Source organism: Oreochromis niloticus, linkage group LG16, assembly GCF_001858045.2.
Source record: "Oreochromis niloticus isolate F11D_XX linkage group LG16, O_niloticus_UMD_NMBU, whole genome shotgun sequence".
NCBI classification, from domain to species: Eukaryota; Metazoa; Chordata; class Actinopteri; order Cichliformes; family Cichlidae; genus Oreochromis; species Oreochromis niloticus.
In genome coordinates, this window is record NC_031987.2 from 12,198,821 (window position 1) to 12,458,009 (window position 259,189).

Consider the following 259,189-nt stretch of genomic DNA (forward strand, 5'->3'; position numbering starts at 1 on the left):
GTGCTACGGTCTATTCCATTTGTCATGAAGCAAAGGGTGGTGCACATCCTGGACAGTTTGCAAGTCTATGGCAGGGCTACCATATACAAGCATACAGCAACTGGTATTCACATTCACATTTACAGCCAATTTAGAATAACCACTTATCCTAACAAGCATGTCTTTGGACTGTGGGAATAAGTAAAGGTTTCAGAGACAACATGACAATTCCACATGGAGGGACCCACTTCTCTCTTGGACAACTTCTTTGTTAGCTGCTGAGTGAGAAAACACAAAAAACGTGACATGATGCAATGACACCAAGGCATTTTCCTATTCTCATTAATCTGTTTGGTTAAATCTGGAAGAATTGATCGCTAGGCATGGATTCTCTTAAAGAATAATTTCATTGCCTGGTAAACAATACTTTGTCAGAATTACAATAAGACTGAATAATTCTGCGAAACCCAAGTATCCCAAATTGAGCAGACTTCCCTGATTGAAAAATGATTTGGTGGGCTTAAGCTTGAAAGGTCATCTCTTTATTCATAAAGCCATGGTTACACAGGTAATCCTTGGTTCTGCATGCTTTCCATTAGCAGACTTGCTTAACTTCAAGGACAGACTGACCTCTTGGGTTGGTGGGCAGCTGTGCCTTCTGCTCTTTTTGCCAAACCAATAATCTAGTAAAATACATGAAAGCAAGTCAATAAAACTTCATTTTTGAGCAGTGATTGGAGAAACGGTACTGATTGTGCAAGCCTCAACTATTCAGGCAGGTTGTTCCAAATTTCAGACTTTCTTCCCTTATTTTCCATCTAATGCTTCTCTCTCATCACTCTGTTTATCTCATGGCCAGGCTGTGAAATAGTATGTTGCTGAGAACCTCATTCTTCTTTCTGGTCTCAGTAATCATGCAGTTCCTTCCAGCTCTCACACAAACATAGCAGTTTCTGCCAAGATGCCTGATCCTCATCTTAACACTGGTATGGTGCCCACATGTGTAGAAGTTGGCCAGTTTATGCACATAAACTCACACACGCACACAGCTGTATATCTGCATTTCCATGCCAGGGGTTGTGTTTTATGTGTTTACATGAGGTTTCATGGACCTAGCAGAGGCTTGGCAGCAGCAATGCATCAGCAGTTTTGAGTAGGATTAAACCAGTTTGCGCAATATTGTCCTTTAGAGTTATCATCCCTATTCATTTCGGGAAGTTTGAACTTCCAAATGGAAAATGCACATTTTTTTTGTTTACTTCAAGTATTTTTTTAATAAATTATATAAATACTGCTCCTTGCTAAACTGCTACATTAGGCTAAGAACTGCATCTTAAATGTCTGTTTCTAGTACTTGCCCAGATCTTGAGCGATCACCTGGAAGGGTAGGAAATGCCCTCTATAATCTGTTCCATTGAAGTTGAGCTTTACTTAATATGTAAAATAAGGTTGGCATAAAAGAGGACCTCACGTTTGTAGCTTTAGGCCAACTCTGTTGAGCATTTCTCCTGAAATAAAGCCGAAGAGTGACTTCAACCTGATGTGGTAATTAGAAGTAAAAAGGAGGCTGTCAGGAAAGCCCAGCGGACCTAAATGTGTGTTGAGATTTTGCTTGAAATATTTATAAGAGCCTGGAAGGCTTTACCCCTTCACTAATCTGGGGACATGAAGTTGGAAGGTGTTGAGAAGAAGAAATGCTGAATGGTGGCAAATCAGGGTCCAATTTTCTCTGTAAAGGTGCTGACAGGTCTGAAAGGTTACAGTACATGAAAGTCACAGATGACCAGAAATGAAATTTGGGTTGTACATAGTCACGTGATTTGCCAAAGCTTAGGGAGATGTGTCAGTCAAGCTGTTTTTAAACAAGACACTGATTTTTGATGGGATGCTAGCAGGAGCACTTATTAACTCAAATTGTGTGCTTCTAGATTAGAGGTGGATGATACATTTCTCATTGTTAGAGTGTCTCCATATTCAGCTCTCTACACATATGAAATTATTTAAAAAATTTTAAGTGTAAAACAATGTGAAAGCACAATCCCCATAGGAAGACTGAAGTTGTAAAAACCTGTAATGTATGTATAATGAGAACATAATCACATATATCTACTCCATAAATGAACTTTTCCACTTCTTGCCTCATACTGAGGTCAGTAAGAGCAGGGTAAAACAATTGTTTTAAAGAATAAAAGTAAAAATAGAAAACTTCAGTCTTATTGGATGCCAGTGTTTTTTCTCAGATGTGGGAGGTTGAGTTATTCTTGTCACTTTCCTAACACTGTGCCTTCAGGGAACAATTACGTTCCTTTTATGTTGTTGTAGCTTATTTCATCACACTCCTCCACTGCTCCTCCCTTTTAGACCAGAAACACGCACACACACACACGCGCACGCACACACACACGCACGCGATAATATGAACACATATGGTCCATTAACTCTACCAGTCTCCCAGGAGCTTCTCTCAGTTCAATTGCAGCCATTCCATCAGGCTCATCAGGCAGTGCTGTGGGAATAATATTAACAAAAAAGAATTAGCCGTTCTGTCGGCCTCTTTCCCTTTCTTTCAACATAGACACACACACACACACACTCGATCTCAGATCAAAGTATTTCCTTGCTTCTGCACTGTCCATGTTCTGTGTGTCTGTCTGTTTTTGTGCACTGTTTATTGTTGTCAATATTATCCCAAAGGTTTCATCTTTGTGTGTCCAACAAGGCTGCATGTGCATGTTTTAGGGCGCGCGAGCAAATGGGAATGCAAAATAAAGGCGTCGCTGTAAGGTGTGTTTGGAAGTGTGTTCGTCCTTGTTTTTGTATGCGTGCGTGAGTGCACTGCGTATTGGCAGACTTGCTGCTCCCACGTCCCTGAGAACGAGGCCAATCAGACTGGATAGACAGTTTATTTCCAAACACTAGCGTCTGGCCTGCTGCCTCACACACATTCCAATACATCCAGACAGACTTTCAGAAGCAGGAATTAAAAGGCATTGGAGTTGTTAAAACATGACATTCCCAAAAAAGGGCTGCTGGGCCCTGAGACTACCCAGAAACATCCCACATGACTTAACCCTGCAGGAATTACAGCATCGCCAGGGTCGCTGATGAAGGTTCTCTCATAGATACACTCCCTCTGCAATCCTTTCCTCTCGCTATTTTTGTCCTTCAGCCTCTGTTTAATAATACTATCTCACATATTAAATAATCCTCACTTGTAATATCTGCCTGTTCTTTTGTTTGGTGTAGTCACGTTTTAAGGGTCTTCCTCAAGAGTACCTCAGCAATCGAATGAGGATTTCTGCTCTGAAGTCTGGAGAGTGCATCCGATTTTCTTTTTTAAGTGTCAGATTTGAGATTAGATTCTTAATCCAGTAAGTGATGTGGATGTAACAGCCTCCTTTCATCTCAGAAGTATCAGGCAGTGTGCCAATAGTACAGTAAAAGCAATAATCCCCTAACCCTTTAATTGTGTTCCTTCTGGAACATTTCCAAAAAAGGACATAAGATGGTTTGGTTTGATTTTGACAGAGGGAAGTTTTAAAGATATCTGCAGGACTTGTTTCCTAAATTAATATATGGGCCAGTGATAATTCTATACATCTGTCACAAACGTGGTCAGCCTGCAGTTAAATCTGATGAGGGGAGAAGGATGTACTTTACAGCTTTAAATTGAATGAGTGAATATTGAGCCCACATGGGAAAGGAGTGGAGTCCCCCCCATCCTAACTCTCCTTATCAAATGTCAAATAGGCCTCCTGTACCCATGAAAATTTAATATCAATCCGAGAGCAGCTATTTAATTTTGTGATTAGATTGGATGCATTAAGATTGCTCCCCTATCAGTTGATTTAGAAAATATGATGGCTTAATCTGCTCAACTTATTTGGTTGCTTGTGGGCAGTTGCAGAACTATGTCTAATATAGATAAAATTCTCCAGGCTTCTTGAAGGACACCCAAAGCTCTTTTTTGGATGTTGGAGTTCTTTTGTTCTGTTCTTTCTCAAGAACACATTGCTTCAACAATAGTGAGGACTCTGGGGAGGCCAATTCATGATTGATAGTGTTCCATTGTGTGTTTTTCTATCCAGGTATGCTTTTACTGCATTAACAGTATGTTTGAGCTCATTGTCATACTGAAAAATGAAGCTGTTGCCGATCACATCTCACTAAATCTTTCTGCAATCATAATTCCATCAGTTTCGACAAGAAGTCCAACACTACTGACTGAAATGCATGCCCAAATCATGACAGAACCTCCACCACGTTTTACAGATGACAGCAGAGACTCACTGTTGTATTTCTCTTCTGACCTACGCTGTATATACTGGCAATTATTTTAACCAAAAACTTCAAGTTTGGATTCATCACTCTGTAACACCTGTTGCCAATGATTACAGTCCAGTCTTGTGTCAGTTGCCATATGTCTGTCTTTTCTGCCTTCCTTAAGGAAAATCTTGTTTGTTTCCTTCCTTAAGGAAAACAGGAGATCCACTAAAACCATTTCTGATGAGTCCTTGCTAAACAGTAAAAATTGATAAAACTGAGGGGTCATCTCTGAGGTCACGTGTCAGGTCATTGCTCAGTTTTTTTCCCCTGTTTCTTGCAGTCAAGACTTTTAGATCCTGTTCATCTGTTGTTGTTAGATTTTTAAAGCCTACCACTTCTTTTGTTTTCTAATCATCCCGTCTTCTCAAATCTTTGCAGGACACACTTGTGCTTGAATGATTCCTAGGTCACCGTTGAGTGGCTTAATAATGAAAACAAACAAAATCTTCTGAAACTAGTCAGGTTGAAGAAGCCAGTGTCCAAGGAAAAACTCTGACAGCCCTTCAGAAAGTCTGGGGAACTGTTGCTCAAGTCCACAAGAAAGTCAGGCTCCTTGGAAGCAAAACATAAAGAAATGTAGACTGGCTCATGACTTTTGCACAGTGCTGTAAACTTATCAGATATTAATGTCTGCATCAGGCCTTCAAAAACACTGGTGCACACCCACACTCACACACACTTAGAGGAATGTTTGTGAGTGGGAGTTGAGGTCAAACTTCACTATCACGGACTGTGTTGATGTATTCGGTTTCTATACAGGCTGACTAAGGCGGGCTAGCTGTTTAACAGTGGTTCAATTCATTCTGCTGGAAAATAGGGCCACTGACACTTAAGGGGCTTTGACGCAACTTAAATGATCATTAAAGCATTTTAAAGGGGCCAATCACCTTCCACTCATCTCCTGCGTATGCTTGTGACGTTGCACATACCCAATTTGGGGTGAGGATCATTCAGTATTGTGATTTGTTTTTGTTTTTGTTTTATTAAGAATGATAGGACATTAATATTATTGTTTGTGCATGTGGTCTCTGATGGTAAATGAATATAAGAAAGTGATCTGCAAACATTATATGCAGATATATGCTAAATGTGCCCGCATGCTATTCAAAAAAATGATTCTTACTCCTATACAGCACTGACTTTTCCAAAGTATCAGTGGAAGTGCATTACAGCGAGAACAATGAAAGGCAGTTTCTCTGAAATACTGTAACAATCTGCCAGACTTTATCCAGATTTATCGTCACCTACTTTACTATAATCACCAATTCCCATTTCAGTTTCAGCACCATAATGATTAGACAAATGTAAAAGTCCGAATAAACTATGAATCCTTTGAATAATTGAAACATTTTCATGCATTTCCATTACAAAAAAGTGGCTATCGAGGGGCTTCCCCAGAAGTGGATTTACTTTACTTTTCCTACTGGTTTCCTGAGAAACCAAGGGCCTTTTAGACTAAGTAAGGGGTAAACATTAAAATATTCATGTATCAATTAAATCTGTAGAAATTAATCTAATAAATATAACCTGACAAAGCTATTACAGGCTCTTAAATAGCAGAAGTTATTATGAGGATAAATCCTGCAGGGCATTTTATGGCTGCTGATTGCAGTAGTTCTGACAAATGCAAATGTATAGGGCTGGACAAGGAAGTAGTATCACTGACCCTTCTCAGCTATGAATAAATTATTTACTTTAATTTCAGTGTCATACTTTAGCAATTTAATAAATCTTTAAGTATTGAACTCTTTTTGTCTTCGATAGCTCGCTGCAGTTTTAAGTGATCTTTTGATTCCTTTTTTATGCAGATTAACATTTTCAAATTTGGGGACTGATCTCCAGTCTGCGAGGGTGGGAAGTTTCAGATAACAATATTTCAAACTGAGTCACAAAAAAAACAACATTGGTAAGATAAGATAGCCTCTTTTGGTGCTCTGTCTCTATGACCAATTTAGAAAGACAGCGGCCCCAACTTGTAGTGAGAGAGAAAGAGACACTTACTGTCAATTTTCCGGTGGCTGGGCCTTTACCTGTGGGGCACAGTGGGAACGCTGTGAGGCCGGAAACTGCAAAGATAGCCATAAAGTTCAAGTGGAGTGTAAGCTTGGACGCTGGGGTGAAAAAGAAAAGCCCAGTTGCCAACTGGTCACCACCGAGGGGTGGGTTTGACTGCTCTGTGGAAATGGAGAATTCTTACAACCACATTCCTTAGGGAGTTTTGTGTTTAGTACTTTGGGTTTATGATACATGCCGACCATTCCTGCCTGACAAGTCTCCAGTTTGAGAACATTAGAGTTTCCTCTCTGCTTTTTGGGTTTCTTCCACTGGCTTTATTTGACATGTGACCTTCAGGGTGCATTGGAGTTGAACATGTTCTTATAGAGAACAATGGATCGCTCTTTCCAAGTTAAGAATGAGCTGCTGCTCAAAGTTTAAGAGCTGTATCTTTCAGTCATGTGCATGTTAAATGATTACTTCAAGTCCAATTGATGTGAGAACTGGGAGCTGACTGAAAACATGCTGAACAGAGCATATGTATATGTTATTGCTCCTTACTGGCCCCTAACTTAGGCTTGGATAATTATCTAAGAGACTGAAGAAGTCACATGGATGAGTGACGAAGCACTTCTCCCACTGAAAATGAAATGTCCAGATAAACAGACACAAGTTTTGTGGTATTTCTTTACCTGGATGATTGAGCATGCATCACAGTATCTAGAAGAATAAACAAATGTCGTATTCCTAATTCATAACATTTTTTCATAAATGCCTATTGTTACTTTTATGCATCAGTCTGCTGCTACGGTATCTACTGGCCTTCACATTTTTACAGGCTTGTCCCTATAAATGTTTCAAAAAATCTATTTTTTAATATAGAAGAGCTCGTAAAATTGCTTTGCTTGCCCTGGGTAGCAGTGTCTTGTCTGGGGCTCTCTAATTGCTCTGGGTCCACCCCCTGAACTGCAAATCCGTTTTTACAGCTTGCATTAGCATACATAATGCTGCTCTGTGGACTCAACGAGTCATGCCAATTGAAAAGCAATCATTTTCACAGCAGAGCACTGCCATCGCCACTTTAATTGAGTGTGAGAGTACTTGGGTGTCTATGTGCGTTGCCTTGTATCATGAGACGGGAGATAATTGGTTGTGCAATACAACACAGCAATATGTTGGTAATTCAATGATTAGAGCTGATTGCTTTTGTCTAGTTGTGTCCCATGGGGTGACACATGTTTATGTTGGCCACATCTTTTCTTACTGTCTGCGCTATATCTGTTACTGCCTCACACACACACACTCATTACATTCACCCACTAAAGAGAGAAATATCCCCCCCCCCAATAATAAATAGAGCCGCATGCTAAAACATGGGCTTGGAGAGTTCATACACTCTGCTATAATAAAGAGCAGAATTGTTCTTTATATGAGTGCCCCACTGTTTAGTGAAAATGAAACCCAATTATCGTATCTTGAGTGGGTCCCCAGAATTTCATGACTGCTCTTCGTGAAATTTGTGTACAAACTGCTTGTTTCTATGAGAGCTGTTCATGTTAGAATATCCATAAATAGTAGTGGTGGTGGTGGGGGGGGGACTGTTTAGTGAATGTAAATGAATCAAAAGTGGACATTACTATAGTACTGAGTACTTTTCTCCTAACTATGCAGTCTTTAACTTTCACAAACAAAAACTACTCACAAATTTACACGCACCACTGACTGCCTTATACAGTCTCTTTTTGGCCGAAATGGATAGAATACCGCTGAATGAAGAACGTCTATGATCAATTAATATAACGGGAAGAGTCATTTCCATACAAAGTGGACAAAGGAAAAAGCTCTAATGAAGATCTGTGTTATTATGCGTGCTGGCTAATTTCTCACAGCATCAAGCAAAAGCCTGCAGGGACAAAGTGACTGAATCAAGAGAATGTGTATTAATGGCGAAGTCTGCTAATTAGCCAAACAGAGAGAGGGGACATTAATCTTAAAGGCTATTTTAGACTATTCAAGTCTAGAGCAAACTTGGCACTGCCTAATGGCTAAAATCTAAACTGCGAGTCACAGGGGTACTTAAAGGGCTGCAGCAAGGTTAATCTGTGGAAATACACAATAAAGATTCTTCTTTTTTCTTTATTTTTTAACCTCTGCACTTTCATTGGCTTATACATAGTGACGCGCATAGTGACATAGTGATGCATTGTGCATTTTTTTTTAAATTCTCATACTTTTATTACAAAATTGCAATTAAAAACTTAGAGAATTCAACTGATATTTGTTATTCAGTCATTATATTTGCTGATGATGGATTTTTTTTATTTCTTAAAGCTCATACAGTCAGATAGAAAAGAAAAGAAAACATTATGCAATTTTTTTTTAGAAATGTAAAGTTTTGTATTGCACAGTGTCTGCTTTCAGGGTTTTAGGGAATGCATGCAACAAAGCTATCACTGATAGTAAGAATATAAAAGACAGATAGTTATGTTGTGATAGCCGGTGAAAAACTGTAAGTGAACTGTAAGTGAAAGTGGGATGTTTGAGTTGCGCAGTCTGACGTTGTACACTGATTTGACAAGCTTAAAGACTGATGGTGTCTATTGTCTTTGATGTAGCACTGACACTTAGTGGCTGATTGGTGTAACTACACTGTAACTGAGCCGGTAAGATTTCATCCATCAGTCGCAGAGATATCACCTCAGGCAATCCAAATCTGAAATTAGATGAAACGTACACTGTATAAAATTTAGCTTTTTAAACCAAATATAGCGATTTAAAGGCAAGTAATAAGAGAGGAGTTATGTCGAATGTACTTCATTCAAAGGGCTTTAGAGGATTGACTTATACACGATTATACTATATTCATAAAATTGCTGAATAAAATCAACTTTTTTGATAAGCTTTGTTGATTTCTTTTTTTAAAGCTGCTGAAAAAATGGTGCTTTACTGTTTGCATTAACCTAACACTAGTGAACACAGAAAGGGTGGATCAAATGACTACACACTGCTGGAGAAATTAGAGAATATCACTGATGACTATGCTGATCAAACATTCATCCTCCGCACCTGCTGTCACTTATCGTCCTGTACTTCTCTCTTTTTATTTGGAGCAATAACTCTTTTCTTTGAGCAATATTCTTCTTCTTTTTCTTTCGACTGGTCCCTTTAGAGATCACCACAGAGGATTATTTGCCTCCATTTTACCCTATTCCTAGCATGCCCCTCTGTTACACCAACCCTCTGCATGTCCTCAGCACTACATCCATGCAACTCCTCTCAGGTCTTCCTTTTGTCCTCTCCACTCCTCCCTGCCTGCACTCTCTCCTTCACCTGGTTGGATGACCCCAGGTATTTAAACTCATCCACCTTCACTGCCTCTGCTCCTTGCAGCTTCACTGTTATACCTGTCTGCCTCTCGTTCACACATATGGATTACATTTAAAAGCCACTAGCTGGCGCCATTGTCCCCCACTAAACAGCGCTGGTGGCGTGGAAGAAAATGCGTCACGTGATTAATCATCCGCCAAATTTTGGATGGTGCTTTAAAGTTAGCGAACACAGTTGGTTAAGGACGTTTTCAAACATGTCACCAGTAACTTTACAGAATACGAGCTCAGAAAAAGTACCTTTGTCCACGATATGAAGAGGTTTTAATTGGAAAGTTTTAACCGGAAGTTGGTTTTATTTTTTATTTTACGTGAACTCGTGGGATAAAAGTGAAGAGGAGGAAGATTCAGTGGATTCTAACCACAGGAACAGTAGCTATGAACCAACATTTCAAGGATGCCGACTTGAATAACACCGTGGAAAAGCCTGAGCAGCAATATTTGGAGAGGAGGAAGCAGGTTTGACAATGTGAAGTACACAGTTAAGTTTTGTGGTGCAGTATCTTGGAAACGCTAACCGGTGCAAAAGTTGCCTGTCCATTCTTCTGTTTGTTCTCCGACCGACGTTTACCAAGCTTGTTTACATAGTTACTACTGGTTAAATGAACGTTAACCTACGCGTTTAAATCATTAATATCTGGTCTCCCATCCCTGTATCTAACTTCATAAGAAACAGACTAGGTTAACGTGTAGCTAGTTGAACACCGAGCCTCTGTATTTGTGGGTTACCAGCTGTGTATGTAGGCTTCATGTAAGAGTAGTCACCACGTTATTTGACAAATAGTTATATGACATTTTGTCTTTTTGCACCTATTTTCTAAAACATGTTGCACTGTCTTTTAGGTTCTACCTCCAAAGGGAACTACCACAGGAACCAGTGATGGTAAGTGTAGTCTGGGTGTCACATGCCCTTTTTGGGTTCCAACAGATCTTTAAGCATTATATATTTATTAAATATTGCACGTCACACCACATTTGTCTTCACTGGTTAACAGGATATTATTGAATATATAGCTTTTTTTCTATTTTAAAAATGGTGAAAAGCTTAAAAGCAAGTCCCAAATGCTGCTGTCAACACAGTGGGTTGCAATGTTCTGTACTGACAAAATGCAAAAGTTCAGAGAGTCTTGGGGAAATTACATTGTTGTTTTTGTTTTCTTGTTTGTTTGTTTTTAAGTGAAACAAAGTATATAGAGCTACTGCAGCTGGTAGCCCAGCTTTCTTTAAAAGAAATTTCAAGTGCAATTGTCCCATTGCTAAAAATTTGGTGTTTTGAAAAACATTCAACTGGTCTAAGCAAATTACTGAAGCTCTAAAACAGGGGTGGGCGGTTAATTTTCCCAAGGGTCACATGGGAAACTGGCACTGCTGTGGAGGCACACATGGGAAAGCTTATAAAGAGCTAAAATTCATATTTAGCGGAGTTGAGTTCAGCTTGTTAGTGCAGCCTCCTACAACAATCCCGGTTTCTCATGTGGGCCCTTGAGAAAACAAATTGCTGATATAAAATCTCACTGAGAGCTAGTTTTTCCATTTTGGACACATTTCTAAAGTTACACCACATATTGCACTTGCCACATCACATGTACGGACAGTGCTACACAAATTAAATAAATTACTGAATGACTATAATTATTATTTTTAATTATTTTATTTTTTTTAGACTTTGCACAAAGACTTGTTTTGACTGGTGGGTCCAAAGAGCTAAGCAAAGAGTTGAAATGCTACAACAGAGCTTTGCATGAACTGTTCAAAGCAGTCGCCAATCATCCTGAGCAGTAAGTGATCAGTAACACCATGGAAGTGTTTGCATGTCTATGATGACTTCTTTGAGCAAAACCTGTATGTGGTTGTGTTTGGTTTGATTTGGCACAGTTGTAGTCTGCATGGCAGTAATGAGGACCTGAGTGCAGACTCCACAGTAGTCCCACTTCAGGAGTCTCAGGTGCTGTTTACAGAAACAGGTATGTGTGTTTCACAGCCAGTAGTCCACTTTGTTGCCAAGGCAAATGTTTTCTGCTTCAATCAGAAGCTGAAATTATATCCTAAGTTCATTTAAAGTTTTCTTTTGATAACTTGATACTCTTGTCCAGATGTGACCTTGCCTTCCTATCTGGATGGTAGCTCTGGGTCCCAGGAGACTGAGAGTGACAGAGAGCTGCAGTGGGATTTCCAGTTTCCCAACTCATGTGACTCATCTTCCTTTGCACTAGTCAAGATTTACCGTGAAATGATGACCATACACAAACAGCTAAAGGTTTGCACATTAGTATTTCTTCCTCTCATAATACAGGGAGTGCAGAATTATTAGGCAAATGAGTATTTTGTCCACATCATCCTCTTCATGCATGTTGTCTTACTCCAAGCTGTATAGGCTCGAAAGCCTACTACCAATTAAGCATATTAGGTGATGTGCATCTCTGTAATGAGAAGGGGTGTGGTCTAATGACATCAACACCCTATATCAGGTCTGCATAATTATTAGGCAACTTCCTTTCCTTTGGCAAAATGGGTCAAAAGAAGAACTTGACAGGCTCAGAAAAGTCAAAAATAGTGAGATATCTTGCAGAGGGATGCAGCAGTCTTAAAATTGCAAAGTTTCTGAAGCGTGATCATCGAACAATCAAGCGTTTCATTCAAAATAGTCAACAGGGTCGCAAGAAGCGTGTGGAAAAACCAAGGCGCAAAATAACTGCCCATGAACTGAGAAAAGTCAACCGTGCAGCTGCCAAGATGCCACTTGCCACCAGTTTGGCCATATTTCAGAGCTGCAACATCACTGGTGTGCCCAAAACCACAAGGTGTGCAATACTCAGAGACATGGCCAAGGTAAGAAAGGCTGAAAGACGACCACCACTGAACAAGACACACAAGCTGAAACGTCAAGACTGGGCCAAGAAATATCTCAAGACTGATTTTTCTAAGGTTTTATGGACTGATGAAATGAGAGTGAGTCTTGATGGGCCAGATGGATGGGCCCGTGGCTGGATTGGTAAAGGGCAGAGAGCTCCAGTCCGACTCAGACGCCAGCAAGGTGGAGGTGGAGTACTGGTTTGGGCTGGTATCATCAAAGATGAGCTTGTGGGGCCTTTTCGGGTTGAGGATGGAGTCAAGCTCAACTCCCAGTCCTACTGCCAGTTTCTGGAAGACACCTTCTTCAAGCAGTGGTACAGGAAGAAGTCTGCATCCTTCAAGAAAAACATGATTTTCATGCAGGACAATGCTCCATCACACGCGTCCAAGTACTCCACAGCGTGGCTGGCAAGAAAGGGTATAAAAGAAGAAAAACTAATGACATGGCCTCCTTGTTCACCTGATCTGAACCCCATTGAGAACCTGTGGTCCATCATCAAATGTGAGATTTGCAAGGAGGGAAAACTACACCTCTCTGAACAGTGTCTGGGAGGCTGTGGTTGCTGCTGCACGCAATGTTGATGGTGAACAGATCAAAACACTGACAGAATCCATGGATGGCAGGCTTTTGAGTGTCCTTGCAAAGAAAGGTGGCTATATTGGTCGCTGATTTGTTTTTGTTTTGTTTTTGAATGTCAGAAATGTATATTTGTGAATGTGGAGATGTTATATTGGTTTCACTGGTAAAAATAAATAATTGAAATGGGTATATATCTGTTTTTTGTTAAGTTGCCTAATAATTATGCACAGTAATAGTCACCTGCACACACAGATATGCCCCTAAAATAGCTAAAACTAAAAACTACTTCCAAAAACATTCAGCTTTGATATTAATGAGTTTTTTGGGTTCATTGAGAACATGGTTGTTGTTCAATAATTAAATTATTCCTCAAAAATACAACTTGCCTAATAATTCTGCACTCCCTGTAGAATAAATAAAGCTCTATGTCCAGAATTGCTCAATCAATTAAAATGAAGAAACCTTACAAACATGGCATGTTAGGTATTTCGTTTTTTATTGTGCTGAAGCTGTAGACTCAGCATGCATTTGTGTGTTCACAGGCAGAGCGACAAAATCAGCAGCAGCGGGAGAGAGAACTGCATGAGAGAGAAAGGAGGCTAAAACGGCAAGAAGAGGCTTTTCTGAAGCTGGCTGGGATGAAAGAGATGGTCCACAGCCGCATTGTGACAATAGAGGAGGTTTGACACGAATAAAACATCATATTACATTAAAAAGAAGGGACGTGTTCTTCACCACACATAGTTCCCTTTCCTTCCACCTTCTATATAACCATCCATGCACTTACAGGCCTTACAGGCCATGGATTATTCCCTAAGGTGTGACTGGTATCTTCATTTTGTGTGAATGTTCAGTTATGTGTGCATCTCACCAGAAACACCAGCATGAACTGAGCCGGCTGCAGGACCTTCTTCGAGAGAAAAACAAAGAAAACAAGAGGCTTAAAAGCAACTTTGAGACAATCAAGGATCTCAATGATAACATGAAGAAGCAGGTTGGAATTGGTTGCATTCGTAAAATTTCTAATCTAGGTCTGAACATTTCATAAACATAATTATTTTCAACTTTTGAATGTCATATTCAAAATGAAGATGATGGCATCTTCAAAGTTACCATTCAAATCTTCCCAAAAATGAAGTAAAAGTTTTCTTACCAAGCCAGTAGCTTGTTGATCCAGAGGAGGGCGCTACAACATAACATATCTGGAAGTTCACTAATATGACAGTGGATTAGGATTGCTTTGTCTACACTTGTTTTGTTGATCTAAGTGCTTTTGGGGAATTTATATTGCAACAGCACACTGATAGTCATTGTCTTTTTTTTTTTTTTTTCTCAAATCAACAGTTGAATGAGATCAGTGAACGAAATAAGAGGCTGGAGAGCCAATCCAAGAGGGTGCAGGCTCGGCTTGAAAATCTTCAGGTAACAACAAATATATCAGTGCAGAAAAGGCCGTTCCTTCATGTTTTATATGAAAAGCCTTCAAGTTGTGACGTTTAGTCTCACAATCAGTTTTCAGCATCTAATAATGAGAGTTGAATAATGGAGGCCATTCTGATATCTGTTATCTTTAGTAAATAGACAAAACAGATATTGACATTTACTTTTTTGGCTTTTTTTTATTATTTTAAGAGGAAATATGAGCACAATTTAGCAACAAGAAGCTGCAACAAAGGGATTATTAAGAGTACCGAGTGTTTTAAACCTTGCAACAAGGAGAAAGCAACAGCTTCTGGAAAACCCAACAACAAGGTACTTCATCTACTCTGAGTGCGTCTCTGTGTGTGGGAGTAGGACCGGGGGGGTTGTTTGTTTAACAGTTAAATGTACTACCAATCAGCAGGATTTACAGATTTCCTCTAATTACAGCCATGTTACTTAATTTATCGTTAATGTGTTTAGTGAAAAACGCTGCACATGGTTTAGTGTGGTTAGACAAACACTAACACAGCTCTTTACACATACCCGGAAAGGAAATGGTACAACAGCCCTTCTCCACAAACCACACGCATACTTCCAACTGACATGATAAATCATAGTTTGTGATTATGTTAAGTTATCATGACTGCTGTTGATGAAGATAGATATACAGAGTTGGATACAGTTATATCCCTGCTGAGAAAGCTGGCTTTGTCAAACTTTTATTGCTTTATTTTCTTTTTTAACACTTTTTCTTTGCATTATATTTGAGCTGGGAGAGGCCTAATAAACACAGCAACTGCAACTTATTTTTCACCCTTGTTCCTTCAGGGCAGCGCAACTCCCTCTCCACTGAAGCTCATGGCCTTTCTGCTGGAGTGGGTGCTTGATGTAACAGAAAACAAAGTGGAAGGTGTAGGCCGGTGTCTGCCTTCAGAGGTTCTGCTCAGCGAAAGATGCCTCAAGGTGGTGTGCTCAATGCAGCTTTGCTCTGATCTTTGCATTTCATCCCAGCTGTATTCCAACACACAGTTGGTGTCACAATAACAAAAAAGCAGGAGATGATGAGACGTGGACAGAGTTTGATTAGACATAACATATCTTGGGTTTCTTAGGTGCTGCCGTTATTAGCAGACCAGCTTCATCACACGCCTTTGTCAGAACCTAAGCTCCTCCTCAACCTGCTTCGCCTCATTTACTCTGCTTTGAGACACTTGGACAACAGCAGGCAGGTAAAGATAATATTTTTTCTGTGAGCAAGCTGTGTTGTTAGAGCAGGTAATTTTTAGATCCACCAAGGAACTTACTGTATTATATTATGGACAGTAGGACATGTGGAGCATGACATTTTTACCGGAATTCAGCTAAAAAAAATAATAATTAAACCTTTGGCCATGCACGATATTTATTAGGAAATGTTCTTGGTGGGTTGTTGAAAGAAATGTTACGCTATGACTATTTAAGCTCTGGCTGAGATCATTATAAACAAAGTCTAACACAGTCACTATTCTTTTTCATGAAACTTTTAAGCGTGTGTTCACTGTGAGCGAACAAGCCAGTGCTGAAAAAACGTTGCCAAGACAGTGACCTTCAGGGGGGATGGTTTGTTTTTCTGCAAGAAAGACAAAATGGGCTGCATCTTGTTTATATGATCTGCCACTGTTTAAAAACTAAATCTCCCGCATAGCTGCCTGAAAGGACATTAATCTAAGTAACAGCCGCTTTATTCCTAAAACATTGCTTCTGGACACTTTTCAGCTGCAGTGTTATTCCTGTTAATAGATAAGCTTTGCTTTTAGAAAGTAAGAACACAGCAGGGTGAGATTACAATCTATAACAAGATGCAGGTAATTCTGTGGCCTGGCTCATTCATTTTTCATTGGCCTTTATAAAGGTGAGTATTATTCTGCTAGCAGAAAGCTGCTGGACCCCATTTCAAAATATGAGGCTGGCTCTAAAGTTGACGCAGTTTTTCCCTCCCCACACATCAGAGGTACACATTGACTTCAAGCGGGGGATATCCACTTTATCGCTACATCTCCCTTCACACTAAGGAAGGCTTTCTTGTTTGGTAGTCCTGTCGAGTTTCATCTTGTGTTTACATGAGATGCTTGGTTTTCTGAAGTCCTCTGCCTGTATGTGTGTCAGAGTCTAGACTCTAGACATTTGAGCAGGCTGTCGCCGTTTTTGTGGCTCTGATAAGGGTGTGTGTCCTTCTCCTTATCCGGCCACAAGCCCCTCAAGAGTCCTAGATAACAAACACTGTACATCAGCATTTTCTATCTGAATGTGAGACATTATTAAACCGTGGCCCAATCCCATTTGCAGACTTGGACTGCAATTTTCATGCTCGTATGAAGTCCTTACCAGCTGCCAGTCATCTGGTCTCAGTCCCAGCTATGAGCTTGGGTTCAGCCTATACCAACTGTCCTTATCCACTTACTTTCTACCGTTTCCAATCTTCCAGCCTTAAGTCCTTGTCACTAGTCCTGCTACAGGGAGCTTGGGCCCGTTAAACCACTTGATTCCTTATTGCTGAATAATGTGTTCCCTTTATATGATGAATACCAACTGGCTTTGAGCCAAAACACATAGATGGAGAAACAGATGACCTTAAGATGAGGGTTCTTGGTGAACCAGTGGAGACCTTGGGGAAAGGGAATAGAAGACCACCAGCTCTTCAGCTTTCAAAATACATAAATCTTGGATAGTAGCTGTAGTTTACTGTGCTGATTTATTAGATCCATCAGTTATGGAAAAGTTGCAGAAGAAGCCTGCTGGCTCCCTGTCAGGCTGACCTTGTATTTTATACACTAGCATTTGATGAAGATCATTGTAGGCATGTAATTTCTGTTTTGACAGTTATATAACAAAAGTAAATGATTGCAGGCACAGTTGCTGATATTGTGCAATGGCCAGAGCATCTAAGTGTGTGTTTCTGTGTATTTTACCCAGCATGTAGCACCATCTGCTACTCTGCAATGGATAGGAGAGGAAGTGTCAAAGCCTGCAGAAGATTCAGATCACCCTATGAAAGCAGCTGGAAGTTGGCCTCTTTACCGAAGCCCTTGTCCTCATACACGGATCCTTTCTGTCCTCATTATCTTCAGCACCATCACACAAGGTATTAATGAAAACACGTGTATATATACATATACTCCTCAAAAATTAAAAGAACATTTTGAAAGCACATCAGATCTCAATGTGCAGTGAGCACAGGACCCAATACAGAAAGTCTGGCTCTCAGGCTACTCTCATGAAGTCTGTTTCTGATTGTTTGGTCAAAAATATTCACACCAGTGGCCTGCTGGAGGTAATTTTGTAGGGCTCTGGCAGTGCTCATCATGTCCCTCCTTCCTCAGAGGAGCAGATACCATTCTTGCTAATGGGTTAAGTATCTTTTACAGCCCTGTGTAGCTCTCCTAGAGTAACTGCCTTTCTCCTGGAGTCTCCTCCATGCTCTTGAGACTGTGCTGGAAGACACAGTGAATCTTCTGGCAATAGCACATATTGATGTGCCATCCCAGGAGTTGTACTATCTGTGCAACCTCATCATGCTACAAATAGTGAAACTAACCCTAGCCAAATGCAAAACTAATGAGAAAATAAATTAAAAAGATGGTTGGGGGGGAAAAAAGGCAGAGGCCTCCACCTGTAAAACCATTACTGTTTTGCGGGTTGCCCAATTATTGTCTCTAGTGCATCTGCTGTTAATGTCATTAACACCGAAGCAGATGAGACTGATTAACAACCCTGCTCTGTTACTTAAATGACCAGATCAATATTCTAGAAGTATAACTGACTTGATGCTATGCTCTGATTTAAAGTGTCCCAGCGTATGTATGCATAGGACCATACTTTTAAAAAAAAAAATATAAGTCACTACTGTCTTTTCTGAGAAGATTAGAAGATATGCCTTGCTCTATATAGTTGAACCTGGGTCAAGGTTTGTTGTCTGAGTGCAGACCTAAATATTAAGTTGCTGGATGGATTTACATGATTTGTTTGTTCCTAAACAAAGCTTAACTAAGACAGTAGAATGGTAAACATTTCCTGCTAAATGTTAGGATATTGGCATCGTAATGATTGGCATCATGTTACACTAACATGTTATTCTTCCATCCACAGTTTATATATTGACAGTGAGTGATGGGGATTGTTTTGGATCTAAACTCACGGCTGGGTTTGATAAGGAAAATCCTCAGATCACGGAGCTGCTAGCATTGCTTCAGGTTCTTGGCCCTCTTCCGTTACGTGCAAATATTCTAAAAGGGCAAGGAGCTCTTTGCCCTTCCACTCTATAAATCTTGGTTGGCTCTCTGGGTTCAGCCCACAAACCTGACAAATCCTGACAGATTTTATGAAACTCTTTTCTAAAATGACCTTCCGTCTGCTCGAGGGCTCCCTCAGCACATCAATGCAGACTGTTTTCTGTCAATCTGCCTACCAGGTTTCTCTTTTTTTTTCTCCTTGTGGATTGTTGAGGAGCCAAATTAACTGTAATAAAGAGATATTTCTTCTCCTTTGCTAATTGCTCATTTTTATATATAACAAACTCAGGCACTTAAACTAACAAAGCTTGGCTTTTATCATATGTCAGGTAAAATGTGAAGCTTTTGGAAATTTGAAAATAACTTTGTCAGAGGACTGTAGCCATTACATCCAAAGTACAGTGGAGAGTTGTGAGTTAAGTGGGAGAAGATAGGAAACAGCTGGTGAATGAGTACTTCCCATGTGTAATGCATCTAATGCAAAGGGATACACTAAGAAACGTCTCTGCCTCAGTGAGTAATCTAACCTCAAATAAGTAATCATACAGTTAGAACCATAAGTATTTGGACAATTACAGATTTTTTTATGTTTTTGCATCTGTACAACAATGGATTTTATAACAGCAAAGATGTGATTGAAGTGCAGATTTTCAGCTTTAATTCAAGGGATTCAGTAAGTTTTGCATTAACGGTTTGGGAAATACAGCCATTCTTACACAGTCTTTCATTTTTAGATGTTCAAAAGAAATTGAACAAGTGACTGACAAGAAATGAACTTGCATTTCGTAGCTGTTCACTGGACCTCCCAATATGAGGCTCAATACAGTCAATAGCCAAAGACTTAAACATTTGCATGTTGTTTTGTTTTCTTTAAATTAACTATACAGTTTGTACAAGCTGTTTTTATGTATGTAAAATTCTCTGCAAGAACAGAAAACGATGAAAATGGTGGGGGTGAGGCTACCGAGGCGGTCAACACGCTTGAAATGAACAGGTGGAAACCTTCAAACAAAATTTGATGAAATCTTCCACTGAGCTGTTACCCTTGATAAACATGTGTTTAAAAAAACATGTATGTATGTAAATATATTAAAAATGATTAGTAATACTATAAATTATAATTGTCATTATTATTTTTAAAATTATTGGAAAAAAATCATTAAAACAACAAAAACAGCGACTTTAAATGTAAAAAACAAACAAACAAACTTATTATTTTTACATATTTTAAGACCATAATTTCAACTGAAAGACCAAACTGCCAATGGGAGGTTGAAATGTGTCATTTTCAACTAAACACCTGGAGTGTTTTTGACTGTTTCTACTTTACTCTTTTCATGTGCAGCTGATGTGCTGTCCCAGGCACTTGAAAGTCTCTATAGAGAACTGATGAATGAGGAGAGTCGAGGGCTGTTCATCCACTATGGAGGAGTGCAGAGGCTGCTTTCAGTGCTTCGGGGGAGTCGCACAGGGCTCAACATGCCTATAGACATTCTGATGAAACTCAGTGAAGAGTCCTGTAAGTAGGCTTGTTTTGTGGTAAACACTTTTAGATGAATGGTTATGGTGTGTTTTTTCCAATGCAGCTCAGAGCAAAGAAAGGTTTACAGTAAGAGGCTTTGGCTTCCATTGTAAAACTCATTTAATGAATACTGGTTGTTGAGACCTATTTTTAGTGTATATAATGATGTGACTCACATTTTCTGTAGCTTAACAATTAAAGCGTTCTTCTGGTACATTTAACCTAGAAGGGTCAATGCAGATCAGTTCATGAATGTTGATACATGTGCCTGCTGAGTGGCAGTAGTAGTAGTTTTGCATTTGCATTGAGTAGCAAGACATTTTGCATGCCAAATGTTTTTGGGCATGGTAGTAACCCCAAGTTGCTCTCTGATGCATCCATCAGAGTATGAATATGTGTGAATGTTAGCTAGAAAGCACTTAGGTAGAAAAAGCACAGAAATAAAGTGCTTGTATGAATGGATGAATGAGGCAAGTTTGTATAAAGCACTTTGAGTACTCTGAGTTAAAAAGTGCTGTATAACAACCAGTCCATTTACCATTCAGTCATTGGTATCCCTCACCCTAGGAAATAATTAAAAAGTGGAAATGTGATACATGAATACTATCTGTCAATGTGAATAACTGTAGTCTGTTTATTTAAATGATATCTGTCAATGTGAAACTGTAGTCTGTTTATTTAAATGATTATACCTTATACTACAGTCATTACAAAAACAGTTTCACAACTGAAAACCTTTTTAAATCTAAGATACTTGGTCTTTGCACAGTGTTAGAAGATATTAAAATCTACTGATGTTCTGTTATCTGACAGTTTAATGCTGTTTGAGTTGGTCTGTGATTTGTTTTGTGTTTGTTTTTTTTAATCCAGAATTGCTTCTTTAAAGCTATCAGCAATTATATTTTAAAAGAACATTCACAAAGGAAGCAAGGGTCAGCAACATGAAACCATAGACCCTCACTGGCATTAACCAACTCCAAGCAATGACAAGCAAAATAACCACAGACAACACAAAGTGAGCATGTTCTGAGTTAAACTTTTCTGAACTTCAAGGTGAAACTTTAAAGTAACTACTAATGACAGTGAGGGCTACTGCTGATTGAAATGTTACAGGGTGGTAAAGACATTAGAGAGTTACCTAGGCAACTGGACCTTGGAATGTCCAGGACCAATAATTAGCTACAAACCAATGCACAATGAAAGAATGACTTCCTGTAAGGACATCCCATAATAATGGTAAACGGGTAATTATTTAACAAAAATTCAGTGTTTAAAAAGCAACAATACAAGTCTGATTTTTTTTCTTTTCTTTAATCCACACAAAATCAAAAGTATATATACTGGCTCAATCTTTTGAGGCCTTTTAACATCTCACTAGTGATCATGATGGACTATAACCGGTAGTTTCTCTTTACCAGCTTTACCAACTGATTGACCAATAGATTTACACAAGTTGGGAAGGGCACTTGAAGCCATTTCTAAACAATTGCAGATTCCATCATTTCAACAAATTGAACATGCATATGAGTTGTTTAGATGTGTCACCAGCTTGCCAAGGTCTTGGGGAGAACAACCACATTTTTACCCTTAGATGAGGCTCAGGAACAACCAAGGCTCAAGCTTGGAAGGAATTGGAAACTGTTGGAACACCAGTGCCCCTGTCCACAGTAAAGCTGGTTTTACATTGGACTTGAGAGGGTGTCGCCCAACAAAGGAGGCGCTAAAGACCTCAGTAAATGTCAGGCTTTCAAAGAGCACTGTACCAGCTGTCAAGCATGGTGGTGGTAGTATCATGCTCTATGGCTGTTGTGTGGCCAGTGGTACTGGTACATTTTTCGAAGTGGATGAAATCGTGAAAAGTAAGGGCTACATCCAAATTCTTTAACTTCTTCTTAACTCAACAGCTACACATTTAAAACTTGGACATGTCTGGGTATTCCAACATGACAATGATCACAAACGCATATCAAAATTGGTTTCGGAATGGATAAAGCATGCACATTTTCAGCTGCTGGAAAGCTCCAATGTCAACCCTGTTGAAAATTTATGGATTACGCTTTAAGGCAGAGTCTGTGCCAGGAAACCGACCCATTTAAATGTCCAAAAAGAGTGGTCAGATAACCAGAATTATGCCAGAAACTTGGTTGGGTGCTGAGGACAACTAACCAAATGATAGTAGGGGTTAAAAGACCCAAATTACCATGACATTCATGTCCAAGATGGGTGTATGTAAACCTCTGACCACAACTAAGTTCTTTTTCCTATTCCTATTATAGGATGAGTTTTCTAAAAGTGTACAGTTTGTTCATTACAGTTGGAGGAAACAACACTGTTCCCAAAGACTTTACAAAAAAAAAAGAAGTGATGCAACACAGTGGTAAACAAGTCCCTCTCCCGACTTTTCTCAATTTAAAATAAGCACATTGATATTTTTCACTATTTTCAATAAAATGTAGAGTTAATTTTTTAAATATATTGCATTCTACTTTTATTTAGATTCTGCCGACTTCTTTGGAAACAACTTTTGAAATGCATGGTTCAAGTTTTATCTAGCTTATGAGACAATTTTAAAACTGTATAATTCATATTGCTTAAAAACTGGTTTTGATTGACAAAGCTGCTGTGATTACTTTGCTAACCCAGATTTATAGACTGCTGTGAATATCACAATTTTCTTTGAGTTAAAACAGGCCCTCCTGGTGTATCACTCCATATATTCCCCACATAAAAACCACATGTGAAAAAGTACGTTTTTGGGTTTTTCTTTTTTTTTCTTTTTTTTCTTTTTTTTTCTGAACTCACATCAATCATAAGTAGTGGTCAGGCAATAGATTTGGAAATCGTGGTCATAAAACCTTGGGCCCCTACCACTTTCTGTCTTACTTATTGGAAGACAAAAGAGTAGATGGAGGTGGACAAGGTTAAGATACCAGCTGCAGTGTGTTTTCATGGAAGGGTGAGTTCAGCAGGGTTATGAGCCGTATCATTTAAACTGCTGCATGCTAATAAACAGCAGGACCATATGCCAGAGGCGACTGGGGACTGAGGTCTGTGTGTTTGTATGTGTGTGCAGATATTTGTGTGTTTCAAGGGGATTGTAAGCCTTGCGAGACTTGCTAATTATTCTGTTTTACAAGCAGTAATGAGGGGAGATGGAAAAGGGCTGAGGAAGAGGGGGAAAGGTTTACACCTTAAGATTAGCAATAAAAAAAAAAATGTAAAAAGGTCCATTTATACACAAATGTACCAAACATCTGTGGTCAAACTGCCTCTTCTTGTACAGAGGTAGTCACATTCCCTACCGGTAACTCAGTCTTTTCAACTATTAACCCAGCATAGTTTTAAATAACAGGACCTTGGGGAGTTTTGGTGATAACACTGTTTATTCTACATTTGATTTGACTATATTAAAAATAAGTGTCTAATTGAAACATATAATTAGTTGGAGCCTTTACCTTCTGCTGCACTGGTGGATTATGTTTGTCTGTGTGGGCCATGTTTAAGCTTACATTAAAAGTCTGGAGTTAAAGGCAGTTTAAAAATGCTTAAATTTGAAATACGTCAAATGTACCTATAAGCTGTAAAATGAATACCAGTAGTATTCATTTTACCATAGTTATCCATAGTAATTTTGAGGGCAAGATATTGTTGGAAAAAGACTGACCAATCCATGTTTTCCTGCTTATCTTTGTCTTATTATCTTTCTATCTGTCTGATCCTTTCTTATCTAAGCCTGGTGCTATTCTTCCCCATCCAATCTTCCGCTGTGATTTGATGCCAGTAGCGCTGCTTCACCAGCCAAAAAAGTCCCTCTGTTGCTCAGATTGTATTCCCTCACTGCATGTGTGTTTTAACACACAGCTACTTTTTCAAGGAGCAGGAATGTGACTTTTAGCAGAAACAAATGTTTGTTTACTCGAAATCGTCTTCATGTTAAGGTCAACGTTTGCTGTTATTAATTTAAGAGATCTACAGCTCCCATCTGTGTGCGCTGGTGTTGTTGTCCTTTGTTTCATCTCCCTGTGTGAGTTTGTGTATGTTTGAGGTTTGAGGTCAAAGTTAAGTGACAATATGGAAATACAATGTTCTAAGAGACACTCTGACCAGCATATGTGTTCCTGTTTTGCTGTGTTATTCGTGGTTTGTTGGTGTGTTCGTGTAGTTTTCTTGCTGGCAAAATTAAGCTGATAATTCCCATCTCTTTAGAAGTTTTGACATTGAATAAAATGTGTTGCAGATCATCAGAATTGCCTTGATAATATCCTGCTCTCTTTGCTTTTGTTTTTGTGCTCATAGGCTACTTAAATTCCTTTCTGGATGCATGTAGCTGTGAAGAGTTTTTCCAAACAGCTTCCTTGCTCCTTAAAAACTCTCATCTGGACCTCCCATCTTTGGAGAAGTTCTCCATCCTTCTGCAGAAGCTCTCCAACATCAGGTAGACAAAGTGATGTCCATATTAAACATTAAACATGGAAGCATTTCTCTGGGCATTGCTAAAAACTACCTGCCTGCTTGGATTCATGTGTTTACGTTTGACTTCATGGATAGAAATATTTAACAGCCAATCAGCATTTGAATAGAAGATTTAGTGGAAGTGAACATGTCTTGCAACATTTATTTTGTGTATTGTCACGACTTACTCCAGGAATACACGAGATTTGTCTTTGCATCTTCAACATGGTTTTGTTCATCCTTTGCACAGCTTCAGATCACAGCTTTTTGCTTTTACCCTGGATATAGGATGCTCTTTCACTCATTTTCAGTCCAGTCCTAGTACTGCACCATTTTTAAAGGAATGTTTTCTTTTATTTATTGGGTTGGAGATCAGTAGCAAAAGTTTTATGGAGTGTTTCATAAAATTTCTAATTTCCAAATTCAAAATGTTTGGTTCAAATCATCATGAATCTGTATGAAGGAGGTTGGGAGGAAGGTATAACGGCTTTGTCATGGTTTGGGGCTGCATTTTAGCTTGTGATCCCAATTACACTGCCAGTGCACTAAAAGTGCACCTCAATAGAAAGTGACCTAATCAAACACTCTCAGAGCCCAGACCGCAACATTATTGAAGCGGTGTGGGATCATTTTGACAGAGAATGGAACAAAATGCAGCCAAGATCCAAAGAAGAGCTTTGATTGTGCTTCAAGAAGCGCATTCAAGGTTGGAGATCTATTACCGAAGACTACTGAAAGAAATTACAAGAAAGCTTGACTATAAAAGCTCAGGCTGTGTCGAATAATACATTTGGTCATAACAAATATTGACTTTTAAGCTTATTAGAAAGTTGTAAACACTAAATTTGCTTCATAGATCCTGTTTTCATGTATATTTACAGGTTTTATTAAACCTGTTTTCCTTAAAAGATATAAAGAAATGAGGGGTGGGCGCAAGACCTTTGCACATTACTATATTTTAAGGGGTAGCTTGCTAGCATTTAGCATATTAGCAGTCTAATAAAACAACCTAAACAATGTCCCAAAACGTCTTATGTTGTGCCATGGAGCACTTATTTGTATTTTTGATATGCAACATTGGAGGCTAGAGACATAATGTGAAATTTGAAACGGCACAATAATGGACTTTGTTCACAGCAGGTAGAGACAAACCCTTTGTTTTTCATTTTCTTTTTTAACTTTTTCCAGGAAGAACCATCATCTGTTTGAACTTTCCTCCCTGCATCTCCAAATAGAAGAGCTGCATCACAAAACCAAAAACACACACGCTTTCCTCTGCCTGAACCTTAGATCGATCCTCCACAACATTAAATAACACATTTCTCATCATGTTGGTCTGCAGAAACTTATTCAAGATGACATCCCTTCTCCTTCACTATTTCAACACTTTCCCTGGATTCTGTTTGCTTTTTTCTTCTTTTTGAAAGATTTGCTTAAACTTCAAAAGTACATGAAAACAGCAGCTCCACCCTGGTTTACCTCAGATTAAAACTGGAGACATGCTTCCTTTATTAGTAATACAATGAAGTGTTTGTATTGTATTTGTCATAAGCACTTTGATTTAAAGCTGTGTATGTTTTAAGTCTTTCACCCATATTTTTTGTTTTCCAAAATGCAAATTGTTCTTTTTTTGGAGATCATAAACCCATTTTTCCATATAAAAGTGAGTGTCACTCTTGCCAAGAGAGGTTGTGACTGTAAAATGTTTTAATGGCAATAAACAAAAAGAACTGAAGCATATTAAGTTTGGATGGCACATGAAGTACTGAACCCCCCAACCCCCCTCTGTTTTGTATAAACTTGTCTCATTTCTTTTTTCCAGAGCAAGTCTGAGTTGACAGAGAGTAATAGTCTCAATATGAGATGCGCTAGTGGTGGTTGATGGAACGCACTGGAGCAATTACAGCTGATATTTCAAATATAATTGGGTCATGCTTTGGTGAATTTAAAGGTTATGCATTCAGGTTTTTTAATATCCGCAAAGCAAATCCTCAATTAATTACATTTGTTAAAGTGCAGACTTGCTCAGGTTAGGTTTTTTGAATGAAAGATTTCATCACGATGAAAGATTTGTGTTTTTAAATCATGTGTTTATGATTTAAACTGATTTAAATTTGCACATATTTGATTCACTGGTAAACATGACTCACTTCCTGGGAGGCAACATGTCATTTTCAGATAAGACTGACAGGTGATTTATATTTACATTTTCCTCTTGTTTCTCCCTGTGAAAATCTGAGCATCTTCTGCTCCTTCTATGTTTTTGTAGGTGCCATCATCTCCAAACCATTCATCACCACAGATCTCACTGGCATCTTGTAAATCTGTCTTTTCACTATTTCTGCAATCCTGTCACAAATTACCCCTGGCACTCATCTCCACCCACTCTAGCCTGCTGCACTCTTCTTCACCTCGTTTGTGCACTATACATTGCTTTAGTTTGATTGTTGAAACTCATCTACCTTCACTATCTCTACTCCTTGCATGTTCACCTACCTCTACAAATGTATTCTGTCCTGCTTCTGCTGACTTTCATACCTCTTCTCTTCAGTGCAGACCTCCACCTCTTCAGACTGTCTTCCAGGAGAGACTTCCCAGAGCCTCCTACCTGACCTCATCTATCAGCCTGTTCCTCGAATTTAAAAAAAAAAAAAAAAAAAAAAAAAAAAAAAAAAAAAAAGGTGCTCGGAGCCAATCCCTTATGAAATCCCACCCCCACCTTGAACCCCCCTGTCCAACCACACACTTCATCACTTTCTTACGTCCTGCACCAGCCTCACATACTTTGCTGCCACTGCTGACTTTCTCATAGTTACCACAGTCCCTCTCTTGGCACCCTATCATGCTTTCTTTAGATCCATAAAGACACTGTATAACACCCTCTGACCTGTGTAGTTCTCCATCAGCACTCTCAAAGCAAACATCACATCTGTAGAGCTCTTTCTCAGCATTGATCATCACCTCACCCCAACTCTTTGCCATGGCGTCTTAGCATGGCTCATCAACTTTGTGCATTTTATGTTTAATATATGTATTTTGTTGTGCCTGAAATGAACAAAAAAAAAAAAAAACTTATTCCATCTGTAGTGCATTTCTCTTCTCTTACTGTCCAGTTTCACATACAATTCACTATAAGCCTTTTCCTTTGCCATCTCTCTATGCTGTATATCCAGCCTCCCTGTACTACGGTCTTCTTCCTTCATCTCCCACTTTTTCTTTCCCAACCCCTTCCTTTGAATACTTTACTGTACTTCCTCATTACACCACCAAGTCTCCTTGTCCTCTTTCATTTGTCCAGAGGATACACCAAACCGATTCTTGGCAGTTTCTCTCAGCACTATGCCTGTACCTTCCCAGTCATTTTGTAACTCTTCATTACTACCCAGAACCTTTCTCAATTCCTTCCTGAATTTGGTGCAACATTCTTCCATTTTCAGCTTCCACCCTTTAATCCTTTCCTCTGCCTTCACTCACTTCCTGTTCTTGAAGTCTTACAGACTACCATCCAATTCTGCCTAATTGCAGAAAGCACCTCGCAGTGTATATGCACCACTTTAATCTGTGTATAAAGTCATTTGTATTTTTCTTTGTTACAAGGAATACCTGTGTTGTATCCGTCTTTGATGTTTTTCATGTCATGGGATGATAATGGATAACAATGTAGCTTTTGGCCAGTAGCTCTGTTATAAATAACCTACCTTCAAATCTGCTCTCATTCTCCTGATTCCTGCACGCTACAGAAGGACAAACCAATAAATCCACTTACATCTACTTATTTAAAGTAACAGACCCTAAAATTCAAAGCTTCAGGATTTTGCTTAAGAATTATAAAGAAACTTTTATTACTGTGTTTGATGTTGCACCAACAATTTTATTAATCAATTGTGTGAGTGATGTGTTTATAGTTAGAACTATAGAACAGGTCATTCTCACTCTTACACGTAGGGGCTTTAAATCATATGATATATCTTTATATCTCTATCTGTAGATCTATGGATGGATAGCTAGATTTCTCTCTCTCGCTCTCTCTCTCTGAGAGAGAGAGATTATTCGATTATTCCTGTATTCCTTTGTTGAAAGTAAATATTATATGTTTGTCCCTAGATATGAAAATAGGACTAGGAGTATCAGAAGACCAAATGTGGATGAAAATTATTTGCTTGACTTTTGCTTCACACTTTTGTAAGGTCAGCACACAAAAGAGTAAACTTAAAGTGTTTGTGGTAGCACATCAATATGTTCTGAATTTATCTTAGAGAAGTCTGAATAATTTAATCTTTCGGTTCAGGGCATGTGCTGTGTGGTTAATGAAATCTCTGTCAACATCAGCATGTTAAATCAGCTGTTTCATCCTCATCTGTCTCTCTTTGGACGTAGTACAGATTGAGCTGGAGCTCAACATCCATTCACTCATCACTTTCAGACTTCGTCAACTCATCTGTTGCTTTGGCAAAGCTGCAATCTGGCGATCTTGTGCAGAATGGTAACACGTACAGTCTGTGCCATTTAAACAGTGTTGTCAGATTAAAACAATGTTTCTCGATGAGCAGTCAAGTTATCCTGTAGGTACCACTGTTGTGGATATACATAGACCAACATTTTCCTGTTGGAAGCAGCCGTCAGAAGATGGGTAAACTGGTCATAAAGAGATAGACATGATCACTAACAATACTCGGGTATGTGTTTAAATGATGCTTACTTGGTACTAAGGGACCCCATGCATGGCAAGAAAATATACCCCACAGACTGAACAACTGATACAGGCAGAATGGATCCTTGCTTTCATGTTGTTTACACCAAATTGTGACATCTGAATGTCAAAACAGAAATAAAGACAGAACAAGCAATGTTTTTCCAATCTTGCCCAGTTTTGGTGAGCCTGTATGAAATTTTGGTCTTCTGCATACCTTAGTTGTAAAAAGTGGTTGTTTGAGTTACTGTTGCCTGAAGCAGTCTGGCTATTGTCCTCTCACCTCTGGCACTAACAACCATGTCACATGGAAAGTCACTTTCCTTCCCCCTTCTGTTGCTCAGTTTGAACTTGAGCAGGTCCTCTTCACCGCCTCTACACGCCTAAATGTGTGAGTTGCTGCAATGTAATTGGCTGATGAGAAAGAGCAGTTAAACAGGTTACCTTTTAATTACACCCCACAAAGATGTTTCTCTAGAACTAACCAAATATATCTTAAGTGTAGTTTATTAGCCTTAATGTGATCTTGTTCCCTTTGTTCTACTTTGACTGTACTGTAGTCAGCATGCAGTACTAATGAATGTTAAAAAACACTGTAATTGAAAAGAATGCAGAATCATAAAATATGCTATCGCTATCTTGTGGCTTCTCTCATTATAGGCTTTACAGTTCTAAGTGTTGCATTTGATTGTCTAAATCAAATGCAGTCAGATGCCAACACATTTAGACATTTCCAACATATTTATTTAAAAACACAATTTTGAATTATCTCAAGCATCTTTTTGTGCATTATATTCTGTGATTAAAAAGTGTTCTCATAGGTGCATGTTACACAACATAGTGTGATATGTAAGTGGCCAACAACTGTGTTATATACAGCTAACACAGATCTTTTCTCTAAGAGACTTCTGCAGCAACGTGACTGAAACGCTCCAACAAAGGATAGACAGAACTGATGGAACTCACTGTTGCTATTTATTTCAGCTAACTTTTCATCAGTGGAATTTATTGTAGCTGACATGAATTCAAGGTGCAGGACTCTTCAAACATTTTACAGCTGTCTTTCTACACTAAACGCGATGGGCGTTTGGCAGTAAAATGGATTTTGGACAGAGTATCACTCTAACGAGCCCTTGACTGCCTATGTGTCTATTCCAGGAACTGTCAACAGATGAATTATTTACGCTATGAGCCTGGTTCACACTGCAGTGTCTGGCCTGTGTTTCCTAACAGGCTCACGTCTTCGAGTCTACCCTGAACAATATCATCCGCACGACTTTATCCTCTGAACTTGATTTATGTTTGGGGGTTTTTTAGTGGTCCAAAAATTAAGAAAATTACCCCAAAAGTCGCCCTGCTCTGGTTTGGCTGGTAAACCTTATTAAAATGTTTTCTGGTAAGGGAGAAGCATCAGCACTTCCAGTCCAGCAAAACCTTAGAGCTGAGACAATCAGCAATTTAATGTGGCAGCCCACCAAATGTTTATTATTTCCACCAGCCACAATATGTGTAAATATACTCTTTAAGTAATGCAAAAAAAAAAAGTCCATGGAGGTTCTGGTAATATACCTGTAAATGAGCAATTGTGTGATGAGGCAAAGTGGAACCAGCTGTCAGGGTTTCATATATGGTGGAAAGGCTGGGGTTACACCAGTTTCCAACTTTGAGTTTGTTTTCGCTTCTGTCAAATGTCAAGCCTGATTTAAACCAGGGGATTTTCGTACATATTGCTTTGCCTGGTGTGTGTCCCCGTGCCTCTAAATTCTGTTTGTTTTTCTGCTTTTCACGATGTGCTGAAGGTCTGCATGTGATGGCTCTAACTCGTAAACTTTTCCTGTTGCTCAACATAACTGCGGAGTTGGTCAAAGGGAAAGAACAATATGAACGCTATTATTTTCGAATTTAACAGGAGTCCCAGATTTATATATTTTATGTAACTGTTTTGCTTCATCCTTCTGCTTGTGAGATGGAAATAGTTACAGCAACTAGCAGGATTTTATAAAAAGAGTCAAAGTTGGTTATGTGGTAGTGAGCTTTAGGGCTGTCATGAAGACTTTGGGCTCTGCGCATACAGGCCATCGGTGTCCCTCTGCTTTTAGTCTTAGTGCTGAGACGATCCCCTCCATATTCCAGGCATGTGAGTGCACCAGTCTTCAGTTGAAGAACTTTTAATTGCATGTGAACACATTTATCTGGAACTCCAGACAGACATTAGTTTAGATCCATAAAAGTTATAGAAAATACACCTGGCTGGGGTCTGGACACTACATGCTCTTTGATGTGTCTGCAGGTGAGTGACAGGGCTTGGTGTGTGCATGTTGGTGTTGCTGTCTGGCAAAGGCTTAATTACCCTCATGGTTGGCACTCCTTGCCCTGAAGAAGCTTTTTATGGCTTCATCCCTTGTCATATGAAAGGAAGCCATGCCAAGTGCTTTAGATGCAGTAACAGCCCCTGAAGACAAACACACCCCTCCTCACTACTACCCATGTGTACCTACTCTGTGTATGTGTGAGGACTGGAAGGCATATTTAGTGGGAAGGACTATTTGTGGTCAATTTTGAGTATTTGAGACAAGATGAGAGAGAGATCTCAATGCATCCCCGATGCCCCAAAGCAGCATCGGCATGTTTCCACTGCCAGCCAGAGTTTTGTTTTTTTGTTTTTCACCCAGCCTTAAGATCCCATTCCAGCACTCACACACACATACACACTTTATTGTTTGACTGAGGTCTATTCAATTTCTGGCACACACCCACACTAAGCAAAAGCCTGATAACAGAGATGTGTGCAGAGGTGATGACTGCCACTGCAGAGGAGAATGCCACGTGGATAGAGAAAAGTTCTTGTAGGTATCATCTATACTTAGATCTGCGTTTTTGCAGGTCAGGTTACATTATCTAAATGTTCTCAAACTGGAAGGATGACGCAAAAGCAAAGATCACAAGAGTTTGTATTCTTCATACTTTGGCAAGAACTAGTGATTAAAAGAAATACCTTGTACTGAGGCATGATAATAAGAAGTAATTATCCCGATAAAGAAAACAGTACTTTGGTTAGCAGTAGAAAGCAAGTAGGAAAGATCAAACATTTGAGGGAGAGATATAATGAGTCGATGAACTCATTGTGTTGTCTTGTCCTAAGGTCTTTTCCCAATAAAATCATCTTTCATTTGTCTAACCGTCTAGTTAATATGTCACATTTAATGACCTTTAATTTAATGTTGAATGAAGTGGAAAATGCTGCGATTAGTGATTTTCCATTTGGTGTTTTCAAGCCATTAACCAACCCTGTCAGTGTCAGCAGTAACGGCTGACTAACAGCCATCTGTGGTGAAGAACTTCATGGATTATTTACCACCCTGTATGTTTTCATTTCTGACATGATTCATGGCACATATGGTACTCTTTTTATGTATACTCAGTCTGTGTATTGACTGTTGTAGATTATAAAGTAATAATGATAAGTTATAATCCAAACTGAGTACTTTTTGTGTTCTCTTACTCCTGTCCCATATCTACATAGGTGATATATTAAAAGAAATATCAACGTAAAGTCCCTTAGTAAAGTGTTCTCTCACCCAGCAGATCATCTTCAATGCACCTTTGTATAGATTTTAGAAGTTCATTGGAACTTCATGCTCACAAAAGCCATTCCCCTCAAATATATTCTCTCAGTTGGTGTTTTGAAGATGGTTCTAGAGAGAGCTCCCTGACAGGCTGGTCAAAAAAGTGTTCATGTGAGCTAAGCTCTGGTGACTAAAATTAATACATGGGATATGTGTATCATATAATTTAGGGATAAGCGAAGGAGAATGGATGGATGGATAATTTCCAGCTCCCATCCAGCTGTTCAGTGCCACCTTGTGCTCTGCAGATTGGGGTAATGTCATCCTAAGGGGAAAAAATGGGTAAAGATGATCTCTGTGATGATTTGTTTTCTCTCCTTTTATACTGAAGAGAGTCTCCGAGCTGTTACAGGCCAAGATGTGGTTTTACACCCCTGGACAGGCTGCTAGTCTATGAAGGGTCCAACATACCAGGCAAAAGCACAAAATATACATTCATCCAACATATACTGTAATCACAAGTATACTGCGCCCTATAGCTCTGTTATAAAAACCGTCTACCTTCAAGTCTGGTTTCATTCTCCTTGTTCCTGAACGCTGCAGAAGGACAAACCAATGACTACACAAACAGATTAAAATACAATGCCATTTCAGCCATACATCTTTATTAAGATATAGTTTATGTACAATAATAAGTTATATATACAGCGACACTTTGGTTCTGTAGAAGAGTTTGTGTGTTTTTACATGCTCTACTATACTGCATGTGCTACTGAGGTAAGTAATTCATGTTTGGCTTCTGCTTGTTATTATGTCAGCATATTACATGTCACACAAAATTTGTCTTAAAACAGGCTGCACTTCAGTCCACTGATTCACATATTTTTTTTCTTTTTAAAAATTTATCAACAGCATATTACAATTTAAAAAGAAGATTTGTGAAATGAAGTGGATTTGATGATGACAGTCAAGCTCTAGTAAAGCAGTACATTTAATTGTAAGCTTTAAATCAAGAACAAACAGATTCTGGAGTCATACTTGATAAGCATAAATGTAAATAAATTTAAAATATTGGAGTCCAGCTCCAGGTTGGCATGTAAAATGGGAACAACGAGCTTTAGGAAAGAAAAAAGTCTGCGCTTATCAGTCATGGCAGATTACGCAGACAACATCAGGTATCAGATAAAGATCAGCTCCGTTCCCGAGAAATGAGATCAAAGCCAGTTTCGGCATTGCTTGGACTTTTGGTTAAGTTTTGAAGCTTAAATTCTGCAGGAAGCAGCAGAGTCAACCTACAGCATGTTAACATCACTTATAATGGACTTCAGAGGATCATTAAAATGCAGGTCTTTAAAAAGGTTCAATCAGATGCTTAACAGACCCACAGTTTATTTACTGTACGTACAGCACCTAAGTGGCTTCAGCTGCTTTCCAGAACTCACACAACTGCATGCTGATCTTGTTTGCTATATTGGTCCCATCGGGGAGAGGCGAGCTATAATCCTGTGTGTGAGCATGACTGAGCTAACCACAAGAGCTGAATAAGACCAGACGTTATAGGACACAACTGCAGTGCTACCTCCACCGCAACCGACTGCACCGTCTCACCGTTGACAGCGCAGCAACCCCGGAGGCATTTAGTCATTCCTCTGGCCTGGCACTGCTCTTTTTAATGCAGTGATTTTATAGCTTTTCCACTGGGCTTTCAGTGGTTAAGTGGCCCTAAATGCTTAATTAGGTGCTGGAAATCACAGGCACTTTACACCCGCTCTGTAAACCACAACACTTCAGCCTATTAGGGGCATGGGGAGCCACACGCCAAATAATTAGGGCTGGCGGCAGCACTAGACCACAGTATTGGGGTATAAGATGGAAGAGGGCGAATTATTGGGGTGGAGGGGGGTCAGAGAATGGGTCATTGCTAAGGAAGTACGTGAAGTAAGAGAGTATGTGAGAGTTGTGTGTTAAACTTGTAGGCGGTGGACTGCAGACGCGCGTGCTTAGATGGAGTACAGGCAGCGGAGTAATGTTCATTCAGTGTATGGGATTAAAGCTGAAACACTGAACACACCACCTAAAACGAGTCCATGTGTTTTCGGGTTTTCTTTTTTTTTTTTTGTGAGGTGCTTGGTTGAACTTTTCCATACACAACATCTGCTTGTGATCAGTGTTTCCACATTTACCACACATATGTTAATCAATGAATAAATCCGGTCGGTGTTTTAAAGTAAACAAGAGTGCAGAGTCAACCCAAAACTGATCCTCGAGAATAAAAATATCACAATCCACTCTAGCACACTGTTGTGTGTTTGCTGGTGACTTCACGGTTTATGGAGAGACACCGGGGCGTCCTCAAATGGCGAAAGTTCACAAGCAGGTTTACCAAATGTAAGCCGAGCTGAGCTGAAGGATGTTTTCCACTCAGACACAATGACTGCTCTAATCAGCCGTTTTTCCTGTTTTAAGACATGACTGAGTTATGAATGTTCGCTCATGCTGCGGTCACACCAGATCACTTTCTTTATATGGACACAAACGTCTGGTTATGTCACTGCGGCAAGGCTTTGGTGAGAAACTTAAGTGAGTAAGCCAGTAGGAAGGCATCCTCAGTCTGCCACTTTCCAGTGACTTTCCATTAGCATGCCATTTCATCTTTTCCTGGTGATTTCTTAAAAAAATGTTTAGGAAAAAAAAGATGGAACAAAAAAAGAACTGTGCATCCAGCGCACAGGCTTTCCACATGATTTTTTACTAAAGTGTTGCATTTGTGAAAGTCCCGAATCTATCAAAATGGGAACTAATTCTGATTCTTATATTCTTGCAAAAGAGAAATTATTTGAAATGGCAAACTTGAGGTTAATGTGAATCTGAGGCCTTTGATTTTGCTCTCTCTTTCAAACACTTTGAAAGACAGAAAGTGTATTTCAAACTCTTAGCTTTTATACATAAAAGAAAAAAAAGGATTGTGGACAGTAAAGTCCATCGACATTCTTCATCTAATGGGGTAACGTGTGTATTTAAATGTGCTTTCCTCCTTGTCAGAGCAGTAAATGTCCGTACATACATGTGTACTGTAAGGCAATCAAGTCTCTAAGTCTCTTATGTTTTTGCTTCACTTCTTATTTAAACACTGGCGCAGCGATGGGATGGAGATGGGCAGGGGGAAGGACACACTAACTGGCTGTGAAAACTGCCAATTCCCTGCCGTCCAGCCACTGCTGCCCCCTCGCTACTGCCCAGCACATCTGCACAGAGCGACTCCACGGCGTCCAGCCTTTCGATCTGCACCAGGCGAGTCAGGAGGTCGGGGATGCTGTAGCCCGCCGTGCTAACCCTCTCGAAGAGCTGCAGGCCGTCGCTCATGCCTCCGATCTCGTCGCGTTTCAGTCCAAAACTCTCAGCCAGGTGCCTCCACGTCTTCACCACGGCGGCGTCGCTGCTGTAGGAGGAGCTCAGCATGCGGCTGGCCTTCTCCAGGCAGTCGAAGGGAAGCTCTGTGGGGCTGAGGCCTGGGTAGAGACAAATAAGCTTGTTTCAGAACTTTCATTCAAAGGTTCAGTGGAGCTGTAGATGGCATTAACCCCTTAAAACCTATTTTATCATATCGGTTTTTATGAGTTTTTAAAACTTTTACATGATAAGTGTGATATTTATTTCCTCTCAAATACCTTATAAATTGCACAATTCATTTTTAAGCAATAAATTGCAAAAAATACAGAAAGTATGACACAAAAAACTCATATATATAAAATAATATTGAGTTATCTTTTGTTATTTAGCTTTATTTTATGGAGTAGAGTTTGAGGGTCAAAGGTTGCCACCAGAAAACTGTGAAACCATGCTACATGTTGTTAATGATAAAACTTGTTAAAGAGGATATTTTCCTCTAAGTGACAGATTTACCCTCAGTCGCGTTGCAGGCTCTGGCATACAGATCTAGAATCTTTCTCCTTCGATTCTGTAGCATCTGTGAATTAAAAAAAAACCCAAAAAACGTTATCCCCAGATGATACTTAACTGAGAATCTGTTCATAATCAGATTTTTTTACTCCACTATAACCAATAAAGGCCTCGTCTTCCTACCCCTGGGGTTTTATTGTTGTTGTTGATCCCATTCACACTGCTGATGTGGTTGCTGCTGGCGATGCGGTTGACATTGTTCATGTGGTTGGGACTCGGGATGTTAGTCTGACTGGCTGCAATGCCTGGGGTGCCATTGCATACGCGGCCACGGTCCAAGAGACCCAGGGAGAGCAGGCAGAGGTCGGGTTTGTTGCCTAAGTTGACCAGGCACAGGTTAGGGTCGAGGTTAGTGGTCTCTGCCGATCCCTGCTTTTCTGTTCCTGCCTCTTCGTCGCTGTCGATGCTGCGGCTCAACAGCTGCTCATTTTCCGAAGATGCATCGTTTTCACTGCAAATATAAACACATAGGTAAGTATGCATACAGAGGTCGATGATACTCGTATTTGCAGGTATATGCTATGCAGTCACAAGACCAAAGTCAGCAGTCCTCAGTGGATTAGAAGCAGGCAACTCTGAGCTACAGAGGTGTCCACCAACATCTCAGTACCTTAATAATAAACACAAATGCAGTTTGCTTAAGGTGTACAAAGTTTAAAGGGTTAATCCACCTCACTAGTTCCTGGTGAGGATTAGTTATTTCTGTGAACTTCAGAGACAGTGATTGGTGGATTTATTTACCTGTGGGCAGTTCTATTTCTCAATATCTAGTCTCTATGACTTTTCTGGCATGCCTTACTTCAGAGGTGAAGGAAAGTTCACTGCCTCACCACCATGCAGCGTTTTTAGCAATCAGTAATCATAAAACATTTTTATTTAATAAATGAAAAATCAGCTATTTGTTTTTAATTTTCCCTAAAAAGAAATCACATTTATTCAACTTAATTTCACCTACTCTGCCTCATCCCACCGAATTGCTCTATAGCAAGCTGCTGCTCTTTTTATTTAAAGACATAATAAATAAGATAAGGTAAATGTACTGAACTGCCCTAGCTGTAGCTAGGTATGCCAAATAAACTGGCAACTGCACGTTTACACTTGAACGCTGCTTTTCACGCATAAAAAGCCACTCTTTTGTTGCAGTCAGAGCAATTCTGCCCTGCCTGCTGTAACACTATTACATTAACATGCAAATGGTGACAGCTAACACCCAAAGAATGACTTTTGTCTTTGCAAACGTAGCAGGAATCAGAGAAGAATGCTGTTTTGTTGCTGATGTTTCTAAGCAGTTCCTGTGATTGACTGAAATAAGCAGGGCATTTTAAAATATGATACTATGTAATATCATTTTAATACCGCTCCTCTCCCTCTTTCTCTCTCTGCTCTGGATTTTCTCGCAAAAGCACTTTCTTGACAGAGATGCTTACAGAATGCCATTGTTTCGATGTCCTGGGCTCATCTTCTAAACACACACACACACACACAACATGGCATTGTTTCCCAGACATCTTACACCCACTCTGGCAGCTAATGCAGTGAGTTAGCACATCCTCTGGCATGCTGCTGTACCACACTATTTATGCTGCGGAGTGTGTGTGTGCATATGTGTGGCTCCTTTATTCTCTAATTTACACCCATCTCAGTATTATCAATCTAAGCGTGCTGACTACAAGCACTGTAACATCTGAGCACAGTGCTTCATTGTAATTTTGTGTGCAGTACTGTATGCTTTATGCACATTAGCCACCAGCAGCACTGTCCTCACATGCGGAACAAGATGTAGGTGAAAGAGGAAGGTAAGAAAACTGTCGTTCTTTTGTTGTCTGCCAGGACATGCTTTTACCTGGTGGTGGTTTACGATGAAGCCTGGAATAAATACCCCTATCCCGCTTGACAACTACCCTCTCTGTTTGTCTCTCAGTATTTGCCAGACTTCAGGGCTCATCTGTAGCCCTCACATCCCCCTCCAAACCCACCTCTTTTGCCTTCTCCAAAGCCACATAATGGCTTTTTACTAAATTGAAAAAAAAAAAAAGACAAAGAAAAACCCCAAATGAATGTGTTTTGAACACTACACATATGTGTATGTATATACAGGACAAAACTGCAGTGACTTGTATTGTGGTCGCTTAATTATGGGCACATTCTGGAATACTGATTAAAGATTCTCTTTGTTGAGTCTACGGCACCAAATACAAATGCAAACACACACATTAGTATACACAAACATATAATGCACATTCAGAGAGTGTCGCCTCTTCATTGGGTACACATGTGAAATCTAATGAATCTGCATTTACCCTATGGTAAAATTTATGAAAGTAAAAAGAAAGTAGTTCTACTTCATGTGGTTAATAAAGTCACAGTGGGTGTGCCTAACAGTGAGTGGACATATAGATTATCACCGATACATTTAGCACAGTTATCCTGAAGTCTCTAACATTCGCAAATTTCATCTTTGTATAGTGTTACGCTTGGAAGATAAAAGTATTTTAGTTTGAAGACCACACACAAGTTTGTTCGTTTACAATTTAGTAAGTAAATGGGTTGGCAGTTATTCTTTCGTATCTTATTATTCTTTTTTAACTTTAATTAAATGTGATAATTTTTCTGCTTATGTCCACTGGATATGTTTGGCTTCTACAACCACAGTATAATAAAATTACAAGACCCTTTTTGCTGTTTACAGAAATTTCACCCAGTGAACAAAATCAATAAACAATCAGCAGATACATTTAAACTAATTTGTCTAATGATTAATGTTATTAAAAATGTATTTAAAATACTTTAGTTTCATGTTGCTAGTACCGGATTGGACCCTCTTCTGCCTTCAGAACCACCTTAATAATTTGTGGCATAGATTCAACAAGCTGTTTGAAACATTCAGAGACTTCGGCCCATCTTGACAGGCCAGCATGCAGTTGCTGCAAATTTTCAGCTTTTTTCAGTCCGTGATATGAATCTCGTGTTCGACCACATCCCAAGGATGCTCTATTGGATTGAGATCTGGTGACTTTGGAGGAGATCCGAGTACAGTGAACTCATTGTCGTGTTCAAAACATAAGTTTGAGACTATTTGTGATATGTTACCGCGCTTCTAGCAGCCATCAGGATATAGGTACACCATGGTACTCCTGCTGCTGTAATTCCTCTGCTTCAAGACTTGACATGTGGATTCACAGATGCTCTTCTGCATACTTTGGTTTTAACAAGTGGTTATTTGAGTTACCGTTGCCTTCCTGTCAGATCGAAGCAGTCAGGCGATTTTCCTCTCTGGCATCAAAAACTCATTTTCAGCCAGAGAGATGCCACTCATTGCATATTTTTCTTTTTCAGACCATTTTCTGCAAAAATCTAGAGACGCTTGTGTAGGAAAATCCAAGTAGATCAGCAATTTCTGAACGACTCACACTAGTCCATCTAGCATCAACAGCCACGACACCTTCAAAGTCACTTAAATTACCATTCTTCCTCATTCTGATGCTCAGTTTGAACATCAACAGGTTGTCTTGACCATGTCTAAATCCCTAAATCCATTTAGTTGCTGCCATGTGATTGATTGATTGTACTGTAGCAGACTTTCTATTATAGCCTTGGTTATAAAGATCTCACTGGATAAAATAAAGTCTTTTGTTTATCGCCTTGATCTAAATCCCTAAAATCATGCACGTGTGTGTGGAACCCTTCATCTTCTGCAGAGCCGGTGTAGCTGAGCTCATAACAAGCTGCATGTCAGCTCTTATCGGATCACGCTTTCAGTTTTTTGCTGCCTAAAACTTTAAGCTGCCTGGATTTTTTACCAGCAATCACAGAGAAGCTTTTCATTTTGTCTGAACCTATTTGTGCACTCAGGTTGAAGTAGGCCAGTGAGTCAGACTCTTCTCTCACCTTTTCACCGTCTTCTGAGGAGGAGCTTTCAGTTTGTCGAACTCGTCTTTCTCCGAGTATATCACCACATTGTCTGCGACGCCAAAAGAGAGAGCACACAGGATTACTGGCGTTTTCAGACTAATTTAAAATACAAGAGACACACAGAAAACTTCAGAAACCATAAGACATCAAGTGTGCTACAGTACATGGTGTGGAGACACATTATTCACCAAAACAAACCCAAAAATATCATCGAAAAAAATTCGTTACGAACACACAAGCGATCCACAAGCCCCAAACTAAAAAGAAAAGCGCTCAAATCCAGTTTTGTCAGCTCCGCCGTTTTTTGACTGCATCAAACGAGCCATTTTTAATCCACGTTGGCATCAATTAGAATATAAATATGAACATGGGTTCCTGAGGCTAAAAGCTTTTTTTTTCCTAAAACGGAACTGCACTTGGAGTAATACATAAAAATGATTACAGTGGATATTATATTAAATTACACTTACATCATGGACACTGATAGGGATAGACAGCATAATGAGTGAATACCAAAGTGGAACAAGCCCTGTGTGTGTGTGTGTGTGTGTGTGTAAGGGTGTGTGTGAAATAAAGCGCCTGTGTCTTTCATCTTGGAGCCTTATTAAGTCAGTGTCTACATGAGTGGCAGATAGCACCGGTAGAGCTCCAAGCAATGGGCTTGTCTCCCAAATACACACACCAGTCATCCAGAGTGCATTCACAGACTCGCACTGACCCAGCCAATTACGATAACCCAAAATTAACTAACAATGCAGACTTTTAGCTTTAATGACACTCTAACCACTTTTTTTTTTTCTTTTTTAAGCTATCACGTCTTAAGTTTTAATGTGTCTGTGGCCAGTGATACAGTAACTGTGTGTGTGTGTTCTCATTCACACCACATGTAAGTGGTTAGTCAGCCAGTCTGGGATTGAAATCGAACAGAGCATCATTGTCATGAAAAATGGCGCCTAAAGCAACGTATGGCTTCGGCTCTAGAAGCTTTTGCATTCCACCATGATGTATTCATCACGCTGCACGTCTATCAGCCTACACACACACACATAAAGTGTAAAAGCACACAGCTGCATTTGAATACACAACGCTCCAAATCGCATGTGTGCACATAAATACAACACTGACACGCGGAGCCAGCACAGTATTAACATTTATACGGGATTCTATTAGATCTGATGAGATGATACAGTTTGTTTGATGACACATGGTCAGCACTGCACTGGTTGCAGGACTGATTTGAACATGTGTCCTATAATTCACATGTGGAAGCTGCTCCAAACACTCTTCAAATACAAGGAAACACTTTTTTTCTTCTTCAGTATGTAATGGTTGCAGAACAGACTGCAATGTCTAACTTCAATCAAAAAAGAAAAATCATTATCAGCTGAGCCCAGAGCGCTTCAATAAAGCTTTGGATAATACATGTGTGGACACCTTGTCCAAAGATAACACTCGGTGTTTGGTTTGACAAAGCCAGTCACTCATTTACCTGAATTAAGGTTTGTAAGGGGGGTTTTTTCTGCAGGATTTAGTGCTACCGCGTGGTTTCTATTCATACTTCCGCTGACTGCTGAGCGCATTCGTGTCATCGCAACTATTTTTTGAGTCATCTTACAGTCTTTAAAGCTAAGAGTGGAAAAAATGCTAATTAGAGCTGCGCTTGTTTCTCTAATCATGTACATTTGTGTGTCTTTGTGCTATTTGAAGTGCGCTTTTTAAGTTTGATTTAACTTTATCGAGTATATATTTTGTGGGCTAAGCTTTTGAAAATGTGCAACATGTGAGGGGAGTTTATGGAAACATGGTAATGATCAGTTAGTGACTGTCGGCCTGTTTACTTTTACAGATATGAAAACAATGAGAAAGTTGGAGAAGAAAAACAGATGGTCGGCACATAAACAACCCCTAATGTCCCAAAGTAAATGTATGCTCGTAGTTATTTTGTTTCTACCCTTTGTTTGCTATTTCAGGACAGGGAACTATCCTCTTGTAATAGATTGTGGAAGAAATATCTTGTGGTATATTAGCTTATAATTGCGTCTATATTAACTAAGTAGTCTGAACGATGCCGGTAACTGCAGCTACTTTTCTTCTTAAGCACCGCTGACCTTGGTTTTAAGAACAAAAAGAAAAGGGGGGAAAAAGCACCAACTTTATGTGGCCTTAGAGTTGAAAGCCAAATTTGTGGCACATATGCTTGAAGTGGAGAGTTCCTCACTGGCTTCCTAGCATCCCAGTTATTAAAAACATGTATTGAACACATGTATTGTATTTGTGTTTTTCTGCCTTAAAATGTCAACTTGTTTGACTTGTTTTCAATCCAAGCCATTATCCAATTAAAAGAAAGAAAGAAAGAGAGAGAGCGAGAGAGAATACGCAAGATGGGGTCAAAAGTGTGTCTGCATCTATGCACATGGCCAAAAATGTGGAAAATGTTACTATTGTTTATGCAAGTATATTACTCATATTTCCCATAAACATCACAATGTATAATCAAAACCATTATAAGGGTCATAAGTGGGATACTAGCACACATGTAAACAAATTAATTGTTTTTTACTACCAATTATGAGAGTGGAAAAAAACATCTCAAACAATAATAACAGTGTTCGTGTGATTAATTGTAGAGTGTGCGCAGCCTGTCTCACCAGGGACGTCTTTCTTGTCTTCCTGTTTGTTGGTCTGAGCCTCCACTGCTTTCACAACCTGTCCGGAGCAGCATGCTGCCAAAAAACACACGTGCTCATTATAAATATCACAAAACACAAACATCTACTTTTCAGATGAGATTTTGCGCGCGTGTTTGTTTATTCGTCTCACCCTGGCCATTCGGTTTGGCCTTCAGGATGTAAAACATGATGATGAGAACAATGGCGATGGCCATGATGAAAATGGTCGACATGGCGATAATGAGAGCTGTTGCCAGGTGACCCTGTCCGGGGGAATCTGAAAGATGGAGGCAATGATGTAAAGTTATGTGTTGTGAGAAACGAGAGAGAGAAAGAGAAAGAAGGGATGACTGATGGAGACAGAAGATGATATTTCCGTTTGTGTGTTTTTGTGTATACCTTTAATTACAGAAGGGAACACAGTTGTGCTACCACTGTAAACTATTGTTTTTTCTTTCGGTTTGTTGGTTTGCATGCCTGGAAAACAAACACAAACACACACACAGAGACAGGCTGAGTGTCGTAATTCAGTCTACTTCGTTAACTGCAGCTGTAACGCACACATTCTCGTTTATGGATAATTTCTAGTTCACGTCCATCGCCACACATTTCAACACACGTGACCCGGAAATCACATTACTATAAAAACAACAAATCACATTAGTCGCCTAAAGGCACTTTAGACTTTAGGTATATTAGAGTCCTTTCACCATTTGTGGGTGGCTTTTGTTACCTAGTGTCTGTCTTCAGGCTTTATGCTAAGTTTAAATAACTTAATTAATAATTTAATATTTAAACTTCCTATTTAAATATTGAGGATCAAGCAAAGAAATGGTGACTGGTGAAGAATGGATCACCATATTCCTCTATAAATGAGTAAATGTTTCAGATTGCTCCAAAAAGGGAGGTACCCCAGATGCTTCATGGTATGGACATTTGTTATTGGCAAAGTTTGCATCCCATCATTCACTACTGGCAGCATGTTAGCTTTGGCCTTGCATTTTATTGACCCCAAAAGCAATCCACTGGATCATTCTGCAAACGCTAACATTTCACAAAAGAAAATCATCTGTGCTAGCAGCAGTAAAACTTTATTTCTTTCAGACCTTCTCCTGCTGCAGTAAACAAACTGTTACATTGGACAGGGTGGACACAAAGCAGTAACTCTCTGTCCAGATTTCCCTCTGTTTCCTATCTGTCCTGCTCTTTTCGCCTCCTCTCAGTGTGACTCTTTCTGGATTATTCATCAACTGTTTTTCCTCTTTCCTAACGGAGCTGTAAACTCCTGGCAGCTCATAAATCAACTCTTTTAATCAGTCTTTCCTTTCACCGAGCTGATATGCTATAGACCTTGTTGGCATTTGGCTTGCCACTTCCCATGGTCTCAGAGCCTCATATCACCACACACACATACAGAGACAAGCGCAGATCGCAGTGCCCTGTGGCTGAAGTTATTAACGTGAGGTATCTGTTTAGACTCTCTGGATAAGGACATGAGCCTGATCTGGAATTCTCTTTAGCGTCTTGTGGTTTAATCTCTTAATCATGTCTCGGAGTCTGAACCCAGGCTGAAAAAATGATAATTTCCCTGAGCGATCTGACTGCTTAGGTCCCAACAAACTGAGAAGAGCAAAATTACCCAGCAGTGTCTGAGGTGACGCCTCTTACAGCAGGGTTGGCAAAAAAGATTAACATTATGATCTCTGTTGATACTGGAAATGCCATCTTTTTATTTTTAGTGCATTTATGCTCACTTGAGAAACGGCGCACAGAAATCAAAAGGTGACCGAAGAAATTGAGCAACGTCTACAGACTCATCAGCAGCCTGTCAAAGGGTAGCATCAGCGCAAGCACAAACATGCTAATCATCTTTTTTTTTCCTTTTTTTTTTCTCATACCCGCCAAAGTTTTAATTATCGCACACACAGAGCGAGGCAGGAGCCAGGGTAATTTACAGATTACATGGCAAGTGTCAGCCTGCCTTCACCTTAAGCAAAGAGAACTCCCAGCTTTCGTATTTACTGTTGGGGGCACATTATTTTTGAAGACCTCATTCAAAGGGATGTAATTAAATTGTGCATGATTTAAAAGATAGGGAAAAATTCATCCAGTCTAACGAACCTAACTCCAGGAAGCCACACTGCATGATTTACATCCATGTCAGGTTTGTTAAAGACTTTGATTTATTTGCTTTTTAAATTGATTTGGTATCCCAAACATATCTTAGAGTTATGGTTAAAATCTTTAAAGTAGAAGGGCACTTGGAATATAAAAGAATGATCTGGATCGGCACCAACATTTAATGGGTTCTTCCTTTGGCCATGCTTCAGCTTCTCTGAGCTTAATAAAACCGAGCCGGTATTTTTTTTTGCATTATATTGCTGAAAGAGAAGCCACAACATCAAAACTTAGATCCACCTTGGCTGAAGCACAACAAGTAGGACGGTTTAGGAAAAACGCAGTTGATAACCCTTTTACAGTCATCCATACAATAAAAAGCTGAGCTGCAGGAGTTTATCAATTCCCCTATCTAAAGACAGGTATTTCCCAGTTTTCAAAATGAGGAGAAATGCAAAATGTTTAAATGAAAAGGGTTTTAAATGAGATAAAATACTTGCTACATTAGCTATTTCCTTGTAGTATTCACATCACTTTATCTTATCTTATTTGCATTTCTTTACAGCATCACTCAATCACTCATTTCCATGCCTGGGAGAGACAATTAGGTTGCTGTTGAAAATCAAGTGCTTATCCTTACACACAGAAACAAGCACAACATACACACACACACTTCACACCCTCTTCTCTGCAGGCCCAGGCTGCTTTTTGGGGTTTCAATCTTTCAAAACACGCTCATTAAATATGACACAATAAAAATAGTTTCCGACTCAAAGGGGATTTTGAGCAATTAAGGGACAATGAATATCGTTTGCTTAGCAGGATGTACCATCCAGGGTCACAAACGCAGTTCAGATCCTGCTGATGTTCTGATCTGTCACATCTGGATGAACCCACGGGGGGCAAAGCAGAACAGTAAATGTCTTCAGCACTGCTCATCATTAGAAACACACTAGCACTGTTGAAAGTTTGCAAAAAGGAAAACAACCCGCAAGAGACTCTGTGACATTGTACAGTGAAAAAGCAATTAATCTGCTTGCATATCACAACACATCACACATCCACTACACAGCAACCATGCCTCCAATTCAGGAAGGTCAAACAAACAAGAAGATATAACTGCTCAAGATTTATGCGGCGTGTTGCAAGTCTCAAGAAATGTCTGTGATTGCAGCAACAGTTTGCACACACTCACACACACACACATGTATATATAGCCTATAGTGTCAGGTAAGCAGAATAACCAGTGAGGCAACGATGTTATTGATAAGCAGCCAAACAGCCCTGTGGAGCCAGAGAAGCACTGATCCAAGGAGGGGGGGGAGAGTGGGCGTACAACTTCCTTGTATCCATCAGAGAGTCTGGCAGAACTCAACACAACCTCTGACCTTTAATTGTTTCCTTAAATGGAGCACAGGCTTACAGCAGACATCTGCTTTTCCACTGTCATATTGTGCTTCCTTTCATTTAGGAAAAAAACTCTAATGTTTGGTAGCTTTTGTAGTTGTTGTATGCATGGATAGAAAGCTGTAATGTAAAAGTCTAAAATTCCAAATTTAGAGTTGGGAGATAACATAAAAAAAAATTGCGAGAAAACAAATGGAGCAAAAATTGAGGAAAAAATAGCTGAACTTACATTCTTTGGTGTTGCGTGGTGCGTTTTGGCAGGAATGGCAAACCATCCAATAGGGTTTTTCTGATCTGTTCCCCAACCTGTAATACCTGGAAAACACAAATTGTCTTTAATAAAAGCAAGAAGGGAAAAACTGAAGAGAGGAATCACATATTGATGAAAACTTTCAGACACAACCGGGTTTGAAGACATAAGTTCAACACGATTCAAAAGTATGTGGAAACAGCAAAGGTTAAAAGTTTGAATCTGTGAGGATATGTACATAATTGATGCCTTGAGGGTACGAAGCATGGCTTGGTACAGATATCGCTCTGAGTTATGAAGCGTCTGTGAGAGGAAAGGAGAGAGGAAGGTAGTGTATCATTTGTGCTTGAGGGCACAAGTGAAATATCTGAATAAATGCACATGATTGCAGATAATTAAGTAACGATTTCATATGGAACACTCTTGTTTGTGCAGACATATAAGGAGACATCTGATTCGATGTTTGTAATGGACTTTAAATATAACCGTAACAGCAAACTCAGTCTAACAGTTCGTGAAAATAAAGAAACGGCATCTTATTCACTTATGATGAGCAGTTTTTTTTTTTTCAATACTTGTCAGTCAATAAAGAATTTATCAAAACTTGATTCACAATTTTGTATATTAAAATCTTGTCGCTCTAACAAAGCCGTTATTGAAGTGTTACTTTAATTAGAAAAGAATATTTAGAAAAATATGCACAAATTAGGTTACTACTCTGACTTATTAACAGAATAATAATTATTATACTGGAAAAACACCAGAAATTATTAATTTTTTAGCAGGTCTTGTTGGGATTTGGTGCTTTTCAAATGAAATTTAACTGAATTGAAAAAGTCTTTTGTTATTTTCAGTTACAGGCTTAGACTGTGATTTATAGAGAGGTTTACTGATGTATAGCCACATATAAAGTGAAGCATCTACAGTACAGACATGAGTGAATGCAATGCACACTCAGTCCTGTAAAAATCACACAAATCAAAAGCAAAAACATCCTGTGACATAAGACTCAGAGCCAAACAAAATTAGAAGACAGCAGATCATCATCCAGGCTGATGACAGGATGAGATGATTTCAACATTAGACTCCCTGTGATAGAGTGGGAGGTTTCTTAAAAATCCCCCAATCATGAATTTCCTACCTACTATATTATGTATTGCTATATTGCCCACATGTAACCAAAAAAATGTTTCCAATGAAATATGATTGAATAGAAAAAAAAATAAATAAAAGCAAGCAATTTATTGGCGGCGACACAGCATGATTGATGATGCAAAGGGCAAATAAGGAAGAGGGAGGAGAGGAAGGTCTGGCAACATTTAAAAGTCCCTTATTGACTTAATATTTATGTGGCATGGGGTTGCAAAGACAACTGCCATGTGCAAATTGAAAAGTGCAAGATTTAGTGTGTATGCATACAAAGCGAGAGGACGTATGAAACCGAATGGAGCACGGCAGCCTATTCACATGCTAAATAATGCATCCGCGTGCGAATCATATTAAAAATGCATGCTGTACAGTAAATCGACGCTTGAGTCGAACATCCATTCAGGACGTAATCAGCCGTGTCTGTTTGCCCAAAGATGAGTTGTCATAAATATCCTTCTTTGGCAGAATTAACTGGCATCCATAGCAAAGTTATCCATCTCTGTAAATTTATCGGGAGACAGCAGTATACGGCTGCGATGTGTACAATTAGACGGAATGAGTCATCTGGGAAATGTTGATCTTGCCAACTAAAATAACCACGTCTGTTGTATCTGCCTTGATCAGATTAAGTACCTTGTTAAGAAAAAAAACTACACTAAACAAAAAAATGTCTCTTTAAAAATGTCATATGCTTATTTTATTTTCATAAGATCTGTACTTTTCTTTTTCAGACTCCATGTGATTATTCTTTTATGTCTCTTGTATGTCAGGCTGCTTTTAAATGTACTTTATGGAGTTCTGATCACAATTAGTGCTACAAAGCACCTGGATCTATTCTTTCTTCTTCTTGTGTCTGCATGCAAAGGGCGATTTGTTCGAGTGATGTCATTGGTTTTACACCAGTCAGTGTTCTATAGGTGGCAGTAGTGTGCCAAGAAATGCAGTAATGCATCAGGAAAAGGTAAAAAGAACTTAGCAACTAAGCAGCTAAAACTGGAGGCAAACAAGTGCTCAAGTCATTTTTAAATATAACATTGAGCCAGATGTTTTAAGGCTTAAGCACCTGTTATTCTTATGGGACACATATTTACAAGGACATGTAAGAAGACGCACCAGGAAAAAAGTGACAGTTCACCTGTCATTTGCATATTTAAAAGGCTACAGAGGCTATTTTTTATTGACATGCTATCTCATTATTGTAATGCAAAGTGAATAACAGATGGGTGAAGCTGACCATAAGTGACATGGAAATTCATCGCATGCATTTGTCTTATTTACCAATTAACATTGCTTAAGTAACTGAAGCCAATGAAAAACACTGAGTATATTTTAATAGTTCAATGATTCTTTGTGTGATCATTTAAAAGGTGTCCTGCATGTGTTAAATGGCTGTTGCCTCTGCTTGTTAGTGTGCTTTACCCGGGTAAACAGGGTCCACACTCTGCGTCGCGTTCGGGAGTTCCTGGTATGTGAACAGTGGCACTGTAAAGGGCATGACAGTCTGTGTGACGTTTGCAGATCTCATATTTCCCTCCGGAGTATTTTCCCTTTGGGCACAGCACGCAGGTAAAGCCTTCATCCTTCACACCATGACCGCAGGTCTGCAAAGCACACACAAACACGTTTTTTATAAAGAGACGTTTTCAGTTTTATGATCAATTATTAAATCAAAAAACAAATAAATACAATTTACAGATCGCTGATCATTGACATTCCAACTGTGACGTGGACACACGCATTATAAAACAGTGATGTGTTTCTATCTCTGTTCTGAGACAATCTAACATTACTTTTTCAAAAGACAAGAGGAATATCTGATTTTTTCGCATATCAGATTTGTGTGTGGCTGGAGAAGCAGGGGCTAGCTGCGCATGCTTTTCAATGACTGGTGTTGTTTAAGACGACTGGTATGTTTTCGAGCATCCATCTCCTCCCATCTCCACATGGTAATTCCTCTCAGTTGGGAGGCCAAACAGGCCACACGCAAACACACACATGTAAAAACACATCAACCTCTTTCTCTTTTTCGCTCCTTTCATCTTTCGTTTCCCTCCCACTTTCATCTGTCTATTAAAAAAAGCCTATGCCTCTTAGCTTTAGGCTACAGCAGGCTGACTCTTACAGAAATCTAATATTCTCTCCCTTCTTTTTTTGACGTCCGTGAGTCTTGGTGTGATTGTTTGATATAAAACCGTGCTGGGTTATCGGCAGGATCTTGTCGCTTTGAGTTAAAGCTCTTGTTGGATCATTTATACTCAGGATTACAGTGACTCAAAGCTTCTCCAGAATGATTAAGAACTCGTTCCTTTGAAAAGCAAATTGATGCCTTTTTGAATCTTGCTTATTAGAGGAGTTATGGAGGTGAGTGAAACTCAGATAGCTATGCTTGTATTATAATACTTGACCGTGAAGAAAAATAAAGGCGATTACCTCAGACTTACAGTGCATATTATTCATCAAACATCGAGGTTACAAGGGACCATAATCACAATACACAATACAAGATGCAATCTGATGTAAAACTTCTGTACTTCTTCACTTCTTCAATGTTTCCTCCCCCACCAACCCTTCCACCAAAATCAGAAACGTAAGGGTGGGCTGTTAACTAGCCTGGAAATCTGCATACAAGATGTGCACTGAAATAGGTCTTGAATATCTCTCTGCACTGTGTGGAGTCTTGCATAGTGTCTGTGCGAGTGTGTGCGGGCATGTACTTTTTGGAGTCTCTGTTTTGAGCAAGAACTTTCTGGTTATACTGTGATTAAGACACATATGTACAAGAAACGTGTCAGGGAAACAGAAGAACAAGTGACAGACTGTTCCAGACTGTGGCACCTAAAGGATCAGAGTGCAAACAGGGCTTTCATGTCACTGATGAAACTACTCGAGGTTTACATTCAAATGGCTGCATTACTCTTTGATTATCAGACTGAGCTTCTCATCAGGTGGAGAAAGAGGAGAAAGATCATTTGATTTCACCAGCTGCTTTATAGAAGTATCTGTTAACATGCGGAAACACAAAGCAGGAATGAGGAAAGCACCAGAGGAGAGAACTAAGATAGAAACAAAGGGTTTAGTGCACTGTGATCACTTTCATGCAAATGTGTAATTGTGGGGTTTTTTGTCTGCCTTTGGGGATCATTAAAATATTTGTCGTATTTGATCGTTTCTTGGTTCATGCTTTTTCTGTGATCTTGTTTTTTAAGCTCTTTAAATACAGAATGCACTACAACATCCATCCAGCTGCTGCTAATTTTGCCCGTCCAGCCCTGAGTCTAGAGTGCAGAGTTTTTTTGTCTATTTAAATAAGCTGCTGTGGTTAAAAACTGCCACTGAGCAGTCAGAGTGCCGAGGGAACCTGCAGTATTGGGTGGTTTGTCCGTTCATAACATCATGCCTGATTTGAGGTGACTCGCATTCAGCTGGAAAAACAGTGATGCCACATACTTCAGTGCGCCAGTACAAATCAGATCCTGAGGACATTGTCAGTCACATTAACCGCTGCATCCACGCAACCCTTATAAAGCAAGACAGTTTGAACTGTTAGTCTTAATTAACAATACCTAGAGGGTGTTTCAACATTTTATATTCATATTTTTTAGTCGGGTTTATTTCATTTATTTTATTTTCAGCAGGATAAAATGTGAGACAAAACAGTGTGCCATGTTTTCAGTTTTTGATAAAAAGGTTCTGTTTTGTAAAATCCGTATCTATATCAATATAATTTATAACTCTTTCTAATATGCAAATTTAGATTTAAATTGCACTTATACAGCACTTTTCTCCTTTATTTGAGCACTCAAAAGGCCACATTCTCACACACACACACACACACACACCTACACAAGTGTTTTTTTCTATGTCTAAGAGCTTTTAACTTAACATTTATACATTCAAACACCGGGGGCAACTCAGGGCTCAGTGTCTTGCCCAGGGATACTTCCGCTCGCAGACTAGAGGAGCCATGGATCGAATGACCGACATTCCAATCAGTAGATGACCCACAGCTGCTTTAAAGGACATCGACTTTAGATAAGTAGTTGGAGAAGTTGGATTTTTCTTTCTGTTATGTTTTGATCAAATGGTTTAAGCATTATTCATGCAGGTGAATGAGCCCAGAGAATCCAGCTTCTACTGAACAGACACATGTATTCGCACAAATATATATATAAAAGTAAATTCTAATAAAGGGTCTGCTCAAAATATTAAATAAATGCAGCATATAGATTTCCTGTTTATGCACAAGAATTCTACAAATGTTGAAAAAATATCATTGCTTTTTTTTTTTTATATGTACCACACAATAATGTAGTTGGTCTCACTACTGCTTGAAATCACGGGTGCTACCTCAGCAAAGCATGCAAGAGGCCAAACTTATGACTTATTGGGAATTCTGGGTATTTTCCAGCTCTGTTTGTACTATCTACCTGTCCAGGTAAAGACCATACACTGTTCTGCTTTGACTAAGTAGGACACTTACGTTCTCATAAGCAGCTCCACCAGTAATACCGAGAAAAGTTCAGAGATGTAGAGCATGTGTGAAAACAGCTTGTAATTCATTCTGTTCACCCTTGAGTGCAGCTGTCTCTCTCAAGCGGGTGTGGCACCCCCAGGTGTCCACTGAAGCATTTACCTGCGCTTTGTTTGCTTTGGCTGTTGGCAGACTGACTGACGAGGGCTAAATCACTATGTGACTACTGCAAGCCATTCACTGTAATGCATGCCTTCACGTTGAAGTCAATGGTAGCAATAAACCATAAAGAAATTGTTCATTTAAATTAAGGCACCCTTCACCATGCAGCTATGTGTGCGTGCTGTGTATTTGTATATATGCGTATGTGTTGGAATGCATGGATTGTGGGTGGTCTAAGCAAAACTGACACCTACATTCAAAAAGTCAGTTTTTTTCTTCAGTTTTTGACGGTCTTAGTTTGATGCTGATTCGCTACTGCATTTCCTTCACTCGCGTTGTCAGTTCATTCCAAAGGTTGATTTCAAAATGTACTCAGATAGTGTAACAAAACAAAAAAACGTTTACTAAGTAAAATTTTTTATGTATGAGTGCATGCATGCATTCTCACCATATATGGCTCATGTCCTGGCTGGCACTGAGGGCAGGCCTGACAGCTGTTACTGGTCTGGTTGAAGAACTCATTCTGTCCACAGATGTTATATTCTGCACTAGCAAACACACAACACACCTGGAGGAAGAGAAAGAGAGTCAGAAAAGGGGAGTCGAGATCAGACAAAATAAGGACAAAACAACATATAATAACTTGTGAAAACAGAAATCACAGATACATACTACTGCTGACAGACTCCCTGTGCAAGACATGTTTGCAACTGGCAAAAAAATTAAAGGCACTGCTGCTTAATAGATCCAGATCAACACCTAATCTAACAGATTTAGGGCCAATATTACTTATTTGCTGATCTATCAGTAGTGGAATTTGTAATTTCCAATAAATCATAATCAGGAGAAACACTCTTCAACTATGTTACAAGTGTTGACATTACATAGTTTGTCCACCAGAGGGCACTCTGCAAGTTTCCCAATACTAACAGTTGTGTTTGGAAATACAACAACCAGCTTATTCAAGCAAAAACAGATCAGTAAATAAACAACTACACTGTTGTAGTTGTTTATTTACTTAATCATCCAATATATTGGACTTTCAGATATTTAAATCACCTAATATTGGTATTGGTATTTGCCTTAAATATCATTTTTTAATTCTTATTATCATAGTTTAAGTTCTGGAAAAGCAGATACTCCAGTTTCTCCAAAGGGCCACTAAGAAATGGCTGATGATATATATAGGGGCTACATCCATCTTTCATTTTATTTATAGAGTCTATAAATAAAATTAAGCGTCCATGAATAAGCATCTTCACTTTAACTGGAAATAAACAAGCAGCAAATAAAACAAACATGCTGACTTCTTTGTCTGCAATAACTCAGATGGAGACCATCGTTAGCTGTCCTCATGTTAAACAAGAGTTTGCATGATCCCATCGATTGCATGTGTGTGTATTTGTTTGTGGTTGTATTACTCATGTTGTTTAGACATAAATATATCTGCACAGTAACTCATTAACCTCAATCGCTGAAGTGTGAGGTGAAGACCTGGTTTAGACCTTTCAGGTGTAGGTTAGGGTTGCATGAAGGAAAGTTGTGGTATTGGTTAAGATTTGGAAATGAACGCAAGTCAGTATAACGTCCTCTAAAATGTGAAAATGTGACGGTGTAGCCTATGTGTCTCTGTGCCGTGTCACTGTGGCTCACTGTAATAAGTAGCAGCTGGTATTTATAGCTTCACCAGCACACTTTGTCCTTTTCCAAACAAACGAACTGACTTTTAAAAATCATTTGCAGTCCAGAAAATGATGGAGTGAAATTAAATGAGTGCATGACTGTGCATGACTAAGTTTCTCCATCTTCTCTCTATTGTTTAATAACATCTCCCACTCACTGTATTCTCCCTAATAACCATCTCATGTCAGCAGACATAAGGCACCATTTAAATAAATATACATCTACACCACGAGTGTGTTTATGTGTCTAGATATTCAGTATTTGACTGCATATATTATCTCATACCAGATATTTGGTGATTCAAACCAGATTAATCTATTCCTTAGCTTCGCCTATATATCCTAAGCACCATTGTACAATTTAAATATAGTTTAACACATATTTAATGCAGTCTCTACAGTAAATACTTAAATTACTTCAAGTTTTTGGTTCACAGAGACAGATTTAACTATTATTTTTTAATTATAAGTGTGAATTTTGGCCCCTGTGGTATGGGCTTTCTTATACCAGTCCTTCTCAGATGCCAGTATCTGCATTATTTAACACAAACATCCTGCTAGAAAGCAATAGTCTGTATCCTTATCAGAGTTTGGAAAGTTCCTCCAGAATAGCTTGCAAGAGTTCACAGGTTAACTAGTGCTTCTGTTGATGAGTAAACTAAAACTGGTGGATTTAAAATGCTTAGTTTGAAACTGAAATCCTTAGTTTTAGAGATAGTGTGGAGTCACTGAGAGCAATCACTTTCTGCAAGTGACATTTAGATATTGTCTTTCTTTGTGTCTTTATTCATTTAACAGTTACAACACGTGCTAATCGACATCAAGATGCCAAAAATATTTAAAGATTTAAAGACGCCAGATTTGATCAAAACTGCTATTATACATCTGGTTTCCCAGGACAAGTCGCATAAAAAAGACATGCAGCAAAAACAGATATAAATACCTCATCAGAGAGAAATTCGTTTCAAATGGGCACAGACCTGTTTTCCCATCAGCTTCTTTAAGATGAGCTTTAAATGTGGCATAAGTAGAGCGCTCGTTTATTGTCATTAGTAAGCTGTTCCGATATTTACTTCCCTAACAGCACAGATTGTCCAACTGCAGTGCGCCTATGAGGTACCAATCTTTTGATTAGTAAAGTGGAACAACTTTGAACTCAATCTCAAGCTAGTCTGTTGCCACAGACTATATATTGGTAGCTATCATAGTTTGTGGTTTCCCATTTATGTCTGATTGGCTGTCTTGGTAATTTGAAGCTAGCCATAAGAACGATCTGACTAAGAAACCGAACAGATGAGTCGCCCCCTGCTGGCCTTGAAAAAGCATGCACGTTTAAAGCACATCAGCTTTAAATAGCGTTTGTCAATTTTTTTTGTATGTAGTTGATGTATTTAAAAAGCATTTAAAGCAAGATGACACATTCTTTAATGTGTCATAATTATCTCAGCCTATAGAATTATAATTTAGCAGAAACTAATACAGTGCTATTGCCCATCGCTTCTATAATACTACCATCAAAAGGGTGCTATGTTGCATGACAGTAGCCGAGAAGTATACTGTCTGTCATTCTGGGAAAGAGGTTAAGATGGGGGGGGGTGTCAGAAGACTGCCAGTAGGTTTCAACATCAAAACAAGCTGAGAATCTCCAGATTCTAAGCCAGATTATAAAGATATCTGTTCTATAAAAACTCCAAGGTTCACTAATTGGTACAAGTGCTGAGGAGTTATGCAAGCTGCTGGCACATAATACCACAAAATCTGTTTTTTTCCTGTGCCAAATGTGGAGTTTATTATGGCTGCGAGCCATACTGCTGGACCAATATGGGCTTCTGAGGGGTCAGCATCAAAAACAAGATGACGAATTTAAATGGAAGCTACTGCTTTATGATTTTAGAGAGGGCGTGAAAAGAAGAAAAAAGTAAAGAGAAGAGAAAAGGAACGCAAACAGACAAAGAGAAGGGGTGGAGAGGGGGAGAAAGTGATGTATGAAGATATACAAGGGAGAAGATTTTATCAAATATAAGGCAAAATGAGTGGATATGAGGCAGGAGAGGAAAACTTACTAATAACGAGGACAGAAAGATCGACTTCTTCTCCCTCCTTTCTGACATTTTTGTGTGTTCTTCCTGGGAGAGCTGAGAGAAAGACAGGTTGTTAATTCGAATTATATTCATGCAAACATTCCAGCATTCAGACCCCTGCACAAAACTTCAATCATAAAACAGCATTGTTATGAATCTCAGCATCCTGCCGACAGCAGTGCTGTCAGTGGGGATATTGTGTGTCTGTGTGTGTGTGTGTGTGTGTGTACATGTCGGTGTGGCCCAAATGACTTCACTCTCATGCTGATAGCACGTCACACCAAGAGCAAGTAAAAGCAACAGAACAGCCCATGGCATTCTTCTGACTCATAACTACAAGCACACATCACCGTTGGCTAACCTCTGCTTCAATAAAGGTTGGTGATATCACTTAACAACATTTAATTATACGCCTATTTCTTTGTTATGTCTCTGTCACGTTGGGTTAGAAATTTTCTCCAAACCTCAACCTCAGTTGAAACGTGAGTAAAAACATCTTTCAAGCCTAGTTTCACACTGATGGCTGCCACTTAATAGTGCAACTAATATTTAATGCTAACCTGCTATTGCATCAGGGTGGAAAAAGTTGGCTTGCAGTAGGGTGTAAATCCCCAGAGTAATATAGTCGATCAGCAGGTAATAAATCATATTAATGTTTCTAATTCAGTTTATAGTTCTGCTAAGCACAGGTTAAAGGAGAAGGAAAACACTTAAAATAAAATGCCTAGGATCCATTTTCAAATCATACTTCCACAGCTACTGTGATAATTAAGTTGACATTAGGTAAACAGCAATTTTACATTTTGTGTTTGTTTCTGCAAACACGCTAAAATATTCTTTACCTCGCTGCTAAACGGCTTAATGACAAGCTGACGAGAAAACGAAGAGGTTGCAAAGGTCGGGAAAGCTATAAAATCCCGGAGGAAGAGAAAGCTTGTTTAGTTTGGTTTTTGTGAAATGACAGCCGTGTTTGGATATAAGGTTGTTGATAGCAGCACTTCATAAAACATGTGTGTATTCCCCTTAATGTGCCAGAAATTAATCTGCTGTGTGGTATTGTTTGATTGCTTGTTTATTTCTTGGAAATGCAAGCGTTTCCAAGAAAGTGTCTCTGATTTTAGTCACTGTATGTTTGTCCTGCACTGAGTATATAGCATTTCTGTGTGTGTGGGTGGGTGTCTGTGTCTATGTTTAAATACCATTCACTGATATATTTTGCTTGGAACATTAAATTACTAAATTATTATTAAGTCATTAGTATATCACGGTCAACAGGGAAATAAATACATATGTCTCCGAGTAATTCAGCTGGTTGGGATCCATTCTAATTATTCTAATTATTAGAGCAGGGCGATATGACCAAAAATATTTAACACGATATACATTTGAAAATTTGCGATAATTTTATAACTGATGATATAATTGACACGAGACAAAATACTTTACAACTCCACAACTTTATTAGTGCAAAAAAAAAAAACCCATCAATGTATTTTCACTTAAATAAGCTGCTGTTTTTTATATGCATTAAAGCTATATAAAAATTTAACAGTGCAAATGCAAATTCCTTGCTGACAGTTTAACCAAAAGGCATTTCCAGTGGAAATTGGCCGACATATCCTTAGCAAAACCATGTATAATATCCACAAAACTTAAAAAGAGGTTATACACACACAATACGGTAATATTATGTTGAAGCACAGTACGTATCACTCCGCGAGGCTCCTGACTACGGTAGCCATAATGCTCCGGCAATCCATCAAGCGGTGCGGGTTCGTAGCTTAGCAAGTCGTACTAAAATATTTGACAGATTTTCGAGCGCCGTGTACCACATAAGGTCGTTTCGATGTCAGTAAACACAACCAGAATTCATACATAAGGCACACGGGATTATAAGGGGCACTGTCGATTTTCAGAAAAATCAAAGGATTGATTTTAAGTGTGCCATATTTTCCAAAAAACACGATAATAACGACGCCCGCTAGCATGCTCTACCAAAAATAGTGCTTTGTTGTGTATCTGACGGACGAAAGTTAAACCAGTTCCACACCACTGAAGTTGCAGCATTTTTACAAACCAATTCTGGTTCATCCGTTTCATTCAGCGAGCCGCTTTCGCCCTTCTCGTTCTCCGTCGCCGCCATGCTTTTTCCGCCATGTGCGTGAAAACAAAGGCACTGCGCATGCGTGTTTTACCCATATTCTATCGCGATATTTCATTTTCTTATCATTGCCCAACATTATACCGGTATTACCGTGAACGGTATGATATGGCCCAGCCCTAATTATTATTATTTCTACCTTGCTAGTCCTTCATGGCATAGATTCAACTTGGTGCTGAAAACATTCCTCAGAGATTTTGGTCCATATTGACCTGATAGCATCACATAGCTTCTGACGTTTTGTCACAAATTTGAGTACAGTGAACTCATTGTCAGACTGAGATGATTTCAGCTTTGTAACATGGCGTGTTATCCTGCTGGATAACAGGCATCAGATAATAGATGCAGTCATTTTTCCGCCTGTTTATAACGGGCCATGACACATACTAAATACTGGATGACACATCATTATGCAAACTAACAGATTTTTTTGTACTTTCAAGTCACAATGTTCAGTGTATCTGTGACTCAGTACAGTTAACATTTTTTTCTTCCTGCAATATAAAATTAAATAACATTTTTGTTTGAAGAATCCACAAAAATCCCAGCATGTTTGAATCCTGATTATATGGTCATGAGCTATCAAAAGAACATTATACCGAAAAGTACGTGACCTCGTTAAAATCGCTCATTAAAATCAATTTCATATTGTTCTATGATATCTTTTTAAGTATGGATCGGTTTAACAGTCATCAAGATGCATTCATGGAAATTAACAACAGTGCTGTCTTGTAGCAGGACTGGCTTTCATCATCCATCAAGGCAATGACTCCCTGCCATGTACCAGTAGTTTTAGCTGCCTAAATCAGAAAACCAGCAAACACATGCACTGACACTTTGATAAAAACATGTTTTACCGTTTTAACCGGTGTGGCCCGAGGTCAGATCAGTTCAGTTTCACACACTGACGGCTGAACTTTAAATCCATCTGAACTTGTCGAGAGTATCAAAGTATTTTTGTGTATGTGTCAGTGTGTCTGAGAGACAAAAAAAGGAAGAGACCACAATTATCTGAGGTCACAATCTGTCTGCTGCCTGGCTCCAAACCTCTAAATTCACTCTTCCCTGTCTCACACTTGACTAAAAACCTTCTGATCTTTAACGATGGCTAATTCTACAAACCCAGAGGTTTGATCTTGCTTAATTACAGCATCCACATACACGCACATGCACACACGCACATGAACACACATATACGCGGGCTATAAATGCACACAATTCGCTTTTAAGGGCAAAACAGGCTTAATTGCGCAAGTACTTGTGGTAAGACCACAACCGGTGTGTGTGTGTGTGTGTGTGTGTGTGTGTGTGTGTGTGTGTGTGTGTGTCACTGCTGAAAAGGAGATAAAAGGGGAGACAGTTTTTTTTTTTTTTAAATCAGGAAATTAAGATCTGCCAAATGGCTATGGACCCCCTCAAGGCTTCTCATTATGGGGTTAAAGTGATACACACATAAACCCATGCACAACACACACACATAACTTCAACACGGCAGCGTTTGAAGACTCTTGGTGTCTTCTGACAGTCTGCTTTACCTCTTTCAACCCGCACGCTGTCTCTCTAACCTCAGCTTTCTCTGTTGGGGCAGGTCTAAGATGAAAGTAAGCCCAAGCCTTTAACCCCCCAAGGGTATTAATCTTCTAACGATCCTAAAATCGCCGATAAATAACCTTTCTGTCTTTAGCTGTGTCATTACTAAGTAAGAGTGTAAGCTGCTCTTAGTAACGCAGCAAATGCACTGTGTATGAATCACAGTCCAGCATTGTTCATCTGTAGTACATTTTTACAGTAGTAAACATTTTCTAGAAGCCTTTCGGTGCCTCCCTGGCTTCATTAGCTCTGTCTGCTTTTCATTTGGTTGCATCTGATTGCTGTTTTTGTTAGCGGAAGAAATTAAATGTGCAATACCACAAAGCGAGGGGGCGGCAATTTATCTCGCTTCATTTCAAAAATGCACAATTTCAAACGCATTAACCTTAAACGCATGTAACACTAATCAGCAAGACCTAAAGAAGGCATCTTTTGCCAAAGCTATTTGGCCTACAGTGACAAGTATAATGCTGTAATGTTGCTAAGGATCCAGAGCAGAACTTCAAAGCGGGTTAAAGTCTGTATTGATATGGACTGCAACAAAATGTGTCAGCTAAATGTGATAGACTTACTTAAAGTCATTACGGTGATGTTTACATCCTGCAGGTGAAAGGAGATGTTGGTCTTTGGAAATTCCCATAGATTACATCATACAAGGACTAAGTAGACAGGCTCTACGTCTTTCTTGCTAATTCCACTTGTCCTCTTTTTTGTGCAAGTGAAGCAATGTACCACTCATACATGTGGCTTAATGTGCTCAATGTGCTTGAATATTTGCAGTAATGCTTTAGATTTTAATGCATAAGTAAATTATATATCTACAAAGAAAACACTAAAGGCTGTCAAGTGTGTAAGTGTGTGTAAGTCCAATGATTAGTTTATAGGATCTACCTTTTTATGGGAAATGGACTAATTCTATCCATCATGTCAACAATAACTATTTGGACTGAACAGACAGTCGCAGCCTGTTTAATCTGAGGACTGAAATTCATACAAATAAGAACTGATCTTTAATAAGACACTTTATTGTATGAGTTGTATAGTGGACTAATTACAAGTCGTGGTACCAAAGCCGTTGGAAGCTATGCAAGTGATTCTGTGTGTTTTTGTGTGAGGTCATGCTACACTTACTGGAGCAGAAATGACCACGAATGTGGTTCAGAGTACTTTGTCTGGTGTTTACGTGAGGATGTCCACCCTCAGAATGTGCGCGTGCAAGCTGTTAATTTATTAACTTACGTTAGTCAGAAAATCAAATCGAGTCCTGTAGCATGTGTGTGAGATTGTAAAAAGGCGTATTTTAACTTGAACCCAGACAATTTTCTAATAAGTTGTTTTTGTGATCAAGTTTTTGTCAAAATAAACTAAACGGAATGAAGAGAAAACTTGAAAATGATGCCAGGTGTATTTGTGCTCTTCAACCCATCTTGTTTGCTTATACAGACGCTCCTAAAAGTGTAAATTCTCACATATGTAATTTCAATCCAACTTTACCTATCAAGTTACATTGATAGGGGGCGATCGTGGGCGATCGTGGCTCAAGAGTTGGGAGTTCGCCTTGTAATCAGAAGGTTGCCGGTTTGATCCCCGGCTTGGACAGTCTTGGTCGTTGTGTCCTTGGGCAAGACACTTCACCCGTTGCATACTGGTGGTGGTCAGAGGGCCTGGTGGCGCCAGTGTCCGGCAGCCTCACCTCTGTCAGTGCGCCCCAGGGTGGCTGTGGCTACAACGTAGCTTGCCATCACCAGTGTGTGAATGGGTGGATGACTGGATATGTAAAGCGCTTTGAGGTCCTTATGGACTAGTAAAGCGCTATATAAATACAGACCATTTAGTTCTTTAGATGTTAATTCCAATGAGATCATTTAGTCGGGGGATTATTATATTAGTATATAAAAATGCTACATTTGAACCATAGCGCTAAGGTTTTTCATTATGTAGTACTATGAGAGGATTGTCTGACTAGTCCCAAATTCACTCTTCAGCATCTACAAAAATGCATCCACAGAAAAACTAGAAGAGCAACGAGTCCTACAGCAAAGCCCCAAAGAGAGTCAATGTTAGCATTATGGAGTAAGCCTGAGATTAAGTAAGGAGAAAGCAGGAACAAAGATGAAAGACTGTGGCTGCATTTACGAGGTTCCTTGGAAAACTGACCTTTCAAGCATCTGGATTCCAAACCACCCAGGCCAAGAGACCTGCTGGTGACCACCCGGCAACCACTGGTTGTGAGTAAAAAATGAGCATTTCCCAAGTGGTAGCTGGAAGTTGCTTGGTGAAACCGGTCACCAAGAGGTATTTGGTGTTGTACTGAAGACCTCATTGTAATTGCTTTATTTGTTCGCAGTCTGCCAGAGTCCCCTGTGTTTTGCTTGGAAGATGCCAACTTGTCTGCAAACACAGCTCACTAAGCGGTTTAACTTTCAAGATTGCAACCCAGACTCGAAACAGACCACTGAGTTTCAAAGTAAAAGACGCTGGTGGTTAGTTAGCACATAGGGAGTCCACCGTTTGTACACCTGTCTCTAGATCTGTTATAGGCCATAAATATTGTCTGATTGTCACACTATATGTAATTTGTTCTCACCAGTGGTCAACCAGTGTTTTACTATGATCTTTAGTGAACCCAGTGATGATGGTAATCATCTTAAACATTGCTCTTTCCTGATGCTGGCCTCTTTCTCCTCTGTGTCACTGATTTAATTCCTTTCATTAAGCTTTTTCTGGGAAATATGCCACGTCTATTTCACTCCTTCCTTCTGTGCTCTCCTACGTCTGTATCATTAAGTAATGTTACAGATGGATTGTGTGGAAAATGGCTTTTCAGCAACAGTGTTTGACCCTGTAAAGGATATTTATTACCCTGACTTCCTGCCCCATGAAGTATTAGGCCAATCAGTGGCCAGGGAACAAAGCCAACAAGCTAACCAATGTAGAAAATGAAGAATTTGGTAAGAGGATGGTTTGTGGTCTCTTGAAAAGCACTTAATTTCTGATGACAATCAAATCAGCAGCAGGGTCCAGCCTTTTTTCATCTTGGGATTTCTTGGTTTTTCTAAAAGAAAAAATCTGTTTCCCATTTAGATCGTTCTTTCACTCTTCCTCCCACTTTTTCATTTAACCAGCCCCTTTTCCTGTCTTAATGACATTTTTAATGATCCTTAAACACGATGTAACTTCTTGTTATACAGATGAAAGTACATGTTAAAACTAAATACCTAATAGTCACATACTTTATATAATGTTTAAGTGATGCCAAAATTAATTCTTAGTTTCATAAAAATGCACATTTATAAACAATTAAAGTTTTGCAAGAAAACCACAATTAGTACTAATGCATTCCTCATATTAAAAAAGAAATCAAACTATCTAATATAGCATATCCAGTATACCTGAGGAGAATTATACTTCAATTTGAACATCTATAAAAAAAGCAATGTTGGTCTTTTTAACCAATAAACCTGCCAAACGCTGCCATAAACACATTCCTACACAATCCAACCAGGTCATAAACAAAGTTGCAAAGTTAATCAGCGTTCTCTGGAGGAGCTCTATCCCTAAACAGGCAAATGATTTGATCCCTTAACAGACTAGGGCTTAACCTGCCAAATCCAGGTACAATTTCAAACACATGTAACACAGTCTGACTGCCTTAAACTGCCTTGGTTGTCTGCGTGTGCATCTAAGAAGCACAACACCTCAAACCTATCTGTTTTCTTGCAAACCTAACGGCAGCCGAATTTCAGCATCACCGTCTTTAAGCCTCTGTCAGAACACAAGATGTCTTCACTTGATGTCTTTCTATAGATTCCAGCTATCACAACATTTCATTTCTAGTGCATTTTCTAACATGTTAAGGAAGTGTACAGTTTTAATGCATTTGTACTACATTAGCCCTGAATCACAACAGACTATATACAACTTTATACCAATTACCAAATGACAATTAGTTGTGATCAGTTAAAATGTAAACTATAGTGTTGGGATATTATGGAAGTCAATTATCGGTTTCTTATGGGTAGTAAAACTTCAGTGGCGTGGGTTTCTAGATAAAACAGAAAGCAGAAAACCACACATTTTGTGGATTTCCCCTCTATCAAGTTTCTGTAGTCTGTCATTTAAACCTCCACCATCTAGGATAAACAACCTACTTTAACAAGACTTACATAGCACAGATTTTTTTTCCACCGAAACTGGACGATTGTACGTCTTTTTATACATGCGTTGTTATGTTTTGTGACAGGTTTTATACTCAAGAGGATAAATCACTGAAACGCAGTAGAATAAAGTAAAATTTCACATTGCAACCTCAAATTATAAAGAGATTAAAACGAGATTATAAGCATAAAACCCATACTGCACGAGCCTATAATTATCAGGGGAAAAAAAGAAATAAACTATTCTATTCAGTGTAACACCATGTCATTAACTGAACAGTGGCCATAATCAGCTACCTGCACTTAACAACCTGCTCGAAAAGCATAAAATCACACTTTACTCCTAAACAATGTGCAGCTTTCAAAATTAATCCAAGTGTGTGTTTAAAAATGAGGCCATTTTGCTGTCGTTCCATATTTAAGTATCCTTGGTAATCATAAATGCACCAACTGTCTTTCTTTTCTCAAGTGAATTATGAAGAAGGAATGTGCTGCTGGCATTTTGTCTCCTTTGAATGATTTGCAGGCAGCTGGAAAGTAAATAAAGGGGTGGTGGCGGCAGCAGGCCTGTCAGTCAAATTAGACCAACCGCTTTCACCTTCAGCTGAGTCAGGCTATCAAAAACTCAATCAAAACTTCTATTAATGGCTCTCGCTGACTTCTTGTACTAGTCTTTTAAAAAAAGTTAAAGTTTAAAAGTCTTGACGAGTCCTTGAGAAAGTCAAACTCACTGAGTGAAGTAGCCATCAAGCCTCACTATTGGGGAACTAAATGAGCCGGAAATAAATACATCTGATTTGCAACATGATTACTGTCTTAAGTTTGATGTGAAAATAAACGCTGATTAAAGGGATTTCCAACTCTGGAGACATACCCAAACCTCAGACAACAGCTGGCTCTTGCCTCCTCACTAAATATCCATTTACTCCAATCCCACCCAACAGCATCATCCGTGCTTTTATCAATTCGAGCTGCGTTTTCACAGGAGCGTCAAAACATGCTTTGCTGCAACTTGAATTTCCACCAACAAATCAGAGTGCAATTCTACTGTAACATGGACACGCAGCAAGTGCAGTGACTCAGATATCATCTAGAGAACCGTGATTCATGTAAACATGTGCCACTAAGAGATGGGATGAGGAGAGCCAGCTCGAAGACTTCATGGTGAATGATGTCCATATTTTTTAAGGAGAACAGAAACACACTTTCAATAATTTGAGCGCGCAAAGTGAAATGTATGTTTATGTGCATGTGTGTGTGTGTGTGTGTATACATGTGTGATGTTTCTTCATGTCTCTTCATCTTTTGATTGGTTTAATTACAGACTTACTGTCAGATTCCCACTCAGTGCGCAGGAAAAACAAACTCTTAGGGCACATGAAAAGAAGTCACAAATGCCTACACACACACACACACATGCAGCACACACCTATCGCAGTTCAAGTCAGTCACCGTGCTCTTTGATTCTCTGCCTGCCGGTGATCTGTCTTTCATCGTCTCCACTCCTTGATCCCTTGTTCTCTCTTTAGCTCTGCCGGTGCATAACATCTCTCTCCCTGTCTCCACGTCTGTCTCTGTTTATTTTGCATTGACTGTAGGTGGGAAGCTTAATCTTCTACCTGAAATTCCTCTGTATGTCTTATTCCTTCTCTCAATACACCTACAGTAAAGAAAAAAACAACTTTCAAAAATTAGCATAAATATGTTTTTGGGGTGTGCCCCTTGAAAAGGTTTCACTGGCCTTTTTGCTTCTAGAAGACACTGTGCTGTAACAAAGAGTGTTAAAGAGTGTTTAATGATCAAATCAAGCTCAAATCAACAGCGGACAAGCTTTTCAGTAACAGCAATGACTCATTTGATGTGATGAGCAAGAATTTAGCCACACTCATAATCAACAGAGCGAGTGCATTTTAAAACTCTGGCTCGAAGTGGAATCAGTCTGCACTGTTCACTGCTACTTCTACAATTTTAAAAAAAGGAACCATATAGGTGTGCCTTCTAAAAGCTTTCAATACAAATCAGATTTTTCAAGCGGTTGAAATTGAGGGATAATTTAAGTCTTTTGAGCAGCAGCTTGTCATGATGGATGGATGTGGTTGTGAGGGAAGGGAAATCTTCAAAGCTAAACTCCTGGTCAATCAACCCAAAACTCAAAATATGGGAATTTAAAGATTTACATAGAGGTATTTGCAAACCATCAAAAGCACACTTTATGCCTTCATCTGCCATCACTAACAGCCCAAGGAGGACTCATGCTATCATAGATCTTACAGCTCATATGTTCAGCTGCACAGGTGCCCAACTTAGTGCACTGATCACACGGTCCCACAGAGACTCTCCACCTGCAAAATGTCTCAACAACCAAATGAGAAACACTAGAATCGGAGATGAAAGCATCCTCGATGCCCATGAATTCCTCTAATTGCCAACCAGCAAAGGACAACCTATTTTAACTTCATCTTAAGGCACAAACGTTCTTGCATGTGTTTATCCAAACTTTGATTTCTAAAACCACTCTCAACATTTTTCCTTTTGTAAGACACAAAGTGCCAGATCGCTCTCTCCACAGACTCTACATGAAGGACATTGATGCAGTAGGTTACCCATACACAGGAGGAACCATAAGTAGACACAAATTAGACCACAAACCCCAATTTGATTAAAACGTCCCTCTCTGGGGTCTACACGGAGAGGATTTAGTATTGGTTTGTTGAACTGTCTGCACAGTGCATGGGGAAATAATAGCGGTGAGAATGAAACCTATGATTAGAAAAGCCTTCTTGCTTTTATGTTCCTTTGCTGGGATTATTGCAAATTATTATTGCAAAGATAAAATACTCTTTTTGTTTGGGACCTCCTGGAAGCCCATGACGGAGCGCAGAAAAGAAGAATTACTGCCCTGTTTTAAGCTGTTGACCCATAATGAGTAATTAATGGCCCACCCAAGAGTTTGGGTGGGTCAGTTTTTCACTTCACTCTTTATCACAAAAGTATCATAAAGGCCATTGCATTTATTTTGTAATTTTGTCTGTAAAATTACAAAATAATTCTAATATTTTAGGATCATAGGATTTAATTTAGGTGGAATTTAATATCTGATGTATCTCTTTACAGACTACACAATCATTTATTTGTGTATGTGCTTTTAAGAATCTCTGCAGACTTGAATGTACTTTTAAAAATAAAAATATTACTTGGAATTTTATTGTTTGTACTTTAAATTTACTTTGATGCTATAACGTTTTTGTGTGTGCACATTCACAGAGCTAACCTTTTTATTTGACAAGGGTAAAACTAAGCTAAAGGCTTAAAAGCAAATCATTTATCTACTAATGGAATATGTTTTAAAAGGTTTACAAAGCTGATGAACTGACACGTTTATTTTACAACTAATGCAAAACTAATGCAGAAAAAATTTTATCTAGCCTACTTTTTCAGCTCTAAAAGCAATAAATGCCTCCTAAATAAATGGAAGTATTAATTTGTGGATAAATTGGACCTAGATTTTTATGTTCTTCATATAAAGCTATAAACAATATATTGCATATTATGCAAAATGCACAGGGTCACTGTAACTCTTACACATGTTCCCGGTGCTGTAAGTTTGGCTGCAAGACTCCACCAAACAGCTGTATCATAAATTGTCCCGCTAACTAAAATAATGAGCTGAAATAACTTCACTACCATAAGTAAACTCCGAATGACGTGTTTTAGTTGAGTTTCCTCTTAGATGTGTGAAGCATTTACGAAACATTCAACCCCAGAAGGCCTCCTGAGCTCTATAAATTTCTCCATGGGGGGAAATGGTTATGCTTCCTCTATTGGAATCAGCTGTGACATCTAGCATAAATTTTAACATTAAACTTTCACAAGAAAAACACTTGCAATGATATCACGCCAAAAAAGCGAGTAAGTAAACAAATTTTCCATTCACTTCAGCCCAGTATAGGATGATCATGACTACAGGCGCTGGCTTTGTTAGTTTTTCTACCTTCATCCCTTTAATCCTCAGAAACCATATTAACTTCTTTTGAAGATGAGTTACAATCCCTCCTGTTTCTTCTCTGTGTATCCTTTGCCTTTCTACCTGTGAACATGAAAGATTCAGTGGCAGAAGAGATGTCTGCACCGGGGGCTGCAGGGGAAAGAGAGAGAGAGAGTGAGAGTGAGGGGAAGAGAGAGTCAGGGCAAGAGACACAGAGACAGAGAGAGAGGGGGGATCGAGACGGATTGATTTCCACCTCCAGCAGCTTCAGTTCAAAGCCAGCCAGCAGACTTCAGAGGCTCGGCAGGACCCGGCATGTCCCCAGCCGGGCCGAGCTGCCTGTCTGCGGGCAGGACTTCCCCTGGGGGCCCCGGGGCCCGGGACAGTCAGGCGGCACCAGAAAAACAATTACGCAGACAGAGGAGAAAGGTGTGCTAGGTCACAAACGCGCACTACCTCAAGTGTCACAGGAAAAATAACACCGTGCACTGTAAGTATGACGTGGCTTGTTATTCATAGAAGCTCTAAAATGATTCACTGAGACGAAATTAATAATAGAAATCGCTATCCGCTTTTCTAATCAAAGTAATCAGCACAGTACTTAATCCAATCCATAATCAACCATTCATCACGAACCAACTGAGGCCGGAAATGTGAAAAATGTGAGAAATGGAAAAACAACCTAATTTTTCTACCACCTTAGGCTAAAACCTTTGCATCAACACGCACAGTGAGCTACCTTTAACATGCTCCACAATCATTTAGCTATATGCTTGTCACACACTCACTGTTAAAAAATGTATTTCTTGAAGCTGTCATTCCTGCAAATCATAACACTGAAAATGTTTTCATCCAGCCGTGTTCACTTTAAACACAACCATATATTACTAGATAATTATGCTTTGCACCAAAATCATCCTGTCAAGTGTTTAAATGAAAGCAGAAAGATTGTTTTGTGCGTTGTTGTTTTAAGTCACTTCTGAAAAGGAATTGCCGGTGTGATAATATGCCATGGTCCACTGATTCTTTATCATTTCCCATAAAATAAAATAAAAACAACAATTCGTGCATTTCCCCTTTGAGTGAAAATTACAGTGAAGCACATGTCTGCTTGGCATAAAAAAGTGCTGCTCAGGAATTTCCCCGAGTGTTGCAGCAATCCGTCCTTGCATTCCTGAGAGCGGAGCTGATCACACTTCTTACCTGGAGCTCAGGAGCGGGGCGCACTGGTTTGGTTTCTCCTCTGCGCTACCGGCTAAGCTGCCCGATGATCAGTCCCGGTAATTGGTGATCAATCTCGAGCGTGGAGCCGGGTGAGCATCGCCGAGGGACTGACTCGCTGTCTAAGAGTTTTTACTCCGCAAAGTCAAATTGTGCCCCAGCCTCTGCGCCGCTGCTTGTCGGTGCGTCTCCAGGCTCCTCCTTGATAAGAAAAAAGTGAGAAGTTTTCTCCCCGCCCTGGATAAGAAACGGATTAACGTGGCCCAGGTAGACTATGTTTTTCAGTCGGGGCAATTAATGTGCTACAGGCTACAACTCGACTCTGCCATCTAGCGTGCATAAGGCCACAGTGGCATGAATGTGGTCGTCATGAGGGAAACAAGAAGCTCAGTTATAGTTTGCACTTACATGGAAAGTACTGAAAGTCTAATTAGTAACAGAATAAGGTCACTAAAGGTCACTTTGTGTACATTTAATAATTCATAAAAATTTCACCACAACTACCACATCCAACTCTGTGACCTCAGCTACTTCATTTCGCTTCACTTGGCATGGTGTGAGATGATGCAAGTTGTTTATTTATGTTTTTATTTTGAAGTGGCAAAGTTGAACATGCTAATATTTTCATTCAAAGTCACCAAGATGGACACGATTAGAAATGAGTACATCTGAGCGAGAGATCAGGTTTGGAGACAAAGTTAGAGAGGGAAGGCTGAGATGGTTTGAAGATGTGCTGAGGAAGGATCGTGGATAGACTGGACAGTGAAGGACCTTGAAGATGGAGCTGCTAAGGCAGAAGAAAAAGAGGAAGACCTCAGAGAAGGTTCATGGGTGTAGTAATGGAGGACATGCAGGGGATTGGTGTGACAGAAGAGGATTAGGATAGAGTGAGATGGAGGTAGATGATCCGCTGTGGTGAACCCTAAAAGGAGCAGCTGAAACAAGAAGGCTACACAGTGAAGGAATAACAACAGAACATCAAACGACACATTAAACAATAAATGATAACCACAATATTGCTACTGTAGATGGATAAACAGAAGTTGCACATTAAGACTGACAATATACCATTAAACTTCTTAATATAAACACCCTGCAAATACCCCACCGCCACACACACACACACACACACACACACACACACACAAACACACGCACACACAAGACATAGGTTGAGTGTGTCTGTGATGTAGCTAACTGGTGCCTGATGTCTGAGTTGGAATAAAGCTTCGACTTTAGTCTTCTTCTCCTCCTCCTCCTCTTCCTTTCCGCTCCTTCTCCTTTTCTCAGCCACAGGAAGAATGAGATAAAAGAGGGGCTTTGAAAACACTGGGAGGCCTGTAATTACTTACTCTTCATCTCGGTGTCCGTCTATCTGTCTCTGCCTTCGTCTTTCATGTCTTTTTTGTTTTTCTTTTACTTGGTCACTTTCTGTTTTTTCCCCACTTTCTTTGCCCTCTTTTCATCGTCTTCTTCCTTCTCCATCCTCTTCTCTCTTTCTCTCTCTTTTTCTGTCATCCTCGCTCCTCTTTTGGAGCCTCATTGATGTCTGTCCAGGGCTTCCTGACTGAAACGGAGGATGAGAGGAGAAGAGATTAGATGAGAGGAGGGGATAAAGAGAGGATGAGGAGGGGATAACAAGAAAAGTGATGAGTTCTGCTGAGAGAACGATGGCTGCTCTGTCACACACCGGACAAAAACACATATTAAGCAAAACCTGTATTTATGGTGGAGCACACTTTAGTTTAGATAATATGACATAGATGATGAAAGAGATGCTTTAATGAGACAAGCTGGGACAGATGAACCATAATGCAACGAAAAGAAACAGAAGCAGATGTCATGAGATAAAGGATTTTTTTGCTATGTAATATTCCAAATACGGCATGCAATTATGTAATACGTCTTATATGTGCAAAATGTAGTGCATCTTATAATGAAAAGCAAGGTTTCAAATGAATGAATCCTCAGTTATCATGCTCTAATGGCCCCTCTGGTCTGCATTCAAATCAAGAAAATATCCTTATTTCCGCCTGCTAAATCCGCCTGTAGTTCAACAGGATGTATTTGGTACAAGATTATTAATTCCAAGATCATAAAGTCACTGAACATTTAACTGTCCTAAAACTGTGAAGTGATTCCTCTCTCAAAAGAGAGTCAAAGAGCAAATGAAGTGATGTTTACAGTTTCTTGGTGATTACAGTCAACTATTCCCAGATGTTACAAATGTAACACACAGTATATGCATTACAAATTATTAACACCTACGAATAAAGAGACAAATGTGTCATACCTGACACTGGACTAGAGGCAGGCAACACTTTCACGCAATTACAAGTATTTTTTAAATATGTCTTTGATGATGATTGCATTTATTGAGGGGGGAAAAAACTCAAATCTTCCTGACCTTGTGTGAAAAAGTAATCAAAAAAAGATCTCAGAAAGCAACACATCATGACACGATCTAATAAAGCTCAAGAACAGATGAAGAAGAAAGTCATTTACATCTTTCAATCCAGGGTTACAAAGCCATTTCTAAGGCTTCGGTTCTCTAGTAAACAACTCTAACATCCATTTCCAGGAGTGGCCAGTCTGCCCATATTACTCCAAGAGTGCACTGACGAATCATCCAGATCACAATAAACTCAACAACAAGATATAAACAACTGCAGGCCTCACTTGTCTCAGTTAAGGTCAGTGTTAATGATTCACCAATAGCAAAGAGACTGGGTCATTCATTGGAGAGTCCCGAAGTGAAAACTAGTGCTGACTGAAAAGAACACAAGGGCTTATCTCACATTTGCTAAAAAATTTGCAAGAGTTTGTGGACTGATGAGACAAAAATTAAGCTTTTTGTAAGGTTTGAGACCTGCCACATGTAACATAAAACTGACAGAGCATTTCGTAAAAGGAACATCATACCAAGGGTCAAACATGGTGGTAGTTTGATGGTCTGGAGCTGCTTTGCTACTTCAGGACCTGGATGACTTGGTGTAATTGATGGAACCACGAATGCTGCTCTCTACCAAATCAGTTAATGCTCTGAAGCTCAAGTTATTAACCAGGACAATGGTACGAAACACACCAACAAGTCCACTCATAAACCAAATCTTTTGAATGAGTTTTGGATCAGCCTAGTCAAAGTCCAGACTAAGATCCAATTGTGTTGCTTTGACATGTCCTTATACAGGCCATTCATGCTTGAAAACACTCCAATGTGACTGAATTAAAACAATTCTGAAAAGAAGAGTGAGCCAAAATTCCTCCACAGCGATGTGAAAGACTCATTGTCAGTTTTCGCAAATGCTTGAGTGCACTTCTTGCTGGTACAACCGGGTATGTTTTAGCAAGCAAATACATTTTCACACAGGGCCAGGTAGGTTTGGATAACCTTTTCCCCTCAATAAATGAAATCATCATTGAAAAACTGCATTTTGTATTTAATCCGTTTATCTTTGTCTAATATTAAAATGTGTTTAATCGTTTGAAGCATGTAACAAAGATGCAAAAAAAATTTGACAGCTCTGATCATCTTTTCTCCTTTTAATAATACATGGTATGAATGATATGTGATTGTTATGTATTCACTTCATGGTTTTTTCTCATTTTTTGGGGGGGGGATGTCTGTCTTTATTAAATATGCTAAACTTAGGTAAAATTAGGTTTACAGCTACCACTACTATCACAAGAGCACAGCATCTGTCACAGAATGCCTACCCTGTTTATAACCCAGCTAAGCTCCAATAAAAGCACTGTAGCTCTGAGAAGACAGAAGTCAGCAGAGGCCTAATTTGTTTGGTATATTGAATTAGGATGACTTCAGTTTGCCACAAAAACACACTTCTCATGCCTTTTATAAGGCTTAAATCTACAAAAGGTGAAACACTATTTTAAAAAAATCCGTAGATGAGCGCAATATTTAAAAGACAGAATAAAAATGCAATCACTGACCTCTTCTGATTCATATTACTAACCACAACCACAAATTATACAGGCTTTCCACTTGATCTCAGGGTTACTGTGTAAATGTGATCATGTTTCAATATTATTATGAGCAGTCAGAGTCCACAGAAAATAAAAAATAACTTTGTATGTGTCACATCGCAGGTAGACAACACCTCTTGAACACTGTACTTTTTGTTACATATTAAAAAAGGTGTTTTGCCATGAAGAATGCACACACTGTACTACTGAAACTGCCTACAACAGACTCTATGACCTTGCCATTACCCCTGGAAGTCTTTCAGTGAGAACACACACATGCACCACTCTTCAGTGAGGAAGCAAGAGCCGGTTGCCATGGTAACTGTCGTGTCAGCTAACCTACTTTTGCATGAAGGAAAGTCATTGGCGGCTGAGAGAGAGGTGTATGGTATAGGTACACGGTAAAGATCCGCCCATTCACACATATACACTCACACAGGCACAGTAAATGTTTATTATATTTTATTACCTAAAGAAAACAAGATTTCATCTTCCTTCTGTTTAGTCCGATGAAATTATAACTGATAAAGATGAAGATAATATAGGAGTCTGTGAAACTTCGGTGAACTAGATTTGAGCTGAAGTAAACAGCTGTAAGAAAACCAGCACGAGGAATGTGAATATAAATGCAGCTGAAGTGAGGTCAGCACAAATCAGGTTTATTTTCATGGCTCATCACGGCAAGAATTTCCCAGAGGACAATATCCAATTGCAAAATAACTACACTGCAGTAATAAAAACAATAAGTTATTTATTTATTTTAAGAATAAAACGAAACATTGCAGCGCACTATGCAGTAAAATTGAATACAGAGCACAAAATACACGAAGCTCACAGAAATCACTCACAAAGCTGACTGTAACTTATTTTGCAAAGCACTGAGCAATCTGCCATTTTCAGACGCTCGTTCCTTGGGAAATGTAAAAAATAATTCGAGTAAACCCAACACAAATGTACATATAATTTACCTTACTTGCAATGCACTATTGTACTAACTGATTACATGAAAAATAACACTTTTTTTGTATAATCTTTTAGTGCATCATTACAGTATCTAATAGAGAGAGCATTAACATGCAAAACAACAGCATGCGCACTGCAGCAGCGAAGTATGTGGAGTGCATGGGCGTTCATGATTTGCAACATTGTTAGACTCTGTAATTTCTCTGAGAGTTGACTAACCCCTTATATTAGCAGAAAGCCAGTTATCATTCCTAATTGACACATGTGCTGGTTAAACAGCATCCAGCTTTTGTCTGTTATTGACAGCAGTGCATCCTACAGGGAGCCCTGACGATCCTGCTTAAATGGATTGAGGGGATTTTCATCCAATAATCATTTATGTTCACTTCTCTCTGTAGTTCCCCTCTAATTCTGAATCACTGGCTGTGAAGAATTGTATTAAGCAGATGAAAGACACTGGGCATAAGACAGGAGTGAGTATGATAACAAAAGGGGAGGGAGAGGGAGAGAGACAGGATGAATTTTGGTTCACTGCCAGCACTCGTGGGCTGCTGCACTAGTGAGGTATTGAGAATCAGGGATTGATAACAACAACATACATGTGTTTTAGCAGCTGAGTTGCACTGGATTGCTCCGTGGCTATAGAGATACAAATACACCTTTAGGAAATGGGAGGCCTCTGTAGATAAATGGCAAGTGGAGCTCTGTGTCACAGAGACATTTTTAAAATTACCTCATTACTAGCATAAAAAACAAGCCCTTGATTTCAGTCTTTTTCTAGTTAGCAGTAGAAGCTTCTTTTCCAGCTCCTTTATTATCGCCTTTATTGTGCTATGTAGTTTTCTGCAGTTTTGATCCGTTTAGCTCTACACCATTCATTACCAAACACGTGGACTCCAGTAAGAGTGCTTTTTTAAATCATTATGCCTCATTACACTATTTTAACTGTGCTTCTCTGCTCTGAAATCTTCTTCAGTGTTTAAAACTTTGTACAGAATGCTTAAGTGTATTTTAACAGCCCAATACTGTCATAAAAACGAAGAAAAACCTGCAATACTGTGACACAAACAGACACACTCACATACTCACGCATACACTAATTCTTTCTTATTGTATCCCTAAGCTGTACACCCTCTTCTTTTCATCGTGGGTGGTAAAGAGTGGGTTCACCCTGCAACCAGGAAGGCGTCACTTTAGTCACTCAGACATAGACACTCACAAACACACAAATGTGCACAGACACACACAGTGGTCTTAATCACTCCCTGCCTCTCCTGAATGTGAGAGCAGAGCAAGTCTGAACAGGTGGATGAGCTGAGAAAGACTACAGTCATGGCTGAGAAACAGAGCACACGGTCATGTTATCGTCACTTCACAGAGAATTTAATTGACTTGCCTTAAATTTGCTGTGGATTTGTCTTAGCAATACCCCGTGGTAACATTAACAATACTAGCCAAACTTAACTTAAACATAACTTTAAACTAAAGCCAGTGTATTGATTTAGCTTACATGATGTAGATTTGTAATGCGATTTGGCTAATGAGTAATACATGGGCCCCCCAACACACACATACATACACACATTTCCTTGTCCTTTGTCTATTTTGTGCTCATTATATAGCACATGCCAGGAATAGGTCAGTGGAAATGTTACAGATTTCTTTCCCTGTATCTTTAAATAAAGGTCATGTAATTTGATAGGAAATGGCACTGTAATCATCTTACCATGTTTCTAATGTAGCGCTGTCAAAAATGTTATCTGTAAATAGAATCCTGTAATTATTCAGTGACATTCCTCTTACAATTTGTAATGAAACTAATGATAATGAGGTTTTGCATGATAACCATCTATTGATACCATTCATTTTTCACTTGCTTATCCAGTTGGTTGCAGCCTATCCCAGCTATCATAGGGCGAAAGGCAGGGTATACCCTGGACAGGTCGCCAGTATTGCAAGGCTAACACGGAGAGTCAGAAAACAAGCATAAGAAGAACATGCAAAGTCCACAAAGAAAGGCTCTGGATGGCTGGTGGATTTGAACCCAGGGCCTTCTCGCTGCGCTAACCAACTAGTTTATAATGAGGCAATTAGCTGCCCATTGTCAGATGAGGTAGGCTCTGAATGAGCTTGAATTTGATAAGCTGTTAAAAGGATGGATGGATCGTAACCAGAGTTCCTAAAGTGTTGTCCGTAGAATAATTGCCACTTTTGATCAAATGTGCAAGCATGGCAAGGAAAGAAGGCACTACTATGTAGTTCATCCAAAGTTCGTGTCATACTATAACTACTGAGCGACCATCACTCCTGTTTTAATAATCTATTCTACCTATGATAGCAGACCACACTTTCCTTATATTCAAAATTATTAATAATGCGTGATGTATACATTATTCCCCTGCGTCGCCCCAGTTGTACATTGCCTCCGTAAATTGACACTGAGTCACCAAAACTTTGAGAATCTCTGACTAATTGATTTAAATTCTAAGAGTCACGGGAAACGACCGCCAGGCGTCGCCACAAACCACCCTTTCTCCTTCCCTCAACCATCAGCTGGATGTTGTTACTGAGGTAATCAAAAGGATGTCTGCTCCTGTCAGGTAGGCATCACACAAAAAGACAGCATATAGACTGATACCAAGCCCGCGCCCTGTTGGTCACATTTTAACAGAAGGGGGAACAAAATCGAGAAAAGGCGTCCAGGAATCAACTTTTGTATCTCTGGACGCTGCGAGCTATGAGGATTTAGAGAATCTAAAACTAGGGATGAATTGTTTATGACAGGTATAAGAAGGTGAGATGACAAAGAACCTTCCGGCCTTTCAAGGAGCGATACCAGCTTCCTTCTTAACCAGTCGGTGTGAAGGTGTGAGGAGTGAGAGAGTGGGCTGCTGGTAATTACCGAGGGGGGCTGTGGAGCCGCCTGCATGCCTGTGGTGGTTCTGAGGTGTAAGGTCTCTCTCTCCCTCTCTCCCTCACGCGCTCTCTCAGTCTTTATCAATCTGTCTTTGGTGCGTGAGCGCGCGCCGCAATTCTGATCGGCGCGCGGATGATGATGATGAGAGCGTGACCTCACCGCTTTCTGCACAGCTGCTGGAGAGCGGGGGAGACACACGGAGAGCGGAGCGAACAACACAAACACGCCGAGGGAGACAGCGAGAGAGAGAGGCGCGGAACAGCGGAGAACATTCACAACTCAGCGGGGAACCGCTCGGCACGAGGGAACACCGTCGTCGTAGGGCGTCCGTGGACTGCTTCCCAGCCGGTCCGCCTCCCAGAATGTTCTGTGCCCCCGGTTCTTTTCTACGGTACACGAAACAGTCGCCGCGGCGTCCCCACGGACACTGAAGCCCAGATGCTCACCCTCTCCGCCGACATGGACGACTCCTCGTCACTGCTGGATCTGTTGGAGTGTTCGGTGTGCCTGGAGCGCCTGGACACCACGGCTAAGGTGCTGCCGTGCCAGCACACCTTCTGCCGCCGCTGCCTGGAGAACATTGTCAGCTCCCGGAACGAGCTCCGCTGCCCGGAGTGCCGCATCCTGGTGGACTGCGGGGTGGACGACCTGCCCGCTAACATCCTCCTGGTTCGCCTCCTGGATGGTATCAAGCAGCGGCCCCAGCGAGGAAGCGGAGGAGGAGGGGGAGTAGGAGCGGGAGGCAGGCAGTCCCTAGCCGGGGGCTCGCTGCAGGGGTACGCAGCCGGGATATCCGCCTCTCCTCCGGGCACAGCGATCAGGGAGCTTCCCGTGGCCACCAGGAGCTCTCCTGTTAAGGTTAGTCACTTTTCCCCCCACTGTGCACGATGTGGATGACGACACCTAACATCCAACACTTTCGAAAATACGCAATTTTGTAAAAAGTTAGTTGGTTTTCATTTTGCAATACGTAACGCACAACTTTAAGGTTGTTTGCACTGCACTCTGTACCGTACTGAGAAAAGTACGGGCGTTCTTTCTCACGGTTTTAATTACTGGAACTGTAGATCAGCGTGCTCATCATCCGCCTGCTCAGATATTCAGGTGCTGTGTGGTTAGATGCAAACATCCCAATTATATCCTGATTATGTAAACTGATTTAATGCATGGGCTCTTTCATGAGTTGAATGAAGGAAGGAAAAAAAGACTCCAAGTCATGGAATACATTGATCGAGAGAATGAGAACATTCCTTTCCGATGTTCATAATATGTAACTGAATGGAAAAGGAGAAATGCATTGCTGTGGTTTTCTCATACTGTTACAAAGACAGAGATGTGTAGTGACTCATTTATAATCTCTCTTGTGTTACCTAATTAAACTGAACTGAGTTTGCAAAGCAAGAAGGGAGGCAAACGTGAAGACAGATGGAAGAGGATGGGGTCACTGGTCAGTGTTACAGTTGCCATACTTCTGATAATGTCCAGCCGCCCACAGGCTGCAGCATTCTGAGGTTTTATTACTCACACTCAATGGGAGTAGATCTGAGAGCTTTGTTTACTTCAGTGCAGCCAGCGCATTGTCTTATGGCTGTAACTTGTTAAAGAATATGGCAGTGAGGCAGTAAAATGTGAGACAATCTACACTGAGCTGCAAAAATATTGACATTTTGCTGGAATTTTCACCTGGGGTCTAAAATCTGGAAAAGCTTATGGTTTGTGGTTTGATAGAAATGCTCAGGGTTTCTTTTTTGTTTGTTTTTGTTGTTTTTGCTTTACTGAATTCAGATGTTTCTCAGAAGTACCAGAATTGTGTGGTTAAACATCCTGCAATTAAACAATTTTAATTTTTGTACAAATAGCTAAAGTGCTTTAAGATGTTTTTCAAGGCTCGAATTTCAGTTGTAAACGCATACTAACAGTGAAATCAGAAAATTCAACAGCTAATGGAAAAGATTGGCTAAAAACCATAAATGTGGTAAGGTGTCAGAAGGATCTTTGAAAAATAATTTGTGGCATGCTACAAAATTTATTGTGGACATATTGTGTGTGTATTGTTTGTGTGTGTGTGTGTTTTCTGATAAGAACAATGAGATTTCTTAGAGCTGGAGTACACAAGAGTTTCCGTCATGAATTTAGTGAGGACCTGAGTAAGAAAGATGCAAAGAATGTTCAAGCAACTTAAAAACATTCCTGTCAGGTCTCACACCATATTCAGTGCTTGAGTTTTCTCAAGTTAGCAAGGCATTGTTTGAAGAGGTGGAGAGCTTGAGGTGGTGAACAGAAATCCAGACCCTCAGTGACATTTCTGCCAGCACTTAAGCTTTTATTTCACTTTGCTTGTTAAACTTTAAGGGGCCTACAGGCAATTGGAACAGCAAAAGAGACATGTGGTGATATAAGCTCACATAATATTAATATTTTTATACAGAAAGTGTAGAAAGGATATTGAACTGTTAGTGTTAAAAAAGTTTTTGGACAATTGCTCTGGAGCACAAAGTGACATCTTGATTTACAGTTTGCACTGGAAAAAATGGTGTCCAGAAAATGTTTTATATTTGCTGTATTTGTAATATTTCGGGTTGCTGTAGCTCAGGGGGTGACTTTACCTCCTGAGCTATGCTGGTTCAATCCACTGCCAATCCACCACCTGCTTCACCCCCAACCGGTTGCGGCAGTTGGCTGCCCCTCCCTGAGCCTGGTTCTGCCTGAGGTTTCTTCCTATTTAAAGGGATTTTTTCCTTCCCACTGTCACCAAGTGCTTGCTCAAAGAGGGTAGTTTGACTGTGGGGGTTTTCTCTCTATTATTGTAGGGTCTTTACCTTACAACCCCTTGAGGCTATTATTGTTGTTGTGATTATGCTCTATATGAATAAAACAGAATTGGAATTTAATTGAATTCGATCCCTGGCTTCTCCCACCTGCATGCCAAAGTATCCTGGGTCTAGATGCTGAACTCCAAGTTGTTCTCTGATGTGTTCATTGGAGCATGAATGTGTGTGAATGCAAGATAGAAAGCACTAGAAAAAGTGCTTATATGAATGGGTGTGAATGGGTGAATGAGGGATGTTGTATAAAGCGCTGTGAGTGCTCAAGTAGAGTAGAAATAAGAACCATATAAGAACCAGTCCATTTACCATTTACTTGTAAATGTACATGATTTATTGTTTAATCAAGTAATCAGCAGATCACTTCAGCTGTACTAACATGGATTTCAGAAGCTGTCGTCTGAAGCAGCCACATGCATGCACAGTGCATGCTTGTTTTAGGGCCCCATGGGAGAGGACTCCACTGTGAACCAAGCTTTTATTGGCCAGTGAACACACAAACAGTCACCCACTAGTACACGTGCACACACCTATAACCCATTAACGCCCCCCCGCAATCCCCCTGCAGTCACTTTGCCCAAGTCTCATCCAGGCTCTCTTGGGACCAAGGCTTGGTGATGAAAGTGTGAATTAATCTCCTCCAACAGTGGTGTGTGTGTGTGTGTGCGCGCGCACGCATTTGGATGCACACACCTCAACACATAAAGTGCAGGGGTCTCGCAAAAAGATTTAATTCTCTCTTTGAGTGACACACTTGTGCAGCACTACCTCACAAACACACATGGTCACAGAGGGAGTCAAACAGGTGAAACAGAGCACTCTACATCATGTATTTGGGGTTGTAGATTAGAATGAATGTGTTGCTATGGAAAAGGAAGAAGAGGCAGGCATGCTGAGTCAGCAGTGAGATCTGCAATTCCCCCGCTCTTTGTGCTCCTTGAGCCTCTGTTGCCGACTTCGTGCTTTGACCAGTTAAAGTCTATCAAATCCGATAAAGTCTATTTTGCCAATCAATATTTAAAACTGAGGTTTCAGAAAAATGTAACTTGTCCAGAAAGAGAGAAATTACAATCCCCATCTATAACCGTGTCAAAAAATAGCTACTTTACATTGTTTTTACAGGGATATTCAAACCTTTACTGCGTTATTTCCTCTGCTAAATCAGTTTTTTGGGGGTCAAACATTCAAGTGCTGTGTTGCTTGAATTGGCCTTGGTTTTTGCTCTTAACTTGAAAGGAGAAATTTGGAGCCTATTTGCATTTGAAGACTTTTTCAACATCTCAAGTAGTCCCTCAGTCGTTGTGATGAACATCAGCTGTTGCATTTGTTCGCTGATTGTTTTTCTTTTTTTGTTTTGCTTTGAATAGCACGAGATTTTTATAGTAAATCAATTTTAGTATATTTAGTCTCTTTCAATCTTGGCAGCATGGTGTTGTTGTTCCCTCACAACAAAATCCACCTTTCTGTGTGTGTATGTTTCTCCTTGTGTCTGCGTGGGTTCCCTCCAGGTGCTCTGGCTTTGTCCCACAGTTCAAAGACATGTGGTTAGTGGGGTTAGATTAACTGGTGATTCTAAATTGCCCGTATGTGTGAATGGTTGTTGGTCTCTCTGTGCTGTGCGACAGACTGATGACCTATTCAGGGTGTGCTCCGCCTTTTGCCCTATGGCAGCCAAGATCGGTTCCAGCCCCTCCCCTCCGACTTTGAATTGGATAAGCGGAAGAGAATTGATCTCTGTCAATCAACTAAATTATGTTAAGTCTTATTAAAACACAATAATACCCAGACTCAGTTATGGCACCTGTCTTTTGTTATCAGTTCTGATACTGACTACAGCGTTGTTCTCAATTTTCAATTCTCTTGTTTTAGTCCTGTTTAGCATGTGTTTTAGCTAGATTTCCAGAAAATGTGTCACTCGATTTACGTTAAATTTAGTTGGAATTTCAGTCCAGTTATAGATAGCCCAAGGGAAGCATGGTTGTACACTGATTAGCCCTGCCATATCATAGCAAGAGTGTTCCTGGTTTGAACCCACTGGGCCATTCTGTGTTAAGTTTGCATATTGTACATTTGTATATAGAAAAAAAAATCAGTCTTTATCAAGTTTTAGCTGTAGGTATAGTCCTTATGGAAAAAAAATTGCCGGCATATTTATGGTCACGTTTTTCTCATGGCACAGAGTGAATCAGATCTTATTTCTGAATCTGGTCAATATCATTGCAGAAACCTATTTGATACAGAGGCTTTTGCATCGGTTTGATCAGAAATGTCTTCACTTGCTAAGTCTGAAGAGAGGCAAATAAGACGTCTGCATTCTGAAGCATTAGAATGCTATCATCGGGACCTGATGATGACACTGAAGGATGACTCTCACAGATTCATGAATTTTTAGTGGCTTTCTTCTGGCAGGTTGGCCTTGGCAGGAATATGTCCTTTTAGAGTGGATTGTTTTTTGAGAGTTAGGGGCTTATGGATTATTTGGGCTCTCTTTTATACTTCAGTGACTTACCCAGGCTCCTGTTTGGTATTCAGTTCGTCTGCTCATCCATCTGTCAGTGATAGATTTTGTCTTAGAAGGGATTAATTTGGGACCGCTCTGCACAGTATAAAACATTTGAAGTTCTCAATCATTTTGATGTGATCACGAATCAAGAATATTCTTCAGAATTATATTCTGGTCATTTACAGATAATCATGATGTACCTGAGCATCAATAGTCAAAATTCAGAGCTAAACTGATCTATCGAATATCTATTCAAGCAAACTGCAGCATATCGTCACACTGAAAGTAATTTGTTGGGCTTCCGCATGCTTCCAGAATAGTTTCACTGTGATTTGCCATGGACTGTCAGAGTCTCTAAGAGTATAAAGGAGGGTTCCTTCATTAGGTGATAGCACTGTTTAACCTATCAGTCCAAAATTACTTGTAGCTGTTTAATTAGTTTAAGATCTGATAGCTGTGAAGACAATGCATTAATACTTTTTTAAAGCGTTCAGTTACTTCTTGTACCCAATGGATGGAGGTATTGCCTTCTTGGAAGAGACCACAGCTGCAGGATAGAAAAGTTTCATGTAAAGGATCACTCACAGCAACTTTTTAATTGCTTGCAGTAACCATTCCCTTTGAGGGGACGAGTGGATCCGAACCATGCTAGCAAAATGCCCTCAGAGGCACAACAGAGCCACGAGATCTCCTCCCTCTAGGGGTCAAAAGGTTCACGTCTTTCCTTTAATTTGTCACCCATCTGTAGCTGTCCAATTTTCATCAAAGCAGTGTGTCACGAAGATCCCAGCCCTTGATCTTCTTCCTTACCTGTATTTACCTGGGGTTGCTATGGTGACACCTGGGGTTACCATGACAGTGCACTGCAGTAATGACGCCGCCTCCTTTCATCTCCAGAGTCAGATATTGCTTTGCCCTGTCATTCCCAGGGATTAGGTGGGGTTCCAAAGGAAATAGTGTTTTACCAGTCCCTGTAATGATCCTTTGAACCTGTGTTCTTTGTATGATAGCACAGTAGAGACACAAGAGAAACACAATGCGTGCACACACAGGCACTCACACACACAAAGGTGTTTTCTTAATGTAAACGTTTTTTCTAACTTTAACTCTGGAACGCAGTTTTGTTAAACTAGAAAAACAATTTCCAAACAAGTCTTAAAACTCACCTAAAACTTACAAACTTAGAATTTGCTCACTCATTTGCACAATCACCACATTTCCTTCTCCCCAGCTGCATATACAAACGCACACGTTCTCATGCACACATGTGCATGCACATTTATTCGCTCATTAGTGTTGCAAACTGCCGATCTCTGCAGCAAACAACGAGCTCCTCGTCATTACCTCCACATTATCCCCCCAACTTCATGAATACTGAACGAAGGCCTGGCACACACGCTACACAGCGATGTACACGCACACAGCCAAACAGATGCACACAAATCATCTTCGTGAGTATTATAGTATCGCTTTAGACGCTCTCTTTTTCTGTGCTCGTATATGTTTATGTCTGTGAGCGCGCGCGACCTTTTCAGCTCAGATTGTTAGCACATACTCGCACAAACACATCTTTTCCCTCTGTGACTCTCTGCTCATTGCTTTTCATCTTCTGCTCACTTTTTCTGAAGTAAGAAGAATCAAATTAATTCAAATAAAGTCGCAAAATAAGGTCCCCATCCCCCACACACATGCAAGAAGTGCATTTAGTACTCTGGTTCTCCTCTGGCATCTATGGAATTATGCTGTTTTGTGGTGTGCTTGCACAAATGTGTGGTAGCTGCAGTATGCATATGGTCCCATGCTTATTTTTGTGTTTATCAGTTGAGCACAATGGGATTTTGAATGGTTTGCAATTAAGCAGCCCACAGAGTGTGTCCAGAATCTTGTAGTTTAAACCGTTTCCTTGCCAGAATGTGCTGTGGTATTGTTTCCTCCACAATTTTATTCTTGTCCGCCTAAAGTGGACCAGTGTTTATTTTTTGCTCTCCTTTAAAATATGGGGCAGAACCAAAACTACTCATTCACATTTTCAGTAGATTCATGGGAAATGTATTTATTTCTGCACTAGACAAAGAACAGAAACCTAACTTTAAATATACGCATTCTCCAAAAAAGTCATTTTTATTTCTTCTGGTGATTTAAAAAAAATGTTGATCCTTGTATGGCTAGATATGTTTGGTGTCATGTTTCTTTGGAAATATAAAACACCCAGAGTTTTAGAATCAACTGCCACGTTTTGCGTGGGCCTTCCTTACACTGACAAACAGTTCTGACCACTCAAAGAACGGACACAGTGGGGTGGCATCTTTAGATTCCCATTCATATCTCATTTTGGCACGTTACTGAATCTTATGGTCCCGTGGTTTGCAGGGTGAGAACCCCTGTGGTCGAAATCCCGTGGATGTTCAATCAGATTGGGACCTGGGGAGACTGTGGGCCAGATCAACACCTTGGATTCATGCTGTGTTCGCTGAGCTGGTTATGACCTTAATCCAAGTGAGGGTGTTCTTTGTCTGCAAAAATGTTTAGGTGGGTGGTATGTGTCAAAGAAACATCCTCATGAATGCCAGAAGCCAAGGTTTCCCTGCAGGATATGGTATTGTAACAAGGTGATCAATGTTACCCTTTTCCCCCTGTCAGTGGTTTTATTGTTCTTGCTTACTGGTGGGAGACAGCTTTGCCTATAATAATATATTTTGCAGTACCAATTCCTGTTTTGTAAAACCTTATTATATAGTGTCTATATTGTCCTAAATATGTGAAATTCTATATCATATTGCACCCTACCATCATCTGACTAGCATAGATATGGAGAAAGGTGGATCAAATAATGTTCCAGTGGATAGAAGCAGTGTGACAAAGAGGGCAGCTTCCAGCCGGGGAGATGTGTTTAGTTTTGGGGGTTGATGTATAACGAGTGTTAAGGCCTAAACAAGCTTTGGAGCTTGACTGCTATTCCCACGAGTGTAGCCAGTTAGACACACACACACACACACACACACACACACACACACACTGGGTTAAGGGTTAACCCCCTCACTGCTCCTTTTGTTACTATGGAGATAAGGGTGAGAAGTCACTGGCCACTAGTCAAGCCATTATATTTTAGATGGACGATTGGCACCTTATTATCTAGATCCAATTAACATTTAAATCTATTCTAGGGCATTACATTTAAGACAGATTTTTTTTAAAACTGTAATTATTAAAAAGAAATCAAATTAAAGTTTCCCTGTGAACATTTTTTAAGGAAAGTGAAAACAATGTTGCGTAACTCTGGATCTTTCTAATTTGTCATTACAGAATGCCTCGCAGAAATATCTCAATCAGTTTTTCTCCTACGGTTCAACCACAATCAATTTTCTTGGAGTTTTTTCTTTCATTAAATCATTGCATATCTGTCAAAGTCTGTTCCCAGTGAAAGGAATTGTGTAAGCTACTGTCTTCATCTGTGAGGTTTTACATATTACAACAGCTAATGGTTGCATTAAAACACAGGAATAATGAATAGAAAATGTGCTTTAGAGAACCTAAATTATTAACCTTAATTTAATTTTAGTTTAATAATTGTAAAAATTATGCATGCATGCTGTTTTTTTTAAATAACATAAAAAAAACCTTATATAGCCCCTGCATTTTTGATGAATTACACATGCTCTTTTTTCATTTAAAACTATTAGACACGGTTGAAGCCCCCACTCTGTCACTCTCTTGATTATACACACACATCTTAAGTAAATTTTAAAAAAAAGGAAAAATAGGGAACATACAAATTGTGCCCCTTCAGCAGAATGTGAACAGCAGGTAAGGTAGCGATTAGCAAAACATGACAAAGTTAAGGAAGTTTTATATACTTTTTTTTTTGGCTGAAAGTGTCATTGTGCCCCAAAATTCCCTATACTGTTGTAATGACTAGTACAGTGAGGTACTGCAAACCATCCTGGTATCTAATCCCCAAATAGGTGCTGTCCATATGCTGCAAGACTTTGGAGTTGATGATCTTAAAGAAAAAAAAAAGTTGAGTGTGATGTGTTAAAAGTTTTGCAGTTCGTTGGGCAACTGCAGCTTCATGAAGAGCAATTTTGCGTGCTTTGTTTATTGTGACGGTTTCCTAATTAGCTCACTATTTAGAATCTTGTGTTTCCTCCTGGTGGGAAAGGCACAGATTCTGTACTGGCGTCTCATAACATGACTTCTGACTTGTGAAACTGGCACTATTCAAACCCAGCCCTGCTGCTCTACTGGACTGAAACTCTGTTTAATTTGTACTCTTTTGCAATGTTGGAAAAGTGCTCCAAGTAACAGTTTGTGACTTGTAGCACATTTTCCTTTGGTGCTGACTCCTTTAACAGCCTGCTATGTACTGTGTTGTTGAAATATCAGATAAGGTTCCACTACTGATGTGCTTGAAGAAGTAGAACGGTTCTCTTGGGGGAAGAGAATCGTGGAAACACGCAGTGGTTTCTTCAGGTGTCAGACGCTGCATGGGTGCGTGTGTGCGTGAGCGCTTGCGCTTGTATGCCTAAGTGTAAATATGTTTCAGTTCCTTCCCGTCTTATTGCAAAAATGCCTCCTCCATCCTCCTCTGCCACCCCTCCTCCTTCTCCTCATCTTTCTCTGTAATGGAGAGATGTTGAAATGCACCCACCACCCACTTTAGATTTGGCAGGAAACAGAGTCTTGGCTGGAGTAGAGAAGACACATCAGAGCGCACACACATACACACATACATGCAGACACATTTGAACAGAATTTGGAAACATGGCAGTGAATACAGGTCTTCCTTTTTATCGACCTGCTGTTCATTTTCACAGCTCTTGACTTCAGTTCATCACCAGTTGTATGGAAATAATTCTTTCCTTTCTTCAAAAATATTCTCAGGAGCTGTTGACGTTCCTAGTTTAATGTGTAATCAGTTTCCAGATTTTAACTATAAACTTTACTTTTTCTGTTTGTGAAATTAGGCAGAAAAAAACAGCTTTAAATATATTTCTTTTAAATTTTAAAATCCATGAATCAGTGTTGCTGATGTCAACCTTAGTTTTGGTTTTTCCTGACATCAGTATAATTTCTGGTTGACCAGACAGACCTAGCTGAATAAAAAGATCATTTTTGGGCAATATTAATGAATGGACTACATTTATAAATAGACTTAGCCAGTGTCGCTCACTGTTGGTACTGCAGGGGAGTGAAAGAAAGACACTGGGGCAAAGTGCTCACTGTGCATAAACACATTCTTTTGATTGAATTAAAGTGTTAAATGGGGAACAGGTGCAGGAATTTATTTTAACAACTTCAAATATACATGGAAATACAGTATGTACGTCAAAAACAGAGTTTGTACAATTTTAATGAGCTTGAAAGTCAATATTTGGTATGATCACCTTTGCTCTGCAACACTTGTCATTTCTTTAAGTAGTCTTCAGGAATAGTTCTCCAGATTTGTTGAAGGGCATTTAAAGCTCTTCTTTGGATGATGGCTACATTTTGTTCTCTTCCCACACTGCTTCAGTAATGTTGATGTCCAGGCCATAGGGAGACCGATCCATGACTGATTGTGTTCCACTGTGTGTTTTATTTTTTCCAGGTATGCTTTTAGTGCACTGCCAGCATCAATGTCATGCTGGAAATCGAAGCTGCTGTTAATCAGATGCTTTCCAGATGGTATTGTATGGTGGGTCAAACTGCCATGGTGCATTTCTCCGTTCATAATTCCATCAATTTTGACAAGATCCCAAACACCACTGACTGAAACACAGCCCTATAGTGTGGCAGAGGGTTTGCAGTGTTTCACAGATGGCTGTAGACACTCACTGTTGTACCTCTGTCCTCACTTCCTCCATACATATTGACAGTGATTTGAACCAAAAATTTCATCTATTCATGTGTATTTTGGAACACTTTTCTCCCTGTTGAATATGACTGTCAAGAAGCCAGTCTCGACAATCACCATTCCACTGAGACCATTTGTGATGAGTCTTTGGCAAACAGCAGATTGATCAACTGAAGGACCAGATGCATCTCTCAGGGCCAGTGTCAGGATTTTGTTGGATTTTTCCCCCCCTATTTTTAAGGTCAGGACTTTCAAGTACTGTTGAGATATTTTTATTGGCTTCCCACTGCTTTGTCCTCTACTTGTCTAGTTTACACCACACACCATGATGAGAAACGACTCGTTTTCTTCTAATAGCTCTTTGGGAATCACCTTGTTGGTGGAAAAATACAATTTTATGCCTGTCAAACTGTTTTATATTTGGCATTTTTCATAGATTAACTTAAAGAAGTCAGTGTAAATGATGTGTTTTTACAACAGGCTGCTAGTAACAAAGTGCCTAAATTAACAGTTAATTGATTCTTTAATAAATTGTCTGTTAGGTGCAGACAACTTTGGTTCATCCTTTGAGCTAGGTGCATTTTCTATGCTTGAATGATTCATAGGTTAGTGTTAAGTGGTGTAGTAGAAAAAGAATGAATTCTATGAAAATGGTCAGGTATAAAGATTAGAGTGAAAACCACTGAAAAAGCCACTGTGAGTAGGTGGTAACTAAGTAAGGAAAGTAAGGAAATTATTGTCACACTTTGGTAATACAATACATAGAAACTTATAAACAGTGCCCTTTTTTACTCAGTGTACTTTCTGAAATATTTCAGGTAGACTTTTCCACAGTTTGAATGTTGTGAACTATATCAAGTCTTTAAAAAGTTAAGGTACGGAGACAAAAACACCAGTGAAAAATATAGTGAACTCTGTTTCGTTTACACATGAAGTATTAAAGTGTGAATATTTTATGTTAAAATCAGCGTTGAATCCTTAATAAATCACAAAGTGTAATAGCACAGCTGTTAAAATATTCTGACTATGGTGTCAGACTCAGAAAACCATGAATATATAAGATCTATAATAGAATTAGTGTAGGGGCTACAGGAATATTGAGTTCTAATTTATTTTTTTCCTGAGTGTGAATGAATGTGATATTCTTCTGCATGCATATAAAATTTTGGGGTCATATAAAAGCATTGCCGGTTATTTCAGGACACTGATCCTCAGTGTTCATGGCTACAGTACAGCTGTGATCAGCTTTCCACTCTGACGTCTGTGTCCAAACATCTACTCCTGGCTCTGTCTTTGAGTCTATGTGTGTGTGTGCATAAATACTATGTGTGCGTATTTGAATTGGCATATGCATACGTGTGTGGTGTTTGGTGTTGGTTTGTGTGTGTACTTACAGTAAAGAAATTGCTATGTGTATGTATGTGTGTTTCTTGGCTGCTTTATGTTTTTAAGTAGGATTGCTCAAACTTTTGTTGGTGCCTGTGCGCTTAGAAGTTTAGAAACTCGTCATGGTAGTGTGTTAGAGGGAAAGGGTGTGTATCTGGGGGTGGGGGGTTAAAGCTGGGAGAAAAGCATGAAAGCCTAGTGGCAGTTATGTTGTGAATTTTTGGCTTTGGGTCTGGTGTGTTGTGTGTGTGTGTGTGTGTGTATGTGTAAGAAGGATCTGGCAGTTTTCTCCCTTTGGGACAGGGATTATGTAAGCACAGAGAAGTAAGGTCAAATACCATCGTTTTTTTCCAGCTGTGTAGACTGGGAACAATGGAAACACTGGTAGACACAATAAACATAAAACCCTGCAGACTCTACAGTGACATTAAACTCACTGCCACTTTCCTCTTTATCAGATATTTTATGGCTTTACATAGGGCTTATTTTAAGAAACAGAAATTGAAGTAAAGAGAGTGAGGGAGAAGATGAGAAGTATCAACAGGGACATTACTCTTGCAACATGCACAGACCAGTCTTACAAATTTTATCTCTTCACAAAAAAGGAGGGAAAGTTTGTTATAGCAAAATCTCTGGGTCTGTGCTTATAATAGTGAACGTTTCTTTGACATTTAGTCCTCCAGATACAGACATTTCACTATATTGTGTGAAATCACAAATTTCAAGGTATCACCAGTGTAAAATTTTCTGATAGGGCTAGTCTAAAGAAACTTGTCCTGAGTCATAGCCATTATTGCATACTGAAATATAATCATGATATTAAGGATGAAAATAGTTTTAGAAACATGTAGAATCAGTGTTCGTTGAAGGTCATTGAAATTATTATAGTGGTGAGTATTACACAGGCCTAGAGACCGGTTAGAGAACATCTGGAAACCACTGGTCACTGGGGGAAAATGTGTATTCCTCACTCAGTTACTAGAGGGTTCTGACTGATACTTGGTGAAATCATTCAGAAAAACTGATGCTGGACCAAAAACCTCCTTGTGATTGCTTTTGTTGCAAGGAGATTGCCGTTGTAGCCCATGATTTGCATGAAAGGTGCAGACTTGTCTCATCATTGTACTCTCTGAGGTTTAGTGAAACTTGAAGAAGTGCAACCTAAACCAGAAACAAAGACCATTTGAGGTAGAAGTTGTGCCTTACTGCTGCAACCAACACATTTTGAAAGGTGGTCACCGTTCCTGTTCTTTTTTTTTCTCCAGAGTTTGATTGCACTTAGCAAGTAGTCCACTAGCATTTGCTGTCAGATCAACATCTGCAATGTAAACTATGGGTGACTATACAGCACTGTGTACCTATTTCGGTACACTAGTTCAGACTAGTGACTCTCATCAACCTCCAAAAAACACTTACTAAACAGTTGTGGAGTACACACATTTCCTGAAGTGACCAAGGGATCACCAGGGGGTGTTATGATCACTGACTGACCTGTAGGCCTGTGCAAATGGGTTTTAGCAACTGATTTCACATCGACTTCCAGCAACTGCCAGTTTCACTTGCAAACCATCGTCTCCTAGCAGCCACTACTTACCAGTTAGTTGCAGACCACTCTTTAGCCCTGTGTAACTGCGCATTACTAAGACACATTGGCACAAATGATCGACACACAAACACCTGCTAGATTGCACTAAAATATGATTAGTAGGGCTTGAACAGCCTGCCATTATTTTGGGGATTTGGAGCTTTGAAAGCAATAAGCACTACATATTGAAAGGGGAATATCTCCTGCAGTGGTTTTGCTATGATTTTTCGCTACATTAACATGTATAATAATCAAGAAGAGAGATTGTAAGAAACAAAAAAAGACATTGTTGTTCACTGTCTTCGCTTATCTCTCACTCTACTGTTGAACAGAGCAGACACAGAATGAAAGCTGTGCCTCTCCCATAGAGAATAAGAACTTATTGTGAAGCAGTCCTGTCCTCACATTTTTCATTAGACCATATTGAAAATAAAAAGAGGTACACAGGTTTGCGAAATCTAGTGACAATCATTAAGCTTCCAACAATGAACTGTGGCGTGGAGACAGATACGTCAGATCGCCAATCCAAGTTTATATTTTCAAATGAAAAAAGAATCAGCTAAACTAACATCAAAATCCCTAAACTGAAAACTGAATACCTAACAGGTGAACAAATATACAGAGAGATTCATTTTCAGTGCTCAGTGTTGGTCTCCCGCCTGCTGAAACTTCAACGTAATTAGTGAAACACATCATAATGGAAGTAACCCCCCTGGCGACCTGTCCAGAGTGTCCCCAGCCTTTTGCCCAATAGAAACTGGGAAAGGTTCCAGCGTCCTCATGACCCTGAACTCAATAAGCAGTTAAGAAGATAGATGGATGGAAATAACCACCACAGATCTTCTAAATTTATGATCTTAACCTTAATATCAATCCCATGAGCCTTGGCACTTACCTGTGTAGAACAGCCCATGCAAATCAAGTATATCTGATTTAATGAAACGAGTATGCAGGTAAATAGTTGAGAAAACATACTGTAAGCAAGCTAAAATAAAATGACTCCTAAATGAAGTTTAAACCAATATTTAATTTCACTAAGGCAGCCAACCGCATTTACAGTGTCCATATTTTGTCAAGATGAGACACACAGAGACTCACTAGGAAAACAATACTAGCCTCGCTGTCACGGCTGCTAACAGGAGAAGGTGCTGGATCTATTCTGCCATCTGCTATCTCTTCAAGTAACTGGGACAAATGTTGACACTCTTTAAACTCAAAGTTTAAAGAGTGTTCTGTCTGAATGCTAAAGCCCTCTGTGTCTCACTCTGCCACTGTGCATCACTGTCATCTTACATGGTTTCATTTTCCCCTCTTTCTGCATTCTCTCCTTCATTACTCTAATCTCTGCCTTTGACTGATGTTTGTCCACTCGTAGAGGGACTTTCACAGAATGATTGCAGCCACTTCTCCACTTAGCTCTTCATTCATTCTCTTCATCCCTCCTCAGACAGTTGGCCGAGATCCAAGTTCATCTTACGCTTCCTTTGCCCAGTCCTGCCAGCTCTATTAAAACACCACAGGTCATCGTGCTGTTCTCTGGCACCAACTGTACATCGCTGCCATCAGGAAATCGCATAAAATGTACAGTAACAGACTTTTGTATTAACTGAGTAAAGCAGCCTTGTAGCTTGTCCATTTTGTGTTGAAAGTTTTAAGAATGTGTGGTGTAATATGATTAAGATTAGGCCCTTTTTACACACATGTAATATCATCGCTTGTGGGAAAGCTAACAGTGTATCTGTGGTACTTGCTTTTAAAGTAAACGTGTGACAGTTTGTTAAAATTGGCTTTAGATACATTTGTTTCTTCTTTTTTACTGTTGTGATGACTGTGATTAGAAGCTATGACACATACTTTTCTAATTTCCTGTTTAACACAGCATTGAAATTTGATAGGACAGCAGCCTGAGAAGTTAGGAGTTCTTTGTTGGACTCAAAAAATCTCAGAGTTTAGGAAGACAAAAACTTCTTAGTCACATGATAGTACAGAACATTATAGTAAGTGTATAGTAAGTGAAAGTTTAAAGAATCAAATAGCTGCTTGGCCAGAGTAATTAATAAAGAACCTATGCTCTGCTACTTAAACATGTAAGGATTGCTTTAAATACTCGTGTGGCAGGGCTGTGCCAGAAAGGTTGCTGGACTGGGTGGGTTATATGTGTCTATGCTGAGGTGCTGGTTATTATTTCATCTTAATGTTGCACTTGATATCGACTTACTATAAAGCTAATTGCTAATTGTGTGGCAGTTCAGACAGAACAGCGGCGATGCGTTAGTCCAGCTCTGCACATGGCGAGACACAGAGAGAAAAAGAGTTTCTTACTCGCTTCCAGCATGAACAGATATATGAAATCGATATTTATTAAGCAGTGGGAGGGCACAACACCCTGTTTAAACCTTACAGCGATTAATAATTAATGCACCTTCATTAGTCAACATCAGTGGATGGTTATCTTTTTTAAGCTCTCTTTTTTTAACTTTTCATAGGTTTATTTGAGCTGTTTATATGTAAATGTGATTAAAGGAGGAGCAGTAGGGTAACAAGTATGTGTACAAGGAATTGGGCTCCGGTGCAGTACAGACAATACAGAAAATAACAAACGTAAATATTCCAGCAACTATTTTTGTGTGTAATGGTGCAAAGATGCAGGAATTATGGAATAAATAATGGATGAATAACTGGTTATTACATACACATGAGGACTTACCAGTGTCTATGCACAGTTCTTAACAAATGTATTAGACCACCTGTCATGAAAACAAGGGAAAAACAATTATTTTAGAAATCTGTCAACGAGCCAACACACACTCTGGACTTCTGTAAGACTTCAGAAATGTATCAAGCGTAATATTCCACCACAATGAAACCTATTTTTTTCTGTTCACAAGTAAATAGCTATAATTTGGCATGTTAATCAAAAAATAATAACAGGCTTCGCTATTTGCTTTGCTTTTTGGGAAAACAGTAAATTTGACAATTTATCAGTGAGAAAAATTATATTATTTCTTTGAAACAGCTTGCACATAATACTAGATTAACCATTACAGAAGCATAAAAAAATGTTTTTGGTACTCAGTGCTACAGAAAAATGAGGGCAGCCGTGGCACAAACTTTACATTTGCACGTTGGTCTTGCTTTTAATTCAGTAGCAGATATGGTAGATAAGTACAGACACTATGTGAGTGATTTAAGTGTTCATCAAAGTGATGGCTTGTGGAAACTGTACAGAAGAAATTAGCAAACTTAATGGTTGTAACTTTTGCCTCAAAATTAGAAACAAACAAACAAATAAAATACTTGGTGCACTGACCTGACAGGGGGTCAGTTTAGGCTCAGATTTGATGCCTTTACCTCAAAGAATAGAAGATTCCCCCCTTAGGCTTTGATTAAGTGGTTGCCATAAGAATTAAGTTGAGGCAATATTGTGTTCTATCAAAGCTGCTAAACATTTACATATAATCATGCAAAGCCAAATCAGTCAGACACACTGAGAGCCTTTGGAATGAAATCTTTTTCTCACAGGAAGTGACAAATTAAACGTCTTTCACACTAGAGAACTTCCAATTTGAAATCACTTAATGCACAGAATCCAGGGCAATAAATTTTCTGACAACCATTTTAACCAAGCTATAAAAATACGTTAGTCACACACCATCCTGAAGCAGCCTAGTGTACCTTCATGCCCTAATTCCACCAGGATGCCAGCATGTCCCAGAACTTTTTTTCTCAGGCAATCAACACTAAAACTAGGCTGAAACGGAGAGCTGTGATGAGCAGATATTTTATGTGGATCATCATAGTTTCTTTTTTTCAGTCTTCAAAGAGACTGGCGATGGTTGTGATGGCAGCATTAATCAACTGGGTAGAAATGTGTTGGAGAGCCACAGGAGATTCTGGCTCTGTAGCAAAACTGGGGCAGTGTCAGACCCTGCAGCCATGGCTTTCCCTTTTCCTCTCTGAAAGCGCATTCTTTCATACATTAACCCCATTTCTGCCTTTATCAACACATACCACATTTCCGTCTCACACTCATTTATGCCTCTTGTTCTTTTTCCCCCAGTCTTCCCAGTACCCAGCTCAGGTTCATTGTGCTGCTTGGTAACAGCACTGTTGTTAAAGTGATATATAATTGTGGGTAAGGTTGGCAGGTCCTTTGGAATGGATTAAAAATCAATGGATGTCAGTGCCATGCTTTATGAAGATGGAAACCTACAACCGCAAAAGCTGCTTTGAGACCAGTTTTACAAGCTTTTAGTTGGATCATTGCACAGTTGGAGACACTTGAAATACAATAAAGAGTTATAACAGCGCCATACAAAATATGATGAAGTAATACTTATAGTTTGCTTATACAGTGATTACACAATAAAACATTTATTAACATTATTGCGGGACATTTATACACATAGCCAAATGTTTCTTCAACCTAAATCACATTGTGGTCAGTGACTCAGCCAAAAGTCAAAACTGCCAGCCCTCATCTGTAACTTTATGAGTATGTTGTGTTATTTTGGTGAGTGAATTAAGCTTTAGAAAGTATAGAGTTGACACATGTAATTGCACAAGAATGTGTTGATATCGAAGTGTGGTTGTAGCAGTATTCCAGGGGGCGCATACTTGAGATATTTTTTTTCATTCCTGCAGTTTGCATACCACGTGGAGGCTTTACCTTTTAGCTGAAGGGAGCAGTGTTCTTCAAAATCAGTTAGGCAGTCCTGAGCCACATATAATACCTGACTGTGCACACACAAACATCTGTTTCAGTGCACCAATTAAACTGTCTGGTTAGATTTCACTTTTCAGCAAAGTAAAGCGGTTTATGCATCAAATATCATCAAGCCGCCGAAAAATACTTCAATTACTTTCATTCAGTGCCACCAGGGTATTCGGTGCCTGAAGCAGTGTTTGGATGATTGCCAGAGATATTAAACTATAAGTTTCATAATACAACGTTGAAAACAACGTTGTGTGTGTTAATAAAAATGTATCATAAATAATGTTTTAATTATGTAACAGATGTGCAAAATTACTCATCGTTATCTTGTTTCTGTTTTTATGCAGATAACATAATAATGCATTCAGAAATATTCAACCTTGGTAACCATATAAGGTAAAAATTAAGATAATAGGAAAGATAATAGCCTTCTATTTAATTTATATTTGTATTTTTCTGTATTGTTGATTTGTTTTGTTGCTGTTGTTGTTAGTTTTATGTTGATGTAAAGCACCACATAAATAAATGTACTTTATGTTTGCAGTATTGTGCAACGGCCTTGAAACGCCCCTCTTTTTGTTAGATTTTGCTTGGAAAATGGGAAATAAATGCAGTGATTTACTGAAACCTTCAAACGTACAAGGAGATAAAGAAATTACAAAAAGCTTGCCTCAGACAGTTTTTTTGTTTTTGCTTTATATATACTTTAAGTATTTTTTAGGAATAATTATCCAGGCTTCTTAGAGGACATTCCAAAGCTCTTCTCTGGCTGTGTTTTCTTATGTTCTCTCTCAAGATGATCCCAAACTGCTTCAATAATGCTGAGGTCCGGGCTCTGGGTTGGCCAATCCATCACTATGTGTTTTTCAATCCAAGTATACTTCTACTGCATAAGCTGTTGCCAATCAGGTGCTTCTATTAAGCTTGCCACATCTTCGTTTGTCCTCTACGTGTCCAATTTTTGAATATTTTTAGAGAATGTGCTAAATTCCAGTTCTTTGGGAATCACCTTGCTGGGTCAAACATACTGTTTTGTGCCTGTCAAAATATCTTTTGTGGATTCAGCTAATGAGCTAATTACTAATGGGAACATTTTGTTATGTGTAGACACAACACTGGTTAGATGCCTTTTTTATGCTTGAATGATTAATAGACCAGTGTTATGTGGCTTAACAAAAAACTAAAAAAAAATGATGAAAATGATCAGATACTAAAAAGACTGGGAAAAAAAATTAAAGGAAAAAATACAAGTCCAGCTTCTTGGAAGGAATATATAAAGAAATGAGGGGACTTTTGCACAGTGCTATATATTTATTTATTCATTTATTTTTGTTACACCACAGTTTTACTAGGAACTGCAGATCTGGTTATTGTATGGATTGCTGTAAATCGTTGTAAATCATGATGACCTCTGGATAGTGGAGACGCAATTTGTCCCCGCCAGCATATTTGCACTGTTCTGTATTTCATCTTGCAACACTGCACTTCCTGGCCAAGTTTCCTTTCAGGAGAAACTCTCCTGCACTTTCCATCAGCAGATTCTCAGTACATCTTGATGGGAGAGTACTGCTTTTACAGGGGGAGAGAAGAGCTGATGTAACTGGTATAATGACTCACGCTGGTAATATGTGATAATGCCAGCTTGTTTTCTCACCCTTCACACCTGCACGGTGACAAACTTCAAGAAGTTCTGAGTTTCAACTGCACTTAATAACAGTCCCTTACATAATGTTTGTGTAATTAGCAGTAATGCACTGTTTTTGTTTGAAACTCTAACCAAAGTAATGCTGACAGCTCCTGTAAAAACACGTTTGTATTATGAGAACTGTTATGCCTGTTATGCCTCCTATGAGAACATTTTTCTGCCTTTTCCACACACCCCTATAAGATATCTAGTTAGTATTTGAAGAAAATCTACTGACACTGGAAGGTGTCACATTCTAGGGGATGTAACTATAGCATCATTCTTGCTGTGAGTTCTATATCTTTGCAAAACTGCCAAGTTTTAGTGTCTCACACTCACAAGAAGACACACTGTCTCACTGAGGTATCTATATATATTTTACTTTGAGTACAGAAGGTTTTGTTGTGGTGCTCCAAATTTAAACTGTGATGCAACACTGCAGCAAAGTTTAAAGTACATTTATGGAAACGTATTCTTGCCACCTACAGTGACCAACAGTTTTCACTGACTTAGAGCGACTGTGACTTAGTCCCAGGTGTGGTACTGCATCTGTGCTTTGTCCATTGAACTTTAGGGCCAGGGTCTAGCCCTTCACAGGGCTCCTGATGTATAGCACCCCTGGGTGATATGCACGAGTTAAGTACACCTCAAGATGACTGCTAAGAGAAAACTACATTAATATACCCTGAAGTTAAAACATGCTGGAAAAAATGGAGCTATTCACCTCAACCGACTGATGTCCACTCTCTGTTGCGCCCACTCTTTTTTTTTTTTTATTTCCTCTTTGTTCTCTGCACTCTCTTGCTCTCTCTTTTTTCCCCATTTCTCTTGTTTTGAGTGACACTACAGTGCTCATTTATATCTGCTGAATTCAGCTGCTGCAGCTTTACACATCCACACTTTCTCACGCGTTTTTTTTAAGACATAAAACGATGTCAGCAGGAAGGCTTTTCCTGGCGGCCTGTTCTTCTGTTTGTGTTGTATGATGTTGGACGTATTAAAGGAAAACCTCTGCAGTCACACCTATTCAGTCATGCTCTCTCTCCCTATTCTATCGCCACCAGAAAATTGAATTTCTACTGCTGTTGTTCCCTGTGATGTCTCTGTCCCAGATAAGTCACTCATGTCCCTTAGTGCCTATATAAAGGCACAAATATGCACGCACGCACACACATACATGCATAAATGTACACTAACACTGCTGTTTGTTGACAACTGCTAATACCAAAAGTAGAAGCAGTTAATTTCCTCTGTATTCACTGTTTGTATTCATGTCAGGGTGTAAAAGCATCTGAACAGAGGATTAGATTTAGAGTGTAATACGGAAACCAGAGATAAAATCACAACTTGAAATATAAACTTGAAATGGCAGCGGCTGATGTGAATCAGCTGTGTCCCATTAGTTTTGCAGTACTTACCATTAAGGTTCATAAACCTAACTCTTACTTGCACAGGGCAATTACTGCTCATTCAAAGAACATGTGAAGGAGGCTTGAAAGATTTTAAAACAGTGACATGTTATTATGAAGAAAATTTTGGAAGTAATGTCTCAGTCACACTAGCCTGAGACTGATGAGCGACCCCCTGGCAACCACTGGTTGCTAGGGAGAGATGTTTATTCCCCAACCAGCTGGTGAGGGGTTGCTAGAGGGTAGAAAATTGGCTTTAAGTAAGGCAGTCTCATTTCCATTTGGTGTCACACTTTTTAGTTTCAGTCCAAATCGGCAAGTGTTTGCAGACAAGCCAGTGTCTTCCAGGCAAACTATGAATGGTGACGAGCAACCAAAGCAACTGGAAGGAGGTTTTCAGTGCAGCACTGTACACCTCTTTGCAAGCAACTTCACCCATAGACTGCCAGCAGCTTCCAGCAACTATTAACTGAGTATTCCCCAACAAGTAGTTGGGAAATACTCAAGACAAGTTTAGGGCAGGAGACCAACAACAGGTCTCGAGGCCTGCGTGATTTCAGCCTAATCAAACAGAAAATGAAAAAATGTATAAAACAAAGTGTTATTTTAAAGTTAAGACAGGAAAAGTAGAGACAAATAAGCAATAATGGGAGAAAGAAGGGTAGCGAGAAAAACTGATAAAGCTTATCAGTTGTACATATGGTAAGCATGAACAATGAATAACGTAGTCATGTTAGGAACCCCAAATATAATCTCTCATGCTTTTTTTTGGCATATGATCATCTGCTCATCGTTTGGTTTAATCCCTGTAAACTTTACTAATCAGATAAATTACTAAACATCTGATCCTGATATGCCAAACATCTTTTGAAAACCAGAACCTTTTTGTTCTTACTAAAGCAAACCCAAAACTCTTTGCTGAGCCGTTCTGTCAACTGTTTACAAAATAAGTTACACCCCCAAGTGAATATGGCGCATTTGAGTGTCCCAGTTGTGCCACAGCTAATCATGCGTTTAGTTTCACATGGAGTAGGAAAGTTTGGGTAACACTGTTCTTTATTTATTGATTTCTTCAAGACTGTGACTATAAAATGGTCAGTAGTTATTATTATTCAGGACAAAACCTGATGAAAGTACAAGTAATCGTGCAAATAATTAACAAGGTTTGGACATATCAGGTTTTTTGACCTGACTGTTTTGTTAGATCACAAAAAAATCAATGCATGTTTCTGTATGCGGTGCTCTCGTTTGCAACACAGTGGTCTTGACAGTTCCCTGTCATTCTGAGCAGTCTCGCTGATAACGCTTCAACATATGCAATGATGATGGCAAGTATCAACTTGTTTATTTATTGATTTGCGCTGTGTTGTGTTGGGATGTCGGCATCTGGCTCCTACTGTCTTTTTTTGTCAGTTTTTGCATTGTTAAGCCCATAAAAAGTTGATCACAAAAAGCAGAGCCACACACAGTTTACAGAGAAATGACAGCCATTATCGTATGAGCAGTGATTTACTCCTTACATTGTTGAAATCCTTCCAAGATTCCTCCTGTAACTGTCACTATGAATATGTGTTTTTTTGACAGCTTTTGGGTTAAAGTTTGTGTGTTTGCTCCCGCTATGATAAAGCGGAGAGTTTCTGCTGACTGACATTCCTTTTCACAGACAGGCTACATTCCCAGCCACAAGCTGCACATACTCTCGGAAACCACACACACACATTCAGAAGACAATGGTTTATGTCTAAATGGAAGATGTGTGACATTCACACTCAGACACACATACAGACACACATCGGGCTGATTGAGCAGTTGTAACAACAGATGGCTCTGAAACTATGCAGATGTTTGTGTGTGTTGCTGTTGTCAATCGTGAATAAAGATCTCTTGTTCGTCATAATTGAATCCTGTGACTGGCGTGTGGCTCATGAGGCAGAACAACGCACGTATGTGGTTGCGCAGATAACAAAAAAAAAAAAAAAGACTTGATTTTCATGGTGTCATTTTTTGCTCCAGAGCACATCAACAGACAGTGATCCATTAGCCGCTGGTGGTCCATGAGTGGACAGGTGGGACAGTCTGTTGTCTTTCTGGTGGTCTACAGTCGACTGTGTGTGTGTTCAGAGTGAGAGACGTTTGGAGCCAGTCTACATTGCTTGCAGGGCTGAGGTTTTTCTATATGTGGTATTTGAGCTGCCTGTGTGTGTTTGCCTCTATCCTTAGCTATCTCTGTATGGCCAGGCATCTGAGTGAGGTATTTCACAGAACCGTTCAAAAAGAGCACAGTGAAACGTAATGAACTGAACCAATTAATTCTAGATAATAATGAGCTCTTCTGTTGATCCCAGTGGAGAAACTTTAGGGTTTTCTGGAGGTCATGGACTCAGCAGCACCCTGTTACTGGGCAATAAAGCAGGGAGCATACTATATGAGTATTTAATTAACTCAGATATTCTACAGCACACAGGGATGTGATATCATGCTTTGACTACATAGTACTTGGTAGATGAATACTTTAAATGCATTGGTGATTGTGGCTTTATAAACTTCTACTTAAGGCCATTCCTACTCAATACAATGACATGGTGATTCGATAAAACATTTATCTCAGATATTTCCTCCTTCTATCATTTTTTTATTCATATTGCATTTGATTTTATGTTCAAATTGGTAAACCTGCTATATTTGATATCTCTGTGATAGAGTTTTGCTTTTTTGAGCCTTTCAGTCATTCCTTTGCATGTGCATGATGCTCTTCTGCACTCTTACACCATCTTGAACTCTTTTTTTGCACGAACTTATGCTGAAACAATGTAAAAGACATAATTGAGGAAAATTAATTAAAACCCTATCCTGAGACTGTGCTATTTATTCCAGTATTTACTATTTTATTTCAAAAAGGATCAAAGTTCAAGGGATTTTAACTTAGCATATGTTTAATACTTTCCACACCCCATGATACATGGCTTACATGTGGCAGAGACAAAAGCTGAACTTTGTATTTGCAGCTCTTGTGTTTTTTCTGTGTAGACATGCTGCTGCTGATCAGAGGAGAAAGACAGACCAGAGAGTGTCTGTCGTGATAAGAGTCTCATCATGAAAAGAAAGTAGCATACGCTACACCAGCAGGAAATCCCCCCCAAAAAAGAATAATAAACAAAAAAAGCAAAACAAGTAAACCTAAACCAAGCCCACTGATTCATTCCAGAGCAGTAAGATTGGGTTCAGTTTAGTATAATCTGATTCCGCCTTTAATTCACTGCCATGTATTCCTATTTCCTCTGCTACAGTCTTAATCTATCCAGTGTAATCCAGTTCTAAATAATCCACTAATTCAGCATAATCAGTTTGAGACTCACATGATCCAGTTCAGTTTATTACAATCCCATTCACTCCAGTGTAATCTGGTCCAAAGCAGCTCTGTTCACATGGTGTGTGAGCCACAGTGGGAGACCTGATCCAGTCTCTCCTTTTTTCTCTGCATGAATGAAGTTATGATTGACCTGATTGAGTAGACAGATGGAGGAAGGTGTGTGTGTCTGCATGTGTCCGTCTGCACCAGCAGTATAGCTTCCTCCTGGTTTGTGGTCTTGGCCAGACTACTTTGGCACACACAGACACACACACACACACACACACACACACACACACACACACACACACAAGTGTTTCCGACACTTCAGAGGATATTTTACTGACTTACATTAATTTCCTGGACAGCTACTGTAATCCGATTACATCAATACTCTACACCGAGTCTTCGTACTGAAATGTGATGATGAAAATGTGGAGATTTTTTTTTTTACAAAAGGTAAGTGCAGCCCCTCAATGTGTTACTGTAATTTATATTCCCACCAATGACTGTACTGTTTTCTACAGTCATTGATTCCCACCACCACTAAAACCAGGAATAAGGATATACTTTTGTTATCTAAGCAACACTGTGCATGTGTGTACAGTAAATTCAGTATATGGCCCATTGTAGGATGTGCATATGTGTCTGTGCATGTGTGAGACAAATACTAAAAAAGCTAATCCTTGTTGGCTGGGTGCACGTTCTAGTCTCTGAAACACATTAATAATGGCAGTCTGCTCCCGATGCTTAAGTGTTTGGGAGAATTCCAACGTTTTCCAGTATGTTAGTTCAGGAGAAGGTTGCGGTTTATATAAAGACACAAAATGACAACACGAGAGAGAAACAGAAGAGACGGAGAAAGGTGAAAAGATTTGGGTGGTCAGTCTGGGTCGATGACCTAAGCTTCCCTCTCTCGCTTGTCTCTGGGGCTCTTGCAGCTGCTCTCAGCTGTCCCGTGGTAATGATGTCAACAAGCAGCTGCAGCTCAGTGATGATACTGACAAGCCATCCATCCCTCACTGACCAAACGGGACATACTGTACATACCCAGTAATAATGATGCAATAGTATTTTTCAGTTCTGTCATGTTCTGAGGAATTCTCGGCACAGTTTCACAAAACACTGCATTTATTTAATTTATGGTTAAAACTAGAATGCGAGCATGGTCAGTCTGTATTAGTCATGCCAACAGAGGGCAATAAAACACTTATCTATACCTTTCATTCATATCATTGCCAGCACATAAATGTAGCTGCTGTGACTCTTGGCTGAAAGGTGATTTTTGCGTAACACAATTAACGTATGATTCCCCATTCACCTGTTACAAAAAAAGGTGATTGGCTCTTTGGGGTGAAAAGCCATTACATTATTATGTCAACTACAGTTCATCAATAGATGAGGTACATTTTAGTCGATTACATAAAGATCGCTGGTTCAATTCTGGGAGGAGACAGAAATCCAGTCTAGTGGTAGTCTCAAACCTGGATGAAAGGGAGAGCTGCATCAGGAAGGGCATCCGGCGTGAAATCCTTGACAAATCAACCATGTGGATCCATCCACTTTGGCGACCCATTGGGAAATAAGGGAGCAGTCAAAAGTATCTTCACATAGTATCAGTTCCAGCTACAAGTTCCAGCTACAACTGGCAAAAATATCCAATGACTTCATAAGAACTCTAAAATATATTCAGACTTGCGTGTGAAATTATTGTCAGAAATTTGCTGTCACGCTTAAGAGCAAGCGACTGTTTGTAGGAGATAAAATGGTGGTTTTTAGTGAGAGGAGGGCTTACTGTAACCTTTAGCTGTGAGGATAGTGAGGATACAGTATGCGTGTGTTTTTATCATACGGATTTCTTAGGATTTAGTGTTTTAGGATTCACCCCTGTCACCAGGCTGATTGGAATCGCACCCTCCGACCATCTGCCTGTCCATCTGACACAACAGCCTGCTTCTTCCCTTCCCCTTGCTTTTTTTATCACTTGTGTATCCCATCCTCCTCGCTCCTCATGAAATCTTCACCCTTTGTTGCTCCTGCTGTTTTCTTTTTTCTGTTGGTTGTCCGCGCATTGTCCCACAATTGAAATGTCGTATTTTAGGGCGTTGTGTGATTTTCATTTCATATCAGATGATCTTATTCTTGGTTTCCCGCAGAGAAGAAAAACAACATTTTCTCATTAGCTCATTTTTGGCCATTACTGAGGCAATGGAGGTTGAAAGAGGCCCTGAACCCATATATACACTCTTTCCTTGGGGGAAAGTTTTTAGGAGATAAACTCTATGCCTATATTAATACTCTTCTAATGCAGCCTTTTATCATGAATAAATAGGCTTTCCAGCCAGGCTTCTTCCCAGACGACTGAATCTGTCGGTATATTTAGCAAGTGACAGACCAAAAAGCTGATTTCCATAAAATATCATCTTTTAAATCTATTTATTTGACAACAAAACCTATATTAGTTTGCTGTTTATCTCCCAAAGGCTCCCAAAGGGTACAATTTTCAACTTTAATCTTCCTGTAATGTAAAGTGTTAGTCAGTGTTACAGTGTTATTGCAAATCTGTTGGTGAGATGTGCATCTGTGCCGTTGCACGTGGGCAGGAAACAAACAAAGCATCAACCTGCTCGCTGCTCTGTACTCTTAAACTCATGGCCATAACGGTACTATTCACGTACATATGACCCGTGAAGCATTCAGAAGTAACATGACAGTGGCAGTAATCCACTATCGCTCCTTTAATCCTCTTGTCCCTTTATCATTCATGAATGCCTCTTATCTAGTTCACTTCTTCTTCTTTATAACTAATCAGGTCCCTTTATTATAAACTCTTATCACATTTTTTTTCATGGACCGTGACACTTATCTAGCTCCTAGTCTAGCTGGTTGCTTCCAAGAAAACTGAAAAAAAAGTAAGTATATCACAGGTCTGCAGCCTTCAGCCCCCCCAAAGCTTCAGCCCTGCTGTAGTGTTTCTTCATGTGTGCTATGTTGAGCTGCAGTTCAGTGTAAATGATCATCTACAGTGCAATAATAAACTTTAAAATTTGTAAATAGTTACACAGTAAACTTAAACCTTTGCCTTATTATTATCATCACATTTTTTCTTAATTTGTGCTGTAAAATGCACCAAACATTGTATTTTATGTGCTATTACACCCCTTGTATGCAGCATGATTTTCTTGGTGATGGAGGGGTTGCGTATTGCTGACCTGTTACAAAGTGGCTGACAGCTGCACGCTTGACTGCAAGACTCAGTGGCTCCATGACACAGAGAGAGAGAGGTAGTCGCATACAGAGAAACAGAGAGAGAGAGGGAGAATGGATGAAAAAGTATCAGAGGATCAGATTTCTTTCTGTCTCCATCAGTGAAGCGTTATCTGACCCACTATGGCCTTACATCTGTCCTATTTGCTATTTCTCCCCCCTCCCCAGTAGGTGTCTTCCCTCCATCCCTTTAATCTGGCCCACTTCCCAATCGCACTCCCCTACAGCACGTGTGTGTGTATGTAAGAGGGATCACTTCTGAGTAAGATGTTTGCCAAAATAAAGGTTTAATCTCCTTTAAAAAGAATTATAACCTCGCCTGATACTCTCTCTCCCCCCTCTCTCTTCTCTCACTGACACAGAGTTAATCTGCTTCTTATCGTCACCAAATCCATCTATTTGGGAGGAATTAATCCGCTATTCATTTGGGCAATTTCAACAGGGGTGGACAAAACAATGAACATCTTAAAGAACATTGTGAAGCTTCACAAAGAGTGTTTATTTTTATGCCTGTTGGACTGGATTGAAATATATTGTAAAACTGTATGTGTACCCCACCAATATCTCCTGGCTGAAAATCCACAGAGATCAAGCGGATGTGTTTGTCTGACATATAGGTAGGCTTGGATGACAAATGTCTGCATATGTCTGTCTGCGTGTATCTGAGCGCTTACAAAGGTTTAAGTCTGGTCTGTAACACCCTCATCATCTGATTACTACATTTTAGTTTGCCATCAGTCTTCTCAGTGGTTTTACCGTCATCTCAGACAGAATAAGCAACATTTATTTACGTGGAGAGAAATTATATCACATGAAGTAGAAGTTACCAGTAAATAAATAAATAAAGATAGATGGAAAGGATATATTACTGTCGTTTAAAAATTCAAGAGTTGAAGGAAGAAAGTCATTTTTAAGGCATCCCTGTGAAACCAAAATCTCACGTTATCTCTTTTTCTCTCCATACATGAAGCCAATGCAAGTACATCCAGCACCCCTTGTTTCAAAGAAAAAAAAGAAACACAAATATTGTAAATATTTGATGATCAATATATATAATTCAAACCCCTATGTAATGAATTATGCATTGTCTGAAGGGATTTGAGGAATATTTGTCTCCATTACTGATAGCTCTCTCTCCCATCTCCAGACACGGATACTCTGTACTGCACATGTGTATATGGAGAAAAAAAGCCACACAGACAGAATATATGAATTTAAGTTCTCAGTAATTATCTCAAAAGAATTGCTCATGACTCCCAAGAGGAATTATGTGTACTCCGCTTATTAATTATAAATAATATGCAGTGTGTACATGCACTTCTAATTACTAGTTTTCTGTTAGTTTCATTTCCAAAACCAAAACTTTTCTAAATTTAGAATATTTTTTTAATCTAGAAAACTAACAAATTATTCAATGAGATGATGGTAGTTCTAAGAAAAAGGCCCTTTTTAGTATCAGATTTTTTGTATGTTATGTTTTTGTATAAAGGATGTGTACATTCACAAAACCATGCAAACACTTCTTCCCCACACATAAACTGATATCTATAAAATAAATATGTGCGGGTAAAATGTGCAGACCTCATGCATGCTTAAGCAGATGTGTCAAGTCAAGATGAAGTGAAGATGCAAAGCAAAATGAAGCCAAATGTTGTCATAGAGCAAAACAACCGACTTGTTTTTTTTTGTGTTTTTCTTTTACAGAATTTGCATTACCTGTACGTAGAAAAACATACCTGATATATTAACATGAACATTTTTGTGCAAAAATTGTATAAGGCTTATTCTTCATCCATCATCTTATTAGTAGTATATTGTTATTATTTGTAGCAAATTTAATGTCCTATAAATAACTGCAGCTGTGCAGAATGGTCTGAATTGTTTGTGTAAACTGATGCACGTTTTTCCCCTCTCATCTGTACTCCATTTATTTATGGATTTAGTTATTTGTTTTACTTCTGGGTAAAAATGGCTGAAGGGTTCTTTTTTTTTTTTTTTTTATATTTTATTTTTCAATACCAAACTGTCATAAAACACATAAGCACATATAGAAGTAATAATCTTTTTCTTTTTTATAGCATACAAAAAAAAGAGAGAAAGAAAACGTAAATGGGCTGAGTACCTGAATACCCCCCACTCCCTCCCAATAATACAAAAATGAATATGTTACAGAGAAAATGAGTTGACCCATACAAAAAATACAAAACCCATAACAAAAGAGACAAAAAAAGAAAAAAAAAGAAAAGAAATCAACAATAAGATAGTAGTGCGTATCCTTATAGTTTAATATTAACATTAACATCTGATAGCCTCAAAAAACAAGGTCTTAACATTAATCTATATTGATATAAATCTTAACCAACAATAGTAACAATATTAATATTAATACTTGCTCCTCTGTCGAAACAAATAGATAATGCTGGAATATCTTTAAATAGAGTATTCTTATAAGGTAGAACAGCCACTGCTGAGAATAACAGAAAAATTTGTTGTTGTCATATGGTGGACTACAGAGAGATTTCTCGTGCTGGTAACTTTTCTAAGTACTTAAGTAATGGTTTCCATTGAGTAAAAAATCTATCCAATGAGCCTCTGATAGAGAATTTTATCTTCTCCAATTTTAAGAGTCCTAAGATATCCTGTAGCCAGACTTTAATTAATGGTGGCTGAGATGATTTCCACAACAACAAAATTCTTTTTCTAGCGATGAGAGAAACAAAGGCAATAAGGTTATTTTGAATAGCTGTAGTATGAAGGTTATTTGGTGGTTTGCCAAATATAGCGATATGTGGAGTCGGAGTCAGTTTTATACCCAATATATCCGAAATTATTTTGAAGAATTGATGCCAAAATTCAGACAACCTAGGGCACGCCCAGAACATATGGGTAAGATTGCAAGGTATCTGTGAGCATCTGTTACATTTATCATCAAATTTATCTGGGTATAATTTTGACAATTTTTCTTTACTGTAGTGTAATCTGTGGAAAACTTGAAATTGTATTAATGAAAGTCTGGCACAACTAGAAGACGAATTAATGGCCCTTACCGCTCCCTCCCAGAACAACTCAGAAAAACTCATGTGGAGTTCTGACTCCCATTTCATCTTGGTCCTGTTTTAAAAGAGATTCACTAGATGGAGAAGCTAGTTTATAAAGGTAAGAAATATGTCCCTTTACCAAAGTTTTGGCTCTGAGAACCAAATCTATTCCACTGGAAGTTGGGATTTGTGGGAATAAAGTTGAACATTTCTTTGCAAAGTTTCGCAGCTGGAAGTACCGAAAAAAATCAGATTTATTAAAATTAAAGCGAGTAACTAGTTCGTTAAAACTTGCAAAAACACATACGTATAGATCACCTAGAGTACCAAGTCCTTTATGTTCTAAAACAGAGAATCTTAAGTCCATCTTTGCTGGCACAAATAAGTGATTGTTGCAGATCGGGGTTGCAAGAGGGAGGGTAAGCCAACCAAAGTGGCGTCTTATTTGTGACCAAATTTTTAGTGTTTCAGTGACAACTGGGTTGGAAGACCGGCTTAATAGGGATGATTGTGAGGTATCACATGCTAAAGCACGTAATGACGAGGAACAGGAGGCCGCTTCACTCTGGCACCAATTAGTACAAACTCCAGCCAGTGTAAAGGTGGAATTTGGCAAGCGTTACTAAAGAAAATCATTGATAATACCCTCTAAAAGCACACTCTGTTATTCAGCAGCCATTCTGAAACACTGTAATCAGTTATAAATTATTGCAATTATAATAATTTATTATATATAATTCTAAAGTCAGATGGACATGAAAACTTAATATACAGAAAATTCAGTCAAATGCGATTAAAAATGCCTAAAAGTTTGCAGATTTTGCAAACCTATAGCTCTTAAAACCACAAATGTGGTTTTAAAAGCTTTTTCCACTCGAAAAAATGCTTTTACTTTTACCTCAATCTTTGCTGTTACAATTTTTTTTAAAGAAATATAAATTTCAGGTCAGAATCATTGGAGCATCTCTCTCTTACGATGCCTCTGATTCAAGACCTAACCTAGTAGTGACATAAAATTCCACAATCTGCCCTCCACCAGTGCAACATCGTTCATCAGTGTACAGTGTACCATAACACTGCAAGCCACTTCAGCCTGCACTATAAAAGAATGAAATTTGAGAAACATGGAATTGTTACTTTTTAATTTGTTATTTCCAAAAACATTTCAGAATATGAAACATCCACTTCAATGAAACAACATGCACACACCCATATCTGACAATTTATGTAATTACATGTAATTACAGATTTCTAGATTATGTAATGTGACTTGCTGAATAGTTATTACCGTCGAAAAATATTTCCCTATGTGACATTTTTCTCCATCTCTGGGAGTAAAATAATTACGCATTAACATTTTTCTCCTCCCTGGAAAATACAGCCACTGCAGATTAGCTGGCAAACAGATTGTGAGCAAATCTGCAGAGAAATAGTTTGTGTGTCATATATATTGAGTTGTTTGAAATGGTGAAATTATTAGGTACTTAAAAAAAGTTACAGTTATGCTCATTCCTCTTCTTTAGTGCCAGCTAGATGCTGAAGCACAGCAAACATAACTTTATCCATCTGGACCGTGAATGCATCACAGGAATGACACAGAAAAAACTGTGTGTGCAGACCAGATCATGTAGGCACCTAACTGTCTCTGAGGCATCAGCTGAAAGGACCCCCACACTGAAAAATGAACTCCCTTGGCTGGATTTTGATTAGATTTAATTAGTCATTAACTGAAGGTGTCAGAAAGCCCACTTTAACCCCCATTTCTTTGACTTGAATGTCTTCCATTACTTTTTGGCTTTAGTGGTTTTCTTCTCGTTGTGTTTATGATCACACAACTGACACCAAAAAACCCACATTTTCTATGGCGATGCAAAATACTGGTCTTTTTTTGGTGTTGTTGCTTGCTCAAAGGGAGTCATTTGATTGTTAAATAATTACCAGATGTAATAACTTTAGATAGAAGAAGCTATTTCATATGCAATTTATGAAACAAATGGACGTCAAAAATGTCAAAATATACTTATCACTGTTTTTTTTCTTTACAGTGTAGTAAAGATTTGTGTAATGGTACTGATTATTCAATGGTTAAACAGAGTGTAGCCATAGCCTGTGGAAAAAAATAACATGTAGAGATCTCACTGTCCAACTCGCTGGGGCTGATAAATCTGGGAAAACGCTGTCGAGTCTGCTTAGTCAAGCAGCTGAACACTGGGGAGGACTGAATGAGCTGAGCAGCTGAGGATGGAAGTGTGCAAACACACTCATAAACATATACACACTCACACGTACAGTCTGCTAATGGTTAAGGGTTATTATCTGGTCAAGATGAGTCAGGAAAAGGTCAGAGAAGAATCCATATTTGTGTTATACCAGATTTTCGGAGCACACAGAGTGTGTTTGTGTGTGTTTGAATGCCTTAGATTTGTGTCTTCCTGCCTGTGTCAGTTAGTATACATTACATCACTACATATTAGATATATCTGTGAGTATATCTAGTGGTTTTGCAATGTGTGTGTGAGTGTGTGTGTGGATATGGCCCCATGCAGGCTAGTGGCCCACCCACATAATGCGCCACCTGATCCAGGCCACCCCTCACCCTCAAAGTCATTACACGCTGCTACCCAATCCCTCCACGTCGCCCTGCAAGCTTACTGCTGTCTCAAAGCAGCACACAGACACAAACCATCCACACAAATCACATTCACACACACACATGTTTCTGCGGCTAGCCTCAATTATCTCTAAGAACCAATGGAAAACTAGGGTAGGATTGTAATGGATGGTGGAGGGAGATTTTTGTCTTTACAAAAATCACATTATTTATGAGTTTTGTTTTATAGGACTCATGCCTTATTCAAGACCAGGGGATAGATACCACGCAAACAGATATGTGAACTGAGCATGACAGCTGATCAGGCCATTAAGCTGGACTGCTTACATTCTAGTCTGGCTAGGTGGATGCTCATAATGAGGAGGAAATACAAACCATCCATCCATCTATTTTTTAACCACTTATCCAGTTTAGGGTTGTGGGGAGACTGGAGCATAACCCAGCTGTGGAAATATAGGCCATTATATATAATGTATAAAGTATAACCACTGTGTTTGGTCTCATAATGACCTGTCAGCACCTCACAGTGGAAGAAATAATTTCACAAGCAGTGCCAAAACAACTGGTAAAAAACAGTGTGCAGAAATTGCATTTAAGTGCAGTTCTCTGAGCAGGTTCATCTTTGTTGCATACATCTCTCTTTGCACCAAGGACTCGAAATATTTCCTTTTATTTAAATTTCATTTTTTTAGTAGAAATTGCAGCTAAAATGATCACAAAAAAAGTACAAATGTCTGTTTTTACAGCATTACAAACCCACGTTCGTATTGTCATTTTACGGAGTCAATCAACATGGGCTGCTGTCTCACTGTCAAGGCTAAATTTGTGTAGGTTTGTGAAAGCAGTCATTTTGTGGGGTTTTATAATGTCACGGTCTGCTCAGATTGTAAAAAGAGGAGCTAAATAGCCTCTTCTTGTTTTGTGTCTAACAGCACAGCACACTTCATTAGCTGCTTGTCATTTCATCTGATCTCAGAAACAAAAACAAACACTGATTAGACCATGGTGTCTGCTGTGACAGGGTATAATTATTAGAGTAATTTGATATGGATTGAAGTGAACTGTGTCAGAAGACTCAATAACAGATTGCACTTCTTCTTTTCACTTGCACACATGCTCCTTGAATATTTGCTTAAATCCTGACTTCTGCAGAGGAACGCGGCATATACATCCTGTGAGAGCGTGATTTCTTTCTGTGTTTATAAATGAGCTCTCGGATGTAGATTTCGGGATTTACATTAAGGCTCATTAATTCAGCTTTCACACTGCATTTTCTATAGATCACTTGGCAATCAGATTTCATTTTAGAAACCTTACCGTTTCTTCCCCCCGAGGAAGCATATTCTGTAGATAATGTAAAAGTCATTTTTCCCTTTTACTGTTCACTGTCATCTTCTGTAGACCTCCCCCCTTCGCTTGGCTCCCAAGAGAGGAAGGGCCCTGACACACATATATAGGCACACCCACACACAGCTCTGAATAGACGTCAAACCAAATGCATAACTGTTAACGTTGCAAAGAGAGAATTGAAGTCTCAGTCATGAGAGATGCTGAAAGATGAGATGGGTATTGTGAGTTTTGCGTGTTCAAATATAAATGTTTGAACTGAACATACAGAAAGAAGAACAAAGAAGGTAACCTATGCAGTTTTTCTACTTTTCGTGCATTTTCTATCAAACCTGCATTTTAGCATTGCATCAAAAATAAATCATTTCAGTTCTAACTCCCTCACATTTAAAGGTGAGTCTCCACCCCTTGTTAAATCTAAGCACTCCAGTCAAAGCAGTTCATGTTGCATGATTAATGACACCTACATAGGTCATGACCTTTTTTAAGTAACTGCAGCAATAAAAAATGTGTGTGTGTGTGTGTGTGTGTGTGTGTATGAGCGTTGTATAGGTGTTATAGCCAGGGAGGCGGCAGAAGCTATGATTTGATAAATGAAGAATAATGGCTGGATGGGCCCTCACTTTTCTTGTACATCAAGATAGATGCAGGGCAATGCAAGTGTGTGTGTGTGGGGGGGGGGAATGGAAGAGTTTTTTTCACCTTAGAAATTTGGGTTTGCGTGTGTAACAAATGAGAGCAAATGGGACAGGCGAGAGCTGAAGATGTCATTCAGTCAGCAGCGAGTCTATGCTAACCACTTTGCCACACATCTCTCTCACTTTCGCACACGCACAGACACAGAGCAAGCATGAACCAACACCATCATTAGCATTTCAAAGTAACAAGGTGCAAGGAGGCACAAAATTATGCATTTTGTGCACTTTGAAATGTAGATTTGCATAAAGACTGGAAAAATACAGTTTACCTTTCCACAAGAGAGAATATGTAGAAATGGTCCTTATCATTGAGACTGTATCATCAATGTCATCTCAGTCATTCATTCAATCACTCCTTCGCTCACATCAAAGTAAAACCGACTGTGTTTATATTATTTGGTGTTAATAATTTTGTGTTTGTGTTGTGGTGATCATTTCTGGCGTTAAGCTGCATTTGTTGACAGTGTGTTTTTCACTTTTATGTGGCTTATGGATGAAAACAAAGTTTCACATATGATAAGATAAGCTTCATTGTCATTGTAAGCATAAGCATCCAACGAAATTGGAAGCAAAACTGAACTTGGTGTATATACAGACAAATAGTCATACTATTTGAGTACAAGAATAATAAAAATGTTCTATACTATCATGAATAAAGTAATAAATAAAAAGGCAATAATCCCAGTGATAGCACGTTTAACAATGGCACAGGCAGTGGAATAGATGGATATAAAAGAGGTATATTAGAGGTATTTTAGCTGTTGCACTTAGATTTCCCATCACAAATGCTAGTGGCTTTTTACCTCTCACAGCAAAATGCAAAAGAAAAACTGATAGGCCCATCGGCTTTCATTTATATTTGTCATACCCATTATCTTCAAATATCAGATGGGTAGGTTCAAAGTAACTGAAAAAATATAAAGGTGGAGAAAAAAAAGTATCAGTCGACTGTAGCTAAAGGGCTAGACACTGGATGGACTCGTGGCATCATACCAAAACTGCATCTCCTATGGTTGGATAAATTGTTAAGATGGATAGATAGATACTGGATGTTGCAGGGTTTTTGGGTGATCCAAACTTGCAGTTTCATGTCATTTATATTTATATAGTATATAGTGTAAAAAAGCCCTCCGTAAAACTAGAACATCTTACTATTCATCACTGATTAAAGGAAATAAGAACAACCCAAGGTTTCTCTTCAGTGCTGTAGCAAGGCTGACAAAAAGTCAGAGCTCTGTTGAGCCAAGCATTCCTTTTTCCAAGCATTCCAACTTTACCGAGTAATGACTTCATGAATTTATTTACAACTAAAATTTTAACCATTAGAAAAAAAAATTAGTCATAACCATCTCACAGATATAACATTATGTACGGCTACTTTAAGTACCGTTAGTATTTATTTAGACTCTTTATCTCCAGTTGATCTTTCTGAGTTAACGTCAGTAATTACTTCCTCCAAACCATCAACATGTCTTTTAGACCCCATTCCTACAAGACTGCTCAAGGAAGTTCTACCATTAATTAATGTTTCAGTTTGAAATATGATCAACCTATCTTTAATAATGTACCGCAGGCCTTCAAGCTGGCAGCAGTTAAATTTACTTAAAAAGCCATCATTTTACCCAGCTGTCTAAGGTAATTTTAGTCCAATCTCCAGCTTTCCTTTTATCTCAGAAATTCATCTGCAGAGGAGCAGTTTATTTGAAGAGTTTCAGTCAGGTTTCTGAGCTCATCATAGCACAGAAACAGCTTTAGTGAAGGTTACAGATGATCTTTTTATGGCCTCTGACAGGGGACTTATGTGTGGTTGTCCTGCTAGACCTCAGTGCATAGAGCATGCTGTAGGTATTAAAGGTACTCCAGTGGTTGAATCATATCTATCTAATAGACTCCAATTTGTTCATGTAAATGGAGAGTCCTCTTCACACACTAAGGTTAATTATGGAGTTCCACAGGGTTCAGTGCTAGGACCAATTCTGTTTCCATTATGCATCCTTCCTTTAGGCAGTATCATTAGAAGGCATAGCACAGATTTTCACTGCTGTGCAGATGACACCCAACTTTAACTATCCATGAAGCCAGATAACACACACCAAATAGTTAAACTGCAGGAATGTCTTAAAGACGTAAAAACCTGGATGAATTCACACTGCTATTAAATTCAGATAAAACTGAGGTTATTGTACTCGGCCCTAAAAATCTTAGAAATGCGGTTTCTAGCCAGATACTTACTCTCGATGGCATTAACCTGGCCTTCAGTAACACTGTGAGGAATCTCTGAATTTCTCCAATACTGGCTTCTCTTCATTGGACCCCTGTTAAATCCAGAATTAAATTTAAAATCCTGCTCCTCACATACAAGGTGTTGAAAAAGTCAGGGCCCATCTTATCTTAATGACCTAATAGTACCATATCACCACATTAGAGCATTTTGCTCTCAGACTGCGGGCTTACTTGTGGCTCCCAGAGTAGAATGGGAGGGAGAGCCTTCAGCTTTCAGGCCTCACTTCTGTGGAGCCAGCTTCCAGTTTGAATTTGGGAACAACTTTCCTTTTTGCTAAAGCATATAGTTAGGGCTGGATCAGACCCTGAATTCTCCCTTAGTTATGCTGCAATAGGCCTAGACTGCTGGGGGATTCCCATGATGCGTTAAGTATTTCTTCTTCAGTCACCTTTTTCATTCACTATGTCTTTATACACCTCTCTGCATTTAATTATATGGCTCTCTTCCACGGCATGTCTTTGTCATGTCTTCATCCACTCACCCACAACCGGATACAGCAGATGCCCGCTCTTCCATGAGGTTTCCTCCTGTTAAAGGAAGTTTTTCTTTCTCACTTGTCAAAGCGCTTGCTCATAAGGGATCATATGATTGTTGGGGATTTCTCTGTTTTCTTTGTATTATTGTACGGTCTGTACCTTACAATATAACAACTGTTGTTGTGATTTGGCATAAAATAAATTAAACAGAAATTAATTCAGTTCAATAATGTTATCAGTATTTCTTCAAAATGCCCATCTACAGTAATGGTAAAAGTGCAAATGTTAAGAAGTAATAAGGAATACAACAATATTTCTTGTTACTTCCCAAAATATAACATAATATAACACTTGTGTCTACATGGTCCTAACTTTAGTGAATTCATATCAAGATGCAATTCACTGGTAACCTTGAAAAAGGAAGTGACGATTCACAGAAACGCACAAAAGAAACCAGCAGGGTCCTCAAAGAAAGTTCTGTGGACTGATCAAACAAAAAAATCATCTACAATCAGAATTATTGAAAGGGTAAAAAGTGGAGGAAAAAAAAGGAACATCTCTTCACCCAAAGCATAAGACTTCACCTCTAAAATATAGTTGAAGTAACAGTTACAGTATGGCTTCAACTTGTATGGCTCCCAATGAAACTGGCACACTGGGATTTACTGATGAGTAAGATATACAGGCATGTTTTGTGACATTCCATCGTTAAGCAGGCCCAACGTTACAGCAACAGCAACTAAAGAGTTATTCAGAATGAAGAGGTGGAATATTTTTGTGTGGCAGAATCAATCATCTGATCTCAGTCCAATAGAGTCAAAGTCCACAGACATCAAACAAGCGAGAGCTGAAGTTGGCAGCAGGGGAAGCCCTGGATAGAGAAGTGTCTGGTGATGTGATGTGTTTTGGAGGCAAGTCATGGTCACATTTCTTTTAATAATACATATCCCGCCGTGTCATTAAACATGAAAGGTGTAGAATCAGCTTCAGAAGCACTGTCTAGTCTGTTTGAAAGTAGTCGCTTGAATAATCGTTTGATGAAAATCAGCTTATTTCTTACAAAAATTGAATAGATTAATGAGAATATTTAAAGTTTTTATTTGTTTTTCAACTTTTAGCTCATCCATGTACTTGGCTTTCAAGAGCACTTAATGAGGGATCTGCAGTGTTGCTGAATGAGGTTATACTTCTCCTTTGATTTACTCAAAGGAACTCCCCATGAGTGAAAATGACTACACTGATGTGGTTTTCCCTGTCCACAGAGACCTGTTAAACACACACTTAAATAAGTCAGTGAGGTAATTATAGGTTTAATGTGAAGAGGTATTTAAAACAAAAGATGTGAAGATTCAGGGGCAGCGGTACTTGTGCCATGGGAAAACAAATGAACTGTCGCTCATTGATAAGAACGTTTTCAGTGCATCTCTTCCGCTCTCTGTTTCTCTTGCCATGTTCCCAGTGATGGAAGACTCCCAAGTCTACAGTTAAATCTCGCCAACTGTCTGCCCGTGCGTTGTTAGGATGAATTTACTCCCCCCTTTATTCCATTTCAATTTATATGATACCTAAGGACCCTCAGTGCTCTTCACTACCTCTGATAAGATAGTGAAATTAGAAACAGATAGAATAACATTTGCTGAGTTCTACTTGAATTCGTTAACTGATCATTTTGTAATCTGATTTGTCAGAAAGACATCAGGAAAGTAGCCGTGAAAACACAGATGAAGAGATAATCTCAGGCCAGAAAGCTCAACCTTGGGACTTTTAAGTACACTACGTAGCCCTGCTGCCTGCTAAAATACACTTCCATACAGCTAAACCGCATTCTCACTCAGTTTAGACATTGCAAGACGAACAACACTGACATAGGCAGGCATGCAAGATAATCCATTTCATCCAAGAGACTTGAGTTTGACTTGTGAAGCCATTATTTTTTTTCTTAGTTTGTTTTTTGTTTTTGAGTTTCTTTTTAAGTCCTTAATAATAAAGCTCATATTTGAAGTGAAGTGAACTCTTGTTATGCACCTTGACAGGCTTGAGGCCCATCTACAAAAGTTCACAATACTATATCCAACAAGACAAATGTCAATGGTATAAAAGTATTTTTATTATTGTTATTTTTTAAAGAGATCAGACATGCTCAGGGTGGTATGGCTTTAAGTTTAGGGGTGGCATAGAGGTGTTAGCACACTGAGTAGTGTTTAGCACTACTGCTTGCAAAGAAGGTCCTGCTTTTGAATCCAGGCTTTAGCCTTTCTCTGTGGAATCTGCATGTTCTTCCTGTGCCTGCATGAGTTCTTTCTGGGTACGTCGGCTTCCACCACAGTCCAAAGACAAACACGTTCTGTTATTTGATGGTTCTAAAAGCGTGTCTTTCTCTGTGTGTTAATCTGTGACCTGTCCAGAGTGTTCCCCACCATTCTCCAATCCAATCCAACTTTATTTATAGAGCACTTTAAAACAACATGGTTGACCAAAGTGCTTTCCAGTAGAAAGCAGAGATAAAGGTTAAAAACCATACATTAAACAGACAGACAAAGTTAAAAAACAATAAAATACATAATGAAAAAAAGATAAAAATGAGTAAAATAAACATTAAAATATACAATAAATAAAAATAAATTCAATAAAAATAAAAACGATTAAGAACGACCAAAAGCTGACTAAAACTGACTACAAGCTGACTGTGGCACTACTCCTAAAAAGCCTTGGAAAAGTGCATTTTTAAAAGTGATTTGAACATTTCAAGTGTCTCTCTAAGATCGCTTGGACAGGATCCATCCCTACCATGACCCTGAATAAGACAAGTGGTTAAGAAAGTAAATAGTTTTGATTTTCTGATCATGACCATTCCACCACCAAAAAAATGTTATTTGTCACGTGGGGAAAAAAAACCTCTGGCTTTTTCCATTGCAAAATAGGAAATAGGATCAATATGTTTTGATTTGTAAAAGAGCCTTACTGGGCCACATCTAAGTACACAACACCCCCTGCCCATCTGCCTTATAACCATGCTGCAGTGTTTGCTGTGAAACATGAACCATTTTTGGTGAGCTTGGCTATAGGAAGATATTTAGTTTGTATAAAACAGGTCCTTTCTCTGAGTGGTGAGTTGCGACTCATGTAATATATTGGTGACCTGAAAACAAGCAACAGTAAAAAGAGGATGTGTTGATTACAAATACATTTGTAACATTTCACAAAGTTTTTGCAAAATAAACATTTAGTCCAAGCATTATTGAGAATGTAGGGTTTAGATGTATGGTAACATATTTTGTATTACTAAGTGATATCAATGCTTAAAACCATGTACTGATATAGACACGAAAAATAAAAATATGTCCAAAGAATTATTCATTATCACTGAACTGCACTACTCTATGATATTGCATTACGATGATTTAACGGTGCATCACTGGCATTGATTCTGGCTTCGCTTGTTCTCTTTTTAAATATCTTTGGTTTTGTTGTCAGGGAAAATGTTTTAATGTAAAACTGAATTGAGCAAAGAGACACATCAGAAATAAACATAACACCCTGAAGCAACAGGATGAGAGAAGGGGTGGGGGAGATAAGGAGAGACAGGGAAAGATGTGACATGTGATAAGGAAGGAACCATGCACCACACCAGGTGGAGGTGTGAGGAGGTGGTGGATATAAAGATAGAGACATACGGCGGTGAGGTGTTGGAAAGAGGAAGGAATATAAAGGAGGTAGACACTGCTGTCACCATGTGTTACTGCGAGATAATTGGTCGTTGCCAACAGCCATCCTCCAATCATCTTTGTTGTCAAAGCTAGTGTGTGTTTTTGTGTGTGTGTACTACTGGGTGTACTGTGTAACAGACTGACGACATGGTGGAGGAATCTCCTTTTTCAACAAGTCTTCAGTGGAGAGCCTGGGGGAAGAACCTTTTTGTTCCCTTTGACTTCAGTGCTCATGCCTGTGTGTACATGCAGTGATGTGTGTGTGTGTGTGTGTGTGTGTGCACGCACTTGTAAATTTGTAATGGGAGCACATGAGGTGCAGAGATGTACTGCGTTCTCACCCTGTGTTGAGTCTGCAGGGTCAGACTCTTGGTTAACATCTCTGATTCGACACACTGCACCCATCAGTGTAGCGCAGCTCTTGACATTAACATGCACCTACCCAGTTCACACTTTAACATTAGACAGTAGAGCTCTGGATCACACTATCCTCGTCTCTTAAGTCTTGTTCATCTCTGTCAGATGTCGACTTTATAGTAGGTCTGCTTTTTTGTTGAATGGATGGATATGTCACTGTCTCTTATGTCTCACATTTTCTCTGGACCAGTTAAAGATTTAGGGGAAGTAGCATCAGAAATAGAGACTACAGGGACACTGCACTGCAACTTAGGTTTGGAATTGCCAAATTGTAGAGTGTATATAGGGCTGGGTCATAAAACAATAAAAGTAATTATTACAAATATTTGAATCTATAAAAAAGAAATGATACAGGTTAGTTGTTTTTTTTTTTAGATTTTGTCTTGTATTATTATGTACATCAGGAGGATGATACAAATGCAGGACTCAGACACAAAAAGTGAATTAAGGTGGCAGCTTTATTGCTGGGAAAAATGTGCAAAACATAAGCACAAAAAACAAACTAAAACCCTAAACTTGAAAACTAGGAAAAGAACACCGAGAAGCTTGAACTAAAACTCAAAGAAACTAGAAACATGGAACTAACTCTGAAACCAGGAACATTGGGAGACTTACACACATGAGAAGGTACGACGCGACACTGACAGAAAGAAACACCGGGCTAAAATACACTGAGGGATAACGAGGGATTGAGAAACTGGAGAAAGCTGGGATTAATTAGACATAACAGGACAACGGGAAGCAAAACTAGACCCACTGACATAGGACATGGGACTGTCAAATCAAAACAGGAAACAACACGTACATCAACCCAGGAACACAAGACACCACACAAAGAACACAAGGAAGGCACAGAGACAAAACCTAAAGGGTGGAAAATAACAGCAGTGCTATAGAATAACTAAGGAATATGAAATGCAAAAGAGAAAACTATGAAAACCCCACAAAATCCCAGAATTCACAAGACTGATGTTCTACATTATGTTCATCAAACTTATTTCCACACTTAGGAATAAAAAGAAAACCTTTCTGATTTTATTTATAATGTTATATGTATCAATATCATCTGATAGGAAATTAAATATTGTGATAAGATTTTTAATCTGACAAATCAATCGACCTACACGCCTGTCAAAATGTATCAATGTTATCAGAGCTGACTAAAACCACTTTTTTCTTTGTTCTGGAATCATTCTATAGAAATTACAATTTTAAACGAGGTGTAATTGAATAATTATGTTGTTTTTTTGTTTGTTTTTTAATTTAACTTTTTGTTTTTGACAGTTATGGGTTTTGGAGTAGAGTTGATCAATTTAAACAGCATTTTACTTTGCTTGGATTTGCCATGTTGAGATTTATGGATTTTGAATTTGTAGACAACAGGGTTTATCAATATAGACTTTCAAAAATCTCCTACAATATCCTCAAGCCTGATGCTGACATGGAGAAAACAGCTTTCTAATAGTATTAGTATTCAGTGCACAAAATTGCCGCATCCTAGATTTAATTTTTTTCATCTTCTTAATGGGCTATTTTTCTTTGGAGTGAAAGAGAATCAAACTATGACAAAGCTAGCTTATGTTTCCCTGTTGTTATTCAAAATGTTCCAGCGCTCATGTTTTTCCTTAATAAATGAGGGTTTGCCTTTTGATGGGGAGAGTTAATAAGTAATTAGTGCTCACTTGCTCAATTATTCATCATTTATGCACATCCAGCCACTCATTTAGTGAATGTTCAGAGTTGCAGGGCCTGATCTCAGCTTGTATTGTGTGGTAAACATCACTAATGAGTTATTTTATTTTTCTTACAAGTGACAAATGTCAATCCCTTCTAAATAATGATTCCTTTGCAAATTATGTGATTCGCACTCTACTCGCTGTGGATTGGGTTTCTTCTGGCCATGATTAGATCCTTTAAGTTCTTTATATCTATGACTGTGATTGACACATTTAGTAGTCTTAACAACCATCGACATGCCTTAGCAACCGTCCGTCACTCAAGGCCCCCTGTCGCCACGGTAACAGGGGTCTAGAGATGGGAGGGGACCAATTCAAAGGACACATCCATGACAACATATTATCCCTAGCAACCTCACCTGCACCTATTTCTGTCCTCACAGCTGATTTGGCTCTCTTAATCTTTCGGAAGGGTTGAACATGGGTCTGTTAATGTTAAAGGCCTTCAAAAACTCATTTGAGAACACAAACGTTTAAACTTTTAAGGTCTGAACGACTGAATCAGCTGGTGATGTGAAGGTATCTACTTGAATGCTTCAGGACTAACAGTGTAGTCAACCACATTTTTTAGGCATAATTCCAGGACTGAAAACCTTGGAGGCTGAATTCTGCATTTTATTGCAAGTAGAAATTACAAGGCGGCGTGCTAAATCCAAACGGTGGTTGAAGATTTAAAAAGTCAGTCTCGTTTGTGATATTTAACATATGGATCTGCGGTTTACTTCTCACCAAAATACTGTTTCCTGTAAACTGTGACAAAAAAATGTGTGTTCCCAGAAAGTTAATTCTGTTCATATCGGATGTAGCATTTTCAGTGGGAACAACATTTCATCATTCATTGATGTAACTTCTTCAGTCTCAGCTGACTGCAGGTTGGAGAAACTTTACCTAGATTACTGAGCATGCATCAAGGTATCTTGTATGTTGTATTTGTCGTTGTCCTGTTGATTTTTTTTTCTTACATGACTTACATTTAAGTTAAAGTAGGTACTGCACAGTTAAGGGCAAGAATGACCCAAATCGTTTCTGATTGGTGTTACATATCCACTATCCACTTAAACAGAGTAAATTTAAAACACGTGTCTGAGTGCAGCTGAGAGTTTATTAATAAACAAGTGACATAACTGTAATTCCTTACATGATTCACTTATGTGATTTAATTTAATTTAATATGTGTCATGCTAATCATCTGTTGTGTTTTCATATTTGTGCGGGTCGGGACGCTGGGGAAACCTGGACATAGTGAGGCCCTTTCCAAACAAACAGAATAGCTAGACGGTGTAGGGTATTGTTCTTAGGGGTGTTTTGCTTCAGTGGTGGGTCTGAGAATTTTTCAAGGATAGAATGAAATTGTCATTGCAAGTATAAAGCTGTTCTGTCTCTTTGTGCAAGCAGTTATCGTCCTTGTTGACCTCTCCATGTCGTTGTAAAAAATAAAGAAGATAGTTAATCTTGAAAACTCAGTCTACTGAGACTTATAGTCCACAACTTGAGAAGGCAATGTCTGTGCCAAATTTAATAAGAATGTAAGTGTATCATTAAAAATATTCAGAAACAAGGTGTGATGTTCAGAGTTCAGCAACTCGCCTTTAGAAACAACCTGACTGAGAAGTCGAGTCAAGAGTTAGTCTCTGGGCTTGGCTGCTGTTTTTTTGATGTCTTCATGGAAGCACCTGTTCTAATCTGTGATTACACCATCAACCTCAAACACACACAGAGAACAAACATCTACTTATGTGTCAGACTGACCCCACTTCCATAACAAGGTTCATCAAAGTGAACCAATCTCTGGCGAGTTTTCAGGAGAGTAGTGAACCATATCCCAGCCCGAAGGTGGTGATTCAGGTCCGGAGCATGACTAAAGCATGCTCATTATTTTAACATTCACAGGTTTGTGCATAGTAAACTAAGCCCCAAGGTTCAGATTGTAAAACACAGAAAAAAACGAGGGAAAACTACCTGAACTGAAGCATGCAGAGCATTGAAAGGGCTTTTTTGGATCACACTAACACAATATTTGTTTTCCATTCACCCTGCTCACCTGATCTGGCTCACTTTGTCTGCTTCACCAAAATGAAATTAGGGTTGAAAGGTTACCTTTCTGACACAGGACTGGAGATCCATCGCTCACACCTGGCGTACAAGAGGCTTCTATTTAAAATATCTTCACAATGCAGTACTCTGCTGGAGTAATTTAGATTATTTATTATACTTGATGATTGATTTGACTTGTTTTTACAGCTTGTTGCTCACACTGTTGAAATGTCAGCCTTTTTCTGCATTATAATAAATCTCGTTATTGTATAAGTTTATCCAGTCATGCAGTATATTGAAGTAGAGTAACTCAAAGAAGAAATCTTCAAATACAACAATTCAAAGAGCTGCCTACTTCATGTCAAATCAGTTGCTGTTTTGACTGTTTTTACAGCAACTGCACAAAAGGTAATAAAGTTAAAATGTATAAAAAGGCGAGGATGGAGACAGCTGTTAGCCACATGCTAACCAGATGGCATGTCATGTTCTACGTAGATTATTTTATCATTCAGGGAGCTGTGGGACTTGCTCCATGATGTGAAAGCTTAAACTGAGCTTTGGTGGAGCTTTCCAAATTATTGTTATCACAAGTGTGGTTCTTATATCTACATAATAGGATAGACAATCATATTCTGTGCAGCTTATGCATTTCATTTGTCAATAACTCATAGACTAATTATACTTATTCTCCTCTTCTCTTCTGTTTTTTACCTCCCCTCTGCCTTCCTTAACATGTGGATCAACCCTCCTGGATACTTGATCAGGTAAGACGCCATCATTTTCACAACTCCACTGTCACTGAAGCGCTTGCATATTTAAACGTGCTGTGCATGTATGTGTTTTTTAGAGGGCTACTTTTTCTCTCACAGCTCAGATGGAAATGAGCCTTATGAATATGCATGCAGTCCTCGAGCTTTCTGAACTAAAGCCTGCTGTCGAGTCTCCTTCCCATCTTTCGCTCCGTTCCTCTCTCTCTGTCATCGCTTCTACTCAGTCATTCACTCAGTCAGGAACTCTCAATGCAGAACCCTGGCATTCAAGCGTGAAAGTAGATCATTGACGATATTCACAAAGAATATTCAATGCGAAGATGAAAGTATGTGTGACATTGTACAAAAGTCTGAGGAGAGATTAAAGATAACAGTGTGTTTGTAAGAGTGCATGTGTGCTAAAACAATTATAATTCTTTTTGACAGGCTGTCTCAGCTCTGGGAGAATCGTAGCATTTATTCTGTCTTACTTCACAGATTTTTAAAAGTCCTCTGTTATGTAACATGGATACGTATCGCGACATCAGGTCAGAGACATAAAGCACTATGCTCACATGTTGCTCCTACCAATAAACTATGAAATAAATTAATTATAAAAATTAAAAAATTCAACTTTTGATCAATTAAATTTATGTTTGTGAAATGATCTCTGAGAAAAGAGATTCTGGTTAAGCAGAGTAGAAAAACACCCCTGTGTAGTTGAAGCAGTGCAATGAAGTATCTTAAGTATATTAATTTGTATGCATTGTGTCTGGCATTGGTTTTTTTTCCCTTGCAATCATTGCGGAATATTTACTTTCCACACATAAATCAGTGGGGTTTTAATCTCAGATTTTTCTGACATACAGCAAATCCTCTAGCAGTGCAATTGTGTTTTATTTCTATCTACTTTCTCTTTATTTTGATTTTGATTTTTACAGTACTGTGCAAAAGTTCTGAGCCGTAACCTCATTTCTTTATACTTTCTTTTTAGGGAGACAGACTTTATTATATTTAAATATATATATCGTGTATTTTTTTAAATGGTTGTGAGCAGTAGATCCGCAGAACCTCAACAGTACTGAAGCAGTCTTAACAGAGAACAGAATGAAGAAGAGCTTTGAATACCTTTCAAAAAGCCTGGAGAACTGAACACTTAAATTACAACAAAGCTTGTCTAAGTGAGTTCAGGCTGCATTAAAGAATAATGGTGTTCGTACCAAATATTGACTTTCAAACTCATAATTGTACAAACTCTGTTTTTTTGCCATTTATACTGTATTTACATGTATGTTTGTACACATTTCAATAAATCACTACACATATTTCCTATTTCCATTGCAAAAAATAAAGAAATGCAGGTGGCTTTTGCGCAGAACTGTATACATTATAAATATATCAGATTGTTATGGAATCCAAGACGTTTGTGCTTGCAATATTTGTCTAAGGTTTTGTGATAACCGGTAAATTTATCCTATTTTTATGTGACAACAAACATTTTCTGGTGATAATGGTTCATTTATTTATTGCAAGAAACACAAAAAGTTGTTATTTTTCCATCAATCAGAAGTGCCATCCCAGCAGGGTGCAACTACAGTGAAGCCAGCGGGAGCTTGGCTCTTCTTAGTAAACACAAGCTCCTAGATTATGATATTGGCACTATACCATTCTTCCCATGCGTTTCTGTCATTCTTTTTCTTTATCATTGTAGATCATACATAAAATGATCCCATTATCGATTAATATTTATAAAGATATAGGCATGCACGCTATTCTTGGCAATCTTGATTTGTCTTGTCACCTTTATGAAACAGTAATGTGTGAAACGTAGCACGAAGGAAAAACGAACTACAGTAGTTAAATTGTGTCTTGCTGTCTTTGTCCCGATTAACAAAGAAATATCCTACTGCTACCACCATTAGTGAGATAAACAGTCTGTTTCTCTGTGCTTTCCACACCTCTGTGGTGCAAAACGCTCAGAAAGCAGCAGTTGGTGCTCTTATCTGTTTTCATTCATATTTATGTTTTTAGGAATGCTCATCAATATAATTCAAATTAAATCAATTATACGTTCATAGTTTCAGATCATGAAAATGTCCAAAAAAAAAACCTTGAGTGTCCCTTGTCAACTGTTGCTCCCAGTTTAAAGTAAAACCTTTAGATTAAAAAGTATTCATTACTGAGCAGTGCATCACAATGTGCTTCAATCAAGGTCTAACATGGTCAGGATTTGCATTGTGTCTTCTTGTTAGAGTCACTGTTAAAGTTAACCGTGTTGTCAATTCTGTTATATACACAGGACATATACATGGCCTGTACATGCCCCACCCCCAAACACAAATTAAAAATAAATAAAAAGGGTTTTTTTTGTTTTTGTTTTTGTTTTTAAATTATGGTGAGAGCCTAAAAAACATTGAACTCACTCAGATATATATGTTTTACATAGTGATAATGTAAGAGAGAGGCAGGCAGGCAGCCTGATGGACAGAGAAATTATTTTCTGGTCGAACCTCCTCGTTTAAGAAGACTAGCTCGACTGAAGCGCCATGGGTGAGTGCACTTTAGCGATCCTGATAAACTGTTAACTTCATCATTAACCAGAAAAGTCCAAGTCGCCTTCATGACATAATTCTCCTCTGATCCTGAAAAAAGTTATAGTTTCCTGTTAGTGTGAGCACTTCATTTTATAAATGTATGTTATTGCACAAAATAAGCAAAGAACTTCTCCAAGGTTTTATGGGCTCTGGTCCCATCCTATGTATATAGAATCCCTAATACAGTGAAGAATGCACACAGTCCCAGTCTGACCTTAGCACAGCAACACGCACATGAATTATGCTGATTGCTGAGCTCCTCATTCATGCTGCTTCAGTGACCCAGTAATTTCAATAAAGCAAACACACTTGGGAAGTGGCTTTTCCCATATGGTAATAATGGGGCACGAGTATTCATGCATGTGTGTGTATGGGAGGGTTTACTTGTATTTCTCATGTTGTGGGGACATCTGTTTACTAAGTCACATTGTGAGGACTTATTTCCCTTTTTGGATGCAAAAGCAACTCACCTTAAGATAACTTTGAAAATTTCACCTGGTTTAATGTTGGGGTAAGTTGTTACGGCTGTACGGGCATCTACTAGGGAAATATCCATTATATTTTTTAAAAGCGTTTTCACAGAGGATTAAACTTTTTTCATTTGTGACACAAAAGCTTCCTCAGATTAAGAAGTGGAAGGGAGTAAAAACTCGAGGATAATCCAAAGCAGGGTTGAAAAATGGCACCTGAGCTTTGTGATGTGCTGAGAGTGAAGAAAGAGAGGAGACATGTAGAGAGAAGAATGAGGGAGTGATGGGGAGGTGAAGACAAGGTTAAGATGAATGAACTCATGGTAGCTGCTGGCTAGACTGGTGTGCGACTGTGTGTGTGTATCAGTGGGTTTAAGTTTATGTACAGCGAGTGGTATTGTGTTTCTTCTCTTCCTGCTTCTCAGAAACTGGCAGTTTGTGTGTGTGTCTGCACTTAACCTGAGGTGTGTGTTGTACCATGAATTATAGATGGAAATTGAATCAATAGTGCACTGAATTACTGCCAGACAGCCTCTATGTGTGTGTGTATGCACTGACGTTAGCACGAGACTGGTTGTATATAGGTGCAAATTTGCTGCTTCACATTTTATGTATATAAATAAATATTTTCTTGCGTTTTCTCATCTTCAGATATTCTCCTGCACCAGCGCTGTGATTTTGTAACTGTGTGTGTGGGCGTGGTCGTGTGTTTTCATTTGAAAAAAAGTCGGTTTCTGCCAATTACCTCAGCTTAACATGTGTGCAATCCCCTTTTTTGTGCAGGATTGTGTGTTTGTGTTGTGCTTGAGTGTCTGCTCCAATAAAACAGCACCGTATGATCGAACGCCGCTCTCACAGCAGAGTGGAAAAAGACCTCTGCAGATTTACTATGCTATTACCACACACACACACACATATATATATACACAGACATACACACACAGGGTGTGCAGGAGAAAAGTTGTAATGGCCCAATGCCCCTCCAAGGACGGGTGAGCGAGCGAGGAGCGAGCAGAGTAATCACAGTTAAAGAGAGAGTGTGTGTGTGTGTGTGTGTGTGTGTGTGTGTCTGTAGGGAGGTGAATAAACGTACTACAGGGGACACAGGAATGGCTTGGTGCTGGAAAAAATGGATGGGGATATGAACCGAGTGGAACATCCTGTCCCATCTACCATTCTTCACATACTTGCACTCACACACGGAGCGGTTCGGTGTGGTTATGTTGGTGTTCTTGAGCAGTGGAGTAGACAGATGAGTGAATCCAGGATACGGAATGTGTTCCAGTACTCCAAACATGGCCGTTTAGTTGCTTTAATTCCATATTTCCCTCAAAGCTCACTTAACCTGAAGCTTCTCCATGTACCCAGTATGCAGATGTTGCCACTGAAGCGAAACCTCTAAAATTGAGTCTTAGTTCTCAGCAGGCAGTATAGACATTACTGTGAGACCGATGCATTTAAAAAAAAATAATTTACATATTAGTCTCTTTTTTTTAGGATAGGTCAACAGTATTGATGGTCTTCCCCTTCATAGTGCCACTACTTTGAGCAGAGTACTTGTGATAGAGAAAGAACTTCTTTTATGGAGCAGTATTGCCCATAAAGTCAAAATCTGGCATGAGGTTGCTTCTGAAGTCTGAAAATCTGTTAAATCTAGTAATAAGGTTGATAAATTGGGAACAGTGTTGTCAACTGCAGTGCGATGACCACTGCTTTCCATGAGATGGATGTCAGGACTGAGTAGCTGCAGTTTTGCCAGCTGTGGTGGCAAAACAGTTTTGCCACCACAGCTTGTTTGGTGACAAACAATTGGAGTACAGTGTACTCAAATTTCCATATTTAAGAAATCACTTTGAGATGCTTTGACTTTTGTGACATCCCACATAGCAGACAGGTCTGGCCCAGATCTGGTATCAAATCGGCACTGCTGGCCGACTTCTGGCATGGTAAGTGGTATGTCATCCAGATATGGGCCAGGCCTGGCATAGATGGCACTGTTTATGTGATGGCATGCCATATCTGGCCCGATTGTGGTTTGGTTTATGTGGCCCAGGCTCATAGAAAGCAGGTCTTCCCCAGATCTGGCATCAAGCTGGCACTTCTGACTGACTGGTGTCATGGCAGGGTGTATGTCAACCAGGTGTGGGCCAGGTCTGGCAATGATGGCGCTATTTATGTTCCTATTTTAGTTAGAAGACCTAAATGCCAATTGCAGTACTATACTGTTATAGTAGCCAACGTTTCAAATGCAGGTTTGACAGGTTTGTGAGTGTAAATGGTAAATGGCCTGTATTTGTATAGCGCTTTACTTAGTCCCTATGGACCCCAAAGTGCTTTACACTACATTCAGTCATCCACCCATTCACACACTGGTGATGCCAAGCTACATTGTAGCCACAGCTGCAATGTAGCTGCTGACAGAGGCGAGGCTGCCGGACACTGGTGCCACCGGGCCCTCTGACCACCACCAGTAGGCAACGGATGAAGTGTCTTGCCCACAATGACCGAGACTGTCGGAGCCGGGGCTCGAACCGGCAACCTTTCGATTACAAGACGAACTCCCAACTCTTGAGCCACGATCGCCGCAGTGTACACTTTATCCAAAACCTAGTGAGGGTTTACTCATGTTTGCCACCGGGTGGCTGTAGCTCAGGGGTAGAGCAGGTCACCTGCTAATTGGAAGGTTAGTGGTTCAATCCCTGGCTCCTCCATACTTCATGTCAAGAGTGTGAATGTGTATGAATGTAGTTAGGAAGCACTCGGTTTAGAGAAAGTGTGTGATTGGAGTAATCTGGTCTGTAGTATAGAGCACTTTGAGTAATCCGGGAGAGTAGCAAAGCGCTGTATAAGAGTCAGTCCATTCACTGTCTGAACAGAGTTCTGTCATGTTACTTTTGCACTATTATGTTCCGGCACATGCTGTTATTACATGGCTTGATTAAGGTACACATTAGGCTGACATCTGGGGCCAGAGCTTAAACTGTTCTGGGCCAGCACAGGATCACCAGTGTGTCTGCAACTGGCCTTGTGCTAGCCCATGTGTGGGCCACCTCTGGCATGTGGGATGGTGCATTTTCCCACTGGAAACAGGATATAAGTACATTGTGGTCATAAAGGGATGGATGTGGTCAGCAACAATACTCAGCTAGCTTATGTCTGTGATGCTTAAATAATTTTCACTATACTATTACATCACCAGCACTAGCTTCAACCAGTGATATAAGGCAAGTTGGAGCCATGCTTTCATGTTGTTTATGCCTACCACCCATATTTTCTCTGTAAACCGTAAAGATGGTTATGTTTCTGAAATACTCAGACTCCTATTCTTATTAACAAACAGTTGAAAGGTATTTGGTTAAACCCTTAGCAGCGGATCAGGTATATCATACAAGTCCAAAAGCATCTTACACAAGACTTCTATAAACAACAAAGTGAAATGCAGAGTAAGAACCATGACTGTGAAACATGATCTGAAAATTAGAGATTATTAAAGCTCATGTTGTAGATGGCAGTCCACACATTTAATAGTACTACACTAAAAGATCCTGAATCTGTTGTTTTGGAGTATTCTGCTTTAAAGTGCGTGTTTTGTGGGTGTATTGTTTTTGTTTTTTGGGGGGTTTTTTGGGGTTTTTTTGTTTCAGCGTGCCCTTTGTTTTGTGCACATATTGAAAAAAATATCTACATATTGTTTCACTTGCAAAAACAGCATGAAAAGAAGCTGTCGTGATGTGTATCACGCTTTTGTAGCAGTTAACATATTGGGTCTATTTTTGTGCGGGTGCACAGAGTTTCTGTCTTCTGCTGAGCTACTCATTGGTGTATTACAGTACATTTCGTACCACCAGAGCAGATTTTTCATTGTACTTTCACTTTTATTTATGGCACTGTAGTTGCATTGGTAACTTTAAATCAATATGTGTCACATAAAATTGTACAGTGCCACTCACAAAGGACTTAGTGCCTGCCAAAGTTTCAACATGGCCATAAACTGAAAAAAATAAAAAATAAATGTAACTTTAATCGAGGCATTCATGACAACATATTGGGCTGCCATAGGTTCACAGCTGCAACCCAGCATGTTCCAGGCCATTAGTTTTCTCATAGAAAAACTCAATTTGGATCTAATACAGTTAGTGCACCATGCCAGGGAAATCACTGCTGTTAATGGCAATACGGGATGTGATTTACCGTGACTTCCCATATGTGCTGTCCCACCCACATACATGTAGGCTGTGTACACAATAATTCCTCTTCTTTGGTGACAAAGAAGAAGGGAAGAGTGTGCCTAACACAGTTTACTTTCAGCATAGTGGAAAATAATTCTGGATTCTTAAAAAATAACCTTTTAAGTTATGTTACTGGGGACTTGAGCCTCAAAAAAGGCAATGTAAGGGGTCGTAAGATCTCAGCCACAGATGGTGATAACAAAGTGCAGTAGTAAAGCGCAACTCCTCATTGTCATCTAACATTCAGGAGTGCTTGGCTTAACACAAATCTTCTAAACCGCCTAAACACCTACAATACCAGCTGGAAGCCAACTTTAAGAACAGACAGTGAGTGGTATATTTGCCCAGTAGTGCAAGAGTTGCCGTTGAGTGACAGCTGGTCAAAAGATTAATCCAGTTTTCTGCCAAGTGACACTGGGGCACACTCACTGACAATACACCTTTAACTGCCTTTTGAGAGGGCTCTTTTTACATCGGTCACACTGCAAAAGCAACAAGTCAGCAGCTTCAGGATCCATTCAGCCACAGTGCTGCTGTTTTGTCACGCATTTTTACAGCACTCGGAGCCTAGTATACAATCAGGGTACTTACACATGTAAAATGGAAAATTTTAAGTTTGGAAGTTAAACTTATCTGTGATGTACAAAGGTTTCTGTTGGCAACAAAGTTAAGTTATTCAAACAATTCTTCTAATACATTTGATTGTAGTTTATATGTAGAATTTTGGAAGCATGAAGTGGACACTAGAGCCTAGTAATGTTTGTCTCAGCAGTGCATATAACCTGCAACTGTTCTCTATAAGTTTGAAGAACAGCATGTTCATTTGTTTCCCTGCACAAGCTTTGTCTGTCATGAGTTCTTTGTCCTTATTTCCTCTGAGGAGTAACACCAACTATGAAAAACAGCTGTGCATTAAGTGAAAACATAAAGAATAATGATAGATGAATTATGTAGTAATCTGTGCATTATAACAAGACATCTTTGAGCCAGGAGTGCTGTGATTTGCCACCATTTCAAAGAACATTAGTCACAACAGTCACCGATCACCGAATGATTTCCCTAGTATATCCTCAACCTCAACAACCACCACTGTTTACCATTATATAACGTTTATTTATTTGAGACTCAGTGTTTGCCATCATTCACAGCAAATAAATGAATAGATTTACATGAATAAATGAATATCAGTGTTTTGTTATCATTTGTTGTTTCAGTCTGTCAGAGTCAAGTGCATTTCTTCTGCCTGTGGAATCTGTGTGCATTCTTATGAATGTAACAGCTGGTTCACACATGTGTGTCTGCGTGCGTGTTTAGCGGAAGCATTCAGCTCCTTAGTGCAGGTCAATGAAAACCCACAAGTGAGAAAAACCTTTCAGAACGAAGGCCAGGCGTTCCTGATGAAGCTTTCAACCTGCCAAACTCACAAAGCAAGCTTCATTTCAATCAATAGTTCTTGATTATAAATCCTTTTCACAAAACACAATTCGCAGCAGCAGATGTTTGTTGTGAAGAACAATCTTAAAATGTTGAAAGTGAATGTTTAACACCATTGTCAGCACTGTGAGATTGGGGCTCTCATGGGTGACATTATTAACTCTTTCCAGTTGCGGTGCAACATCAGCAGTTGTTTATGCTGCCATGTTGCAGCGCACGCTAAGGTATACTGAAGAACCTTCAGTATACCTTAAATTTAACCAAATGTATATCAAAGAAAAAAAAACACAAATCTACTCATAAATTGTCTTTGGAAGATTTGTCTTCAAATTTGCCCAAAACTTGAAGAGCTGGCTGATCTCACTAAATGAATTAAAGCCATTTTAAATAACTTTAAATGATGCTGTTACTTCAGGGTGCTGATGTTTTGCCTAAACATTATTAACCTTATGTCTGGTACAAAAGTAATAATAAGTTTGGTTGTTTTTGTATTAGATTTTCATAGATTCTATTTTAGTGTACTTAATTTGTGTATTTATTTCTATGTGTAGGTTATATCCATTTCACTCATGTAAAATCTTAGTTGTGCCACTTGGCTGGCAAGGATAACAGCAGCTAATTGTGCAGCTTATTGTTCGAGCAGGTGAATCTGCTTGCTATTGGCTCGTGTATGATAAGGTCAGGTTGGCTGCTGATTGCTGATAACCTCAGATCAGTGTGTCATTAATACTGTGTGTGAATGTGTATGTAATTGTGGGTATATGGGTCACTGAAGTGACATGCAGTTGTGCATCATTTCTATTAAAATAATGTGTTAATTTCATGGTTTTATCGTTTCTATAAAACCTCTTAACTTTAAATAGATTTGGTTTTAAGGACATTTAAATAATATATTGTATGTAAACCCCCAAATATCAGGTAGTACCACTCTCCATTTGAATGAATGGCATTTAAATAATAAGAAATTAAGCGTAATTCTCCCAGCAAATGCCAATCTCTGGCAACCACTCTAAACTGGTTGGGGAATATTCATTTTTCCCTTATGACAGGTGGTCACCAGATGGTCATGGATCAAACTGTGTGACAGGGACCATTGTCATGACACATGGTTAGAGGTCATGTGTCTACACAATCACAATAGATACCAATAATTTTATCATTGTGAATATACTTGTCAAGTAATATTTATTACTTTTTAGTATGAGGGAAAAAAGTAATAAAAGTGAAAAGAATATGTCACGGGTGGATGAAAATGTTTGTGCCTCTCTCTTAAATACTGATAAAAGTAGCAGAATTCCAGTGTCAAAATAAAAAGTGTTTAAATTAAAAGAGTAGGTGACTTAAATGGATGATTACTGCACTAACTGTAACTATACTAACTGCACATTTCATTGAAGTACATTGTGCCTTGTGAAAACTGTCTCTGATTATCATTCATAATGCAACGCTTTAAAACAATGAGCTGAAACAATAAGGTGGACACCACACAACTGTCAACCCAGTAACCATATGTATGTGTTTAGTGTGTGTGTGTCTGTGTGCGTGTGCATTTTTCTCACAGTAGCCCCCTGAATGGTGCAGTCAGTCACATGTTGGACAAGTCGCCTGTGTATACCTTATGGCTAAAGGAAACACACAGACACACACACAAGCACACACTCAGAGATGTGACAGATGGGCGTCCCAGCAGTGACTTGTGCATTTATTGTATGTCTCCAAGGAAAATCAGACACACACACAAAAGTATTCCGAACACTTTCTTACCCTTTTGCTGCAGTAATTACCATTTGTGAATCACTATAATGGTCAGAAGGAGCGGTGTGTATGTGTGTCTCTGTGTGTGTACATGTGTGTTTTTACTGATGAGAATATTGCGCTGCTGAAAGGACACAAAAAACTCCCTCTGCTTCCCCATCGAGATCCAAGAGTCCTGGCTTGGTTTTGCCCATTCACACAGTTCTGATCCTTTCACAGATGTAATGAGAGCTCAGGATAGATTAGTTTCCTTTCTCACAGTGGTGGGAGGACTGCAGGAAAGCACCGCTGAGCTTGAAAGTAATCAAAAGAAAAGTGTGAGAGTGCTGTCACTTACCTTACAGCAACCTTCAGTGATGGGCTTAAAACTTTGCTGCCTCAGTTTTATCACTAATTCATGGAAAAATGGAGAAAAAAATGTTATCTTCGAGATACAGCCTGACAGACAACACACGAGCCACCAGAGTTAAATTCAACACAAAACTGTAGATAAGTTTTAGCTTTCATTTAATCCCTACCATACTCTCGCTTGACGTTAATCTTGTAGGTGAAGCAGTTTTCCTGGATGGCCATGATGTAAAAAATTGTAATTAATTCTAAAAACTTTGTGTTGTGCATGTAGAATGCAATTTTCTGCTGGGGAGATTTTGCATCCCCTGATCTTCTACTACAAATATTCAAGCGTAGGACAGCTTAAAATATATAAATCTTCTACAAAAATGAAGCTGGAACTGCCTTATCTAAAGGGTTTTATTTGTAAAGGAAAAAGGGTTTATTTTGTTTAATTTATGCATAGGAAATACAAATTAAATGTTACATTTATTGCAATGCAATAAAAGTGGCTATATACAAAGGTGTAATTGTAAAACTGCATTTCTAAATACTTTGTAGCCATTCAAATAATGTCTAAATTATGAGGGTAGGGGTACCTCGTAGCAAAGCAAAGTTTTGTGTTGAGCTGCAAGGGATGAATTACAGCTCAATTAGATGCAATTAGAGGGAACAGAGTGACTCAGGGACCTTTTCATATGTGCTGGAATGTTTATACAGTGTCACATGTTAAAGGGTTTTTACAGTGCTGCAGAGACACTTAGAAAAGCACTAATAGGGTTATAGTCAAACAAGTGGGGTAATGTGTGGAATGAAAGCGGCAGAGAAACATTAGGGTGAAAGGAAAGTTAAAATTAAGTAAAAGGAAATATTTAAGTCTTCTAAATGTAATGTTCCTGGAATTTAAGGTTTAGTTTTGTACATGAATGTTAAGGTTTTAGTGTGTAGCAGAGTAATGTTTTCATTTAGCAACTTGAAAGCTGAAAGCATCTAGTTAACCCTAGCACTGGTGTGTGCCAAATTACCTACTGAATAGCTAGCTACAGTGTGTGTTGAAGAGTGTTGAAGTTAAATGTTTCCAGCTGAATTCATAAATGATAAATTAAACTTCTTGCACTCCAATTCTTGTTTGATTTTTCTACATTTTATTTCAGTTATTTAGCCTTTTAGATAGTGTGCCTAAATTTTAGATTGTTTTCAGTGTTTCAATAATTCTGTTTTTATAGTTTTATATTAGTTAGTTTTTATATTTCTTGCTTTGAAATGTGTTCTATATTGAATTTCACTTGACTTCCAGTGGCAGATTATGTATCTTGTGTAATGAAAGCATTTACCTTACATCTTTCTTAACAGAGAATACACTTTTTACTTGCAAGCTCGGCTTGTAGTCCAGGTTAAAGCTCACAGGAGGACAGCAGTGTTGTTAGTGGCAACATTTGGTTCAGCTGGGTTGTGTTTATTGCACTTAAACGCAAAAAATTGTGCTTAAATGCTCACTAACAGAGTTTTTAGGGGGGGTTGCTTTAAAATGGAATTAGATTAAGTCATACACTCTATGAGACAACTACCCTTTACACCAGCAGGAGCTGCTCAACCATGGAAACCAATGCCATGAAGGCCCCAGTGCACAATTTTTGTACTGATGTTAATGTGGAGGTTTGGATTATTGAGTCAGCAGAGTGTTAGCAACTTTAACACATTATACGGCTCAGCATTCTGTAACTTTACATGGTTTGCTACTTTGTGGCTTAGTTGCTGTGGCTCCTGAAAACTTTTACTTTGCAACAATACCACTCACCAGCTCTTTGACATGGCCCATTCTTTCACAAATGTTTGTAAAGGCAGACTGCATGGTACTTGAATTTATACACCTGGTACAATGGGATTGAAAACATCTGAAATGAAAGATTAAGAAGTGTCCACATTTGTACACACAATACCCAGTCTGTCACAGGGCTAGCAGAGAGGCAGACAGCCACTTCCACTCACATCCACACCAATTCTGAATCACCACTTAATCTCACACTTGGGAAGTGGGAAGCAACTAAAATACACACAAACAGTACCTAGAGAAAACCCGCACAGGCAGAACATGCAAACTCTGAATCTCCCTGTCATGATGTCCAGACCTAGAACTGTCTGGTTCTGCACCACCCTGTCGCTACTACAATATCACAATGATACATATCAGTTTATTACCAAAAACAACTGCCAAGCAAAGACTGTTCCTCCAAAGATGATTGATAAAGTGGCTTTGTTCTTGTGGCATGTATTGCAGTCTCAGATGATCACCAAGCAGAGAGAGCGTAGCCATCGCCCTCCTCCCGGCACTGAGCAGCAAACACAGCAATTCCCTGATGAAGCCATGCGGCAGCTTCTACCACCCAGTCTGTTGGCCCAGGGGCAGGCAAATAAAGATTGAAGAGAGGGAGGGAGGGAGGGTTGAGGGAAAGAGAGAAAGGTGAAAATAATCAGAGGAGGAAGGATAAAAGCATAGAGGGAGAGCAGAAAATGAGAGTTGCAGGGGCACAGGTGAGAAGACAGAAGAAACAAGTGAGTCTTCCAAAGGGAAATGAAGACTAAGAAAGACGTGCGATGTAGCTGTTCTTCCTCCAGTACTGTCTTTCTATTGCCAGATTACAATGTCTCAAATCTCCACCACCATCTTTGCCATCTGCAACTATTTAAGCGAAACTCCCAGTTTTGGGGGAGTCTTCTCAAAATGAATTTCAGCCTCGGCTGAAGTATGTCTCCTTGAATTTATGTACACAGTTTATACAACTAAAACGGCGAATATTTCTTGGAAATGTAAGCCCACTCAGATTACATTTTTAATAACATGATGATGAATTGTTGATGTAATGCTGGAAGCTGCAATTTTACAGCGTATCATTAAAATAATGACAAAGTAGTGTATTAAATTTTGCTGTCTTCCAGTAGAATATCAGGTCATGTCGTTTCAGTTAAGAGAAAGTGTTTTTAGCTGCATCCTTCAGTCGACCACCTCTTACTTACAGAATAGATTCCTCTTTTAATGAATCCAGCTGTGTACCAGCTGTCTACGCAGGTTGTCTATTTTTTTGTGTTTTACACGTGCAGCTGTTGTATTGTGTGCTTTATTGTGCGCTGGGCTCCGAGCACTTCCAAAACATGGGCAACCTACTGCTACTGTGCCTGAACACATCCTGTGCAGACACAGATGGAGCACCAGGAGCTGCGCTTTGTGGCAGCAGGTTAGGAAAAGCTCTTTCCTGTTTTAACCTGACATGAATGCCCTCGTGCATAAATGGGAATCCCTGTACGTATGTATTACTTTGGTTTGAAAGAAGAAGAATATCCTTTAAACTAAGAACGTCTCATTTTACAACACAGTCCACACAACAGCTCATTTTGATCTTAAGTGGGCCGGACCAGTAAAACTCCTCTTTCTTTCAGTGGAAACAGTTCAACTACACATTTAATCCCTGAGATGTCTAAATATAAGTAAAAATGTGCAATTTCAACAATACATCTCAATTTTTTTACACGATAAAGAAATATCTCTGTAGTAAATGAAAGAAATGTGTCACCGTGACTCTTTGACCTTAAACTGTAAGAAATAAATGTGTGAAATTGCAGAAAAGTTTCTGGCAGCTCATTGCACAGACTGAGCTGTAATTATAAAACAGAAATTTTCTGTTAATTCACAGAAAATTCTATTCTTTTTACTGTGGACCCATTATAAAAAACAGACATTTTGATCGCTGATAGTCATTTAACTGTTTGTCTGTTACGTAATTATTTTGGTATGGTATAAATTGTCATGGGGGAGGTCTTTATCAGCAGGAAAAAAACGTAAAACTTGCATTTAAATGTGCAAATGTGCAAATGTGTTATGCCCTCTTTCACATTTTCTAAAGCGATACGAAATGTAATGTTTGCCGGGCCAATTCTGGCCCCCAGGTCTTATGTTTCACACCCCTGTTTTAAACAGACCTGACCTCAATCCACACCTTTCTGCCCAACATCAGTGCAATCAGGTCTGGCACTAAGGAGAGGGGGAGAATATGTTTAGTGGACAGGTCTTCTTTGACCATGTGTTGTTTTGTATAGTAGTGAAACACAAGCTGTATTAAATGTGTTACAGAGAATCAGCAGTAGTAATAGTTAAAGCAGCATTAGTATTTTATTTTACTTTCTAGTTGTTTGCGTGTGTCTGTGTGTGTGTTTCCTCTTATTGCGTCATCACTGATCTCAAAACAGTCAGGCAGGGGAGCCTCAGGCTGTTCTCTTCAGTGCTCCGTCTGGGGAGAATCTATCTATATGTGAGTGTATAAAAAGTCAGTGTGTGTGCGTGTGTTTGTGTTATTGTAAACAGCTTCTCTGTGAAGAAAATAAGTTTTCACTCTCATGCATTGTCTCTTCTGTTACACAGTGCTGTTTGTTTACCTGGATCTTCTTTAAGATAAACTCCCTTTCAGGACCGCTTGCCTTCAAGAACATGTTCGGTTTATTAAGTGTCTGCTGAACGCTGCAGTGTTTGTTTATGTGTGTGTGTGTGTGTGGTAGAGAAAGTAAATATAGGTGTACTGCGATGATGCATATCTATGTATCACTGGTTATATGGAAATGACAGTTTTATCTCACTTGCTGAATCTAGACTATATTAGCCTTTCCCCCTTACTTTCTGTTGCTATTGCTGTCAAGATTTCCCCTATAGCGTGCCACATAGGCAGGTTAAATAACTTCTCCAACAATGGCTCACCTTCAACCCACAGTTATTTGCTAAAGGGCCACACACAGTAAGAGAAAATTCATCATATTTTGAGCACACAAGCTGGTTGTGAGAGAAAAAAGTGTTTTGCACGATCAGTTGCGAGTGGTTGCTGGAGATTGCTAAAAGTCGCTCTGAAATAAATAGCTAGAACCCCAATGACCTAGAGACTGGTCAGCGAACCCTTGCCAACAGCTGGTCACTGAGCTAGGAAAAAGTAAGTATTCCATGTCCAGTTGCTGAGTGGTTTCTGAGGCTGCTGGAAATCGCTAGTGTGAAATCTGTAGCAAAGAGGTCTATGGTGCTGCACCAAAATCCTTCTTGGGATTGTTTTGGTCGCTAGCTGGTTACCTTGGCTGCCCGTAGTTTGCATGGCAGATGCCGACTTGGCTGCAAACGCTTGCAAACTATTCACCAAGAGGTTGCGAAAATGTGGTTTGGTGCGACGCAAACTGGAAACAAAGGCTTTTTGCCTTCAAATTTGAAAGGTGACGGTTGCAGCAGTAAGGTACAACTTTTACCTAGAAGTCCAAGTTTCTGGTTTGTGTTACACCTTTTCAAGTTTCAAAATAAAATAGTGAGTGCAGACAAGTTGTGACTTTAATGCAAACTATGAATGAGCGTGGCAATTACTAAAGCAATTGCAAGGAGGTTGTGGTGCAGCACCCACTTTGCAACTAATTTCACCTAGCATCAACCAGCAATCTCCAGCAACCACTAGCAACAGGTCAGGGGAATACATTATTTTTCTCACTTGCCAGATGCTTGCTAATCTGTCTCAAGGCCTGCGCAACTGAGGACTTATAATTAGCTGGTTAAGGGGTATTGTCTCTATGAAAATGTCTTCATTCTATTATCTACAGACATATTATGCTAGAGCATACTAGAAAACTGTCATAATATCTCACCAGATAATGATCCTTTCAATAGGCAGCATTATGTAACACTAAATAAAGAAACAGCATTGTAATTGTGTTACAGTGTAGAGATAGTTTTTCCTACTGTGATAAGAATGATATGGAAAAATGTCAGATCCTATTGTCGCTATCATGTTGTATATGGGTTTGCTCAACAGAGTGGCTTACATTTCCAAGTACAAAATGAAACAATTGAGTGAACGGCTAATATTTGGCAAGAGCATCCAGAGCACATCTTGTGTTTATGTCCCCACACCTCTCATGTCAACCTAGGTTCAATGTGGGAGAGATGACTGGGTATGAAGTTAAGCTAATCCTCTCTAAGGCATAAGGGGTGCAAGTTAAGGTAAAGGGAAGAATATGTTAACGTGGAAAAAAAGACTGCTACATTATATTAGCACCCTAAACAGAAGTCTTGCCTATACTGAATTTTTATTCATGTTTATTCTTAACCGGGAGAATTTCAAACTTGATACTTGGGAAAATTCTCAGTACTTTTTCAATACACCACAGGAAGACAAATATAAATTATTTTTAAATAAAGTTTAGAAAAATACAAATAAGAACATCAACAACAACACTCACAACACTCACCTAAAGCAAGTAATTGTAAGAATAATAATAATAATACAATAGCATTACTATAAAGTATATATTTATCTCGTGCTTCTGGTGACTTGCACCATACTCTTTTCCTTCTCTGACGTCTCATTGGACACAAATAATCAAGCTATCCTGGTAAACTAAGACTGTTTTAAAATTACAGACAGGCAGGACCGATAATGTTAGCTGAATGACTCCCACATTAACTTTATCCTTTCATTATTAGTCACAGCCACTCGCCACTACCGTAATCATAACCTAACAAGAGGCTAATGTGGCTGTTGGGGTGCTCCCAAAAGAAATGGCTAACTCTAACGTGTCCGCATTTATGAAATAACTGTTAAAAACATTAATGTTCTTGAAATAGGAGCTTTACTGACCTTACAAATCATCTGTTATAACTGCTAGTGAGAGGAGGGCTGTGTACCTGCCTGAATTCAATGTGAACAATATCAATACTGTTTTTATTATCAATTACTGTCTTCATTTTTTTGACAACCCAAATATATATGTACGTCAGAGTCATATCGAAAAGGCAGAATTGATGAGGTAATTGTTCATGAACTTTCCAGCAATTTATTTCACAAGCTAGTCAGTAACTTACAATTAAGACGCCATCTGCTTAGCTGTGATTCATGTTCTGTTACATGTGCTGCAGACAGAGCAGCACATATAGCAGAACGTATACCCCAAGGATTTCATACAGTATCCATCCATCCATCCATTAACTTCCAATTTAGGGCTGCAGAGTCTGCAGGTCTGAAACCTATATCTGCTGTCATAGGGCAAGAGTTACGGTCTTGTGTACCTGTGATAGGCCTATACATACTGGGTATCTGCCTAGCAAATCATCATTTTAAATGATTTCAAAAGCACTCTAGTTAAATGCAGTTTTAACACAAATTGAGTTCAGTGTGACATTTTAATAATTTTACCCAAGTTTGCTTCATGTATCTGATGTGTGGAGGATAAATGGTGGAGGGTGCGTTTCTCCTGGACATTTGATAAGTGAGACACCACGGACCTGATTTTGATGAAACTCAGGGGAGTCATGCTTCATGCCGTTCTGGCATTTTGAAAATTACTATGTTTGGCCCAAGGTGGGAGCAGCAATTACCTCGCAAACATTTTAATAACCCATCATATCTCACATACTGCTGGGGGGGAATAAAATGAACCTTCAAGCACATATCCAATTCTCAATTTCTACAAATTTGTCTCCAGGGCCTGTAGTTTGTAATATATTTGATTTGCCAGTGTTTTAAGTTGGTTTATAGCATGTTTACCTCCAGGTTTGTTTTTTTTTTAACTTCATTTACTCATCGCTGCAGGGGTCACCACCTTGTTTGTGATTAGCAAACAGACCTGAAGCCCATTTATTCCAGACACGACACAAAGGGAAAGTCTGTTGCATCTTAATAGAATTTAATAAAAAAGCATTACCCTGTAATCTGTCAACCTCAAGGTTTGGCAAGTGTAGTTATCTCCTAACATTTCAGCACAGTTGCACTCATTTTAAACAGAAATGCTTTTAGTCTTCTGTAGAGATGTAAAAAACCTCTTAAAGCTGCTCTGTGTAAGATGTTTATGTCAAAAGAACACCTGCCGTCGAACCTTTTATATTAATAACTCCTGCTGTACTGGAGAGCATTCTTCATATTGAAATATAAGAAAAAAATGCAAATCATTTCAAAACACCAGCAACCAAGTGCTCTAATCTAATCCTTTTAGCTTCTGTTTTGACCCCTTCATCATGTAGGTTATGATTTCAGAGTGGATATTACAGAATTTATCTTCTAAGATTTATTGGAAGGGTTTTTAAAAACCTGAAGAGATACAAAAATGTAGTATTTAACATGAAAAAGCACCCCAATAGCACATGCCATCCACCCCTTTCCTTAATGCTTTTTACTGATGCCAATCTAAAACGTTATAAACGTCTTCTGATATTAAGTGCTTCTGTGTGTATGCTTCACAGAATATCCCAGCGCTACCTTGCGGCAAAGCCCTCTATTCTTATGAGGGCAAGGAACCAGGCGACCTCCAGTTTTCCAAAGGTGACATCATCATCCTGCGACGCAAGGTGGATGACAACTGGTACCACGGCGAGCTCAATGGTTGTCATGGTTTCTTGCCTGCTAGTTACATCCAGCTGCTGCGTCCCCTGAGCCAAACTCCACCCCAGGGCAAAGCATTGTACGACTTTGAGGTCAAAGACAAGGACCAGGATAAAGACTGTCTGGCCTTCAGCAAGGTAGCACACACTCATAGTATACACATCCTCCCTTGAGAACGCTGAGAACGAATGTTTCTTTAAAAAAGGCTGCATGCTTAAATCAGTGAAAAGATCCGAAGGACTGATGTGTTCAGAATTTACAACAGCATAAATACTGTAGCAGAAGAAAACACTTATCTGTAGTGTTAAACCAGGCTGGTTCTTTGTAGGGCACTAATAATTTATTAGCTCAGACCCTGCTCTTCAGATTGGTTCACAGAATGTAAACTGGAACATCTTCAAACAGAGAAACAAGTGCAAGCTCTCCTCGGTGGAGTCCACAGATAACAAAATAGTCTGCTGTCTCTGATAAGATCAGCGCTGTTCATGAAATCTAATTGTTTGACTTAGAAAACTAATGCCTTTGTTACTGTTATAAAGTCATGTGATCTGTCTGAGCGGAAAACCAGAATAAGTATTACTATTTGTGGTAGTATGTTACTTGAAGGTGCTGGTATTTAAAGCAACAGTAGTTGCAGTATTGGATTTTTACTTCTAGTTTCATGTTTTACTTTGTTGTACACCACTTTTTTATTTTAAAGCTGATGTTTTCATCAGTGTAAGTGATTGTGTATTGTGTTTGTTATGAGGTTTTCTACTATGGAGACAGCAGACAAGTAGCGGGGAGTTGCTGCACTGCAATCATTACCAGTCTCCTCGAGGATTTGGCTGAAGTTGATTTTTAACACCGACTCTTGTTTTTGGGGAATGAAAGTTCTGGCAACTGATACTCTCTATGCCCATCTTCAAATATTCTTCTGTTTTAATGCCAAGACAGCATTTACACCATGATTATACTCAAAAACTCCACTAAAATGCCACTATTTATTTACTGGTAGAGTCTAATCTATTCTTTTTCATGTGGATTTGCATTTATTTTAGGCGGTATGAGAAGTGTTTGGGATTTCAGAGTAAAATCCATTGTGGGGTTTTGGTTTGTTTGATGTGAAATTAATATTAAAAGTATTTTCCAAAGCAAAGGCCAGAGAAGAACAACCACCAGGAGGACACTATTGCCTTTCTATTGAAGCAGATATGTGCTTTATGTAGAACCTGTTATGCTAAAAATCTGGCATCAGTTCTGCATTACAAAATTGGGAAGGGCTATTTCAGGAATCTTTGCTACATAACCCTACCTATCCTTCTCTAATATGTAAAAATGTATATTGGATCTGAAAATGAGCCAAGACAGATTTGGTGCTTCACAAATAGCACAAGCAGCACATCAGTGAAAAACAAGTATATGTTTCTACACCTGGTCAGATGTATCTTCCTGCATCCAGTGGTGGAGTTGTTACTTAAAAAAAGGAATGTTTTACAAACTGCTGGTTACCTTTCTGAAAAGCACTACTATATGTTACTTAATTACTTGAAGAGTAAAGTTTACACAACATATATTTTTTTTGTTTAGGAAATTGATTGGCAAAACAAAAAAATATATGTTGTGTAAACTTTAGGAATTACATTGGTAGAACAATAAAATATGAGTTGAGAAAAAGCACAGTTATTAGTCTTGTAAACACAAAAACATTACTTGAAGCAACTTTTCTCCTAAACTTGAAATTATAAGTTATCCATCAGAACCTAAAAACGTAAATGCAGTGGGTTGCCTTGAGTTTTTACGTTTTCGCAACAATGTTTTTTTACAGTGTACCTTATTTTAGCATGTCCAGAAGTCCAACTTTTTGTGCGCTGATTAGCATGTCCCTCTGCCTTTTGGGTGCTACCGCAGGTGCCTTGGACGGTGCAAAACGTTTTGTTGATATTGTTGTGGAGAAAACTTACTCACATTGCTAGCGAGTTATGTAAATTTGACAAGCTGAACGCATTCTGTACTGTACAAGAGAGACGGCACAAGATTGATTGACAATGGTCTACAGCCAATCAGGACGCAGAACACAATGCGCTGTAAAAAAAAAAAAAAAAAAAGCATGCAAAATTTTGCACAAAAAAAAACAAAACGCAAAACAGTGAGGCCGCGAAAGGTGAACTACGTTATAGCGTTATAGCATTTTCCTCTTCCTGCACACAAACTGAAATCAGATGACTGTAGCACAACAAGAAAGAAGCATGTGTTTTAGCTTTATAGCCTGTCTATCCATACAGCGTGCAGATAACTGAAGAACCTTTGTCATGTATGTAATGATATAATTAAGACTATAATATAATTGCCAAATTTAGTACAGTAACATGGTACGCTACTATGGTACTGAAAACTCTAACGTGTTGCTCTGTAAGGCATTACTCCCTAACCAGCTGTGTAGCATGGCTCTTTTTTGCTCATGGATCTGTGATTGGAGTGTCAAAATGTCTATTACAAATCCGAGCTTGCTCTCTAGTACTTCTAATGCGCTTGTGGTTGTGCGTCATCATGAGTGCAGGAAAAAAATGGTGCTTTTACAAAAGACAGGAAGTGTGAACTGGAAGTGCAAGAAAAAGAACATGTATTTCTGCTCTTTGTGGCCAAGCAGATTGTTAATTGGTGGGGTATCATGTTGCTGCCAGTAATAATGTCTCTATCTTATAATACCGTTAAGGTCAAATACATGTAGAACTGGCATTAACTATCCTCGCGACTTGCTGTCCGCAGCTTTCTGTTTTTTGGGAATTAAATTGTACAAGCGTGGGTACATTTTCCGTGTCAGTCTTGCTGATCTTAATAACCTCTATCATATAAGAGGTAGATAATGTGAGTAGCTGATGTCAAAAATATCACTCAAATGATACTTTGAATAGGATGGAAATGAGAGAAGACACTCAGTCCTCGAGCAGTGCGCGTCCAGGTCGGGCTTGGTGTAAACAGTAATTTGTATTCTCCGTAATGTTGTGTTCCTCTGAGCTTATCATTTTTTTCCCGCTGTTACACAGGCCTCATTTGTGCTAGGACTGAAGGCTCGACACCTCCACTCTGTCTTTGCACTCTAAATGTGTCTGCAGCAACAGAACAAGATAGTTTATTAAATTACAGTGTAATGTTCAGTCTAGTGTGGGCGTCTTAAGACCTATCACGGTAATGTAAAGTGTACACACCTTGCTTCCGACACACTGCTCTCTGCAGCCAGGAGGACAGATAATGCTGGGGCATCACATTATTTTGATTTTTAGGGTTAAACTAATCAACAGGTTAACGACTGAAAATCATGCAAGACCATAATTCACACAGAGACATGTGCCCCTGTGGAGTTCTGTATGCGTGTTGTCATGCAGAACCAGTGTGTGTGATATTGTTTTCTCAGTGTGAGAGGTAATTACTCTGTATGACTAATGCAGAGTCATTTGCTAGCATTATCACTGCCATCCCGTAACGGTCTAACCAAGACCTTTATGTGAGGAGAGGAGAAGCAGAGGGAAAAACATCATATATTTATTATATTACATGTGATATTATATCATATGCACAATGTACAGATGGAAGTGTACACAAAGGTACATATTTACTGTTGTTTTTGTTGTTATAGACACGACTGTTGATTGATGTAAAGTTGGTTTGAGTTGGGCGCGTAGATGTAGAAAAAAAGGAAAAATCAGTAAAATGCATCAGTATTCACCTTAACTTTGCCCTAAGGCAGTCATTTTAAATATTTCTGCAGAGTGTCATATTTAGCTCATTTTTAGCTCGCATTTTGCATTTGAAATGGGAGCAGCTCAAGTAATTTGAATTCAGTAGCCTGCTTGCAGTCACTGAAAAGGGTTACAGTTTGTAGTTAATATGCAGTGGCTTGCAAGGATGCCAGTGTGTCATGCTGGAATTGTATCAACCCCGAGTTGCCGTTCCAACATAAACATAAACAGCCTTGAAAAATGTTGATTTGCCATTTTCTAAATATATTTCCAGAGACCTCAACGAGGCAGCAATGCATCACTTGGAATGATTTGATCATGCTTTCATAAGTAGCCCATGTTTAAAAAAAGTCACGTCATTATGCATAAACGCTTTATTTGCAAAGGCAGAACAAATGAACTTTTTTTTTGTCTGCAGCATATCAAAAGTAGTTAAATGTCTATTGTTCTGGAAGTGTGGTATACGGTGTATACTTGTGTGTGTTTGTAGCTTCACTCATTTCCTCTCTCCCCAGGATGAGGTGCTGACAGTAATCAGGCGAGTAGATGAGAACTGGGCAGAAGGCATGCTGGGAGACAAGATTGGCATCTTCCCAATTCTTTATGTGGAGGTAAAATGACATACAAACACAAACCCACTGTAGACGTGTCGATGATGCTGCAGCAAAACATCCTCTGTCACATCTATTGTCATTTATCACATTGCTACTTTTGAGAGAAGAGGAAGAAAATGCGATCTCCTTTTATCGAACGCTAAAGTTAAAGTTTTGCATGTGTCCACTGAAAGAGTGCTAAAACGCTGTTTCTTGTCTACTGTGGAAAGCAGACCAGTAGACTTTGTTAGCGAGCGGAGGATAAATCTGTATAGTCGCCAGTAAAAAAGCTGAATATGTTCACCTTGACTAAATTATTGTTTCTTGAGACCAAGTAGGTTTGAACTAAATTGCGTTCCCATCCAGTTATAAATTTTACCAAAGGTACTGCTACTACTGTAGTCATTAACTCTATTCTTCTTTAGCACAGCTGCCCTTGTTCTCTGTACTTAGTGAAAGCATATCTCTTGTCTAAATTCACTGCCAGTGGTAATGAGTAATCTATTATTTATTTTCTTTGGTTTTAATAACCTCACTACCATAAGTGCAGAGAGCAGGGACACACTGAGTGTGTGCTCACTTTAAAGTTAGGATGTGAGAGGAGATGGTTACATGTTCTTGGCTGATTAATGAAATGTTGTAAAGCCTCCAGCATTAATATTAATTAAAGCTGGGATTTCACTCTGATAGGAGGCATATTGTGTGTTCATTATTCTCCATTAATCATGATGTTTGTGCATTGAGATTCCACATTATGCTTCCATATCAGGATGTTAAGGCTTGACCACTTCCAGACGGGTGACAAATTGAAGTGTCTTAGTGAGGGGCTGCGCCACCACAGCTTTGTATTGATTTGCAGTGACCCTTTCCTCTCAGGCAAGGCAGTCTGTCTTATTTTAGCTCGACCACAAGAGATTTACTGGGCCAGACAATTAAAATATTTACGTAAAAACCAGAAAAATGCATTTTTTTTAAGTTTAAAGAAACTCAACTTTCTGAAAACATCCATTCATTTCTACTTAATGGCTTTTTTTAAACAAGTTAGTAAAATTTTATTGATATAGCACCTTTCAAGATGAATAAGTGCTTTCCAACAACAATAATAAAAACCTAAAACTAAACTGTTAGCCAAAAACAAAGCTGAAAAACAAGCAGAGTTTTTAGCTGCCTTTTAAAAGAGATCACCAAGTCCACAGATCTCAGACTCAGAGCGAGAGCGTTCCAGTGTTCGGGGGGGGCCCACCGTTGCATAAGCTCTGTCACCTTTATTTCACAGTCATGTATGCTGTATAGCCAGCAGGTCCTGATCACATGACCTCAGGGACCTGCTGGGGATGTATGGATGTAATAGTTCACTGTTGTATGGCAGTGTTTGTCCACGCAGAGCTATAAAAGTCAAGCCATTTTCACTTAAAGTGAAGTCTGAAGTTGATGGGGAGCCAGAGCAACTGATTTAGCAACAGTTTGATATGTGAGTATTTAGAAGACTTAATCAGAAGGCTTGCAGCGGCGTTGGAACAACTTGCAGACGTTCAAAGGAAGCCTTGCTAAGACAAGTAAACAATAATCCAGATGTGATTAAATGAAGGCATGAATGACAATCTGCACAGTGTGACACAGTGGAACTCAACTTGGCAATATTTTTTAAGTGATAAAAAGTGAGAGCGAACCAGAGAGTCCAAAATGTAGACTAAGTCAAAAATACCTCGATGTTTCTGTGCGAAGCGTACCGAGAGTTTCTATTATCTTAGGTACAAATCAGTTGGGGGCACAAACAAGGACTTCTGTTTTCTCTCTTTCTGTATTAATAACCATTCATTCAGTGTACTAAATTCAAAGAAACTTAAAAGCATTGCTCTGTTGTTTATCCGTCTTTTTCAGCATGGTATTGCATGACATGTCCGATGCCTTTGTGGGCAAGAGTGCTGTAAAATTAAAAAGGATTCAGAACTCTGGTTTGGATTAAAATAACAGTTCCGAAAACCACTTTCGAGACATGATGCGTTCTTAATGATTTGCATGCCTCAGGATGCAAAATGCAATGGAAACTCCCAAATTGAAACATTTCACAACTTTGCAGGGCTTTGGAGTGCATCAAATTGGTCGCTTTGGCAGGCCAGTTCTGACATCCCTGCTTTAGGACACAAACAGACCCTAACCATGCCAGCAAGAGCTCCCCAGCATAATAGGTACCAGATCCTTTCTCTGTAGCGGCGAGGGTGTCATTTTCCTTTAATTTGTCACTTGTCTGTATCTAGAGGAAAGCACAACACAAACACATAAATACTCTCAGAAATGCAAACATAGTTTGTAATGCTATTTGAAACTTGGCTGAAGGAATTTCTCTCAGTAAAATGCTGAAAACACCCCAAACATTCTACCTTCTTTCATAGTGCCATGGCTGTCAAGAGTGAAATATAGTTTACTTTAATCCCTGTGCAACTGGAAAAAAAAAATAACTGGATCACATTTAAGGCTTTTAAGCTGTTGTGGGGGAAAAAAAGCATTGGTAGCAAGTGTGTGTGCAATTTTTTATCTCTACGACACCACAAATTTGTAAACACGCTGATTCTCACATGACCTGTCCAAAACAAATGATGAAGTCTTCAGAACTGACAGGAGATTCACCCACACTAGAAAGAGCTTTTGTGTGTGTAATTTTCAAAACAGTGGGAGTGCCAGGAGTTCAGATGCAGTGTAGTAGCTGCATTGTCTTCTTTATAAAGTCAAAGCAGATTTTTAATGCACGGATTAGAGGCAAGTAGCTGTAGGATGGAGTCATCCTATATGCTGCTTTTATACATTATATTGCTTTTTCTTGCTGATTAAAGCACATATTCAGTAAAACACTTACTAGTACAACACAGCACATGTGTTACAATCAATCCATAAACATGTATATATGAAATCAGTGGTGTGTTTTTTCTCTAAACTTTAATCATACTGCTCTCTGAATCATGTTCATTTTTTCTCTCTGTCTGGGTTTGCAGCCTACTCATGCTTGTACTCTTGGCCACACAATCTCATACACACAATGTCCCTGAAATTAGCTAACAACTCTAGAAAAGGACTCTCTTAGGTGATGGTGATTAAGCCATAGGCTGAGTCGTGTTGGGATACACACACACACACGCACGCACCCACACGCACAGGGGTTCCTATTAGATCGAGATGCATCAATAATTTAGCCCTCTCCATCACTCTCACACAGTGGGGGTGCAGGGGCATGTTGATGGCGTGCAAGCAGACGTGTGAGTGTTTGATGTGTGTGCGCGCACACGCGCGTGTGTGTGTAATCATTTAAAAGCCAATAAGGAGGACCCAGCTGGAGCCTCTGCCGATCTGTGGCCCTGTTCAGACCAGGTATTAACATTAATTTTGAGTGATCCAATCATAAGTAGACAGCTCCAGATTTTAATGCAACAAAGATGCAATAACATCCCATCACTCAGACCTCATTGAGAGGTGATGTGAGCCACATATGGGCAAATTGTTTTTGCAGTTGCTACATCATTGCGAGCCACTTAAAAGGACCTTCTACTCAAGTGGCATGCCTACTGCAGGTGCAAAGCAGCAGTGCGTCTGGCAGAGTCCTGCACTTGCTTGATTATCCACAGCTTGTCATTAGCTATTTGTTTTTGCATAAGGCTGTTGGCTGCTTGCTCAAGAAACAATTACAGCCCATTTAGCTCATATTGTTGGGTTATAACAGATATTAGTGGGATTTGTGATAACTTTTTGTGATAACAGAACTCAGAAAGCAGATTTTAGAAAAGAAGAAGCTTAGAGTGAATTAAAAATGGTGTCATCAAAGTGTTTAATAAAAATGAAGCGGTTTGAGGTGGATGTGTTTAATATCTCGAGTACTTATATTAAAGGGTCACGGCTGGTTTAGATTTGCTTGGAAATAATTGTGGATAAGAGGTTGGTTCTTGAAGTCTGTTATACTATACAGATAGAGTGTGCATTTGCAGATGTTGACCTGTGCATGACTCTGTTATTTGAGCTTGACAAACAAAAATAATATGCTTGTGTTTTCACATAAAGAGGCAGGAAGGTGAGGTTCAATCATAGGTCACTCAAGAACCGTGTGGAGATAGATTCTAATGTCAGACATGAGCTGACTTAGTATACTAAGATCCCTGTGTGTCTGCCCTACTGGATATGAAGTAAATACCACTTCCAGATCACTTGCATTGCTGGTTGATGTTGCACCAATTTGCACCAAAAGTTGTACCAACATTTTTTTTACCAGAAAGCTTTGAGTTTTTTGTTGGGGCCCTCTGCATTAGTAGATCTTCCCTAAAGGGAAAGGGTGTTATTTTTTGACACTATTCTTTTAAACATCTTAATTGCATGGGAAACCGTGCAGAGCCGGGTGCTCTAATCTTTTCATACATGTCAGTACATTTCACGTGTTAAGAGCCATGCCAAAATAATTAATTTTTCATTATCTACGCGTTATCTGATAATGTCTTTAGGTCTTTCAGAGCTTATGCAAGAGTTTGCATCACCACATCGCTATTTCTAATCTCAACTGTATTGAAAAGAGAATTAAAACAAGAGGACAGAAATTAATTAATTTTACTGACTGCAGGAAATGTGTCGTTAAATTTGTGATTCGTTTGATTCGGTAAGTTTGGGTGGATTTATTGGATGTGCTTGGGTTTTTTGGGGGGGGGGTTAAATGTTTGAGAACAGTAGGGTGGATGACGTAAAGGAGTAGATATGCTTTGTATTTGAATATACTGTACCCGACATGACTTTGAGTGGATATATAATGAGTGGGCTGGTCTGTGTTGTGTAAGTTTGCAGCAGGCGCTGAAGGAGCTGATGTGGTTTCAGGTAGATGTGAGATCAGTGTGAATAAGTTTGTGCTAAATGACAATGACTGATTTAAGTTTAATGATGGTAACTGGAGACATTTTGGGACTTCCTTTGTTTTGGTCTGTTTTTGTTGTGGAGAGCTTTTTCCACTTTTATGTATCCCTGCAGCAAAAGGAAGTTGGCACATGTCTACCACCAGTTCTCTGTGTGTGTGTCTGTGTGTGTGCTTGTGCTAGTACATGCAAGTGTCCTGCTGGCTTACCCTTTTCGCAGTGCAGATATCAGCTCATCAGCTCGAGTCTCAGTATTACCCCTAGAGAGGAACCGACTCTCCAAAAGGCACACATTACAGTTAGCTCAACACGTAATAGATGACCTTGGAGATTTCATTCAGCCAAAAGCACCAAATGAAGAACTGCGCCTATCAAAACTTCGCTCTCGTTTCTCTGACTCTGTCACTTTCACTCAAAAACACGGGCACACACACACCTACACACACCCTCTGTCATTTACTGCACCATTGTCAGTGGAAAAGCTGAAAATGTATGTGTGTCTGTGTATCCATCCAGTTGTTGCATTCACAGACAGTAACTGGAATGTGTTTGTGTAAGTCACTTAGTGAAAGTGTTGGATGAATTCCTGACTGTGTGTGTGTGTGTGTGTGTGTGTGTGTGTGTGTGTGTGTCCTCTAGTCAACCTCATGAGAGCAAACTGAGTTATATCTGCAGCATCAATCCATCATGCTCATTAGCATATGATTTGGCTTTGATTAGCATATCTATTAATATGGAAATGCAACATCACCAACACTGAACCCAGACAGGGCGGCCCTGTACACACTTTGTCTGTCTGAGTCTCTCTCTCCGACACACACACACTTATATACCACACATATCTCTCCAGGGGTTGCTGAGGGAATTTGTTGGAGGATGCCAAAGTTGATGATGTCTGTTAATGTATTAGATGTGTTAGCTTATATGTCATCTCTCTGTTCAGACGTTTATTGTTAGAAACTCACTGCTTCATAGATATTTCTAAGCCCAGCTGTATTTTTCAAAGTTATAAATATTCAGTCTGCTTTGATGACTAGAATTCAAGAGTTAAAATTGAAAGGAGTTGTTCCTTTGGTCTTGTTCTGTGCCAAGTTATACCTTAATTTGGCATGAAGTGCCGATGAACTACATGCACATGTACATTGTTTCCTTGGCATGCTTGCAGGCTGCACAGCATGTAACAAAGGGCTGCCATTGGCCTGCAGGCAGCACTTTAAAGACCCTTGCTTTACACTGAAGAAAAATGTGAAGAGGAAATGACTTTCACTGAGGTAACAAAAGTGAAATACTCAGGTCCTAATGTGCATATAGTATTTATGTAAAAGCTGCAGGGTTTCTGTCTGAGTGAGGCGAAGGGAGGTTGAATTGCAAGCAACAGATACTTAAGTAACAAAGAGAAGCAGCGTAAGCACCGGAGTAAGAAGAATTAATGAGCGGCAGGTTCTTGTAATGATTGCTTGGATGACTAATTGGATTGTACAAGGAACGTGTGACAGTAAAACAACTTCACTGCCAGCTTAAACTACCTCAGAGCTCCATAATGGTCAAAAAATACTAATTGTTCCTTTCAGTAATCCCATTTGCGATCAAATATGTGCTCACGTCCACAGAAAACACAATCAGATTACTTCATATAGGGGTTTTTCCAACGCTTGGTAAGTATTACAGATAATAACATAACATAATTCAATTTCTATGGAACACTCATATTTTCACTACTTTTTTACGTCGATAAACACATTTTGCTCCTTCCGTGATAATATGATACATACTGAGTACAGTATGAAATGGCAATGATCAGGACTACACCATGAAACTTCTTGTTGCGGGTCAGTGCCTGACCAAAAGTAATCAACATAGATTAAAAATACAGAGGTGCTTTTACCTCCTATACTGGTGCTTTTTCCCAGCACAGTGATCCATAATTTAGACGTCTAATACATGTATTATGTAGTGTATTGCATGTGTAACTGTTATAAATCAGGATTTAATAAGTAAAATAAATTATCAGCTGTAAGGGAACCTGGAATTTGATACTTTGCACTCGTAATTTATTGGCTTATTTTTTTTTAAAATTATTTTCCTTCTTTACCTCAACAAAATGATGCATCTTCTCCTCTGCCAGTAAATCACACTGTCTGTAAACATACCAAAACCTGCACCGATTGTGTGAGCTCTGTTACCTTAAAGTAGGTGTTTCTTCCTCAAGTTCTGGTTGAAAAAACTAAATAAATAAAATCGTCACATTATTAAAATCCAGAGCTCTGACCAGATGCTAGAGTCACAGAGCCAGCCTTTTTTTTAATCACCCAGTTAATGAGGTTTTGGATTCATTAATTTTGCCATGTCTTAAAAGGATGTTTTACCAAAACAAAACAAAAAAGGTATTTACAAAAGAGTGCAGTGTCAAGGTCGTGTGTAAGAGGTGGAAACTCTGGGGTTTTTGCCACTAACCATGTTGCATACGTATTTCTGGGAATTCCTCTCTCAAGGTGCAAATTATAGGGAGGATAATATTTAAATCAATAGTGCAAAGTAAGTGATTTACTGTGCCATTTGCGGCACATAATTTCCTGCTAATTGTGCCAATATTTAACACCAAAAAGCAGCATGTCTCATTTTTTGTGCTTTATATTGAAATGAGCTGACTGCACCTGTGTTTAGAAAACAACACAGCTTTTGTAAATCACCCATATAGCTAACGACACCTATGAGCACTATTTGGAGATTGCCCCCACACTCTGCAGGTCAGTGCCCTGTTTAGTAAATCAAGCTGATTGTGTCTTCCCAAAAAAAACCTGTTTTGCCTGGAAATACTCTGTAAATAAACCTTTGAAATGTACAAGACCATCTAGTCAGGAGAAAAGGAGTAAACTCTGGCAAGCAAAGTGAATGCTCACCTTTCTGTGGGTTATTTGAGTATCTGTGTGTTTGAGCTACTGTCAGAGTGTTACACAGAGGGAGTCTCACCAGACCTGCTGTTGTAAGTGATGATTCTTGTGCTGCTGGTTTGAAAAGCTGCCAGCAAGAACAAGCAGCAAGAGAGCCACACAAACACACTTGAATGTACTGGAGATGTACTTGAACCACTCAGGTCTGAAATCGAACACCTGAACGTCTCTCTCTCATAGTTCCCTCCCCCTCTCCTCTCCTCTGCTCTCCTCGCAGTTAAATGAAACAGCAAAGCAGCTGATGGAGATTGACAAGCCTATACCAGCTAATGCACCGGGTCCGAGCTCTGAGCCGGCCCCGTTGGGCCCCTGCTCTCCCGGGCCCTCCCCAAGCGCGTCCCCGTCTAATGGAAACGGCTCTGGCCATCGGAGAGGCGAAGGAAAGAAGAACGCCAAGAAGCGCCATTCGTTTACCGCTCTATCCGTCAGCCAGAGGGCCGCCCAGCTCAACAACAGACACAGCATGGAGATCTCCCACCCAGTCCTCATCAGCTCCTCTGACCCCAGAGCGGCTGCACGCATCCAGGTGCATGCGAACGCTGTGATGTACACAGACCCCGGCAGATCTTTTATATGAGGGAAAATCAGTTTGTTTGAGCATAAAGAAATACTTGATTAGATGTAAAGTGGCCCCATTATATACAAGTACTATGCTTGTTTTGTATTTAAAAAGTGTATAGGGAAAATCACTTGGATTTTTTGTGCACTTTCTAGTTAAACACCAGTCAACAAATACCTTGCTTGACATGTAATATATCTGCAGGGAACTAATATCAGCCAGTGTATTGCCCCTGCTGATTCCTTGGTTTCACCTCTAAGGCATTGCTTGCATTTCACAAACCAGAGTTCACTTCAGTCACTCTGTTACTCTAGATTTAATAACTTATTCCCCAATCACTTACCCGTCCAGTTCCATGTAAATAAAATCATTCCTCTTATTTACAGCTTTTCACTAGAGACGCATTGCTCTTGCAAATACTGCCTCTGGTTGTATTTATACATGGGTTCAGTTTGTATTCTGTGAATAATACCCAGCGTGTATACTGTAAATCTGCATGTGGGTTGTAGGCATTTTCATTGTATATCTTTCTGCATTTCTTTAGGATGCGTCTCCCCCGGGTCCCTCTCCCTCCTCGGCAGGGGTACTGGTGCCCCCCAAAGTGGCATCCATAACCTCTGAGCTGCTGGCCCATGCCAAGGTTCAGCTCCCACTCAACATGTGAGTATGGCTCAGTGCTGTGAGTTCACCCAGCTGTGACTTTCTTTTCTTTTTTTCCCACCTGCCCATTCTGTTTATCACAGCATACGTGCGACTCAGATCCAAGCTTGATTTCACAAGCCGCCTGTTGGCAGTGTTAAAAATATTTCCTTTGTTGTGCTCTGAGATATTGGCCGTGTTCCACCACCTCTGCAGCCACATTCGCTCCTCCACTGGTCAATGATGAAATTCTCCCCAGAAAGGAAAATTGCACCTCTGTTATGCTATTTCCTCACTTGTGCGATGCTTACGTCAGTGTTTCGTAACAAGGCTCTTAACAGCATTTTGCTGTACATGTTTCATGTTATTTCATTAGGATGACCATGTCAAGAGGGATGAGACACACAAAAAAGATTTCTGTCATAAAAATTATGACATAAAAAGTGAGACTATGATTATCACACTAACACTTCATACATTGCAACATAAAAAGAGGTGTTATGGATTAGGATGTGCATGATAAAGTAATTTATTGCTGCAGTTGGAGACCTTATCTTTACACAAACACACAAAGACTACATTGAATCCTTTGGAACGTTTATGTGGTCAACAGTCCTGGGGAAGTGCCACTGCTAACCTAGTTTTACCACATAACTAACCTACAAACAAATTAACTAGGAAAATAAAGGTCTCTTCAAGGTGAGTGTGTGCTTGTTCTCTTGTGCTTCCATCGTTGCATGGACCAATTTTGAGAGTGAGACCTTGGGGGTGTGGATATTTTTGGAAAGTGAGGACACCTGCTTAGTCTGCGCGCCATACAAGGTTAGGATTAGAACTATGGTATAATAACAATGGACAAACATTAATGAAACTCAGTATTCTTTCAAATTACAGAAAGATAATAGCGTTATTTTTTCAGGGTGAAAAAAGAGATTTGCAATAGTTTGAACTTCTAAAGCTTTTGGCTCGAACAGAAAAACTGACTATTTAGTGTAAACCACAGCAAAAGTGTTTACTTTGGTATAACTTTTAAAGTGTTTGGGAATTGGGACATTTCAGGGTTTGTTTCTTTTATTGTATTATTTTGTAGGATTTATTTGTATCTGCTTGTTTGTTTTATTTTTACTATAAATCATTCTTCAAACAAATAACAAAGATATTGTGTTAAAAAAGAAACCCATACATTTGTGCCAAGAACAACATTACACCAGTGAAGGTCTTCACTTGTATAGAAGTAGAAGTCCGCGTGTGTGTATGTGTGTGTGTGTGCGTTGGTCTGTGTGTGTGCTGTTTACTATTAACCGGTGTCCTTCCTGCAGGATGTGAGCCAAATACAGCAACATTGTCAGATTTAATAATATCACCTTCCAAGTAGTAGGTGCACACTCAGACGTGCGCTCTCTCTCTCTCTCACACACACACACACACACGCACACAAACACACACACAATATGCACACGTGCGTCCGGAGTGGGTTCATCCTACTGATGAGGTCGGACGTTTTCATCTTGACCTGGCAACTGTTCCTGTTGCCATGGGGAGACCGGAGACAGTCCCCACATCTGTTACCATGGAAACGGGAAGGCAGCATATATAGTACTTGTTTACTCTCTGGTATTATCGTCTTCTGTTGGAGTCTGGCACCACACAACTATGAGTGCACTCCATCACCGGTACCGGGATATCGTGTATATGTAGTAGTTGTGGAACCCACAAAACTCAATATACAGGCACATTTAGGACAATTCAAAATACTACACTGATCAATAAATGTGTGTGTAAACACATAAACCAAGACACGTATGGCAAAGTATACCATTCACCTATAGTGGTCACATGGGTCCTTCAGACAGAAAAAAGTGTAGTTCTGTAAAAATAGGAGGTATGTTACGTCTTAGATATGATGCAAAAAATTTATGTTTTCTTTTTTTAACAATGTTTTTGTTGTCCTATAGTTCAAATTATTGTCATAACAGGAACTTGTATGAAGCTATTGTAAGATCTGTCTAATTATTTAGTACTCAACAACTGTACAACTGCATTACAGAATTCATTCTTAGACACATTAGTGGATACGTAAAGGTAAAACATTATAGGGCTGTACATGTATAGATTTATTGTGTTAGGGTGATAATCATAGTCTCACTTAAACCAGTTATTAATAGTTGGCAACTGTTCATGTTTGCAGTCCCACTCCTTCCCTCTATTTCTAAAGGAAACAGTCATACACAGACATGAAATATACAGTGAAAACAGGTGATTTATAGTGGAAGGACCAAACAGCACTGCTTTATTAAAAGATTCAATAGCTTCTGTTCGCTCGGAGTAATCCACATGCATGCTTTAAGAAGAAGATGTCCAGTGGGAGTTTATAATTAGGTGAACAGTTGTTCAAGATTTCCTTTAGACTTACATGTTTTTATTATATGACTCGCTTTTTGCAATACGGCGTGTCACTTTTCTCTCTCAGATACCTGGCATTATATGCCTATAAACCCCAGAAGGCTGACGAGCTGGAGCTTAGAAAAGGGGAGATGTATCGGGTGACAGAGAAGTGTCAAGACGGATGGTTCAAAGGCACGTCACTGAGAACTGCTGCCTCTGGCGTCTTCCCAGGAAACTATGTCACTCCTGTGTCCAGGTAAGTGAGAGCGGAAAGTACTGCATGCATGTGGTTAAATAGTGAAACTACATCCTTATCCTGAAAAATTGTACAAGGTAAAAAAAAATACTACTGCTGCATGAACACTTGGCAACTTAGTTATGCAATGACAGATTTTGTTGAGATGTGTCCATCCATCCACTTGTCTGCTGTGATAAAACTACAGTGTTCTGAAGACAGATAACAGAAATACTTTGCCCCGGGTGTTCTTACCTTGTTGTTTGAGGTAGACTAAATAAACTGGGACCCCACACTGAGCATTTTTACTTCATTACCAAAGCTGAAAAGCAAAACAGTAAAGTGAAATGAAATGGTTGTCACATCGAGACTTGATGCTCACCCTTGTGTCCATTTATATTTTCTCTTCCTGCTGAGTGGAAAATCCATTTGAAGTCTAGCCTTTATTAAGGCAAGGCTTTCACCGTCTGTGACTGAAGTAAAAGGCTGGCAATAAAAGTATCTTATGCTGTGCTACATCAACTTCACTTTCATCAATTTAATAGAGCCTATAATCTTTTCTAAATCCACATTACAAAGAGCTGCATACAAGACAACAATTACTTAACAAGCAGATTTTATGACAGCATAAAGTTTATAGTGCACTTGTGCGTTCAACATATTGGTAAAACTGGTCATTTACCTGGTGATGGCTTGTTTTCACGAACATTCACATACGTTTGATTTTTGAATTAATCTTAGTCATGCTGTGGCTCAAAGAAGTAATAAAGGTACAATTAAAGCACCTTAGCTTTTAGAGAATTCCATCAGCTCTTATTATGACTGCCAATCATATCAAGGTTATAGCTGCGGTGATGAAGCTTAGAGTACAGTTAACCTCCTTCACCGAAGATGGACAAATAAGTTCAACTGAATTTCTCCACAGTATGAGCAAATTTTTAATCTCGTTATGCCCTGTTGAAGCCTTTTTGCCCTGTTATTTTTTTAATGTACCCAGCATTGCGATCAAATCAGACGCACACCCTAATTTTGTCCTCTCACAAAGGCAATGCGAATGGTAGCATCAACATAGTTGTTGTAATTTACTGTGTAATTTTTTTGCAGTCATTACTTAGTTGCAGACTGAAATGTGCAATTTGCCCGGTATTATGCCATGGCAATTGCACATGTGTTTCTCTGCGCTCAGGGTGCCTCTCGTCACAAAGGCACACCCAAAAAGGTAATTTTGGGGGGCTTTAGTTGGAGAAAGGTGCAATCTGTGCATATTATCTCCAACGTGGCTACAAAAACCACAAAAATGATTCAGTCAAGCCAGCACATTTACCAGAAGTATGATCTGGGAAGCCATTGCTAGGAGGGGAACTGTATATTGCTGTGAAGACAAGAAGAAACAAAGTGTCATTATTTTTGATTGCAAAAATGTCTTAATCTTAATCTAATCCATTCTTAATCAGTTCATTGAAATTATATGTTGTTACATGAGGATTAAATTAAATACATCATAAAATTTAACCAGTCCGACACTACTGGCTCTGCCGTTCTTGTGTTTGGCTTCCACAGCCTCACTGTAGATCATTGCGACTGTCGTCATTATTATAATTACCATCCTCGTCGTTACTTAGTAGTACAGCTACTTCTTGTAGCTGTCCAAAACAAATAAACCAGTAAAAAATGGTGTGCTGAAATATTTTGCAACTTAATTACCCTCATTATTCCCATATGCATGAAAACGTTTTCAGTTGCTTTATATCTCATCTGTATTCCGCTCCATGATGCAGTCAAGAAAAAGGAGAGAAGAAAATAAAAGCAAGGCACAGTTACAGTAATGGAAGAAAAGAGAGCCAAAAAAATGAGAGAGAGGAAGGTAATGAGAAGCTGGAGAGCATGATGAGGCTATGCAGGATAAACAGGGAAAGCGAATGGAGGGAAGCAAAATGTGAGAGGAGAAGAAAATGGTTGAAAGGGAATAGAATGGGGTTGACAAAGGAAAAGGTGAAGAAGGGCGTGAATTATGGAAAGAAATTCAAACAGAAGATGGCTGAAAGAGAAATTGACAGAGTGAGGAGGAGGAGCAGGAGAGAGAAGAAGGAAGAGAAAGCAAAAGGAAATGATACAAAGACATGAAACGGGTGCAAAAACAGCAGGTGTCCTTCTCCAGTGGATATGAATGGCTGCTTCACATTTTGCAATTATGCAATCCCAAGAAGAGAGAAAGAGAGAAAGACAGGATGGGCGAGTAATCAAATGAGAGGCAATTTGTTATTTTTACGCAAGCATACTCTCTCCCTCTCTGCCTTCCTCCCTCCTTACACCCCCCCACCCCCCCCTACCCCCCACCCCCTTTGTCTGCAGTGCAGCTCAGAAATTTCTCAGTATGATAATGAGAAGCTGCCAAAGATATGCACACACAAACACACTGACTTGATCAAACACATAAATGCATGTTTATTCTAGAGCTACACAGGTGGCCCATACCGGCAATTTTAAATTTCACTTTGAATATTTGCATATTTGTTGTGGAATTCATTATCCTGGTTAATGCAAACCGTGAGTATACATAACAAATGCATGTGATTAAACATAAGACTCCCCAGAAGCCTTCTGATTGTTGTGTTGCCGGATTAATTTCCGATCTTGAACTCGTACTGGGGGGAAAAATATCCTCTTTTGTATGAAATCTTCAAACTTACTCATATGGGCCAAAGAGACCTGCTGCAAACCCATGAGTTAAACCCAGCACACATTATAAGCAGCTAAATTTAGTGTGTCAAAGAAACAGTGGATAACTTTGCACTTTCTTTTGGCAAAAACACACACAGGGAGAGAAAGCCATAACTCTGTATGTGTCTGACGGGAAGTCGATGGGCAACCATAAGTGTGTGAATACCGCTGCGTCAATAATGTTCAGCTCACTGTTCTGCCATTCAGCACTCTGCAGACAGAAACATGAGCAGTCTGCAACGCCATATATGTTACAGCAGGACACTTTCTCGTGCTGATCCAACGGTCAGATAATAGTACCGGAATTTTTCAGTTTGACAGAGGGTAATAGTACTGACAGAGAAGCTTGCAAATTTTATTATGGATTCAGTACTGGCTCATAATTAACATTTAACATAACTCCTGATGAGTTTATTGTCTCGGTCGCTTATTAAGTATGATATGATGTTTGTTTTTTCAGTTATATTCCCCATTGTGCTACGGTCCCACTAGGGAAAGCAGTGGTTAGAGACCGCAGCATGACTAAATTACTGTGACCGCGTGCAATGAACTTACAGTCTTGTTGCCTTTGAAATGGTTGCTTCAAAGAAAGGGACCAGGTCTGCAACCACTTGTAGTCAGCTGCTGTCTTTAAAGTGACTTTGATGCAATAAGGTTGTGATAAAACTGCATTCACTATCAATCTGCTACCAGTCTATCACTTTAAATCTGAATGGGATCACATTTGCATTTGAATGCAATTTTTTTCTGATAATATGGCAATTAACTGTGATAAATTAGTGAAAAAGGCAAATCTGTGATCTGTTAACTAGTTGCATTCATCGTTCAGCAGAAGGCCAGAATTAGTTGCCAGAGTTGCTGCAGGTTGGTAAGGACTGGGGTAGCCATTTTTAAAGACTTATCCCTCATTTTTTTCTGTTTTTACTTTAAATATGGCTAACTTACAATGCAAACACCATGCTGTGTTAAAGAAGACTACAGATAGAGACCATAAAAAGGATGTTAACTAAACTAATATGTCATTAGGTAAATCTGTCCAATCAGATTTTCCTTTGCAATGGTAGTATGTTTAGGGCACTTCCACGCTGGCTTTACTTTTCAGACCAGAAGCTATCTCCATCTTATTTTTATACAGTCAGTGCATCTTGGATTGTAAAGCTACTTTCTCAAGTCAAGTTTATTTATACAGAAAGCTTTGAAACAGCTGGAGTTGACCACATTAAAGTGATGTTTTCAAGCTCCGATTTGCTACTTAGCATTAAATGGGTATTTAAGTTACTGAGCAAATAAACAGAAAAGGACTGTCAGGGGCCAGTGGTACATAAAATTTCAAGGCAATATGTTCAACAGTTTTTACTCTAAACCACTGAAATGAATCTTAATGTAGCACTAGAAGAAAAGTCACTGAATTGACAGAGACTGATGTTTTCAGAGCAGTAAATGTTAATGGGTCACTAGTACAGTAGAAAGCAGCTGTGATTAAATGATAAAGTCACTTTAATAAAAAGTCTATATCGCTTTCACCTTTTTTCTTTGAAGGGCTCCATTTGGAGTTGGTGCTACTCGGAGCTCGTGTTTGTCCAGCCCAGGAGGAGGAGGAAGTGGCTGCAGTCAGGTGGCAAGTAAAATCTCAGACCCCTCGTCTCCAGGATCCCCGGGGCCCTCTTCGTCCCGTCCTGGCACCCCACTGGTAAACTCAGCCAACGCTCTTAACAGCATCAGTCCCGCCTCTTCGCCACAAACTGCCGCCGCCCAGCTGAAAAACTGCCTGCGCTCCAGCCAGCATACGGTCAACCAAGCACGCACCTCAATGCAGCTGGGTGAGCAGAAACATTTTAAATCTATATGTTTATACTTGGTCAAAAGTTTTGTACAAGTTTTCCTCTTGTGAGAAAAAATGTACTAATTGGGTTTTAATGTACTAAATGCAAATATAACAATTAAAGTAGACTATCTTATCTGTTTTCTTGTGCTTTTGTTAGCTTGCCATAATGACAAGAGCTGTTCTATTCTATTCTATTCTATTCTATTCTAAACCACCTTTCTTCATTATGGAACCATTTATAAGCCAGAAAAAGGTCTATATACAGCAGAGAAGAGAGCATAACAGTGTAGTTCCCCTTCAGCCTGCCAGGCCAGGTTAAGGCTACTGCATCCAGGTGGGATGTTGTGACACAGAGAAAAAGTCATTTTTTTTCAGTTACCTAGAGTATCACATAGATGTATTGCTTTAATCGCATGTTTATTTTTTTTTTAGTGCAGGGTAACAGCAAAGGAGATCCTGAAAAATATCATGCGTGGGTTTTTGTAATATGCTTTAAAAACTTTCCTTTGCAGCATTACAGATTTCAGGCTAATAGGACTGTTAGTTTCAAGTTCAGAGTTAGCAAAAAGCAAAGGTTTGACTTATGACAAACTAACAAACTGACACAGGCAGTATGTTCTATGATCGGTAAAAGATTTTACTTTGATGAGAAATCAGTTATTCCGAAATTGACGTATACTTCTGAGAAACAAAGAATAAGGTTTTCTGCAGTAGAAGGGGAAACATTAAAGCCTCTTGAAATGACAGATGACTGAATCTTTGCTGCAAAGAAGGATTCAGTAAAAAGAAATCATACGGGGATGTGCAGTATTTTTACAGTTTTAATGTGCTTCAGTAAAACTGCTCAGCAGGAGCAGAGTCCAGATCATTTGGGGTGCTATAGCATTGTTGCCCCGTAGTCTTTGATTACAGAATAATGGAATATTGAACAGTCATTAATTCAAGTAGCTACCATATGCAGTTTTACAAGTAACCTCTTTAATCTTCAGCTTCTTCCATGTTGTTAGTCATGTGCTGTTTGTTTTTGGCAGCAGCTAAATAAAAGCAAACAAGAAAAATGTGCCTAAATAAATGAAACCCAGTTAGTAGTGTTCACATAGACAAAGTATCCAAAGGTATGTGCACGCTTGGCTTTTAAAGTATATTGTGCTGGCAAGCAGTTGTGCACTAATGATGAACAGAGTGGACATATCCACCCAGGTTTTCCCAAACCAGACAGAGAAAAAACACTGATTTAACAGCTGGTGAATTTTTTATTAGTCAACATGATAACCAAGGTTTCTTTTTATAACCCTGCTTCACTTTAATAGATTCATAAAATATCCTCATCATCTTTATTAGGTACACCTTGCTAGTACTAGGTTGGTTCCCCCTTTGCCTTTAGAACGAACTAAATTCTTCGTGGCATAGCTTCAACAAGCTGAGATTTTGGTCCACATTGACATGAAAGCATCACACACTTGCTGCAGATTTGTCGACTGGACAGACGTTGTGTGAATCTCCTGTTTCACCCTGTCTCAAAGTGCTCTATTGGATTGACACATTGTGTCTGGCGATGTCATTTGAGTACAGTTAACTCGTTGTCATGTTCAAGAAATCCATTTGAAATTATGTAAGCTCTGTGACGTGGCACATTATCCTGCTGAAAGCAGCCAATCAGAAGATGGGTACGCTGTGATCACAAAAGGAGGGACATGTCAGTCCTAGTAGTCTGTGGGGTTTGAATGATGCTCTTCTCTGGTCTTTTTCTTGAAAGTATTCTGTTTCAAGGTTTGCCATGTTGTGCCTTCTGAGATGCTCTTCTGTATACCTTGGTTGGAACCTGTAGTTAGTTGAGTTACTGTTGCTATCCTGTCCTCTTGAAGCCATCTGGTCTTGCTCATCTGATCTCTGCCACCTGTAAAGTATTTTCAAAGAACTACCGCTCACTGGATAGTTTCTCTCAGGGAGTTTGGCACCGAGAGGTATGTCAGGTTCAGAGTCTCTTAAATCACCTTTCTTCCCCATTTGGATGTTCAGTTGGAACTTCATCAGGTTGTTTTTGCCACGTCTACAAGCCTAAATGCGCTGAGTTGCCTGCACCCGATTGGCAGATTAGATATTTGCATTAACAAGCAGCTAAATAGGTATACCTAATAAAATGGCCCAGAGGGTATGTTGTGGGGTAAATATAATGCATTTCCAACAGGCTTATGGTGTCTATATCTGCAGCATGTTGATTGCAACTGGTTGCAGTCCTCGGCAAAGCAGGAAAACTTAAATATAATTGCAGTACAGTTAAGGTTAGACACTAAAACATTTTTGTTACATTTAGGAAAAACTTATGATTGTGAGACATTATTTAATGTGTATCATACACATACACTCAATCACTGCATTTTACACCATAAACCTTCAGGAATAACACTAAACATGGGAGTTTATGTTCAGAGAGGCTGTACAAGAACACATTGTACCTCAGCTGGATAATTTAGCACAATGTCAGTGTTACTACATGCACTGACACATAAAGACACTGCACTTATGCACACAACACAGAGACATTTCTAAGCACTCTGATCATGCAGTGTTACTGCTTTTGCCAGAAGCACCCTTACACACAGTTCCCAGAAACACACACACACACACACAGCAGTGTCCATACAAGGTCTCGATCACATCAGCCTTGTTCTCTCTTTGAATCTTTGCTTTCTCCCTTTGAGAAAATAATGGTGAGTGTTTCATTTGGGAAGCTAAAGAGTACACACTGTGAGGAGACAGCCAAGAATAACACACATACACACACGAGCACTCCCACGTACATACGTACACACAAGTGAACACACAGCTGAATGACATCACTGTGCTTTTTGTTTTATGGAGGCGTAATGACAGAGCTTCTCCTTTCGCTCAGTTTTTCTCTCCCTCTCTTGCGCTCCCTCTCACATATATGCACACACAAACGCACGCACGCACACGAACATGCACACACACGCATCTGTTCTCAATTACAAAATAAAGTATGCGCATAGCTCTGGCATTTTGTGGTTTTTCACATGACCAGTACACCTCTCTGTGGATTTCTGCCTCTGTTCTGCAGTGTAGAAGAGCAGGTGGCTAGCAACCATGAGTATGTGTCCATTTGTACGCACGCATGCATACACGAACACACAAACACACTCACATGCTTGCCTGAATGTTGTCGTGGATTTGTATATTTGTGCACTTTTGTTCTCACGAGAACCAAGTGTTCCTTATTTCAACTAACAGCTTAACTCAGGTCGTCTCAGGCAGCTTTTGTTTCTGCAGGGATGTAGTTTAAAGTTTCGTATGTTTAGTATGATCTTGCCTAATTTCCTACATTATGAATTTCATTAATATAATTATAAATGCATGAAGTAATACATTATAATGACTATTATCTTAACTGCTGGACAAGTTGGTTTCTTCTTGCAGACTTCTCATGTAGGAACTAAAGTGGTGACAACTTCTTTGCATATTTGCACCACCATGGGTGTTGACAATCAGCTGACTGTACTGCTTCTGTTTTCTATCCTGTGCAAATTGCACCAGAGCCTTGGACACAATAGTGTATGAAGTAATTTAGTGTTAGCCAGTATATGAGGAGTATCAGGAGACAGAGGGTTGAGGTAGCACGGGTACAATTTTAACAAGCTAAGATGACTTTGAAAGTAATAATGATGCTAACTGCTTACAGATACAGGCAGACCTATTATTTCCGAGACACAATTTTAAAACCAGCCCTCTCCTCCAATATTAAGTGATTATTCAGTGAGACTCAATGTCAAACCACTGATTTGTTCCCTCCAGGGCCTAATACCGAGCGACGGCTGCAGTCAGTGAAGACCTCTCATTTATACTAATCCACACTGCATCTTTGTGTCTTCCAGTCCACAGTCCCTCTGCTGGAAGCCCGGAACGCCCCACGGTGGTCATATCTCCCCTGCGTTCTCAGAGCTCCTCCCCGTCGCGCTGCCCTGGCCAATCGGGTCGTCCTCTCTCCATGGTGTCTCCGGGACCCAGCTTAGGGCCCTCGCCCCTCTCTTCCCCGGCTTCGCGCCCCATCCTCCCCCTCTCCTCCCCTCTCTCCTGCCTCACGCCTCCGAACGTGTCCGCGGTGCTCCTCAACGGCGAGTCGGCCAGTCCACTGCATCCGCCATCGCCGGGCCCCTCACACACCCCAGCACAAGGCGTCCTCGCGCCCAAAGCAGAGAAGGTGAGGCTCATTCTCGCTGATAATTCTGAAGACACTTTGCAGCAGAGAGCAAATATTATTAGCTTGCTTCAATATTTGTCTTTTTGTACAAACATTTGCCATCAGATTTTGAAAAAAAAGTATTGGATTTTGTGAAATTACAGCAACAAGGACTTTTCCTCTAATGGAATAATTGGATGTCTTACATTACGATATGGCTTTCATTATTTTCTTCACATATATAATCACAAAACTGAACTGTTTTTGTGGCAGTTAGGTTCTATGAGAAATGAAAGTCAAACCTCTTAATCATAAAATAACTATAAATGACTGTATTTATATCCAGGGCAAGAATATTTCATATCTGTGGACATGAACACAGAAAAATATACCAGAATTACCAAAATTATTAATGAAAATATTCACACAATCGTTTTTCAGAGCTAGAAATTCAACATGGCAAAACTCATCTGTCAGTTTGTGTCTTTTGCCTGCACCTAAATTCCCTCATTTCAGACCGCCCAGCTCTTCTCATTTACACAGATAGTAAGTGAGGGAACAAGTAATTGGTGCCACTTGTACTTTTATGTCTCCAGACATTATACTCCTCCTATTAATACTCATCACATATAGTTTAATTAATGTTCACACCACGCGAGGAGAAAATGTGTTTTGTCTTTCACCTTTCACAGTTAAGTAGGTGTGAAATCTGTGCTGTGTATGTCCTCCTCTTCCTCGGTAAGTGTCATTCACCCAGGCAGCTGGCACAAACGCTGAGTGCCATCCTATATGTTATAAGAACCGCAGCGTTAAAGCTGTGGATGTTAAGTCGGGCTGCCTTGACAGTGAAGGATGGCACCGAAAGCTCACATCTGTCTCAGCTCCATTTGCTTCACTGTTGGCTTCACTGTCTGGGACAGCTAATCTAACTACATGGCTAGCTGACAAACAGCTCATTGACTATGGAACAGCAGGCAGAGGCCTTGTTGACACTGTCACACTCATAGATGAAATGCCTCTCATTTTTTGTTAGGAGTTTGTGTTCCACATACTAATAAATATATTGCAACTACGTGTAATTCATTAAAATGGCTATTTATGACATCCTTTATTTCATTATGATTTTAAATAATGCTGCCTTTTATCACAAAAATTGCACACACTATGGTCTTCTCTTAACAACTTAACCAATTTACAGTTTTCTTAGGGGGCCTGGAGCCTATTCCAGCTGATATAGGGCCAGAGGCGCAGTAGAACCTAGACAGATAGCTAAAATGACAACTACACTTTAACACCCACGTCTACGGTCAGTTTAGAATCACCATTTGATAAACAAGCACAACTCCCTGTGCACACACGGGTACAGGTACAGACCCAAGCTCACCGCTGCACCACATTCCTAAAATCATGTATTTGGAGGGTTTAAGAAGATTTTTCTCAGCTTTTAACTGATCACCTGGCTTATACATCCTCTATGAGCTGTGATGCTCTGCCCAAAACAGCCTCTCAGTATGGATTTTTCTGTAGTTGTAACATCCATTTATCATCCACTAAATGCTGCTCCAAAAGTCTTGTTCCCTGATTAAAATTTCAGAGGAAAGCCAGATAATTCTTCTTCTTTTTTTCCAGGCATAGAGGCTCATTAAAACAAAATTAATATTGGTTAAAAAACTGGGTATTGACATCTTTTGTCCCATTATATGACACTATCCTTTTGCACTTGGCTCGTTCGCGGTTGCATTGGCACAGCTGAAACATCAGGTATGAAATCAGTGGCGGTGAGGCTGCACAGACTTTGTTACAGAGGAAATGATGAAGCAGCTATGATAACTCTCTGCCAGATGCAGTTTAGGGTAATCTCTGTTCGACACACTGTCTAGAGCGCAAGCCAGCATTACAGACGCATATCACGCCGGACACTGAAATGCATTTGTACACCACTTCCAAGAAGCCTGCCCTCACAGACCAACCGCCAAGAAAAAGGCTGTCAGAAGTGATTGCAGGAGGTCTGAAAATGCCTTGAAACACTTGGAGATTGATTGCAAAACAGTCTCACATTTAGCTGTATAGTGGTGTCATTAAATCATGTTGGAACCCTGATCCCAGAGGCTCTTTTGTCCTTAAAGCGACAGCTGTGACTACGGAAAACAAGGACATCAAACTAAATATGGAGATGTATGAATATGAAGGAGATGTTCATTCTTAAAATTTCCTGGTTAATCTTTCTCAATTTTTCTTCTTTTTTTTTTAAACCTAAGCAGAGTGTTTAGCGTGGGTGAGTAAAATGGCAGCGTAATTAGCTCTGTGGGTGGACAGAAAGTGGCATCCAGTGCATTACTCCTATCAACCCCGATCTCCATGGTGCCTACTCTTAAAAGTGAAGTTAAAAACCCTGCGACTTTAACACAGCTTTCTCACATTTAAAGTGTAAGACAAGTTCACTCGCACACGAGCATCAACGGTATTTATTTACATACTGTGCAAATCACAGGCTGCTTGGACGGCAGATTCACTAGCCGATTAAATGCGAGCAGCTGCTGCCCCCTCGTGGTTCATCTTGGAAGAACACCAGGGGCTCGACACACTCGTGTAAACAGACGCACACACAGATGAGCGCACACACTCGCAGGAGGCAGATTAAGCCTTTAAGCCAGCAGATGAAAGAAGAGAGGGAGTGATTATTCACTTTTTGTGCCATTTCACTCCCGCCTCCCTCCCTCTATCTCTGTGCCTGAACCTCTCTGTTCTCTCTATCCTGCCCCCTGTATTTCTTTCCCACCCACTGTTGACCTTCTTCTTTTTCTCCCTCGTTTCTGTCCACGTCTCTACCTCTTTCACATTCTGACTTCTTTTCCTTTCTTCCTCCGCCCTTCCATTCTTCTTCTATCTTTTTAATCTTTATTTTTTCCCCTCGTTCTCCCAAATTAGATTCCAGACAATCTGCATTTGCATGAAAAGGAAGAAAATCTGTGTTGCCGTGCAACATCTTATGCGTGTATATTTCAGTACCATGCCAGAGTACACTCGAGACAGCTGTATGTTATCCAGACAGCGAGCACTTTTATATTTAAAGAAGGCTGGGAAATAAAGAAAGGTGAGCAGTATTTTTTAGGCATCTAGCAAGAAAAAAACATATGTCTTTATTTAGAGGAATGCACATCTCTAAAGCGCTGCTTCTCTGAGTGTAGGAGCAGGTTATGCGGTTCATTTTCTGTAGTGGCTCTGCTGAGTCAAAGTGTTTTACAGCCTCTCCTAATGCTTTCCCAAGCACTTTTTTCTTACCATCCCACCTCCATAATAAGTTTGATCATTAGGACGGAATTATTATTGGTCTTCTGTTTTGTTTTGCTTGATTTTATCAGTTATTTTAATACAGTTATCATCGAAACACTTAATCATCACTAATGGAATTTGGTTGTTCAAGATGTAATAATTGAATTTATCTGAGGGTTGCAGCTCAGGATTATTTATAATTTTGACCACAGCAAAATGTTCCTGGTGTGGACCTCCTGGTCGATGGGGCCGTTCTTGTGTGGAGTTTGCTTGTTCTCACTGGGCCTGCTTTATTCCCGCAAGGCCTCTGCAGATGCACGTTACTTTAACTGGTGGTTCTAAATTGGCCATAAATGGTGATGTTAGAGGTGGTCTGAAAACACGTCCAGGGTATACACCACCTTTTTTTAACCTTTTTTTGCTAATGATAGCCCCCTTTGACCCTAGGTTGAATAAGTTGTTGAGTGGATGAATACTCTGCTGGTTGTTTTCAGAGTTAATGGACTCAGAAACTCCTGTAAACCCCCCTTAGAGAGCAGTTTTAAAGGTTAGCATGTTCGACCCTGTTTAGATTTAAGTTTAAACAATGACATGCTCTACACGTTTGCTTTCACAAAAGGAACAGAGTTTAATTTACAGACTGACACAGGAAGCCATTTACACCTGAACAAATGACCTTTTTAAACTGTCCAAATTAAGTTATTGACCAGCCAAAGTAGGTGTATTTCATGCAGGAAACAAACAAGCCAAGCTGAACAAAGTTTTGACATAAGTGCCTTTTTAACTAGTATTTTTGCTTGTTCGTTTCTTCGCTTGAGCACACATTTCAATGCAGTTTTGCGCTCATTAGTTATAATTAGTAAGAAGAAGTAATCCTCCCGAAAGTGTTGTGTTCTGGCTATTTCTCTGTGACAGATCATTACTCTTATCGCCCTCCATAGTTAATGACGACTTCTAGTTTTCGGAACTTCATGCAGAACCGGCAGCTTTTCCTTCAAGCCTGGTTCAGTAGACGACAGTATTACAGAGCCATCTGCAAAGGCTTGCAAATTTACTGTGACAGCTGGGCAGAACTATCACAAGGGCCAGTGAGCAGTGGTGGCTGGCAGTAGACAAAGAAACTATATAGACAGCGATATCTTAAATTTGAATTACATAGAAGAAGTGTAGTCCCCCTAAAGTAACATGATTAGTTTGGTTTGTCTGTTTTTGTTTGTCTGCTTGTTTACAGGATTTGCTCTGGATCTCAAACTGTTTTAGCAATTTTTGGGAGGACTCTTTTTTTTAACATTTGTTCATTATTTTTGCATTGAAAGATGGTAAAGTTGGACATATGTCCACAGATCGTCTTCTTCTTCTTATCCAAGGACTCAGTTCATGTCCTTTGTCAACAAAATTTTTAGTTTTACTTATTCCAGTCTGGAACTGCTCTTGTTTCTGATGTCATTATAGCTTATTGTTAATATCGTTATTATTATGTCAAGGTAAGTTCAGTTCAATTTCAGTAACAGGCTGCACAATATCTAATCAGCTGTATACTATAGCATGCTCAATAGCTTATGTAGAGTGTAGAGAACTCATTTGAGTTGGAATAAAAGTGATGAAAAATAACTTGAAACCTCATGAATAACTTTTTGAAAAATTGACTTTTTTCTTAGAATTGAATTTCAATGTCACTTTTTTTGTAGTTTCAGTCTAAGCACAAAGAATACATCTTTGTGTGACTTGCTGTAAAAGCTGAGAGTTTGCGTGTATTGAAAGCAAAAAACAGAGCAAAGAAAGGAGGGTCAAAAGCTATGAAAGTAAACCTTTGTCTGGTGTTTCATAATTTTAAAGAATTAAATGGTATTACGCATATAATTAGAAGAATGTAGCACGATACTAGAGAGAAGTGGCACCTTATACATTTTGCATGTGTAAGTTAGAGTTTTTATATACTGGTATGTAGAAGATACTAAACCTTTTTAAATGAGCTTGAATTCTCATATTAGAATCCAGTGTTAGAAAAAAAAGGTGTAGGTATGGCCCAAGCGAGTAAATGCCAGATTAATATATATATATAGATATATATATAGATAGCTATAGATATATAGATATATATACGTAAAAAGATCTGATGATTGAGCAACCAAAATAGGTGAGACATATTTTGACATAGGTAGAGCCAATATGAATTCTCTGTGTGCGTCTCCAAAACAGCTGAAATCATGCTCAGACATGCTTACTATTGATTCGTGTCATCATGATTAAGGGTGTGAAATCACAGCAAGCTGTATGAGCTGAATGGACAGTATTGCCCAGCACGTCCGTGATCAATCACGATGAAGCCTGTATGAAAAAGCATGAATCTGCCTTCACAGACACCATTAAGAAACGCTTGTTCTATAATCAATACACCATAGTCAGCTGCATGTGTAATCAGCTTGAAGACCACATACCCAACCACTTTCCTCAGTTAGCACTCAGTGTAACACGGGCATTCACACTGTGAACACAGATTTCTTAAAAATCTCACATTTCTACTGGTTCCTTCTTTCTAAGTCATGAGTGTAAGGCATGCTAATGCAGGAGAGAAGACTCAAGCTGCGTTTTTCCAGGAGGGAATAATTGTAGATCATACAGCTTTGATTACTTTGAAAAACAAGAATTTGGGGGCACAATTTTTTATTTATTATGGATATTATCTAATCCACATAGGGTAAAAGGTATACATAGAGGTTCAAATATATACATACATGCTCTTAAATCATTTAGTAAGCGGTGACGTTGGTTAGGATGCTGACGGACAACCCAGGAACCACGAAGGCTCAAGCCTGCCATGAACGGGAGACTGCTGGTGTGTGAATATATTTGAGCCTGTGTAGATTGGAGTGGATCCAAAATAGTTACATCTAAACTTTAAAGTTCCAAGTTGCATGCTGTACAGTCATTCCTCTTTGGAAAAAGAATGGTTCAAAGAATTTATTAAAAGCCATGACATCATGCCCATGTAAACTTGTATCTAAACTTTTGACCACACTTGCAATCTTAGCTTTGCCTTGAATTTAAGTATTTAGTTACACTAAATATTGTAATTGGACTATTTTGATAGATACTCTTCTTTGCTCTCTTGCCACAAGTTAGATGAGAAAACTAATATTGTGTTTAATTAAGCATACATAGATGAACTCTAAATCTCACTATTAGTACAATTCTTAACTTGCTTCATAACTTATAAATGTAAAGTCAGTCGGTTGTGGCTTTTTGTGTGAACTTGATTGTCACTGCACAGAAGTACTGGGTGGATGAATGAAGGAATGAGATGTAATCAATCAGGACAGCTTTAACTAAAACTCCCTAAGTCTTTATGTTAACCTTAGCTAATCACGTTCACCTCCATACTGTATGTAGCATGTAGACATGTACTTTGGTTATGACTCATTTCTTTTCCAACATGAGAGGCAGCAAAGCAGTACGCATAAAAATATTTAATGTGTTGTAAATCATACCAGAAATTTTCTGACACTTGTGAAGCTTGCATTGTTTTGCCATCTGTATTGTTTTCTGTATTTCTCCATGTTATAATGTATTTGTGCACAATGTTATTTAGTTATAGGAAACAAACAATACCCTCTTGACCTGTTGTTTTCCAACATCACTTTTATTACTCTCTTATCAAGAAAGGCCTTCCGAAATATATCTTTATATAGGAAAACGATGACCCTTACTAGCTCTGAGTTATTTGTTTTCTTGTTCCTCCCTTATTCTATCCCTCCATCCTCCCCTCCATCTTTTTCTTCATGCCTCTGTATTCAGAAGGAGAGGAAAGCAGGAGGTTTATTAAAACTCTTATCGGGCGCCGCAGCAAAGAAGAAACCTCGCTCACCCCCATCCTCCCCACCCACCCATGACCCCACTGGTCAAGGCGCCGTGGCTACCGACCCCGTGCACCACCATCACCACCACGCCCGCTCAGGTTCCTGTCCGATGGCGTCGCAAGGACGAGCCGGTTCCTGTCCAATCGAGAGCGACATGGCGGGGGCAATTGGGCTGGAGCCTCTCCACAGAAAGTCCGGTTCCCTGGATACCAACTTCCCCATGTCACCCCCGGCAACACGTGCTGGCAATGCTCTGATGGTCCTCCGACCTGAACCCAAACCCCTGTCCAGAGAGAGGTGGGCACACAGATACATGAAAACACACGCGCACACTTAAACACTACAGTCTGTACACACCTGCTGTTACAAGCTTAACATTTGTATGTTTGAGAGAGTGGTTTGGATTGGATGTTTGGATGAGAGAGTAGAGTAATAAATTATCAGTCAATAAAAGTAAGCCTGGTTCTCAAGCTGAATCCATAGTTTGTATAGACACAGACATCAAAAACTCTGCAGAAGACACCAATACCACCAACTTGATTGAGAGAGGGATCAAGTAACAGGCGGATGCTCAAACTCTTTGAGCGCCTGTCACTTAAAGCAGCCACATGCCCAAAATTCACCACCTCTGCAGTTTTCATGAAAAGGAATATTGGCTCTAAAGACAAAAAGCTTTTTTTTTTTTGCACCAGACTTTGAATATGTTAAATTCTGCTGTGTATCCGGGCATTTTAACATGTGGATTATTTGGTTTTAATGCCAGCCTTCAAGGAGTGTTTGGCACTTCCATGTTGGCTTTATTTTCCAGCCCCGGAGGTTGCCGCTTGATAAACACAGATAAACAAACACGCTTGCAGGCCGAGGTGATGCTTTTATGAACTTGGCTCAAGCACAAGTTTATTGTCACTGTGCAGAACAAGGCTGCAGGCGATGCAATATTCCTCAAACAAATCCGTTATATTGTTTCTCTCCAGAGAGATTAAAAAGTTAGACAAGGTAATATTTGGATATGTGCGAGCGCAGAACACTGACAATATCGTAAATACTGCGAGTAAACCAACGCTCTGACCAGTTGGAAATAACAGCAAATATTTTCTGACAAGTTTAAGCAATTTTGGCATCAAATCTTGTGAGAGTCTGGAATAATAAACCATAAGCAGACAATGGATAAAAACAAAGGCAGGAGCCTCTCCAGAGGTGCCTTCATGACCAGTTGGTGCTGCGATCCCACAAAGAGAAAAGTAATACCGGGTTTCTCTTGAGGTGGTAGATTTTTGTCATATATGCTGCCATCTATGTTAGTTCTTCTACACTGACTGCAATATGTGAGCTTAAGTACCCGAGCTTAAGTGTTGAATAAGAACATCTCTTAATACTATGGTGAAACACAGTGTAAGGAGTGTTACCTGTGAAATAGAAGAGGTTACAAAACACTGGTTACCTTCTTAGAAATGCAACACTAAAGTAATGTAACTAAACCTTTGATTACTTTACTAACAAAGGCTTTAAGCAATAAAACTGTAAAGTCCTCTACAGACTGTAAATGTTTCCTTAGGTTTGACATCAAGTGTTTCAGTGCTCAAAGCATAAATAAACAAGCTCTACTCTCTATAGCAATGTTGATTTCAGTAGGAAAGTGTTGAATTTCCAGCACTGAAAGGCGCTCTCGTCTGACCGGATGGCCACTTGCCTGGCGTGGTCGACTGTTTTCAGGCATGGCAGACTCAGATTGCTTACAGTAATGTGCATTGATTTGACTGGCAGGCAAGAGGTGTATAAGAGAGCCAATCAAAAACAATCTGAGCACTACCAAATGAATAAAGCCTGTGTACACATAGAAAGCTCCCTGTAAGCCATCCTACTCACGAAAACATTCATTCTTTTTCTTTCCCATGCACACACACTAACACACACACACACTTTGTGCCTCCTTAGAAAAAACCTGTAAATGCTGGAAGGCACTTAAAGACTCCTCAGCTGGACATTGAAGGGGAATAGTGCATTTAGCATAAAATTATCACCGTCAGCAGGATGCTGGTGTAATGGGAACGCTGGTTATCACAGAATGATGCTTATTCTGTTTGTGTGAGGAAAAAAGCAGAGAAGGAAAACAAATCTCGTCCCCTGTGTTTGACAGCGTTACACCAAAACATCAGCACTATGGTTATCACAACAACTTATCACACACTTGCAAAAACATCATTCACTGTGGAAGATTTAACGGGCCTGTGGAATTAATCTCTGGTTCTCAAGTGGTAAAAGAAACGGTTTAATTTATAGGTAAAATTTTTGATTTTTTTTTCTTGTAACAAGAAGTGACTCCTCAGTCACTCAGAAGAGCTGCTATTTTGCACCTGTGTGTGAAACTGCAGATTATATTAGAGGCTGATGGCATTGTCAAAATATAAACATTTAAGTATGATATTCCACAGATGTGACTAACTAGTCATCTAAATTGTAGCATTTATACTCACTGACAGTTTATTAGATACACCTTGCTAGTATCTGGTTGGCCCCCTTTTGCCTTCAGAATTTATGTTTTTTGCATAGATCCAACAAGGTGCTGGAAACATTCCTCAGAGATTTTGATCATTTGGGTGATATAATTTAGTCAGGAGGATCGTCCCAGCATACGATCTTGACTTTGCTACTCTGTGTCTCTGTGAGGCAGGTATCGTGTGGTGGTTCCGTACCCACCCCAGAGCGAGGCAGAGATCGAGCTGCGGGAGGGAGACGTGGTGTTCGTCCATAAGAAGAGGGACGACGGCTGGTACAAAGGCACTCTGCAGAGGACGGGTCAGACCGGCCTGTTTCCAGGCAGCTTTGTCGAGAGCTTCTGAACTGCAAAAAGCGGACGAATGAATGCACACATTGTTCCTGTTACTGAGTCATAAAACACATGAACACACACAAAATCCAAGGTTGGGCTGATATTAGGTTCCCCAGATTTATCTTTGTTTTATTGGATTAAAGCTCAACACTGGCCTTAAGAGGCGGCTAACCTTGAAAACAAAGGAGACTTTTAGTTATTTATATTTGCCAAAGTAATCTGTTTGGAATTAAAATGTTTTTGATTCTATTGGAAAATATAATTCAGAATGAGAAGACTTTATTAATCCCTAAAGAAATTATATTATTTATTACTAATTATTGGTGTTGGCTATAGTAATCCATATCAGTCCAACTTATCTACACACACAAACACACGTATACACACTGATAATGTACAGGAAAGCTCGTTCCTGCCTCGACCAGCTCAGCCACACAGGAAGCAGGGCAGCTTTTCCCATTATCCGCCCAGTGTTGGGTCAGAGGGGCTCCATCAGACTCGGTTTCCAGGCCCGTGATGTTGACTACTGAAGGCACGCAGACTGAAAGAGCACAGAAAGACGAACCCTGCCTCCCAATTCTCCTCCTCGGCATCATCCACCAGCAAACACTAGCTCAAAAAAGCATTAGCTCTGCTTTTCCTCTAAGACCTCAGAACTTGAATTCGGGTGCTTTCTTTGTCTGAGAAGTGAGAACATACAGCCAGGTGACGAGGAAGCACATAAGCCTACACTCCAGAATCATTGTAAGCACATCTCTGTGTCGAATCTACGACGAGTATGTTTCTTTTCAACCCGATATATTATTTGTTAACGATGCATGTAGCATTATTACATTTTTTAAAAATGTTGAAATAGATATTTTGTGTTGCCATGTTGTGTCTGTCACGGGATTTGTAATTTAAAAGCCAGTGTCACAAAAAGTCTAAATTAGGTCATTAATTTTTCTATTTAAATATCATAAAATAATGGTGAACCGCTTATTTTTATTCAAGTTTTTTTTTATTACATTTGATTTAAACAGACCCCATCAGTTGGATTAAGCTGAATTGTTGAATGTAAAAAGGAACACAAAGTCACACCAAAACTCCTTTAAAGAATTCATTTGTATTTATAATGCCGTTTTTGAACTTCTGTATGAGTTTAGAAACAAAAGAAATGCACTTGGTAATATTTGATACAACCTTCCAGAATATCTACATTTACAGTATTTTACTAATGTACAGTATTTACTTGACAAAGGGGATTTCCACTGCTGCTTGTGACATACTTGTTTTAAGCGCAAATATGATTTTTCTTTAAGAAAGCACAAATTTCTTTGGTGGGGCGAAATGACTAAAACATTTTTTTCGGATGTCAGCTTGAAATGTAAAAAACCCCCCACAAAGTTTCCAGTATTGACAGTTCTCATCAAATAAGTACAAAGATTGCGAAGAGTATTTCCTCTTCCTCAGCTTTTTCCTCGACAGTTTTTTATCTATCCTGAGACAACGTTGCCAAACCAAAACTGCACAGACTTGATGCTCGTGAAAGAATAGCTGAGAGGGGAAACGCCTGACTCAGAGGACAAACTTTCATCATGCAACTGCCAGAATTGACTTTGTTACTCAGATCGTGTCAAATAATTTTGTTCCGCTTTAGTGAAAGTGTAGTCTGTCTGCTTCTGTGATTCTTTCGTATCCAGAGTTTAGATGCAGGCTTGCCTGGTTTACATTCTGCCACAACCACCTACCTGTTTTCCTGCTTGTGGAGACAAAAGCACAGCAACACTCAGAGCCTGACTCACTCGCTGTGTGTGCGGCGGTACGTCAGAGAGAAAGAGGCGGTCAAAGAGCACAGGTACAGGGCACAAGGCACTTCCTCCCCTATTTTTTTTAAATGAGGCAGAGTTAAACACACAGGCGAGGGTTATTCATTGGCTGAACTCTTAGATTTCTAATTGGCTCTAACCTGATCCTAAGCACAGAGCTTTTATGGCTTAAGCACTGTTGAGTCTCCTTCCTACACCCATGTTATGCGGGAAGAAAAATACACTGCTCACAAAAAAATTCATTCATTAAGGGAAAATTTGATCATCACAGTACAGACTAAAGTAAGTAAATTGTCAGGGATGTCATGCTGTACAGTTAGGAAGCACAAACCTTTATGAATCAGTTTCACCTGCTTTGGTTCAGGTTCACACTGAGCACATGTGAAAGACGTGAAAGAGCATGAAGATGCCGTAGCAAACTTTATGATGCCACCAAGAGCAACATGCCGATTCTGGTGTAGTCTGCTGATGCCAATCAGTGATATCCGGATCTCCTCATCAGATGGTCCATCTCCTCCACACTTTTGAGATTGTGCAGGGAGACACAGCAGAGGGATATACTACAAAGTTCAACAAAGCCAGGCTTTCTTTGCTTTAGCTTATTCGATAAAACCCAAACAATTACAGAGCTCTGAAACTTTCAAATAGATACAATTAAACATCAAACGTTACGTATCAGTTTTAAGCCATCCTTGCTAAATTGGGCCAAAGTGTCATGATGGATGGTCAGGTACAGAAATGCCATATCGTTGAGTCCGCTCATCTGGATGGAAATTGCTTTAGTTTGTCAGCAGAACAAAGTAAAAGTAATTTTATTGATTAGTGTGTGTTCTGCGTTCTTTAGCTGCAGTTCCAGCAGTCTAAAAGAGAGTTAAGAGCAGATTAGTGTGAAGTATAACAACATTTATAGATTTTCTGCATCACCAAATGAATAAATGTATCATGCCAATGCCCAGTTTGCACCGTTGAACCTTTAAAGCTCTGATTCATTCATGATGTTAACAGCTTGCGCACGTAATACATATTCACCCAGCAGACCATTTACATTCCACTTAAAACATGCTGTAAATAAAAGAATCAGTGAAAAAGTGGTCAATTTTAAACCAAAACTCTGAACATAACCTGACCCTGACCACTTTATGTGATCAGCATAAGTTACCACGGTGATTTAGTCAGAAGAGAGCCACTTTCCTTTGTAGTGTAACCTGCTACTATCGTTCAGGCTGTCAGTAGCGAGAAGCACACTTGACAGAATAAAACTTCTGAAAAATGAGTAAGGAGGAATGAGGAGAGAGGAATGGTCTGTGGCCACCACCTTTAAATCCTTTAATAATTCCTGTAATTCCCTTTGCGGTGGGTTGTCTTGCTGTCACTTTCATGTGCACCACAATGATTCCTCATGCTTCCTACCTGCACAGATTGATGTCCCTGAAGTTGAACTGACATTGCGCTATATTTTGTTGATCAAATGAGCAGTGTAAATACAAAAAGGTATCTACACTGCATTGAGAATCTTTATTTACAGAGCACTTTTTTGAACATGCATACAATTTTAGCTAATTTAAAGAACATCCACAAGATAAATGGCACAAAACTTGTCGCATTTTGGTCTTTTTTTTTCTTCCTCAGAGAAGAAACTCTACAAACTCTAGAGGACAAAATGTTTGGAAGCTACTCTCACGTGTTTTCCACAAATTATCAGACCGAATGATCAACTCTGAGACCTTCCAGCGAAATCAGTGGATACTTGAAGAAAAAAGCACATAAGATAAACAGATGCTAAATCAGACTACAACGCAGAATTCACTAGAAACCATTTTTTCCCTCCCAGATACTTTCGATGCTGTGAGATACTTGTGCTTTCTGAACATTAGGCATATAATTTTGAAATACAAGCAAAATAAATATACTGGACTCTAAATTAAAGTTTTTTCCCACACATACAGACCAGGGCTAGGAGGTTTTCCGTTAACATTACTTATATGAAGAAACTCGCTTCTATTCTTAACACGTTTAATGTTTAACTGGTCGATTTTGTCTATGTGATGTTATTTTATACAAGTGTACCAGACTATGATCTTTGTATGTGTTTCAGTGGGGCGTTTGGGTTCAGTCGATTAAAAGTGCCAGTTTATTTACCTTGAAAAAAACTAAAACGAAAGTAAATGCCAAATTTTTTGATATTGTGATGGGAAACTTCAATCTGAACATATCTATTGGCCTTCAAAACCTGTCAGTCAAACCCCAGTGCCTACAAATGTCAATACACACGCAAACACAAGTATACGCTCTTACTTTTCCTTCTAGGTAGATCAGTGCCCTCTTTCCCTCTTTGTTGTTGTTGATAAGTCTGCTGGTTGCTTTTCAGTCCACACAAAGACGGAAAACCAGCAGATCCCAGAACAGTTTCTGAAGAAACACTGAGCAAAGTTTGGATCTGTTTGGATGCCCGCTAAACTGAGGACTTTAATTTCTATAAAGTCAAACTTAAGCACAGGTCCTTGTTTGCCCGGTTTGTTCTTGTTTGTTTGTTTATGTTCTTGGGGGGGTTGATGTGAGGAGAAAGCGTTTACAAGAGTCAAAAAGTCAGGAATAAAACCACTGCACGGTGGTCACTTTACGCAAAATAACTTGAACCGCTGGTTTTTGCAAACTGTCTTCATGTGTTTTGATTACGTGATGTAAGCTCGTCGTTTGCCTCAGCTTCCTGGTTGTGGAAAATGTGAACAGGTTTTGAACAGCAGCGGTAGCTCCCACTGGACGCGAACACATCGTTGGATTTTGTATGATGCTCCTGTTTCGATTGAGCTTGTTTCAGATTATGAATTTGAAATATTAAATGCTCAGCTAATTTTGGCTTGTCCTTCCAGGAAGCCTGAGCTGTGTCACCCTGCCATCTTGACTTAGATGTTGGCCATATTTGTTCCTATGGATACTTGGGTGTTTGTGTGTGTGTGATGAGAGAGGTTGGGAGGAGGCATCTGTATGTAGCTCTTTACATAAAAAAGAAACTTTATTAAAAAAAAATAAATTAAAAAAAAAAGTTTGGTGGAGCATGGGTACTCATGCCTCCACAGGAAAGAGTCCAGCAGAGCAGTAAGAGAAACAGAGGGAGGAAAAAAAGTATATATATTATTCTATATTGTGCAGAATATTTATAGGCCTTTTGTGCCATTGAAGTCATGCTCTGTGCTGGCCACGCCCAGCGCTCTCTACCATGTGATCATTATACATCGTCTTGTACTGATGACCCGTGGTTGATTTGATTGTTTTTTCATGTCAAGTGCATTTTTCGCAATAAATGCCTTTGTTTTAAAACAGCTGTTCAGTGTGTTTTTCCCTACATGTTGCCTGCAGCTTTATGATTGTCATGAAAGAGGAAGTGGCAGAATCAATTCACATTTATGTGCTCCTGGTACGAAAACAAGGACATTACCTGTATAGCCCATTAAGATTTCACAGCTGGCCATTAGAGAATCCATCCTGCAGAGTCATATTGTATCTTGCTATAATTATAATTATCTTGTGATAAGCTGTGGGAGCAACACTCCAGGTATGGTTGTTGGTGTATTATTAGTGAAGGGTGTTTAGGAATAAAGGAAGACATTATTCCTCTTTTATCCTTCCCCCCATTGTCTCTTTGACTCATTCTTGAATCTCTATCTTCCTCCTTTCATATCTTCTTCCTCTTGGCCTCTAAAAGCCAACGCTGGTGTGGATGAGGTGTGTAATTGGTAAATTTCAGAGCATCAGCGGCACTCCCCTTAAATGACAACCCTATCTTTCCACGAGTCGAGCCTGTCTCCAGCGATCACCCCCATTTGCATTTAGAGTGACTAGCAAAAGGTGACAGGGGTGTGTGTACGGGAATGTCTGCATGTGCGAGTGCAGGTGTATGACAGCTATCTTAGCTGTAAACCCACTCATAAAAAACTCAACTCTAACACTTAAACTGCTGCGTTTAAAGCAGAGAGAGCATGCTGCACTTTTTTTTCTTTGATTTTTCAGATTTCTGCAGTGCAGATTGTGTTCTGCCAGGAAAACTGGGTGAAATCACTTCCCACCTGGGAGCTGAATCTCCTAGAGAGCAGCTGAAGGTGTCTGTATGTACACACACACGTGCCCATTCTCCAGTTTTCCTGGGTGAAATGGTTCTCCTCTAGGTGTCCTCTTCTCAGCTTATTATACCAGTGAGGTGCTGCAGGCTCCTGCAAGGAATCGATCAGCATTCCTCTGCTTTACGCCAGAGCTGTCTTTCCACCTGTCTGTGTGCCAGCTCCAGAGTTGCACTAAGGGAAAGAGTGCTGGAGGGTAAGACACTGCAGGGAACAAGTCCTTTATCAGGCAATATAGGGCACTCCCTTTGTGTGTGTGTGTGTGTGTGTGTTCAGATATAGCAAGTGGTGGGTAGGGGAGATGTTAAGCTGCTGTTACCTACTAAATCTTACTCTAAAGCAAAGGGAGAGCTCTGCTCTCATCCACCTATCTTCTGAGAAAAGGAAAATGAAATGTAGACATCTTCTAACATTTTTTCTAACTGAACCACACAGATGGAGGCATTTAAACATAAAATAAAACACTCAAATGCCTTAAAAGTGTTATTTCAGTGATTAGATGTAGTGTCAGCAACCAACAAAACTTTAGTGAGGCAAAACAGGCCTCGCTAAAGAAATGATTTCCCCCAAATACAGTGTATGTCAGAGCAACAGTACATATAATGGTGTAATAATCTCCACAATTAGATATCCTGGGGGAATTCCTTGGCAGGACTGCAGTGATGCCATTACACATGGACATAACATTTCCACGGTCAAATCTTTGAAGCAAGTGCAAACAGACTGTGGGTATTGTTAAATCAGTCCTCATTCATTACATCGCAGTCTGAACCTCACGCTGTACCAGAACAGAAACTGTTGGATTCGTACACCAACACAAATCAGCAGCTTCTCAATTATTTAACTTCACAAATCCCAGGTAAACCACCACATTTGCATATTATGTTTCTATTTGACAACTGTGTAAAAATAAAAAATACAATAATAATAATAATAATCTGAAAAGAACTAGAATCACCAGAAAAATAATCAATTAAGCTCACAAATTCTATACTTCTATCCTTGCATGAGTTGACAGTAACCTTCGTCTTGCACTGGGCCTGAGTGCAGCACCATCAGCACATCCATGTGTTAAACAAGACAACTTTCTTCTAATTGGCTGCCCCTCACAAACACATTTTAAACAGCAGGCAGGTGGGTGGATGGGGCTTTGTTCTTGTGCACCTGAGAAATCAAGGATATTAGTAAAAGAAATCCTTCAGTTTGTCACACATTAATTTTTTTAAATTTATTTTTAAATCAAGATCTACTTTGATTTCTTATCATAGATGGGCAGGTTATAATGGAATTATACCAATCCAGCTCACGAGAGAGGAAATGTGTTGCCTATAAAACATCCCTATAATGAAGTAGACAAACACAATCCATCATCATAAAAATACAAAGATTTATTTAGAAAGAAGAAAAGCTCCCATATAATACTGTTTATTCCTTAAATATAAGTGTAGTACAAATGTGTCTCAGGCAAGCATTTATCCAGTAGGCATCGGTGTGTTTCCCTGGATGTGATCACAAACTGGATAGCATAGTTTTTAGGTTTAATACAGATAAGGCACTATTACCTTTAACTAGTGTAAATACAGTAAGTTAATTTTTTTTTTTTTTTTAAATCATTGAAACCAGCAGCAGTGTTGCGGTTTACTCCGGAGTATTGCTGAGAAAGGGTTTCACACAGTTAAAAAGTCCAAAAAAGCGATGAACAGAAATATGTAGAATACAGTCTTCAGAGAAATACAATTCTCCCTTAAACAGCGACTCGATGTGATGCATTTTTTCCCCGTGAGTCAGCTCTTCTCAGACAGACAGGACTGCAAGTGTCAACGGTTTGTGTCAATATATTAAAAAAAATAAAATGAAAATAAGAGAGCAAGTAAAACAAAATATATATGTATAAAAATACACAGTAACATGTACCTAATCCCAAACCAAGCCTCTGTCTCACCCTCCTCAGAAAACTATTTAACTGTAAACCTCGGCAGAGAAGTGAAACGCTCTGAACCAATTTGTTCCCTTTGGAACAACCGCAAGAGAACGTGTGAGGTTCCTAACAGTGTGTTTTGGGTTTTTTTCTTAGTTAATGCTAGTATGTTCAGATTAAAGATTTAGAGTATCAAGGTGGTGTGCCAAACAAAGAGAATATAAAAAACTGGAAAGAAACAGGGAAATATAATATTCTGTGACACACTTCTGACAACTGTTAATGACAGAAACACTAGACAAACCTTCAAAAATGGTCACGGAGTATTACATATGGTGCTGAAAAGCTGAAAGTTAATTGTACCTCACAGGAACCACTTCACTGCTAGAAAGATAAAAAATTAAATATATGATTCATTTTAAAGTAAATTTTGCACTTTGTTGAACTGATTTATGTGGGTTTTTTTTTTTTTTAACTGTTAGCGTTACAACTGGCCACAGGGGTGTGGAAAGGGTGTGGGGTATAACGTCACTGGTTTTGCTGGTCACAACTGAGAATCTTCACATGAAACCAGAACTGAAAAAAAGAACAAGACAGAGACATATGAGCAACTTACAGAATTTCCCGTTTGCAGTTAATCAGTGACAATAACGTATACAACATCTTACATGTGCACAGATCTTAAACATCCTCATTAGTTATCAGATTTGATACCCTTGAGTTCAATGAGTATGTCTTCATCTGCACCGTCTCTTAGAGAACAAGTAACTAATGACTTGTGCAGGGGTGCTTACTCACATTATTATAGATGTATAAAGGAACACTTTTTAATCAAAGTATAGCATCACGCCAGGTAAACTTCTGGGCTATTGATCTGGCCAGTTAAGGAGCAGAAGTGTTTATGAAATTAACAACAGGAGCACTAGGAGGCAACAATAGCTCTTTTTCCATTATTACCTACTCAGATAGACTTTTCAGGGTTTTCCATTAGGTCATAGTACCTGGTACCAGATACTAAAATAGTACCTGACCAGCTGGGGTTCCAAGCAATCTGAGCAGGTATTAAAAATATGACATCTACAGACTGCATGCTACGATTGGCTGGTCAGTGGTATCACTCGAGGAGTCATGAGAGCATCGCCTTCACAAAAATCAAAACTGTAATTTTAGCCATCATTTTTTCTTTGGTTTGATGAATTCAGCCTTCTGTATGTTGATAATTTTCATTTCCAACAAACAATGTGGGATCCTTTTATTCCGAACACATTACTCTGATATCCAGTATGACTCGCCCCCCAGTATTCCATAAAAGCACAGGCACTGGTATTTGCAGAATTCTCTTACTTCTTCCGGTCTTTGTCCTTCTTGCCATTGGCAGTGAGGCTCTGGGCCTGCAGGAGTTGGGCAGCAGCTTTTCTTTTGCCGAAGGAGCTTTGGTCTTCATCAAGAAGCCGCTTCTTCTCCTCCAAAGCAGCTTTCTCTTCAGCATGGAGGCGCTTGAGCTGCTCAAAACGACCCTGGAGCTGAAAGAATGAGACGTGACAACACATGTTCATTACATAATAAAAGTCAAGTCTTACTTTCACACGTCGAACAAATTAAATGTAAAAGTGTAGAAAGGTAGACTGGGTGAAAACAAAACATCAGTGAATTTTTTCATGTTTTTTTTAATAATAGAGCATAAAACTGAAAGCAGAATATAAATAAATGACTTCTTTAATGGGGAAAAATGGAAAAGCTGACTTTATTTTTCCAATAGGAAACACATTTTTACTTTAATCTCTTCAGCTGATGCAAGATTTTATTAGTCTATTAAATATAAAGAATAGGAAACTCGGGACAAAAAGCACATTGCTTAAGGTGTGTTGTGAGGACATCAGTTTGCATTTATGCACTGTATACCTCTCTTTCAGCGTCCTTTAGTTCCGCTTCCTTCTCCTTTACCCTCTGCACAAACATTTGCCTCATTTCATCCTCCCTTTTCTGCAGCTCCACCAGAAACTCCTGACGCTTTGCCTCATACGTCTGCTGCAAACTGCAACACACATAACTCGGCTGTAAGTCATATGTCCGTGCATTTTCTCATTTTGTGGATGTATGCATGGGTTTGTGACGTCACACCTGACAGGTTTGCACTCTGAGTCTGTGTCTTTGAAACCAAGCTCTTCAAGTTTGCAGCGTCTGTAGAGCTCGTAGTGCCGAGTGTGTGTCTGCTCTCTCAGGTCTTCCATATTTACGCATATGAGCATCTCCCTCAGCTTAACAAAGTCGCAATGATTCTCATTTTCCACTGACGCACACACATCAAAGAAATCAAAGGGTTATTCTTCATAATAAAATACATTCTAAGCTTCAAGTTAAAAAAAAAATAGTTTCAAGTAGTGCTGGGCGATATGACGATATATATCATGTGGACGATAGAAAAGTGTCTATCGTGCCATTTGTCTTCTATTGTTTCTAACCCAATTCTATAAATTATTACATAAAATATATAATTAAATAGCCTGTGGCAATTATATTAGTGTTGTCTTGTCACTATACATACTCTAACTTTATGCAAGAGAAAATAAAGTATTAAAAAATATATATATTTTTCGCAAAGAAACTCCGTCTTATGGTTTTGCGACATGGTGCTGCTTTACGTGCACCCGGATTTGCGAGATGCTTTATGGTAACTCAAAACGATGGACGCGCCACGGGTTGCAGTTTCATGCCCGGACATGCAACAGGCAGAGACAGCTACACAGGCAGCCCAAGAAGAAGCACTGTTACCGAAAAGGGGGGGTACGTCTGTGATTTGGTTACATTTCGGGTTCAACAGCACAGACAGAGCGGAAGACGCCCATTTGCAAGCTATGCTATAAAACTATTCCCGCGCCCGATGGAAACACAACAAATCTCTTTCTACAGAAGGTCCACGAAAAAGAATACCCTACATGAGGCCACAGCGGTTTTCATTTGATACATTGTTTGTTTCTTATTTGTGACAGTTCCGTTAAATGTCTCTTCAAAATAAAGTTGGAGAAAAGTAAGCAATGAAATTTGTCAAACTTTTCAGAGAATAACTGGAAACATTGTGGTAATATTGTGGTATATCGTGATATATATATCGTTATCGTGATATAAAATCATTCATTTCATGATAAATATTTTTTCCATATCGCCCAGCACTAGTTTCAAGCATGACACAAAGTGTAGCCAGTGAAAACCACAGTAAAGGAAAATGTTGCAGTAAACTGCCAAAGCTTTAAAGAAATCCACAAACAGAGTAATTCATCCTACCTTGCACTACACCCCATGGATACTGGCGAGCTTTCACCATCTTGTTTCCAACAGCAACTTCCTCTGTGCTGCCTACTACAGCAAATGGCAAATGACCCTTGAAGAAAAGAAAAAAAAAAAAAAAGGAAAAAAAAAAATCATATACAAGATGGATTCATGCATCTGAAGCAAAAGACACAGCTTGGTACACAATACTTTAACTAAAGCTGTTGTAGATCAAACGCCTACATTAATATTCTCACTTAAAATCACAGATGCCTTTTACACCAGCTCCCTCAGAAATGTTTCCTTTGACAAAACAAAACCCACATGGTGTGTGTCTGCAATTTGAATTATATGTTTAGAATATTTCTGCCACTAAAAACATTCACCTAAACCTGTATCTGAGAAAAGTCTGTCTGTGTGAGCGTGTGTGTTTCCTTACATTCATTGTAGTGTTGACTTTGGCCACAGTCTCATCATCCAGTGGGAACTGGTATATCTGGACACCATTGCTGACCAGCTCACTCATGATCTTGATCTTAAACTTGTGCAGTTCACTCTTGCTGATGGTGTCGGCTTTGGCAATCACTGGGATGATATTCACCTACAGACAGATGTGATAAATGTTCATGATAAGCATAGTGACAGTATTTTTTAGAAATACATGCCAGCTACAGAAAATAACTTTTCATGCCATCTGTGAAATATAATAATAATAATAATAATAATTAAAAACAAAATGATAATCTGATAATCCAGTTTACCATCACACATATTTTCACCACGTCTTTGTTATGATGGAGTCACAATTTAGCTTCCATTTTCATAGTCAGACCTTCATCTCCATTAACATCCAATGCCTCAAATGCACAAAATTATAAATCCACTAAAGAATGCTAGGCCACACTGATATCAGTAGCTTGATATGGTTCAATGACACTGAGAACTAAGACATGAACACCACTGCATTTCCTCTCAGTACGCTAAAGGACATTTATATACAGATAAATACTGAAAAATATAAAATATATACAAATAAATTTACTTTCATCGCAGCTATCGCATTATTTTAGAGACTCTTATTCTCTATAAGAACTAAATCACTTTGAATGTTGCTGCTATACCATGACAGCAACTACCGTTATCCTTAAGTTGCATGTAGACAATCTATAAAATTCGAAACACTAAATTCACAAAGTTATCTTCAATAAAATGAGCAACTCCTGATATCACAGGCATCCACTAATTGAGCTAAAACAAGTCGTTTTCACAGCCCAGCATACCATGAAAGTACATGTAGACACATTAAAAACATCCCGTCATCTGACTGGTAACAGTATCACTCAACAAGAACGGGAACTGTATTTGTTGTCTCTCTCTTTATCAGAAATTCTTTCCCCTAAAACTATTTTTTGCTAAGTGTTACAAAAACCATGTTTTCTGAATGCCATTTCTGGCCCAGCAGTTCACTATGCTGTCCAAGTCATCCCGCATTCCTGTCTGTCTGTCACGTTGTCAAACCAAACCGGGACCTGGAATGACTTGTTGTCATTGGGCGAGCTTCTGGGGCCAGACCACACACACCCATACACACATACAGAATACACACACTGATCCCAGCAGAGAAGTCTTAAGAGATCTGATCCAACAGCTGTCTGAGTGAGTGACTGTCTGTCTGTCACTGCTGCAGATTGGACAATTGGCTCTTTCTGTGTGGTTCTGTACACTGACACAGAAGGACAACTTGAGTGTGTGTGCGTGAGGTGATTACAGCATTCCAGTGCTGCTTCTATCCCTTTCACACGCAAATCCAGGGTTACCGACACTCCAGAGCAGCGAAACCACACAAACACACAAAAAGCACAAAGTTGCTACACACAGGGAGCATGGGAAAGTCTCTAACCATTTCAAGAGGAATGGATAGAAGGGGGTTCAGTTAGTTGGAGTGAACCTCTCCCAGCAGTCAGACATAAAAACAACCACAGCAGTAACTTATAGAGAAACTCCCACCATCTCTCCCACACACAACCACACATAATCTGTCTTCATGTTAAATGTTTTCACAGCGTATTCCTACTAAAGAAGCTATAAAAGAAGGCACCTTTTGCAGTTATCGCTTCCAAGTTTGAAATTTATCTCCTGCAAATGCATCATGAAGGCATCACTAAATCTCCTGTTATCCCTGTAGTTCACTGAAGACAAAGCTATCAAAGTTAAGCCAGCCTTCATCTTCATCCACAGACAGTACAAAAGATGGATGTAACCACGGTGACATCAGCCAGTGGTTTGTGAAATCCTGTTCTAAGCTGAACAGCGTTTGCCATCACCTCCTTGGTGTTTTGAAACTGGGTGCAACAAGAGAGGAGGATCTGAAACTGAACATATCCTCCATAATTCTCTTGACCAGATTTTTAACTTTTGTTTTTATTATTCAGGATTACCTAAAAATAACAATAAGGTGTTTTACTGAGGTCACAAAGAAAGGAAGTTGAGGGTGGTTTTCAGATAACCTTTTATAAATTCTTTTTTGGAACCACAGTTATTATCCACTGGCGGCCATAAAACGTTTATGGCACTTCAGCATTGGCTTGATTTTTCCGAGCATCCATCTTTTATAATGTTCAATTCGTCATCTTTAGCTCCAAACTGAAGGCGGAGATTACAATGCTTTTAGTATATAGTCTACATCATATTCTAATTTTTCACTACCCATCTCCACACCACAATTCTTGTCATTGTCTTACCCTTTTAACTGTAATGAAATACTGCCTTACAGAATGTCTACTGTATTATTGCCCCTTTCCTCACTGGTAATCACTGGCCTGTTATGGACCGAGGGGAGTGGTCCAGGTCAGGTAGACAACTTAAGCCGGGTTTATGGTCAACGCACACCAAATGTAACGTCACCACAGCCCCGTCATTGTTTATACTGGCACTTGGAGCAAACCAGCTCAGTTCAGACTTCTCCTGAATGACAGGTTTTGCCATTCAGAATTTAAAAAATCTTGGCATTAGTGCTGGTATAAGAGTAGAAAAAGTCAAAACAAGAAGACATGAAAAGCAAGTTGGTTTGGTTTTTTTCTTCCAAAACGTATAATCTCTTCAAACCCTCTGTATATTCCGGGAATCTGAGCTTCTGTTCTGATATTTACTTAAATGGTAGTTAAAAACCAACATGATCATAGATTTGTGTGTCAGGTTACAGCAATCGAAAAGGGAAACGACAAGCCCAAACTACACCACAGCATGGCACATGCCAATAGTTGTGACGTCAGTTTTGGCGAATGCTGCTGTTTGCAAAAGTAACAATGGTGAGAACAAACTAGGTTTGAAGGTATGCTGTGACAGACACATCAACACACCTGACTCTCCTCAGATCAAATACCAAACATGCCCTTCTAATTAGGGTTAAACCTTTAGAGTACATCATCATTCCCCAATGAACAAGTGTAACATATCTAGATGCTAAACTCCAATTATATTCTTGTGCTGCAGTAATACATTTCAAATGTGAGTTGTCTGACTGAAATGTTGCTAGGCTAGATTTTTTTTAGAACCTAAGCCTGCTATTAACTAAGCTACTTAGTAGCACTGCAACCACAGAAACAGGTAAGTTTCGCCATCAATTACACAAAATGCATGAAACAACTTGACTTGCTACTTTTTCCTACTTCAAAAATAAAGAAAACAACTTTAAAACTGACAGATTTTCTTAAGTATTACATTACAGTGACAGTGAGAAATCCAACACATTAATTATACCCTCTGACATGCACAAAACACTGTGGTCCTTTCTCCTACCTTGCTGTCTAGTTTCTTCATCGTGACCAGATCAAGGGATTTGAGTGAATGGCCTGAGGGGGAAATGAAGTAAAGGCAGGCATGGACTCGTGAGTCATGGTAGTTGTGAAGAGAACGCTTGATTTTTAGCTCCTCCTGGAGATAACTCTCAAATTGCCTGTCAATGTAGTCCACCACAGGCTGGTAGCTAAAACACATACATAAAGTGATCATCAGTAACTGGCAAGTTCACAATGACAGTAAAATCACTTCACGGCAGTCACAATCCTCCAACATTAATAACCTACTCAGCTGTTCCTCGTACCTCTCTTGTTTATTCATCTGGTCTCCAAAGCCAACTGTGTTGACCACAGTGAGACGTAGTCTAACGTTACTCTCCTGCAGATCATACGTTTGAGCCCGGAGCTTCACCTGAGGTTCAAAGTGGGATGACTCAAAGTTCTCAAAGTTGGTATTAAATAGCGTGTCCATCAGTGTAGACTTGCCTATACCCGTCTCACCTAGGGGCACAAAAGAGAAGTATGATGCAATCTTTAGTAACTGAACTTGAAACAGAAACTTTTCAGCACAATTTTATTGTAACTGCCCAAAAGTCAGATTTATCCAGCAATTAAACTGTGGTCACAATGAATTCTAGCTAAGTGTGCAGGAGCTTTAACATCAGGCATGCCTGACTAAGAGCTGCAAACTGAAATCATTAACTGAATGTTTGTATGCAAAATAAAACTTAGCAATGCATTTCTATTACTATTTAATGACGGACAAACTACCTACATTTTATAAAGGCAATAAAAGTTTCTGAGAGAGTCTATGTTCTGTTATTCCTGTCAATTTGTTCAACAAAAATGTCCATTACTCCTGCCTAAATGACATGACAAATAATAAAAAAATGTCTTAATTTTATCCTAAATATGAAAAAAAAATAAAATAAAAAAAAAATTAGCTCATCATCAATGGCAAAAAAGAAACTCTGCATAATGTATGCAGAGTTTCATCTATGTATCTATGTGTGAGCGACACAGTACCGATGCAGAGAATATTAAAGCAGAAGCCCTGGCAGATGGACTTGTTGACAAGCTGGTCAGGAAGGCTGTCAAAGCCCACATGGCCAGCAAGAGACAAGGACCGGACTCCTTTATCCTGTGGAATAAATTTAACAGAAAAAGCTGGGTTGTAACATTATGATGCTTTTTCCTCTCTTATTTCACAAAATATTGCACTTACACACAAACAGAATCACATATTGCACCGAGTAGTCTAGTCCAGCCAAGATGTTTACGTATTTTTGTCTTTATTCTTTGCCTCATTCGATAAATCTGGTTTTTAAAGCCTGTGTGTGGGCCAAAGAGGCACAAAAGCGGTCAGAAGACGTTAAATAGGTGGATTTATCTTACTGTCCTAACTTCCAAAAGCCTGAGATAACTTTAAATATCACCGTCGTCCACTTCCTCAGACCTTCTCCAGTCTGAACTAATGAAACATCCCGAGTGTAGGTGGTCAGCACTGATTTAGATATGCTATGATTAAGAACCTTTAATAACTCTGTGGGCGGTGCTGTGCTTTATTTCTGAATCCTTGTCATTGCTCGAAGTCAATACGCCAACTTTCATTCAGATTTGTGAGGGCTAATAATCAATGATATTTGTGTTGCAAAGCTCCCGCAACGTACAAATACTTGTGGCAGGCACGAATTGCACACATACTTTCAAAACCTTATCACGGAGCTAATGTAAATGATTCTATGAAACTAATGTAGCACTGCTAGTGTAGCGTTAGCCAGCTAGCGGACTCTCACCCGTTTACCGTAGCGAAAGGCTTAGCTGGGAATCTTTTTCAACAAAGGTTCAGTACTTGTGTTGATAGCACATGATAAATATGCTGTCGAGTTTTGAACTTTGCTCCGTTTAAACTTGAATGTTTTCCATAACTGTAATAACTGAAAGTTTTCAGGCTAGGAGCTAACTTAATGATAGCCTCGGACACTCCCTGCTCAACTGTCTAGAAAGAAGTTAATTGTCGACAACGCATAGTAAAAAAACAAAATTAAAATAAAAATACTAACCGGCTGCCGTGCAACATCCGAAGAAGCCATAACTTAAGATAGGTCGTAAACAGATTCAGAAATAACTTTAAAAAAATAAAAAAAACCTAGAAAAGGATCGACTTCTTTCTCAAAGAATCTCGCTTAGTACCGCCCTACTGCTTTCGACAACTGGACAGACAAGACCATTAAAGACAATGTAGTAATGGGACGATTTCTAAGTTTGTTTTATATCGACAGTCATGCTCAAGTTATGGCAACTTTTGTGAAGGCTGCACTATTTAAATGTTCTACCGGATGTGATTTACAAAAATATAAAAATAAGATAGAGCTGAAAAGCAAGAAAAACATTATGCAGTAATAAAATCGTCCCCCTTTTTTAATAATGGTACAGCGCAATTTAATTTTCCCAGTGCTTACTTTGGGGACTGTTAGCGTCGACTCGACATAGCTGTTGTTACATATCATTCGACAAACAAAACATTAAAGTGTATGAAGTCAGATTTTTGGAGGTGTGATAATAATGAAATTATGAAATGAAAAATCATTATATATTATATTAATTTAAAACGGTTCTATATATGATCTGCTGTATATAGCTATGGGAAAATGCATGCAAGACCTACTAACTAATCCGGTTTATATGCTATAGATGAAGAAAGCTAAAGCAATTATAAATAGATTACAGATTATCAGGTTATTATGAACAAGCCATTAGAATATTCATTAAATTGCATGCCTTAAAATTCTACTCTTTCATTGAGCCCCGACTGCACCGATATTGTACAAAGCACAAACAAATCTGCTTCTAAACTGTATTTGGAGGTTTTAAATTAGAGCGAAAGCATGTGAACTAAGAATAAAAAAATATCTTTAAAAAAGCAAGGGTCCGGATAATTTAAAAACAAATACAAGGTGTATAGGTAAATGTGAGTAACTGTGATGAGGAATTAAGATTGTTCTGTTCATTATGTAATTTTAAAAACAGTTCAAAAATCAGATCGCAAACTAATATAAAAATGCGGAACAGAATGATTTCCATTGTTTAAAAGAAACATTTGTTTTTGTCATGGTTCTGTTTCTTTTCCTTATATTGTATTATCTTTTGTGTTTGTTTGGTTGAAATGTTAATAGAAAAGCGTTGCCGTTTTGAATGCGCTCTATGTAAAAAAAAAAAAAAAAAATGTAGAGGTTTAATAAGCTTAAAGGTTCTATTTGCACCTTTTAGGTCAATAATTTGTGCTCGTCCCCTTGAATGTACTTCTTGGCTGTCATGGTGTATTTGTTTACTCAAATAACCTCCTGTGTTTGTTGTTTTGTAAAATGTTAATAAGGACTGAAAGATCAAGTTCTGCGGTGTATTAGTTTTATTATTTTTCTTTGTGAGGTAAATGTTTTAGGATCAGAATCATCTTAATCTGGGCAGGTTTTTGCACAAATACAAGGAGATTGAGTCCGGTTTCCTCATTGCATGCAAAAAGAAACGTGTTAAAAGAAATTATTTTAAATAGACAGTATATAAAAAGGCATATATATTTACAAGGAGAACATGAATACAAGGAGAAGATAAAAAAGTAAGAAACATTTAAGTTACAGAGCATAATACAAATTATAACAAACTACAACTGGGCATAAATGAAAGCAGTAAATAGGATGAACATAATGCAACCTGGATGAACCTTGGATATTAATTTTAATAGTTCAAATTGTGCAGTGCAATTATTATTAATACTGTGAGTGTGTTGACCGGAAACAATGTGCATTTTATTATATATTATGTATACGCAGTATTTATGGTCACTTTTAAATAATTAGTCGTCTGGGAAGCCTGCGTTTCCGATGAGCACTGGAACGCAACATGATTCTTGCCCCTCGCCTGTGAGACGATGTGAGCGCCCCCTGTCTGACAGAGCTAAACACTGGTCTTCCCATGGAGGAGAGGAGGAGGCCAGAGAAGAAGATGCTGTCATCCTCTCCTTAAGCGAATGAGCGCGTTAATGGGCTCATTTTTAAACCTTCTTGCGCAAATAAGCCGGTGATCTTTGCGCTCTGTTTGAGTCGTTCAGGACGAGGACGATGATGATGATGGCGTCCAGCTGCACAGTGCAAGCCGTGCAGGAGTTCCTGTCGGAGAGAGGAGGGAGGGTCCAACAGATGGAGCTGATCGATCATTTCCTATCGCTGAATGAACAGTCGAAGGAAGGGGTGGATCGCGAAGCGCTGAAAAGCATCGTTGACAGCGTGGGTTTCGTGAAGGTGGAAAACGGCGTGAAATTTGTGTGTTTGAACAGTGAAGGCAGCGGGGCGTCGGTGATGCGTACGGACGTAGATGGCCACGATGGTGCGGAGTGCAATGGCAACATCCAAGAGACGCTGGACAACAACTGTGTCAACGGCAATCATGATAAGGGCGACCAAACAGGTGAGGACGACGGATCCATTGTGTTTGCGTGATTTTTACGCACGTGTTTCATCCATGAATTGCTTTCTTACGTTTAACGTAGGCTGTTTTGTCTGTATTTTTGTTTATGTGTGGTCTACTTGTTTATTTGTCAAAACGACAAAACCAGTCGTTTAGTCTGTTGAGTAATACAGCACGAATAAATAGAAGGTTTGGCAGTTATTTTGTTGTTTTTACGGGCCAATATACGCATACTGCTTTTTTTTTTTTTATTTCACCGTACAAAATAGTGTTTGATTAAATTTAATTTGGAATCATTTCCTGCCAAAAAACACAAAATCCCTAAGGTTCAGGATACTAATGACACCAATGAGAAAAAAAACAACAACAACCTGTTAAATTCTGCAGCATGTGATCAAAAGTCTGCATGAAGTTGAATGAACACACAAAACAATTAATGGTCTTACAGGGGTCCACTTTCCACTGGACAATGACAAACAGACAAATGGGAATGAGAAACCTGCAACCCCATCCCAGAGCAAGACCAGCACAGGAGTTCCTACCCCTGGTGGAGGGGGTGAAGTGAAGCTGAGAGATAGAAGGAGGCGAGAGTCAGCTCCAGTTCTTGGGATGCCAGATCTCGACCAGGCCCAACCCGGAGGATCTCATAACCAGCAGACTAGAGGGGCACGCAGGGTGTCTAAAGGGTCACAGCGGGCCATGCTGACCAGCTGCCTGTCTGAAGACAGTGCTCTGGAGGGACTGGACCATATAGGAGATATCCAAACACCCAAAGGAAGTCGCAGGAACTTCATAGAGCTGATGATGAGTAGTTCTCCTCAGGTAGGACGCAGTGCTTTTTATTATCATTAAGTATTTGTTGCTTTTGCCCTTTTTCTTTTTTTTTTCTTTGAATGGCAGCTTTCTGTAGCAAGTAACAATGTGTTGGGAATTTCTAAATGTCTGCATTTTGTGCTGTGACACAAAAATCTTAACAAAAGCCACGGCTATTGTATGTTCTGTCAGGTGCGGAGATCTCTGATCAACCGTGGCTCACGCCTCCGGGACTCAGTAAAGAGCGAAGGCGACTCGGCGTCACTCATCTCCTCAGCCACTGACGAGGACTGCGCCTCAGTAACCCTGGACCCTCTAGAGCACGAGTGGATGCTGTGCGCCTCAGACGGCCTGTGGGACAGCCTTCAGCCCCTGCTTGCTGTCGAACCCAGCCTGGTGACCAAGAGAGACTTTGTGACTGGTTTTACCTGCCTCCACTGGGCAGCTAAGCAGGGCAAAGCTGAGCTGCTGTCTCAGCTGCTCACCTTTGCCAAAGAGAACACTATACCTGTGAATGTGAATGTGAGATCAAGTGCTGGTTACACACCGCTGCACCTGGCCGCCATGCATGGACACACCCAGGTGGGTTGCAGGGAGTAGTATCATGTGTTACATCTGCTCAGTGAAGCAGTACGTAATTACCTACACTTTATCTGCCCAGGCTAGAAACATTAGCTCAAAACAAGTTAGCTGAACTATGGTTGTAGACAAAAGTTTAAACACACTCATCATGGGTGGTAATTTGGGTTTTTAAAGGATTTCTTTGAATCTTTTTTTTTCCAGGATGGAATGATTCTACAGCATATATTGTTAATGACAAAAGCACAAGTTTGGGCTTATTTTAGATATTCTGTAATCCACATAGTGCCAAAAGTGTAGGTGTCAAACATGCACTAATATTTGGTTCAATATTCCTTAGCAAGTTGCACCTGAACCAAATGTTTTAGTAGCCATCAACAAGTTTCTGGCTGGATATTTGACCACTCCTGTGCAGAGTTGATTCATTTAGGCCTATTACAGGTCAGGGCTTTGGGAAAAACATACCAGAAGCTTAATGTTAGGCTGCTTTATTCCTTCTAGTTTTTATATGGGTTTGGGATTATTGCCCTGTTGCAACACCCAGTTGTGCACAAGTTTCAAATGTCTAGTTGTTGATTTTTTTTTAATAATAATAATAATTATTATTATTTTGCCATTTTGGCCTTTATTGGATAGAGACAGTGTAGACAGACAGGAAAGTGGGGAGAGAGAGGGGAAAAAAATGAGCAAAGGGCCATGGGTCAGACTTGAACCCGGGCTGCTACATGGTCGCCTTCTAATATCCAGAAAACGAGACATCTCATGTTTGCATGTGATGTGTTTGCATTGACAGGTGGTTCGTGTCCTGCTGTCAGACTGGGATGCAGACCCTGAAACTCGAGATTACAGTGGGAGGAGACCAATGCAGTACCTGTCCCCACCGCTGGCCGCTGATCTGCTGGAAGAAGGAGTGGTTACCTCACCGGGACCTGAGTCAGACAGTGAGAACAACAACAGTGGCAGCGGCGGAGGTCGGGGTTGGAGATTTTCCAAAGTCTTCCAAGGGAATCTGAACCCGCTCCGGTTGCTGAATTCACCAACAGAGGCATCAGAAGATGGAACGGGGAACTGGAAGAGTAAAGGGGGGATGCAGAGGAAGACGTCTTTGAGCCGACTGAATGCCCGGCTGCACCGAGGACGCCACAGAGCCCAGATCATCCACAGCGCCTCCTTCAGGGACACAGGAGAGGTGGGAAGAGGAGAGGAGCTACAGAGCAGTCCTCTTCGAACGAGACCACTGTCCAACCTGTTTGGATAAATCGACACCACTCTAAGCCAGCGACACAGAGCTGTACACCATTCCCAGGTGGTTTTATTTGTAGCTTAGGTACCTTTTATTATCTGACAGGTCAGATATTTTAGTGACAAAATATAACAGTGCAGAAACTAACACATTTTACAAAATTATGTTTTCTAAAATTCTAGTTTAGTTTTGTTCCTATTGCAGTTATTGTTTGTCACTGAGAGAAGGGTACAGTCACGTGACAGTTTATTTGCCTTGGCTAGACTGTGAATTCTCTCAAACTTGATTTTGTTTTGACTTTTTTTCGCCCTCTATTTAATTTGGACAACTAACATCACACTGGGTGTCCTAGTTTAAATATGTTACAGTACAGTTATGTTCATAAAAATGCAAATGCAACAAGCAGTATTGTAGAAAGTTCTCACTTTGAAGCACTTTGGTTTGTTTCCTCACCGTGTTTCTGTTTGCAGAGTAATATATTTACACACACTATTAGTCTGAAATTAGATGGTGCTGAAGTTTTTTTTAGTACATTCCTGTAATGTGAACAAATATTTTTTTATTTTTTAAAGTGGCAGATTTTAATATTCAGACAGTTGTAATCGCAGATTTTTTATAAGAAGCAACAGTGTACAGTCATCATGTTTGCACTTGTCACTTTTTAAAATTGGTAGTAGAAAAATCCATTTGGGTCCCAGATCATATCTATGTTTTAAAATTCTAGGCATAACATCAAAAGAGGATCAGATTTTTACCCGTTTAAATGCACAGTTAACTGATATTCAAAAGGGGCTTGGTAAGTTATTTCTCTACCAGTTTTTGTTTATTTAAAGGTGGAACCAAAAAGAGTCAGGTTCACTAATGGGGAGATTTTGCTAAGAACTGTTTAATTGTTTCCAATTAGTTATACAAAAACACAGATTAGTAGAAGCACAGTCACATACTTTATATACATTTTTCTACTGCCGATAACGTACCTCAAATTTTCTGAAGCTAATTCACTTGTTTCTACATTGCTTTGTGTGTGGCGTGTATGCAAATGTTCAGACACTGATATTTAGATATTGCTCTCTGAATGTCAGTTGCGGAGTTTTACTGTGTTATCTGACATTTCATTTCTATATTTACTCTAAAAATGTGACACAGGATTCATTGGTTCATAAGGGTAAAGGTTCAGGCAACCACAGTCACAGATATCCGCCGGAAACAACTACATCATATGAAACTGAGACAAAGTCAATATTGTTCCCATATATTAGTCTGACCTTGCATGCACGCTGTCATCTATTCATCAAGCTCTGTTTTCTCTAAGGACTCTGGCCAGAATGTGCCGTAGGTTTAGCAGTGATTTCTCAAGTGGTTTCCCAAATATGTGAACCTTTCTTCCTCCCGAATTTCATGAATGTTCTGTTACTAATTTGTAGCATTTGTACTTTTATCACGGGGATTCGTGTCATTGTATGTCTTGACACTTTTGATGTAGAATTTTATGTCATTTTCTCAGCGGCATGAGTAGAGGAAATGGAAATGCAGCACACTGTTGATTCTTATGTCTGTATAAAGAAAATCTGTTTTCATTGTAAAATGCTGTGAAGTGATTGTGTGGTGTGAAATCACTGTTAACGAGCCACTTTTGTTTTTGGATTAATGTCTTTATCCATAAATGTGAAATAAAGAAGTTTTGTTTTTATTTACATAAACTAAAGTTTTTAAGTCTGTCGACTACACTGTATTGTCCCATTGATGCAAGAGAAAGATTGTATAAAGAAACGGCCTTGGTAATAATGAGAAGGTTTAAAATGTAAAGAGCAGCTGTGAATACTCATGTTAATGTCACCAGAATAGATTAAAAATACAATTGAAGCGAGTCGCTTCATCCGCTGTTCCTGCTGACACCAGCTGATTGTCCTTGCCTGTTGATGCTGAATAATTGATGATCTGACGACCCCAGCTTTGCTCTGGCATTTACAGTATATCCACAACTTCCTGCCCACATAGCCCACCAGACAGATTAACATCCAGTTCTTATTTTGCACCTCTTGTTATACAGACTGACCAAAAGTCAACATTGCTGCTGTTGGGATATAAACTCTATTTAATCCATTTTTGCAAATACTTTAAAATCAGATTTTATGTTGTTTATCTTAATATACTTAAAAGAACCTAAGAGGACAAGCAGTTTTGTGTTTCCCTGTTATGTTATTTTTGCCATTGGTTAGAGAAAGTAAACAGAGTATAGGGTACAGAGAAATTTAATGCCCACAAGCTTTCATATGTGTGTGGGGGTTACGATACATTTCTCAGTGCCTGAGCCTGAACAGATTACTACAGATCTGGCAATCCTCTTGTTGCTCTGATGTCCTTCTGGCACCCTGTCTGTTCTCTGCTTCGTGTTTCCCAGATCAAACCAACCATATAAAAGCTGGATTACATGTAAACAGTCACAATGTATCACACAATATGCTTCTTATATAAAACTGAATGCTGTCAAGTCAGCTCCTTTGATGATTCTGTAATCTCTGGGGTTTCCCTGATCTAGAAGTCAAATAAGGATTTATAGTGGTCAGAAGTGATGTGCTTTTTTTTTGGCTATGTAGAATCCAGATTTGCCTTAGGCAGGCTGTCTATTAAATAACTGCTGATCGGGACAGGATAGAGAGCCTTTTTGACTGCAGTAACTGACCTACATGCACAGTGAAGGGAGTAATGCCTATTATGCAAATTCCTCTGCCATCCTTTCAGGGAAACTGTGCCAACTTTTTAGCCTGGGGCCTCCACTGTTGGACCAATCCAAGTCCGGTCCATTTTTATCTCACACAGTTACCACAGTGATGATGGCTTTCAGACAAACCCTAATGAGTCACAAACAGTGCCAAATAGACATCAAGTGAGTAACAAATTTGTACTGTCATCAGAGTGTTGTTTGTCTTGTGGCAGATATAAAAAAGTACAGTGAATCCAGCCTGAACCCTTTTTTGATACTGATCAACATTTTTTTGCATAAACTATATCAGTGATTTACTAATAAATAATGAAATTGAGGGCGATTACAATTATTGCCAAAGTTTCTATCATGTATTAATTATGTGTGTTCTGAAATATATAGCAGGGTGTGTGTTCTTTCTCTTTTTAAATACTGCTAATATATATGTATCTATAAAACTTGGTTATTTACACCAAAAGTCTTAAGTAATTTGTAAGCCCGGTAAAAACCATAAGTGAAGACCTCACAGATGCATCTGACCCGTCTACTGTTCCCTGAAGCCTCATCAGAAAAGGTCTCAGTGGAAGGAAGCTGAGTACTCAAAGAGAAACCATGCATACTCTGTGAGAACTGCAAACTCCACACAGAAAGGCTCCAGACTGGATTCAAACCCTTCTTGCTGTGAGCCGACAGTGCTAATCATCAGACCGCCATGCACCCCATGAACATATAAGGAGGAGAGGTACTGATGGTAGATAAGTTTAAATACCTGGTGTCAGCCATCTAAAGCAACAGACAGTTCTGGGTATCTGTTGTGGGTGGTGTGACTATCAGGGGGATTTGTAATAAAAGGATCGAAGCAAGAATGAAAGGCAAGATTTAACAAGATGGCACTGAGACCTGTTATGATGCATAGTTTGGAGATGGTGACAAAAAGATAGGAGGCCAAGGCGAAAGTGCCAGAGCTGAAGAAGTTAAGATTTTTGTTGAGAAGATGGAGAGGATTAGAAATGAGCATGTCAGAGGGAGCGCTCAGGTTGAGCACAAAGTTAGAGAGGCAAGGCTGACTTAGACATGTGCAGAGGAGGGAGAGTGGACATATTGGACAAAAGATGTTGAACATGGAGCTCCCAGGCAGGAGGGCCTCATTAAGAAAAAAATATTGCTGATCATTTTGAGAATAAAGTCAAAAATTTTATTTTGAGAAAAAAGTTGAAATACTAGTTTGAGACAAAAGCCAAAGGGTGGAGATTATGGTTGCTGTTTGAAGACAAACTCCCAGGTTTGCTATACCTTCTACGAAAAGCCTTGAGTAGAAGTACCAATTCACTAACTCAGGGGGTGTAGGAACTATAGCTGTTTGTCTTGAAATTGTAATCTCCACATTTTGATTTTTTTCTCAAAATTCTATTTTACTTTGATCTCGAAATTTTGACTTTATTCTCAAAATGACCGACACCATATTTTTTTCTTAACATGGCCCTAATACTCCTTCATACAGGAAGAGAAGAGGAAGACCAGACAGAAGATTCTTGGATGTAATTAAAGGGTTGTTGTAGCAGAAGAACATGCTAGGCCAATTGACTTTGATATAATGAATGGTGTTTTGAAATTAAATAATCCTCACTCCGCTTGGTTTCTTATACCAAGTAAGGTCTTTAACAAACTGGGGTATCGATTTTCTCCTAAAATGTGACTTTGAAATTACTAAGCTACCTGTTAAACTCTCTGAATTCCATAAACAGCTCCTTCTTTATTGGAAAATTATATTTAAACATAATTTCACTCTACATAACTGCCAAATTTGGAACAATAGATATATACTGATGAATAGAAAATCTATTTTTATTCAAGATTGGTTATCGAAAGGTGTTTGGGCAATTGCTCATTTTGTAGATGAGGAAGGACAGGACATCACGATTTTGGCCAAAAATTTAATATCCAGTGTTCTAAAAGTAATTTTAATCGGGTTATAAAATCCATTCCATTGTCACTTAAAAACATAGTCGTAAGTGATATAATATATTCTGACATCTCCCTCAAGTTAAGGCAATTATATATAGATGGTATTCAGTTTTGTAATGTTAAATACAATAATAAGTTCCTGAGATCTTCATTAAAGAGTCTTTATTCTCCAAATTTACTTAGACGTAATTACATATTAAAAGATTTCCAAGAGGAAGAAATTGAAAGAATAAGAACTAATTATATCACCTTCCCTATCCCTCCTAAAGGGAAAGAAGTCCAATTCAAAATTTTAAATAAAATGTACCCAACAAATAGGTTCCTTGGTGATAGTTTTAAGATAGAAACTGTTAATTGTGTATTTTGTGAAACAGAAGAGTAGGATTTGGACCATCTATTTTTTTTTGTGCAGTTTTATACAAATCTTTTGGTTGGATTTTCATGCCTGGCTTCAATCGAGTGGGATTCAAATTACCCCATTTACCTTAAATGTGATATTGTTTGGAGTGTTTCTGAAGGAAAGTCAGTTATGGTGTTAATGTTTTATTAATCTTGTGCAAGCAATATATACATAAATGTCGACCAAACCAACCCTACTTCACTGGAAAAACGATCTAAACCTGTTGGTTAAATCTTTGACTTTAGTTAAAAAGAAAAAGGCTGCATCTTTTGGTTCCCTTTTGGAAGATTTTGATTTAGTGAGTTAATACTCTGTTAACTTTTATGACCCCGTCTTTATATCTTCTTTTTCTTTGTACAAAGGTTGAAATTTGTATTTTCTGATTGTATAATATATGGTGCATTTTGTTGTATGTTGATTTTGCTAATTAAAAAAAAAAGAAAAAAAAAGAACATGCTAGGAAATGTGTGCAATGGCGACAAATGATCCGCTGTCCCGGCGACCAGGCAGCCCAAGAAGAAAATTGCTATGAATATTGATATTAAACTGAATTCAACTTAAGAGATCTTTTTCCATTTTTCTCACCGCCATATTCATCCATGTGGTGTCGCTGTGGGCGCTGGTATAGGTTTCTTTAGAAGGTCGGAGTTCATTGCGTGCGGAAGTAGCATGTAGTTGGATTCTCGATTTTCTGTATGCCTCTCAAGTGTATGGCTCACCTTAAATTACAACAGTGTGTTTGTTGTGTTTTGCATTTTCGGTTTTTACGGGGGGGCTAAGTGATTTTGGTAGGTTGTGGCTAGTCTGTTATCTTCTGTGCTAGCTGACGTTAGCATGTTGTTGTCTAAAGCGGTGACGTTTTAGGACCCAACTCGTAAAAACCGTAACGTTAACAAATAATCAGTAAACAAATAATAATACGCAGTTTGCAGTTTAATAGCGTTAAATTAATCACGTTAACCAGATCGCTGTTTACTCAATTTCATAGCTTTCTAGCCTGTCGTCCTTCGGGATGAAGCGAAGACTTTAGCGTTAGCTTTCAGCTAATGTTACATTGAGTTTGCTAACGTTTGTGTAACCAGTGAACACCGTTCCCCAGAAATATGTAGCGTAGTCCTGACACCGTTCATTATTATTCCTACAAACTGTTGTCGTTGTGTCACCCTATATGCTCTCTGTTAACTGAACGTTAATGCACAGGAGCTGGTTAGCTGGGTAGCAGTATGAAGTTGTGATGGCGCAAGGGGCTTTATGCTTTAACATGGCATTTGTTGTGTAATTTTCGAGGACTTGTCACACTACTGTATAACAAGCCAAATGCGAAGGCTAATTATAATGGGTTTTATAATGTTGAGAATGGTTTTTAATCGTTTGGCATGAGGCCTGTGTTTGAGCCGATGTTTGCTGCAGTTTGATTATTGGTTTTGGAGGACTACTCGTAGCACATGCGCAGTTTAGTTTATTACTTTGAGTTTGCTCCTTATTCATGTTTTATCTGTGTTTTAAGAGAGTTTAATAACTACTAAATCTTTATTTTCTTCCCCCTGCTGCAGCTTCGGTGTCTCTCTGCAGCAATGACCACCATTGTACATGATACCACAGAGGCAGTGTGCCTCTCTGCTGAGTACAACCTGTACCTGAAGCCTATTGCCAAAATGACCATCAGCGTGGCTTTGCCCCAGCTCAAGCTGCCAGGCAAAAGCATCTCCAACTGGGAGGTAATGGAGCGGGTGAAGGCCATGGTGGCCCCGGAGCAGTTTTCAGTCTTGCGAATCTCCAAGAGCACAATGGATTTCATCCGCTTTGAAGGTGAAGTGGAAAACAAGACTGTAGTCAAGAGCCTGCTAAGTCGTTTGGATGGGAAGAGCATCAAACTCAGTGGCTTTACTGATGTACTGAAGGTAAGGGTGAACAAATTTAGAGCATTGCAGTACTTATAATTAGTAATTGCATGGTTATTGGAGTCACTGGAGTTTGTTGTTGCTACTTAAATGTACTTAAACTGTTTGTAACTCTTTGTCAATACATTGTAATTTGGCAGTTCAAAGAAATTACCTTGAAAATAAACAACTATCCAAAGGCAAGGCAGCTAGTTCTAAGTATTATATTATTATCTACCAAAGATTGATTACAGGTTGAATTAAATTGCACTAATAAACCGACAGCAGAGTATATTTATTTCACCCTCTCATCCTTTAGGTTCGTGCAGTAGAAAATAAAGTGGACTTCCCGACACGTCACGACTGGGATTCTTTTTTCCGTGATGCCAAGGACATGAATGAGACACTACCAGGTGAGAGGCCTGACACCATCCACCTAGAAGGGCTTCCTTGCCGCTGGTTCAGTCAGAAGGACAGCCAGTACCCAGATCGGCCCTCAGAAGAAGTCCTCATTGCAGTTTTCCAGACATTCGGCAAGGTGATTCACATTCATGTTTCTGTGTAGCTAAAAGGAAATTAAGCTTTTAATATTCACATTTTTAGTTCACAATTTAAAAAAAAAAAAAAAATAGACATAAGCAGTGCCTAACTAAACAAGAAACTAATAAATGTCGATATAAAAAGTTAAAACATTAGTATTTTTTTGTTTTTGTTTTTTTTTTAAGGTACGAAATGTTGACATTCCCATGCTGGACCCATATAGGGAGGAAATGATGGGCAAGAACTTCAGCACATTCAGCTTTGGGGGCCATCTGAACTTTGAAGGGTATGTCCAGTATCAGGAATACTGTGGCTTCACAAAAGCCATGGACACTCTGCGCAGCATGAAGCTGATGCTGAAAGGAGATGATGGAAAAGCCGTGGCTTGCAACATCAAGGTACTGCAGACTACAGTAGTGTCAAGCCTCTGCCTACACATATTAAAGCTGATTTTATTTTCTACCTCTTAATTGATTGACCAATCATTCCAGGACTTTTTTTTAATCCATCAACTAAAAATGTTGTTTTCTTAATTATGTTCAGTCACTGCTGGGAGAGAAATTTCTTCGTACAAACTTTAAATGCCAGGGTTTTGAGAAAAATGGAGTTTAACTCATTATTAAGGTGTTCTAATGCAGTGCCCTTTCAAATATGGTTGTATTAAGCAGGACAAGTATAGAGAACCATGCAGCCTTGAGAGGTTTGTTTGATAAACATGCTGATAAATTAATGATTCTATGCAATATAAACAACCTCCTTTTCCCATCAGGCTACCAGTGAGTGTAGCTTTTTTTTTCTTCTTAAGTGAAAATATTAAATGCACTGTGACAATAGCTTAAAACTTGTAGAGCAGAAAAGATGTTGTATTTGTAGCTGTGTCACTGGAATATTTGTCCATTATTCATTTATTTAAAATCTGTGTTGACACAGTAATCTGCCATGGATGTAATATTTTTAGTTTTCAAATGAAGAGCTGGAAGGACTATTCCTGACTAAGCATGGTTATAAAATGTTGTAATCATAGTAAACCACTCTGAAATGTGTGAAGCACTCGAATAAGCCCTTAAACTCACCAACGGGTTTATCAGTCTGGTATTCTTGGATTATATTTTGTTTTGCTTTATCCACTATCCCCCCCAAAGTTGGTCTAAATTACTGAATTAATAAAAATTTACATACTTTTGTTTTGGGTTTTTTTGTGTGTATAAATTTACCAGAACAAAGCACTTTTAAGACCATTTAGTTTAAGACGGGGGGAAAAAAAAGCTACATTCAGTCAAACCAATGACGTCAACTGAAGTGCTCAGCTGTTTCGATATGAAAAGCTGTTGTGACAATTAACCTTCATATGATGTGCGTTTCTTATCCTCAGGTGACCTTTGACACAAGCAAGCACCTTAGCGATGCTTCTGTGAAGAAGAGAAACCTAGAGAGGATGAAGTTGCAGGAGCTGGAGAGGCAGAGAGAGGAGCAGAAACAACGAGAGAAGGAAGAAGAGGAGCGGCGTAAGGAGGAAGAGAGGTATGATGGAAGCTTACATAGGAACATGGACTAAAATTGGACTATATTGAAAAGTTAAACAGAAAAAATGTTAGAGGGGAAAAAATAGAATTTCTATTTTTCTATTTTCAGTATTTGACGGAGTTGTTGGCTTTTAAATTAACAACTTCATCACCTGGTTTGATAAGAGCTGACAAAATGTTAACAATAAATATTCACAGAGCATATTTAACCACTTTTTCAGGAAACAGAAGGAATTGGAAGAGGAGGAGAGGGAGAGGAAGAAGGAGGAAAGATTACGGAAGCGAGAGCAGAAGTTGCGAGAGAGGGAGGAGCGCAGGAATCTGAAGAAGGTGAGGCGTCAGCAAGAGGAGGAGCAGAAGAAGCTGCAGATGAAGATTGCCTTGGAAGAGAGGAGACTGCTGTTGGCTCAGCGCAACTTGGAATCGATACGGCTCATCGCTGAGCTGCTGGCCAGGGCTAAGGTATCAATTTACACAATGCAACACTATACGCACGTGAATAAGTACTCTGCAGTCCCTGACAATGGTCCAGCAGAATGTTGCGCTTTATTGTTGAACCCCTATAGCTTAATCAATATTTAACACTTTTGCAGTGTGTACAGCTCAATTTAGAATGTCTGTCCCCATATGAGTATTCATGTTGGATTGATCTTTAAAACTATCTTGCTTTTCCATTTTTGTTCCTGAGTGTGATTATAATAGTGGAAGCTTATATTATTAATTGCAGAAGTTTCAAATGGTGAGATGGGCATATTTACACGTAATCCAGATGTGACAGAGCGAGCCAGACTGCTCTCAATGCTCTCTTTCAGACATTTTTTTCTTTCTTGGCTGTTTGGTAGTAGTGACAGGGATTGTCCTTAATATTATGATCTTAGGCACACAGCTCTGGCTGTGAGCAGCACACCTATCTAATGCTTGTGAGGGACAGCCAATCAGAAAAAAGTTGTGGTATCCCGAAAATACACCGGGTATGCGTGTTTGATGTCATGTCCCCGACCCAGTTTTGTTCTGTCTGTTCTTTGCACAGCTTCGGATCACACCAAGAGTTTTTTGAGCATACTAGGGTATTATATTTTTATGTTTTTTTTATATTATTATATTTCATTGGATAACCTCTGTTTTTTGTGACCTAGTACCATTTCTTTTCTTTCTTTCTTTCTTTCTTTCTTTCTTTCTTTCTTTTTTTTTTTTTAAGTACTATTTCAAGGAACATGGAGTGATGCGTTTGTATGCTGTGGTTTCAATTGGAGTTGCAAAAAAAGTTTCAGCATTAAAAAGTGGGTAATATTAAAGCAACAGGTGCTAAAGCATCTTGTTTCAGACAGAGGATGAAATGGGAGATTGCACAGAGCACTGGTATAGAATCAGTTGGGGTTGTTTTGAACTGCGAATTACGCAAAGTTTCTCTTGCCTGATAAAAGTGGACCCGACAATGTCAGCATAAAGGAATAATTTTATTTTTTAGGAACGGTGCTTTTTTTCTTCTTGCATAGATGTGAAATTTATTACTAAGCCCACTACAAGTTCACAGCTACAAATACACATGGCATATAACCCTTCAAAAAAAGGGTTTGTTGTTGAGTTTAGGATTTTCACACTTATTAAAGGTACAAGACATCAGAAAAGCATTTGAGGACCTCATATAGGACTTTGGTACATTGGGACAGAAAAAGAAAAAACACTGATGACTAATGTTTCTAATTTGGATTTCATTTAGACAACCAGAGTACTGCATGTGTTGGGACTTGCACAATACGACTCCTGGGAAAGTGTTACTCCTGTGATACTTCCCCCCCAACCGACTCCTAAACCATATGCTTTCGTTTATCTTTGTCTTTTGTGTTCTCCTCATCAGGCTTTGAAACAGGAGCAGCAGAAGAAAGAAAGGGCTGAGCGTGAAGAGCAGGAGAGGAAGGAGAAGGCTCGACAGAAGGAGGAATTGGCCCGTCTTCAGCAGTTGGAGGCCTGTCGCCGCAAGCAAGAGGAGGAGCTGCGGAGGGTGGAGGTGGAGAAAGAGCGAGCACTGGAGCTACAGCGGAGAGAGAAGGAGCTCAGGGAGCGACTGCTTTCCAACTTGCTGAAGAAGAACAGCAGCAAAGCCGCAGGCATCCAGGATCAGAGTGGCCCTGATGTGACTGAGGATATCTGTAATCCAGATGATGTGATACTTGGGGTCCTGAGTGGGGTGAATGGATTGAAGGCAGCTGAAAGCAAAGAAAAGCAGATCTCCAAATCTGGTGCTCACTCCCAAGTTTCAGGGAAGAATAAATTAATGGAAGAAAGGAGAGAAGGGGAGGACAGAAAAAAGGACCGGGAGGGTAGAAGGGAAGAAGTGTTTAGCAGCAAGCGCAGCAGGGAACGAGCACGAGACCATTCCCACAGGGAAAGGAGCTCTCACAGCCGAGGAAGGAGGCGACGGTCGCACAGCAGGAGGAGAAGGAGCTGCAGCCACCGAAGGAGGAGCTACAGTCATCATAGGAGCAGGAGGAGATGTAGCCACAGCCACTGCAGCAGGAGCATAAGCTCCAGCAGAGAAAGGAGCTGGAGCAGCACTGAGAGGAGTTCCAGCAGAGGGAGGAGTCACAGGCATAGTCATCGCAGAGGCAGTGGCAGGAGCAGCGATAGAGGCAGGGACCGGAGGAGTCACAGTCATTACAGTCGAAGATACAGGAGACATAGCAACAGCAGGGATAGGAGCCACTCCAGACGGTGCTAAACTCATGGATGACAGTTATCATTTTATTCATTTGTACTCACCATTTCTGGACTGACCTTTCAAGTTCAGCAAGTTTCAGAGAAGATTAGATACTTTTGGTTCCTCAGTTAGGTGAAGAACTTCCTGCTTCACAGACTGTATATGCAGGTGAACCTTAGTTGTTGCCGTGGATTTTTACCCAAGTTGTTCTCAGATTGATGTTGTTGACAACCTAAATTTTCACTATAATCAGTGTAGCATGTTCACAAAAGATAGTGATGCAAAATATAAACTTGACCTTTTTTCCCTTTCCTGGAAAATTATTTCTGTGTGAAGTAAAATGTATAAACTGGATTGAAGTACACTAAAACATAAATCTAAAAATTAATTCTAAAAAAGTGAGTTTTAAAGGGGTGATTGGACAAATTTAAGTTAAAGGCTATATCCTGGTCCACAGGTTATTACATCAACAGTCTGTTCTTTCATTAAAATATAAAACAAATTTTTCCATGACTGTGACACATCAGTGAGTTACAGAGAGTTCAGACATGTTTATTATTATTTTTGTCCAGATTTGTAGTTGGATTCTTAGAAAATAAGACACAGGATCTGATATTAATATACATAAGGTTTGTTCTAACAAGCACTTGCATGTTACAGTAGCTGCCGAACACTGTAAAGGTGACTACTGGGCTGCTAAATGGCTGCTGCTCAATTACAGTGGGGGAAAAAAAAAATCCTCAAATGATGAAACACATACCTGCTTTAAGACTGTAAGGTACAATGACTGGTTTTGTTATCATTTTTTCGTTAAGTACTGCTTCAGTATTTGCTTTGTTGCTGATAATAGTTCAGAGAAAAACACAAACAGCTCTCTGTGACTGTGTCAGCCTTGAATAACAGCACATAGTTTTAGTTAAAGAATTACTTTTGTGTACAATTCAAAGAACATTTTTGTTTGTGAAGTTGAATGACGTGATTTGATTTGTTTGGAAACTTGTTAATGTATTAAACCCAACTCTGCAAGTAGTGTACTTGCTCTTTGCACAGTCAGATGTTAATCTAGAGTGCAAGTGATGGATTTGAGGCCTGTCTAGTTTCTTCAACACTTCACAGATCTTTGACAAAGCACTTTCTTGGATGCATTTTAAAAAATGTACTACGAGAACGTTTCTCTTGCTTTTACAGACAAATTGTAGTGACAGGTAAATTTCTTCAACCCTACTAATTACTGTACAGACTGTTCTTGACTTTTACTTGCTCAGAGGATGTCGAAGTTTTGCTGACACTTTGTCATTTGTACTTGTGTCAAAGCCTGTTTGTTCTCCATGTGTTCATGATCCACTAGAGCATGTCTTGTGCACATTGCAAGTTGTTTAAAATAAAAAAAATTGAGCTGAGACCTTTTTGTTAATGTGTTTTTTTTTTTCCTTTCCCTAGATAAACCTGCAATTTCCTTACTACAATGAACCTTTTAAAATGGAAGGTTTAAAATCAAGTTTCGGATATTCTGCTAGCTTTTTTCCTACTCCTCATCAAAATGTAATATTTACATTTACAAAAAAATGTTCAGTCAGCCTGAGGCCTACAAAACATGCGATGCTGGTATTATGACATTTGTGGCTGTTTGAGGAACCAATCAGATTAAGCATGAGGACATGGCTTCAAACACACAAACTCAGCCAGGATGGCTCACAATCTCTGCTCTAATTCATCCCAAAGTTGTTCTCTCGGGTTGAGGTCAGGACTCTGTGCAGGCCAGTCAAGTTCTTCCACTCCAAACTCACACATCCATGTCTTTATGGACCTTGCTTTGTGCAGTGGTTCGCAGTCATGTTGAAACAGAAAATCTGATCTAAGACAAAGTCCATAGCTTTGTCTAAATACTGCTGATCAGAGCACATTTTTTTAATATACAAAAGTTAGCTAAACGTGTGCTACAAATAGATCTAGTGTATTTAAAAAGCTAAATAACTAATAGTGTGATACATAAAATCAGACATTGTGTCAGTTGTTGGGATAAGGTTGCTGACTATGGCTGTGACTGTAAATGTGTCCATCACACCCAGATCCAGCTGCAGAGTTGTAATTTCTAAGGATCTGTTAAACTATGAACTGGTAATTAGCCAGTTTGTGTCCTTCATCCTGTGCAACCTCTGCAGTCCTTGTTGGTCAGTGTGCAGGCATTCAAAATGAGCACTAATGCTGGGAAGAGGCTGGTTATTGTGTGTAGCTGAGGCGGGGCCTTTGGCATCTGACAGTGAAGACCAGTCATACAAAACAGCAACATCTGAGCACAACCCAGGGTGACTGAAGTAATGTTTAGCGGTCGTAATGGTCCTGCGCTTGGCCAGTCACTGCCTACGGCTGTGGCTAGGGTGTAGTGGGTGTGATATTCCCTGCTTGTATAACTATCATTTTGTGTGCTGCTTAGTCTGGCAATGGTAATGGTTAATGATGTCTCTGCTGGAAAAACTCCTCCCTGCACTCAGCATCAACAACAGACTGTCTCTCTTTAGTTCTTAACAAGATGGCTGGCAAGGTTGGTTCATTTTGCTGCATCTGAAGTCTCGGGGAACATCTGGAGCAACCTCAGCTGTGACTTTCCAGGTTGATTCCTTAGCATCAAACATTAGTAAGATGTGATAAGTTGGGAAGTGATCACGTTGACATTTAACTTTGGTCTCAGTAACAGCCAGCAGGATTAAAGCTTTGTATTGATTTTTAACAAGTTATAAAGAACAGGCAGATCTCCCAACACCACAGGAAAAGGTCACACGTCTGCAGCCTCAACATTCAGCAACTGACTCATCAGCATCCCTGTATAGTCCACCACCTCCAGCCTCAACAGAAGAATGAGGCAGAAACCCAGTCATATTTCTACAGGCAGCTCTAATTCTCTCAAAGGTAAGGAGGAAAGTAGGCTCAATATTTTCTGCAAATTTTTGTAACCTTGGCTCATGAGGTTTTTGACTGACCTGTGGGAATACTGACTCTTTTATTTTGTGGTGGGTGTCTTATCTTGGACCTGGTGGTGGTTTACCACCAGATCACAGCTTCCTGTGGTTCTGGATCAGCTGAAGTGGGCTCTGGGAAGAGATGCCTGTGCTTTCTTTAAGAGCTAAAACGGTTGCAAAGCCTTAAAAACACTGTTTTTGCGTTAGAAACTTGTTTCAATTTTACCAGGCATCAAGGCCTGAATGATCATGGCAAGTTCCTTTAGTGTTGGCTAATTGATATCTTCATCCACAGCGCCTGGTGCCATATTAGAAACAACATCAAAGTAGAAAAAAAATAGTTATAAAAAGAGAAAGGTGGCTGATCACTGCACTGCCACCATGTGTGAGTCATGTAGTAGGTTTTGGAACAGTGGGCTTTATTTTCACCCCCAAAATAAAATATTTTTTCCAAAGTCAAGTATAGTTCTAGACCCTTAAAAGAGGTCAGCTACACTGAAGCTCTAATGAAGCACCAGGATACAAAATAACAAACAAACCAAGTATGGATCATTTTGGTACTGGCCAATTTAGGCAATCAAGTGGATCAAACTCTGAAAAACTATCTAATAACAAAGAAACAAAAACAAAGGCTTTTTAAATAGTTATTTATGTAAAAATCGTCATATTCAAAATAACTAACTAAGGAAGCAAAGAAAATCAACAACATATTTAAGTTAAATACCCCCCTCCCCTCCCCATGTTGTAGCAACACATGGTATGTCCCAATTAGCACTTCTTGTATGTAATAGTGCTCCAGTGGCGGGTAGAAGATTATTTGGTACCAGCAGACCTCAGAACCCAAGCAGACTCTGGCACAGCTCTGGTAAAACAAGAGAAAATTCGTTATCTGACGTATTTTAACGTTGTTGAGCATAAAGCTAACCAAATGTGTGCTCAACAGATAGAAAGTGCATTACAAATCTGGTACAAAACGTTACGTGTGCTGCATATGTTTGTAAGTGTAGTTTGTATCAGAAACTAAGGAGGCTCAGTTATGTTGTATTAAGTCTTGGTTGCTGGCTTTATGTTTGTGTAGCTGCAAGTATGACCATCACAGATTGAATGATTAATGAAATTAAAATGAATGTGTACTTCTAAGAAATATGCGGTGACATAGTATCACTTTAGTGCTAATGTATGAAATGTAACCAGAAGACTTTGCTCTTTTATGTCCTGTCAAAGAGCTGGCTATCCCACACCGTTGGATTTGTGGTGATGAAATCTTTGTAGAAACTGGGTCTGGTATGAGAATGCAGTGGCTGAGTGAGAATGAACAAGGCAGCAGTATTTTCAGAGTTGTTTCTTTGTCTGACACACTGAGCCCATGCTCTAATCTAGGTTATCTGGCTGTAATCAGCTTAGCCCACTGCTACACTCGCTGCTGCTGGGTGGGCACGCTGTGTAGTTTTAGTCTGCCTCTTTTCTTACTGCCATTCATGCAAACCTCTTGCAGGTGTAACAACTGAGAAGGCACTTTTCTCTCTTGTCTGGAAGACCGATCTGTGGCAATGGCTGACAGTGAGAAAATGGTTCCAACTAAGGTGTTGCCTACTGCAGACGTGTACCCTAAAAGAATAATGGAGTATATCGAAGGCTTCCTCATCTCCAAGGTAACATACGTACATCGTATATGTATACAGGGCAAATGCAGACATGTGTTGGATTGTAAACTTGGCTTTTCAGTGGTGCATTAACTAATTGGTTAATTATGTAACACAAATTCCAACATAATAATCAGTACATGGTCTATTGTCAAACTATATGGGTCTTGATAGCAAAAACCATCACATACAGTGCAAAGATGCTGCATGCTGAAGCTTGTTGACAGGCAAATTACAGTATTTAAGAAACAAAATTTAAGGGTGCTGAAAGAAAAGTCCTTTTACTTCAAACACTTGGTTTGAATAAGTGGACCAAAAAATGCTGGAAATGATGCGAGCCAGAATGTCAGCAAAATTAATAACCTATGTTTGATATGTTGCTTCAAAACGGCAGGCATGTGCCCTTTTTTCCCTTCACCAGTAGTCTCTGATATGTTACATAGTTCGTGCAGGACTTCTTAGCAGCTCTGAGAGGAACTGGCCAAAAGGACTTTCATCTATATTAATCTGTGTAGATGAACCCGATCTTCCCAATAGAAGTTCATTAATAATGTTCTATAGAAGTCGATTTATTCTATTGTCTTCCGTCACCATTTATCTCTATTCTCTCTGCTCACTGACCTAGACATTGTTCACATCCTGCGAGCTGGGTGTGTTTGATGTGTTATTGGGTTCAGAGCGCTCCCTGTCTGCAGAAGAGATCAGTCAGGCTGTGGGTGCGAGTCTGGATGGCACAGAGAGGCTGCTGGCTGCCTGCACTGGCATGCAGATCCTCAACAGACACCAAGTCGATGGGAAAGGTCAGCCGACACACATCAGTAATACAACTTAAGTGAGCCATGTAGCAGTTCTCATTGCTAATTGTCACTTAAGGTTGAACTAGAAGACAGTTTTAAATATGAACGTGGAAGACAATTGGAATTTACAAGCCCACAATTTAACACTTGTGATCGATTATTGTAATTTATCTGTCTGGAGATTCACTTCCTACCTGCGCACCTCCCCTTCATCACATATCACTTCATCTCAAATATGAAGTAAAAGGGTTGCATGCAATCATTCAGCAATTTACTCCTCCTCTTCTCCCATGTGTGTCAGTGTCTTACAGTAACACTGAGCAAGCCAGGCTCTTCCTCACGCGCTCCAGTCCTTTGTCCCTCTACCAGTCCATCCATTACCATTCCAAAACAATCTACCTCTGCTGGCACTATCTGACTGATGCCGTCAGGTCGGTACACTGAACATCACCACATCACAAGCTTAGAAATTTATCCAGTGTCCAGGTTGAGAACTGCCATCCAATTTAAATGTTATCAAAATGTTTAATGATCAAACCAATTTTCTAATTTGATTTTTCTCAATACTTGACAGACCACTTGTCAAGCACTCAGTGATATCTGTTGCTCATTAGATCATTACCTTTTTAGTATTACAGCGGTAAGCTCTTCAATTTCTATTAAACTGTTTATTTTAAGTAAAATATTAAATCTATGCTTTATGTTGTGCTGGAAAATTGAACAATGCCTGGCACACTAAAGTACTCCTGTAACCACTGGAGAAAGGCGATGAATAAAAACCCTAAACAGTAACTTTTGCAACTTCCAAACCAGTGTCTGAAAAGCTGGTGTCTACCAGCTAGTGAGGGGTTTCTGTGCAGTGTGTGTCATAAAGTTGGCATTAATAACTCTTGCACATGCTTGGAGTTTAAGATTTAGTTTAAGAATGAAAGCATACAGAAGTGGGGCAGCAATAGGCTGCCAGAGTACAAGTTTTGACACGTAGCCTAAAGATTGTGGAGTTTGGGCTGGTTTTCCTGATTTAACATCATCCTAAAATTGATTTGATTCTCATATCCGGGGATGGGCTGCCAGCAGGTTTCAGGCAGTGTGACTGAATGAACTGTTGCTGTAGTTCATCTAAAACGCTGAAAAACCATTCAGTGACGATGTCAAAGGACAAAGACACTTGGATCAAAATGACTAATTTGATCTTGCAGGAGCTGAACGAAGCATGTGCCACTTACCAAATTGGGATATAATCTTATGAACTGACTGTGAAATTCTCGCATATCATAGGAGTTGAATATGATTAGTGAAGTCTCATGTAACCAGATAATTGCATGTTATGGTTGTCATATAAAGTAATTCTTTCTTTGCCTTATCCCAGAGAGGGAAGAAACCAGTATGAAAAGGCTTTTGGAGTCAGCTCTGGAGACCTGTTTGAAGCAATCTACAGGTGAGAAGCTCTCTCTGTGGTAAACAGACGAAATACACACTTTACCACATTTGCATTCCATCCATGTCTCTCCATCTTAAGCCTGTCTGTCACGGTTTTTTCTCTTTACAATAACTGTCTGGAATTCATTTGAAGGCAGGTATTGTGTGAGGGAGAGTGAGACAGGGGGGTGTGTGGACAGGCAGTGATGTTAGGAAGCTTGGGGCAAAGAGAATGCAACTGCCATTGTCCTTTAGGACTGGTGTGTTTATAGTATCTAGTGCCGGCAGTTTTAACGCTTCACTGATCTGCTGGTCGGCTGTGTTCAGGGGTCACATGCAATAAAAATTCACACTTTGTTTGCTAATAGGTTTTGAGCAGTCTCCCCGAGGCCATGCACTGTAAATCACTGCCAGAAACACATGGCACAAACGGCGAAATAAAACATCCTTATGGCATGATATGCAAAACTTTGACTAAAAAGCACCAAAGTAAAGATGTCTTTAGTGTAGTAAACCTGAGCACACATTAAGCAGGATATCAATAAAGCTAAATTTTCTTTGTACTTGCAGTTTTCAGTGTTTTGTACTTTGAAACTGCAGCTGATATAACTGAATAAACCTCATTAACAAAGATGCATGCAAAAACTATGAAGCATACGCAAGTAAAACAATACACCTTTGTGCTGATGACTCTGCAGTTGAATGTTAATTGACTGTAAATGAAAATGCCCTACATGAGAGAGAATTTCTGCACCTGCGCACAGTTTAATGTGGAGAAGCAGTTGTTTGTCCCAGCTGATTCCCCCTGTGAATACTGTGGGTAAATTGGTAAGGGGGAAAACAACAACTGAAATCAGTGCATTCTTGGAGTGCTGCAGCAGGGAGCAGGATGATTCAAAACTGGCTGGATGAGTCACTCCTGTTTACTCACAGCCATTTAACCAGTCATGTACAGCACCTGAATAATTTACAGCAAAGTCTCATCTAGCGCTCGAGTTCTTATACTTGAGAAAGCAGATGATTTGGAGGGAACGGGGTCTGGCTTTAGTGATCTGTGATACACATGCCATTTAATAGTAAAACACTTTACTCTGAAGATGAGTTTTATTTGACTTGGAGGGTTTCAGAATCAGATTTGTCAAATTGAGGATTACATATAAATAGAAACAATCACTGGCTGAATTTGTGCTTCTGGATGAAATTGACAGGAAATGCAGATGTTGAAGCACTGCGAAACAGATTTCCCTAACTTGGTTATTTGAGTCCTTACTAAGATTGGGATTGTCACAAAATCATGGATTACTTGTAATGCTCTGCCTGACTTTACTTGGGTTGGTTGTGGCTCCAAACATGAATGTTACCAGCAGGAAAGCTGTGCTGGTGAACAAACTATAAAACATAACTCATAGCATGGCTGAAAGGCATCTGTTTGCCTTTTGGAACTTTAATTTATCTGCCATGATAAATGCCCCTACAGTAGATCTGCAAATTGAAAAAAATGGGCCCCATCAGTATATTGTCTGGGCTCTAAAATGCAGACTAGCTGGCTGGAGTGCTGTCTGGGGATTCTGGCTTCCTCGCAGAGTCCAAAGATGTGCATGCTGGAGTAACCAATTCTAAATTGCTCATATGTTTAAATGGGTGTAAATCTTATTTCTGCAATAGACTGTTGACCTGTACAGTGTGTGTGTGTACCACCTCTTGCCCAATGATCTTTGGAATAGGCTGCAGCCACCCCCCACAACTCTTAATCTAAACAAGCTTACTTGTGCTGGCATTTAAACATCTGAACCTGCGGGGATTGTACTTTATACTGGCTCCAGTATAATGGAACATGGCTCACATGTCTCCTATCAGCTGTCAGTGCAGGAATACACTGCAATAGTTTGTCAGAGAACATGACAACACTTGGTGAATCATATTTTAAGCATTGCTGCTCAAACTATTCTATTGCAGCCAGGAGGACAAGGCTGGAGCAACAAAGCCATTAGCTAGGTCTCCAGCAAGTGCAGAGATGATGGAGACTGGGGGATGTTGACAATATAAGACATGTCATGCAGTTCTAATTATCATGATGTGGACAAGGACAGAAAACCAGGCTAGCACATTTTACTCAATAGAACTAGCGATGGGATGAGAGTTCAAGTAAATGTATTCCTCATGAAGGAAAACGACTGAAGATTGTCGTTGGGGGGCATTCATCATTCTGTACCCCAAATGTTTTCAAATTGAAGATGACAGTCTGCTGTTTGGCCTCACAGTCATTTCATCTTTTCCCATCCACTGCAGTCAGTGTCTGAAGCAACAATGATTCACTTTCAAAGTTCCTCTTGAGGTCACTGTGTCGTCTGAAGGCGGTTTGTGCATCAGATGGAAATAGCTTTTGCTACCCTGAAGTTTGGATAAATTCTGTTACAAACTGGAGGCTGTTTGCATGCACATTGCCCTCATGGCAGGGTGGAGTGTTGGTTGATGAGGTGGAGACTCCTCAGAGCAGCAGCAGTCACCACAGGCTCTTCTGTTCTGCCTCACCCTGTCTCGCATGCACACAACATGGTGTCCCCACAGGGCAAAACTTTGTACGAGAGGCTGTGTGTGTGGCAGCAAGAAGCCTCCTTTAGGTGATTGCTTACAGAAAATGAAGCTTTTGCTACAATGCAGTGAGACAATGAATGTATTGACAATGTTTCTCGTGTGTGTGTGTGTGTGTGTAGGTCGGATGTGGAAATGGTGAAATTTATGCAGTTAATGCACTCCATCTGGAACATCTGTGGTAAGGATGTGGTCACAGCCTTTGACCTTTCACCCTTCAAAGTCATCTGTGACCTTGGAGGTAAGTTTTCATCTTACTTCCATAAGTCTCTGTCCAAGGTTGTCTTAACTGAGCAGCTGCTGGGTCAGCCTCACATTTGCAGTGTACACATCTGTGATATTTGATCTCCCCACACCTTCTGAGTCGAGGACTTCAGTTACCTTTTGGTAACCATGACTCGGACCTGATGGGATGGCAAATACTACATCAGAAAAACCTGTGCGTTTTACAAACCGCTTTCCATCCATCAGTGTTGTCTTTTGCTCTTAATATGTGAAATGTTTTTGAGCAACATGCTCTTTGACAATAAAAATGGCTTCAAAGTGTCAAAGCAATAAGTTAACATGCTGCGACCAAATGCAGGGTTCAGTAATATCTACCACATCTACAATCAATCCCCAAAAGTCTGGATGCTATGCAGGGTTTCTAATCCTATAAAGCCATAATTTCTTCATATTAGAACAACAAAGATGTTTAAACAGATTCATTCCTGAAAAATATGAGCTCAGCTTAAATTTGACGCAACCCGATCTCAGTTTGGATGGATTAGTATGCATTTTATTTATTGTATTTAATTTTATTTATTGGAATTATTTCAGCAGCTGAAAAAAGACTTGGAATGAGTTGGCAACAGGTCTGTGAGATTGAAAAACTGGCCACCTTCTAGGATGCTCGTTTATACTCAGTCTGCAAAGAATTACATTTGCAAACTGTGGAAAAATCTATTCCACAATGTCAAGACTTTGAACATCTATAGTATAACAGAACCAGCATCTGGATTAATCTCCTCACGGGCCAAAACTTGGTATTCGTTAGCTGCGATGGTGGTTTAAGTTCTTGGAGCCTGATTTGGCTTATTTGCTGCTCTCTTCTGAGTCATACTTGTTAAAATCTGTAATTCTCTTTGGAAAAATATGAATTAAAGAGGAACCATCTGGCTTATCAGCACTCTGTTCAAATGCCTGCATCTCTGATGATATGAGGGTGGATTAGTATCTGTACTATTGGTAACTTCCAAATCTGGAAAATGAGAATCTGTGCTGAAAAGCATATGCAGATTTTAGAGCAACAGATGCTCTCCTTAAGATGTCTTTCAGGGAAGGCCTTCTACATTTCAGTAAGATGATGCCAGACCACATTTTCCATCTATTACAACAGGGTCACATCAGCACAGTGGAGTCCGGGTGCTGAACTGCTTTGCAGTGCATTGCAGTACTGCTTCTACCAAAACACGTGACTCATTAAACAAAATCCAGATTTCCAGGGTTAAGCAGGTAGAATCTCATTCCAGACAAGACTGGAATAACAAATAGTTTCACACTTTACACACCATCCAACATTTTGGTGGATTGTATCACAAGAGGTTCCCCGCAAACTAGAATTGGGCACAAATCAGTAAATACAATTGTAACAACTGTTGAACTGAACAGCTTGTGTGCCTTTAAAAAAAAAAAAAAAAAAAAAAGTGAAACTAGATGCTGCTCACAGCAGTCAGCAGACTTTGGATACTTGAAAGGAAGCTTTCTTCACTCTTCTGCGTGTACTGCTTTAAGTCAGATTTATTCATAGTGTCTTTTGAATAGCAGGTTTCTTACAAAATGCTTTACAAGGAGAGCAAATGGCACAATGAATAAGATTTGAGGGAGAGAAATACTGAACAAACGCAATAAGAACAGAGCTTGTAAAGATATGCAGGAAAGCCAGCCAACAATGGAACAGATCAAAAAGAAGCATGGAGGAACAAATAAAAGGGTAGTCACAGGAGTTTTCTTCAATCCCAAAAATGCTATGAATAAAAGCTGGAAAAGGCTTTTGTCTGAGATATTGAGTCAGTTGCCATCATGCGAATCAAGCTGAGCTAGGAGCTCAGTGTATTCTCAGCTCTGTACTTCAGTACTGGGTGATATTACAATGCAGCAATTGTAGTCGGTGGGCAGAGGCACCTGACTTCAGTGGTGGTGCTTGCATTAAAATGCTGATGCTTATCCCTGAAACTCCAGTATTCATGTTTAAGAGAATCTGCGCTGTACAAACTGGGTGAACAACTGAACAGACACTCAACCCATACTGACCTTTAGTTCACTGAGAACAGATGCAGCATCTACTTTGACTATCACTGTACCACGGGTGGCTGCATTGTAACACCACTACTGACCACAAAGGGGCGCTGTGAAGCCAATAAAAGCACAACCTCTCTCACATGGAACCCTACATGTGTACAGTGTTTTACCCACCCCTCTGTGGCTTTCTCAGCATGGGCTTGTATGTTCATGCTTATGCATGACGCTGCATCCCTGAAAGGTGTGTGCTGGGGAAACAGTAGGAGCCTCAAGGGCACGACTGCAGCATCCCATCTAGACTGTCTCACACAGCATCTGTTGTGTCTGTGCACACCTGCTGCTCAGGAGCTCTTTCTGTCCAGCACTCTGTCAACTAGTTGATTTGGTTTGGATTACAAACCACACTGTGTGCACATCTCTGGAAAGACCCTTCCCTGGATTTATTTACATTTATTTTAATGTGACATTTAATGGCAATTTAAAAGGCATGTTTTTGTTTAAAATGGATAATCAACTTAAAGGTTACAACCACTGTTAAACCTCTAAAATGTAAACTGACATCTCGGTATCTTAAATCCCCCCCCCCAATTCGTGGGAATTTCTGTAATGAGAGACTTGCAGAATACGGTTTTAAGAAACGCTATTATAAACAGTAATGAAAATTATGACAGCTAGGAGAGGAACAAAAACAAGCCCACTATAGCTTGTTAGTGTTTACAGTTTAGTTTATTACAGCTGTTGAAACGTCTGATTCTAGGCTATGCCACTAATGTATCAAAGGTATCAGGAGGTAGTCGCAGCAAAAATGAAAGCAAGTCATATTTTCATCTTTATGTGGCCAAGTTAACTTCTTAATCAGTTGGGACAATTTGTAATGTCTTACAAACTGGCCCAATTCCCAGAACTGGTTTGCATGTATGCATTTGTGCTGATCTGAAATTGGTTTGGTAGTGCCGGCTCTTACTATAGACAGGACATTCAAAAGTAGCCAAATCTTTGTGGGGGAAAACATCATTTCTACCCTGCTGTGGGGATATGAATGTTAAGTCACATGTCTTCACTATAACAGACATGGGAGCTGTGTCCCAAACCCTGACACCATTCAAAGTGAATGAGGTTCATTGTGTCTAATAGGACTCAAATTTAGTTACATCTAGGTACACGCCTACAAATAAACGAATTGTTTCCTTTTGATCATGGTAACTGCATAACAAGCAAACTGAAACTTTTTTGCACATTTCAAGCTACTTTCATGTTAATCAATTTGTTTCTCTGCAAACAGATTTTAAGACATCAGAATATATCTGATGGACAGGGTGTTTTAATGTTAGACTGCAAACAAAATCTCAAAGTATTAAAGAAATGCTACTTGGTTAAAGCAGCAGTGTCATTCTGATGACTTTACTGAAATTAAATTGGCTCATCCATAAAACTGAGGCAACTGCAAAAGACAGGCGGTCAAATATTTACGTCTTAAGGCCAATATATCCTGACCTCTAACCCCTAGCATGGCTCCACTTCAATCTGCACACTTGTCAATAAGCATCTCTCTGGGGTGTATTAGGCCTTCCCCAAAGGAAATCCTCTTCAGCTCCAGTCCCCAGCTTGAAAAAGACAGTCTGGTTTATAAAGAAAAAAGTAGTTATGCTGAAGCTTGTTCTGAAAGCTGCTCCAGAGCAACAGAGGCATTACTTGACTGTTCACAGGCTGAGCAGTACTCCCCATTGTGAGGGATGTGCAAAATAAAGTTGCCCCTTCAGTGACTCTTCTGTGACTGCACTGGATGCAGATGTAGTCAACAATATCCAGCTGACACAATACTGGTGGAGTGCAAACCAGAATGAGTTTGATGGATTTAAACTGTGCAATGAACAAAGAACTCCACGAGAATAAAATCCTAATTCTTTATGATTTTTATTTAAATGACCATGTGGGCAAAAATTCAGGAAACTTGCACTCGTGACATTTACTAGTTTAAAATGCAGCAATAACTGTTGTATTGCTATAATCTCAAACCGTCATCAAAGGATTTCATTAACAAACTGAGACAGTCAGGTCAGCTGGGGGGGGACTCCAACAGCATATTGTTTGGTTTTGCTTCCCCTTGTTGCTCTTTGATTTTTCTCCTCTACTGACCCCTGTTTGATGTGAGCCAAATATGGTATTAGGTGTGTGGGGGGGGGGGGTGTGTGGGGCTATAGAAAGCTCTGTAAGAATACAATATAGCGGCAACAGCTCACACTAGGAGGAAGGCTCTACAGGGCTAGATGGTTTGGCCTATATGCCCACACAGACACCAGCCGGAGTCTGACTGGCTCTGTAGGTTTGTGTAAAGTGAAATCCTTTGATCCTGTATTCTACCTCACTGTCTCACTCAGTCCCATTCACACTTTCTCAATCTAACTTTCTCTTGTCCAATCAATCTTTCTATATCTGTCACTCTCAATTTTTAAATTCAGTTTGCTTTATGAGGCATAAAAGATGGTAATAATGGGGCCAAAGCCTGAAGTTGAAGGATTCATATTTTCACATTAAGTCATTGTTTCCACCCATGTGCACATTTGTTCATATCCTCATTTCAAAGTTCTCTTCCCATCTCATCAAGTCGATTTCCAGTCAAAGTTCTCAGAGGAACACTAATGGCTTCTTTTGAACTCCTAAATGCTAATGTCATGTTAAAATGCACACAGAGGATGCCTGCATGCTCATGTTTAGCTTGTCTAAAAATTTGCTTCCTCACCATATCCTCACTGGTGGAAGGGCGACCTACTAATGGCACTAAAGGAAAAGTTGGACCGTCACCAAAGTGGAAAACGAAGCGATCCTCTATGCACTTTAAATATTTGTTTATCCGGCCTAAAGAGACTTCAATGATGAAATGGACTGCTGTGAAATTTGTGCACAGACTGTTGGTTGAGAGAACAGGCAGCTTGCATAGCTAAAATGATTTCAAATGGATTCCAGCATAAAGGTTGATATTCAGATGTCTAATCAGACTAAAACTGATTAGTCGAATCAAGTAATTTGTTCTGCTCTGCTTTATTGGCATGAATGTTAGCTGAACCATATTCCCAAAGCCACCGCATACAAATCATGCAAATAAATAACCAGATTCTACCTGAAAGCATCTGTTCCGCTCGTATGACTGCACTTTTGAGTGATGCACTCCCTTAATGAAGACCGTATTCATTGTGCTATAACTAAAGGTAATTCTCCCTCTCCAGGCTGCAGTGGGGCATTAGCCAAGCACTGCACGTCAGCCTACCCAGAATGCACTGTGACAATCTTTGACCTCCCCAAGGTGGTGCACATGTCGAAGAAACACTTTATCAAGGAGGATGACCAGAGGATAAGCTTTCATGAAGGTAACACCATTATTACTCGGCGAAACCCCTGATGGTTGCATCAAAAGCAGGAATAAGTCTCAATATAACATGTTTTTCCATTATGCGTATGGTGGTTTTTTTTTTTCCTTTTTCTACTCAGTATATTGGTGTCCATAACATAATTACATCTGTTATTGACAAGCAGTCTACACTTGGATACACTCCGAGCTCTTGTGTTTACATGTGGTTTTAAAAGGACTCATTATCTCACTTCTGTTGCATTTTGATAAGATCTAAATATGGAAATTGCATAAACAGAGCAAGGGGTTGTCAACAAAACTGGCAGATACTGAGGTTGTGGAAATTAAAGACAGGAGCTACGTGACCATTTAGGTTATGTGGACTTATCCTAATGAAATGACAATGAAGGTTTTGTGTAGCTAAAACCTTTCCTTCAGTTCTTACTCAAAAGACATCAGTGAACATGCCATTTTTGTAGTTGACATGTTTCGTTTTTCACAAAAAATGGATTCTAATTTGAATTTTTCTTTTCTTAAATCTGTTTGAGTGACTCTTGCAAAAACAAATTCTCCAGATCTTTTAGGAAATGGTTGATAGTAAACACAAAAGCATACATTTGGTCTGTTTTCAGCAAGTTGACTTCACCTGCAAAATATCCATGAACTGGATACGATCCATGTCGGCCAGCCCTAAATATACACTCACTGGCTACTTTGTTAGGTACACATGGTCTGCGACAATATTCAGGTAGGCTGTGGTGTTTAAATGATGCTTAGTTGGTACTAAAGGGCCCAAAGGGTGTCAAGCAAATATCTCCTACACATTACATCAGTCGGAACCATTGATCCAAAGCGGGATTCAATTCAGTTTTATTTGTATAGCGACAAATCACAACAGTCGCCTCAAGGCGCTTTATATTATAAGGTAGACCCTACAATAATGCAATTCCTTCCCATTGTCGCCAAAGTGTGACAATGGGAAGGAAAAACTCCCTTTTAACAGGAAAAAACCTCTGACAGAACCAGGCTCAGGGAGGGGCGGCCATCTGCTGCGACCCGTTCGGGGGAGAGAAGGAAGACAGGATAATAGACATGCTGTGGAAGAGAGCCAGCGATTAATAAAAAGTGTGATTCAATGCAGAGAGGTCTCGAATCATAGGATGGGTTCATGCTTTCATGTTTACGCCAAGTTCTGAGCCTACCCTTCCCAGTAGATCAGCATTTTTGGAAATGCTCAAACCAGCCTGTTTGACACAAATGGCTGTGCTGCATTCAAATCCTTTCCCCAACATTTCTGATGTTTGAACTTCAGCAGGGACAATGTTGGATAAAAGCATTAAGCTCCTTGTGATTGGCTGTCTAGAGATTCAACAAATAGCTGAACAGGTGTACCTAACAAAATGGCCAGTAAGTTTGAACCATATTGGCCTATAATGCCTGTCGTTACTGCATAATGTCTTAAAATCACTGATCTCAAAACAAGCAGAATGAGAATTTTGATGTTGTCAAATGAGTGTCATTCTCCCAGAGTTGGTGTGGTGTGCTGAAAACATTGGGTAGAATACTAAATTTTTACTTCCTGCTTCCTTTTTAATGTATATTGTTACCTTCAACACAGCAGCTATTGTAAGGTAGAGCGCAGGTTTGCAGCAGATGGCAATCTTAAACCCAGACACAAAATTGCTTCCTGCTGTTCTCCTAGCCATCATGGTGTTGAGCACAATGGAAGCTGTAACATGGCATTTTTTAGGAGTAGTGGCCTCCGTGTGCTTCATTTCATAACTTACAAATATGCAGACACGCTTACAATGGGCATGAAAAATTGTTACTGTTTGGGCACTGATATTACAGCAGCGATGCTGTGTTGGCAGTAAAACAGTTTTTCCCTGATAACTATCAGCACAAGACAGCAGCTGGAGATATGCTCTAGTAATTTTTAGGTTGCATGCATTTTATAACGGACATCATCCTTTAGTAGTAATTAGGTTTGAAAATGTAAACCACTAATCGAATCATGTCTTACTACTTGAAGGCTTGTCAACAGAATTATTAATTACATGGAATAATTAAATCAAAGGGAAGCACTCAGCCTAGTTTGAGTCACTAACTCGACATACTCGTTCCACCAACACGTATCAAACGTACACTTTTAATCATGGCCGCTCTGTTTACATTTCTGCTGCATGTCTAGATGCATATGGCTCACCTGTTCAGGAGCATCCCTTCCACTTTAGCCTTGACTTATAGGTTAAATTCAGAGCCTAGAACTCCCATTCACATAATCTATTCATTAGAACTGGATGACTGAAATGCAGCTGTGTCTTAGGAATTCAATGGAGGGAGTTTTAAAATGTGCATATGGATGGTTTTTTTTTTCTTTTTTTTTCTTTCTCAGGGGACTTCTTCAAAGACTCTCTACCAGAAGCTGAACTCTATATTCTGGCAAGAATCCTCCATGACTGGACAGACGAACGCTGCGTAGAGCTACTCCAGAGAATCTATAAAGCCTGCAAACCAGGTCTGAGCATATCTGAGTGTGAAAGGGATGAGCGCTTTGCTTTTCTTCTTTTTTTTTTTTTTTTTTTTTTTTTTTTTTTTTTTTTTCTTCTGCTTGAAATGAGACGGCAGATTGTATCCCCACAATGCAGCTGATCCCAGAAAAATCTGTCCTTCTGACTTTGATCAAAGTCAGACACAAAGCAGCCGACTCGATCACAGAACAGAGAGGGCAGCAAGAGAAAAATGAGAAAGTCAGGATATTGAATAGTGTCACAGTGCCAGCTTACAGAAGGAAGTGGGGTTTAAAAGCAGACCTGGGCCCAGATTTGGCTTATGCCACTCATTAACCATAATCACCATCTGAAAGGTGTCCCGATGTAGCAACACCTAGTAGGGGTCATCGCGTTGGATCGACTGATTTAACTTTTTTTTTGTTTGTGTTTTTTTTGTCTTTCAAACCTGTCACTACACTTTGCCAGGACACTTTATTTAAAGTGGGGGGGGAATAGGAACTGAAGCAGGTATTTTTATCCCTGCTATAGGAGGTGCTGTGCTGGTGGTGGAGGCGCTGCTCAATAAGGATGGTTCTGGCCCGCTTACAACTCAGCTCTACTCCCTGAACATGCTGGTGCAGACGGAGGGCAGAGAGAGGACAGATGTTCAGTATGCTGCCCTGTTGACTGCTGCCGGATTCACCAACATCCGGCACTGCCTCACTGGGAAGATCTATGATGCGGTGCTGGGACACAAAAAGGCATAAGATGAAGAAAATTAATGCTGTACAGGAGTGAAGCCTCACATCACCTGGGGGGAAAAAAAATCACATTCCCTTCCTGTGTGTTTTCACTTTTCCCATCTGAAGTTTCAAAATAAAGTCTTCAGCATGACTACAGCGTTGCATTTCTGATTGCATAATCAAAGGTTTGACTCTTGATATTGAAACTAATGTCCTTGTTTTGGACATTAATCTGTATGACAGGAAATTTCATCAAGTTTCTGAGAAGGAACGAGAGGTGCCCTGTATGTCACTAGTAAGGACCATAAAGAAGCTGAAAAGGTCTCAAAAACAAAGCCTAAGGCTTGTCTCCAAATTGGAAACTTTATCTCCAGACTGTTCAATCTGAGTAGTCTCTGATGTACTCATTTTAAATCTTGTCTATATTCGGCGCTCCCAGTGAAAATCTTAACATCTTCAGCTCGGCCTCCCTTTGTTTTCACTGCCTCCAAACCACACATCATAGCAGGGGTGTCTATCAATCAAATTTTATTTATATAGCACATTTTAAAGACCGAAGTACACCAAAGTGCTTTCCAGTAAAATCATGATACAGATAAAAATCACAATATAAAATATAAATTACAGATATATAAAATAATTAATCTAAATGCAAAGCCAGATGTAAATTACCCTAATTAGCCTTGAATGCCAGGTTAAACAAATACGTTTTTAGACGTGATTTAAAAGACTGAATGGAATCTGATGCGCGAATATGAAGAGGAGTATTCCATAACCTGGGTGCGGCAAAGGCACGGTCTCCTCTGGTCTTCAGCCGAGACCTAAGTTGCACTAAGAGCAGTTGGCCCGATGATCTTAGTGCTCTCTCAGGGCTATACAGACAGAGATCAGCTTGGTAGTCAGCTGCCATATTGTTTAGGATTTTATAGGTAAACAAAATTTTAAAATCAATTCGATATTTAATAGGAAGCCAATGTAAATTGGCCAGAACAGGGGTGATAGAATCATACTTTCTAGTGCCGGTCAAGAGATGTGCTGTGGCATTTTTGGACCAGCTGCAATTGCTGAAGAGAAGATTGTAGGCCCAAGTAAAGAGAATTACAATAATCCAGTCTTGAAGTGATGAAAGCATGAATGAGTTTCTCCAGATCTTTGCGTGGTATATACGGTTTAGCCTTAGAAATTAGGCGTAGTTGGTGAAAGCTGGTTTTTACCAGACCTGTTTATCTAGTTTGAAGGAACTATCCATGAAAACTCCAAGATTCCTAGCAGCTTCAGTAAGGTGATTAGCAACAGGCCCGAGTGTGCCAGTCAGTTGTCCCAGAGGCATATTTCTATCAAAAACGATAATTTCTGTCTTCATTTAAAGTAAGAAAGTTATGTGATAACCAGTCTTTAACATCCCTCAGACAGAGGATGTAGTGAAGATGAAACATCCCCAGTCAGGTGGAGGTCGATTTTGAATATCATCAGCATAGCAGTGAAGAGACATGTTTTTCAAAGATGGAGCCCAAGGGCAGCATGCACAGAGAAAACAACACAGGACCCAATACCGAGCCCTGGGGCACACCACAGCAAAAAGGGGCAGAAGAAGAGGAATATTTTCCCATCATGACAGAGAACGACCTCTTAAAAAAAATATGATTTAAACCATGATAGAACATTTCCTTTAAGGCCTACTACTTGTTCCAACCTTGCCAAAAGGATATCATGGTCAACCGTGTCAAAGGCTGAAGTCAAATCCAATAGAATTAAGACCGCAGAGCGCCCAGAGTCAGCGATTAGGTCATTGAAAACTCTTAGTAGGGCAGTTTCGGTGCTGTGACGCAGTCTAAATCCAGACTGGAATTTATCACTTATACCATTTCTCTCTAAGTGGGTCTGTAGTTGCTGAAGCACTATTTTCTCTAAAATTTTTGACATGAAAGGGAGTTTAGAAATCGGCCTGTAATTTGCTAGAGTGTTACGATCAAGGCTGCTTTTCTTGATAACAGGTTGCACGACTGCATGTTTAAAGACAGTCGGAACACAGCCAGATAACAGTGATGAGTTCATTAAAAATAAGATACAGGACCCGATTGTGTTCAATGCATCCTTAATGATACGAGAAGGAATAATGTCATGCAGAGAATTTGAGCTTCTCTGGTTATTAATTATTTCCTTTAAAGTCGAGAATGACACAGGTTCAAACTGTTGAAAGACCGTTGAACATTCGGAAACTGGGGCTTGATTTACTACCAGAGAATGTGGGGCCCTTAACACTGAGATTTTATCTATAAAATAATTTAGAAATTTCTCGCAGAGGGCCGGGGAGGCACCCATCGAAACATCAGAGCAGGGGTTAACCACGGAGTTAAAGATTTTAAACAGAACTCGAGGATTGTGACTATTAGTTGCAATAATGTTTGACAAAGTTTTTGCCATTTTGGCAGCCTTCTGAAATTTAGACCGGCTCATATGCAGGATGTCAAGGGACACCTGAAGACACCTGAGTCTATCATCTTGCAAACCTTCCCTTTCACCTTTGTTATCATCCTTTCACAAATCACCCTTGACACTCATCTTCACCCACTACACCCTGCCTGTATTTTCTGTTGCGTTGTCATTGACACTAGGTGTTTAAACGCCTTCACCACCTCTTCTCTTGCTTCAAATGAGTCTTTTTTTTTTTTTTTTTTGGTCTTTCTCCAGGGTATACCTCCACTTCCTTTTCCATCTGCTCCCTACCCTTATGTCATCTGTGAATGTCAAAGCTGATGGAGATTCTTACCTAACCTCTGCCTTTAACCTGATATATCCCCCCTAAGACATTACCTTCCTAAAACATTAAATTGCATTTAATAGGGTAATCTGGATATTGTGCTTTATGAATAAAAACCAGTGAGCTTTAAAGCAAACTGTATGTAGCAGCAAATGCAAGAACTGGTAAAGCTAAACAGTCAGATCTAGCAAAGTAGACTTGTTAAGCTGAAATTGTTCACTTTTTAAAGTTATGCTATTGTAAGAATATCTCTGGAAGTTACAAATGAGGGTATAAAGGTAGTTTTCTATATTAAGTGTCACATATTGGATTGCATGTGCATATACTGTAGTTCTCTCCCAAATTATAAAAAAAAAAAATACTGGTAGAAGAGATGGTTTAGTTTTAATCAGTTAATAGAAGGTAATGTGATATTGAATAGCTACTGAATGCAGATGAAGCCAAAAAAAGAGACTATCAGAACATAAAATACAGTTTTATAGAATTCTTTAGTGAGTTTCCTCATTGAAATCCGTAAAGAAGAGCCAGTTAAATGCATTCGTTGGAGAAAGGGCAGTTAGAATAGAAGCTTTGTTTGCAAGGTCACATCAGCTTTTTTTTTTCCACTATGACAACGTTCTCACCTCAGCCAAGCTTAAACCTTTTGCAACAACATTTTTGCATCAGAAACTGATCGTTTGTCACAAGCAATGTGAATCATTATCAGTTATTCATGCAAAAAGGAAAGGGACTTTATTTAACAACAGAAGTTATACTCTTATTGTAGGCTGTATATAAAATATGAATGTACCCGCCGTAACGTCATCCACTTGTTTGGAAGTCTTCTTTAAAAACCTCGACTTGAGCAGCATTTTTTGACCTCATAAGCACGAGGAAGCTCTGAATTAAGAATCAGATGCTGCATATTTATACTGCTGTCACAAGGTACTTGCACTTTAAAGCAAACTCTGCTTTAAGCCACAAAATGAATTTAAAGTTTGATTTAAGTCTGTAAAATTGAGACTGAACAGGAAGGTGTTTTACGGAGGTGAGTGAGCAGTAAGGTTGTTTTGTCATGCACGTCTCTACAATTTGACTTCCTTTTGACAACAGATGACTCTTCTTTTTGCCGCTCTCCAAGGTCAAGGTTTTGAAAGATGCTTAGTTTTAAAAATTGCGATGGATGTGTGGGCTAAGTTGGTCACTAAGTGCAGTCAGAAATGGAGAAGACGTGTGAAAATGCTAACAATGAAATGCCAAAATCTGCATATTTTGACAATTTTGTACTACAGCTTTTTCATAAAAATACAATAAAATGTGACTCAGATGAATCTGTCGGTCTGTACTAGAAGCCTCCAGTCTCAGTGCTAAAAAGATGAATTTATTTAAATCTTTAAATTCATCATTCAGTTTTAAGGCCTGTGGCTGAACCTCTCATTATTTCCTGCTCCTAACAGCGTAGTAAAACTGTCTTTGCGCTTTCTTCTTTGTAATGATGGATGTGACTTAATAAATCTTCTCCACAATGGCCAGGTTCATGCTTAATTTCACCGTTATCATCCTCTGTGCAGCGTAGTTGTACTCAGAATATACTTGTCACCATCTTCTTAGAAACTCAGCCAGTTGCTCCGTTTCTGATGTAATGCAGTTTGCTCAAAATATTACTGAGCTGCCCTGGAACAGCTCTCAATCTGTCAGACAAACTGGGCTCCACACAAGTATTTGCAGCTATAATTTCAATGCATGTTGCTTTATTATGTCACATTTACTTTTGGATAAATATGGCCATGCCAAAGATCATTTCACACAGAATCACTCGCTGGCTTCTTCAGCTAAAACAAGTTTATCAGCCTTTCTGAAATTAGGATTGTTTAAAACCTGCTGTATTTAGATTACTGTGCTATTCTCCACGCTGCTCTGTAACATATCTATGCACTCGCTTGTTCTCGCTGCCTCCCGTGTCCTCGGCTTTCTTTCCTTTTTCCTTCAGTAATTTGAATTAATCAGACTTCAAAGTGCAACAAATTAGAATGTATGTCAAATCCTTGAGGACAGCTTTACAGAGAGTCGGCCTAATGAAGGGAAATGAAGTGCTGAGGCTGAAGACAACTTGACCTGTGTGGAAACTCTGGTACTGTCCAGTGAAGTGTGCTGTATTACACGGTCTTTTACAAGTGCTGTGTTCAGCTGGGTGTTGATGCCTGTTAGAAACACCTAAAAGAGTTTTTGCATGCAAATTGTGGTTTTTTGGGGGCATTTATCTAGCTGAACAGGTCTGGATAGTATCATATAGGAGTATAATTTCCAGAATGTTGCCAATACAAATAAAGGCAGTAGAATTGTAAGCATTTCCTGAAGGTTTGACTGTCCCGTGGGTACGGTGCCACACAATGCTGCCGGTGAAAGCTGTTGGAAATGCACAGTGCATCAGTAAAATGCTAACATGCAATAGGAAGTGGTATGATATATTGCCATATTGATATTTTGTCCTACCCCTGATGCTATTGTGGCTGCATTTCCATCATGACCATCAGAACTGGATCAGGAAGCAAAGGGAAGGTTTATACCATATTGACTTCTACATTAACTCTGGGAAAACGGCAAGCCTCTTAATTTGCAAAATGCCATGTGTTGTAGTTCACTGGAGTTTATATTTTCTAAATTTTAAGACCAGCTAGGCACCAGATTGTTTTTTTTTTTTTAAAAAATTATATCTTGATATGTAAAACCTTTTGAATTAATAGAGGGTGTCCTTTTTTGACTTTAGTAGTATTTGTTTGTTTTTCTGCTAAAACCTCGTATTACTGCCATTCTGGGAAGATTTTAAAGTTTAAACGTGATTGAGTCAAAGTTAAATAAAGCAAAATATTTTTTCCTACTTAGGTTTAAGCACAAGTGTTCTCTTTAATTCTAATGCTTGATTTTAACTGTGAGGTTGAATTTTAATTAATTCAAGACTGTAATTGTGCCGAATACTTCATTTAACGTGCTTGTAATTACTGATCTCCTCATATTAAAACCAGATAAGGTTGAGCTGCTAAAGTTTTTCCACTTATTTGATTTAAAAAAAGGTTAAAAGTTTAATTTCTCTGGGTGAAATTATCCCACTGCTTTGCATTTTAAAGTAACAGGAACCACTAAAAATGAACAGTTTTCCAATTGTTTAAAGAAATCCGGCTCATGAGGTCAAAATAACAACACTTTAAAAGGCTGTTTGTGTGTTACAGCAGGGAGTAGCTTCTAAAAGAATTCAGTGAAGCAGAATATTTTCGAGAAACAATCTGTTTGTCTACAATTCATGTGCAGGTTTCTTATGCTGCTGTAAAAAATCGGCAGGATACTCTGAGAGTATCTCTTTAAGTTCCTTTCCCTCGCTTTTCGTCAATGATTTAGACGCAGGTCAGTGTTTTCCACTCCAGCAGAGAAAGGGGCATACATTTCTCCTCTCCATTTCTCAGTTCCATTTACTGCTCCATCTCATGAGGCTATTATTGTGCTGGCCTCAGGTTCAACCTGAGTGGGTTATATGCATGGTTTTAGAAAAGTTAGAGCTTTAAAAATAGGGAAGTCTCGCTAAGAAGAGGATAGTGAGCTGGGGACATCCAGGGTATTTTACTCTTGGTGTCTGGAACATGTGGCTCAAGTCAGACAGGAGAAACTATAATCCCAAAATAATCAAAGACGGAGGCAACCCCTGATGCAGAGTGGTCTATTACACACATCACTGTAACCACAACCTCCCCTGGAACGACTCCAGCCAGGAAACCCTGAGACGTTTTATCTCCAGCTGACTACGCTCGAACACAAAGAACGATACACAGTAAACATCGGATAAAGATTACATGTGTGTTACATGTATACATGTATTTGGGCTTTGATTTCTGTTCTTCATGCAGAGCCACGCTTCCCTCCAGGAAACAGATGAAAAGTAAAATAATTTTCAAAACAAAACAAAAAAAATCCTGTAAGTGTTTCTCAATTACTGCACAGTATGTAATATTTATAACTCATATTCATTTGCATATTTTTCACTGGGTGTGTCTTTACCAGTATGTGTACTAACTGGCATATAGAAAATGTTCTGTCTTCATGCCTGTGTCACTGTTCAGTGTTTTTGTGTGTGTGTGTGTGTGTGTGTGTGTGTGTGTGTGTGTGTTTAGTACTCTTTAGGGACACTCTAAATCTGCTCCACAAGTCACGCACCCGCCCACCCTAAAGCTCCAGGATGCCACTTTAAGATAACAACTTCAGGGCATTTCAGGGAACACACTCAGTTTATGCCTGAGACGCTGTGTGCGTGTTTGTGTGGCTGTGAGTGTATGTGTGTTCTGCTTATTAGGGCTCCTGGCTGTTTTTGTGATGTAGTTATGTTTTCATTCCAAAGTTTTCAAAAGAAACAAAGTTTAAAACCAGTTTTCCAGTTTCAAATTACATTTAGAGCAAAGCTTTTATGTGCAAAGTACGTAATCTACATTAAAAAAATATTAACCTTTTTAACGAGTCATCACATCTGTATGTTAAGAATGTGAGTGATTTATCATCAATAATTGGGCTCTCATTTCAGTTTGTGAATTTTATACTTGTATTATAATCAGTAGACATTTTCACATTTAACAAATCCAAGGTTATTTTTACACAAATAAGTGTTGGAAAAGAGCCTCTTTGGAAAGAGGCTGGCAAATCTGTATCCACATCTCGTTATCAATGTTTTAGAGAGTCCTCTCTGAATTATATCTACCTGTGTTGCTATAGTAACCTGATGTGACACAGTTTTGCTTTAGAAAAGAAACAATCTGCTTCCAAAAATGACATCTGCAGTTTACCTTATATGACATGACCCACTTATTTAGTACTTTAGTCACATGGTCTTCAGCAAGCAACAGGACCCAGATATGCACTTTGCAGACATATAAAAGAGTAGCTTCACGGCTATGAAAAATATACAAAGAACGAACCCAGTTTTCCATTACTTTGGAGGAGAATAATAACAAGTAGAGACAGTCTCACCAGGGCGACTGTGCCTAGTGCTCAGAAGGAAAACCTCAAACCTTCAAACCTCAGTTTGTTTTGTTGTGGCAGCTGCATGTTAGAAAAAGGTAGAAACGAGAGATCGTGATGGATGCGCTGCTTCGGCAGAGTGACGAAGAAGAAAAGCGGAGATGAGGAGAGTGGCGATCTGTGTCTTTTTTATCAGGACCGTGGTGAATGGATTAACACACACAGAATTATAAATATACACACATACACGCACACGGACTTGCACACATCCATCACGTCTCGCAACTCAGTGAAACTGTCTCTTGGCTGTAAGCTGTGCTTTGTCACTTCCAAACACTTCCATAATTCATGGGCCGGTGACAGGACTATTGAACTGAGGACAAAGATGTCTGCCCTGTAGGCTACACGCACACAGTGCACACAGTGCACACCAGAGGTGGTCATAGGTTTTCATGGGCTACAAACAGAGAAACAGAATGCATTTTAGTGGAGACTTGAGAGGGCTGTGTGTACTTGTATTACTCATATTGTCTGGATTTTATACTCACGCTTTGGCTATTTGGCTCCATTTTGGGGACAAGTCTTGAGAACATAAATCAGTAAACATGGTAAAGTCCTGGGTTAAAGTCAGGCTGAACGTTAGGAATGGCAAGTGCTGCTAGATTTATGGCATGGATGCGGTTTGACTTAATCTCCAGGATATCAGTCAATGCAATGTTCTCTGAAGTGATGGAAACATGACTCTGCTCTGTGTGTGTGTTACACTTCTCCCTTTGGTAATGACTAATCCCTCCTTTCTTGCCCTCCCGCCTCTCTGTCACTTACTGTTGCTTCTGTTTTTTGTATCTTTGTCCTGCCCCTTAGCATGACTAAATACAGTCTGTCTCACACATACCCACATGCACAGACACACACACAGTAGGAAGTTGGTCTGGCAGACATATTTCAGCCACAAGGTTGTTATTTCTGCTCGTGGCAACCTGTCACCCACCCACATGCCCCTTCTCCCCATAAAAGGATCAGGGACACAAATACCTCATACTTTTTTTGACGTCATTTGATTTATTAGCCACAATGAGGACACACACGCACACAGGCACAGCCAGATTTGTTCTTTTATTAAAGTGATTTTTTACAACAATGAGACCATGCCAGAGTGGAGGGTAAGAATGGAAGGCATGCCGCGTGTCATTGGTGCATTTAGCAGGAAAAACCCCTTACATTTTCTGTGCCTTCATCTCTAAATTGACATTTTGGGGAAAAAAAAACAAAGATATTGATTATTAATTTGATGATTATTAACTTGGCAAAACTGTATGTGTTTACTAGCACAAAACTATTACAACATGTTGTTTTTCGCAGAACTATATTTTCATTTTATCTTCCATTAGTTACATTAATTGGTGTTAATTGATTTCTGTCAATACTTTGGCTTAGCTTTCTTTTCTTTAATAACATGTGAACTAACATATGTGTTGGTCAAGTTACTTGAAAATAGTAATTAGTTACTAATTACTGAGTGCTTCTCCAAGAAAGTAATCCAGTTACTTTACTGATTACTTATTTTCAAAAGTAGTTAGTAACTTTATTACTTAGTTACTTTTTAAAAACACGATACACAACCTGAATACGTAATAAAGCAGCAGACTTTTCAGCCCAATTCTATTTTTTCTGCACAATCCATCATATAAAATTGAATCAAATGAAAAAGTCTCTTTTTAAAACTTGTTTTATTAGTTTTGCATCAAGCAAAAATTAAATTATAAGCAACAGTCTTTGACTTAAAGAAATGTTTAACATTTAAACCTATTTTCTGCATATTCCAGCATATAAAATAAAATAATGTTTTGTGTTTACACTCACTCTTTCAAATAGATGCAAGTAAAACACAGCAAAAAATAAATAAAATCAAAGATTCAGCAGCACTACGTCCTGTCACTCTTAAATCTGTTTTCACCTGTTTAGCAGGAGTGGGGCGGGTGGATGTTTGCCCGGTGCCACAGCGGTCATGTCAGTGGGGGGATCCGGGGGTTTCTCTGTGAATTTCACATTCCTGTGGCAGCGTGCTTGGTGCTTGCTCTGATTTGAAGTTTAATTTTTTGCTGTAGAGAGACATTTTCTTCCCATGCAGAGTGTACAGCGGACGCTAATGTTTTTGTCACTTTTTATGGGATCAAACTCAAAGTAATGCCAGTACAAGCTTTAAACCCTGCATGGTCGTACTGTCCCACACTCCATATTACCCATTGTTGATCTGCACACATCTGTTGCTGCTACAGACATCGCACGCTCGTACGTCATTGTCATGAGACACTCTCACAAACAAAATCCCAATTTAGTGACGCCAGGGGTGTAATTTCCAGGGGATTTAGGGGGGTTATGACCCCCCCCCCATAATCAGACCCGAACCAATATAACACCCCCAATAAAATTATGAATTATCTTGTATAAATAGGCTGTTGATTTTCTTTACTCATTTCAGGTATTACCAGCAAAATAGTTGCATGTTTGATCATCTGGGAATTTACCCAGATTTATTTATTTATTTAGACAGATCTTGACCCCCCCCCCAATGTTCAGCACAAAGTTACGCCGATGAGTAATGCAGTAATGTAATTACTTTTTTTGCAATAGTAATCCCTTACTTTACTCGTTACTTGAAAAAATAATCAGATAATAGTAACAAATTACTGCCCATCTCTGAACATAATACAACACTACAACTACTACTACTAATTTGTTGTATTATTGAATTTACTGAATTATCTTCACTGTAGATCTCCAGTTTTAAATGTCTGTAGATCATATTCCAAATGTTTTTACATCTGAATTACAGCTTACATCGATCACCTGTCACTTTATCTTCTTAATCTTGTTGAAGCTGTAGAGGTGGCTACCATCGATGTATATGCATACATATTTTTGAGTCTACCTATTGATCCAGAATTAATGAAAATTTAATAGTGCATGAACAAATTTATTTGATTTCGGTCCTAATGCTTAATTTATGGCTCAGCCTTTAGTTAAAATTAAATTGAAACTAGCCTTCAAAATACAAAACAAATAAAAAAATCCATTTACTATTATTAAAATAGTTTCCAGAATAATTTTTAAAATCAAAGTCGGTTACTTTAAATTGATTCATGTACCCAACAAGCTATTATATTTTTCATTCACATCACAATCATTGAGTTGGTAATTAAATTAGGTAAATAACAGTTAAACAATTTTGATTAATTTATTGTATTTCAATAACTTCATAAATGCAATAAATATTAAAGGGTATTATTGAAATGAAAACACAAAGTTAAAGTAATAAATGGCCCTATGTTGATAGGTTCATCTTAAATTGTAGGTTTAATTACAAGGCTTCAATATGTTTTGCGGCTCTATGCAGATTTTTTGGTCAAAAATTGCTTAAAAATTACTCTCTTGATAGTAAAGTTACCAACCCCTCAACTAAATAAATTACCAAAAGGAGTTAAATTACATGTAAAAAGCATATAATGTTAACTCATAATGGTAATGCTGTAGTTTATATTAAAATATTCTAATAGGTAACCTTTTCAGCACTAAGCTTTATAATACAAAGAAAAAACAAAACACCAGACAAAAACAGCTCCAGATATTTTACACACACCAATGAACTTATCATATGTCAGTTTGAAAAATACACAAGCTCTTTCTTGGTGATAACCCACTTTTTTACTAATTACAGTGAGATTCTCATCTAGGGCTGACAGATCAGATGTCCCTTGTTCTCCACATAAGAACGGTATTAGCCGGTATGCACGATTCATAATTTTGATCGTAATGTTGTGTGTGTTGTGTTATATTTTGTGTAGGATGAGAACATTGCTACAGACATACTGGTGAATAAGCGTCAGTGTGAGTGTAAATCCTGCAATGATTCTTAGAGCAGTAGAATCCAGATCATTTTAAAAACATAAGACAGCCCAACAGGAACTTTTACAGCTGTTTCCCCACATGTTTGTCCTTTAATAATGATTTGTTGTCATCACATCAGCTGACTGACGCTCTAATTGGAACATTTGTCTGTTCTCATTTTAAAACTCCTTCAAATTATGCAGTGCTGCTGGTAGCTGCATTGTCAGAACTGCCATCACCAGTACACAGAAGGTGTATGCACACTACGTAGCAACTATTCAGTATTGTTGTCAAGTTGTCAACTCTTGCCAGAATAAGCAATGCTAATGTCTTAGCTGTACATATTATTAACTATTAGTAGTTCACCCCTCTCTAAAAACACAAGCTAATTTTAGCACCTTCATGCAGAAGACTGGAGTTTGACTGTGTTTCCTTTTCTACTTTAAACCACCTCCATTTTTATCATAGCTTAAAACTGTAAGTCTCTATTGTATATTTATTTTTCACTGTTATTGTTTTCATAAAAATAACTAAGACAGTTGTGCTGAATACATTTTTGCTTTACAGTGTTTGTATCATACTGTGTATTCTTCTGTGTTTAGTCACATTAAGAGTGCCTTCGCCTGACTAAATCCTTCCCTTGGAGCCATTATTGGTCAAGATCCAACAGCCTAACTGTTTATACTATTTCTATAAAGCAGTTCAGCTCATTTTGCAATATGCTCTGGTTTACTGGGTTTAGTCCTCTGTGTAAAACTGATGATTTTCAGCACTTTGCATCACTGAACAGGATTATTCAGACTTGCCAATGATGGTTCCTCCTGAAAGATTATCCCCTTGGGCCGTTACCTGTAAATAGTGACCTGACACTTAAGGATAATTTTAGCTCTGTCATAAAATGACAAGCTAGCCAGATATCAATCTTTACATCACACGCATGGGTCAAATAGAGAGCCATAATGGTTACAGCTAAATGGATTCAGGTGCCATAGGTGATTACTCACAGGAGCGTGTGGCCTTTCTAAAAGAGCACTGTTTGTTTCGGCCAACCACAGCCGAGCAGATTAACATATTTTTCTCATCTTTGTTTTTATTAGGATGGAAATGCCAGGGCTGCCCCGGTTCAGTACCTGAGGGAATCAGAACACATTTCACACAGCGTGTCTGACAGTCAGCAGGGTGCAGGGCAGCTGTAGCTAATGTCTATTAGACATTTTCAGTAAGCATAACCTTACATGCAAAAGCAACCTCTTCTTTATGCTATCTCACTGCAGAGTGCCTAAACTGTATTACACTATCAAGTTAGGACATCCACAAAAGGGAAAGACTGCCGTTCATTTAATACCTGTAATTGTTAACCACCTCCACTCACGTAGATGTAAAACATCAGTTTGTGCAGCAGGGACCGAGCTCAGGCTGAGCTCTGTATGCAGCTTTCTTTTAACTCCATCTCTTTCATATACTTTTCACTGAGGCAAGGAAAAGTTCAGGTTTAACAAAATCCTGCATGCAGTTACTGCCAAGCCAGAGGAAGAGATGGGTAGATGTATATCTGACAGTGACAGAGGAAGAAGCTTTTTGGCAACATCCACACAAAATCTGCACATTTATTTCCCAGCTGTTTATCAGAGTGTGCATGTGTTTATTGCCTGCAGGGCACAAATCTTTGTCCTCGGTTCAATACCGCCGTCACCTGAAAATAGCAACATATTCATAGAGCTAACTGATGCAAGACCAAATGAAACTGAAAAGTTGCTTCCTGCTGGAGCTCTTTGGTCTCTCTCGACATGATAGCTCTATTTTACATTCCATTTCAAGGCAAATTCTCTTCAACATATTGTAACACTTCAGGAGAATCATATTTTACACCAGTGAAAAGGAAAAAATGAAATTCAGCTTTTAGTATGCCGTGAGTAAACAGCAGAAGACTCACCAGGTCTTCTGACATCTTTAGTTATTCTGGTAATTAACCTTTCCAGTTTGTTGTTTACAATGGGCAGAATAACTTTTAAAAGATGTAGTAATTCCACCTATTTTCATCTCAGGGTGTCAGATACTGTCATTTTGCCAGAAGCTGCTGGTATTAATGAGATATGCACAATGTGTACTGTGGTGTCTGAACCTTGATGCTGTGGCCACGGCAAGAGCAAACAGTCTGTTTGAAAGAGCGATAAAGCTCGCATAAGGAGGCAGTAGGGGTTGTGGTGACATAAATCGGGAGCGTGTAAAGCTGGACGACATGGTTTATAGCCCATTTCCAGAGCTGTGGAACTTTATTTTTCCTCCCTTTTCACTCACTCTTTGGTTTGGATTAAATGCACCCATTCACCCCTTCAAGGGTATCCAGTACTTCCAAATGAGGTATTTCATAATTAAGACCAGTTTTAAGTAAAAAGTTTGTGTGGGGTGGGGTGGAAAATTTTCAAAATCCATTAAAATCTCAAACACTAGTGCTTTCTAAACTCCAGCAAAAAGCACTGAAGGGAAGTGGATCTACCAAAGCTGCTATGTAATACACCAAAACAGTTAACACTCAGTGGTCTTGGAAACAACATAACACTGTTACCACTAGCCATTTGGGCAAAAAACATTTAAGATTTACAGCAGGTAATGTGAAGACACAATTTTCTATTCTTTATGCAGCTTTTTGGCTTGTTAAAATTGCTAAAACATCTCGTCTCTGTTTGAAGGCGGGTTTAGCAAGTGGTCATTTGAGGGTTAAAAGGCTCTCATTTTTCTTTGGCTCCCCATGCTTCATGTAAAAGACAAATAAAGACGCTGCAGCTAACAGCAAGGTAATTTGAAGGGGGCCCCCTCTGGATGGACTACTAATGAAATCAAATGGTAGCAGTATGCTTTAGTGCACACATAACAGCACCGTTAATCATGAGAGGCAAGCACGCACACTCCAGCTCACTGTGTCCTCATCAGGATGCAGACAAAGGTGGGATTGAATACCGTCTGTCTTTTCCGTTTCTTGGTTTTCACTTTCCTCCTCTTATCATCCATCCATCCAGCCATCCTCTTGCACTCACCCAAAGCAGCAGTTGCGAAAAACTGCAGCTGTATCATCTCCTCCCCTCCCCTCTGTCTCCAACACTAAAATGACCTTCACAAGTTCAACATGCCGGAAGAAGGGAACGACGGAATCAGAGTGGGATAAAGAGACGCGAATGAGAAGTACAGATGTGAACGAGCAGAAGGAAGTGTTTTGAGAAGGAGGATAAATAGCAAGAGGATGATGAAAAGAGTGAAAAATTACACAAGCATGATCAGAAGGAGCAAAAACCGTTTTGAGTAAAGAATTGGGGGGAAAAAAACTGAGTGAGATCACAGCACGTGTACTAAAATAAATCTTTGGCCTGAAGGGCTCGATTGCCCCGCTGATCGGTCGTCAGTCACATAACATCACCTTAATTGTGCTCACATACTAATAGACAATAACCATGCATGCAGAAAATACAGTGTATTTCACTACCAAACATAATTGAGTCTCTCCTGGATGAGCCGTATCCCATGTGGATGGAATGACAGGAATTAGATTAACTGTGTCCATGTGTGTTTGACCTTCTCTTTAACCTTGTTTAGCCCTGTTTCACTGTGCTGGAGATGAACACATGATGAAGAGAGAGAAAGAGAGAGAGAGAGGCAGAGAAAAAAGTAAGGAGAGTGTTCTCACAGTGCTGCAGGCTTTACCGCATAGACTCGCTTTCCCTCTCTGACTCATCGCAAAGTCATGAAATACTAAAGCGGGTAAAGGGGGATTATTTAAAAACTATCTTATACATTCATTAGAAAACCATGACTGTCAGCTCCAGCAAAACACCCAGCAAGATACGGAGAATCGCTCCCACTGTCTTACTGTCTCTATATCACAGTTTCACACTCTATCTTGCTCTTCCACTCTGTATAATCTTCACCTCATTAGCATTTCAAAAATCATATCTTTATGAGTCATGCATCGCAGGCGCTCTGGTGAGTTTGTCATTACTTGGTTATGAAACCGGGGCAAGTCAGCCTCTCCATGCAAGACTCACTTCGGGGTTGGAGGAAGACGTTTCGCACAAAATTCAGAACACATGGCATGCAAATCAGTGAATATAGCTGGATGTACACAAGAATATGACAAATTAGATAAAATTGTACTGATCGCTGTATAGAAACTGGGTCACTGCAGGAGTAGCTGTATCAACAGGATATGGCACAAAATGAAGAATTCATGGAACAGATGGAGGTTCAAAGTGACAAGCGGTAATGTAAAGATGTCAGAAAAATTTTACGCAAACAGCTGATGGAAATATTCTTTTTAAGGTTTTAATTGGACTTTCACATTTCATATAAAAAGATATTATACCCTTATTCAAACCTGCAAACTTATCCAATCCCAGGTAAAAAGAAAAACTGCAGTGCAGCTTTGTTAAACTGTAAATACAGTGCTGTGAAAATTAGTCAAGATCACCAGAGTAAATACAAAAATTGAACCTTCTGACAAAGTGGAGTAGGCTAAAAGATCTCAAAAAGCAACAAATCATGCCACAAATTGAAAGACATGAGAAAGAAGGTCATCTATCAGTCGTAAAGGATTATAAAGCCATGTCTGAGGACACCAGAGAACCAAGGGAAAAGCCATTATCAATTTAAATAAATTCAACTTTATTTATACAGTGGAATCAACACAAATCAAAACAACAGTCACCTCAGGGCATTTTGTATTGTAGGGTAAAGACCCTACAATAATAGAGAGAAACCCCAACAATCAAACAACCCCTTTAAAGCAAGCATTCTGCAACAGCGGGGAGAAAAACCTGTCTTTTAATAGGAAGAAACCTCTGACAAAACCAGGGTCAGAGAGGGGCGGCCATCTGACCATTTCATGTGAGGAGAGGAAGAAAGGACAAAACACGTTGTGGAAAGAGCGCATAACTAATGATTAAATGCAGAGTGGTGCATAAACACAGTGAGTGAAAAAAAAGAGTGAAGAAGAAATACTTATCATGGGAAGCCCCGAGCAGCCTAAGCCTATTGCAGTGTAACTAACGGAGGATTTGGGGTCACCTGATTGAGCCCTAACTATAAGCTGTAGAAGAAAGGCAAGTTTTAAGCTTAATTTTAAAGGTAGAGGGGTGTCTGTGTCCCAAATCCAACCTGAGAGCTGGTTCCACAGAAGAGGGGCCTGAAATGGGGAACAGTGGTGAACCTTCTCAGAAGAGGCTGGCCTGCCAAAATTACTCCAACGTTTAAATACGGTTACATCTAAGATAAAACTAATAGCATTTCATGAAAAGAACATCATGCCAACAGTCAAACATGGTGGTGGTAGTGTGACGGCTGAGGCTGCTTTCCTGCTTCATGACTTGTCATAAATGACGGGACCATGATTTCTGCTCACCCGCGGTATCTTCCAGCTTGAATTAATGTCTGATCTCCATCATGGATTATGCAAACATTTGTGCAAGAGAAGGTTTCTGAAAATAATAAAAATCTAATCAAATCATCTCAATTTATGAGTAAGTGAATAGAAGCACACATTACATTTTAGATTTTAAAATGATTTTATCCTTAGAAAACCAAATAAACTAAAATACAGACAAAGAACCAAACAACCAGCCTGATGAGACGTTTGTACAGATGTTTGTTGAGACTGGAGATGTCTGCAGGACTTTTGATACACCAGTTCAAACATACACAGGTAAAACTTGAAAAATTCATTTATTTCACTAATTCAACTTAAAAGGTCAAACTAATATATGATATAGACTCATTACATGTAAAGCAAGATATTTCAAGCCTTTATTTTTTTTTATAATTTTTATGATCATGGCTAACAGCGTATGAAAACCCCAATTTCAAAATCTCTGAAAATTAGAATATTACATGAAATCAATAAAACAAGGATTTTAAATAGAGAAATGTCGGACCTCTAAAAAGTATAATCATACATATGTACTCAGTACTTGGTTTGCGCCCCTTTTGCATGAATTACTGCCTTAATGCACCGCGGCATGGATTCTATCAGCCTGTGGCACTGCTGAGGTGTTATGGAAGACCAGGATGCTTCAATAGCAGCCTTCAGCTCTTCTGCATTGTTCGGTCTCATGTCTCTCATTTTTCTCTTGGCAATGCCCCATAAATTCTCTTTGGGGTTCAGGTCAGGCGAGTTTGCTGGCCAATCAAGCACAGTAATCCAATGGTCATTGAACCAGGTTTTGGGTACTTTTGGCAGTGTGGGCAGGTGCCAAGTCCTGCTGGAAAATGAAATCTATAAAGCTTGTCTGGGGAAGGAAGCATAAGGTGCTCCAAAATGTCCTGGTAGACGGCTGCGTTGACTCTGGACTCTGCACAGTAGACCAACACCAGCAGATGGCTCGGATGGTCCTCACAGTTGATTTGGGGAGCCAAATCAACTATGAGGACTGTGGAAAATTCACACTGGACTTCAAGAATCTTGGATCGTGTGCCTCTCCATTCTTCCTCCAGACTCTGGGACCTTGGTTTCCAAATGAGATTCAGATTCCTGAAGGCTCAGGAACCCTATGCAGGTGTTTTGGATTAATTAGCTGATTAGAGTCTGACACTTTGAGTCTAAAATATTGAACCTATTCACAATATTCTAATTTTCTAAGATTTTGAATTTGGGGTTTTCATAAGCTGTAAGCCATAATCATCAAAATTATAACAAATAAAGGCTTGAAATATCTCGCTTTGCAATTAATGAGTCTATATCATATATTGGTTTCACCTTTTGAGCTGAATTACTGAAATAAATGAACTTTTGCACGATATTGTAATTTTTAGAGTTTCACCTGTATGTGTGGAAAAGAGTTTCAGAAAATAATAGAGAATAATTTTACAGGGAAAAAAAAAACATATGTGTGAAAATGAGAATATTGTGACTGTGGCCTTCACAAAGTGCTGCGCTTGTATTCTAACACCTATTTGGAACATCTTAGGCTAGATTTTAATAAATAAAGCAAAATAAAACAGAACAGAAATTAAAAACAAAATGGAAAATACAAAGCTCCATTAACTCCAATCAAAAGTAATTTGGCTTCAAGTTAATTGCCTGTGGAGATTGCTTAAAGATAATTTATCACTTCAAACCAAATACTTTTTTTTCTTTTTGTGGTTATGGTAAAAAAAAAAAAGGATTGGATTTACATACATAACTGACTGGCCTTTGTTAGCCTCCTACCTGTGTACTTGTAACATAGTATAAGCATTAACCATGTAGGGTGATCAGAGTAAAGATCACCCTAAAGATCTATGACATTTTTTGTGCTGTGATATGCTAAACCTTTTTTTCTTTGTTTGTTAGTGCATAGATACATTTTGGATTCATTATTTAAATTGCAAAAGATGCCTTCAAGACCAAAAAGGATCCACAACTGCCTTCATTAAAAATCTAACTCACAGCCTTCATTTCATTCCCAGTGGTGTATGTATTCACAAAAAAATTGTTACACAGCAGCATGCAATTTGTGTCACTCATAGCAAAGCCAACATTGCAGAGAGCATGGTGTACATACATACATTCACATTCCACAATGACTGGGTGCAATGTGTGCTGCATATACACAAAAGATTTTTTATGAAAGAAGAATTTATTTTCCTCCCACATCTGTCCCTGAAAACATATTCATCCATGACACTTGAAAACATGAAAAAGAATAATAACATGGGGGAAAGCAGAGTGGCTCATCATCAGAGCAACTTCAAGAAAACACTAAGACAGGATCTGTCATTGTTAACTATGAGAGGCGGAGAGAAAAGGAGACAGCTAGCAGAATATGTCAGCAGATGTAAAAGAGAACTGCTTCCTCTTTTTGCCATTATGCGGTGAGGAGTGGCTTCTTTGAAAGGGACATCTACTTGTTAAATGCATTTGGTTTGCAAAGCTTCAAGGATTGGCAATAAATTGTAACACACTAAAGCAGGAGTACTGCTAAGTGTAAATGAAAGCAGAATGCAATGATTTGCAGATCATTTTGTCATACGCCGTGGCTGCCTCCAGTTCCTCATGGTTCATTTTTCTCTTTCTCTTCCCTTCTTCTAGTTGTTCTCTCTTTCGCCTTCTTTCTCACCTTATTTTTTTGGTGTAAGTGTACGTGAGTGGGCAGGTCTTATCATATCTGTGGCATCTTTCCGGAGGTGTGCCTGATGAGTTCCAGCTGGATATCTGGCTGCTACACCTGCATTTCATCAGCACATTTCCCATCCTGAGTACTCGTGGAGCAACTCTGTCATCTACGCTTCACCAGATAGTACGGCTTCACATTCGGTTCCTAGTTTGTTTGAATATTTACTTCTTACAGTCCTCTGGTGCAGCTGCCTGTTGCCAGTAACCTCCACTCTGAAACAAGCATATGGGAAACTTAACTCTTGGAAATACTCACCTGCCAACCCACTCTCCACTGCTCAGTGTTACCTCAGCCCAATTCCCCTCAGTCAGGAATACTCCTTTGGCTTTCACTTTAAATCTCTGGACTGTGCTTGATGTCTGTGTCTGCATAATTGAGTCCACTTGTTCTGGTTCTGTCATGAACCAGACGATCTTGTCAAAACCACTGTGCAGTCCACTGTGACCTAGCTAGCCAGGAAGTGTTGTAATGTCGCACTGAGCAAGTCTTAAAATCCTTAGTGGGACATGAGTAGACAACTAATCAGTAGCTAATCCAGTGATGAAATATATATACCAAATTCTGTCTAAAACATCCCCAAAAATCTAATTAAAAAAGTGAAGATGCAGTTAATCTGAGCCCCAGTTCTAATCAAACCAGAGTTGTACTTCCAGTTTATTGTGAGGCTACTCTAGGTGAGAACTGTACTTTCTCAGTCCCCAAGTCCAGATGGTTAGTTGCAACTGGATACATCTTCCCCGCATCATTTAACTCCATCGGGGCAGAGTTATGGTAGTAGACATTGGCACTGCTGGCTATTAAAATCATAAGAATATCACCTACATTGAGTTTGTGTCATGGTGTTGTGTGGTTGTGGATTTATTTATATTCCTTCTTTATTGTTATTCATGGTTTTTATTCTCATTATTATGTTTATGTTATATTCTTTGTTCCTAGGCCTTAGGTTCCAGTTTCTTTGCCTTCCCCGTGTTCCATATTTCTCATCTTGTCTCCATGTTCCCTCTGTCTCTGTGTCAAGTCCCCGTCTTTGTGAATGTCTCTTGTTTCCTGTTTTATTTTGATAGTCCTTGTCCTGCGCGCAGTGTATCTAGTTTTGCTTTCCCTTGTCTCACTATGTCTGATTAGGCTCAGCTGTGTTTCCCTCCTGTTTCCCATTCCCTCGTTACTGCCTCGTGTATTTAAGCCCTGTGTTTTCCTTTGCCTTTTGTTGTGTCATACACCCTCACTGATGTGTGTTTCCCCTTGTGCACCTATTTAGAGTCTTAGCTTCTCAGTCCCAGCAATAAAACCTGCTTTCTTCAGTTAACCTCCCGCGTTGTGAGTCCTGCGTTTGGGTCCTACCTCCTGCCTGCCACACAGCCGAACCATGATAGTTTGTTTGGATTATTGACAGGCTTGTGGCTTTTATTTTCTTAGTCAGTCTAATGTCTCAGTGACTGTCCTGTCCTCTACTTAACCAGTTTTGTCTCCTAGCAGGTTTTCTCTGAACAAGGTTCAAGACAACAACTCCCTGTGTTGTGAGGCTCTTACCACGGTTAGACAAGAAAAAAACCCCAAACCCTAACAGAGGACCTCCCACTTGTCTTTATGCTCCCTCCAGTCTCCTTAATTTGTACCTATAGTAAACACTTTCATTAACAACCTGCTGGCCTCCTGTAATTCTTGCCCACATCCAGTAAACCCAGGTCTGTATTTCCCTGTGATTGTGTCACCAACACTATCACTGCAGAAAGATTTAGAGAGAGCAGGGCTGCTCAACAAAACATACACATAGCACCAGCTCAGCAGTACACCCCAGGTCAGAAAGTTTGGTTATCCTTTACAGGCACTCCTCTTAGAACTGAAAATGTTCTCCCTGAGTCATTGGGCCTTCTTCCTTTGAGGAAATTATCAATCCATCCTCTGTTGGTCTGAAACTGCCCGAATCAACTTTTTATGTGAGCAAAAAGCAATTTTGGGCATTTTGTTTCTTTACATTTTTCTTTTTTTCCCCTTTTCTGATCATCGACAGGAAACGTGAAGTGACATGACTCACACTCACATTGTTCGCTAACAAAGGACTTTCTTTCGAAGCAGTGGTGCAATCGTTACCTCGGTGAAACCCTTTTCTGCTTTGCTATCCTGCACAGTTAATGAAAGTCATGATGTCGATTAAGTGTTGGAAAATTACCAACTGCAGTAATACCATTACTATTTGTGGCAGAGTGATGAGGACTCAAATGTAAGAGGGACACAAAGAAAACAAAACCAGAGATTTTTATTTTTATTTTTTTAGTAGATGTCAATATTTGTAGATGGGAGCTGTAGAAAACAACAGAAAATCCCCGAAACACAAGTGAGAATGCTGGACTTTATTTGGAAGCAGGTGACAATTACAGCAACTGTATAGACAAACTGTCTCTAATTTTCCTTCATGTGCACACGATGCACTTGAAGTCATCTTTTTGGTCCTGTCCTTACCATCTCATTTAGTGCATCAACCGTGAGGCCAAAATCAGATGTGACAAACGTTTAATTAGTGAAGTTTAATGAATGTGTGTAAGTTAAAACAGAATTTTAGAAGCTGTCATATAGGACATGGTGCCATTGTAATTGCTATATTAAGACTTCTATCTATGCCTGACAGCCTGGGGGCAGCGGATGCTGAGGCGCATAGTGTGAAGAGGTTGCCAACTTTCTGCAGAGTCGTTCACTACAGACCTTCATGTGGCCTTCAGCTTAGCTCAAGAACAGTGTGTAAAGAGAGTTTCATGCAACAGGTTTCCATGTCTGAGCAGCTGCATCCAAACTTCATATCACCAAGCGCAATGCAAAGTGTTATTTTATGTATTTCACTAGCTGGACCCACGTCCTCATTTTAGGTTTGACAGCGTTTTAGTAGGTAAAGGTGAATGCTTGGACATGAATTGAGCTGCGGGTTTGGGGAAGGCCTCGAAGGGGACTGGCGACGGCTCCCGGACATGGCAGATCCCCGTGTATTAAATAGAAATGAAGAAGTTGAAGAATGGAGAACAAGGAGGGAGGGAGGGTGGGGCACGTAAACGGGAATGAACAGCTTGCAGAACTGGGGGAACCTATATAGATGACAACCGGAAGGAGCGTGTTTGGAGGCGTGGTCCCGCTCCTGAAATTCCGATATATAATCTCCAATAAAAAAATAACAGAAAAATACTTTGAAACTTAAAAGGGGTAAAAATCTGTTAAATTGCAGTTTCATTTATTTTTGTGTGAGTAGATGGATGGGTTTGCATCTAAGCAATCTTAGGCCAGTCCGGTGGGATATTAGTGAGATGGAACCGTTTTGTCCTTTGATCTTAATCCAGTTTGTAAATCTGTCATAATATTTGCTTTAAATCATTACCCTCAATAAATAGCTGTTCTCTGATAGGATACTATTATTGTATCACCTATAAAAGATGCTAAAATGTTAATGTTGTTTTTTCAAGTTATTTCACTGCCACCCTCCTCTACTGTTCTTTCTCTCAAATGCTGTCATAAACAGAGATTATTTTGCTTATATGACAGAAAACTTAAAAAAAAATTTTTTAAACAGGAATATCTGCATCTGCACACTCTGTACAAAGAGAAATGTGGCTCAGCCCTGAACCTACGCCTGTTGCATTGAAAAGCAGCAGTTACATAAAGATGTCGTGCACTTGTCATTTTCATCAAGTGGTGTGTTTATGTTGGGTTAATAATACTGTACCTAATCCTTTAGTTCTTGGCAGGAATGTGTCTATGCAACATACACAGTTATGTCCTCCTCCACAACACTTCAGTAATGTTGTACAAAATCACAAGGTAATCTAATGGAGCAGCAAATCACCCTCCTCCTCATGTACACTTATAGCTGCAATCACGGCATTTGGCTTGAGGCTTAATCACAAATGATGAAAAAGACGGAATTGCCTTTGAACACGCATTTCAAACCTGCCAAGTCTTACACCAAAAGTGCATAAGTCAAAGTAGCTCGCAAACGTGTCCAGAGATAATATCCTTTTATACACATCCCCGTACAATTTACCAGGATGTGCTTTTTGATGTTTGGAAGCCTTAAGATTCAGAGCTAAATTAAAAACCGTTTTTCCCTCTCTTATTTTAAATGTATATAAACAAGCTTCCATTCAGTATGCCCTAATAAGGATAAAGATATCAATAGATATCAAACCTAATCATATTGTTCTTAGATTATTGAATTCACTCCTTGGATTGTGATTAGATAACATCACTCAGGGATCTTATTTTCACTGAATGTTTTGTTGCCCAGTTTTCAGCATTGTCCCTGTAGATTTCCCATGTATTCTGAAGAGCAGTACATTTGTGGATTTGAGGGTAAACAGAGGTAAAGTCTGGAGATTTGCTGAGAGGCTTGAAAGTGTTTGACTTCATTAAAATGCAGCATCGAGTTTTATCGATAAATCTCGGCTCTCGTTTCGTCTTTAGGATCAACACATCACATCCTGGGAACCTTAGTGGGAGATTAGTGTTGACACAGCCTCATTTTTTAATGATTTCGATAAATTGTGTCATCTTCTCGTTCTGAACAGTTAAATCTTGAGTTATAGAAGGTAAACAGAATGTCCTTGGCTCCAAGTGGGGGTTTTGTTGATCTTTCTTCTCTCTTTCTGAGATTCAGATTTCTGAGATTTACAAAGTCAGCAGTGTCTTCAATCAGAAGTCAACAATGAGAAGAACCAAGATTTTCTGCACAGAATTTGTGTGTCTGTTTTGTTACGCTTTTATTCTGCCAATATTGTATTGGGCATTAGCACCCATTCTGTTTGAAACAAGCCTCTATTTTAGCGCCTCCACCTCGGATATCACCTTTCAGGTAGCTGTCTTCAGAGTGGCTCACTGTCGCAAACATAAGATCAGCTATTGCTCTCAAGTTAAGAGATTTAACAAACAGTTTTGCATAAACTGTTAAAGAATTACAGATATTTTTTATAAAGTCTTCCATTTTCAGAGGTTCAAAATTAATCAGACAGGATGAATTTAAATTCAGAGACTTTGCAAAAACTTTGCAGCCCATGTCTACCTAAAGTTTACAGCCCATGGACATCGCCAGATGTAATGTTTTCTCCCTTGTGATATCTGCACTAGACCTTCCTCAATGGTTTGCACCTTGTTGTAAACTCTTGACTTCATTAGTTGTTGTGAGTTTGTTTTTCTTAATTATGTCAATAATTCTGTCATTTATTGTATTCTGTGGACTTTCAGGTATTTTGGTGTTGCTGACCTAGTCAGTGGATTTATTTTATTTTATTTTATTTTTTATTTTTTGCTGATTTGGCCGTCCGAAGCTTTTGCTACATCTCTGATAGCTTTACTTGAGTTTACAGCCTGATATATATATATATATATATGTATATGTGTGTGTATATAACTATATATATATATATATATATATATATATATATATATATATATATATATATATGTATATATATATATATATATATATATATATATATGTGTATATATATATGAAACACCCAGCGCGCCCCTGCGGGCGGTTTATCCTTCAAGCTCGGGTCCTCTACCAGAGGCCTGGGAGCTTGAGGGTCCTGCGCAGTATCTTAGCTGTTCCCAGGACTGCGCTCTTCTGGACAGAGATCTCCGATGTTGTTCCCGGGATCTGCTGGAGCCACTCGCCTAGCTTCAGAGTCACCGCACCTAGTGCTCCGATTACCACGGGGACCACCGTTACCTTCACCCTCCACATCCTCTCGAGCTCTTCTCTGAGCCCTTGGTATTTCTCGAGCTTCTCGTGTTCCTTCTTCCTGATGTTGCTGTCATTCGGAACCGCTACATCGATCACTACAGCCGTCTTCTTCTGTTTGTCTACCACCACTATGTCCGGTTGGTTAGCCACCACCATTTTGTCCGTCTGCATCTGGAAGTCCCACAGGATCTTAGCTCGGTCATTCTCCATCACCCTTGGGGGCATCTCCCATTTTGACCTCGGGACTTCCAGGTTATACTCGGCACAGATGTTCCTGTACACTATGCCGGCCACTTGGTTATGGCGTTCCATGTATGCCTTGCCTGCTAGCATCTTGCACCCTGCTGTTATGTGCTGGATTGTCTCTGGGGCATCTTTACACAGCCTGCACCTGGGGTCTTGCCTGGTGTGATAGACCCCAGCCTCTATGGATCTTGCACTCAGAGCTTGTTCTTGTGCTGCCATGATTAGTGCCTCTGTGCTGTCTTTCAGTCCAGCTTTGTCCAGCCACTGGTAGGATTTCTGGATATCAGCCACCTCCGCTATCTGCCGGTGGTATATACCGTGCAGGGGCCTGTCCTTCCATGATGGTTCCTCGCCTTCCTCCTCTTTCTTGGGTTTCTGCTGCCTGAGGTATTCACTGAGCACGCTGTCAGTTGGGGCCATCTTCGTGATGTATTCGTGGATGTTTCTTGTCTCATCCTGGACTGTGGTGCTGACACTCACCAGGCCCCGGCCCCCTTCCTTCCGCTTAGCGTACAGCCTCAGGGTGCTGGACTTGGGGTGAAACCCTCCATGCATGGTCAGGAGCTTTCTTGTCTTTATGTCAGTGGCTTCTATCTCCTCCTTTGGCCAGCCTATTACCCCAGCAGGGTACCTGATCACGGGCAGGGCGTAGGTGTTGATAGCCCGGATCTTGTTCTTACCGTTCAGCTGACTCCTCAGGACTTGCCTGACCCTCTGCAGGTACTTGGTGGTTGCAGCTTTCCTAGCGGCCTCTTCATGGTTCCCATTCGCTTGTGGGATCCCCAGGTACTTGTAACTGTCCTCTATGTCTGCAATGTTGCCTTCTGGTAGCTCGATCCCCTCAGTTCTGACTACCTTCCCTCTCTTTGTTACCATCCGACTACACTTCTCCAGTCCGAATGACATTCCAATGTCATTGCTGTATATCCTGGTGGTGTGGATCAGTGAATCGATGTCTCGTTCACTCTTGGCATACAGCTTGATGTCATCCATGTACAGGAGGTGGCTGACAACCGCTCCGTTCCGTAGTCGGTATCCGTAGCCAGTCTTGTTAATGATCTCACTGAGGGGGTTGAGGCCTATGCAGAACAGCAGTGGGGACAGAGCATCTCCTTGGTAGATCCCGCACTTGATGGTGACTTGTGCTATGGGCTTGGAGTTGGCCTCTAGTGTTGTACGCCACATCCCCATTGAGTTCCTGATGAAGGCTCTTAGGGTCCTGTTGATCTTGTACAATTCTAGGCATTCCAGTATCCAGCTGTGGGGCATTGAGTCATAGGCCTTCTTGTAATCAATCCAGGCTGTGCACAGGTTGGTCAGTCTGGTCTTGCAGTCTCGGCTGACTGTTCTGTCTACCAGAAGCTGGTGTTTTGCGCCTCTGGTATTCTTGCCAATCCCTTTCTGTGTCCCGCTCATGTATTGACCCATGTGCCTGTTCATCTTAGCCGATATGATGCCTGACAGGAGCTTCCATGTAGTACTGAGGCAGGTTATTGGTCGGTAGTTGGATGGGACCGGTCCCTTCTTGGGGTCCTTGGGGATCAGGACCGTCCGACCTTCGGTTAGCCATTCCGGGTGTCTCTCGTTAACTAGCAGCTGGTTCATTTGTGCTGCCAGACGCTCGTGGAGTGCAGTCAGCTTCTTCAGCCAGTAGGCGTGAACCATGTCGGGGCCTGGTGCTGTCCAACTAATATATATATATATATATATATATATATATATATATATATAATTACAGTGAAAAGCTATAAAATACAAATTCAAAACTTTGAATCAACTCAATATTATGTATGTCCTATTTCTCACAAAGAAGGATTCACCTGGCCGTGAAACTGTTTTTCCAATTATTGTTGAACCTTTAAAAATGATTGCAAATTCTTTGTAAACCTGTTGTGTTAAAGCTGAAACTCTTCAATTTAATCACATATTGATTTACAGTGCACCATGGTTGTGTATGGAGGCAAAGCTACAAAAACTGTGTCTTTACCTGAAGCGTTATGGAGGGCACTAGTATGTGCCTGACATGATCATATTGAGGATACGGTCCATCACTGACATCATACAAATCCAGAAGAAA

General features: G+C 39.4%; 7 protein-coding genes across 21 annotated transcripts; 5 read left to right on the forward strand and 2 right to left on the reverse strand.

Moving 5' to 3' along the window:
• The first annotated feature begins 9,776 nt into the window (after positions 1 to 9,776).
• ccdc138 (coiled-coil domain containing 138) lies at positions 9,777 to 28,488 on the forward strand. 5 transcript variants are annotated; one of them, XR_003216917.1, is made up of 15 exons: positions 9,778 to 10,145; positions 10,530 to 10,569; positions 11,350 to 11,464; positions 11,556 to 11,650; positions 11,780 to 11,943; positions 13,662 to 13,799; positions 13,994 to 14,113; positions 14,464 to 14,541; positions 14,752 to 14,871; positions 15,370 to 15,504; positions 15,654 to 15,770; positions 17,494 to 17,662; positions 20,155 to 20,332; positions 24,628 to 24,766; positions 25,972 to 26,107. XR_003216917.1 is itself a non-coding variant. In XM_005451948.4 (15 exons), the coding sequence occupies exons 1-15, from the start codon at positions 10,065 to 10,067 to the stop codon at positions 26,096 to 26,098; spliced, it is 1,812 nt and encodes a 603-aa protein (XP_005452005.1). In that variant the 5' UTR covers positions 9,778 to 10,064; the 3' UTR covers positions 26,099 to 28,488. The 5 variants fall into 5 exon arrangements, 4 of the variants coding, with proteins under 4 accessions (XP_019208945.1, XP_005452005.1, XP_005452008.1 ...); XM_005451948.4 differs by having other exon boundaries at positions 20,155 to 20,328; positions 25,972 to 28,488; XM_005451949.4 differs by having other exon boundaries at positions 9,779 to 10,145; positions 11,562 to 11,650; positions 20,155 to 20,328; positions 25,972 to 28,488.
• A 5,199-nt stretch (positions 28,489 to 33,687) lies between these two features.
• Positions 33,688 to 78,053, reverse strand: edar (ectodysplasin A receptor). 6 transcript variants are annotated; one of them, XM_005451942.4, is made up of 14 exons: positions 77,864 to 78,053; positions 71,367 to 71,581; positions 69,997 to 70,215; positions 56,883 to 56,954; positions 53,586 to 53,705; positions 49,924 to 50,105; positions 47,335 to 47,420; positions 43,980 to 44,057; positions 43,732 to 43,857; positions 43,560 to 43,634; positions 40,888 to 40,960; positions 37,123 to 37,450; positions 36,943 to 37,006; positions 33,688 to 36,548 (listed from the first exon to the last, which is right to left on the reverse strand). In XM_005451942.4, exons 4-14 carry the CDS (start codon positions 56,928 to 56,930, stop codon positions 36,163 to 36,165), a joined length of 1,566 nt encoding a protein of 521 aa, XP_005451999.1. In that variant the 5' UTR covers positions 56,931 to 56,954; positions 69,997 to 70,215; positions 71,367 to 71,581; positions 77,864 to 78,053; the 3' UTR covers positions 33,688 to 36,162. The 6 variants fall into 6 exon arrangements, with proteins under 6 accessions (XP_005451999.1, XP_019208854.1, XP_025759578.1 ...); XM_019353309.2 differs by lacking the exon at positions 77,864 to 78,053 and adding an exon at positions 72,937 to 73,083; XM_025903793.1 differs by lacking the exon at positions 43,732 to 43,857.
• LOC100712011 (SH3 domain-containing RING finger protein 3) lies at positions 77,134 to 184,522 on the forward strand. 5 transcript variants are annotated; one of them, XM_005451947.4, is made up of 12 exons: positions 77,134 to 77,561; positions 77,746 to 77,855; positions 78,052 to 78,736; positions 144,594 to 144,869; positions 148,967 to 149,062; positions 157,093 to 157,401; positions 157,979 to 158,094; positions 160,544 to 160,714; positions 164,954 to 165,234; positions 169,130 to 169,455; positions 176,503 to 176,861; positions 179,232 to 184,522. In XM_005451947.4, the coding sequence occupies exons 2-12, from the start codon at positions 77,761 to 77,763 to the stop codon at positions 179,314 to 179,316; spliced, it is 2,799 nt and encodes a 932-aa protein (XP_005452004.3). In that variant the 5' UTR covers positions 77,134 to 77,561; positions 77,746 to 77,760; the 3' UTR covers positions 179,317 to 184,522. The 5 variants fall into 5 exon arrangements, with proteins under 5 accessions (XP_005452004.3, XP_019208852.2, XP_025759575.1 ...); XM_019353307.2 differs by having other exon boundaries at positions 77,139 to 77,561; positions 176,506 to 176,861; positions 179,236 to 184,522; XM_025903790.1 differs by having other exon boundaries at positions 77,141 to 77,561; positions 179,236 to 184,522.
• A 3,170-nt stretch (positions 184,523 to 187,692) lies between these two features.
• septin10 (septin 10) lies at positions 187,693 to 196,525 on the reverse strand. The gene is made up of 10 exons (XM_003445303.5): positions 196,363 to 196,525; positions 195,326 to 195,440; positions 194,605 to 194,800; positions 194,301 to 194,487; positions 190,942 to 191,103; positions 190,518 to 190,614; positions 189,357 to 189,525; positions 189,138 to 189,270; positions 188,580 to 188,758; positions 187,693 to 187,811 (listed from the first exon to the last, which is right to left on the reverse strand). The coding sequence occupies exons 1-10, from the start codon at positions 196,390 to 196,392 to the stop codon at positions 187,796 to 187,798; spliced, it is 1,284 nt and encodes a 427-aa protein (XP_003445351.1). The 5' UTR covers positions 196,393 to 196,525; the 3' UTR covers positions 187,693 to 187,795.
• Positions 196,526 to 198,194: 1,669 nt separating this feature from the next.
• On the forward strand, positions 198,195 to 202,189 carry sowahca (sosondowah ankyrin repeat domain family Ca). Its single transcript, XM_003445356.5, has 4 exons — positions 198,195 to 198,763; positions 199,212 to 199,585; positions 199,769 to 200,158; positions 200,949 to 202,189. The coding sequence occupies exons 1-4, from the start codon at positions 198,418 to 198,420 to the stop codon at positions 201,411 to 201,413; spliced, it is 1,575 nt and encodes a 524-aa protein (XP_003445404.2). The 5' UTR covers positions 198,195 to 198,417; the 3' UTR covers positions 201,414 to 202,189.
• Positions 202,190 to 207,089: 4,900 nt separating this feature from the next.
• On the forward strand, positions 207,090 to 214,508 carry akap17a (A kinase (PRKA) anchor protein 17A). 2 transcript variants are annotated; one of them, XM_005451936.2, is made up of 8 exons: positions 207,090 to 207,255; positions 208,021 to 208,368; positions 208,509 to 208,547; positions 208,667 to 208,885; positions 209,073 to 209,285; positions 210,260 to 210,408; positions 210,632 to 210,872; positions 212,269 to 214,508. In XM_005451936.2, exons 2-8 carry the CDS (start codon positions 208,042 to 208,044, stop codon positions 213,127 to 213,129), a joined length of 2,049 nt encoding a protein of 682 aa, XP_005451993.1. In that variant the 5' UTR covers positions 207,090 to 207,255; positions 208,021 to 208,041; the 3' UTR covers positions 213,130 to 214,508. The 2 variants fall into 2 exon arrangements, with proteins under 2 accessions (XP_005451993.1, XP_005451996.1); XM_005451939.2 differs by lacking the exon at positions 208,509 to 208,547 and having other exon boundaries at positions 207,091 to 207,255.
• Positions 214,509 to 216,797: 2,289 nt separating this feature from the next.
• Positions 216,798 to 231,528, forward strand: asmt (acetylserotonin O-methyltransferase). Its single transcript, XM_003445302.5, has 9 exons — positions 216,798 to 216,930; positions 217,561 to 217,717; positions 218,334 to 218,508; positions 218,807 to 218,936; positions 219,875 to 219,943; positions 222,639 to 222,757; positions 228,021 to 228,161; positions 230,538 to 230,660; positions 231,184 to 231,528. The coding sequence occupies exons 2-9, from the start codon at positions 217,616 to 217,618 to the stop codon at positions 231,399 to 231,401; spliced, it is 1,077 nt and encodes a 358-aa protein (XP_003445350.1). The 5' UTR covers positions 216,798 to 216,930; positions 217,561 to 217,615; the 3' UTR covers positions 231,402 to 231,528.
• The last annotated feature ends 27,661 nt before the right edge of the window (positions 231,529 to 259,189 follow it).

What these genes read in the sequence shown, in the direction of transcription:
- sowahca (XM_003445356.5), top strand. Translation starts at nt 198,418, where the DNA reads ATGATGATGATGGCGTCCAGCTGCACAGTGCAAGCCGTGCAGGAGTTC. An exon ending in TGATAAGGGCGACCAAACAG is followed by an intron (nt 198,764 to 199,211) that starts GTGAGGACGACG and finishes ATGGTCTTACAG; the next exon opens with GGGTCCACTTTCCACTGGAC. An exon ending in CCATGCATGGACACACCCAG is followed by an intron (nt 200,159 to 200,948) that starts GTGGGTTGCAGG and finishes TTGCATTGACAG; the next exon opens with GTGGTTCGTGTCCTGCTGTC.
- LOC100712011 (XM_025903790.1), top strand. Translation starts at nt 77,761, where the DNA reads ATGACAAAGAACCTTCCGGCCTTTCAAGGAGCGATACCAGCTTCCTTC. An exon ending in CCAGGAGCTCTCCTGTTAAG is followed by an intron (nt 78,737 to 144,593) that starts GTTAGTCACTTT and finishes TATGCTTCACAG; the next exon opens with AATATCCCAGCGCTACCTTG. An exon ending in ACGCACCTCAATGCAGCTGG is followed by an intron (nt 165,235 to 169,129) that starts GTGAGCAGAAAC and finishes TGTGTCTTCCAG; the next exon opens with TCCACAGTCCCTCTGCTGGA.
- asmt (XM_003445302.5), top strand. Translation starts at nt 217,616, where the DNA reads ATGGCTGACAGTGAGAAAATGGTTCCAACTAAGGTGTTGCCTACTGCA. An exon ending in AGTCATCTGTGACCTTGGAG is followed by an intron (nt 222,758 to 228,020) that starts GTAAGTTTTCAT and finishes CTCCCTCTCCAG; the next exon opens with GCTGCAGTGGGGCATTAGCC. An exon ending in GAGGATAAGCTTTCATGAAG is followed by an intron (nt 228,162 to 230,537) that starts GTAACACCATTA and finishes TTTCTTTCTCAG; the next exon opens with GGGACTTCTTCAAAGACTCT.
- akap17a (XM_005451936.2), top strand. Translation starts at nt 208,042, where the DNA reads ATGACCACCATTGTACATGATACCACAGAGGCAGTGTGCCTCTCTGCT. An exon ending in CCGTGGCTTGCAACATCAAG is followed by an intron (nt 209,286 to 210,259) that starts GTACTGCAGACT and finishes TCTTATCCTCAG; the next exon opens with GTGACCTTTGACACAAGCAA. An exon ending in AGCTGCTGGCCAGGGCTAAG is followed by an intron (nt 210,873 to 212,268) that starts GTATCAATTTAC and finishes TCTCCTCATCAG; the next exon opens with GCTTTGAAACAGGAGCAGCA.
- septin10 (XM_003445303.5), bottom strand. Translation starts at nt 196,392, where the DNA reads ATGGCTTCTTCGGATGTTGCACGGCAGCCG. An exon ending in CAGATGAATAAACAAGAGAG is followed by an intron (nt 194,488 to 194,604) that starts GTACGAGGAACA and finishes TATGTGTTTTAG; the next exon opens with CTACCAGCCTGTGGTGGACT. An exon ending in AAGTCAACACTACAATGAAT is followed by an intron (nt 190,615 to 190,941) that starts GTAAGGAAACAC and finishes CTTTTCTTCAAG; the next exon opens with GGTCATTTGCCATTTGCTGT.
- ccdc138 (XM_005451948.4), top strand. Translation starts at nt 10,065, where the DNA reads ATGAACCAACATTTCAAGGATGCCGACTTGAATAACACCGTGGAAAAG. An exon ending in GGTGCTGTTTACAGAAACAG is followed by an intron (nt 11,651 to 11,779) that starts GTATGTGTGTTT and finishes ACTCTTGTCCAG; the next exon opens with ATGTGACCTTGCCTTCCTAT. An exon ending in GAAACTCAGTGAAGAGTCCT is followed by an intron (nt 20,329 to 24,627) that starts GTAAGTAGGCTT and finishes TTGTGCTCATAG; the next exon opens with GCTACTTAAATTCCTTTCTG.
- edar (XM_005451942.4), bottom strand. Translation starts at nt 56,930, where the DNA reads ATGTCAGAAAGGAGGGAGAAGAAGTCGATCTTTCTGTCCTCGTTATTA. An exon ending in ACCACGCAACACCAAAGAAT is followed by an intron (nt 44,058 to 47,334) that starts GTAAGTTCAGCT and finishes TTTGTTTTCCAG; the next exon opens with GCATGCAAACCAACAAACCG. An exon ending in GGCCAAACCGAATGGCCAGG is followed by an intron (nt 43,635 to 43,731) that starts GTGAGACGAATA and finishes GTTTTTTGGCAG; the next exon opens with CATGCTGCTCCGGACAGGTT.